This window comes from Astatotilapia calliptera, chromosome 6 (assembly GCF_900246225.1).
Source record: "Astatotilapia calliptera chromosome 6, fAstCal1.2, whole genome shotgun sequence".
Taxonomy (NCBI): domain Eukaryota; kingdom Metazoa; phylum Chordata; class Actinopteri; order Cichliformes; family Cichlidae; genus Astatotilapia; species Astatotilapia calliptera.
In genome coordinates, this window is record NC_039307.1 from 34,903,582 (window position 1) to 35,191,939 (window position 288,358).

General features: G+C 40.5%; 7 protein-coding genes across 29 annotated transcripts; 3 read left to right on the top strand and 4 right to left on the bottom strand.

Moving 5' to 3' along the window:
* Positions 1-4,139: 4,139 nt before the first annotated feature.
* On the bottom strand, positions 4,140-204,842 carry cacna1ab (calcium channel, voltage-dependent, P/Q type, alpha 1A subunit, b). 22 transcript variants are annotated; one of them, XM_026171890.1, is made up of 53 exons: positions 204,487-204,838; positions 189,862-190,254; positions 155,774-156,076; positions 112,432-112,537; positions 110,696-110,835; positions 82,752-82,843; positions 82,257-82,409; positions 81,659-81,846; positions 79,453-79,556; positions 79,215-79,330; positions 79,034-79,078; positions 78,666-78,758; positions 78,270-78,467; positions 75,801-75,913; positions 74,961-75,073; positions 74,365-74,496; positions 74,197-74,269; positions 72,856-72,976; positions 72,556-72,623; positions 71,710-71,816; positions 70,502-70,655; positions 68,058-68,671; positions 60,740-61,047; positions 59,697-59,829; positions 59,361-59,490; positions 58,117-58,176; positions 57,812-57,918; positions 57,170-57,172; positions 51,261-51,272; positions 47,793-47,892; positions 47,081-47,241; positions 46,633-46,770; positions 46,069-46,270; positions 45,806-45,970; positions 45,607-45,717; positions 45,238-45,321; positions 43,007-43,012; positions 40,442-40,558; positions 40,284-40,349; positions 37,424-37,515; positions 37,098-37,248; positions 35,746-35,873; positions 30,632-30,728; positions 25,717-25,822; positions 25,293-25,400; positions 21,745-21,845; positions 18,036-18,157; positions 16,654-16,789; positions 15,250-15,363; positions 12,976-13,011; positions 8,930-9,122; positions 6,222-6,460; positions 4,140-5,046 (listed from the first exon to the last, which is right to left on the bottom strand). In XM_026171890.1, the coding sequence occupies exons 2-53, from the start codon at positions 190,248-190,250 to the stop codon at positions 4,318-4,320; spliced, it is 7,677 nt and encodes a 2,558-aa protein (XP_026027675.1). In that variant the 5' UTR covers positions 190,251-190,254; positions 204,487-204,838; the 3' UTR covers positions 4,140-4,317. The 22 variants fall into 22 exon arrangements, with proteins under 22 accessions (XP_026027675.1, XP_026027671.1, XP_026027674.1 ...); XM_026171886.1 differs by having other exon boundaries at positions 21,745-21,848; XM_026171889.1 differs by lacking the exon at positions 30,632-30,728 and adding an exon at positions 34,598-34,694.
* Positions 204,843-210,893: 6,051 nt separating this feature from the next.
* On the bottom strand, positions 210,894-214,825 carry wdr83os (WD repeat domain 83 opposite strand). The gene is made up of 4 exons (XM_026171910.1): positions 214,665-214,825; positions 214,072-214,177; positions 212,912-213,009; positions 210,894-211,288 (listed from the first exon to the last, which is right to left on the bottom strand). The coding sequence occupies exons 1-4, from the start codon at positions 214,712-214,714 to the stop codon at positions 211,222-211,224; spliced, it is 321 nt and encodes a 106-aa protein (XP_026027695.1). The 5' UTR covers positions 214,715-214,825; the 3' UTR covers positions 210,894-211,221.
* Positions 214,826-214,912: 87 nt separating this feature from the next.
* On the top strand, positions 214,913-219,818 carry wdr83 (WD repeat domain containing 83). Of its 2 annotated transcripts, XM_026171909.1 has the most exons (10): positions 214,913-215,065; positions 215,730-215,842; positions 216,082-216,202; positions 216,306-216,411; positions 216,573-216,621; positions 216,829-216,955; positions 217,105-217,172; positions 217,295-217,403; positions 217,857-217,971; positions 218,962-219,818. In XM_026171909.1, the coding sequence occupies exons 2-10, from the start codon at positions 215,740-215,742 to the stop codon at positions 219,115-219,117; spliced, it is 954 nt and encodes a 317-aa protein (XP_026027694.1). In that variant the 5' UTR covers positions 214,913-215,065; positions 215,730-215,739; the 3' UTR covers positions 219,118-219,818. The 2 variants fall into 2 exon arrangements, with proteins under 2 accessions (XP_026027694.1, XP_026027693.1); XM_026171908.1 differs by lacking the exon at positions 214,913-215,065 and having other exon boundaries at positions 215,127-215,842.
* A 10,559-nt stretch (positions 219,819-230,377) lies between these two features.
* On the bottom strand, positions 230,378-232,048 carry LOC113024662 (transcription factor IIIA-like). The gene has a single exon (XM_026171911.1). It carries the CDS (start codon positions 231,993-231,995, stop codon positions 230,778-230,780), a length of 1,218 nt encoding a protein of 405 aa, XP_026027696.1. The 5' UTR covers positions 231,996-232,048; the 3' UTR covers positions 230,378-230,777.
* On the top strand, positions 231,987-237,209 carry yju2b (YJU2 splicing factor homolog B). Its single transcript, XM_026171913.1, has 10 exons — positions 231,987-232,054; positions 232,751-232,800; positions 232,912-232,965; positions 233,056-233,138; positions 233,654-233,709; positions 233,810-233,870; positions 234,035-234,177; positions 234,435-234,607; positions 235,815-235,953; positions 236,082-237,209. Exons 2-10 carry the CDS (start codon positions 232,798-232,800, stop codon positions 236,573-236,575), a joined length of 1,206 nt encoding a protein of 401 aa, XP_026027698.1. The 5' UTR covers positions 231,987-232,054; positions 232,751-232,797; the 3' UTR covers positions 236,576-237,209.
* Positions 237,210-240,232: 3,023 nt separating this feature from the next.
* LOC113024664 (complement C3-like) lies at positions 240,233-270,834 on the top strand. The gene is made up of 44 exons (XM_026171914.1): positions 240,233-240,359; positions 240,449-240,466; positions 240,585-240,620; positions 241,899-241,937; positions 242,247-242,436; positions 243,148-243,313; positions 243,566-243,636; positions 243,869-243,960; positions 244,356-244,438; positions 244,527-244,614; positions 245,523-245,625; positions 246,722-246,836; positions 247,714-247,829; positions 247,931-248,074; positions 248,237-248,449; positions 249,789-249,992; positions 250,299-250,454; positions 250,569-250,698; positions 251,409-251,477; positions 251,806-252,081; positions 252,698-253,046; positions 255,257-255,342; positions 256,269-256,408; positions 256,490-256,699; positions 256,805-256,865; positions 258,315-258,398; positions 258,483-258,686; positions 258,912-258,987; positions 259,249-259,411; positions 262,634-262,747; positions 262,833-262,983; positions 263,583-263,746; positions 263,856-264,008; positions 264,163-264,222; positions 264,354-264,444; positions 267,247-267,298; positions 267,625-267,712; positions 268,127-268,216; positions 268,372-268,477; positions 268,728-268,817; positions 268,912-268,995; positions 269,629-269,709; positions 269,890-270,037; positions 270,191-270,834. Exons 1-44 carry the CDS (start codon positions 240,280-240,282, stop codon positions 270,333-270,335), a joined length of 5,379 nt encoding a protein of 1,792 aa, XP_026027699.1. The 5' UTR covers positions 240,233-240,279; the 3' UTR covers positions 270,336-270,834.
* A 4,407-nt stretch (positions 270,835-275,241) lies between these two features.
* Positions 275,242-287,345, bottom strand: LOC113024665 (B-cell receptor CD22-like). Its single transcript, XM_026171915.1, has 15 exons — positions 287,282-287,345; positions 284,403-284,759; positions 284,056-284,283; positions 283,429-283,779; positions 283,111-283,332; positions 282,667-282,927; positions 279,207-279,467; positions 278,649-278,909; positions 278,294-278,554; positions 277,934-278,194; positions 277,478-277,568; positions 277,327-277,387; positions 276,880-276,921; positions 276,450-276,628; positions 275,242-276,207 (listed from the first exon to the last, which is right to left on the bottom strand). The coding sequence occupies exons 1-15, from the start codon at positions 287,343-287,345 to the stop codon at positions 276,144-276,146; spliced, it is 2,964 nt and encodes a 987-aa protein (XP_026027700.1). The 3' UTR covers positions 275,242-276,143.
* Positions 287,346-288,358: the final 1,013 nt, after the last annotated feature.

The window sequence follows — 288,358 nt, forward strand, 5'->3', positions numbered from 1 at the left end:
CCAGAAATGATTAGTCACACATTTAGAAAGGTGACAGAAGCCAGAGGTGAAGATGCGAAGGAGATGTGGAGAGAAGTGATGACTGAGCAAAAAACCTTGCAGACCCTCCCCTCCCTCCCCAATCCTGTGCAAAACAAAGAGAAACACCCACAAAAACTAATAAAGATCAAATGCTCACTGATCTTTTATCGTCAAAGAGAACGGTGTTTGTTTTTGGAAATGCTCACACACAACATGCTTTCACAAAAGGGCAGTGTTGTGTGTCGGCCATTTTGGATCTGCTGTTACAATTCTGGACAAGCGAGTGGTGTCATGGAGCCAAAATGGAGGTGGCTTTTTAATGCCTGCCTGTCAACAGTGTGGCGTGTCGGCAGGCTGTTGACGGAGAGGAGTCGGTGTATAATGTGCTAGTGAAAGCAGAAAGGTGGGGTTACCGTTCCAACCTCTGACACCACACCAGGTAAAACCATACAATAACTCAATCTGACGCCTGCGTGTTGTCGTGTAGCTGACTCTTTGTTATGTTTTCTATCTAGCTACCTAACTCTAGAGGGACCTGAGAAGTAAGCAAACTGCCGTGCACCTCTGTGAAACTCTCACTACACCGCCTGAAACTGGACCCAGGACATCTCCGGGATGGCCCAGTTTTAAAGTCACCACTCTCCCCATTTCTATGCTAGTATGGGCGCCAGTGGGACTCAACTTTTAAGGCGTAGTGTGGATGATCTCATCTACTACAGTGGGTTAAGGGTTGAGGGGGGTGAGCGATGGACAAGATGGGGCATGACAAATTTGACTCGGATACAGAAGGCACTGTGGCTCTGTAGGGGGCTTTGGGGAACATTCCCCACCTGCCGTAACCTCTTGATTGTAGGTGAGGACAGAAAGGGGGTTTCGTGTTATGCGCCCCTTCATGCCCACCAAGCAAATGAACAGTTAACAAAAAACAACCACCCCCCCAATCCACATCTTTCCTACGCAATGATCAACTACTAGGCCTGGAGGCAACACATCTTTTGGAGAGAATAGAAATTTGTGGAGGAAAAAAGGGAATCGTCATCAGGAGGAGGGAGGGAAAAAGACAGCTACAGAGGTACATGAACTGTGGGGGTGTGATGTCATGTGAAGTCTGGGGAAAAAAACATCGGTGCCAGTGTTCACATTTTCTCAGATCTGTATGTTCCCGTTTCCTCGGCCTGTTTTACAGAACCACTGCATCGTAGGTTCACCTTTTTGAAGTAATATGATGAGGATGCCTATGAGGTCTGCATAGAGTCAACACGTGGACTGGGGTTTGTTTTCTGGCTTTTGCAAACAGCGCGAGGTTTTAAGAGTAGCTCGATTCTTTGACTTCTTTGTGAGCATGATCGGTATGCAAAATAAATATTTATCTGAAACTCTAATTATACTCTGTTGTCTATAACTACATCTACGATATCATATCTAGGTTTATCTGTAGGTAATCAACTATATTTATCTATACTTTATCATTTTGTCCTAGAGTTATTGAATATTCAATAAGTGTTATCCCTCATAACAATAAGGATGAAATATTATTAGTCCTAAGTGTTTCTGTCCTGAACCTTCAGCATCACTCTCTACCAAGCTGAAAGAACAGACGTCAAATGGACAGCAAAAGAAGGATAAATTAGGGAAAAGAAGGTCGGTGGATACTGAGGTTGGTTTTGGCAGGGAATGGTTTGCTACAACCGTATGTGACTGAACTGGGATGACTAGTTGACTCTGGTTAGCCAGACCTGAGAGAAGGGGTTGTAGGGTGGGGTGGATGGTCAGCATTGGCGCAGACAAGCAAGCGGAAGGGCGGACTGACAAACAGATATTGTCTCTCGGGCTGCATCCATGTTTCCTGCGAAACACAAGGACTTAACATATATATCTTGCAAAGATATAAGGTAAAGATCAGCTTTGACTCCTGATCTTGAAACTAGGATGTGGCTCAGAGACTGTCCTGTAGACAGGAAAGGTAGGGCCAATAACATAATATGTTTATCACTGCCCCCTGGTGGCAAAAATACTGACCGACACCAACACTGTACCACTAATACTGTGCTGTTCTCACTACAAAACTGCAGAGCCCAACAGATTGAAAAGCTTTTTTTGGCAGCAAGTGGGAGAATTCAATCTCAGTAGAACTTTTAACTCGGTAAAATGACCTTTTCTGAGCACCTCTTAAGCGTGAAGAGAAGACAAAGTTTTCACGGCTCTCAATAAATTGTCCTACCTCTGACTCTGAACCTAAATTACTGATCTTTGGGTTGGCTTGACAGAGTTCTGACCCCTTTTGAACCACTTCAGGTCAGATAACTGAGAGTCCATCTGACCTCCAAATCCACCATTCCAGAGAGAAAAAAGTGTGTCTTTAAAGATTTGCATTATAGCACACAATGCTGCTCAGGAAGAGTTCCCAAGCCGCAGTTGACTTGAAACATTGCAGCAAGGCATCAGGAACCCGATAAACATCATTGAACGGGGGAATAATAACATAATGGATGTAAACAGGATGAACATAGCATACACAGCATAACTCCAAATAACATGACAACAAATCTACAGCAACAATTCAACCAATCATCACCATTATCATCATCATTGTCACCATCATTTTGCATTGACATTGATATCATTATTCATAAAAGTGTCATCATTAACAATAATAAATAAAGTGTGTTAGAGGTTCGCTTCTCCATGCCCTTTCTCCCTCTTGTTTCTCAAGTGCAGACAGAAACTTTAAGGTGCTCCTTGTCTTCTAACAGGTTGCAGTAACAGAGCTTTGGGCAGAAACGGAGACAAATAAAATACCCAACTGTCAAAACCTGCTTCAGGTACAAAGAAACCACAAAACAACATTTCTGCTGAGATCTGAGAGAGAAAGAAAGAGCTGGAAAGAAGGGAGCTTCTTTTGTAAACCTAAATGCAAAGTTTCCTACAAAGCCCCCCAGGTCCCACCCACACCAGTTAGATTTCCACTCTAATATGTATTTAATCAGTCATGCAGGTTTCCATCAAATTTTGAGCTCTGAAAAAGATCAAAGGAGGCTGAGCGAATGCAACAGAAGAACCAAGCTCCAATGTCCTAAGAAGAACAAGAAGTAAACGACAGAAGAAATACTGAAGAAATTAGTCTTTTTTCCCATCCCTCCTTTCCTCTCCTCCGCCCTATTCAACTGTGTGATGTCATTTCCTGTCGGGTCATCCTCTGTTGAGTAACAGAGAGGGAAGGGGCTTGACAAAGTGTCCGACTCCCTTTCTCTAGTTACCTGAGCCCAGCCCACAAGTGCAAGTGAACAGGAAGTGAGCCCACACTGTGGCTCTCCCCCCTGCCACCACTATTACTACTACTACTACTACTATCACCACCATCTGCTGGACAGGAAGTGATGTCACATCAGTTCCATCAGCACTATGCGAGTCCTTAACAGTAAACAGAGATGATAAAACTCATCAAATATCAGCCAGCGCTGTGATTGGCTGGTTTTTGCAGTATAGGCGGAGCTTCCTGGTTCTGTCAGTTGGACAGGAAAAAGGTTCTAGATAAAGTGGTTGTTCTCCCTTTTTTTTCTTTTCAGTGTTTGTCATGTAAAGTTTCACTGTGTTCTTCATTGTTCAAGTTTGATTTTCTGGAGGCATAGCTTGGCATGTAAGGGTTGGGGGGGTCCTGGCTTTTTATTAATTGATGTATCTTTAAACATATCAGTCTAGGAGCAGAGTCTAAGCGGCGGACTCTGTGTTCCAGCTCATTTTCAGGCTTTTACAGTAGCAGTCTGGCCAGAGACAAATAGCACACGTCTAGCAAATCTAAGCAATCAGGCATCAGTCTGAGAGAAGTGCTTTTAGGCCTCATAACATCGCACTTGAATAACCTCGTGCTCCTCCCTTGCTTGCACTCCCACACCTCTCTTTTCCTCCTGCAGCCAGGTCTTGATGATCAAGGCTGATTCTGGGAAGTGTAGTTCTGAGATTGAAAGAAGCAGAGGTAAACTGTGTCCAGGCCTTGGCGGTCCCTTTTTCTTTTTTACCCATATGCTGCTCTGCCACTCATTTGAGTATTACACAAAATGTGTAAAAGGCTTTTCTGCTGCCCCCCCCCCCCCCCCCCTCCCCTCCACCCCTTCCACTCGTTCATAGTCTGAGAGCTGAAGGTAGAGGGTTTCGAGGGTATCCAACCCCTCCCACCACTCTGTTTTGTTTTTTTGTTTTTGTTTGTTTTTTCTTTTAGTCTACATATCCAAGGCCAGAGCACTGGAGACTGCTGTTCTTCTTCTCCTCTCCTGCCATATCCCAAGCTCTTTATGGTTGCTAGCACCAGTCATCCTCATCCGTCTCACTATAAGGTTCATGCAGGCCCTTGCGGGGCCCTCTGGCATGGGCAGGCCGGTGGTGTGGGTGGGGTGGCACCCCTGGTGTTCCCCGTCGGTGTGGGGAAGGTGAAGATGAGCGGTAACCATTGGGTACCCTGCGTGGATGCGGTTGAGGGGGTGGAGGAGGCCCGTGGCGGGCAGTCCTAGGTGAACGTGGGTGTGGGTGAGGATTTCCTCCATGTGGGTGAGGGTTGCCGTGGGAGAGGCTCTGCTCGTAGGCGGGAGGCTCGTGGTGACGCTCATACTCATAATCTCTCTCGTAGAAGGGCCCGTCACACTCCAGGCTGTCCCCGGGTGGAGGCCCGCTCCAGCGGCTTCGGTGAGGCGACCTGGGTGAGCCGTGGAGGGGCGAGCGTGGGGACTGGTGCCTAGGGGAGCGTGGCGAACCATGCCGGGATGAAGATCCCCCGTGGTGGGGAGAGGCGTGGCGTGACGGGGGTCGGTGGTGGTAGCCTCTGTCATGGTCTGGAGGGGAGAAGTGTCGTGGAGAGGGTGAACGCAGGCGACCTGGCCCTGGGGGGCCATAGCCAGGCTTGCGGACCGCGGGGGAGTAGGTGACATGTGGGCGTGGGACTGCAGGGGTCTGAGGCAACTGGCGGCGGCCTCTCCTTGGAGTGCTGGTCCCCGAGGTAGAGGGAACCGGGCTGCCGCTCACCGAACTACTGCCCTACAGCAAAATGTAAACAAGGAAAATCAAAACGCACCACAACAATAACAACAGAGACCAGAATAGAGCAGAACGGAGGTGAGATAGATAGACAGAAAGAAAGAGAGATAGATGGATAGAAAGATGGATACATAGACACCATTAAAAATCATCCAAAAACATAGTGATGAAGCAAAAAATTGACATCAAGAAGCCACATGTCACATTGAAGAAAAATGGACAGAGAAATGGTGACAAAGAAAAAAAAGCATAACAGAAAAAAGAGAGATTGATATCCATAAATAGAAGTGTGGAAATAACCTTTTGTGAACTCTTACTGGAGATTAAGGGTCACAATATATGTGAAATGATTAACTACTGTCCTCAAATCATAATAAGAAGATCCAAGTACATCAAAATATAGATCTAAGACAAAAACAGGTCATACCATACTATAATTGCATGTTTACACTGGTGCTTGAGACTTTGTGTACTCTTTTCTATATTTCTGCAAAAATGAAATTAAAACTTTTTGTTTTTAATATCAGCCCTAAAAGCAGATCCTGCAAATGTGAAGTATTCTACTTTGACTCTTCCCAATGTTACTTGGCTGTCAATAAATAGTACCTGAACCTGTTAGCCAGTAATTATTTTTTTTAAACTGATCATCTCAAAGTATTTGCAGAAGTACATCGTTCAGGGCAAAAGAGGGTGAGTTGTTGATGTTCATTAGGCTGGAAATGTTACAGAACTATTTCTGAAGATATTGGATTTCATCAACCCACAGTTAGACACACTGTCTTTAAAGAATGAATTTCAGGACCACTATTATCCTCCCCAGGAGTGGTCGGCCAAAGGGATCGGCTGGGAGCTCACAAAAGAAGACTGGGTAACTTTTAAGCAGTAAAAAGCCATCCCGACATTACTGCATTCCAGCATAAGGACCTTATCCTATCTGTGAAACCGGGTGCTGACAGGATCATGTAGTAGGCCTTTTCTGATGTCCTATTAATGCCACCAAAATAAAAATCAACAGATCAAGTCATCTGTCTGTGAACTGAAGCTCAAGAGAAAGTGTCTCGTGCTTATGCAGAAATAGAGAAAATCTCAAACAATCCAAAATGCTCCCGATGAGACATTCTATAAAGAAATTAAACAGCTGAACCTTGACAATAATCTTTGCTTTTGGAGCCCACCTGTCTGTGACCTCGTCCGTCAGGCCCCTCGCTGGGTGACCGGGACCAGTGACGGTCGTGGGGATGCCTGTGGGAGTAGTCGTGGCGGTCGTGGCCGTACCGCTCCTTGTCCATGGAGCCGTGATGATGGTGATGGTGATGGTGGTGACGACGGTCCTTGGTCCGGCCACGGTCCCGCTCGCGCTCCTTGGGCGGCAGATCACCTGACTGTGTGGTGGTGCTGAGGTCTGTGCCCAGGCCTGGCAAAGAGACGTCTCAGTTTACATTTAAACCAATAATTTTATTATCCTTGAGAACATATTAACAAAAATTCTACTCAAAGATATTCTTAATTCTCAAGAAGTCTTTATCCACTTGATTAACACAATAAACTTTCCATGTTTACTGTAAAGCTAAAGTTCTTAAAACTGCAAAAACATGCAAGAAGAAAATCTACTCCAGTTGTGCAGTCAAATGCAGAACATCTCCACTCCAGAATCGATGTGGCAGAGCAGAGGATTCTCCATTAGATTAGAGAGCTCTTCAATTATAAAAGGGTTTTAGAGGTTAACTCTGTCAGCGTTGTTGCATTAGTTTTACAGCTGAAGCATGCAATTTGGACTCGCAATTAATGATGAAGTGGGCTGTCTGCTTTGTGCAATGTTCTTTTCAAGGACTTCTCTGTGCCAAGATTTGAATTGCACTAATATTTGTGAATATGATGATCTGTAAATGTATGTTGACTTAGGTAAATGGAGTAACTGCTGCTGAATTACTCTTGACCTGGCTGCAAACAACACTGCACGCAGTACTATATGTAGAAGTTTCTAAATGTCCATATGTTGCAATCTTAAAAGGTACTATCAAGGTACTATTTTGTCAGAAAGCAATTGCAAGTAGTTGCAGTCACCATCTGGTCACCCAGAGGTTCATTGGGCTTTACTCTGAATCGCTCAGTGACCACTTTCGATCACGAGGTGATTATACAGGTTGCATGGTGGGAGACAACCTGTCTCCAAACAATTATGGTCCTTCTAGGACTAACTAGAACCACTGATTGGTGAAGGTTTGTAAACCATTACCATCTAATGCATAAATGCAGTGTTAACGGATCGCAATTATGTGCAAAACACATCTGTCACATGATCTTTGCAATAGGAGACTCAGCTGATTGTATTTCGGTTCTATTCCTTTATAAAAGCAAGGTTGCTGAGTCAATTTGCAATTAAACCATTGCCCAATAATGGACCTAGCAACTAGGTCACTATTTGTGGAAGAATTTCTGAATTTCTGCTTCAAATCTATGAGGTTTGGCTCTGAATGTAAGCAGTTAATGTGAATTTCTGTGCATGTAGAAGGCAACAGCTTTCTGATGCAAAAATGTTAATTTGAAGATGGCAGGTAGTTGCAGACATGGTCACCCTTGTTGAAGTCAAAGGCAGCAAGATTACAAATCCATTGCACACAGTTGCAATAAATTTTTGGACATGTTTTGGTCCTTAAAAACGTAATAAGTTAGATGAAGACAACATCGAACTTGAGGCTAATGTTTAATTTTAAAATATCCATTTGAATCTAAATCAATTCCTATGACCTTCCAGTCCTTAACTTTAGAGAAGGAAGAAGCATGTTTATAGCCTGGTACAAAAAAAACCCACTTTTGATTTCTATAGCTACTTCCCCTTGACCACAACTATGTTAAGGTTGCCGTGAGTCCTAAAGTATTCTTCTAAGTGATAGGCAGCTAGCTTAGCTGAACTGAGCTTTGACTGCTTATGTGTCTTTTGTAGCATTTTTAACTCACTTATTTTGCAGTTGTGGTTATGTGTACTAGCATATATATTACAAGAAGTCTATGTTACAATTTTTTTGAGTAGATATTCTAATACATTATTTGTATTTCAACATTAATAAGCACCTAGTCTCTGAATACATCTTGCTAACCAAGCTAATGTTACTAACAAATATTGTTACATCAATGACAGCCTTAAATAATAATTGATTTCTCATAGTGTCACAAATCAGAAACCAATGGGTATTTTTTTTTATTCAGTCTACTGGTCAAACAAACGTTTCTTATGCTAACATGGCTAACATGCTAAAGTTTAGCATGCGAGGTAGAATTTTCTATTTTTCAGCTAAACCATCTATGATGTAGTATAGCTTAGCATAAAATGCCACATACTAATACAAATGGTAGCCTGTTAGCAAGACTTAAGTTTCTCCTTGTGTAAAGAGACTTGGTGACATGAGAAAACTCCTTTCTTCCAAAGCACAACCTGTGCTTGAATGAAATGACAATAACATATTTTCCAAATTAACTGTGAAGTCTTATGATTTTGTCTACTTATTTCCAAGCCACAGTTTATTTTTCATATAAAAGCAAAGTTAAATCAACAAATAAGTCAAATGCTCATGAACAGCCACAACAAACTTGCCCTATATTTGTGATTGTCCGTGATGCCAATTGTACAACCAATTTACATTATTTAATTTTAACACTAGCCCTCAAATATGGAAAGTTACAGTTTTAGGGATCTTCTCATGGTGTTAAACATGACAGTCTGACCACAGCAATCAAAACACCAGTCAGCTTAGCCACACCATCTGTACGCAGACGATGCACTGCTCTCACACTGAGATTTATGGCTCATCTTTCTTTGGTGAACTGAACACTGGTGCAGATGTTGGTCTGATTTCAAAGGAAATAACCATTCTGAGTTACTCACCCGTGTCCGCGTCGGTGTATCTGGTCAGGGAGCGCTGCGAGGTGCGGTGGCTTCTGTCCCTGCGTCCTCCATGTCTCCCCTCCTCAGACACCACCCTCTCCAGCGAGTAGTCGTCCAGCCTCACGCCCCTGCCTGTACGCCCATGAACTAGGCTGGACGTGGAGCGACGCATCGGACTTGTGTCAGTAATGGTCTGCGAGGACAAAGGAGGCAGAGTAGAAGAAAATACAGAAGAGGGAGATAGAGGCAGATAGAGAAATCATAAGGTAGGGGAGAGAAAGATAAAAAGAAGTGAGATTTAAGGCCTTGGACTGCTGGAGTGGAGTCCGTCCTCATGTCTGAGAAGGACACCAGTCACTTCAGTGACTTTTGCTGAGTATATAACATTATGGTATTGGGCGTATAAGTGCTTTATGATCCAATGCCAACTCTTGATTTAGATGCGTGGTGGTTCAGAACAAGACGGCAATTCAGGATTTCAGAAGGTGCAGTTTGATTTGATAATATGAATATTTGGCTTGTGTGCTGTAGTGTGTGGTGACCTATACAGATCTAAATATGATTTCTGAATAGCCTAATCTGACCCCAGCTAACGGCATTAGCATTCATGTAACTTGAAGGAAAGGACCTGAAATCCCTTAGTATTAAGTCTAAGTATGAAACAACATGTGACACCATGCCTCTTCACCAAAATATGGTGATATGAAACGCACAGATATAAACAGGGAACTCACAGGGAGAGGAGAAAAGGGTAGCGCGACAGAGAACAAGCATGAGGTTGAGCTTTAGAAACCATGCCTCACATGCACAGAGGAGCTATATTGCTTTTCCCCACAGCAGCCATATTTCATTTACATGAAACTCGGGTTGAGATACCAGACAGTCTTTTTATGGTTTGATTTATAATTAAAAACACAAAATGCAAAACTGAAAATTCCACATTACTTGGCATTTCTTAAAAAATGTGTATATATTTATAGCCATGAAAAAGAACAGATTTTATGTAACTTTTGCTTTTCAAACTGGCATATTATAATTAGCTGGATGACATAAATGTCATGCCAGAGGTATGAAACACATGGTAAGGAGAGCCTTAGTCCTCATCATTAATGAGAATGATGCAAAGATGGTGTGGGAAGAAAACATTACGCCAATCTGACAATAGAGCAGCAAGGGTTACATCTTATTCAAAGACTGATCTTGTTTATCGCTACATGCATACTTTCTTTCTAAGTATGATCGAATATAAATCAAATATGGACACTCTGCGGATAAGACAATCCATCATTCTAGGCGCTCTGAGCCAGAGCAAAAGCTCTTCAAGAACTCAACAGGAAAATCCTACACTAAAAAAACTACGAGACAAAATGTTTCACTGTCCACTGTCTGTTTGAATAAACAAAATAATAAACAAATATCAAAAGTGAGCTGGTGATGTGATTTACTTCCTGCTCACCATGAAGGCTCATCTACTCATCTCATCTACTCACAGCTGAAATGTGACCTACAACATATATACTGGGACCAGTTCTACATGATTTTCCTGCTGGGTTCATTGTCAGGCTTCTCTGATCAGGAAAAAGACCCTGCCCACACTGTGAACCCCCACAAAGCCTCACATTAACTCGATGATAAAGCAGGTCAGTCTGCAAGCAGCAGGCCAGACAAAGACAAACACAGGAGGATTCTCCGCCCTGAGACGAATGTCACCACTTACAGCAGTCTGTACACAAGCCATGCATGTTCTCTGAGTAGCTGGCAGTACAGAAATGTGTACACCCTTAATCCACCCACACACACACACACACACACACACACACACACACACACACACACACACACACACACACACACACACAGAGAAAAACTTGTGTCGGACTTCGAATAGTTTATTTTGACAAAAAGCCTCATTTCTCCATTTTAAATTGATGAGTTTGACAAAACAGCATTTTGTAAAGTAATGTTTTATTGAAGAATAAATAAATATCATTAAAAACCATTAGATATTTACAAAGTTATATTCTTTTCCCCCATTATTTGGACACTACAAAGGCCAAAGCTAATATCAAAAAGTTGCATTGCTACACCCATAAATCGCAGAAACTTTACCTGCTGCCACTTTCATTGTTTTCAACATGGATCTTTAAGTTTCACAGAGAGGATCAAACTCTGTGTCAAACTAACCCACCCTCGACGTAGAGGAGCTCCACCCTTTGTGAGAGCAAGATTTCTGGCTATAATCCAGAGACCAAACAGAACTTTTGAGTGGAAGAGTCCAGCTGTGTCCAAATCTGAAGACGGCACATTAGGTGAGGAGCATGATCAGGAGTATATCTGTCTTTTTTCTTTTAATTTAAAAGGTTGTTCCCCAAGAATATGTCCCAAGAGTCAGACTGTCAAAGCAGAGTTTTAGGGAATGTTCTGAAAATTCTGACTGAGAACAATCAGCACTGGAGTGTGTTTTTGTGAGATGGTACTTTTTTGGCTAGAATAACAATATTTAGTCACTACCGATCCGACTTGCCAGATTTGACTAGTCTTCCCTGGTTTTTAGTTAGTTTATCAGTCTCTTTTGTGGTCTTATTGTATACCTTTTGAGAGCAGTTGACTCACATTCTTGTAGACATCCAAGCTCTCAGTAAACTAGTCCATTAACGCCTCATCAGGCAGGTTTCTTTCAGTTTTTCATTTTTGTTTCATCCCTAGTTATACTGTTAATTTTGAATTGAAAGCAACTTAATGTAAGGTGCTGAACACAACGCAGCTACATCATGAGCATCACACTCTGCCTTTCATGCCACCTTTTATGCTACTGAACATCAGGCTTTGACTAAAGCAACGCCTTGCCTCATTGGCACACCACTTTCTCTCGCATCCACAGTGAGACTTTGCCACGTCATGCATGAGTAATGACATGCCGGCACCCTGCCTATCCCCGGTACTGGCCAACAGTCACATATCAGGGCAGTCCATGCTTTTCATCATACACTGTTGACCCGGTCTGCAGTGATGCAAAGGATTCAAATGCACAGGTAATAGACACACACAGACGAGCACACACAGACGCTGCGTACGAGCTGAACTCCTGTGAAACTCTCACAGGGAGTGAAAACAATGGAGCGCAGAGCGAGCTCAACATGAGCAAACTCGAGAGAGAAAAAGGAAGAAGAAAAAGAGAGACTCAGATAGCTCAAAGAAAAGCCGACAGAAGAGGAAGACAGAGGAGAAGGCCTGATCAAAGTAGATCTGAACAGTGACAATTAGGTCAAAGCTGAATCAAAGAGGCTCGAGTGCCAGATGGGTGGGGTTCACTGCATTAATGTAATAGAGGTTGACTTTTTCTAAAGGTGCATCAATGAAGGAGAACACAACCCATTACCACAAAAGACTATATGCAGACAACACAGAGATTTCTTTTAAAAAGGCATAAAATTCCTGCTTGAAGCTGACTTTCATATTGTGTCTACAGACATGAACACAAAAGTGTGGCACAGCACTTAAAATGGTGGCTTTTGAAAACTAGATAGATGTTTGATTTATCTGAAATTTGGGAAAATCGCTGAGTTTCTGTCCAAGAGATGAATACCCTTTGCTCAGAACACTTGAGTGTGCAGCCACTCTGGAAACACTGGAATATTTGGTGAATGAGCAGAAGAGGTTTTGAATTTCCATTCAACCGACTGACCCACTTGGTTCCATCTCAGTGTTTGATTGAAAACTCAATCATGGCCCGTGAACACTCTGAATGGCTGTTGAAGAACAAATGTCGGCCACACAGAGTGCTGAAAATTTTGCTAAAATGAAAAGGATTTGGAAATGCAAACTGCCCTGAATACCAGGGCAGGGGCAGTTTCTTTGACACCGAATGGCGAGTCGAACTGTTTCACTGCTGTTCAGCTCCACCCATATGGCACCTGATGTGGGGCGAAATGACCAGCAAAACTACAATCTGCTGCAGATCCAGTTTGGAAAGACAGACCGTCAGAGAGAGACAGAGGAAACGAGCGGGGGAGAGGGCAGATGGAGATAGAGCAAGAGGTACATACACTGAGGTTATTTCCGCGAGGCCTGTGTCTCCTCCGCTGCAGAGCAGGCGAACACAGAGATGATAACGTATAGCAGAGCAGTGTAGCACGCACACGCACGTACACACACACGCACACAGAGCACAGGCCCGACGTAGCATAGCCACCAGGACCCGAGGAGAAAAAAGGATGGAGAGAGAGAGAAATCGATAACAGGATAAGACAGTGATTTGTGGAGGAGAGAAAGAGAGGATTTGTTTTTTGAAGAGGACAGATGAGGATGTCGGACAAAAACACAGGAGGATGAAAAATGAAATACAATAAAATGATATAAAGGAAGAAATGAAGGAGGAGTTGGGGTGCAGAGACAGGAGAAAGAGAGAAAGAGAGAGTTCAGTTAATTTCAGGATGTCTAGCGCGCAGCACACATCAGAGCCAAGAGATCTGCGGGCGAGCAAGAGGAGACAGAGGACATCCCGCCCCCCCACACACACACACACACAAACACACACACACACACAAACACACACTTACCGAAATAGCACGAGCACTCTGGAAGGCAGAGCAGTGTTAGAATACAGTAAGTAACAGTGTACAGACGCACATGTATACTGTTTACACAACACACACGCTTAAACACAGATACACACTCACAGATACACGCACAGGATATTTTCTACAGAACGAGCTAGCTTTCCGTAGTTTCTGGATACTTTACGATTATAGAGACATTTTTCGTTTCAAAGCAGCGTCATATTAAACTACACTAAACCTCAACTCTATTTTTCAGAGTTGAAGACTTAGCAATGTTCAAATGTATAGGTAACAGACCTGGGTCAGGCAGTGTTTGCTTTAATGAGTGCATACTGGTGCGCAGATACTAAATATGAAAAGCATCTAAGACAATACAGTACAATAAATCACAGCCATTGGATAACTGTACAACAATGTGAGGGTAAGGTGATAACCGTTAGCTTTATTGTAACGTTACATTTAATAAGTGCTTCCACAAAAACGTAAGTAAAAAGGTATAAGCTGATTTTTTATTATGTACACAATCCTGCTGTTTACTCCAACTGCTCGGACAGAAAAGCCTTATGAAGGAACCAACATACCAAAGTGAGAGCAACATGACGTGATGCAGTGAAATGCTGTGGACATGAATGTGTTGGTGTGTGTGTAACTGCAGCCAGAGGCTTCAAAGTAAGTACGTAGGTCCACAAGTGCTGTATGTGACATGTGCTGAAATGTTTGATTAACTGAGTTTCAATAATCCTTCTTTAAAGTAAAAAGCAGATTTATTGCGTTATTTAATTAGATCCTTACTGAACTATTGCAACACCTGCCTTGGCGTGACAGGTTTAGCTAACACACCTCCGACTGTGGAGTGCTGGAAAAGCTCTCTGTTGGAATGGATTTGTGTGCCACAGTTAAGTGAGGATACACAAACCTGATCTGCAGATGTATCGAATCTTTTTTCTTTTTGTCAAAGTTTTGTCAGTTAAAAAAAGGCATGCCTTACATGCGTGCACCCATCATCATACACGCCACAGCTTCACTTCAGTGACAGCGTGGGTAGCTGAGATCATGCTCTTCATCCTGTCAGTCATGGCCCAGTATAATGAACGGATGACCCACTTTATGTGTAACTTTCACGTCAACAACCGTGTGCTTTGTTTCCCTTTAAGTGTTGCAGACGCTGAGTTTTATTTATTTCGCAGCTGAAGAGTGACTCTGGCCACAGTTCACACGGGACAGACACACCAAGGATTCAATGGAAATGGAGCGGGGAGCAGTGACAGGGGAGGGGTTAAATATTCTCTACACACAGGTCTTCTAGATGTATATTAATATACATATCTAGGACACTGATCCAGCCTTCAGACCCAGTTTTACATTCTGCAGTGCTGCTCAGAGATGGAGCTTGGAGATGAGCAGTGATGGGTCAGCTGCTGGAGGAGTGAAGGGTGAAAGGGAGGCAGTGCTGGTTAGAGGATGGGTGGAAAAAGAGGAGGGAAGGGAAACGAGACAGAGGGAAGTGAATTTACAGCAGTCTCCTGTCCTGACATTGCATCCTAAGTGGCACGTCTCATTCAGAGACCCAGAGTTACCTGAAATGCTTTAAGAAATATGAAAAATTATTATTCGAACGAGAAGGTTTTAGATGATGTCAGACTCGTTCCTTTTTATTTGTTTTAGGATGCAGAGAGAAGCTTTTCCAATTCACTTCAGCTGTCAGGCATAATGTGAGAGAGTGAGGATGACAGTGAGTGATGGTGAGATGAAGGTGCTCACTTGGTTGTCTGCCGAGAGGCGGGGCATGGAGAGGGTCCGCCCATGCCCATCCATTGGGTGATAGGGCTCAGTGTCGGAGTACCCGTCCCGCCCCATCTCCCTCATCTCTACCGTCTGTAAAACACAATGAGAGGGGGCGTGACCACTGTCTGCTGAGGGGGAGACTCACTGACCAATCGAGTGAGGGGCATGACATGATGTTAATGAGTTACAAGGATAGGATTATTCATATGATATTAGTTTTCTTTTTTTTCAATTGCAGGACGAATAATAGGACAATTTATGCAACAAGCTGCATAAATTTAGTGTGGGGATGGATTAGGTCAGCTTATAAACTATAAAACCACATAACCATAATATATTTAGATCCAAAATCCAACAAGGAAATACTTCTTTGGAACCACTGGAAAACTATTTTAATATCAAGCTGCCAACCCTCTGAAAACTGGAGCCTCTCAAGAGCTCAACAGCCAACTTACACAACTTGTAATTCACATTTCGTCTTTGTGCAGCCGTCATGGGATTCAGAAGGGAGACGAGGCACTGGGGAGTAGGAGCACCCCAACAGACAAGCGGAAGTAAAGGACTAGTGGGGAGGAAAAGGTGTAGGTCACAAAACACATCTGTAAACTTTAAGCCACTGACTCGAGAGGAGGTTGGAGAGGAAACAGGAAAACTCAAGGGAGAGGAAGATGGTCAGACTGAGAGAATAAGGCCGGGGGAACATGGACTAGGGGGAGGAAGATGGAGAAAGAGAATGAAAGGACAAAAGTGGGCACATCTGGAAAAAGAAAAAGACTGCTGTTGTGCCTGCGGAGTAATAGCAGCAACATCGAAACGGCAGGAATGAAGGAGCTGATTAAGTGCAAAAGTCCAGGTCTGTAAAGGTGTCTTCCATGGCTTAGATGCCTATCCATCCACTTGTGTGCTTAGATAATTACAAAAAGACATTTCTAAATAAAATGCTCGCCAAGGAGCAAAGGAAACCAGGAGGTTAATGACACACCTTACCTGTCTTTAACTGCTCTCTTTAGAAAGCTGCGCTTTTCACTTTACAATGTAGAGCTCTGAACATTTTTACAGGTTAATATAAGATCGTTTCAGCTTTGAATTAGCAGCGGACACTGAAGTGGAGAAAAACCCTCTGAAATGTTTTGAACTGTATTTATTTAGCAGGAAGTTTTACATGTTAGATGCTTTAGAAAAACGTAATAGCAAGTAGGGTCACTGAGTAGCTACACAAACTGAAAAACCCTGCAGAAGTAGGTTGTTGAGTTGGGATTGCAGTTTCTTCCCTTCTCTATTATGTCCACAGATATTACTAGACCAGTGTGGAAGCAGGGACTGGTTGGGTTTAGACTGATGTTACCACGGTGACAACATGCATGTTCGGTGTCATTATACCTGGGGGTTGTGACGGTTGTCGTGGAGGTCGTCGGGGTAGGGTCTGTCCGGGCTCCAGTTACCCGTCTTTTGGAACATTTCCTGGGCTTTGGCCGTCACCCATGACTGGCTCTCAGTCATGCCACCCTCAGGAGGTCTGGCACCCACACACACACACACACACACACACACAAACATAAATATGAATATTATTGGAATGCTAGGGATACTGTAATTTTTCAGTAATCCTTAATGCAACAACACCGAATTTGTAGAAGACCAAGGAATTAATTTAGAGTGGGATCAATATGTCGGCTACTATTGACCTGTTTACTGATTTATAGAGTCCGTCTAAACAGGAGCTGTACTTCAAGCTTAATTTTAATCTTAGCATGGTAACATGATTACAGATACTATAATTATCATATTGTTGCTTATTTATTAATCCTTTATTTATCCAGGTAAAAAATCTCATTGAGATTAAAAATCTCATTTCCAAGAGAGACCTGGCATCAAGACCTTATACTCATGTCTTGATAAACAGCGCTTGTACTTTTTCTGTATCTGATCTGATTTATGTTTACACTACATTTAAAATCCAAGGTTTGGAAATGAAAATGAAAACAAAATTACATTTTAATCTACACTTGAGGAAAAACGAATATCATAATTAACTGAAAAATAACTATGTTACAGAGATCACAGTGTATATTTGTCAGAGGTTTGTTTTAAGGATTAGGGTTTCTTTACCTCAAACTTCTCAATCACAGTAAAACATCAGTATATTATTTTGTTTGATGTGATGATATGATTTAAAAAAAGAGAAGCATGAGATTCAGCTGAGGTGCTGTGGATGAGCTGGTGCGAGCTAGTGGCACCATCTTTCTCTGCAAAGACTTTAATAAGTCTTTAATAAGAGAATAATGATAAAGTTATCAGAATTCCAGCAAACTTTGAAGCATCCTAACTGTGGCATGTTTTATAATCAATATCTTTCAAAGTTTAAATAAGGAGACCAAACTAAATAAGAGTTTTGATAACCTTCAAGAAGTCACATGATGCCTTATATTCTAAATATGGCTCCTAAAATATTATAGTGAAAAATGTACAAAAACTGTAATAAGGCATAAAAGGTCTGGTCAAAAAAAAAAAGAAGAAGCACATTTTGCTTGTTTTTACTTTCAAACCTTTCCTTTCAGCTCACTATAGCTCACAATCAGTGTTAAAGGCATTAGCTGGAATGGAACTGGCACAAAAGGGGGGAAAATAAAAAACAAACAAACAGATTTTTTGAATTGATCTACAGTGTGGATGCGACTGTATGCTTAATGTATTTGTACTGGACGTTTCTGTCTGAAGCGCCTCATTGCAGTGTGTATGGGCTTCCCCCGTTTTCTACTCACATGCTGTTGATGTTGTCTAGCTGCGTGCTGGAGAGGCCGTTCTGGCCCTGGCCTCCCTGGCCGTCCGTGCCGCCTCCCTCAGAGGGCGGCTCCATGCGCTGAAACATTAATGGCGTTCGGTTCTGTGTGAGATACACGACATGGCCTGCAGGCTTGCATCAGGCACACTCAGGGGGGCAGACACAGGACACAAACACAGGATGCACTCGCAGCATGCACCCACACGGGGGCGCCATCAGCAAGCACATGGCTGTGGGTATCCAAGGTAAAGTTTCCCCAAAGACTACTTGATCTGGAGTCTGCTTGCTACCCAGAAAGTGTTAAAGGGACACTGTTAACTCTGATATGTTGGGTAGAGATTCAGGGTAGCAAAACTGATCTCAGATCTGTGTCAGAGGGGAGCTTTTACCTTGAGGTAAGATTGCTCTTAAATCTCAGGTCTTGGACCAGGTTCTCATACTCACAAAGTATATCTATATAGAGACATTTTACTCAAAAATCATATACTGATCTGCCAAGTTGTTTTGAGTAACATGCCATTTCAAGAGAAGTAGTAATCTGATCCTAAACCAGCAGTATTAAAAAGCAACTTCTGCTTCCATCAGACAGGTCAAAGGTCAAGCCGTTTTACTCTCAGGAGATCCTGTTTCAACAGAGTCCTCTCTGGAGTGGCTTAGCGTTGATGGTTCATGACTGCGAGAGCCCATGTCATGTCCCTCCATGGTCTGGAAGCTAAAGGCCGGAGGATAAATGACTGAAGAGCTGCTCAGAAACAAATTCAAACCTCTTCAGACACATCAGGCTGATCTGTTGGACAGGAAGTCCGGCTACAATGTGCACCATTAATAATGGCCAGCTTTGGTTAGCTGCTTAAAAATGCTGACATTATCTAAGCTCGCCACAGGACACACGTCATACTGATTGTGTCAGACACAGAGACAACCGATATGACTTCTGTTTGTTCTCACGAATGAAGTCACAAAGATATCACTTTAAAAAAAAGCCATAAGTTTTTTGATCCTGTCCAACTGTCTTTTCCAGTGTCAAGGAGAAAAACTGTTTAAGTTTGTCTCTGAACAGTTTTGTTCTAGTACCAGAGCCACTGATGGATCCTGACAAAACTCATGGTAGAAATGTTTAGATGGATAGGATAATGACAAACAGAGAAACACTGAACACCTCTGGCTCCAACTGAGTATGTTTCTGCAGTTGTGTGTGTATGAATGAATGCTTCCATGACAGAATGATTACACAGGGAGACACTGGTCTCAGGAATCTTCCCTCAACGTCCCCGCAGACAGAGAAGGGAGCAGGCAGATTCAAAGAAACACAGGCTGAAGAGAATGGGTCTCGGTTAGAGAAACGTGGTGGCAATCAACCTGGATTGACCAAATAGGGAGAGCTTGACAGGTCAAAGTCTCTAGCTTCCTGGAAGGATAAATAGAAGACAGAAGGACACAGATGGCATGGAGGATGGGCACAAGGGACATCAGACAACATCCATGCCAAGGAAACAAAGTAGCCAACAAAGACAAAACAACAAAATACTGACAGACAACGATAACAAACAATGACTAAGACATTTCACACTTGACATGTGCACAGCAGGAATGAATGGAGGCAAAGAGGTAAACAGATGAGTTGTTAAAGAAAGGAGCCACCCTTAGCTTCTTTTATTAGTCATTTTAGGTCTAAAATAAATATTTGTCAATTTTACTTATTTTCTCTTTCTGATTTGGGGTCTGAGCAACAACAGGAAGCCGTCACGACCCGAACGCCTCACTGAGGACCCATCAGGAAGCATTCTGCCTCAACTGCCTCCTTTCAATGTGGAGGAGCAGCACCTGTACTCTGCCTGTGTGTGCAACCTCATTCTTCAGGGTCACTAGCTTGTGGCCATAAGTGAGGGTGGGAACATAGATCGACAGGTACAGCATCTAGATGAGGTCAAAGATATCACTGACGTTAAGTAACCTTAACCATTAACCATATGTTTTGAAGAAAAAACCCCTCAAGACTTTGGAGAACATTTTGCAAAAGCCCAAAGATCACACATTTTCATTGTACAGTGCTGCTAGACCTTAGAGCAGAGGTAGGGAACTCCAGGCCTCGAGAGCGGGTGTCCTGCAGGTTTTACATCTCAGTCTGGGTCGAAACACCTGAATCAAATGATTAGTTCATTACCAGCCTCTGGAGAACTTCAAGACATGTTGAGGAGATAATTTAGCCATTTAAATCAGCTGTGTTGGATCAAGGACACGTCTAAAACCTGCAGAACACCAGCTCTAGAGGCCTGGAGTTCTATACCTCTGCCTTAGAGGGTTAACCAAAAGTGGGCTTGTTGGCTCAGAAACTAAGGAAAGCAGCTTTCACTAGGGAGCACTTAAATCTGAAAAGCCACATCCAGGCAGTTCTGTTCACTAATTACTGTTTGCTGAAGAAATCAGCGTTCTATGTAAATGTGAAAATGTTCCATCATGCTGGATGTGAAAAATTAACTTCTAGCACGTGTGTTTCTTTTTCACTTGTGTGCCTTTATTGTGTGTGCATTGGCCACACATTGCACATTACAGAGGGTGGATAGTGTTACTTTAACGGCAGGATCCCAGTGGCAATGCTATGGGTAATGCCGCAGGGGGATGATAGGATGACTGAAAAGTGAAACCAAATGCCCAACCCTACTGGCTATCCAAACCTGATGCTACAGAAAAAAAAAAGACTTCTCTAAATATACACGTGAAGATTGTGGGTGGATTCTTCCTTCAAAGCAGCACGGTAATATGAAAACAAAGACTGCAGCAGAAAAGAGGAAAGCAGTGGCGAGATAAAGTAGAGATGACGAGATGGTTAAAGTCATCGTGCACTGCTGATGTTGAGAGAGCTGGTGTCGAACTGTCCGTTCAGTCCGATGGGATAGCCTGCATTCAGGACACACGCTGTTTTTGACATGATGTAGTGTTGGTAAGAGAAAGGAACAACATACTCTCCATTCACCAATGCACTCCTTCATTCGACAAAATGGAAATCTGGAGACAAGACATGCATCTGAGTCAGTAAGAATGCGCCTGACACCATTTCATGGGCAAATCTAGGAGCGATTGCACAAGTGGAGAGATGTTTCCACACAAGCGAGTGCATCTTAAAGGCATTCATTGACACAAGGGGACGAGCACTGACAAGGAACAAAGGTAAGGCCATGTGGTATCATCATCATCATCATCATCATCATCATCACTGTTCAGAAGATTACAAGCAACAAAATCCTTAGTTTAACCTTTGGTTATGCTTTATCCTCCTTACCATGCTCAAATTATCCATGATACAAAACAAACAAAACAAGTGAAAGTGTGGGGGAGGGTCAAGTTGCTAACTGTCTGGAAAAGATTATATAAAATAACCCTTTTAGCAAGCTTTGTAAAATAATAGGCTTCTTGATCTCTTGGTTAGCCAAGAAAGCAAGAAGGTACTAGAAAATGTATGCAGATTTTTAGAAGCATGCTAAAGAGACGGTACAGTGCAAGAGGGAGGTAACCTGTGCTCAGAAGTGTAGCTGGGAGTCAGCACAGGATTTAAATGTATAAGACATGTTTCTTATTCTTTTAAATCCATATCTGGCAGAAGAACGGCAAACAAGAGACGACCAGGAGGAGGAACACAAAAAGAAAAAAGTCTTTCGGTATTTGGAATATTTCTCTGGCTTGGAGTCTACCTGTTCCTCTCGCAGGGCCTGCAGCTTTTTCGTCTTGCTCTGCCGGTAGTACTCCATGATCATCATGGCAGCGTAGATTTTGCCCACCGTCAAGTCTGTGGCTGCTGAGAAAATGACAAGTTACCCTGCAAGATTAGACCCGAGTGTGATGGGACCCTGAGCCATGGGGGAGGGATGGGAGTGGGGGACAAGACACAAACACTGACAGAGAAATACACAACATGCATAATCCACCAGCAGCTGGACATCCTAGCTTAGCATTAAAAAATAAATAAAACTGTAACGTCAACAAAATACTCAGCATTTGCTTTTTCTGAGCTGAGGAGCTCCTAGCTTTAGCTGACAGAGGTACACGCCGAGAATATTTGATCAGAGGTTACTGATACTTCTGAGCAAAGAAAAACTTTAGTTTCAGCAGTTTTGGTATGTGGATAAATAAATCAAATATATAAATTAAATACATTAAAAGTTTACCAACCATTTAAGCAACTGGAAAGCTTTGGGTTTTGCTAGGAAGCATAAACACTTGACTCTGGACCAATAAAAGAAGGTAATGTGGTCTGATGAGCCCAGATTTACCCTGTTCTAGACTGATGGGCACGTCCCCGTATCATCGAGCGATGACGTTTTTCTCAAGAAGGCAGCAGCAGGGACAATTTCATGGTTTGAGCCAAGAGTTGTATCATGACCGCTTTCATACATTTAAGAATGTCAGTGGGACAGTTTGAGCTCTTGTTGGGAGAATAGGGACCAAATCTATTTAAACTGCTTCAGTCTGCACACAGTTACTGCTGCCACTGCAAGCCGATTTGCAACCCACCTCCACCCCAGCTTCTACATTTCATTCCATTATGACTTAATCAATGTCATGTTGACCCTATCTAATGTTTGTTATCAATGATGTCTGCTCTCGATTTTACTGGCGTTCTTCCCACCTTAGGATTTCCACATATGCGTTTTACAGGGTGGGAGGATCCCAGAACAAAGCCATCCCGGCAAATATGAAAACAAATGAATTCTTGGGAGAAATTTATGAGCAAGCACACAGTCTGAAAGTTCACATAGCAAATACCTTTAAATGTTAAAGGAGCATTTCTGGCAGTTCTTAAATTATATCTTGCTCATGAACACTGTAGCTTGTCATGTTTTAAAAAAAATTATATTGCACTTTCTAAGGGCAAATAAGAACCTGTATTACTTCATCAAAATACTTAACATTCAACAAACGAATAAATTTTTTTGTTTTTTTGAAGAATATCAGTAACCACTGTGCAAACATTCCCGAATGAAGCCTTAACTGAAACAAGGTTAAGCTCACTTGCTGGTGTACTACAGGCATATACGATATCACAACACAGTACAGTAACAAAGCTGGTAGTCTTTTCACAGGCAGATGCTGTTCTTATATCTTTTCAAAGGACATGCTCTTATTATTTCGCTATCATCTTATCATACAAGGAAAAGAAATTCCTTATAGATTAATATGAAGGCTTAGGACTAGGCAGCCACCTCATTAAGAAACGTGGACACCACAGCCAAGTGATCCCTGAGAAAAAAAGGAGCTCAATTTTTTTCCAAAAACTCCGGATACATATCCCCAGAGTTTGGGTGAAACACATAAATATTTAAAATCAGAAAAATATTGAGCTTTGTTTCGACTGTCTGTGAACAATGTGAATTACTAGATTACACCGCATACTTGTGGCGCCCTTTTCAAAGTGGCGTGGCTAAAAGTCTTCGAGCATTAAAACTGATATTAATGTGTGATAAGATATGACCACACATATCTTATATCTCAATCAATTCCATGCAAGTACTAAGAAGTAAACATGCACTATATGCATTTTCATAAACTTATTTTTAACCAATCAGGCTTTACATTCATTACATTTGTATAAAGGTTTAATCCTAAAGTCTTCCTGTAGTGAAAAGACTTCTATAGAGGATCTTCTATAGTAGGCACCTCCTGATAACAGGAATGACTGAATGGGTGGATAGTTTCATGGTGTGGGTTTGTGTCCTGCTGTTTCTACTCTTATGTGATGTGTCTGTGTGCCCATGTGAATCTAAGTATGGTATGCTGTATCTGTACATGTTATCTGAAGGGTAATCCCATTTAAAATCAATGAAAGCTGAATAAAGTTCCCACCTTTTTTATGTACAATCACTTAAGTATAGTTAGTGAAGGCATATCAAATTTTACTTTACTATAAACACTTTTTCAACTACATGAGGGTGAGTCAAAACGTTGGTCCCTTAGTTTGCTGAATTTGAGCCCTTGTGTCTTTATGAGATAACCTCTGCGTATTCAACTTACAACAAAAGCCATCTTCAGGACTAAATTTATCTGATCAATGTGATATGCCCAGACTATATTATGGAACATGTGAGCACTAATGATGCTCTTCCATTTCAGAGCCATAAGCTATATTAGCAGATTACAGTGACACAGGAGTTACAGCTAGAAGCTGAGCCTGATACCAAAACACAAGGACGAAGTACAAGTAATCAGTTTTTCACATTGTTGTGGAGGAATTTTGGCCCACTGTTGCTTTTGTTCACTGAAGTCTGCAGGCATTCATTTAACTCTCCACAGCATTTTAATCAGGTTGCAGTCTGGACTTCATTGCAGCACCTTGATCTTTTTCTTTTTCTATTGTAGATTTGTTTCTGTGCTTGGAATCACTGACCTGCTGTATGTTGGGCCAAGCTTTAGCTGTGGGAGACACAGCCTCACATTTGAATGAGTTCATGGTGGACTGAATGAGTGCAAGGTGCCCAGGTCCCATTGCTGTAAAAAAAATCCCAAATCATCACTCCACCACCGTGCTTGACAGCTAGTATGAGGTGTTGTTGATGACGACATACTAATTTTTTGGAGCTAGTCATTATAGTCCAACACTTTTACTTTGGTTGTCCTGTAGAAAATGTACACAGAATCCTACAAGGAGGTAAAAAGGAGACCTTTTGTATTAACATTTTAACCAAGTTTATCCAAAATGCCCAATTTTGAAGTTTTCCCCAGTGAATGATCAGAAAACAAGTAAAACTTCCCAGTTACCAAATGATTTAGTGCCACAAATTATTCTCTCCTGGACCTGGAGTTAAAATTATTCAAATTGATTAAGTGCTAAATTTTGACCCAACCTCATGTACAGTGAAGGCTTTGAAGTAACTTTGAAAACTTCTAAAGTGTAAAGTTAACTGGATTTGGATTCATTAAATAACTGACCTTGAACACAAATGACACGGTGTGACAAAGAGGCATCATCCATCTAAATTTACCGCCCAATTGATGATATTAGTCTGGCTTTATGCATGTACTATTTTGCTCTGGCCCAAAGTATTGGAGCAACATTTGCAAAGAATTTACATTTGTAAATCTATGCATGTGTGTAAGTACTGTTAATGTGTGTGTTTTTTGTTGTTGTTCCCCGATCAGGAGATGCAAAGCAGTGAATGACACTGGCTGGTAGAAGCTTTCCTCTTGGTGAGTTGGTGATCGGACACACACACACACCACTTTGTGCTGTTTTCCTACAACTTACCCTTGTGAGGGGTAACCAGCAAGTCCAGTGTCTTCTGCGATAGGTTGGGCCAGATAGCCATCATCTCCTTTCTAAGCTCTGCATCCATCTGGTGCTTATCTGCACCACCTGGGTAGCATGTACCAAAAGCGTCCATGCACACACATTGAACATTTGTAGACACATGGAGACGTCCGACCACATGTGAAGAGCCCCCAGACACAAAAAGAGCAAGGTACCGACCAAAAGAGAGGCACAATGGCATGAAATCCAAAAAGAAATATATTTATCCATTCAGGCATCCAAACATTCACCCAAAAACAAAAAAGTAATTTGTTAGCAATTTGTCATATTTGCTACAATAATCTAAAACATACTTCTCAAGAGAAAGAGACAGAAACTGTGAAGAAAGAGACTCAAAGTGTCACAGTACTTCATACCATACCCTTAGCAATCTTTATGTCCAGTGCTGTCCTTATCAGAGCCATGAGCGTGGAGTTAAAATGCACCGTGCTGTCATCAGCAACCGGTAGATCCATGCGCAGCAGCCTCTGTGGAAAGCCAGTCAGGGATGAGAGGATGAGAAAGGGATGTGTCCCTGCTGAACTGTGGTGTGCCTGAACCTCCAGGAAGGGGAGGGGATGAGGGGTTGGGGGCAGGGTTGAGAGAGCTCCATAGACTACAGCCAATTCCAGCTGGACCGGATTTGCCCAGGTTTTAGTCAATATTCCCTGAGAGAGATTAGAATTAAGGCACAGATGCCTGGGTGTAGAGTCAGTGAATCCTCTGATAAAGGTGTGCCATATAGAGTGACTCTTGAGAATTCGTGGGTTAAGTCTGTTGCACAGCTTTGCAAATTTTTTGCATTGGCAAGTGCAAGAGCATTTACGTGATGACAGAATGTTGAATAGTCGAGTTCCAGTGTCTCCTGTTTCTTTTTTTTCCAGTGATACTCTACGAAACAGCACAGCTATATCCAATGAGGGCCATCTGCTGCTAAGCAACTGTGAGAGCTGAGAACCACAAGGAAGAACAATCGGAGCCGAAATGGCCTCCGACCCAACCTGTGCCCATGTTCCCTAAATGTGTGAATGCATGGGTGCATTTACACATCTCTGTTGTTACACACATATAGATAGATATAACAGTACACATACACAGACCCGACCCCCCCACCCCCCACCCTACCCCAACAATCATCCCTTCCCTCTACACTTACACACAATTATTTGCACAGACTCCAATTAAGAGTGCTTAATTGGAGTCCTTTAGAGACAAAATAAGTTGACTGAAGAACAATAACAGTATCACTGGTGTAATTCTGCTATTTTTCAGGAGACTGCTGTGGTTTTGTTTAACTGAGGCAACTGCTATAGAGCTCCCCCTACCTCTAAAGAGGTTCCCTGTCTTTACATGTCTATACCAGGTAAAACCAATGGAGAAACCTGCAGATAGAAGTGAACAAGCTAGGCCAGCTGGGGTCGCTTGCCGTTCCTATCTTGACCAGTTAACATCCATCAGATTTACCTACGAACATGAGCGTTGGGCACTCACGATGGCAAGCACGGTAGTACGATGGCGGTGGAGTTGTGTACGTGCTCTTGTGTTCCTGAGTGTGTGCAAGTGTTGGGCATGCCCAAAGCCAAGTGTGCAGCAGGCAGAGGGCATCGGCCAACATCCACAGCGCTCGACAGGCAACAGGCAGGCAGGCTCGATGTCGCCCATAGCCATGCGACAAAGAGGATTTCATGCAACACCCCATCAAAAAATCCAACAAACCCGGACACAGCATGCAACATGCATTTACTTCACTCCCACTATCTAAGCCCAAACTCTTCCCACCCAGCCCACTACTCCCCATTACTTCCCTTAAAACCCACTTTTACAATACAAGCAGCCGTGCATCCGCGCAAAGAGAGTATCCTCAATCCAATCGGATTGATCCTACTGATTGACAGGTAATTTCACACTTTTTGGATTCTTCTTTTGTTTTCTCCTTCTACTTTTTACATTCATGGCTGCCCTAAAGTCAAATTGGACAGCGAGGTGTTACTTCGTATCAAGTCAAGATCTCTCTCAATGCCAGACGGGTGCAGTGTTTTAAGGGGGTGTAAGAGTTAGAGAGGATTAGAGTTGTGGCATTCCCTGAAAGAAGAAAAAAATCATATAGAAGTTTAAAAAACAGATGATTGAAGTTCTGTTTTTTCTGTTTATTTTATTTATTTTTTTGGTTTTGGACCAACCAGACTTTGTGGTAATAGAGCTGTAGGGTAAGGGGACCGGGGCGTATCAAAGGGGACACATGGCAGGGATAACAGTTAGTCGGGCTAAACTAGTCAACTCTAAGCTTGGTCATGAGATGTAGTTACAGATAAAAAGGTAAAGGTGAGAATGAGCAGGGAGAGGAGGGTTGTGAAAACACTGAAAGAGTAAAAGAGGAATCAAGAGAACGTGAGTCAGTGTGATTTAAACTGAGAGGAGAACTGAGAGTGTGTGTGTAGATAGAAAAGAGAAAAGAGAGGCTGAAAATTACAGAACACGACAAAAGATAAAGACGAAGACTAAAAACAACACTGACAGAGGTCAGTTCAAAAGAGACAATCTGTCGTAGCAATACACATTTAACAGCTTTTTCTTTTTTTACTTTGAGTAAAGGGCTTTGTGTCCACTAAAGTGAAGATCAAGAACTTTGCCTAAATATTAAGGGCAATGTAAACCTTCCCCTCTTTATTCATTAACTGTTTCTCATATCACAAGGTTCTTTAATTGACTTCTTTTTGTCGGATTTGTGTAAATGAATACTGGAAGGTTCTGATGGCTGAAGTATGTGATGGGTGCTAGTGCCAAGACAGTTTGACATACTGGAGAGGAAACCAAGAGAAAGAACAGGAAGGAGAGGTAAAGTGGAGACAGAGTGGGCTTGACAGAGGGATGTAATGAAGGAGTGAAGATGGCTCCTAATTGGTGACAGACAAGTGGATGTAGAAGTAGAAAGACAGAAGAATGTGAGGGAAAGGATGGCTGGCAGGCAGAAGGTCAGTGGAGAGAAGAGGAAAACAGAGGAAAAGGAAGAATGAGAGAGGCAAATGGATAGTACAAAGATTACTGACATCCAGATTCAACAGAAATGAGTAACGCTGGAGATTTTCTAATAATTGTTAAAATTACTGCTTTTCACTCACCACATATAATAAATGGGAGGCTACTGTACACACAGATATTTGGAGATAAGTGGATCGACTGCACGTACAGATAATTGACTTTAGGAGTCATATCAGGTGTAGCTCATTACAGGAGCAGGCAGATCTAATTTGGTGCTGGCTAAACAGAGTTGGCCAATTCATTAAGTATTTGCGTGAATTAGTGACTGTTGTTTCTTGGGAAATAATTTTAAGGGACTTTTTTTTTGCTGTGAATTCTTCAAATAATTAACATATTTGTAATAACTTTGCAAAAATTTAAAGTAAAGTAAAATTTTGAGGTAATAAAAGACATTTAAACCATTTTGGAATAAAGTTGTAACATTACAAAAGCTGGAAATAGTGAAGTACGGTCAGTACTTTCTGGATACACTGTAGCTATCGATTCCCAACTTTCTGAGCTACTATTTCTGAGCTCCTGCTTCAGGTAAGCAGCATGTTTCTAATTTCTTTTTTCAACCAACACCATCGCATGTGAGAGATTAGATCCTTTCACGCCAACCCTACAAAGAAGACCGTGACCATAAATATTACTATTTTTTAAAGAGTATAACATTTCAATAACTATAGTGTGGTTCACCAAAAAGGGAACACAGTCATTATTAATAATTTTCCAGTAGTGTATTTTACAACCTACTCACTTGTGAGTAGCTTTGTTTCGTCTCCCTTCTTCTCAGTCCTCGCGACAAATAATTTGAATAAAACTGAATAAAAAATTGACATGAATTTTCTGTGAAAAGTGAACCACAAAACCCTTTAAGCTGCTGCTGAATTTCTAGGTGTAAGTAACATATTTCCTGATTTTAATTTTAAAAAAAGCTTAATTAGATGTCATTTAAAAAAAATAAATAATCAGAGAAATCACTTCCCTCCTGGTTGAAGCACCAAACCATCTTGTCAACAGTGTTTTAGTGAATCTGGATGGCAATAAGAAGAAGGACAGGTTGAGAAGGACTCAGCTGAGGTGTAAAGAGAGAGTAGACAATAAGACGAAGAGACAGTGAATGCTGAAATGCTCAATCCAAATCTCTACACTGGTGGTCTGAGGAACAAAGAAGCCAGAGATGCTTGAATGTCAAAAAATCATCTTGAAAAATGAGGAAAAAAACTACAAGGGCCAGAACATGGTTGTATAAGCATTGTATATGTGTATGGTAATGTGTGTGTGCGTGTATATAATACACAGAATAATAGAGCCATCCACAGGAATAAGAGGCACAGAGGTTTGAAGACAGAAACCACTGCCGGTCCTTCTGTACCCGCATCGTAAGCAAATATTGCACTGCGTGAACAAAACCCTTAATAAAATTATCTCAATTTAAGTGTTGCTTGTATATGTTTCCTGAAATAAATCAATGGCGTGTGGAAATTATGTATTTTTCACAAATTTTCAAGCATGATTTCACTGCACTAAAAATTTCTATAAGCATTTTATAGGACATAATTTTAAAATGCAAACCTGCAATAAATAATGAATAAATGTAGATTAAGTAGTTGTATATATTTTAAAACAATTTTTTTTCTTAAGTTTGAATATTTCAGAACAAAATAGGCTATAAATAAATGAAAACTGAAAGTAGTCATTAATATTTAGTGGACTTACTTACACCAATCTAAAAACACATGGACGTCTGAAAGTTTTCTTACTTTCTAAGTTACACCTGTGCTTTAACTGTGTTTTGCTTGCGTCCGTGCAGGTTGCAGAAGGACTGGCAAAGCCTCCTCCGTTCCCTTACTCCTGTGGCTTGACGGGAGGAAATCAAAGAAAGAGGACTGACTACCAATCCACTATCACTGCACTTCACGACAAAAGCCCATCCCTCCATCCCCGCGGTCGGAGAGAAAGAAGAGAGGACAGCGCTCACCACCACCACAACCACCACTAACAGACAATGAGGAGAACACCGCTGGGAGGAGGGAGGGAAGAAGGGAGGGAGGTGGAGGAGAGTGGGTAAGAAGGAGGAGGAGGAAAAGGGACAGGGAGGCTTGAGCAAATGAAAGAGAAGAGGTTCTCTTCCCCAGCGATGGGGAGGCTGAAGAACGGAGACTTTATGGATGGGGAAAAGGAGGAAGAAATGAATGATGGGAGAGGGGAGGGAGAGGAGGAGGTGAGGGTGGTGGCTGAGGGGGGTGGAGGGGTAAGGTGGGGGGCGAGTCTACCTTATAGGCGACCCGGGCGGGACACCTCTTCCCGAGGCCTAGCGGCGGACACATGTGTCTTAGCATCTGATACATGTCTGTGTAACTGATCCGGCCGCTGGAGTGGCCACGAACACACATACACACACGCACACACAAACACACACACGTGCACCATATATGCACATGCATCCAACACCCCATACGCCAACACACCCACACCAGACAAAACAAAGACGGACGACGTAAAAACGTAAGAAAGAAAAACAATGGGGGGAGGGAGGAAGAGGAGGATTAAGAGGGAAGGACGGAGACAGACAGACAGAGGTGTGTTCGGGGGAGACATGAGGAGAAATAAAAAGAAACCGACAAAGGAAAGGAAGAGGGGGGGAAACAAATACACAGAGGTTATTGTTTTGATCACTGTGGATATGTGGTTGCTGTGGTGAGAGAAAAAGAGAAGGAAAGAGAACGAGAGAGAAAGAGGGGGTGTGTTACGTGGCTTCTAGTTTGATATATTGTAACGTTAGTGGAGAGAAGAGGAGGGAAGGGAGGAAGGCAGGGAGAAAGGTTAGGGAAGGGGAGGGTTGGAGGAGGTGTTATTTAGTTTAGTTACTTGCTATTAAGATACCGTTCTATGCGAGTCGAAAAGGGGATTTGAGTGGGTATTTTTTTTCGTTAAAAGTCGGTGCCCTCTTTCGCCGCTCGGATAGAACTGGCAGCGGGGCTTCTAGCAGGCAAAGAAAGCACCGCTGCAGAGATCGGAGTGAGTCACAGTGACAAGTCAATGCAGTCCATTATTGAGGCTTAGTCTCCACCAGGAACCTCCACTCACAGCTGTGCCTTTAGATGTTCAGGGGAGCCCTCCCTCAAGATGGGAAAGGTCACGACACATTTACAACAAGGGTAGCAGCTGAGTAGAAGGTATTCAAAAAGTTTTGGTTGTTTGAGAACCATTAGTTGTTTATAATACAATAAAATGCAACTGAATTAGCCTGTCCAGATAGCTTGTACCTATTAGTTTAGGTTGAATGAAGTGGAATATCTACTGAAGGGTACAAAGCACCTCAAAAAGAACCATTCAGTTTCAAAGTACTTCAATTTCGCAGCTGTTCAGCAGTAATAATCAAAAGACGTACTGTTAGAAAGAGTGGATTTGAGAGTTTTGCGTAATTGCTAGAGGCTGCCATGCCTCCAGACATGCTCGCAAAAGTATAGGATGAGTTTGATTATCATATGGATGTATGTTATGCATCCGGAGGGAGACACATCGAGCACTTGTGAACATCGTAAGTAAAGCTTTTTATTCAGCCATGTATTTAAAACTTTACTACAAAGTTCTATGTCTATTACTTAAACAAATATAGCCTTTTGAAATTGGGTGGTTCTTCCGATACACCCTGTATACAACAGGTCTCATACTACAGACATATTAGACGTCTCACAACTCAAATATAACTAAGTCAATAGAGGACAAGAACAACTTAACAAATGGAAAGGTGTAACATTGTGAACACACATATCTGCAGCCCGATGCAGATTGTTTGGGTTTTTTAACTGTTAAATACTACAATGTGAATTAAAAATAAATTGTAAGTTCACTTCAACTGGCTACTTAGCAGTAGCTTCAAAAAGCAAATGTAAACGGTATGACTAACAAATCTTCCCACGAACCTCTGCCGACACAAGCAGTTACTAAGAGGTACCTGGTGGACACAAGACTATTTTTAATGTCAAGAGTCCTCGCCCCAAACCACACACACACCCTGCCCCTTTCTTTTTTGTCCCCCACACACCAGAGCCACAAACAGAGCAAGTTTGGCCATCTCATCACAGTACTTCGGATAACAGTTACCCAACTCCTGCAGATTGATTTTACATGAAAATTATACTTAAAGAACTATAGGAGGTCGTTTGATAGCTGATTTGTTGTCTTATGAAACTAGTTAATAGTAGCTAGTCCTTTTAGCTTTAGGAAAAGTATTGCAAAAGTATGTTTAACTTTGATATTACTGTGCTAAAAGTACAGGGTGCATTTTATATAAAGGTAATGTAACAGGCTAAATACTGGTTTTGGTGTGTCTAATTTTTAAAGCCACTACGTGTACTGGTTTGAAAGTCCATACAAGTTAAGAAGGGTTTAGAAAAGAAGCTACTCAAAAAAAAACCCTTTCAATCATTATATTTATCATTTACCATTATATCTGAAACAACCTTTTGTGCTACAAGGACAACCCAATAAGGAAGTGAAGAAAAACTGCAATTCCTCAACTGGACACTTGAGGCTGACTCCGGTCCATTATTGAGAAAATCCATCTTAGTTTATACTTCGACTTTGAATAAATGTAGAGCCTACCATACACACTATACAAGTAGACAATGCTGTTAGCATTTATCCCCGTGCTCTGCAATTTTACCACCAACACCAGGTGGCAGTGAAGTTTCCTCTCTTCCATTCTCAATCACCAAATTAATTTCCAGTTACTAAAAAATTAGTAACTGGAAATCCATATAAACAAATGCTGATCAGAATGGGCCATTCACAGCCTTGTGACCTGAGCTGATGTGACATGCTGCTACATTTCTAGAGATACCGACCAAGTTATGATAAACTAGGTGGAGTTGCTGAAGGGAAATGTTTGTAGATTTGTTGGCACACTTTTAACCTTCATCATTGGTGATGACCATAACGCTAAGGCTAGACAATCAAAAATATATCAAAAAGACTCTGTTTTGCCTTTCTTCAAAGTACACGATGACTTTGACCTCAGAGGGTTAATGCAACTACCTGATAAATAATATGCCTCTCTATATGACTAATTGTACATAAAACTTTCTAAGCGGTCCTGGCTCCAGTTTTGCTTTGTGGAATTACTATTAATGGGCAGGTATTTGTGTATGTAATATAGCCATATAATGTTTGGTCACACCTTGTTAACACTAGGTTATAATGTAGCAATGATTTCAAAAAGCCAAGATGGCCATATTTCTATAATTGAGGCGTAATAACAAGACTTGGTGGTTTTGTCCATCTTTTATATACAGATTTTGGCTGAATTATGGCGTTTTTTCCTAGTGACATAAAACACAATGTTTTAGTGTTTCTGTGATCTATTTTAAAGAAATATATTCGATTTTTGTGTGAGTAATCTATCAGTATAAATGCACAAAAGACTACACATAGTGGCTTTAAAATGTAATATTACAAACAGGTTAAGACAGCTGTTCCCAAACATGTGCCATGGAAGTTAAAGATGTAGCAGCTTTTCATTTCAGCTAGCAACAAGAGCTCGTACTTGCTAGTTTAACTAGTGTCTGTCACCTGAATGAGCTGCTTCAGTGAGTACAATCAAAGTCTGCACACGTTTGACTTCCTGTGGCACATGGCTGGAAAACACTGGCTGTTAAGCTCAGACCAAACTCTCTTTGTATGGCTCTGTAATAACCCCTGCCTCCCGCACCCGAACCCCAACTCAAACAAGAACAATGCACATCGCTCAACCATTTTCTGCCCAGGCAAAATTAGACAGCAAGCAGAAATAAAACACAATGGCTGACTGGAGTCTAAAGTCTAATGTTTACACAATCCTGAATTCAAAGTAAACATGTCAGTGTAATTTTCCCCAGCTTTCAGTCAGAAGACAATAGCAAGTGCAGTGCACCACCTCATGCTTCACACACTGGTATCAGTGTGTGTGTGTGAGTGTGTACAAGAGAGTGAGTGTGTGTGTGCATTTCTGCATTGTCCCAAACATTCTCATTGTCATGTCAGAATGCATATACAACAGAACCCCCCCCACCAAAAAAATGGTTAAATGGTGAAATGAGCTTAAAGCAAACCCAAAAAAAAAACTCAAACCAATGGAAATCAAAAAGTTGAAGTAAGAACAAATTGGTTTTAAGAGTGATAGAGAGCAACATTCATTCCAGTCTCTTAAAGGCGAGCAGGTTGCGTTTAAGTTTGTGCTTTAGGGGTTTGGTCCAAACCTTGCAGGCCACCCTATGTGGGCACTTCTTGCCAAGGCCCAGAGGAGGGGAGATAACTCGCAATAAACTGTACATATCCTTATAATGTATGCGCCCGCTGCAAGAAAAATACAAGGAGGGGAGGTTAGGTGAGGGAACACACAAAATACAGAGAGAGAGAGAAAAGAAATACAAAGGGAGCAGAAAGAAGAAAAAGAAAAAAAAAGCAGAAAGATTCAGAAAATCATCTTTAGCATGCACGCTCAAAATTCACAGGGGAGAAGGGAGGGTCACATTCATCTCAACTTTGGAAGAGAAGGCATTTAAAGTTATGAGAGAGAGAGAGGAAAAAGAGAAATAGATGCTTGGAAACTGCTCAAGCAGGCCAGCCTTAACTGTCCCACTCTGAACTATCATCACACGTTGTAGATCCCATTTGATCTGCACGCTTCTCGGATAAGACATCGGCACGACAGCAGTCTTTACCCATTTCAGGGCAGGAGAGAAAGTCAGGGGTTAAGATGTTATTTTGCATTCAGCAAAAGACTATTTATACATTTGTGTAGATCAGGGGTGTCAAACATAAGGCCCGGGGGCCAGAATTGGCCTGGCAAACACACCAATCTGACCCACTGGACAACTTTGGAAAATGTGAAGGAGGCATAAATTTTGGACTTTAAATTTTGGAGTCATGCTGAAAGATTGCTTTCATTTACAACAGCACCATGTTTTTTTTATCATGTGGAAAAACTGAGAAATATTGTTGTGTTTGCATACTAAACAAATGTCTGTCCTCCTCCAGAAAATCTTATGTATGCAAACACGCGCTGCAACTTCTTATCTGGTGCGCGTCTTTTATTTTGACAGAGAATGCTCAGCTGCGGACCACTTATGTGCACCCCTGTTTATGTGGACGTTACCCTGGAAGCATTATAATGGTAACAGTACAATGGTATTCAAAAAGTTGACAGTATTATTTTGTAAGACTTTAATATAATACAGTACTATAAGGGGTTTTTTTACACTAAGAAGCCATTTTTGGAGGTTAGTGTAGGTACACGGTAAAATAATAGTATATCGCTGTAAAATCAGAGAACTTTCCAACAGTGTGCAGTGTGTGTTTTAGTTGTATTTTTGTGTGGATTTGAGTCCACCTGTGTGTCACTCACCAGGCGGCAGGGTCGTACTCGGCCCATATCCTTACATACTCATCCAGGTGATGAGGCCCCAGGATGGAAGAGTCTCTAGTCAGGTACTCAAAATTGTCCATGATGACAGCCACAAACAGATTCAGCATCTGGAACAAGTATGTCGCAAACACAGTGATGTAAAAAATTTCTTCAAACAATAACATACCCTCACTGGCCACTTTATTAGGTACATGTTAGCCCTGGGCTGGACCCATGTTTTGCCTTCAGATCTGGCACAGATTCAACAAGGTGCTGGAAATATTCTTCAGAGATTTTGGTCCATATTGACACGACAGCATCACACGGGTGCTGCAGATCTATCAGCTGCACATTCATTAAACAAATCTCTATTTCTAGTGTATGCTTGAGGAATGCAGAGGCCATTTATGTACTGATTTCATTTCAAGAAACCAGTTTGAGATGATCTGAGCATGTTATACTGCTGGAAGCAGCAAAGTGGCTGGTGATACGAGGCTGGATGGATCCATGCTTTTATGTTCCATTTTATTGTTACAGCAGAAATCAACAGTCCAGGCAACATTTTATTCACTTCTGTTGAGCCTGTTATAGCCTCAGTTTCCTGTTTCCTGTTGACAGGAGTGCTACTTGTTGTGGCCTTCTGCTTCAAAGATTTGAAGTATTGTACACTCACAGATATTCATACACACCATGGTTGTAATGACTGGTTATTTGAGTTACTCTTGCCTTCCAATCAGATCGAAGCTGACTGGTGATTCTCCTCTGATGTCTGACATCAGCAAGGCATTTGTACCCAGGGAACTGCAACGCACTGAATATTTATTATATATATTAGAGATATTAAAGATGGCTGTATGGGGAAATCACGGTAGATCAGAGGTTTCTGAAATACCCCGTCCAGCCAATCTGGCAAAAACAAAGTGTCTGACACATTAAGCAGATTTTCTTGACCACGTCTGAATGCCTAAATGCATTCAATCTCTGTGATTTGATTAGTTGATTAGATATTTGCTTTATCAAACAGTTGAATAGGTGTACCTAACAAAGTGGCGGGTGAGTGGAATGGACTGAAATGCTTACATAGTGGCCTTCTTGCCCTACTTAAAGCACTTTCTAGTACAAATTTCACCTAATCAAACACATTCATACAATGCTTTTATATCTATACCTAAGCACTTTGAACTAACATTCACACTCTGGTGGATGCATAGGAGTTTTTCGGGTTTCAGTATTTAGCCCAAGAATGCTTTGACGCATCGACTGAAGCAGCCACCGACCTTGTGATTGGCGACCTGCTCTATCACCCATATTTTGATCAACTGCGTAAAAGTGTATCCAGTGGGTTTTCTCACCAGAAAAGAGCACAAGAAGATAAAGGAGACAAAGTATGTGTAAGCGAAGGTGCTGCCACATTCTTTTTTATCATTCCCTGATTCAGGATCACACTCCTTCCTATCCAGGCAAGCCAACATGATCTCTTGCCACGCTTCACCCGTAGCACTCCTATGAGAGACATTAAAAAAAGAGGGCATTGTACACGACTTGATATGAACACAGAAGATTATTAATATAGAAGATATGATAACATATACAATAGCACATCAGTGCTACTGTCCTGCTTCTAAGGAGAAAAAGACTGAGCGTCAACAGGAGAAGAAGAGAGGAAGTAAAGTCTTACCTGAACAGCAGCATTAGGGCCATGAAGAAGGTTCTGAAGTTATTGTGCTCATTGATTCCATCATCCTCAGTTAGTTTTAAGTTCCCAAACAACTACACACAAACAGCAGTCAAACAAGGAAAAATCAAGAAGTTTAGGCAACGTCGTTACAACAGGAACTGCCTTGTTGCAGCGTTTTCAGCACATTAACACATCAACAATAGATATTCTGCAGCACTCGACTTTTAATTGTCAATTTGCACATCATTTTCGTCGTTTAAGTTTTATTCCTACTAAATATTTCCATTTTTAAAAACATTTTCTTTATTCATATGTATTGCATTATGACTAAACCGTTAAAAGGAAACAAATAAGCAAACAAATAATACACAAGGTTTAATTTGGATGATCCCCCCTTCGTTATCATCTGTTGCATCTGTGGACAGACTCCAGGGATAAGATAAGATAACCTTTATTAGTCCCAAATTTGTTTTGTCACAGCAGGAAGTGGACAGTGCAAAAGTTATATAGCAAAAATTAGAATACAATAAGAATAAAATACTGTACACAACTGTACAGAATAGAATACAAAAAAATAAAATACTATATACAGTAGAATGAATAAATAGAATAAAATATACAATAGGATAAAAATAGAATACAAATGCTTAATACAACTGAGTAAAAATACAACTTTGTCAGAAAAAGAGTATTGCACTTAGTGTTATTGCACATGTGTGGATGTGTGTGTTTGGTCAGTTGGAGTCTTTGTTGTGGAGTCTGACAGCAATGGGGAGGAAAGACCTGCGAAATCTCTCCGTCCCACACCGTGGGTGCTGCAGCCTGACACTGAAGGAGCTGCTCAGTGCTGTCAGAGTCTCCTCCATGGGGTGGGAGATGTTGTCCAACAGGGATGACAGCTTAGCTACCATTGTCCTGTCACTCACCACCTCCACTGGGTCCAGAGGGCATCCTAGAACAGAGCTGGCTCTCCAGATCAGCCTGTTCAGTCTCTTCCTGTCCCCGGCAGAGATGTTGCCAGCCCAGCAGACCACACCGTAAAAGATGGCTGACGCCACCACAGAGTCATAGAAGGTCTTCAGCAGTGGGCCCTCCACGCCAAACGACCTGAGTCTCCGCAGCAGGTACAGCCTGCTCTTCCCTTTCCTGTAGAGGGCGTCTGAGTTATGAGTCCAGTCCAGTTTGTTGTTCAGATGAACACCAAGGTACCTGTAGCTGTCCACAGTCTCAATGTCCATACCCTGGATGTTCAGTGGTTGCAGTGGAGGATGCTTGTGTCTGCGGAAGTCTACCACCAGTTCCTTGGTTTTACTGGTGTTGACCTGGAGGTAGTTCAGCTGGCACCAGTCCACAAAGTCTTGGGTCAGTCCTCTGTACTCCTTGTCGTCTGCATCAGTGATGAGGCCGACTATTGCAGAGTCAACAGAGAACTTCTGCAGGAAGCACTGGGTGGAGTTGTGGGAGAAGTCTGCAGTGTAGATGGTGAAGAGGAACGGAGCCAGAACCGTTCCCCGTGGGGCCCCCGTACTGCAGAGGTTCTCACATACTGTGGTCGGTCAGTGAGGTAGTCCAAAATCCAGGTAGTGAGGTGATGGTCCCCTCCTGAGTTCTCCAGCTTGTCCTTCAAGACCGAGGGAAAAATAGTGTTGAAGGCACTGGAGAAATCAAAGAGCATGACTCTCACAGTGCTTCCAGCGGTCTCCAGGTGAGCGAGGGAACGATGTAGGAAGTGAATGACGGCATCATCCGCTCCAATGCCAGGCTGGTAGGCAAACTGAAGTGGGTCCAGTGATGAGCTCACCAGGTGCCGAAGCTGAGCCAGGACCAGCCGCTCCTGCTTCATTTGGATTGGATCTCTTCAAGTTAGAGGTACAACAATATGGATGCTTGTTCAACATGCATGGGGCTGTGCACTGTTAATTCATCCTACAGGGTCAGAATGTCAGTGCAGATTTCTACTGTCCAGAGACATGTGAGGGAGAAGATTAGCCATAAAAGAACTGAACCGCACTGGTATACAGCACTTTAAACAGGCAGGAGATTTTTGATTTCCCCCCTTGCAACTTTATCCTCTTTCTCAAAAGCAAATTTAAGTTGAGATGTGACGATTTCGACCCAAAAAAGTAGATGCAAAAGTGACACTCCCACAGTGGCATCCAGAAACAGCAGCACCGCTGGAAGCAGACAACCTTACAGCAAACATTTTGATCACACCTTGCATTTTTAATATTGTACTGCAGTATTTATTTGCCAGCTTATTTTGCAGATTTTACGTCTATATACAAAACCTATAATGAAACCCTTGTGATGACTTTTTGAAGCTTAAAGCAGCTCATTACCTCACCCTGCCTTTGATTTGAGATTAGTATGTATACTTTGCAGTGCAATTTATACTATGATGTTTAAAAAACTTAAAGGAACACGTGGTCATCACAGTTAAACACAAAGTCAAACATCAGCTATATGAATCTGTCTAGTTAGTTATGATGCAACAATATTTTTGGCAGTTCCATCCATTCATTTTATTCCACTCCGCTGAGTTGCGGACAGCCTGATATCCCCCAAGTTTAACTGACTTGTGTCACACTGTGATGATGGAGTGTTCCCTTAGCGGTTCTGAGTATATGTATATGACATGTTTTATGAGACGCACTGTGACTGCACAAGAAGATCTTTAATTTAACCTCTTTTTATCTTACTTGCACTTCTATGATGTGTAATGTAAGTAAACCTTTGGATACAGGATAGACACTTCTATCCTTTGTGAACAAATTCTGTGTTGTTCACACTGTTGCTGAAGCATTTAACTGTCCCAACCCATCAAATGTAAAAATCTCAGGACTCTGTAAGCAGTACTCACCTGCATGCCAATGATGGCATAGATGAAGAACAGCATGGCAATAAGGAGGCACACGTATGGCAAAGCCTAGCATGGCAGATAGGAAACACTTTTTAGTCCCATTAAGTGTATTGTGACATGTGCATACCTTTTGATTGTGTCATTTATTGACTGAATACCTTGAAGGACTGGACGAAGGTCCACAGCAAGATGCGAATGGTCTCTCCCTGTCTCAGCAACTTTATAAGGCGAGCTGCTCTGAAGAGCCTCAGGAAGCTCAAACTGAAGGCATTATTCTAGAGCACAAAGGGAGAACACAGTGAGTTTCACCGAGTATGCCGCACCTGCACAGCATTCCTCTAACAAACAGAAAAAACAAAATCAACACTTGAAGAAAGAGAGGACAAAGAAAAAGAGAGAAGGGAAGTCAAAACCAACTAAATGAATGCAACTGCAAACATAACGGCTCTCAGTAAAAAGGCTGAAGGGGAAAAAAGACAGAAAGGAAAAAGGAGGAAGGAAAAAAAAGAAGAAGAAGAGTTGTACGAGTTTAAAGGTCATCATCCAATCTGATACAACAAAACAGTTTTTTTAAGAGAAAAAAAATGCACTGATCTCTGGGGAGGGTGGGGGCAAGCAGGCCACATCAGATGGAGCATAGTGCAATGTGCCTGTCAACCACACACACACACACACACACACACACACACACACACACACACACACACACACACACACACACACACACACACACACACATAATGACAAACCCTAACAGAGCATGGCTTGAGTTTGCTCCCATCTAGAGGAAGCTAGGTTGCTCTCTGTTGTCTCTAGAGGAGAACAACCAATCAGTATTTGACAAACCTTAATTTAGAGTGACATTACGATATAGATGCCTGTATGTCCTAAAGATTTTGGTATTTTTTGTTCCCTTTTGAAAAGAACTGATAAGTTAAATGTAAAATATGTGATTCTTACTGCCGGGATCTTTGCCAATGCCCTTGGGAATTTGTACTGAGCCTATTTCTGCTTTTTTGGCATGTCACACAGAGAAAATATTTCACACACAACAGCCAAACTCTGGTGAGGCTCTGGCATTTTGTCGTTCAAAGGCAAGGCAAAAAGAGGAGGATGAGGAAGAAGTGGTATAGAGGAAGGCGTGGGAGAAGGACCAGAGAGCAGCCTCAGTTCAGGCAGCATACTTTAGGAGAAAGGAGCTGGCCGACATGCAGTCCAGAGAGGGCCACTGGTGCAGATTGTACTTTTAACTGTATTTGAAGATTTAATACTCTGATACATTTGTGTGTGATACATTCTTGTGAGGAACACAGACATCTCAAACTACAGAATTCAAATATAAAAAAGTTTGGCTTTGCCTTGTAAGCAATATTTTTTTTAAACTGTCCACCTCGTGTTCTTAATCAGTAACCCTGGCAAGAAATTTACCAAACTACTGGAACTTTTATGGATGAATCTATAGACTATATAAAAGATAACACCTGGTAATCTTGGCCCAGGTGTAATGACACGGTGGCCATGTGCTATGAGCTTGTTGCCTGTAAAATGGTTACTAGACTGATGGTCAGCTGCTGTTTTTGGAGCAACTTTGGTGCATCAAGATGTTAACAGAACGGCAATAGGATGGAGTCACTGTGCAATCATTTTTCACTATTTATTGGGGTCAAGTTAGCAAATACATGTAATCTATTTGTAATAATACAGAAATAATGTGTCTAGTGTGGTTTAGTGGGGTAATTCGTTTTTTTACAGGGCAGGATAGGTCTGAATAATGTTTTTTAGTGAATGAAATAATCATTTAAAAGCTGCATTTTATATTTTTGTATAATATTAAAATTAGTTTGATGATCTGAAACATTTAAGTGGGACCAATATGCAAAAAATAAGAAATCAAGAAGGAGGCAAATATGTTTTTACAGCACTGTATGTAGATATTAACAGATTTGTGATTTTCATGGTGTATTATTAAAAATAGTCTGCATGAATTTGCTAACGTGACCTCATTTAATCGTAAAATGATAGTTGACTGAGTCCATCTTGACTCACCTAACTTGCTTCGAAGACGGCAACTGACTGTGATTAGTGGTCGCAGACCTGGTCCAGATCTGGGGGAAGATCCCCCAGGACATTTTGTTATCAGGAGCAAGCCCCACCATTGTCAGGCATGGATACAAGCATGTGGGGGCCAAACAAACTACTGAGTACTATTTCGAGCTGCTGCAATAAAATTTTGGCAAAATTGACTAAAATAGACTAGTGTGCCTCATTATTTATTTTTATAGTGTCTTTTAATTCAACCCTCTTTAGCCTGATAATTTTCATTTCCATATATTAATGTGGTATCCTTCCCCCCCAAACACATTAGTCCTTATAAGTGTAGATATCCAGCATGCCCCCCCACCCCCCCACCCCACCTAGATCTGATGTGTTTTTAAAGTGTTCCTTTAATTTTTTGGAGGACAAATGTCCATCGACCTCACAGATCAATTTCGTCCCAGGAGCCACCTGAACTATTTTACATTCAGTCCACGGATGAGTGAAGTACTGTGACCAGGAAGTTCAGAGAGTTTAAAAGTCCAACATCCAGAAAGCGCATGCACTGGGTTCAGGGTTAAGACTGGCCATGAGAGAGCAGGTGACTGGGGAGCAACAAATGAATCGAGGGTGTGCACAGTCAATGAAGATGCAGGAGAAAGTTTTTGAGAGATAAATTACAAACCAACCGGATTCTACATATGCCAATATGTAGAAAGAGGAATGGGAGGATTTTTGTTTTCATTTGTAGTAAAATGTGAGTGGGTGAAAGATATTTTTTGGGGGAGGAGGGGAGAAGGTAAGTGGGTGGGTTGGCGGGTGTTGGTTGTGTGTTTTATTTGGACATGGAACACACACCATCACCATCATCATCATCATCATCATCACAGGACCACCACCACATGTCATGGTGCAGCATGGATGGAGAACACGATGAAGGATTTCATAGTGCATTTTGATTGGATGGATTTTATCAGAGGAGGAGGGAGTGGGAGGGGCGTAGGGCGCCAACAAAGTAGAGAGGTTTAAAGAAAGCATGTGAAGAGATAGAAGAGGAAGACAGAATCAATATGGGCGTCATCACAAAAGCACTGAAACACTTCAAGACAACAGCAGTTCATTTGGGAAAGAGTAAGTTCAGCCTCTCTTCTTTTCCAGCTTTCATTAACCAAAGTTCATTTATTTGAAGTCAAAGGCAATTTGCTGCTCCATATTTTTTATTCTTTGACACTAGTGGAGTAGGTGTGCATGATTCACAACTTATACAAGCCCTCACTGACAGAGATAAGCTACAAGAACTCCTCTCCCTTTTGAAGCCAACTATCTTCAGGTGAGCAAAGCCAGGGCTGTGACTACAACATGGGTGCAAGATGAAACTATGACAAAGCAGACAAAGCAGCTAGAATATGGGTTTGTGAGATTTGCGAAACATTGCACCCTGTTTTTATTTACATGTTACACAGGGACCCAACTTTTTTGGTATTGGTGTTGTACAAAAGAAAGAAAAAAAGAAACAACAGCTTCCTTTTAAAACACTAAACGGAAGAATCCGGATATTTGCTTGAAGTGTTATTATTTGTCCAGATCCTAAAACTAGACAAAAATGAATCGACCTCTACATACATTAGTGTTTAGTCATTAACTTGAAAATGTCTGGGATGCTCTTGAGTTGACTGGTGTTTCGTGCCATTCTGTTTAGCAGATATGTCAAATCTTTAACAATGAACCAGACACAAAGCAAGCCAAGATGTTAAAGAGAAAAATAATAATCTTATTGGGTTTTTTTCTTTCTGTAAATATACAGCCAGCTCAGTTAACTTTAACCAAAAGCTGTTTTTGGCTATGTATGAAAATTCACAACAAAAGTAAGTGTTAGCTATTATGAACACTCAAATTTACTTGCGAAGCCAGTAACCAGCAGTTCAACTGCTACCACCTGGCAGCATCCTGACAAGAAATCAATCAGCTGTCTGAAACAATCAGTTCACTGTTTGAAGCAGCATAGGTGTCAATTAAGGCCTGTTCACATACAAATGTGGCCCCTCCAACATGGCCAGAGGGTGTTTTTAATCATCTGCAAACACTGCTAGACGGCAGTACTTAGCACAGTTACTGCTAATCTAGTCAGTGTGAATGAGAGGAAGACTTAGTAGAAGAAAGCCTGATGCCAAATTCAAAACACACCAAGCAAAAATGATACAACAGCTGGACAGTGAAGAGAGGCTGAAACTTCTACTGAAGTACTGGTCTCATATCCACACTTATATTAACTCATATGTACATACTATTACACATACAAGTACCAACAAACTCACAGGTAACATTGAGAGACTGCTCACTGAAGACAGGTTCAAAATGAGCTAGAAACAACAGCTGCACCGTGATACAATGTTCACCATCTACCGTAGCTTCCATAATAGGAGGAGCAGCCAGTGACTGCCTTCTTTTCTTTAAGTCCCACTTTTGCAAATGTGCATCTATATAATGTGAGGACACTTTTTTGGGTTGCAACCTACTGATCCAGATTACTTTTAATAAATGATCTCTGACAAGTCCAAAAATCAGTCCGAAGCTATTATTTATCTATGATGGACTGATGACTTCAGAAGGCTAAGCAAGATTTATGGAAGGATTCCTCATAGTCTTGCTGAAGCCTTAATATTGAATATCTCTTGCATCTAAAATAGTTTAATATCTCATGAATAAATTGCTTTAATACAGGCCATGACTTAATAATTCTGTCTGTTAGTGGTTTCAGTGAGGCCTTGGGTAGTGATTGCCTCATTTTAAGGACTTCACAGACGTCTCCAAAGGCCAGTCACCACATGTGCAAAAAAGCTGGCTTTTCCTCTGAGCCTCTTTTATATTCGACAAATCATTCTTTATTGTTCATTTGGGCCAAACACCGTACAGCACTTACCCCAAATTCTGTCACTAATATGTCAGTGATGCTTCCAAGGACAGACACAAAATCAAAAATGTTCCAGGCATCTCTGAAGAAATTCTGTCAGGTAAGAAAGACAACAAAACGAGAGATGTTTAAAGATCTGCATCTTTCACAACCTAAAGCCAGAAGGAGGTAAGGAGCCCCCATCCAATAGTGCTGATGTTACAGTAGAGACAGGGCGAAAGGAGGGTTTCTCCAGAAAAACATGATCTAGATCTGCCTCCCAAAATAACCTGCTTTATTAATGAATAATAGGATGAAATATTGGTGCATATAGACTGGGTCAGCCTACATAAGGAAAGTGTGTTTTTGTGTGCAGGTCGTTTTCATTTAAAGTCTCACCAGAGGGCCGAATGCTATGATCTTGAGCACTGATTCCAAGAAAAAGAAGGTGGTAAACACAATGTTGAGGTTCTTCAGGACATTATTGTAGACCATCGATGCACCTTCGAACTGCAGACACACACATAGACAGGAAAGCAATGAGAACGGCATTAGTGACATATGATGCATTATACTTCACTCAGAGGGCGACTTCTACCTTCATCATGAGGACGATGGTGTTGAGCGCGATTAGAGCCATGATGCTGTACTCAAAGGGCGGAGATACCACAAACTGCCACATACGATACTGGAAGCTCAGTTTGTTCTTTGGCATGTGGCGAGTCAGAGGCCTGGCATTGATGGCAAAATCTATACAGGCTCGCTGGATGAGGAGAACAGAGGGGAGGCGTGTTACGGTTAATTTACTTTTGGGACAAGACATCTGAAAAAGCACAAAGCAACTTTAATCTCTCTCCACACCTCATTTTTTTCTAAGCTGTAGTCCTCCATCATCTTATCCCCCTGTTCCTGGAAGGTGATGATGATGAGAGCCACAAAGATGTTTACAAAGAAGAAGGGGAAGACAACGAAGTACACCACGTAAAAGATGGACATTTCCATCCTGTAACCTGGGCTCGGGCCCTGATTCTCAAAGGTGGAGTCCACTGAGTGCTTCAACACCCTAAAAAAAGGGAGAGATGGAGGAAAAAGGCTAAATAAAAATGTACTGATACATATATTATCATCCCCAGTGGCTCAGTTTCACTCATTCAGTTCAGTTTTACATTTTATTTACATACAGCAGCACCAAATTCAAAAATTCAAATTCAAATTTTATTTGTCACGTACACAGTCATACAGAGTACGATATGCAGTGAAATGCATATATTAACGATCGTTACTTAAGAGAAAAGAAACTTTTTGTTTGCTGAAGTAAAACTCTCGCTGTCACAAAGTAAAATTTGTATATCAGTAACAAATTTGATCAAAAAATGAGTTTATTATTTGTGTGTGGGTTTCTGTGTGTGTTTATAATCCACTCACTGTGGCCAACCCTCTCCAGTTGAGACGGTGAAGAGGGTGAGCAAGGCCCAAGCCACGTTGTCGTAGTGGAAATCGTACTTCTTCCACTCCCGCTTTTCAGCTTTAACTTCATCTTTCTCATATACCAAGTACTCGCCCCTGGTGAGATGGCACAACATGTTTTTTTAAATAATACAAACACATGAAAAACATTAGCCAATATGTAAAAATGTACGTTCACAAAAGCACCATAGCTATATGTATACTCATACTTAAAGGTATATTTCTGCTTTGTTTATATTTGACATAATAATAAGTTGGTTGGTTGGTTGGCCCAGTGTTCAGTAATGGCATTTTCCTATTGAAAAAAGCAGAATGTATTATGATGCCGAGCAAGCTCCTCTAGGTGGCAGTATAGCCATAAAGACTGTAACCAAAGACCGCCTCCCCAGAGAACATCTGAACCCACCTGCAGTCGCGCTCAAACTCCTTGGATTCATCTGTGCAATGGAAGAAGTGACCTTTGAAGAGCTGAACGGCCACCACAGCAAAGATGAACATAAAGAGCATGTAGACAATCAGGATGTTCAACACATTCTTCAGAGAGTTGACCACGCAGTCGAAGACAGCCTGCAGGGCAGAGATGGAGACATTTACAAATGTAATGAAGCCGTCTGAAAATTCTTAGGAGATGGCAGAGACAACTTTTAGAAAAGATTTTTAAAATGTAATTAAATTTGTTTGTATTTATATAGCGCCAAATCAAAACAACAGTTTTGAAGTGGTTTTATATTGTAAGGATAAAGATGATACAGTAATAGACAGAAATTTCCAACAATCAAATGACCCCGTCTGAGCAACTGTACATGGCAACTGTGGGAAGGAGAAAGTCCCTTTTAACAAGAACCGGGCTCAGGGGAGCCATGTGCCCCACGGTTAAGGGTGATTAACTATAGTTAATTAAAACCAGGAAGTCTGTAAATCATCACAGTGTTTTTGCACTTTGGGGTAACACATTTCAGCTAGTTTACAACCTGTAGGATTATGATCCCCAGACAGATGTTGTTTTTCCCTCTTTTGGACACATTTTCAGCAATTTTGTCACAGTCGAGGAATTCAGTGAGTATTCAGTGAGTATAATGTTACCTGGGAAAATAAAAGTGATGGGCAAATGGCTCTACCTTTAACTTGGGGAGACGTTTGATGGTCTTAAGAGGTCGCAGCACCCTCAGCACACGAAGGGATTTGATTGTACTGATGTCTTTACTTTTGTTATTCCCCCTAGAGTTGATCCAAGGAATGACAAAAAAAACACAACGTTAGAAAAACATCTCAGCACCAAGTGGAGAACTGATGGGATGAAACAAAGAGCTCTTACCAAACCCTTTGAAATTATTCAACAATTATATTTGATAAAGGGATGAGGTGGGGTGAGGGACATTTTCATTAACTTTAATTTATCTTTTAAACATAACTTCTGTGTGGAAAACTAAAACAAAAACATATGATACGGCCTTGTATAAAAATCATACACATAACATTTGTGCGGACAGTCGCTTCTTCTGCAGGAAAAGAGAAACTTTGAACTGCACGTCAAACATGAAACCGGTGGGAGAGAACGTGTTCGGTTGTCTGACCGTTTGGTTTCATGGACATCGAGAAGCATCGCGACCTTTTCTTAAAATCTTCACTATCACACAACAAGACATTCACTCATTCCATACTGACAGGCATCTCCCGGCAGAGTGCCCAGCCAAACCTCTTTCTTTCTTTTTCAGTCATGCGCTGTTAGGTTCTCCAGGAGAAATGGATGTTTCGATTTGGCAGCATGAAACGTGAACTTTAAGTATTACATGGCTAGGATTATTTTTGATATAATCCTGAATTTGTTAAAGTTTAATGGACGTGTCTCTGATACGTTTCACATAGCTTCGTTTTTGTTAAAATCAGCTGTCACGTTTTGGATTTCTTGAAAGAGACGAGGGCAGTAGACAGAGGCTATGTGAGACACTTTGGACATGTGACGTTGCTAGCAGAACACAATATCACATGTTGTAACACAAGCAAACACCAGGAGTGTTAAATGAGCCATGAAAGTGACCAGAGGAAATTATCTTGGGCTGAAAGTCAAGCGTTCTCAGTCCTGTGTTTTTAAATGCTTGTTTATGCCTGAAATCTATAGCTAAACATTTATTTGTGATTTGTGTACCCATATACCAATATCAGTGAAGAAAAAATTGAGGTGCCAAGGAACTAAATAGCTCAGTTGATCTTAACAGTAAGTGGATGGGCCACTTTGGGTGACAAAAACCAGAGGCCGGAGGCACTGGAGGCTTGCCAAAGCCAGTGCAGAAAAGAGGTTGTCCATCAAGAAGGAGCTCTTTAACTATGAACTCAGTTCCTGTGACAGAAAACATAAGACAATTCAATTCTTTGCTGATTGACTGAGTCGGAGCCTTGGCAGTTCTTCGTGTCTGCACAACAGGGTTTGTGTTGGTGCGTGTGTGTGTGAGAGAGTGGGACTAAATCGATAATCAATAGGAATTCCCCTTTGAAGTTGACTCCAGGCAGCTTAGAGTATTAGAGTAAAGCCAAGTAAGGCCAAAGGTGTTGGGAATTAACAATATCCCTGCACATACAGACACGCACAAGATCTCACACATGCACACTAGCATAATAGCAAAGGCAGCAGTCCTTTTAGTTTAATGACTGACATATGATTAAATGTTTTTGGTATTCTGCCAAGTAAAATGATGTATGACAGAAAGGGGAGCTCGTTAAAAAGCGGAATAAAGTTAAATATAGTTAAACACCTGTGATCTGTGAAGGACTATAAAGTCTCTTCTTGAGGCCGACGACTCTCATGTAAAAATATCACAAAATACTTTGTCTTGCATTTCAATGTGGGATTATCTATGACATTATCTATTGATAGAAAGTTGCCTAATTTAGCCCAAAGGCACATCTATAGTAATAGCCTGTATTTCACCTTCATCTGTGTAGCAACACAACCACACCAGTAGAGTCTTGCAAATATTCTACATTTTCTGGGTGACAAAACAAAAGATACCAGACTCAACACAATGGGTTTTCCTGACCACCAGATGTGTAACAGCCACAGAATGCACTTGCTCAGAAGCTTTGCAGCGGTGTTTGTAAGGTGTAGAACAATAAGTTTTCCCGTGGGAGTTGCAAATTTTGCAAAACCACATGACTTTGCCTCGATCAGGTGCAAAAAAAAAAAGCCAATGTGACATTTAATCTGAAGGCCACCAGGACGCAAAAGACTTCTAGTCGTCAAAGGAGCTTGCAAAGAAAAGCGTCAAATGGTCAATGGTCAATGGTCAAATGGTCAAATGGTGGAGAGTCCCAGATATATCTGGGACTCTCTAGTCCTACAGAAGGACTACTGATCGCTCTACAGGCTTTCCTGCTGATGGCAAAAACGCTCATCTTGAGGCTTCAAAACAATGGCCGGTGTAATTGTAGCTACATGCATCTTTTATAGATTTAATTTACTGGTTAGGCTCTGCATTTCCTTAACCCACCACTTGGGGCTGGCTCCTAAAGTGAGTTGCGTGCTAAAATGTCTAACTGTTGAGCTGAGTATTTATGATTGCACCAAAAATTTGTTTTGGATGAAATTCCAGCAGGTATCAGTGTTTCTAGGATACACATCCATTTTTTTCACTAGTATAGAAAGTTAAGTTTTATATATTATTTTTATATGTTTCCACAGTTAAAAAAAGGCTATTTTCTGTGAATTAACAAAAAGCTTTCTGATTTATAATTACAGAACAGTCTGGCCAATGAGCCACCAGAGGTTTTTATGTGATTTTGCACATTTATTTCTTACAATTTAAGCCCAAAGAGCCATGCACTTAGTTTTTTATATTAAGATATCTTAGGGATTCAACTTATTTACACTAACAGGAAGAGTTTCATCAGTCCGGTCTACTTGAGATGAAAGCGGGCTCCATGTGGCCCATGATGTAAAATGAGTTTGACATTCCTGTCACATGGTTTGTAGATGTACCTTGTAATGAAAATTTCATAGCCTTATTTAATAGAATTACACTCCATGCTTTTGTCTAAATTTGGTCACTTCTGGGACTGAAAAACAAGATTTTGGAGAAAGACATAGCAAGGCTTCAAAGTGCAAATTCAAAACGCTACGGATGACAGCATGATGGCTATGTCTAAGGTAAAAAAAACAAAGAACATTTGCTGTTGCAATTTAGCCAAAACAAAAACATAAATTCTAGGAAATTAGGTTAGAATACAGGCCAATAACAGGGAGGGACACACGCGCAGAAAAGGTTTATAGCCTCCTTTAGAAAGAGCTTACAAAACGACAGTGGGGGTGGGGTGTCACTTTGATACTATTGTTCTGGTAATTTTAAGTTGTGCGTTCATTAAACAAGGTATTATTACAAATCAAAGCCTTTAAGTCAAATCTACTGAGGTGTTTAGATGGTTTCCTGTGGTTTGTGGACACAGCGGTGGAAACGAGAACAAGTGGAAATGATACGGCGAGAATGAGTATGGATGACAAGAACAGTAAAGAAAGAAAGAGAGAGAAGCCAATTTGACCCGGTGATGGAGAAAAGAAGACAGCAGGATAGAGCAGGGCAGAGGAAGGACTTTACCCGCTGACGCTCCTGTTGAGTTTCCCCGAAGATGGAGACAGCAAGAGTCAGGGACAGCGACAGAAAGAAAGACCGAGAAAGAAGACGAGAAAGAAAGGAAGAGGGGGAGGGAAGGGAAAAAAGACATAGAAAGACACAAGCACACGCGCACACACAGATACACACACATACACAAAGAGGCCAACAAAGACAGACACAAGAGAGAGGGGGTTTGGTAGAAACAGGAAAAAATACATTCACATGAGAGACAGACAAAAAAGGACAGCAAGATGGGCATACCTGCATACCCGATTACAAATACACACCCTCCACCCATCAACACACACACGCATGCACACAGATTATTCCTTTCCATGCCCACCTCGTCTCCATAAAAAACACTGAGTGGGATACCGAAATACCTGTCAGCTAGAATATCACTCAAAAGTTTAGTGTAACTTATCAGAAATACACTATACTTAATGACTAAAGGAATCACTAATCATATATTACTTATGATTCTTAATGGAATATGTACATAGGTACACAGAAGCCCATTTTCAGTAACCACCACTCTGTTTTTCCAGCAACACATCGCATTACCTAATGCAAATTCCATCCATCTATTTTCTTATCCATGTGTCCAACCCTAATGTAAGCTTATTATATTAAAATGATTATTGATCTGAATATTTATTGAGCCAAAAACCACTTTACATTTGGCTCGTTGGGGCTCTGTAGCATTAGGCAATGTTGGCTTAATTACAGTCTTAAATTTTCACCTTGAAAAAAAAACAATTTCTAGTTAAAAAAAAGATTTAAAAAGAAAGTTTGCAACAGGGTGTACGACTCCTTTGAGAAAAACTGGTGGTGTTCTGTGAAGGACGCACTACAGGCTGTCACATGATACCGTTCATTCCTTTGAAAAAATAATACTTTCATATTTTTCATTTTTTGTCATTTTGAGACAATAATTAAACACATATTCTCCAAACCAACTAGCAAGTGTTCTTTTTCTTTTTCTTTTTAGATCAGCACAACAGTTTTCAGTGCTGACCAAACTGGAAAATGATTTCTAATCATCGGTTCCTTTGAAAGGATTGTACTGATATTTATCCTTAAGCTGCTTTACTTGATTTAGCTTAATATTTTCTGTTTAACTGAGCTCCTTTTCTGAGCTTCCTGAGCTATGTTTTTGTCCAGGGAACACACTGGAACAGTGCTGGAATGAGTCTTTTAAAATGGGCTGTATCGCTTTATGTAGATATTCCCTTAAAAATGATAAATGATTCATGGTAACACACATGAACAACCTCACATTTTATACTTAACTGTTTATCAAGTGGTCTTAAGAAATACCTTTCCAGGCTTTCTGCAGATTTCATAAAGTTTTTATTTAACATCGGCTCCTTTTTTAATACTCAATTTTAAGTCCAGTCCTTGTACCTGAGCTTTCTCAGAGGAACGTTTTGGGGTTTGTGTTGTTTCTTTGTAAAACCACTTAACACTGACTGTGAGTTATTCACAGATAAAAACAGCACCTAACTCAAGGAATAAACCAGTGTTGTGGCTACACAATTTTAAAATCATTTGTTCACATTTCTGTAGCTGAAGCTACTAAAAAAGCCAAAGATAACACAGTTTGACATGGAAACAGGGAGAAAATGCTGAGGTGTGCTAAATTACACAAGAACTGGACTGAAAATCAGCGGCGACACATCTTATGGAGTCATAAATCTGAATTCAGACATCGACTTCATCGAAGCAGTCTGGGATCATAGTAATATATTATGCTAATATAATATAAGCACATAATGTAATGCTTTTATATTTTTTAGAACATTTTGGCTCAAATCAATCGAATGCAATAAAAACGGGGGCTGTGTAATTTATTAAATAACACTACAACTCTTTAGAGTAGATTCTGTAACATGACATATAATGTAAAAGATTTACACTTTAAAATAAAATATAATAATATAGTTTTGTTGAGCCTCTTCGTGCCTCCTTACGTTGCAGCAATGTACCTTTTATTCCATCAGCGCTGCTTTACTCTCAGGTACCTTATTGAGCTCTGCAGTTATAATAAGAGCACTTCTGTGAATCAGGCCCCCTGCTGAGACTCTAGACGTGCAAATCTTCCCTCCCTCCTGGCTGTCTTTTGCTGCGGCCTGCTGTGCTACCATCTCTATGAAGAATTACCTTCACGGCTGGAGGAGGAAACTCAATTGCTGCATCCATTTACACCAATTCTTATCTTATCACACCATAATGATCAATTAGACCAGGCCTACAGCACAAATTGCCCTCATTAGATCTGCAATCAAATCTAGCGGGATTTTATCAAAGCTTGCTTTGCATGCACATCTACACAGGAGAAGAGAAAGGCGTTAAATCTTTCCAAGTGGCCGGTTCCAGGTTTTCTTGACACGTTAGAGCGCATAGATATATACACAGGACATCCATCACGAGCGGACACTCAAGAAACCAGGATTTGTGTGCACTTTCCCATACACACATACCGTCAACGGGAGAGGAAAGACACTTTCACAGTGTACTGTGAGTGCATGCAAATTTCACTAATGACACTGTATCATTCAGCATTTATTTTGGAGAATGAAAGGTGCCAAAAGCGTGGTTGTTGTGTTCAAAACCCATAAAAATACGAAGCCATTGTACTGCGACCATGCTAAAAAACCCTCTGTACAATGGTTCTGTGATGTACCTGCTTTTAAAGAATGTCATGCGTCAAAGTGGAATTACACAGGTGGGAGTGAAGCCTTCGCCCCCTTAAGTAAAAATGTCTGGTAGCTCAGCCCTGAAGCGGATGGTAGGATTGGGGAGGCAAAGGAGAAAACTACAAACAGGGCGGAAAGAGGAGGCGAAGGTGTGAGGGGAAATGGTGCGAGAGCATCCTAAAGAGAAACGGGAAGGGTGATTCAAGAAGTAAATAAGGGGAGAGGAGAGGGGAGGAACACCAGTGCAGGGGGGCAGGAGGCATCTTCTTTTCAGTGGCGAGTCATGCTGGGGAGGGTGCAGCAGTGGACTGATTTTTAACTTGCCATTACAAATTTATCATCCATCTGAAACAATTGTTTGTGTTTCTTTCTAAAGTGGTGGAAAATTGTCACCTTTTACTATTTATATATTTTGCTATTTATACTTGTGTGTGTTTGACATTTTCCTTGCCTAACCAAAATAATCTAAAACCCGGGTACTATAAGTGTGTGAATGGGTGTGTGAATGGGTGGATGACTGCATGTGTAAAGTGCTTTGGGGTCCTTGGGGACTAGTAAAGCGCTATACAAATACAGGCCATTTACCATAGGTGGTGCTGGATTGGTGCTTTTAAAGGTAAAACCAATTAAGACCTTATAATCAATTAGGTATAAAAAAGTTACTATTTTTATTACTATTAATATTATCTGCAGTGCTTCACCAACAGTGTGACAAGTTCAATTTGTAGAGTATCGCCTTATAATTTGATACCCTATTTTCTCTATGCTGTATTTGCCTGCATCTGCAGCTTCCCTGGTCAGCTAACATCTACTCAAATACTGACCAGCGCATATGTGTTCATTCACCCTTCAGCTACACCATAACTAATACTATGTTGCCCTTTCTTTGTCCTCCTAAAATAAGGGAAGGATACGGGACTTCGGGGAGCCTGGGATGTTTGTTAGCTATGGATCTTTTGTTGGTTTGTTGGGAATTTGGAAGCCAGATCAGTGCTTCTGGCTTCTTACAGACACACTTCTGGGCAGTTCTTTCCTACCTTATTCACTTCACCTATTAGTTCGTTACATTTTGTGGCTGATTGATATGTATGAATGATTGTACATAGTTGAGCTGAGCTGATTTTGTGATGATTTAGAAAAGAAGCAAGTAATTGTTCACATTGGGTGAGAATTCCACTTTCTGGCCTTATATCACGAATATAATTTGGTATACTCTGTGTCTTTGGACTCAGTACAAAGTGTCACAAGTTGTGGCATTAAGATCAAATGTGATTAAGTGTCAAGAATTAATCAAAGAATCGAAGGATATGGTAACAGCTAGCATTTGATTTAATCTAACAATGCGCTCGATCTGTCTAATCTGTGTAATCTGTATCGATGACCTAAATCCACAAAATAATAATTTGATAAAACAAAAAAGCTTTAGTACTCTCATCAAGTATCATTTTATGGTTGTCAGGATGCTGATTTAATACCAATCCCAGTTTAATACTTGATACTATTTTCGGTACCTCTGCAGTAAAGAAATGAGTAAATGTTCTTTTCTCCTTACGTTATTGTTTTTCTTCATATAACCTGTTTTAAAAAATGTTCTTCATAACAAAAATAAATGGTTGGATTGCTGTTGTGATTTTCTAAAAAAAAAATAAAATAAGAAAAACAAGAAGCTTCACTTCACGTCACATTCCGATTTCTTACCCCTTAAGTTTTCATGCAGTGGTGCTGTCTCTAAAACACGCTTCATATTTAATCTGAACACTCCCTTACAGTAGCTATTTGCTCAGATACAGATGCCATATTTAGGAGATAATCCTTTGCTTAAAATATCATGAACATAGCTCTTAGTGATGCTGTCTACTGTCCATCACAGCAAGTGTTCATGTAGACACTAAGTAAGACATGCAATAGGCATCCAGAGAGCTGAGGAGAATGCATGTTTTTATTTTCTACCAAACACAAACACACAAATGATCCCTTCAGCTGTATCCATCGCAATAACGTCTACTAAATCATTCCATCCACTACACCCTGCCCCAGCATGCCTTGCTTATTACCCTCCCATGTACTTTCCTGGGTCGTGCAGAAAAAGGAGAGTTAAATACCTGTGCCTCCAGTTTCATTAACATGGTCAGAATGGTGGAGGAGTATGTGTGTACATTTGAGTGTGTGCTGGCAAAAGAGAAGTAAGGAGGGACGCTGAGGAGATGAGTCCTTCCTGGGACAAGTGTTCTTCCAAGTGGCGGATGTAGAGCCTGGGCAATTAAAGGGTTAAAGGTGTCTGGGGCGCCCTCACCCCCACGGAATGACTAATTTTGACCTCCGGACAGGGGCATGGGGAAGAATGACGAGGTGGAGGATGTTGGATACAATGGGTTTTGGAGAGTGGAAGCTTGAATGGTGCATTTGGTGGAATCTGAATAATCAGGAGCGGATAATAGGAGTTGTACTCAACAAAGATTGGAGGTTGTGGTTTGTGGGATTAATGGTAATTAGGGAGCAATGGGCAACACCTCTTCTTAACATACAGCATGAAAATTCAAAGCAGGAGTACTCTACAGCCAGATGTGAACCATACGGCGAGCAACTTTGCACTGTTTCAACAACGTTGAATAAATCTGCATTTAATCTGATGGTGTTCATTTCTAAATTGAGTACCATCAGATTTTCTTACATTTCTTCCACTGTATCTTTGTGCCAAATGTATTTTAAATATATAGCACATTCTAGTATTATTACTTAGTTCCTAATAATGTTCCTCTGTAGTCCACCCTTAGATATCTCAAAAACTGACACTCATGGCCGACAGAGGATGAATCTTACTAATTTTGATGATCTCCCAACTTTTCCTGTGGGAGTTCTCATGGCATACACCCAGGGGCTGTGGTTCAGTACGGAGAGGCCAACTAAGATCATAGAGAGCAGTACAGCACTCCCTTGCTAGGTTACTCTCTCTGCCATATGTTAGGAACAACAGAGGTGTAGGCGATGACACTGAGAAAACGGGTAGGTGAATATAGAGAGGGGGAGGTGCTGATATGAGAGAGGGAGTTGAAAGGTGTTTGACGAGAAGGCATCAGCAGGGACATGGGCTGAAGAGGACCTGGGGGGAGTGTTGGTAAGCAGGGCTTGGGGGATCTAAGTCAGGGACTGAGATGCAAGAAAAGGGAAGGAAGGACGAAAGAGATGACTCACGGCCTGGTTAGAAGGAAATCAGAGTGGCATGGATTGGCAAACAGGGAAAAAAGGGATCGGGAGCAAGGAAGATTTGGGAGGAGAAAATGTTGATAAGGAGCAGGTTGCACTTTATAGCTTATAGACAGTTGTGTGGGAAATGATTTGGGAAACTCTTACAGTGGTTGAAATGAAGATGACAGTATAACAAAAAGCCTCTTTAAATAAAAGATGGTGATGATCTTTTAAGTGTGAAATATCAGGGATACATTTTAGTTATGGATCGCCGTCAGTTGTCGAGATGAAGGTGGCGACTGAACATCGAGAAAGACCTGCTGATATGATGACACATGTGATGGCGGCCAATACAGAAATAGAGATGAAAATGGAAAGGAGTCAGCCTACAGAAAACAGAAAAGACTGGGAAAAAAGATGGACAGAAGCAGAAACGGGAACAGAGCGAAGGGGATACTAGACAAGAGGGGATGATGAGCTCTGACGCAGAGCAGACTGAGACAACAGGAGGGTGGAAGCCGGGCCTCGCCTAGTGTATTGGACGTACACGGCTGACTGACAAAGGTCTTTCTGTCAATGGTTAAATGTGTGTGTGGGTGTGGAAGGATAGTGGAGTAGATGAAGAGGAGGATGGGGAGGGGAACTTACGTGAAGGCGAAGGCCACCAGAGCACCACTAACCACTATAAAGTCCAGAATGTTCCACAAGTCACGGAAGTAGGATCCCTCGTGGAGAAACAAGCCCAGCACCACCATCTGGAAGACAAGGAGTGTGCTCAGCATGATATATACTCATATACACACATACACAGGGACACTGACTTTACCCTCTAAAGCACGCTGGCCTTAACAAATACAGAAACACACACACAAACAGAGGACGCCTCATACAACTGCACAAAAAAGGGCTCAAAGTAGAGAGTCACACACAGTCGCACTGTGATACTTTGTTACCTTGATCAACATTTCAAATGTGAAGACTGCTGTGAAAACGTAGTCAAAATTACGCAGCACCTGCGGAGGGACACAACACCATGAGATAAATTAACATATTAGAGAGAGCAGATGAATCAGAGTGAGAAAAGATGCGACAAACGGAGGAGAGATTAGCAAAGAAAAAAAAGTACACACTAGAAAGACAATGATCCTAGTTCTAAACCTATTTTAGGTTTCCATTTTCAAACAGCTCAATCACAAAATCCACTTGCCGTGAGTGAGATTATTCATAATTTCTTCTCTTTTGTCATAATATTTCTTTGCGGTGTTAACCTATCCTCCACATTCTCTAAATCTTGATTTAATGTAATAACAGAGAAAAAAAAGCTACTAAATATCCAATCTCCATAAAGACATGTGTTGATGCATGATCAGTCATCCAGGTAAGGAAATACGTCTTTATGGAAATCCCAAAAAGTTGATTCTGTTCATCGTGATGTAGCATTTTCAGTGGGAGGTGACTTCTTCAGTCTCAGCTGATGGCAGGTTTTCCCAACCCTCCATTTACATAATGACTAAGACGAGCACCAGTGACGATGATCAAGAATCATCATGGTTAATGATCAAGAAATTGACCCCACAGCTTATTTTTTGTTGGTGGTGTTAGTTTCAGTCATTATGCAAACGTACTGTTTATAAGGTTGGGGAAACCTGGGTTGATGAACAGAATCCGCAAAGAGATATTTGCATGTGATCTATAGCCAAGGGCCTACATTGGTAATAGAAGCTTTCTGGTTTGCATTGCTACCGACCAATCCTGTTTGAGTAAGCTTTGGTTGGATGCAAGGAAATCCATCGATGGAACAGGAAATCTTGTGTGCCGGATATGAACTGTCGGTTGCAAAACTGCAAAATATCTGCCTTGCAATCACTCCTTGTTATCACATGTGGGTGTTATCAATAGGTATGTAAAAAGGAAATATTAATTAGGATGATGTGATACCTATGATTAATATGTATTATGAACAATTTAGCTGTAGCCAAATCCTTCTAGCCCTAGCACAAGCTATTTATATCACCACTGCTGACCTCTTCACTGACAGGATTTATTAACAACTAATAACTTTACTTTAAAACCATATACTATTCCCAGATCTTGCTAAAAGTTCTCAAAATATTCATTTTTATATCTGTTGTACACATCCCATCAAAAAAGAAGAACGATGCAGACAGAAAAACACAAACACATAGTCGTGTCTCACATCGTTTTGCGGTGACTTAGGGTTGACAGGGTCCTCTGCAGCAAGAGCGATGCTGCTCATAGCGATGACAGAAAGGATGGTGAACTCAAAATACTTCAGAGTCAGGATATAGTGACAGCACTTCCGAAACCTGGCGCAGACACACAGACGCGTGTGCATGTTAAGAAATAATAAACAAAAAACCCCACAACACATTAAATATGAAATATGTCTTAGGCTGTAAAGAAAAACTTTCCTTTACAATAACTTTTCCATATTCTAGAAAACAGCATGGTACAAAGCTTGGAGCTTGTGTTTGTGTATAAACACAGACACACACACAGAGTATATACTCACGGGTTAGTGGTGGACAATATGAAGCAAGAGCTATAAGGAGGCATGGGTTTGGGGCCATCTTCATCTCCGCCCTCGCTCTCCTCCTCTTTCTTCTCCTCACTTTTCTTCTGGTCGGTGTTGGCGTTCTTGTTCACTAAGAAAATCCAGCAAAGAAAACAGGGAGAACTCAGAATCGACAAACACAAAGAGACAACGTTTGACACATAAAGACTGATATTGCACTGTTGTTAAGTTCAAGAGGAAAGCCAACAATTTTAATTTAGGTGTCACTGCAGTGATATTATGCACAGTATTATAGTACAGTCAAAAACATGTTTTAAAAATAAATTAAACTGATAAAAAAAGTTAGACTGGGGTGCAGTATTGTAGTGAACTGCTCATGAGGGACCACTGGAGGGCGCTCTTTATTGGTTGAACAGGCAGCAGTCTGGAAGCAATGGTGACTGTGAACGTTTGGTTTAAGGTAAAAATAAAACTGCAGCCATGCAGTTTAGTATTAATAAAAAAAGGTGGAGGCCAGACATTCGTCTATTGCCATATCTAAGTGTATACAAATGCAGTTTATTGACCACATTGTCCACAATCCTATGTCCTTTCAGTAAGTGCAGGTAGCTGCTGCAGCAGAAATTATCAGGCATTATTGGAGCGTAAGGAGTGCATATTATTATAGTTGGGTACCTGCCAGAAAGGTTTTTCGTTACTGCGTTAGCTCTCGTTGCATTAGCACTACATTTTATTGTTGAAAAATACTCTGAAATACCATGAAGGTATAATGGCATCAGAAATAAATAATATTTTAGAGTATAATGTTTTTGCAATCTGACCCATAAAAAAAAAACCACACTCTTTTATACATTTTTGAAAGTATCTTTGACGTGTTTCTCGAAGAGTCTTCTAACGTTAAAGTCAGTACAACCAGTCAGAAGTACAGTTTGTACTGCATTAATGTCTCTCTGTCTAAACTAGAAGATGCCTATCAAACAAATTATAGACCCCAAAAAGCCATCTTTAGTTTTATAGTCATACGAGCCTCCAAGATTCACCTTGTAAGATGGCGTTGGTCGAGGGGTAAGGGTAGACAGGGGGCATTTCTATGGCTGTGTAGTCAGGTTTAACCATGCTAGTGAGAATCAAGCTGTCCATGCTGTGAAGCAGCGTGTGGGTATCAGCATCGCGGCAGTTGAGCAGGTTATTGACATGGTCAGGATGGTCAGGGTGATCTGGTGGTAGGGCGTAAGGGTGCTCGTGGGCATTGGCCAGCTTGCTGTTGTTGCGGAAGTTGTCCAGGTCCTCATTATACTGCTGTATAGGACGGGTGGTAGAGAGGCTTGGTCCAGTACTGTGGTGTTCCCTGATGAAGGAAAAAGAGATGGGGGAGATGTCACAAGAGCAACGCAGAGCACACAGAAGGGCAGATTCTCTACCAAGGCCAATATCCTATGATGCACTTGATATGTGTCTTTATATGGTTGTAATACATAGCCTGGTAGTTTTAATTTAAAAGCCTTAAACTCTCAATAAACAGTCTTTACAAAATTCTAAATTCAGAACTAACATTTAAAATGGCCTTTTCATTTCTTTTCCATTCTATTATTTCATTGCATTTCCTTTTCCTGCTTTCTTTGGGATTACCTACAAAATTAGCAATGGGAGTAACTATGGAATTAGCTGTGAAATTAGCTAATAGATTAACTATTGTATTAGCTATTTCACTTAAAATTTCCCTAACTCCTTTGATCCTTGTAGACAATGCAATACAAATTAGCCATGTGGAGCAATGTAAGGAGCTATCTGATTGGTTACAAAGACACTGCAATTTGCATTTATAGCTTTGCACTGTTCAAGGACATTTAGCCTAGATGTTCACTGTCTTAAAATGTGCAACGCAGATATATGAAGAATGTTAAGGAACACTGCGATGAAATGGAGCCCTGATCAACTAAGTGTGCAGTAGATTTAATCAGTGAACAATTTGATTGAATTTCAGATTTTAAATGGATCTGTTTGTTAGTGAATGACAACTAGCTCTGGGAGATGAGGTCACACCCTCATCTGTCCTAAACCATGTTCATGGAGGATGTTACAACATTGACAGACGATGACCTCTCAGCACTTTGAGTCAGCTTTTTGGCACCAGGGACCCTCATAGCAAAACAGCAACTTGGACTTCATGCAGTAAATTCTACCTTTCTGGTGTTTGATTCTACTAATTGCTCTCTCATTTAACCCACAACTAAAATCAGTCCCAAAGAGCTGGGTAAAAATATTAAGAAGGACATCTAGCGTGAACACATTTGTACTTTTACTTGTTCCGGGAATTACATTACTGAACAGTAAATCTATTAAAACAAATGAATGTCTTCTTTCATTTTGCATTACGTTTTGTATATAATATGAACAGGACTGCAGGCTGTTGAATAGATCAAATCACTAAAGTCATACTGAACAAAATGACCAGGTGAGTTAAACTAATTGACCACTTTTACAAGTTTTAGTTACATAACTGATTAAAGATCATCAAACTGAAGTGTGCTACCATATTCATATTCATATTAATGTACAGAATTCACCTGCTTGCTGCTACTACTGCACATTCACCCAGTGTATATACTATATGTGTATATATATATATATATATATATATATATACACACACATATATATATATAATGTTCTTCCTCTACCCCCCCCCCCCAATTTTTGCACATGTCGAGGAGCGTGTCAGGCTACATTTCACTGTGTGTTATACTTGTATAACTATGCATGTGACAAATAATAAAGAACCTTGAACCTACCAAAGGAGATAGAACGTTGGACCAGGTGTACACCAACATGGCGAATGCATACAGAGCCCAGGCTTATCCCCGCCTGGGTAAATCAGACCATCTCTCCCTTCTGCTACACCCAATATACACACAAAAGATCAAGAGCACTGGGATTACAACCAAAACCGTGAGAACATGGCCGCAGGATGCTATTCCGATGCTTCAGGACTGTTTCCACTGCACAGACTGGGATGTATTCAAGGTGCAGGACACTGACAATCGTGTCGCATTGGACAGTTATACCTCCACTGTCTTGGACTACATCTGTTTCTGTGTGGACAATGTAACAACTTGGAAACGACTCCGTGTGTTCCCTAATAATCCACCCTGGATGACACACGGAGTTCAACAACTTATTCGAACGAGGAACAACGCTTTCAAATCCGGGGACCAGGAGGCATACAGTGCTGCCAGGGCCAACCTGAGAAGAGGCATCAAGACTGCCAAGCAGCAGCACAGGAGGCGTATCGAGGCCAGGTTTGAGAACAACACAAACCCAAGGCAGGTCTGGGAGGGCATCAGGGCTATCACGGACTACAAAAGGAGAACACCATCACCCTCAGCCGACAGTTCTACTCTGGCTGAGGATCTAAATCTCTTTTATGCCCGTTTTGATAGGGAGAACACCGACCCTGTCCTGTCCCCTCTCCCCTCAACCGACCCTGCTCCAGTCCTGAGCACTCATGAGCTGAGGCGTGTGTTCCGGAGCATTAACACCAGGAAGGTGGCCGGGCCAGATGGAGTGCTGGGCCGGGTGCTAAAAGACTGTCTTCTCTGCATCTTTCCCCTTTTCCTCTGGTAGAGTCGGACTCATCCAGAGGAAATATTCCTGTTTACCCTCAACTTTCTCAAGATGTTTGTCCTGGCGGACGTCTTCACCTCTATATATAACACCTCGTTGTCCTGTTCACTGGTACCATCCTGTTTCAAAGCAGCAACCATCGTTCCCATCCCAAAACAGTCAAATGTCACATGTCTGAACGATTTCAGACCTGTGGCACTCACCCCCATTCCCGCCAAATGCCTGGAGAGACTGGTCATTAAACACATCAGAGCTGCTTTTCCACCATCCCTGGACTCGCACCAGTTTGCATACAGGAAGAACCGGTCAACCGAGGATGCCATCGCCACAGTGCTGCACACATTACTGAAGCACTTGGAACACAGGAACACCTATGCACCGCTCCTCTTTGTAGACTACAGCTCGGCTTTTAATACCATCCGGCCATACAAACTCCGTCCCAAACTCCACCAACTGGGACTTAACTCCTCTCTGTGCAACTGGATTGTGGACTTCCTCACTAACCGTAGACAGAGTGTCAGAGTGGGTAAGAACACCTCTTCCACCCTTGTGGTCAACACCGGTGCTCCTCAGGGGTGTGTTCTGAGCCCTCTGCTATACACTCTCTTCACCCATGACTGTATTTCCTCCTGCGCGTCCAATCTCATTGTTAAGTTTGCCGATGACACTACAGTGCTCGGACTTATATCCAATAACGATGAGACAAACTACAGGACAGAGGTGCAACAACTAGAGTCATGGTGCCACGACAATAACTTGGTCTTAAACACCAAAAAGACCAAGGAGATCATTGTAGATTTCCGGAGGAAGGGTCATAACAACCATCTGCCTCTCTTCATTGGCAGTGAGGCGGTGGAGAGGGTGAGCAGTTTTAAATTCTTGGGGGTAACTGTGACCGAGGACCTGTCCTGGGGCAACCATATCACCTCAGTTGCACGGAAGGCCCAACAGCGCCTCTACTACCTGAGGAGACTGCGGAGCGCACACATTCCCAGATCTCTGATGTTGAACTTCTACAACTGTGCCATCAGCAGCGTTCTGACGTATGGATTTCTAGTGTGGTTCCCCAGCTGCACCAAGGCCGATCAGCAAGCACTCCAGCGGGTGGTGAAGGAAGCTGGCAGAATTATTGGAACAAGTCTGCCAGAGATTAGTAATATCTTCCCCTCTCGCTCAGTATCCACAGTATCCTGCGGGACCAACATCACCCTGCGCGCCACCTTTTCCACCTGCTGCCCTCAGGGAGAAGGTACAGGTCTATACAGGCCAGAACATCCAGACTGGCCAACAGCCTGTATCCACAGGCTGTGAGGCTCCTGAACTCTCTGCCCCCCTCTCACGGACAATAACCATATCCAACTTCTTAATAGCACTGAACTGGTCTGCATTGGTGCATCATATCTTTATTCTCTTTCCCCCCCTGCCCCCCCCCTCTTTCTTAAATAGATAACTATCATATCTGACATCATATCTCACAGTACAAAAATATTGAATGGGTTGCATTGTTGTACTTTGTCATGTTTCTCAGGTCTTTGTCTGAATTTCTTATGAACATTACTTGTCATGTTCTCATGTTGTTGCTAAGGATTGTCTTATTGCACTGGAGTCACACTGGGTTAAATATTTACACTTGGGTTTTAAGGGGTATTTATTATTTTCTTCATTATTTTATTTACGGGTTGTACGGAAGCCCCAAACACAATTTCATTGTTCTCTGACAATGACAATAAATACTTAAATAAAAATAAATACTAAGTAACTTTAACCTTTTATTTCATTTTTTTCAGTGTACAATAAATAAATTAACTACATACAGTGGTCACTCGCTATAACGCGGTTCACCTCTCAAGGCCTCGCTGTTTCGTGGATTATTTTTTGTGCAATTTTGCATGCTTTTTTTTTTTTTTTTACAGCTCATTGTGTTCTGCATCCTGATTGGCTGTAGACCACTGTCAACCAATCCCGTGCCGTGTCTCCTGTACAGCACATATTGCGTTCAGCTTGTCAAATTTACATAAATCTTTGATCGCTAGCAGCGTGACTCTGAAGTGCTGCACTGCATGTTTGTACGTTTTCTCCCCAACAAACACAACAATGTCAATGAAATGTTTTGCACCGTCAAAGGCAACCGCGGGTGACTTTGGTTTTATTCTATAATACTGGACTTGTTTTTCTACAAGGGTTTGAACGTTAAGAGTGTTTAAACAAGAGAGAAAAGTGTGAACATGTTCATGCCTGTCTGAAAAAAGTGTATAAAGTGTGTAGTGAGGGGTTTTACAGCCTTAAAACATCTATAATAATTGTAAAAAATAAAGCTACTTCGGGGATTTCACTTATTGCAGGTTATTTTTAGAACGTAACTACTGTGATAAACGAGGGACCACTGTATACAGGGAGTGCAGAATTATTAGGCAAATGAGTATTTTGTCCACATCATCCTCTTCATGCATGTTGTCTTACTCCAAGCTGTATAGGCTCGAAAGCCTACTACCAATTAAGCATATTAGGTGATGTGCATCTCTGTAATGAGAAGGGGTGTGGTCTAATGACATCAACACCCTATATCAGGTGTGCATAATTATTAGGCAACGTCCTTTCCTTTGGCAAGATGGGTCAAAAGAAGGACTTGACAAGTTCAGAGAAGTCAAAAATAGTGAGATATCTTGCAGAGGGATGCAGCAGTCTGAAAATTGCAAAGCTTCTGAAGCGTGATCATCGAACAATCAAGCGTTTCATTCAAACATCAACAGGGTCGCAAGAAGCATGTGGAAAAACCCAAGGCGCAAAATAACTGCCCATGAACTGAGAAAAGTCAAGCGTGCAGCTGCCAAGATGCCACTTGCCACCAGTTTGGCCATATTTCAGAGCTGCAACATCACTGGAGTGCCCAAAAGCACAAGGTGTGCAATACTCAGAGACATGGCCAAGGTAAGAAAGGCTGAAAGACGACCACCACTGAACAAGACACACAAGCTGAAACGTCAAGACTGGGCCAAGAAATATCTCAAGACTGGTTTTTCTAAGGTTTTATGGACTGATGAAATGAGAGTGAGTCTTGATGGGCCAGATGGATGGGTCCGTGGCTGGATTGGTAAAGGGCAGAGAGCTCCAGTCCGACTCAGACGCCAGCAAGGTGGAGGTGGAGTACTGGTTTGGGCTGGTATCATCAAAGATGAGCTTGTGGGGCCTTTTCGGGTTGAGGATGGAGTCAAGCTCAACTCCCAGTCCTACTGCCAGTTTCTGGAAGACACCTTCTTCAAGCAGTGGTGCAGGAAGAAGTCTGCATCCTTCAAGAAAAACATGATTTTCATGCAGGACAATGCTCCATCACACGCGTCCAAGTACTCCACAGCGTGGCTGGCAAGAAAGGGTATAAAAGAAGAAAAACTAATGACATGACCTCCTTGTTCACCTGATCTGAACCCCATTGAGAACCTGTGGTCCATCATCAAATGTGAGATTTACAAGGAGGGAAAACAGTACACCTCTCTGAACAGTGTCTGGGAGGCTGTGGTTGCTGCTGCACGCAATGTTGATGGTGAACAGATCAAAACACTGACAGAATCCATGGATGGCAGGCTTTTGAGTGTCCTTGCAAAGAAAGGTGGCTATATTGGTGGCTGATTTGTTTTTGTTTTGTTTTTGAATGTCAGAAATGTATATTTGTGAATGTGGAGATGTTATATTGGTTTCACTGGTAAAAATAAATAATTGAAATGGGTATATATTTGTTTTTTGTTAAGTTGCCTAATAATTATGCACAGTAATAGTCACCTGCACACACAGATATCCCCCTAAAATAGCTAAAACTAAAAACAAACTAAAAACTACTTCCACAAACATTCAGCTTTGATATTAATGAGTTTTTTGGGTTCATTGAGAACATGGTTGTTGTTCAATAATAAAATTATTCCTCAAAAATACAACTTGCCTAATAATTCTGCACTCCCTGTATACGCTGTGTGATAATTGTGTGATTTTAACTAGAACCTACTAAATTGTACAGTACTCATGTTACTTTACCAAAGTTTTGGTGGCTAATTGTGCTGCTTAATACTTTTTATTGTTTAGATTCGACAATCAGATTTTAAATGGATTTGAAATGTTGTGAATAACACAAATGAACTTCAATCAATGGTGTCCTCACTAGTCTTTAATCATTCTATCTCAGGTCTTTTAACTCTTAACTATCATAAAGTTATGACAGCTGGACTGAGGAGACATTTATGATCGTGGCTCAAGAGTTGGCAGTTTGTCTTGTAATCGTAAGGTTGCCGGTTCGAGCCCCGGCTCCGACAGGCTCGGTCGTTGTGTCCTTGGGCAAGACACTTCACCCACTGCCTACTGGTGGCGCCAGTGTCCGGCAGCCTCGCCTCTGTCAGTGTGCGCCAGGGTGGCTGTGGCTACAATGTAGCTTGCCATCACCAGTGTGTGAATGGGTGGATGACTGGTTGTGTAAAGCGCTTTGGGGTCCTTAGGGACTAGTAAAGCGCTATACAAATACAGGCCATTTACAGACAGCGTTTTAAATATTATCTTTAATGGCTGTAGGTTGTAGCCATTAGCCATCTAAGACTGTATGTAGGATGGAAGTGACTACTTCAAAGGCACAGTGATAGCAAGTTCATTGAAAACGTTTGCAATAATTTTGGTTGTTAGGTCATTTCTAACCACTGTATTCACCAGTACAACAACCTATACTGACTGACAGGATTAATTCGAGACTTTCCTTACCTTCTGCAATGCCCTTTGCTCTTATCATGGTTGCCATGTCGATGTCGTCTTGCTCTCCGCCCTTCTCCTTCCACGATTTTCCCCCCCTCTCCTTCTTTCCCCCTGGATCGGTGTCGCCTGCCTTCCTCTCCTTCTCTTGCTGCCCTGCGGTGCTGCCTGGCCCTCCTGTTCTCATTATGTCCTTCTCCTGCCTCACTCTGGTGGGGGGAAACACTGCGAGCTTCACAGCCTTCCCTGTTCCGGTGCCGATGGCCTCGATGGCTCCGGTGGCTCCGGTGGCTGTGCCTCTCCTCCCCTGGACGGCCCTCTATGCTCGCCTCCACATTACCCAGAGATGTGCAGCTGAAGCCGTGCTCCATACGGGTCTCTGATAGCTGGCTTGTCTCTCTGCTGTCTGGCCCAAAGGGTTTCTGATGGTGATCGCGGTCGTAGTGATAGCAGTGGGCGGCACGGCGGCAGTGATCTATGTCCTGGCGCCGGTACTCCTGGTCAAGTGGCAGTTCTCCAGGTTGGGTTTTGTTGGTGTTATTATTGCGGTTGTCCTGTGGGTTCACCACCAACGGCCTGTCCAAGTGGGTTTTCATGTCACCACGTCCTTTCCGTGGGTAAGACGCCTGAGTTAGGGTGACAGGGTAGCAGATGACATTACGAGGTTATATGCAAACATCAGCCAAATGTTAGCCCTGGAGTAGCTAGCCATGTATGATCATGTTTTTCTAAGCAGGTCTCAGTACACCACTTATAATACATTTCAATCAAATACATTTACTTGAATTTAATTGAATCCTAGAGACTGACTTAAAATCTTTCTTTATCATTTGCAAACATGAATCTCTTGTCTAGGTGATCATTTATGTTAAGATGTATATTTTTTAAATCTAAATTGTCATTTGGAATTTTTTTTCACGTAGCAAGTAGCAAATTTAAACATTAGTGGTTGTTTTCCATGGTATATTAATAAAAGACAGTAAATCATGTAATAATGAGTAAAAAAAACAATACTGCAAACGGAAAGAAAACAGCTGCTCTAGAATAAAACCACAGCAATGACACTGCCATCCATGCATGCTTGAAACCTTTTAAATTGCTGTTTTAAAGAAGCAAATGCTCATCAAGCCAAGCAAAATACATCAGCTTTTCATGTATTTTGGGTTGCAGTAGCAATTGCTTCTAAGCTGGCAAATCAGATATAGTCCGGAGTATTTTAACCTTCTTTGGTATCATATTTTATATATACATATGTTAACCCAGAAATAAACAAGTAGGATTTACAGCACTCGTGCCGGTCCCATTCCCTCCCCTGGGTCACAGATACACAGTTCAGCAAACAGACCACCATTTTTGGCTCCATGTGAACAAGTTTTTAAACTTTTTTTTTAATTTGTAAAGCCACAAAATGCTAAAACAGAACCAGCTGTGAACATACAGTTTGCTGAGTCATATCCAGCCAACTCCTGATTTGCACTTTGCCCCATTCCAGTTTTGAGTCCACTGCTTTCTCTGCATGCCCCACTTTAATATTGCATTGCTCCCAAGCACGCAGCTTCAAGCCGTCCCATATAGCATTGCAAAAATAACACTCCTTCACAGGCTTAAAGGGATATTACACTCTGGCATCAAAACATGTAGATTACGTTATGACCCAGAATACACAGCAGTTATTAGTTTTATATATGAAATCTAATTATGGAAAAGAAGACAAACACTGAGCCATGACTCCCAAAAAGTTGATCCTGTTCATCTTGACATTTTCAGCTGGACGAAAATGCAACGTCCAGATGAACAGAATCAACTTTTTGGGATTTCCTTACCTGGATGATTGAGCATGCATCAAGACACCAAGCAATGACTGTCACATTGACTGGACATTGGATATTACTGTGAGATAAAGTTTACCGATCTTAAATAGACTTTACATTCAATACCCATCTATGGTCTAAGTCATCATCAGTGGAAACCATAACTCTAACTCTATGCAATCAGAATATGTAATTCTTTTTAAGCTGTTTTCCAAAATCTTGGTAATCAGGGGACAAAAAAGGCACACATGCATAAGGTTTGGAGCAGCTGTTGGGGTTATAACCAATGATGACTTGGACCTAAGAGGGTTAAGATAAACTCAATCTCAGAATTATAGATTAGCTTTAAAATTACTTGCAATTGAGCAGGATCTCCAACTCTTGGAGAACAATGGACACAAACGTTCTGATACAATGTTTTTGACCTTACAATAGATGATTTTCAATGTCATGTTACATATTAATACATGTGTCACAAGTGTCCTCCAAGAGTCATCCATTCAAAAAGAAGTGGTGTTAATATCCCTTTAAGGTGTTTACAGATTGCTTTACACACATTACAACAAATATTTACCATATATATCAGGAGTAGACTGTATACATATGTGTATATGTGTTTTTTTCTTAGGGGGGGAAACACCTCACCTCTTCTCCCTCCACTCCCGCCTTCCAGTCTTCCTGCTCCAGCTCATTGTAGAGCGCCTCGCGGCTCGTCATTAGGTTCTGTCGGCGAATCTCACTTGTTCTCTGCTCCCACACCGACTTATTTCCCTTGGTGTGGTTCTTTTGCTGCTCCTTACTGTTGGGGGAAATTAGGGGATGTTAGGCAGGAGAAAAGGAGTTTTAGTTACGGCGAAGATGGAGGGGAAACACAAGAGGGTGTAGTAAAATAAAAGAAAGGCAGACGTGAGTGATTTCAGGTAAGGCAGGAGGACGAGGTGGAGATAAAGTGAAGATGTTGAAGAATGAATAAGCAAGGAAATTGGTGTCATTGTATTGTTGTCAGAGGTGTTATGGGGAAAGAGATGGTAATGAGTAAGTGAGAAAGAAAAAGGAAAAGAAGGATTAGACACTTGAGGACAAACCCACTGAAATTTAGCCACACATCAGTAGCAGTAATGTAAAAACGGTTCATCCTTAAAGGGAAAATCCAATTATATGTATGACTTTAGGTATGTTCTTATTTATCCATGTAGACTGTTTAGGTAAGAGCTTTGCAGTTTGGCTGATACTGGTTTGAATAAAAGAAATGCATCTTACTTGCCTTATTATTACTGAAAACAACAAATAAAATTAGATTGGAGTTTTTTCAGAAATTAATCAGACCATGTTGTGAGCAGTTTTATGAAAAAATTATCTTCACCTGTGACTGAGGACCATCTCTTCAACACAAATTTACCAGCACCAAATCTTCTCAGCACAGGCTCAGTTAGCCACAGCGACTAAAAAGTCTAGTGGCTTCCAAAGGAGCAGTGAGTTTATTTGAGCAACATTCTCATGTATACCATTGTCAGTGTTTCTGCTGCCAGGAGAAGATTCTACAGGCTGTCCGCCTCTCGCTCTTCTTCCCTTCACAAAGCCCTGAATCTGTTCCTTTCACTCTCAGAACAATCGCTTTATCGTGTTTTAGAGAACAGTGAGAGTGTGATGGTGACTGTGTGTGTGTGTGTTGTGTGCAAATGAATGCCTGCCAATCATAAATGTTACGAAAGACAGTCCTGGAAGAAAAAAAAACAAACATTGCACGTGGGATTGTGCCTCTTTGTCACTGCAGCCACATGATGGATTTTATGTGCAGTGTTTTGAATGTACTCACATCTTTGAGGGTTATCTGTGTAAATGTGTCAACTCACGCAGCAATAGACAGGTTGGCAGCTGACAGAGGGCTGACCTCTGCCACCTCCTTTGCCTTCTGTAGTGCTGTCTTCTGATTGGCTGCCTCTTCCTGTTCTTCTTCATCCTGTTAAAGAAGAACAGTAATCTGGTCTAAATTTTGGGTGAGCACAGAGTCCACTAGAGGATGCCAGACCCTGTTTTTGATTGTTTGGTCAGAGACATTCACACCAGTAACCTGCTAGAGGTCATGCTGGCCCTCCTTGCACAAATGAGCAGATACCGGTCCTGCTCATGTGTTAAGGACCTTCTACAGCCCTGTCCAGCTCTCCTGGAATCTCCTTCATGCTTTTGAGACTATGCCGGGAGAAATGTTCTGGCAGTGGCACAAATTGATGTGCCATCCTGGAAGACTATCTGTGCAACCTCTGCAGGGTCCAGGTATCGCCTCATGCTACCAGTAGTAACACTGACTGTAGCCAAATGCAAAACTAGTGAAAAAGAAAAAAAAACGTCAAAAGATGAGGAGGAAAAAATCTCAGTGTCTGTGAAACCGTTCCTGTTTTGGGGGTTGTCTCACTGCTACCCCTCTAGTGCACCTGTTGTTTTTATTAACACCAAAGCAGCTGAAACTGGTGAAAAATTCCCTCTGCTACTTAACTGACCAAATCAGTTTAACAGAGTATAACTTGATGTTATACTCTGATTAAAAAGTGTTTGTTTAATTTTTATCAGCCGTGTATATTTCTATAAACTGGCCCAAAGCATTCTCACAGTGAAAGCTGTCAGGAAGATCATTATGCTTGCAAGTGCTTTAGCTAACGACAACAGCTGGGTAACACATAGCATAACACGTAGACCTGTACCTTTGTAAGCTCCTGGGCATTGGCCAGATTGTCAACAGCGATGGCCAAGAAGACGTTAAGCAGAGTGTCTGTGGTGGCAGAGGTTAGGGAGAAATGCTGACAGGAAGCTGAGTGTTTTTCATGAAAAGCAAGTGGAGACAAAAAAGATACGACATGTTGTAGATAAGCAAATGACAGAAGAAGCAAAACAAGTTGAATTTTATGTATATGACAAAATATATGCATCTGTATAACTTTTCTTAGAACATATAGATACAGCACATTTGAGTACATGCACAGGTAAGCGTGAAGGCAGGATACAGTTGCCAAAGAGTGTCAGGACAATAAAGAAGATGGAGAAGATCATCCCCTTGTCTTTCACTCCACCCTGGGACTCAATGCCATAGTACATCACCTCATTCCAGTCTTCTCCTGTCAGGATCTGTCGAGAGAGTTTTAGTTTCATTGGTCTGATATAAAAGGAGTGAGTTTGCTGTGAAAGCCTTTAGTCGCTTCACTGCTTGACCACTTATCTGTTAACAATAAGTAATCAAGCAGTAATAATAACCTAACCAATAACATTTGGATCCGAGCTTGTGGTGTAATGTATATGCGCACTGAAAGTGTTGCATTTTTGTGGAATATTCATCCTCAAAAATCACATAATAAAGAGAACACAGCAGCTGGGAGAACTTCATGGTTTGCACATATTTCGCTCGATATTTCCAGAGAAATAATTTCGGAGATCTGATTGACCCAGAGCAGCATCTAGTTGTGTGTCTGAGCTAAAAACTGTATTATTTTACTATATTAGTACTGCGCGTTTTGAGCTACAAGTGCACGTATTGCGAAATGCAATAATCTGATTGGTCAGATCTGTTTATTCAGATCTGAAAAACTGGAAAACTGGAGCTTGGTTAGAAAAAAGAAATGTCGCAAATTCTTTCAGCAAAATTACACAGTTGGTGTGCACGGCTGCCTTTAGAGCACTGGAGTTCAACGAAATACACGACACGCAAAATATTCACAGAGATTTTACGTATTCTGGTGGTTTTTTTGCGTCAACTCACTTGAACACCATTTCTAGTTAAAAGGTTTTGGGAGTTGCTGGACTGCAACGTCTCCAAGCTGCAGCGGCTTTGCTGTGAAATTCCTCCATGCTACGATAACCGTCATGCTTAATCTGCTGTTGATGTGCTTTGTAGTAAACAACAAGTAAGCTGAATTTATCAGCCATACATACATTGTCCAATCAAGCTTTACGAGTAAGGATCGGACCACTGTCCAATCCAAATATCAGATATCCCTAATTAGACATGAAGTTGTGTTACTTTAAATGCCCTCAGCCCTTTAGATACCTCTACACACTCTGATACACACATACCGCTGGTACATTTGAGTGACACAGCTCTGACAAAGTCACTCAAAGAAAATAAAGCAAAAACTGCTCCTAACAAAAGACAGCTTTCTAAATCACTGCAAGACAACACAGAAACATTGGACCTGCAGTCAGAACTGAACAAGACTGATGACAGCACAACAATAGGCTTTGTTAATATTCAGTCATGTGAAGTGTAGAAATGAGTCTGGAAAACCGAGTTACTCTCATTTTAATATTTGCTTCGTTCTCTAAGAAACCAGGCACAAAGCTTTCTTCCCCACCTGAAACACTGTCATGATTGCTGCAGCAAAAGTGTCAAAGTTAGTAGGAGGCGTTCCGTCGTCAAAGTTAAATCTAAGGAGAAGAAAGGAAAATGTACAGTAAGAAAATAGATGCTCAAATTTAATACTGGCAGTTGAGCTTCTTCTTAAGTTAGTGGTGATACTGACTGTCCTCCAAACAGCTGCATCCCCAACAAGGCAAACACCACGATGAAGAGGAAGAGGAGGAACAGCAAGCTGACGATGGACTTCATGGAGTTCAGCAGAGAAACCACCAGGTTTCGAAGTGGTGCCCAGTACCTGAGGAAAAGGAGGACGTGTGCAAGGAGAAGGACACATGATGAGGATAAATGAGACAACAAAAAAAGTAAGCAATAGAAGAAAAGAGAGAGGAGGAAGGAAAGAGGGCAGCGATAAAGAAGAGAAGAACCATTTACGTAAACTCTGAACAGGTACATGTTTTTAAGCCAAATTCAGCCTTTATTTTGTTAATTTGAAATTTTAACATGAAATTGTGTCTGAGCTGTTTTGCTCCTTTTCATGTATACCCTCCTGTTTTTACCACCTCTGAGCTTCTCCAGTAACCAACAGGTGTCCCAAATAGAATGACGTGCACTAGTAAAAACATCCAACTCTCTTTCATTACATGTACCATAAGCTCAGCCTCTTATCATGTGCTTCATTATCATCATCGTCTCATTTGTGTACTGATGGAAGAGCATGCAAGTCTAAGAGAAGTCAGAGGAAGAGCGAGAGACACTTACTTTGTGACTTTAAAGATGCGGAGCAATCGCAGAGCTCGTAACACGCTGATCCCGAAGGACGTGCCTGGTTTTATGGTGGCCCACACAACCTCGAAGATACTGCCGACTATTACCTGCACGCACACACAATTCAATACAGTCAGAATGCTGAGTTCAATCAGCAGCTATTAGAAGTTTAAGCTTGTATTTATTTATCAAAAAAAAAATCTCTGAAGCCCCGAAAACAGAATTTTTCCTCTGCCAAGGCACAAGAACCCTTGTTTATACCATAGACATTATTAGGATGCTGCTTAGTTATCCAAGAAGCCGAGGTAAATGCATATTTTTCTTTATTATTATTTTACTTTGAATTGTCGGGTCCTTTCCAGGGGACCACCGGCTTTGTCAGTAAACATTACTTATATAAAGAAGAAGTCATAAGAAGAAGATTAGTCTAGTATTAGACTGAAGCTAAAAAGGAGTCATAGGTTATAACTTTAAAAGAAATTTGACCAGGCACATTTTGCACTTTTAGTTTTTGAATGATCACAAAACAGAGAAAACACCCATGTTTACTAATACCTATCACTAAACATTTAATCCTGAGATGGCTTAATTTAAAACAAAAAAATGGAATTTAAATGGAAATGTCTCTGTGTTGGAGTTAGAGTCTTTGCTTCTGATCACATTTGCTGAGGAATTAATAAACTGATAAGAAAAAACCCCAATAAAAACAAAACTTACTACAGAAGCAGACCACCACACTAATAAATTCAGTGAGAGATTAAATGCAGTGTTGGATTTTATAATCAGTACTTTTTTTTTTGCACTTAGTTTCAGTGTGTGAGTTTGTGCACTCACCACACAGTCGAAGCAGTTGAATGAGGAATGGAAGTAGGGCTGGATGCCCAGACCGTACATCTTGATCAGCATCTCAGACATGAACAAACCGAGGAAGACAAACTCTGCATAGACTGGAGAGAGAACAAAGGAGAAAAGAATGATTTGGGGCACGAATGAAGCAAAGAGAAGGGATTTTGTTAGAAACAGAAGGCGAGGAATGTGAGTTAGAACAAGAGGGCGACGTAAGGATGTGGAGAAAGGAAGGCGAAAACGAAAGAAAGTGAGGCCACGGAGAGAAAAACCAAATGAGATAAAAAGACAAAAATCAAAATCAGGTAAAAAGAAGGTAGTAGTGAAAACCAGATGGGAGCATGACAGAGTGAGAGAAAGACTCAGTTGAGTGAATGATAATAGAGGTGCGAGCCACTAGCAAGTGTTGTATGAGATTGTGGTGATGAAGGGACTTCATCAGCAACGACAACTTTGTATGCTAATGCAGCTGAACACCAGCCAGGGACAACAAGCTGACTCCATCACGGCCTGTGTGTACACATGTATAAGTAAGTATTTATGTGTGTGGTCACATCAGCAGCAGCAAGCCAGCAACTAAAACTAAAGAGTTACACAACGTGTGTCAAGTGGAACTCAGCAAACAAAACTCTTCCGAGCATGATAGTGCAGATCAAGGATACGTGTAACTACAGAATGGGGATAACGCTTGAGAAATAGAGAACACACTCTGTTTCTGCTGTTTGGTGTAGTTAAATTTGTAAAGGCTTGTTTGCATGTGTAGGAGGAAACGGCAGATCTGAAGTGTAAAAAAGATGACTCAGGTTGGGACGAGGTGAGAGTGGGCAGCAGTGGAGATTAAACTGGAAACAGTGAAGCACATCACACGTAGTGTCAGATGTTTGCCTTAGTGTTGCATTTTGCATCCTGTACTCTTATTTGCATGTAGTCCACCAACGGTCCCTGCACATGGTGTACTGTTAATGCACATCAGTGCCAAACAGACATTCCTGTGACCCAAATAAAACATGCAGCATTAGTATATAAAGTAGTGTATAAATACTGAAGTAATCACTAGTTTTAATTTCTCCTGTTTTTAATCGTAATAATTCTTAATCATTAGCATTTAACATGCTGCTCACACAATAACACGTGATAAAGAGCTGGGGTAGTATTTTCTTTTTAAGTTACATGACTCACAGCATAAAGGCAAGAGTACATTCTATATTGAGTAAATGTTTTGAGCCACCTTTTGTTTGTATTTTACTAGGGAAATGGGAAATATGTGCAGTAATTTATTGAAGCATATGCAAACATAAACCTGGGTATATAAACCAAAAACAGACGAGCTTGAAAGTCAACACCCAACCTCCTCTGAACATACTGATCGTGATTTCAGCTAAAGAGTTTGATTCATCACTCTGTGAGAACTGTTGGCCCTGATATTCAATCCAGTTCTTGTGTAATTAGGTTTACCTAATTATTATTATTCAGTTCCAATGTACAGCGTTTTGCGGCAGCTGTGGTTGTTTTAAAGTGCTTTATAAATAAAGACGACAACGATGATGATACCTGAGCCTTCTCTTCCCGTTTCTCTTCCTTAAGAATGGCGTCTTGATGGACAGCCTTCCACTGAGACCATTTCTGATTACGCTTCCTCAAACAATGGATGGATCAACTTAAGGGCATTTCTTAGGTCCTGTGTCAAGTCTTTGCTGGACTTTTGCCACAACTTTCAGATACTATTCATTTACCATAGATGAGGTTTTTTTTTTACTTCAAGCACTTCTACTTTCACCCGATTTCCTCAAATTTTTCAAGGACACTGCACACCATGCCGAGATACCCCAAGTTGTAAAATAATAGCTCATTGGGAATCACCTTGTTGGTACAAAAATACTATTTTATGTACAAAAATACTACTTTATGCCAGTTAAACTTTGTTATCTTTGACATTTTTTCATATATTAAAGAAATGGGAACAAATTATGTATTTTTGTGACAGGCTGCTAGTAAAAACGTGCTTTCAGATACAATTTAAAATTAGCTCTTTGCTAAGGCATGTGTTATTTGAAACACATACCTTATGTTTATTTGACTTAGGTGCTCAACAAACAGAAAAACATGAAAATGGTCACTTAAAAAACACTAGACTGAAAACAAAGAGAAAAAGCAGCCAATGTCCAAAGAAAAACATTGAATTATTTCTCAAGAGCACTTTAAAAATAATCAGAAAATCTGGCTCTAGCAAAATATAAAGGCAAACTGAACTAGTGGGGGAAATTCCTGTGTTAATTTATTAAAATGCTAGCAGTAATTAGCAGCGACCTGTGTGTGTGTGATGTGTCTATAGAATCCATGAATGTACCTTTGTACAGAGGGCATCTAGTATCAAAACTTAAAAATTGGGGTCCACAAACAAGTGTTTGTCATCACAGTGCATCCATCTTTTCTGTACAGTCTCTGGCTTTTACTCACAGAGAAAGTCAGTGAGCATCTCAGGCTGGTCGTAGTGCACCACGGCCACACAGATGGTGTTGAGGCCCACCAGAAAGAGCACTATCCAGTAGAAAGCCTGTGTCTTCACTATCTTACGGATGAAGAATCGCAGCCGTCGCTCTTTCTTGCTGTAATTGGAGCCCTCCTTACTGCTCTTTATGCTGGAGCGTGCAAAACCTAAGAAGAAGAAGGAGAAAACGGGGACGAAGGGGATATAAGGGAGACATAAGAGTCTATATTTAAGATTTAACAGATTTATATCTCCAGTTCAGTTTCCTCTATCTTTACAATGATGACGATAGTGTAGAATTCAAAACACGACTCTGTTCTTGGTCCTTATTCGTCCTTTGCGTGTCATCCCTGTGTTTGTCTTACCTACTGCATCTCCAATGTTGTCCTCTCCTTCCTCAGGGTTCAGCAGCTCTGTCTTGTTGTTTTTGGTTTTGATGGTTGGCCTACGCCTCGAACCTAGAGAGAGAGAAACGAATTGTCTCGTCTTCAGTCTGTCTCTCAGATGTCACTCTCTCACCCTTCCCACAGAATCTGTCACTTGCTGCTGTACTGCGCTAAATCCCACATTTATTTGCACATTTAAATGAGCAGCTCTAAAAACCGCTAAAGCATTTAAGATAAAAAAAAATTGTACTAGACTTTTATTTGCTGTACCTTTATTTATACTCTATGGGCAGTGCCTTTCTCACTGTCATACAAAAACATTAACACAGCAAATGAAGTTTAGTTACCATCAAAGTTCCCTGTAGTATCTTCCTCAGCCAGAATCACCTCCTCTGTAGAATTCAATGAAATGAGATTTTGGAGCATTATATCAGGATTTGGTTGTGTGTGTGTGTGTTTTTTTTAATTCTCTAGTAGGAGCTTGAGCAGCATGTGTCAGCACTGGTGTGAATGCGAGTGCGCACTGACCTGCTTTACAGATCCACTCAAGGTATCCGTTGAGCTCCCTCTCAATCTGCTGCTGTCTCCTCAGCTTGAGGAACTCGCTCCTGTTCTCCACTCGCTCCCTCTCTTTGGCAAATTCACTGTGGGAACATTTGTCATTTATTTTTTTTACTATTCATGGAACGAAAGTGCAAAACATAAATTATTGTGGGAAAAAAAACAAAGCTCAATTGTTTTTGTAAGACAAATGGCAGGCTTTTACCCTGAGAGTACACCCAGCACCAGGTTGAGCATGAAGAAGGAGCCGATGATGATGAGGGGGACGTAGTACATCCAATTAAAGTAACTGCCACTTACATCGTTACTCTGCAAGAAACACACGGCCACACATCGGTCATGCACTGTTGGTTTAACTTTCCTTTGCTTTTCTTCTGCAGAGAATGTCAACTACGTTTGTTCTAATAAGCCTTTCAACACTTTAGTCACTCTAGCACACAACTGTCAGATTTGATTCCTTTGTTCATTTTTGTGGAATGCTTCGGAGAGATGAGATCAAGGTTAACATGTACCAGAATGATGAGAGAAAGTGCACCACATCATCTGTCAAACATGGTGGCGTGGGCATTTATGTAATGCCAATGCCAGTGTGACTGTTCATACAAGTAGCACATTGAATTTTGAAATATTTGAGGCTAAACTCTTTGCTTAAACTCAGTCAGATGCTGCAAAACACAGAGATGGATAATGACCACTTCTAAACCAACCCTAAAGCTTCTCAAGGCAAAGAAAGGGGTATTCTTCAGTAGTTAAATCACTGATCTGACCCCAATCTGATCTAATAGATTAGATGTATCTCATAGATAGAACCTAACACAGCAGTCATTCCAAAAGTCAAGAGTGCTGTGGCCCATTTAAAACATCCCAATCTTAAATCTTCACTCTAATCAAACTACAAGATGAAGTGATGCACTTCCTTAAAATTTTTATTCAAGAAACCTAAACAACACAGGTTGTTGTCTATAAATTGCTAATGCAACCCAGTCTTATGCAAAGTGTTATTACCAAAACTTTGATGCAAGAACAGTAAATGCAGGTCAAAGTAATATCTCAAACTAACCCCCTCCTATTACCAGCTATAATTCACTTTTCATATAAATGAATAAATTCATACAGAAAAATTGTACCTGAACTACCTTCAATGCTCAACACCGCAGTTTGGGCATCACTGCAACAATGTATGCTTTTCAGTTACTAAAATCAAAACTGAAGGCAGCGAGAGCCACAAACAAGCAGCAATTGAAAGTAAAGTGGAAACGATTGTCCTCTGAGTATTATAAACTATACTAATATTTTAAAAATGTTTGCTTGTCCCATTACCTTTGAACCTCTGAAAACAGAGGACTGTATAGAAAATGTCTTTATACCTAAAGAGTACATTTTATTTTCATTCTTTTTTCTAAAATGAAAGCCAACACTTTACTCACATGCTGATTGTTTAATTTAAAATCCACTGTGGGTGGTGTACGGAGGCAAAACTAAGAAACATTTAGAAAGTATGTCCAAAGGTTTTTGGGTCTCCCTGTAATCCTCAGACACTGTGTGACTTACTTCTTTCACTCAACTCACAATAACATGAACCCGGCTGCTGGAGGATATTGTATTTCTTTTTGATAAACTATGAGCTAATAAGCTATGATTATAATCCACTGTTGGAGGGCTGCATCTATGCACTGGATTTTGTACTGCTGCTACAATGCTCAGTCCATCCTCTATTAAATTTTCATTGGTTTCCTCCCAACTGCTCGTGTGAGAGTGGAAGTCAGCCTTCATCCATCAGAAAAGATGTTAAATATAGAGCAAGACGAACCAGAATAGTGAGCGGAGGAGAAGAAAAAGAGAGCAGCTCCAAAAGCAGGAAAAGGACAGATGATGGATAAAGGAAGTCAAAGAGATAATGACAGAGTATACGGGATATGTCTTTTGGGCAAATAAATGGCATTTTGAATCAGATCTTTAAATACTTTATGCTTCGTTTGGATAATTGAAATTCAGCTCAACTCTAACCTCCAACCAATGTGGCAAGTCCAGTGTGCCTAAATACAAAAAAAGAGTAAAAATCACTTTACTGCTTTCACCAAATTTAAACCTCAAACTGCAGTTCCTTGAATGACCAGAGGCTTAAAAGTGAGTCAGTCTCTACCGGCTTCTATGTTAATACATTGGAGCCGTTTTAATGCATTTATCTGACAAATAACATGGTTTAGTCAATGGTCACGTTTCAGCAAATTTTCATTATGCCTAGAGGATTTTATTTATGGTATCACGAATTAGTAAATATTGGTGTTGGTGCAATGCACAAACCAGTGGGTACAGGTAACTGCTTTCCACAGTGAAAGCATGATGGTTCTCCCCAATCGCCTGATGTTCAGTTAAAAGAAAAAGGGTCTCGGGTGGCTAGTCAGACATACGTGGTACAGCATGTTTGTCCATCCCTCCATGGTGATGCACTGGAAGACGGTGAGCACGGCGAACAGAATGTTGTCGAATTGGGTGATCCCGTAGTTGGGTCCAATCCACCCTTCCCCACAGTGCGTGCCATTGGAGCACAGCCGGGATGGCGATGCAGTACCACACGGCCTGTCATCTGCAGTCTCATCTGATCACAGAGAGAAAGATACAGCTTCACTATAAAATAACTAAATAACCCCCATTTTGGGTGTCAGAAAGAAAAAAAATGCAGTGACTGGCTGTGTTCATCTGTTCAAGAGGCTAACAAATTCTGACAAAGTAACACGCTTTTTTCAGTGAGTTACACACATCATGTATTTTGAGTCTATGAACCCGGTCCTGTCCTATTCAAGTATTAAAACAAGCCACAAGGATAGCATAAAAATACCAGGACCCAAAAAACCAAAGCCTCCATCATTCATTTTATTATTTATTTGTTATTTTCCTAATGAACAGAAAACCTATGTACACCTGAAATGGGATGGGGCCACCACCCTTTCTGTTGGAACAAGTCACAAAGGCTCACCACACATTGGTTTTTTACCACTTTCTACTTACTTGTAACATCATCATAGCAAGTCTTGTGGAACTGTCCCATGTAAAACTCCAGGCCGATGATTGCAAACATGAGGATGGCCACAAATAAGAGGAGACCAATCTGCAGCAGGGGGATCATAGCCTTCATAATGGACTTGAGCACCACCTGCAGGCCTGGAGGATTCAGTGCAAGACACGCAAATAAATAATAGACATGGAATAGCTTGGGTGCTTTTTAGAACAAATCAAAAATAAAGTAGACAGTATGATACTAAGTGATAAATGTAAGGTCGATGTTGTTAAATGTCAGTCAGTAAATTAAGAGCAGTGAGGTTAGCTTGTCTAGTAGCTCCTCGATTGGCAACCACGTTGTAATGACAAAGAATATATAGAATATCAAAAAACATTGCAACTTGCAGTAAAATTTAGATTTGTTCAGATTTTATTCATTGGACTTGAATGTGACATGGTTGGTATGGAAGGATCTGAAATTAGCATAGAAGCAAAAACACTTACTTGGAATTCCAGACACCAGTTTTAAGGGTCGCAGCACCCTGACGGCTCGCAGTGTCCTCAGGTCAAACGTAGACCCCACTGACGACAAAATACTACAGAGAAAGAAACAAAATACATGAGATCGTCTCTGAAAGCAGTCAACACTATCATTTACACTCTCACCACTTTTTTAGGTACACCTAGCTTAAACCAGTTCTGCTCAAGGCAGCTTCAATGAATCCTCTCTTTGTGCAGGTCTCAAAACCGATTTTGCATTCTGAATATTCACAGAGGTTTGTAGTGAAATTTAAAGATGCAGTTACGATGTGTTGTTGTGCTCTGTTGTGCTATACTGACAAGGTACTTCAACTATTTTACCCATCAATGCTAGGCTAAGGGCTAAATAACAGAAAACGTCTCAGTTGAAAGCAAAAATAACAATCAGAAAACATAAAGACAACTATATGTTCACCTTAAACCAATATCTATGTGTGTGATGTGTTACTTCAGTAACAATATGTTTGCTGTTGGAAACTGCTGACACATTCTGTATCTGTTCTGACTGCTCTGTGTGTCTTTAATGTGTAGGTGTGTGTGTGTGTGAGAGAGAGAGAGCTCTGGCACAAAGTCAGCTGGAGAAGGAGCATGGAATTTTCCAACCTGTCTTGAACGTAGGCGGAAGGCAGGGTAGGTCCTATAGGAGGGGGAGGGAGGAAGTGTGGGGGCGTAGACAGGGGATGTACTGAGGAAGAGGAGTGAGATAGAGGGAAGAAGCGCACTGCATTGGCAGACATCTGATGCTTAAAAGTTTCACTTTCTTCTTTAAAGCTCAGTTAGTTCAAACAAGGATACTTTGAAATGATTTGCTTACTGTAACTGTCCACACATTAGCTACCAATGACAAGAAAGAGAAGCCCAGCTGTCGCACAGCCTCAGCATCATTCTCATTCACTAGCTGGCATTTTTGTGCATTTGTATGACTATCCTTTGACCACTGAAAAAACCTCATAATTCATATCTGGACTCATTTATTAGCTGCTTTCTCATAAATCAGCTTTTACATTGCCTGTAGTTGTAAGCAAGCTTTCCTATAGCACCATAATACATGACACCGTGGACCGGATTTGCTAACACAAACTGTGGTTGGTGGGTTTGGTGGTTCTGACCCTCTTGTATTTGTCACAAACTGATTCACTAATGTTTGCGTTATTTCATATATGGGCCATGATTTCACAGCCTATGCAAAGACATTCAGAATGAAATCACAGAAGAAAAGAGAGAACAGGGGGATCATGATGATGAAATCGGACCTTATCCTGAAAATAATCAGGCCATACATGAACATCAGCACGTCTGATCCATGCATATACGTTAATAACTTTACATTTTTAAAGATTGCATTTAAAGGAAACCGTTATAATTTCAGGACCATGGACAGCTCATACGGTTTTCACTGTGATCTCACGAGCTGTGCATACATGGCTGTTTGTAGTGGTTGACCTACACAAATTCAAAACGTGAGATATAGATCACAGATACAAAAAAAACCTGCATATTTTTTTTAATTTAATTTACTTAATTTTTTTCCTAAACAAATCCACCATAGTAAAGTTGTGGTGGCACTGTTAACACAACCAGTCTGAGAGTATAGAAATGAACCTTTGTCAGTCAGACATTTACGGTTTGTTCTGAAGATGGACGAGATGTAAGTTGTCTTAATACAAGAACAGAGCGTGATGTCAAAATACTGTAGCACAGTTCACAGTCCTACTTTGGGCACCTGTCAGTTACTGAACCCCGTTTCTATTTTTATGACTCTGTCTGCCACACTGCCTACGTTTAGCATACACATTTATATGGTTTTCTGATTACAATTAACGAGCAGCGCCTGTCCTGTTAGTAAATGACTTGCAGCTGAATATCATCTCTCAGTTTGCCTAATTGTGCTTAACTGCACGACTCTTGGAAGACTATGCATGCCATGTTGAAATGAACAGATTGTGCCTATCATTAGAACAGCACAACTTTTGCAAATCACACGCAAACCTAACCCCACCTATCAGCACTATGTGGAAATGGAGGTGCTCACACGCTATTTTGTCCCATCTTTATGTGCCGTATAAATGTATGCCCTAAATTAGAAAAAAAGCAATATTGTATTTTTTTAACCATGTGTGAGAAAGGCATGAGATTTAACAATAGGAGTAGCATTTAGCAGTCAGTCGTACCACCCTTTCTAAGAAACAGGAAGTGGACTGAAACAATGACAAAAGGGCTGCACAAATCAAATCTAAAACTTGCTAAATGTTGGCATCTGCCACCCTGCCATCCATCCATCCATTGCTTTTCCTGTTCCAGCCACTACCTTCTTAATCTCACTCCCTCCTCCACTTCTCCACAGGTTGGTTGCTAATTCCAGTAAGAGGTCATTTATTAACAGACACAGGGACAGCAGCCAATCCCCTCATTCTCTCAATGGCTTTTTAACTGCCACAGCTAAAGGCAATGCTGCAGATTTGAAAATACCTGACCTCAGCAAAATAAGCAAACGGCTTCAGTCTTCAATCACCGCGTTCATGAGAGCACTCAGAACATGAAGCAAGTGAAACAGCATGACGTTTACCGGTGGCTTGAGCTGATGTTTAACTACAGGTGATCAGAACAATTGTTTTAGGAATGTGCACACGCTGCATGGCTGCTGCTAGTGGCAGTTTAATAAGTTAACATCTACTTTTAAAGCATACTTAAACATTATCAAGTTTCATGGACAAAACAGATTTTGTCAATAATAAATGAACAAATGTTCTCGATGAGAACATCACGACGAGGTTCTAGTGAAAACAAACAGCTCAGAGCAGCTTGTTTAAGGGAGTCTACACTGAGATAGTTAGGTAGTTTAATAGTAACCTAAATGAATTTAAACCAGATCATTATAATCAGTGTAAACTGAACTTCCGTTTGCCCTTTTTTCTGCCTTGCTTAATTCATTTTTCTCATACACTTTCCCACAGCATGATATTATATAACACTGTAAACCTGACATACACCACATCCACTGAATAGGTTTGTTGTTCATGATTTAATCTATTGTGGATGACTTTCTGTTGGTTTTATGATCATATCGTTTTCTTTTTTGGCCTGCACAAATTACTGCTTACTCACTTGGAGCATTAAAGCTTAGGGGACATTTTTCTGGGCAGTTGGGTTTATGCCTGGATAAACAAATGGATGAGGTAAGAGAACAAAGGGTCTGTTTTGATATCATTAATCTGACTTTTCTGCTGTTCCGTCTCACTGTGTCTGTCATTTATTGCCTTGCCTTTCGCCCTCTGTTTATTTTTGTCCCACTTTTTTTCTCCTGTGACAATCAATTTAAGGTGAATCTAGAGCTCCAAAATTCATTCATGTGAGACGGCATCTACCGCTTTTGAAGACAATTCTAACACTGAGGATGCAGTCGCCACTGTCAAAGGATGAACCTGCCCACAGTGTATTGATGTGGCCAGTAGAGGGAGCAGAGAGTATGCTGCTGGTGGTGATAGATGGATGAAGTGGAAAGCGAAGTGCATGGAAGATTGCGAGAAGACACAGAGGAACAGCTATGGGTGACAAATCCCTAAGAGTTAAGTTGAAGGAGAGGAGGCAAACGTGAGGAGCAGAAGGCTGTGTAATCATGTTATACATGACCATTATGATCTTTTTAATTAGTATCACAACTTTTGCTTAAATCTTTCATGAAAAAAGGCACCAGTTAAACAAAGCTTTGATGCCACAATATTAATTTACGATTGAAAATCTGAATATTTTAATAGTCAAGACAGTTATTAAAATCTTTAGTAGGTGAATGCAAAGATAGGACTAAAACCAAAACTATTTTGAAGAAAAAGTTAAAACCAATACTCAAAATAATAAAAGAATAGCACCTGAATGGACCACCAACAGTAGGGTCCATTGTATATACCTAAACTAGGCTGGCGTCTTTGACGTTAGATTTATTCTTTAGTCAAGATTGGGATTAGAAAGTGATTTAACTAGCTCCTCAGTGAAGCCTGTGGCACGTTGGCATTTTGGTATTGTTTGCTAATGCTAACTGACATATTTCTGTCTCTGAATTTGTTTAAATGCTAATAACCATACACAATTAGTATGTTTTCTCAGACATGGATTACACTTAGTAGCATACAAAAAGAAAAAAAAAGCTCTCCACTAAAAAAAAGAAAAAGAAAAAAAGGTCATGGCCCTTAATTAGGCTTAAAGAAACAAGCTCTATATCTCTATTGCCCTAAAATCCAAATTAATTCAAATAAACTGGGAATATAGGCTACAAACACAGGGTATTACAAGGGAGATTTATCTTAAACTAGACGCTCCCTAATGAAATACAGACTGGGAAGAGGGAGACGAGGTATCCCTTAAGAGAGAGTAAGTGTGAGATAGAGTGAGCGGATTGAAAAAGAGTGATAGTCCTGTGCGTCAAAAGTGTGAGATTCAGCAGTAGAGACAAGCAGAGAGTCAATGAACCCCCAAAGAGAGAGCTGAAGAGACTCCAGAGAGAAAGACAGAGTGTTTCAGCTGCAGAGGGAGGAGGTGTTTGGACAGTGATGACAGAGGATCTCACTGCTGGGAAACACCTAGCTATCAACCTGCAAAGATGCACACACGCACACACACATGCATACACATACACGCACACACATATACAATTACATATGCTAACAGTGTGTTAGCTTTGCCTAAGTTCACCTGAACTCTATTGTCTTGTACAATATATGATAGAAATGATAGGACGCAAAAAAACACAAGACATCTGTGTAACAGATGCAAATGAATGAAGTGTTAAACAATGGCCTAGGTCCAAACATTAGTCAGATCTTTGGACAGGTTTAACTGTAATCAGCCTAATCACTATCTCCTAGCCTTCACCTTATTTAACTCAAATCGCTGAATTAGACCTCTCATTCATGTTTTTGTTGTTAATGTTGGCTGTGTATTGTTATTTCTATCAAGTCTGTGCTTTAGTTTAATAATTAAAAATCATTTAAAAGTATTTTAGTAATCATTTACGTAGCACTGAATCTATGCATTGCACCTACAGAATCTAAAGATGCGCCTAACCAAGCTCTACGGTCACGTGATAACTTACCACTCCACCCTTTTATCTAAATATACCTTTAGCTTAAAAAACACCCTGTAGGGTGCTCAAACTGAGGTTTCAAAATAGGCCTTTTCAAATGAACAGTAGCTACATGCGCCTTTCATAAAAGGTGGACGTAAATAAGATAAACACTAAACGTCACGAGTATCCCTTCCAGCGTTTAGTCATTATTTTGATGGCAGCAGGTTTAGAGGTTAACTGGAATGTCCTGTATAAGTATTGTAAGCCTGGTGTGCTGTTGTTTCAACATTATTTTAATCATGTAATTATAACTTGCATGTTAAAGATTGAATTCATTTCCCCAAATTTCTTTACAATTCACAGGTACTGTTCAGAGAATAACATGCGAACTATCCTAAGTATCAAAGTATCAAATCAAGGTCCAAGACCTGCTGCAACATGAGGCTTCTGTTTGCTGCTGTCCCGCCGAGGAACAGCGCTTTGATGATGATGATTGATGGCACTGATTAAGATCTCAGAGGTCACTCGCCACCTTCACTCTGCTCGGTCTATCCCTGTTCATGGCATTGCCATGGCAACTGGCAATTCCTCTCTTCACTTAGTCTCCACAGTTACCGACCTGCTCTCATTCATAAGCGTTGCCAGGGAAACGCAGCCCATGCTCATTGATGGAATCTTGGCATTGCCGCAGAAACAGGGATGGGAAGTGGGTCTCCCAGCGATTGATTTTCCAACCCCTCCAAACACCCGCATCTCCCACCCACATACACTTACACACATAACCCTCACCTACCCTGCTGCCCCTGCAGCTCCCCTGTTCTAACCACAGATCCTGAGCCTGCTGACAGGAACACAGCACACAATGCAAGAGCAGCTTCTTTGCATGCAGACTGATGCTTACCAGCGCATTGTTTTACTGCATGGAAACACAGACACACATATTAGACACGTGTGTGTGCATACACAATGCATGATCAGATGACAGTGATGAATGAAGCCCAGGTAGAATGGATGATCCACTTTCTCTGCTTCTGGTTTATTCTGAAATGGCTGTATTGTACAAACATCAGACATCCCACACACGCACACATAACATAGATGTTATTATTTATGCAAATGAAAACCGGCCAAACCTCTTTGTAGACTTGGATCTTGATTTCACTAATTGGTCTTCCTGTGAACAATTCTTAACCTTTTTGTTAGACACAGCTAAGAAGCAACTATTATTTCCATGAGATAAAACAGGAAAAATTATCCATACATCCATTACTTCTGATATTTTGTGCACGTATTTTAGAATTTTCAATGGTTACTTATAGGTCTTGCAGTTGAATTCAAGCCTTTACTAATTACCTTGGATGTGTACCAGTCTTGGCCAGAACTGGCAAAACCCCAAGCTGCAGTTTGAGCACAGGACTTTCTCTGATCATGTCTTTGTCTTAAGTGTTTGAGGTTTTTACAAAATACATCTAATTACCAAAATTTAAAAAATAAGACCCTACTTGTACTTATACAGAGGTTCTCTGTGTGGTTTCTACTGTTTCAATTGGATCCACCTTCTTAAGAATTTAGCTAGGCAAGCAGTTAACTAGCAAATGGGGCGTGATAACCTAAAGTGGTAGTTGCCATATCAACAGACTAGTATGTGTATGATGTTTCTTCTCGATTGGGCTGCGATATAACTGTAAGTTGCACACATAAAATAATGTGATTCACATTAAAATTAAGCCACTGTAACATGGACATGACAAAAACTTCAGTTCCTTTAATGGCTACTTGAGGCTGGTTTCAAAGGTGACCTGCCACAGCCTGCCATGCCAAACTTTGCATCAGTACAAAGCAGTACCTGATTAGCTGAGTTCTACAGAATGAAATCATACAGTAATTAATAAAGATAAATATGATATTACTTTAACAACCAAGCTTATTTTAACTGAATAATTAAAAAAATGATCCTAACTTGTCTGCCATTTTGGACCAGTGGAAGTTTAGGGTCAAAAGTCATAGAGGCAGAGACGAGTTGGCGACCAGTTTGTAACCAACGGTCACAGGTTAAAAAAACAAAAAACATTAAAAAACATTCTTGCAATTGATTAGGCCATTAGCCAGTTGCCCCAGTCACTTATTCTATTGAGTGTTCACTGGTGGTGACTTGCATTGACTTGGTGAAGTCAAGTATCCCAGAATGCATTTCATCTGAAACCCCACAGAAGAAATAATGGAAGAGAGCAGCTAAGGCTGTAAGCAAAGTTTTAAATATTACTGTTTCTGTGACACAGAAATATATTTTTTAAATATTTTCAGGGAAGAATGTAGATGTGTAAACTTCAAATATCTGCTCGATTTATTGCCTATTAGTGAAAGTGCTCCGAGGTTTCCAGAGATCAGGGAGGTTGAGACTCATCGTTTTCAAAAACCCTGTGTGCTTTTGCTACTCAGTAGAGGTTAAACACAAAACACGATTTATAAAGATAATTTCTAACGGTTTGTTTGGCTTATTTTAGTGTTTTATTTGTTCCCGATCAAATCAGTTAGGCTGAGATTAAAGTTAAGTTTCATAACTGCATTGTTTTATTTAACTTTAATGTCTCACTGGAGAGGTGTCAGTATATTTGGAATTGAATGTCTCACTTTATTCCCTGATGTACAAATGTGCTGTTCTTATTTTAACAGCTTATTCTGCATCAAATCTAACATTAAAGATATTTTAATCCAGGAGGAAAAAGCAGAAACATCTGGAGCAGCATGTTGATACGTGGACATCTTGAAGACTGCTCCCGAAATGATTAACTTGTGTTTTTAACATTTATTCTTTTCTTTTTTTCCCCCAAACACCAGCTGTCTACTGTTTTGGGTGTCGACTAAAATGAAAATAAAAGCATTCTCACATCAGACTTGATTTTTTTTATCCAATAATCATCTTGAGTCCAGACTGCCATGTGAAATACAAACTACCAAGAATGCAAGTACAGACTTGAGTATTGCGAAATGTCAATAGTGAAGCTGAAAAGTGCAACACAAACTGGAAATGGAGACTGCCTTCAAAATAAAGGTTGTGCCTTCTGAAATGTGTTGACCACAGTGCACAGTTTTACTGAAAACTTACAGTGTCAATACATGTGTGTATGTGATGCAGGCTCATACAGTTATCTGTATGTAGAAGCATACAATGTTAAATGTTATCAGCGTATACACAACACGGTCTGTGTGCAAAAGCCACGTGTGCTGCGTGTTTAAACACACACAGACAACATGAAAGAGCCTTGGACAGGTTCCAGCCAGTCACACGTGCATTAGCTGTGCTGTGTTTGTGTGCATGTGTATTTCTATGTAAATGAATTCCACATAGCCCATGTGTGCCTTGTGTGGAAATAGTGTAGGAGTGCCATGTGTCATCACAGTGTGAACTCCTGTCCCCTTAGTGTCTCCCACTGAGCCCTCAACCATTAAACCCTCCACACATATTCACACATGTACTGGACAATATACACATATACATATTTAAGGGATGTGTTTGAACCTAATGTAACAGATATTCAAATTGCATCATGTGTCTCATAAATCCAATAAATGCTGCTTTCATTGATACTAATCTAAACTTAGAGCGCTAATTCTTTGTTTTTCTTTTAAAAGCTTTTCTAATGTATTTAGTAGTAAAGAAAGATTCTTTAAAAAGACATGTCAGAGAGTTTTCCTCAGTTCTTCTGTGAATTAAAGCCATCTTAATTGTTTCAATGGCTTCATTTAAACCCAGAATGATTCAATGTTTTCGGCTGAAGTGATTGGTGGTGCTGTCATGATCATCATGATTCCTACCTAACTGGGTTATGATAGCATGAAGCCAAACATCTTAATTATCCTAAAGCTTTTGCACAGTACTGTATGTGGGCCAAATGCATTATTACAAATAATACATTTCCTCAGTGTACTTTTAGGGACAAACAATAACTTGTGCTCTGGTTGTTTATAATTAATTAGTTTTCTGCAATTACTTTATGTTTAGAAGCTAGAAATGTGGCCTCATATTTAGGAAAATACAATCCAGATTGGCTGAATGGACACAAGCTTTTTGTAAGTAGAAGCAATATCACAATATACAATAATAATGCCGCATTACAACCTAAGGGTTAGCCAGTGCTTCCATTGAATTCCAACAGATAATGAAGAATAAACAATGAGATGACTGAGCATGTTTTGTAGCGTGCTGTTCATTTCAAATTTGTTTGTGGAACAGTCATGATGCAGTACAGCATTTATATTTTCAATCAAACAACTGGTTTGTTTTTTACTCATTTCATTCTTCTCTGTGTTTGTCCACTCCTCTCCGTCTCCTCATAGCTGAAGCTTTCATTGGCAGCAGCAGGACAGAAGCACTCATTCTCACCACATTCTCCACCCTCATCACCCCCTTCCTCTTGCTTTCCCTCGGTTAATTTTCTCACTCTAGCGTTATTGCTGATCTCAGCAGACTACTAACACTCAGCTGATGGACTCTCTGTCCATCCTTCTATCCCCACCCAAACTCACTCCTTCCCACCACCTTTCCTCCGTTCTCTTCAGTTTTTTTCTCCTCTCTCCTCCTTTTTTCTACTTTAACTTCACGTATATAGGAAGGAAAAGGACAAATTGAGGAGGTCATAAAGAGGAATGAATCATTCTTTCCCCTGGTCACCTGTGTTTTATTAAAATGTATGCTGTGCTTTTCTGACCCGTCTGGCCAACTTAATGGCTGGTTTTCAAGTAATTAGGAGAGGCAATTTTCTTATATCGGTGGGCAGTATTCTTTTAATGAATACTTTGAACATTTGCAGAATATTTTCTTTAGTAGGTACAAAAGGTGCTTCCATTTCCAGGAGTAGTTGTGTCACTAGAAGTTTAACTTTCCGATATGTTGTATTTTTAAATTTTCTAATTTTCTGTGTAATCTAATTGTCAAGTAGAGTCACTGGTTGTCAGTTCTTCTGCAACCTTCATTTCATTCCTCTGTCCTTTAATTATATTGGGACATGCCTGTTGCCTTTCTCCTCCTCACACAATCTTTCCCATGGCTCTAATCTTCGGTTTTTCCATTCACCTCTCTCCCTTGTTCCCTCGATCTCTGCCGGACCGGCTGATTTGCCCACCTGTTCCTCCGTCTCTTGCCAGCATGACTGCTGGACTTCACAAGGACACGACGTCTGGACTTCTCTGTCCTTGTTAGCGTGTGTCTTTCCTTTCAGTGTGTTGTTGGACACTTGTGTGCATGTAATGTTCTTGAACGTTTGTGTTTACAGCATGTTTGATTTCTGGAGTTTTTGCAGCCAAAATTCCCAACATGTATAATCATGCTGCCCACTGTGAATTGCCTGACTCTAATTCACTCCATCCATCAAGGTTCATCAATATCATTGCATTTGCATGACTATATACAGTGTGAAAGGATGGGTTGTAACCAAGTTGCAAAGAAAGAAAAAAAGTATCACAGTTTTGCAGCAAGTCTGTCAGACAAAACCAGCAAATTATCCACTCAAAATGACATCAATATTAGAACTTATAATATGACACTGCCAATGCATAAACAACGTACAGAGATGCAAAACTGCGTCGCTGGCTAGGAGTCCGAACTAGATCCAATGACAGTTGCCCAGATAGCACCCAGAAGTCCTGCAGGGAGCATGTCCCTTGAATTTTGAACATTCACCAGGTTGTGCACGTGGAGTCATCCCAGAAGGTTAGACAACTAACAGGAAGTTCTACTGTAGGACATCTGAGGAAGAGCGTTTAGTTTTTGAAACTTACATCAAATTCTGTCAAATACAAAAAACTTTCTGTTTCTTTGAGAATACAATGTCTAAGCTAACTGTGCAGCTGACAGCTTTTAGTGAGGATAACATTATCTGTTCAAAAAGCCATTAGCCTGATATTGGTACATCAACACAATCGTTATTCACCATTCACCCTAATCCATCTCTGGTTATTGCCCTACAATTGGCCAGTCTAGTCCAAAATAAAGTTCAAGTTGAAGGGTTATCATCTTGAAGCAGCAGTGGAGATCAGAGGCAACTGCAAGTTGGTACACAGCTGACAGCCGTGTTTAACAACTGTTAGAATTCATATCATGGTAAGAACCAGCTAAGCAAAGAGAAACAACAGTCCATCATTATTTTAAGAACTGAAGGTCAGTCAGTCCAGAAAATTGCTAAAACTTTGATTGTGTCCACAAGTGCAGTTGCAAAAAATGTTGTGCTACAACAAAACTGGCGAGCATGAGGACCGCCCCAGGAAAGGAAGACCAAGAGTCACCTCTGCTGCTCAGGATAAATTCATCTGAATCACCAGCCTCAGAAATTGCAAGTTAACAGCCACTCAGATTAGAGCCAAAATAAATGCCACACAGTTCCAGTAACAGACACATCTCTACATCAGCTGTTCAGAGGAGACTGTGTGAATCAGGACTTTATGGTCAAAAAGCTGCTAAGAAATCTAAGGAAACACAACAAGCAGAAGAGATTTGTTTGGGCCAAGAAACACAAGGAGTGGACATTAGACCAGTGGAATCTGTGCTTTGGTCTGATGAGTCCAAATTTGAGATCTTTGGTTCCACCTGTGTCTTTGTGCGATGCAGAAAAGGGTGAATGGATGGTCTCTACATGCATGGTTCTCACCGTAAAGCATGGGGAAGGAGGTGTGATGGTGTGGGGGTGCTTTGCTGGTGACATGTTGGGGATTTATTCAAAGCTCAAGGCACACTGAACCAGCATGGCTACCACAGCATCCTGCAGCCACATGCCATCCCATCTGGTTTGCGTTTAGTTGGACCATGATTTATTTTTCAACAGGACAATGACCCCAAACACACCTCCAGGCTGTGTAAGGGCTACTTGACAAAGAAGGAGAGTGATGGTGTGCTGCGTCAGATGGCCTGGCCTCCACAGTCACCTGACCTAAACCCAATCCAGACGATTTTGGAAGAAATGGATGCAGAGTGAAGACAAAAGGGCCAACAAGTGCTCAGCGTCTCTGCGAACTACTTCAAGACTGTTGGAAAACCATTTCAGGTGACTACCTCATGAAGCTCATCAAGAGTGTGCAAAGCAGTGATCAAAGCAAAGAAGAATCTAAAATATAAAAGATGTTTTGAGTTATTTCACACTTTGTTTACTACATAATTCCATATGAGTTCAGTCATAGTTTTGATGCCTTCACTGAGAATCTACAATGTAAATAGTCATGAAAATAAAGAAGAACCTTTCAGTTTTAATATGATTAAATCACATCAGAGTAAGGAAATGATAAAAAACACGCTGTTAAGAATTACTGTACACAAATTGCTGCAAAGGTGTGAGAACGATTGCCATAAGAGGTCACCTAAAATATTTGATACTGTGATGGAGAAAATCTCAGTGTGATCAGAGGTCAGAGATCAGAGAGAGTGATTGCATATCTTGGAAAAGGACACTTTAAGGCTAAAGAATTCGGGACAGACATGCTTGTTAACTCTGTGTGTATGATAAACGACAATTACTGGCTTACCTTTAACACTCTGCTGCCCTCACATTGTGTGTCTGTGGGTGTGTGTTTCTGTCTGTAACTCTATTTTTGTTCACGAGGGTGTGTGGGTGAACACAAAGCACTGCACACTGAAGCAGCAGCTTTGTTTGAAAGACTACTTCATTGTGCAGTTGTATGGTAAATGGCAGGCTGATCAGTAGTGTTTTCCTCAAACCACAAAAACAGATTTTAATACAGCTCTATTGTGCATTTACCAAGAAGGCAGACCCAAAACTGCTCTCCAGAGTGGCACTTAAAATAAGATTGTTTCTCCACCCCAATAGCACGTCCCTTAAGAACCACCTGTCCACCCTATTTTCTTCCACCTACTTCAATATTGGTTTATTTATTGCTTTAAACCAGAAGCCAATGCTGCTGTTTTTCCAGTGAATACAGTCAAGCTCATAATGTAACTCAATGCCATTACTTTTGAACAAGAACAGCTGAGTGAGTATCATCAGATATGTGGCCACTACAATCACTGTACAACCTTACATCTATTTTTTGTCCTTCTTGTTCTGTGGGTTGCGGCAGATAAGCTGCAGGGGACAGAGCTTGAGGGTATGGGAGAACGTATAGGGGAGAGATGAGCCTGTAAATGACTGCAGACCAATAATGATAATGGAAGTGGTGGCAACAAGACAACTTTCAAAAAGTACGCGCTCCGTCTCTGACCTCGTTTTTCTCTCCTTGTTGGACTTAAATTCCTCTCTCAGTTGTTAATGCAGTTGTTCTGTACCCACTGTGACACCCCTGTGTACCGCTTCTTAATATTTGATTACATTTTGATTTGCTGCTGTAATGTTACTGTAATGTGGCATGCTTCACATCAAAGTTAGCCAGCATTACATGCACACAGAAGGAGCTATTCATAACTCGTAGGGCCTGAGTCGATACGGCCGAGAACCATTTTTATGAAGACTGGTTTCATCTCATCTGTCCTGTTTCTGACACAAAAGTGAGCTCAGCTTTCCCTGCAGTGAGTCAGAGTTTTCTGTTACTCTCCGTCTTGGGTTCTGAGGTAATTTGGTGTCACTGCCAAATACACCAGTGACTCAATAGAGCATCTTTACCTACTGAGATGGGGAGAAATGCTCCAAACCTCTCAGATTCTATTTCTCAAATGTACAGTGTGTTCTTGCACATTTTTAAGAGAAAGAGCAAGACGGTTTTAATCTTAAGCATGGTATGCTAAATTGGGAGCTTTAATAGCAGGGACAATCGTTTATAGTTTACTTAATGATGTTTAATTTTGCTGTATTCAAGAGCAGCACATAGCCTTTTCAGTGATTTGTAGATCCAACATACACTGCTCAAAAAAGAATAAATAAATAAATAAAAGAACATCCAGCATAGCATCAAGTCAGTTAAACTTGTGGGCTAAACTTGATCTGGTCAGTTAAGTAGCAGAGGGGATTGTTAATCAGTTTCAGCTGTTTTGAGGTTCATGAAGTTAACAACAGCTGCACTAAAGGGGCAACAATGAGACAACCCCCAAAACAGGAATGGTTTCACAGGTGGAGGACACTGAGATTTTCTCTCTTCTCATCTTCTGACTTCCTTTCACTAATTTTGCATTTGGTTAGGGTCAATGTCACTGCTGGTAACATGAGGTGATACTTGGATCCTACATAGGTTGCACAGGTAGTTCAGCTCCTTCAAAATGGCACATCAATGGGTCCCTGTGTTGAGGTGTGGTCGGCGGTGCCGTGCGGACGCACCTGCATGTGCGGCTGGTAGCTTGTGAGCTGCAGCCGCAGTAAATAAAATAGCTCAAAACAACACACCCGCATATCTCAATCACACCACAGTGCCATTGCCAGAAGGTCTGTTGTCTCCCAGCACAGTCTCAAGAGCATGGAGGAGATTCCATAGAGGAGAGCAGGACAGAGACCAGAACCAAGGAGGAACAGGATGAGCACTGCCAAAGCTACAAAATGACCACCAGCAGGCCATTATTGTTAATGTCTCTGATAAAACAATCAGAAACAGACTTCATGAGGGTGGCTTGAGCATCTTACATCCTCTAGTGGGCTCTGTGCTCACTGCCTGGCACAGCGGAGCTTGATTGGCAGCTCCACCACTGGCACCGTGCTTTTCACAGATAAGAACAGGTTCACCCTGAGCACATGTGACAGACGTGAAAGAGTCTGGAGAAGCCGTGGAGAATGTCATGCTGCCTGTAACATCGTTCAGCATGTATGGTTTGGTGGTAGGTCAGTGATGGTCTGGGGACACACAGACATCTACAGGCTAGGCAACAGCAGGCATCAGGATGAAGTCCTTGGACTCATTGTCAAACTCTACACTGGCGCACTGGGTCCTGGGTTCCTCCTGGTAACAATGCAGGCAATTGCCGGATGATAAATTAATTGATACCATTGACTAGCCCGCACACTTGCCTGACCTAAATCCAATAGGCAATGCGTTTCAGTCCATCTGATACCACCAGATTGCATCTCATACTCTCCAGGAGCTCAGTGATTCCCTGGTCCATATCTGGAAGGAGATCCCCCAGGACACCATCCGTCATCTCATTAGGAGAATGCCCCGATGTTGTCAGACATCAAACACGTGGAGGTCATACAAAGTACTGAGTACCATTTTCAGTTCCTGCAATAAAATTTTGGCAAAATGGACTAGCTTGCTGCTCATTTCATCACTTCTGTCTTTGAATTCAGCCTTTTGTAGGTCAATCAAATGATGTGGCATCCTTTCATTGCATTACCTGACCCATATCAATATAGATATGGGTCAGGTAATGCACGATTTGTTTTACACCATTGAGATGTGATGTTTTTCCAAAATGTTCATGTCTATTTTGTGCAGTCTATCTTTTTATGGTTTTAATCATATGTTTACGCTGTAGATAGGTAAACTCATTTAACTCTCTGTATGTCATGATAACAGTATAGCATCATTAGCATGATTGTACATTTCTGCACTGGTGTCTATTTGTCTATTTCTCTGACAGAGAAAAGGATTATGGGAATTTAACAAATGCCTAGTTGACTGGGTACTGCTTAAGCAGGAAAGGGAATGGTCATAGCTCACTTCACAAAGAAGAGAACGAAGTTCACATCATTCAAAAAAAGATCAAAGAAGCACAGTTGAGCAGCTGAGAATCACAAACAGGGGATAGTTTTGTCTTTGTCATCACCCAATCGCTTCATTTTGGTGTAAATAAGTTCTTTGCATATTACGGTTTCTGTCTTCTTTGTGGTAAAGTTAAAGAACCAGCAAGACCACAAACATGAACAAGACATTACCAGTTATTCCACAAATGCTTAACAATGCCTCAGGTGGCACTAGACAGCAACAGAATGTAAAAGCTCTGTACAGTAACTCGCTGATCTCTACAACTGTCAGTAGTACACTGTAAACCAGGTATTAGTACCTGTGCTGCTGCAACATCAGGTTCTAGTTCTAGTTCTTAGTGTTTTTCTAAATCCAGCCAAAATTGCAACAAATTACAGAAAGAGGTTCTGTAGGAAAAAGAAACAAAAGAAAATGTTGTTTTCTTATGCTAGCCCCTTCCATGGCTACAGATGTTAGTGGTGTCAAGTTTTGTCCCTTTTGTGACGTACCAGTGCCAGTTGTTTTATCAGTGGGAATGCCAGCTAGTTCTAGAGTCGGTGCCCTGTCCTTGTAAAAAGAGGTATAAGCTATGACGTATGCAATTTAATAAAAGATAAATCCGTAACAATAACTTTGCCTTATAATGAAAGCCAATGAGACTGCACATGCAAAAAAATATACCTGGCTGAAGAATGAGCGAGGTTTATATTTAACACTGTCTCTGTGACCATCCATTAGGAGAATCACAGGGGCATATATGGTGTCCTCTCATTGACTGACTGGCCCAGACTCTACTATAAATGATTAAATTACTTTGTGACGTCACAGTACTAAAAATCAATGGACTGTCATCCTTGAATACTAAATACACTAGTCACTGTGTGTGTGTGTGTGTGTGTGTGTGTGTGTGTGTGTGTGTGTGTGTGTGTGTGTGTGCGCGCTCCTGCTCCTCTTTTCTTCCTCTCATTAATTCTTGTCCTCATCAAGTATCTGTCTCACCAGTGTGTTCGCCAAGAATGAAGTCAGCACACGTGCATGAACACAGGCAGACACACACACTTCACGACACAGTGGCAGAAGCCTTCTCAGTCACGACTCACACAGCACAAGCACACACTCTCCCAGAAACCAATAGAGGAGATAAAAAGTGAGAAAGAAAGAGAGTGACAGTAGTAACACTAAAAATTGAAACTAAACTACAGGGAGTGCAGAGTTATTAGGCAAATGAGTGTTTTGTCCACATCATCCTCTTCATGCATGTTGTCTTACTCCAAGCTGTATAGGCTCGAAAGCCTACTACCAATTAAGCATATTAAGTGATGTGCATCTCTGTAATGAGAAGGTGTGCATAATTATTAGGCAACATCCTTTCCTTTGGCAAAATGGGTCAAAAGAAGGACTTGACAGGCTCAGAAAAGTCAAAAATAGTGAGATATCTTGCAGAGGGATGCAGCAGTCTCAAAATTGCAAAGCTTCTGAAGCGTGATCATCGAACAATCAAGCGTTTCATTCAAACATCAACAGAAGCGTGTGGAAAAACCAAGGTGCAAAATAACTGCCCATGAACTGAGAAAAGTCAAGCGTGCAGCTGCCAAGATGCCACTTGCCACCAGTTTGGCCATATTTCAGAGCTGCAACATCACTGGAGTGCCCAAAAGCACAAGGTGTGCAATACTCAGAGACATGGCCAAGGTAAGAAAGGCTGAAAGACGACCACCACTGAACAAGACACACAAGCTGAAACGTCAAGACTGGGCCAAGAAATATCTCAAGACTGGTTTTTCTAAGGTTTTATGGACTGATGAAATGAGAGTGAGTCTTGATGGGCCAGATGGATGGGCCCGTGGCTGGATTGGTAAAGGGCAGAGAGCTCCAGTCCGACTCAGACGCCAGCAAGGTGGAGGTGGAGTACTGGTTTGGGCTGGTATCATCAAAGATGAGCTTGTGGGGCCTTTTCGGGTTGAGGATGGAGTCAAGCTCAACTCCCAGTCCTACTGCCAGTTTCTGGAAGACACCTTCTTCAAGCAGTGGTACAGGAAGAAGTCTGCATCTTTCAAGAAAAACATGATTTTCATGCAGGACAATGCTCCATCACACGCGTCCAAGTACTCCACAGCGTGGCTGGCAAGAAAGGGTATAAAAGAAGAAAAACTAATGACATGGCCTCCTTGTTCACCTGATCTGAACCCCATTGAGAACCTGTGGTCCATCATCAAATGTGAGATTTACAAGGAAGGAAAACAGTACACCTCTCTGAACAGTGTCTGGGAGGCTGTGGTTGCTGCTGCACGCAATGTTGATGGTGAACAGATCAAAACACTGACAGAATCCATGGATGGCAGGCTTTTGAGTGTCCTTGCAAAGAAAGGTGGCTATATTGGTCGCTGATTTGTTTTTGTTTTGTTTTTGAATGTCAGAAATGTATATTTGTGAATGTGGAGATGTTATATTGGTTTCACTGGTAAAAATAAATAATTGAAATGGGTATATATTTGTTTTTTGTTAAGTTGCCTAATAATTATGCACAGTAATAGTCACCTGCACACACAGATATCCCCCTAAAATAGCTAAAACTAAAAACAAACTAAAAACTACTTCCAAAAACATTCAGCTTTGATATTAATGAGTTTTTTGGGTTCATTGAGAACATGGTTGTTGTTCAATAATAAAATTATTCCTCAGAAATACAACTTGCCAAATAATTCTGCACTCCCTGTAAAAGTCTGAAGCCTTATTTGTGTACCCCAGATGCTGCACTGTGTGTTACATGAGTTAATATTGCATTGTTGGATGAGCTGGATTTATTAAAGCCAAAAATACTGGCCACTGCACAGTGAAGGTAACCGCCATAATGTTAGAACAACTTACTAGTTATCTTTCCTGCAAAATTTCAATATTGGCCTGGCATTGATGAGCACTGAAGAAAAAGTGAAGAAAATGATGTAAAATGGACAGGGTTCATCTTCTGGGCACGATGAGAGACACTTTTAGACATTTAGTAGTTTATATGGTTTACTGTATTTACATTTTGTGTATTTATAGTGATATACATGCTTTATTTTAGACAATAATATGAATATTCTTCATGTACAGTGTTCCCTCATTTATCGTGGGAGTTATGTTCCAAAAATAACCTGCGACAGGTGAAATCTGCGAAGTAGCCAACTTTATTTTTTAAAATTATTATAGATGCTTTAACCTCCTAAGACCCGAACTCTTCCACAGTATGCATTTTTAATTTCTCTTTGATATTTGGGCATACTGGGGCCCAATGAATGTAAAAACAAAGAATTACCAGATTTTTTTTTAACCTTATTTTTGTTTTTAAGAAAAATATTCGTTTAAAATTTTGATAGAACAGTAGCAGTATAATGTCCTCGTAAGTGGATATCAGGCCCTTGTAGAGCAAAATTGAGTATTTTGGTCTAAATAACCCAAAATGTGATGTCCACATATGTGGACGCCAGGTCCTAGGAGGTTAAGGCTGTAAAATCCCTCACTACACACTTTATACACTTTTCTCAGACATGCATCGACATTTTCACTTTCACACACTGCAAAACGTTTTGTCGACATTGTTGTGTTTGTTGGGAAGAAAACTTACAAACACACAGTGCAGCACTTCAGAGTCACACTGCTAGTGATCGAAGATTTATGTAAATTTGACAAGCTGGATGCATTCTGTACTGTACAGGAGACACAGCACGGCATTGATTGAAAGTGGTCTACAGCCAATCAGGATGCAGAACACAATGCGCTGTGTTCTGCATCCCAAAAAAAAAAGCATGCAAAATTGCATATTAAAAAAATTGCATATAAAAGAAATCAGCAAAACAGTGAGGCTGCGAAATGTGAACCGCGTTATAGCGAGGGACAACTAGACCTTCATGTATAAAGGGGAACTGCTACCTGTGAGAGACTTACATGTACTGCTGTGAGGTTTCTTATGTAAGGCTAAGTGACCTCACCTGAATGATTGAAAACAACTGTCCAATACAGCGTATAGACACTTTGATTTTTCTTTTAATAATTACTTTTGTCAAATATAATATTCAATATTCAGCACCTCCAAATCTGAGGCCATGGTCCTCAGCCGGAAAAGGGTGGAGTGCCCACTCCGGGTCAGAGACGAGACCCTGCCCCAAGTGGAGGAGTTTAAGTATCTCGGGGTCTTGATGATGGGAGAAGTCTGCAGTGATGCTGTACCGGTCCGTTGTGGTGAAGAGAGAGCTGAGCGTAAAAGCGAAGCTCTCAATTTACCGGTCGATCTACGTCCCTACCCTCACCTATGGTCACGAGCTGTGGGTAGTGACCGAAAGAATGAGATCACGAATACAAGTGGCGGAAATGAGCTTCCTCTGACGGATGGCAAGCCTCTCCCTTAGAGATAGGGTGAGAAGTTCGGCCATTCGGGAGGGGCTCAGTATAGAGCCACTGTTCCTCCACATCGAAAGGAGCTAGTTGAGGTGGTTCGGACATCTGACAAGGGCGCCTCCTGGGCGAGGTTTTCCGGGCATGTCCCACCGGGAGGAGGCCCCGGGGCAGACCCAGGACACGCTGGAGAGATTATATCTCTCGGCTGGCCTGGGAACGCCTTGGTATTCCCCCGGATAAGCTGGAGGAGGTGGCTGGGGAGAGGGAGGTCTGGGCTTCTCTGCTTGGGCTGCTGCCCCCGCAACCCGGCCTCGGATAAGCGGAAGAAGATGGATGGATGGATAATATTCAATATGCATCTATATTCTTAAATATCAATATTCACAGAATAGGACATTTAATCTTAGTTCATCTAAGACCAGTCAGATCAGCCTGGAGGCTGCTTAATGACTACCTGGCAACTATTAGTTGCTAGGGAAAAATTAGTATTCCCCAACTGGCTGGTCAGTGGTTGTAGGTGGCTTTTAGCGGTTGGGGAAATCAGTCACAAAGAGGTGCATGGTGCAGTGTTAAACATTGTAAAACCTTGTAGATCCTCTTGTAGATCTGATGTTATTTTTGATCACAGACATGTGACTTCTTAGATATCTCACTGGCATCTTTGTTGGTCCAGATATCAGCAATGGTAGTACCAGGCCTCAGTCACACAGGCCTAGAAACCAGGTGGTGACCAGTAGCTAGAGAAAATAGAAATTCAAGACTTTGCTGCGGTGTATTACTCGTGATTCAATGACAAATTTACGTGTTTTGCAATAAATTGAAAATAAGACAGTGGTCAGAACTCCCGAGGTAGCACTGATACACTGTACAAAAGGGAAGACCACATCTTAACCCTAAAATCGCACAGATATAGCGTTCACACATAGGAAGACTACAGAAGGTTGATTTCAGAGTAAAATATACATAGTGGTTTGAAGTATGATTGCACTTGGCAATATAGGCCAAGCATAGTAATTGTGCGTAATTGTGTGTGTCTACATACAGTGTCTATGTGTGTGTATGCACCATAAGCTACAAGCAGAGTGTGTTATATAGGCTGTGGCGAGTGATTGATCGTAGGGAGCAGGGAAAAGCAGGTTACTGCAGCGCTTACACACACACATTCATTCCCTCTCTCAGCGCGCTCCTCTTGGCATTTCTCCTTTCCCTCTCTCTTTCTCCCCCCTCCCCCCTTGTTCCATCTCCATCTTTGACTTCCCTCCTCCTCCCATTTGTCTTCCAAACCTCTCTCTCATTCTCCATACATCACTTTCACTGCCGCTGTCCCCCCAGCCATCACTTTTCCTTGCTTCCTGTGGTCTCCCTCCTCTTGCTCTAAACTCTTCTCTGCTCTCCATCCTTCTCACGCGTTCTTTAACAGCCAAGCCCATCTTGTATTCTTTTTCTGTCCTGTTATCCAGAGCCCAGGGGAATAGAGAAACAATGTCACGTGTCTTCTACTTCCACCTCCTCCTCCTTTTTCCCTCCCTCTGCTCTCTAGCTGCAGTAGTACTCTACTGCTACTCTGGCAAGGGGCTTCATTGCTCTCAGAGGACTCACTCTGCTTCTCTCGCTCTACCCATATCTACATCTATCCATTTACTGCATCTATCCATCCATCCACACAGAATGCTGCAGGACGTGTTGAATTTCAGTGACTGCAGTTTAAAGCTGTATTTAAAGTTGAATGTAAACATGGCAGCTATGAAGCACTAGCCGTTGGTTCCGTTATGATGTGAGATGGCACTTGGATGTAAAAAGCGATTATGTGCATACTCAGCTAATGATTTTAAAGTAAAACCCTTCTTTGATTAATCTGAGACATCTGAATGTGTCAGCTTCATGTCTGAATGGGCACCCTGGTAACCTTTTCATAAATGGAACAGCAGGTTCATTTATGTATCACTTTCAACACAACACAATTCTGAATGTATGCAATCACATTAAAAGATAGGCAGGCACACGGTTGCTCTATGTTTTCCCTGGATCTCAAATTGCTCATTTCACTAACGTGACAACAATTCAAAGTAATCCAAAACAAGCCAAAAAATCACTTTCTTTTACATTGTGTTGTTCCCCACCCACTTAGTGCTACAACTTTACAATTATTAAAATATTTATCCTCTTAGCATATTAAAAGGTGTTATAAAAAGGGCAAAATGTTTTCACAAATTACTGAAGCTACTGATGTCACCTGCGATCAGGTTGTGATTTGTGAAAACAAAATAAAAAAACCCTCTAAAAAACAGTTTGACCAGGCTTGAAACTTAACCTAAATATTTATCGGCTTTGGCTGCAAGGTGATTGATGCCTGTTGCAGTGGTAATTTCTGAACCAAATGGTAGACATCGGAGGTGAAGGGAGCCATCAAGCTGAAGGAGTCCTATCAGCTTGGTTATTTTGTGGGACTTACAGGTACTGACAGGTCAAGCAGAGTGTGGGTATGGTAGCTGAAGTAAAAACATGTGTGGGAGGGCACTGAGACCACAGAACAAGAGAATCTAGCAAACTGTCAGGTGACTCTGGTGGAAGGAGCAAGGATCTCCACAATTCTCCACAAAATTCTGCTTTAGTAGAGGAAGCAGACTCTGGGGACGACTGGCACGACCCATCCATCACTTGGGTTGAGGTCACTGAGGTATTTCAACAATCCTTTGGTGGTAGGGGTGGATGAGGTTTCCCCTGAATTCTTTAAAGTTATGGATGTTGTAGAGCTGTCTTGGTTGACACACCTCAGCAACATAACAATGACATGGTGCCTTTGGACTGGCAGACTGGGGTGGTGTTTCCGATCTATATTGCTGGCCATAGTAAGACTCAGTTCTGGTGGGTGTTGGACTTTGCCAGGGCTGCCCAAAAATTGTGTTCATTTCTAGGCGCAGCCAGGTGGCAGAAGGCTTCCACTTTAGTGGCCTAAGGATTTTGTCTCAGATTTTTGCAGATAACATAATTCTGTTGGCTTCATCAGATGGTGGCTTTCAGCTTACACTGGAGTGTTTTGCAGCCAAGTGTGAAGCAGCAGGAATGAGAATCTGTCCGAGGCCATCATCCTCAGCTGGAAAATGTGGTGTACCCCACTCCGGGTCAGGGATGAGTTGCTGTTGCTTACCAAAGTGGAGGACTCCATGTATCTCGGAGTCTTGTTCAAAAATGACGGGCAAGTGGATTGGGGGATTGACAGTTGGATTAGTGCAGCATCTGGAATGATGCTGACACTGTACCAGGCTGTCATGGTGAAGAGAGAGCTGATCATATAAGGAAAGCTGGTGATTTACTGGTCGATCTATGTCCCTACCCTTACCTACGGTCACATGGTTTGGGTAATGACCAAAAGAATACTGTTGTGGATAAATCAAGAGAAATTTGTTTTCTCTGAAGGTTGGCTGGACTCAGCCTTAGCGATACGATGAGACGTTCAGTTATTAGGAAGGAACTCAGAGTAGAGCTGCTACTCCCTGCACATCAAAAGGAGACAGTTGAGGTGGTTCGAACATCTGATTAGGATGCCACCAAGGTGCCTCCTGGGTTAGGGGTTCTGGGTATGGCCTATTAGGAGGATACCCTGGGGCAGACTCAGGACATGCTGGAGAGATTATGTCTCTCCACTGGCCTAGGAAGGCTTCAGTGTTTCGCTGAATCAACTGGAAGAGGTGGCTGGGGAGAGGCAGGTCTGGGCTTCTCTGCTTAGCCTGCTGCCTGGATGAGCAGTATCAAATGGATGGATGGATGGATCCTTGTCACACTAACAAAATTATCTATTTTAGTGACAGACCTCTGTGAAGGGTTCATCTGTGCAAATCTTGCACAAAAGACTGAACAGGGAAGGAAGCAACCCCTAGTCCATATACTGAGAAAAACAGCAAGCTTTTGGAATTTGAAAAAAACAAAACAACTACACAAAGTAAATCATTAGACTGTATCGTAAAATGACTCCTGCCTTTTACTGTTTTTTAGATCATCCCAGACAAAAAGTTCTAACTTGTGACTCATGCTTTAAATGAAAGTTACCAGGGTGGTTGCTCTTCTGTAAAGCTTCGCCATCAGTGGCAAGGCCAATAAGCCATCAATACAGTACAGTACTACTGAAATGCTCTTCATATAAGGCTTAGCAGAATGTCATAAGTAGCAGCCCTACATGATGTCCATCTTTTACGTATCACCTTCATGGGGAAATAATTGACTGATGATGACTATCAGGTGTCTGGTTAAGACTAAGACTCAGTAATTATATTTCTAGGATTTTGATGGTGCTGTAAAATATGAACATTTGTTGTTTTCTTTCAATCATCTAGCTGCAATTTCTATGGTGGGACAATCTATTTGTGCTCAGTGGCATAATGAAAAGTTAGGTATGGCTCAAGCTAGCTCCCATTTGCCATTTGAGCTTAACTGTCAAAGGAAAGTCAGTGAAAGTCCATTTGTGATGTTATTGTTGTTCACACTCTAGAAAAAATCACTTGGGGAGAAATTTATCTCCACCAGGGGTAAAAATAATTCAGCAGAGGCAAGAACATGTAGACTGCCCCCCAGCAAATCACACTGAGTGTATTCCCAGTCCGAAACCATTTAAATTTTTTTTTTCAGGGAATACAGTTGAAGAACAACCTGATGTGCTGCTCATCAGTAGGTGAATCCACTACGCTGTAAATCCCCTGTGTTATTCCAGCATATCTATAATACCCCTTAAACCCAATAAATGTTATAATTTTCCTTACTGCTTTTTTAGAATTCTCTTTTTTTCCTCTAAGAAAAGAAAATTTAGGGAACCCATTAGATGGGACCTGTATTTCCATTCCCTTACAAACCCAGAGACCTCTAATATGGTGCTCTACAGCAGGACAGTTTGGTTGTGATCTGCCAAAGATAAACAAAAGAAACTACAGTATGCTACTTTCTGAAAAAGTATTGCATTGTGCGTGGCTTGTCATCAGTTCTCTGGAGACACTATGTGGTAGCAGAGGTGATAAAAACATCACTACATGTGAACACACCTTACTTGAGGACTGGCTGCGATTTATGCTTGCCTGTTTAGCTCCCATGGCATCAGTTAACATCTTGTAAAGCTGAGTGACATGATGATGGGGGTAAAGCGGAAGGGCTAACAACACTACCTCAAGCAGTAAAAGGACACCAGTTTAAAGCTCTAGTTAAATCCAGCTGGGATTTTCTCTACTTCTTGTTTTAGCTTCAGCAACTAGCGCTTTCAGCTAACTAAATACAGATAGAATAGCAGAAGAAAAGAGAAAGAAGGATGCAGAAAACTATGCTACCACTCTGTTGGCTATTGCCATAACAACAAACCAGCTCCCCCATCTCTTGCAGAAGTGACATTTCACTTTGCCCTGGTTGCTGCTCCCTGCAGGGACGCTCTGATCCAGCCTGTGTACGTGTATGTGTGTATGTGTCCTCATTAAAGGAAGAGTGACTGAGGAGGAGTGGCCCTGATCACAAACACACACACACACACCTTGTCAAACCAGACCTCTGCTGAGTCTGTGTGAGTGTGTTTGAGATTAGAAAAGACACAAAGTCAAGCTACTTGATGCAAACACACAAACAGACTGAGTAAGGATTCATCTAAAAATTACTGATGATGTGTTGTCTGTAATATTGTTACACTATCACCGAAATAAGTGTGTGTATGTATATGCGTATCTGTTATTTGCCTATTTCTCCTCTCGACATCTTCTTATCATCTGTACCCCCCACCCACCCACTATGGTTTAGGCAGCCATATTTAGATCACCTGGCAACCACATGACTACTCATGCCACCTGCTGGCATATATGTAAAGACAATGCAGCTGGGTTGGAGACATGACAATATGAGCAGGGCTGTTCACTGGCATTTCAATGATATACTGCTGCAGGAGCAGAGATTCTGACATGTTACAGTCAGTAAAGATGAAATGTTACGTAAAACAATACTGTGATTGGTGTTTCCTGTTTCAACATCTATTCCCATATCAGCACCGATACAGTGGTTTTTGTTTTGTTGTTTTATTTAGAAGATTGCAGTGAGTCCAGCACACCTCAAGTGCCAGTATAAATGGTTAATGGGAGTGTGTTGATGTCACAGATTGAGGGAGTACTAACCACCACATTAGTTGTAACTGTGGCTTTAGACACATCCTGTTTCATTGTGGTAAACTTCTGTTGTTTAATTTCCCACCTTTGTCTGCTCAACAATCTATGATTTCACTTTGTTAACTCCTTCTGTACTTATACCCCTCATTACTTAGTCTGATAGTCTCTGTACCAGCTCCTGCTCTACCTTGTTCAAAGTTTGTCTCCTTGTGCCTCGCCTTGTATTTTTGTCATCCGTGCTTAAGAGCCAGTATTCAGGCTTCTTTACTCTTGGATATTTATGATGTCATAGAATATCACAAATATGGTCATCTCAGGCACTGAGCTCTGGCTATGAGCAAACAAGGTCCACCCATTCACATGTCTGAATATTTTTTGTGGGGAGGGGGATCAAATCAGAAGAAAGTTTCTTTAAGGGAATTGAGAAAAAAGCTAAAACATCTTGTTGTGGAGAGAAGATGAACTGAAGGGCTGCTCGAAGATCCATTATAAAATCAAATAGTATTCTTTTGAACCATAAACTATAAACCATACAGAATGACTCCATTCATAGAGTCCAAGAATAACAATATGGAGCTAGAGGTAAGTGTGATGGACCCTCTTTGATATATTTTGTTTGCCTCCATTCGTGTCCCCTATTAAACATGCATACCATTGCAGGACACTAAAATACGCAGTCATATGAACAGCTTACAATTAAGTCCAAGTCGGGTAGTAAGCTGGCATGTCATTGGTTCTAGTTCTCCTTGAGTTTGATTATCCATAAAAAAAATGCATTTTCTATGTGGACTCCAATGGAGTTAAATGAGCTGCTCACAGCTTCCTTTTGCAGAAACCTGTCTAGGTCCAGACCTTTGACATATTCCATCTGACTGGGCGGACTGATTCATCTCGCACTGTGACATGAAACTCCAGTTTCTCAGCTGAGGAACAACCTGTCCATTGACCGCTGCAGAAGGATCAATGACTAGTCAGTCAGCGCCATGGGTATGACTAAAGCAATTATCTAATGATGCACGACTGTTTATTCTGGCACTCCTGAGGAATGGCTACAATACATAAATGGAAAAACGTGGTGAACCTTAAGAGATTTAAGAGCATATATTGGTCTCTAGTGATTGATTTGGGAAAATCGAATTCCTGCCTGAATGAAATCAGTTAGAGCAGAGGAGTGTCAGACTCAAGATGGAAGCTGAATGTAACAACCTGGAAATTCAGTTATAACGCTTGGCAGAGACAATATTTCAACATTTTCTGTCCTAACTGTAAATCTAGCCTCAGCCATCAGGTTAGAAAATGAAGAGAAATTGGCTGACACTAGTGTCGTTATGTGGACCCACTGCTGTTTTTTTAAAGCTGAAATGTTTATGTTTGTGATAAATGCCCAAGCAGAAATTAAACTGAAGGAAAATTACAGCAGGACAAATGTCCACTTTAGGCTAATTACAGATGTATGAATCCCCACACAAATATCCCAAATTATTCACTCCAGAGGAACAAATTTTAACAAAGCCTCACCATGCGATTACCCCACCAAACTTGGAACTCGAGTGAAATGGGTAGCCATGGAAACACAGCCTACACATTTCAGTGTCCAAAAGCATGTACACATTAGGAACCACTAACCACTATAAACACAAACAGGCACAAACACAGACAAGAAAATAAAACCTCATCTTAACCCCACTTAGAAGAACATCGCTAAAATAAATCCAAAACTAAAACGAGAGCTGTGGACTCACCCGGTGAGGACAACTACAAAGTCCATGACGTTCCAGCCGTTCCTCAGGTAGGAGCCCTTATGTAACGCAAAACCGAGAGCCAGGATCTTTATTCCAGACTCGAAACAGAAGATGGCTATGAAGTAGGGCTCTGTCTCCTCCTGCAGGGGAGAGGAAAAGGATGGAAAGGGAAAAATGGGAGAAGGAATATAAAAAGTGAAGTTATGGGTAGTTATGTGAGTAGAAACACAAAGAGAAGGGAAGAGCAGATAGAAAAGTGAAATGTAAGAGAGAAAAAGAAAAAGGGTCAAGGAGATTTTTTCTTTAGGGTTTTTGTTTTTAATGGCAGCCTAAAACTTCTTTACACAAATCGGGCATAACATTATCCCTACTGTTAGGTAAAGTGAATAACAGAGATTATCTCGTCATCATGCCATCTGTTAGTGGTGGGATATATCAGGGAGTAAGTGAACATGTGGTCCTCAAAATTGAGGAGAGCTTAGAAACAGGAAAATGGGCAAGCATAAGAATTTGAGCCAGTTTGAAAAGGGCCAAACTAGACTGGGTTAGAGCGTCTCCAAAACTGTAGCTCTTGCGGGGTGCTCCTGGTCTGCAGTGGTCAGTAAGTCCAAGGAAGGAACAGTGGTGAACCAGCAACAGGCTCATGGGTGGCCAAGACTCATCGATGCATGTGGGAAGTGAAGGCCAGTGTTGTCAGATACAACAGATTAGCTACTGTAGCTTAAATTGCCCCAAAAAGTGAATGCTGGTCCTGACAGAACGGTGTCAGAATACACAGAGCATCACAGTTTGTTGTGTATGGGGCTGCATATGCAGACACCTATCCACTGACGAAAGCACCACCAAAGATTAGAACTGGGCCACAGAGCAATGGAAGAAGGTGGCCTGGTCTGATTAATCATTTTGTCTTTCAAATCACATGGATGGCCGGGTGTGTGTTGCTTACCTGGTAAGATGTCAGCAGAGGCTGCTGTGCATGCTGGGCCCTGTCATCCATATGGACGTTACTTTGACACATACCACCTACCTAAGCATTGTTGCAAACCATGTACACCTTTTCATGGAAAAGATATTCCCTGATAGCTGTGGCCTCGTTCAACAGGACAATGCACCTTGCCAAAAATGCTTCAGGAATGGTTTGAGGAGCGTAACAACGAGTTTGAGGTATTGACTTGGCCTCCAAATTCGCTAGATCTAAATTCGTGGGATGTGCTGGACAAAGAAGTCTGATCCATGGAGGCCCCTTCTCGCATCTTAAAGGACTTAAAATATCTGTTGCTGAGATCTTGGTGCAGATACCACAGCACACCTTCAAGGGTCATGTGGAGTCCAGGTCAGGGCTGCTTTGGCAGCAAAAGGGACCAAAACAATATTAGGCAGGAAGTCATAATGTTATACTTAATCGGTGTAAACCTATGAAGTGCTGAGAACAATATCAGTCAACATGGTTAGAAATGTACCAATTTGCTCCAAAGTTCAATTCACAGGCCTGATCACATCAGAAATAATGATGTGATAAAAATGATGAGAACGTATTGTTTTTCTTTTCTTATTTTAGCCTGTGTGAGTGAGCTCTGCATATTTGGTATCAGTGTGTCCAGTGTACCTCAACGGTCTCCATGTGTATGTACTTCCATCTGTGCGCACACTGAATATGTATGAATATGTTGCACATGTACATGAACCACATTTAAATGTGTGTGTATGTGTGTGTGTGTGTGTAAAATGTGTGTTACCAGTCGTTCGGACAGAGGCGTCTTGTCTCCATCGGGAAGGTGCTGTTCCAGAGCCAGGACGATGCAGTTTGCAATGATGGTGGTGAGAATCATCCATTCAAATGGAGTACAGCTGGGGTTAAAGCCAATAGCACCAGGAAGAAGCACCTCATATACAGTACACAACACTGCAGCCATTCACACCACAAAGATCCAGCCACCGACACATGCAAACATTTTTACAATGGATTTGAAAAGAAGTCCAGCCTACCAGGTGACATTTTTCTTTCTGTTGCTCTGAATGTCTGTTTACATATTCACTATTCTTTGTAATGTCACACAGCCAAGGAAATGTAAATCTGCAAATCTCAGTGCTTTATTGGAACAAGTAAAACAAGTAGAATTCTTTGGTCCTGCAATGTTCTTAAATACTACAACAGAAGATGTAGTATTTAAGAACATTTAGAAATAAATATAAAGATTGGAGCAATAGTTCAAATAATAAATAAAGACTAATAACAAGAACAGCAATGACAATAAAAGGGGAGATGGTGCTCAAAACAGTTTAAAACATTATGATAAATAAAGTACAAATACATAGGAATTTTGCTACATATCGTATAGAAGGCAGGGCTTTTCTTCACTGTAGCTTTTCCCCCTTTGTTTGTGTCCATTTTTATGTCTGTTACCATTTCTGTAAAGCACCGTGTGACTCATCTGCTTGTTTACCGTCTTTGTAAATACACTTAACTGGACATGAACTTCAGTTAATGTTGATTTTACCATGTCTTTATAGGTGCCACTGCAGCACATTACGCTGTTATTATATTATTTATTGTACTTAAACTTTATTTAAACAAGACAACCCTAGTGCCACCACCATGAACTTTACCTTCAACAACCTTTAATTTTACCGAACAGCAATGAACGCGAGACAACAACAACAAAAAAGCCAAATAATATTGCGTATGCCTCAAGAATACTGCAGTACTTCCGTGTACGATTCTCGATATTCCATTTTCAAACTCAGACCCATCAGTTTGACGAAAGAGAAAACCAATAAAGCCCGAGGGAAGATTGATTTGCTTTGTCAGCACACCACGTTGCACAGTTTTGTTTCTGCAGAAGAAAACGCCAGAGAAACAGTGACTGACATTATGAAATTCAAACCGAAAACGGTCACTTTATTACAGCAGTACATGAGAGTTAAATTCCAACTCCCACCACAACACACAGACACACAGCCTGACTCACAAAGGTTGCCTGGTGGGGCAGCCAGCTTTTCACAGTGCTCCATCCAGTCAAGTGTGTTTGAATGTGTTGCGCTTTGTGTGTGTGTCCATGCCTGAGTAATGGCTGCTGGAGGGGCTAAGATGACCGGATACATCTAGACAGATCAAGCCTGTGCCTAATTGTCCAGTCATTATCCTGTTAGCTTGCATGTGTGTGTCTGTCTCTCTGTGCGCGCGCTAGTATGCGCCCATTGTCGTGTTTACCAGATGCAACATTGACACTGACACTATGGCCTGCAGGACAGCCTCTGTGCATCAGTGTGCGAGTGTGTGTGTGTGTGAAGGATAAGAGGCGAACGGCTGACGTGAGAGGATGAGACAGGTCGGTCTACGGAGTACACACTAACAAGACGGCACTGAACTCCATGGCACATGCTGGCTGGCTGACACAACACACACACCTATACTTGTGAAAGGTGCAGTGGTAAGAGGCAGACTACAATTTCCAAAGTTGAATCTTATTACTGGTGAAAAAGTGCTTTGTCCAGATGTTCCGTTATTTAGCCACTGGGTAGCTGTGGTAGTAGTGCTAGGTAGTATACCTGATGAACTGGTATCCTGGCTGTAATTTAAATAAAGCTATATTGGTCAAAGACAAAACACCCACTATGGCTCTTTAAGGGGTTCACACCTATTATATTATTAGCCTCCGGGAGCACTATTGAGCAGTAGAGGAGCTGCATTCTTCTTGGTCATAGTTCTAATTATATGATGCAAAAATCAAAATAATATCACCAGCAATAGTCCACAAATCTCTCTCTTCTACATGAAAACCATCCTATGAGTAGTCAATTTAATAATAGTCCACTGGCCAAATTACAGCGGAGAATGGCAGCGCTACTGGAAAGACAGATGGAGAATGTAGAGATGACTTCAGATTCTTCCACCAAAGATTTTTTTTGTGTGTGTGGCAGTATAAACCATCTCAGTACCAATCATCCTTTCAACTGTCACAAACCTAGACACTTGTTAAATAGGTTTAGCCACTTTTCATTTAACTTTACCTTATCCAAAATGTATGGATGGTATCCTGCTGCTTTGCAACATTTCGCTCCCCTGTCACAGGAACACTGCGCTTACACTCTGCGTTTCTGTGCTGTGCTTGGTGCGCCATGTGAGAGACCACTTTTGCCACTATATCACAAAGGAGAGGCCAGTATCTAATGCAGAACAGTTCTGCTCACAGGTGTTGAAGCAAAAAAGCAAAAAAGAGTCGCAGAGTTGGAGCGTGATGTTAAAACCAGACGATGTCCAGATGTACCCACAGATTCTGTCTGCCATGATGTCCTAACCACTCAAATGACTACTCTGGTTATTAAAGGTGCTGAAGACAGAACTGGTTCCATATCTGTAGAAAGAGCTTTTTGTTGATCTAAGTGCAGGATTTACAGCACTTCACAGTGTGTAAGTGTTTTTACATGGTTACTTCATATTTAAGTTATTCCTTCACTTTTAGGATAACCTTAAAATGTATTTCATTTGAATAATCTAATTCAGGCCGCAGTGCAGAGAGTGCATGTGTATGTGCTTGATGACTACATGCTAGCCTGCCACACCATCTATTATTCAGCAGACAGACACTCTACTGGCCTAACAACCTGCTGAAAGCAGGAGGTAACACTCTGCCTGTGTGTGTGTGTCTTTCTCTTTCATTTCCTCCCATTCCTTCAGATCTTTATTTCTTTCTGTGTGTTTTTCATTTTATCCTCAATGTTTCTCTTTCCATTTCCTTCTTTCCTTAGTCTCCTCCAAATGTGACCATTCCTTGTTTTTGTCTTACTTTACCTCTTTCGTCTGACACATCACTCTATTCATCTTTTGAGAAAAAAAAAAAGAGGTGAATCGGAAGCAATTAAGGAGCTGAAATTTCTGGCAAGGGTATTATTGGTGAGCACTGCAAAAATGAGTGTGTGTGCTCCTCTCTTGTTAATTAAAATGGCTTTCTGATGGCCACAAACAAGCTCTACCCTGCCAAATACACTGACCGCGCGTGCACATCCACACACTCACACGCACACACACACAGTTATTGCAAAAAAGGTTTCTTTAGCATTTCTAAACCTACACAATCTGAATATATCATGTTGTCCTGCTGCTGTACTATAGTATGCATTATTCCCTAATACTGCTACTACAGTAGGAGCTTTTACTATACTCACAATGCAATTGCAGTGTGGGTATAACAAAAGCTGCTACTACTGTAGCACTCTTAGGCAGTGAAGCTTGGACTTTTGTACAGTAAAAGCTCTCAGCAAACTGTTAGACAACAGACACAAAGAGGACTGGCAGGTACTGCAGTCAATTTGCAGAAAGAAGGCAACAATTTGGATAGTTCATTAATAATTTAAGTCATTTTAAAAAAAGAGCCATAGATTGAGCAGTTGTATTATCGTCAGTGAGTCGCTTCAATTATCAAACAAACAAATTACATAATAAATAAAAAACTATATGAAATAAGTTTGCAGAAAACAATCACATAGAAGTAATCAATGAAGTTTACAATAGCCATCTCTTTGCTACATTAGAACAAAAATCATATAATAACAATGTCATAAATAAATTCAGTGAAAAGTTAAAAAGAAATTGTAAGTGTAAGGTTAATGATGCTAAGGGCCATGAAATCAACAGCCCAGCCATGGTAAGTGTGCTGGTAGGAAAACATCAGACAGGAAGTGGTCTGGACTATCTCACCTGCAGGTCTTTCAAAATAAGAATGAGCAGATTGTTAACCTCTAAAGAATCGTTGAACTTCTTAAAGGAAACTATCCCCCAAACACACATTTCTAAATACACTTGTACAGCCAGTAATATACCCTGATGACCTACGACTATGTTTAAGTTTATGTGCACAAAACACTGTAGACAATTTGATGAGACATTTACATTATGGAAACTAAATTAAACTAAATTATGGAAAAGTATCTCCCAGTTTTATTGACATTATAATTTAATGCAAAGTTTTAAGTCATTTTAAATTCCTTCACTCAACCTGACAACTGGGCCCTAATGAGATAAATATCACATTAGTCATTTTATGGCATATGTTTTACACCCAAAGACCACTAACCAGTTCATTCAGTCTGGTTAATTTAAAGGCTGACAATAACAGGATTTTTAACTCTGTAATACCAAATGTATTGTATTTGAAACAGATTTTGTGAGTTTTTTAGACCGCTGCATTATCAATGTCACTTTTTGCTGCATGTGGCAAAAATAACACAAATTAAAACATCTTTTGTATTTTCTTTTAATTTATAAGAAGGTTAAAAGTGTGATACTCTGATAAATCAGCTGATATTTTTCTTTTTCACACTCAAAAAACAAAAAACGTATTTCCCTGACATTTGTTACACCCTGTCACTGTAGGTCATGGTGGCTGACTCCACAAAAAGTTGGCGATACATGCATTCTGGTCACAGTTACTTTTTTACATACACAAACTTGCATTATGCTTTTGAAAAGGAACCTTCACAGCTACGTGATGGATGCATGTACCCACTGTAGTAAAGAAATTTGTCCATGTAGACAATAAACTATTAACCTGCTCAAAATTCTTCATCTGTCCACACACCATGACCCCAAACCTCCATAAAACTGCCCACACCTATTTAAATTCCTCCGTCTCAGTCATCCAGTGAAAAATGTCCCAGAGTACCAGCTTGCATTGTACACACACACAGACACACATCCATGCCCACACCCGCGCGGGAGGCTGTGTGTGTTTTCAGCTGATGAGGCATTTTGGCGTGGCGCTGAGGCTGTGCTTTAGGGGAGCCGAGCCTGATGAGGGGGAGATTTTAAATCACACCAAATGAAGCTTTATCAAATAAATGAAACAGTGTAGCACCCAACTCAGCAAGAGTCAGTCCCTTTATGGGAGTGACGCAAGCACTCTCTCTCTCTCTCTCTCTCACTTTGTCTCTCTCCATCCTCCTTGAAAAATGCTTTAGAGTTTATAAAGAGCATTTAACAATTTCATGCAAAGACACACATCTTCTAATTTTTTAACTCCACTTAAGGTTAGAAGAGTCTCTTCTGCACTTTTGTCACATTTTTCAAGTGGAGTGAACCTGAATGCAACTTGCAGGCGAAATTGCAGGGAGGCAAAGTGAAAATTAGAGAAGACATAAATCCAAGAGCCTAAACGGAAAATGTAAAAACACTTAGGTAGGTATCACCAGAGCACATAAATAAGTGCTTGTTAAATGAGACTGAGATGGGGGCAACGTCTACAACCACTCGCAGTCAGTAGCCATCTCTGAAGAGACTTTTGCTGTATACATACACAGAAATTCACATTAAACAAGAATTCACATTAGCTACTTACATTCAGAGTCCAGTCAGTCCTGGAGTTGAAACAGAGAGTCAGTGAAACATGACAAAATCCTCAGCAACCTTTTATATTTTACAGCGTAACCAAAGTACAGCAAGTTGGAATATTTGAGTCGAGTCTCCTATTGAAGACATGGCACAATCATGTGCCATGTATCTACATGGCACATGATTGTGCCCACTGGTGCAGAGCAACTCAGATTAATTTCAACATGTGTACGTTTAGAAAATAGACGGAAACTATTTACAAACATGTCCCGATCTTTGTGACAGAGGTCAATGTGCGTTGACTGTGATTGATTGGAGACAGGTTGACTTCTACCACAAAAGTGGCCTCCCAGAAGTTGAGGGTGTTAAACACTCAACCACTGGGAGAAGAGCTAGTCATTGCTGCGGCAATTAGTTGCAAAATTCCAAAAACTTCAATGCAACCAATTTATATTTGTTGCAAGGAAATTGCTGTCCTCTTTTTGCTCTAATTTCACAAAACCACAAGCCAATCCAAAAATCTTAAATGGGGAAAGCTAGTGGTCCAAGGGATCTCTGTTGATCCATGATCCGAACCGATCCCACTTCTTGGCACGCACGTGATCCGAAGATTTGAAAAAGAAAAGAAAAGTATGTGTATGGTGTGCGTGGTCAGTCTGTCAAGCGATAGTCATGGCCAGCACTAGCAGACCAAGTGGAGGAGCAGAGGAGTTTGTGGCATTTAACCCTTGTATGGTGTTCGGGTCTGTGAGACCCGTGTTCAGTTTATGTCAAAAGAAAAATTAAACAATTAATTATTTTTTCACGTGTAAATGTGTTGTGTCTTTCCACTCACTCCACTTGATTATAACTGATTTATTTATAACATTTTATATAAAAGAAAAACGAGAAGCACATTAATTCATAAATGTGATCTAACAAAGGTAAAGGGAAAAAATTAACCATGTTTGCTGTTCATATGTCTTGTAATTGGGATGAAGTAAACATCTGTTGAGTAATTTAACATAAAATTGTTTGATAGTGTTAATTTGGAAAGCCAAAACTCTAGCGGGTCCACCAGACCCATGAACACTGGCTGAGTAACAAAAATACGAACACCACACAAGGGTTAAGCAGCCCTTTGCTGCCCAATCGGGCTAAAGCTATTACAAAAGCTACAGACATGCGTGAAACAAGGAGTTTAAACATATAATGAACGTGCTTGAGCCATGCTATGTTATCCCGTTGCACATCCACTTCAGAGACGAGATCGTTCCAAGCATGTATGAGCAGGAAAAGTCTAAAGTTATGGCTGAACTGTCACAGGCATCTTTTGTTGCTCTACCTACAGATGGGTGGACCTCCAGGGCAACGTAAAGCTACGTGACCATGACCACTCATTATATTACAGTGGAGTGGTAGATACACAGCTGTGTACTGCCCTATATTGCACCTTAATTTGTTTTTACATAATTGTGTGAAATGAGTCTTGAGTTGAATGTTTTATAATGGGCAAAAAATACTTACATAAATAAATAAATGGCAAGTTAAATTTTTCTTGTCTTTTTTTTTTTGCTGATCCGAAAATTGATCCGATGATTTGAAAACCGTGATCCGATCGGAACCGTGAGTTTTTTCATCCGTTGCACCACTAGCAAAAGCTAAATCAAAAATATTAAAATACCACAGAGAGTGTCATGATGGTGATGGGGGGAGCTGTGGTATGTTTGTGGCGATCATCCAGTCTGCCATTACTATGATTTATTTATTTGGTTCGCTCTAACCTGCAGATTTTCCACTGAAGTCCAGTTTTACCGGCAGGCCTCTCACTTTCCTCGTGTGTCTGTCCCCCCACCTGACTTTTCCTTGTCTCTGTTCCCTGAAGATGGTACCAGCAGGTTGAAAGCATTCTCCTCCTTTTCCTTTTTTAAATCACACACACAGATACACACACGAAAAAAAATCACTCTATTTCTTTCCTTATGCTCCACTCTAATTCAGCCATCTTGCCTTCTCTCCATCCTCTCCTCCTCTACCTCAACATCCCCTCCCTCCCATGCTGCTCCACTCTTCTCCACCATGAATCGCTATATATAGACATGTGAAAGATAAAAGGGTGCGTCTCTCTCTCTCTCTTGCCTGACCCTAGCTCTTTTTGATTTGTGGAAAAAGCTTGTGTGTGTATCTATGTGTGTGTTTGTTTGTGTGTGTGTGCCGTTCTGGATTTTTTTTTTTTTTTTGCAGAATATACGCTGTGCCACTTTGCAGGCTGGTAATGAGAACTGCATAGATTCTCGCTCTCTGCAGCCTCTCGCACACGCTCACAGACGACGTCTGCTGCCCGTCACTCTCTCGTTTCTTTCTGGCCCAAGCGGAGCCATTGTACCCACCGCTTCCACACAGAATGTGAACCACACACACAAATAAAATGTCACACGCACACAAGCATGCATAAACACACAAATTATTCACACAGACCACATTCACAAACAAACACACAGTTACACTTGCAGCATCTCCCATGATGCAACTGAAGGAAAGAGTCTCCTCTCCAGGGAGCGAGAACTGTGACACACACACACACACACACACGCATAGAGATCTTATAGCACACACAACTGCTGAACCAGCTCTGATTGTTGCTTTAGCTGGGCTTCTGGTTGAAAACACCCACTTTAAAATGACAAAATGTCACAACAGCGCACACTCAAATATGATCTTAACCCAGTGAAATCATCTTCAATCAGATTTCTCCCCTGTTTAGTTTACTCACACAAACAGAAACGGAAACTACATTAGATTATGCTAGATTAGATTAGAGTAGATTTGATTTTAATTATTGCCATGGGAATTAAATGAAAGCGGCCAATAATTTAATAAAAGAAAACAAATGTATCGACCGATGAAAATCAAGAAAAAAAGTAGATGACACTTTTCAAAGCTAATTTTAAAAGCTAAATCAGTTGATCTTTTCTTAAAAAAACAAAAACAAAACAAAACTATTTGCAATACGAGACTCGGAAGAAGCAGTCCGACTTTCTTTGACGATTGCAACGTTGGCAGGTGTGTTTGCTTGAGCGGCTTCTTTTGTAGGTCAACCATCATCTGGAGTCCTGTTCTATTTTAACAATCTAGTCATCTTCTGAATTATTAAATGTAGTGGCTCGTAAATTTACCGGCTGCAGAGGACAAAAACACTTTCATGTTCTTTTTAGCCATTTGTTCTACTAAGCAAGAACATTTTTTAGGCCATTTAAGCATTTCCACCAAAATTATGATGCAGCTTTAACAATCCAACAATGTGCAATAAAAAGCTAAGAAGCACACAAAACCCACTGGTTGGCATTGGTTACAGCAGTTTTAACAATGCTCTAGTGAGGATTTAACCGGAACAAGAACACTGAAATGAGTGACTGGAGGGTTTCGTTGTTCTAGTGTATTGGTTCAATTTATAGGCGTAAGAAGCTACAAATCAACAACCAAGCATTCCGTCGTTTTTCTAGTTTTAATTTTCTTCTGAAATTTTAGCTACAATCTAACTTCCTTTCATCAGTGTTAAATAGTAGTTTAGACTCAGCATCAACATATAATGACCAACAACCTAGAGTCCATCATTTACGTTTAATTTAAAAAAATAACTCCCTACCCCTTTTCTTTTTTTTTTCCTAGCCAAAAGGATCACATCTCTCCACCATCATCCTCTCTTAATCCTCCCTCCCAGTCTCACACCATCCTGTCTGATTTAAGGTCTCTATCTTTTCCCTTTTAATCTTGATTACTAGTGCCAGAAGACGCGTTTATACCTACATTGCCTCCTTTCTTTCCATCTTTTGCTTCCTTTCCTTAGAGTTAAGGAGAAAGGGAAGTGAAAAATATGAGGGTGAAATGTGCAAAGAGACTGAAAGACCTAGACTAAGACGGAGATAAAAATGTGATACAGGAAAAAGAAGAGGGATTAGAAAATAGGAGACTTGGAAGGAGTGATGGGACGAAGGATGGAGAGAGGAGGAAAGAGGAGATGGAGTTAAAGATAGATTGAAAGGAGGAAGAAAACAGAGAAGGAGGAAGAATTGCAGTATTTTTATCATTCTGAGTGAGTGGGCTCCATTAAAGTAGGTTACTGTCAGCAGACAGACACACACACACACACACTGCTACATGTAGCCTCTCCATTTTACTTCTGCTGAAGCAGCTGCAGTATGTGTGCATAAACGTGTGTGTATGTGTGAGAGCGAGAGCCCTGAGCATGCTCACTGAGCCACCAGCTAAACTGTTGGTTCCAGCAAAAAAATACCAATGGACTGTCTAAATGGCAGCAGCAGATATTTCAGCAGCAAGAAAAACCCCAAAGGACCAGAACATATCCACCTTAAAGGCATTCACGTGATGAAGTCACACTGAAATTAGCATCAGCACTGCGTTAGCTATGAATACAGCCATTGCCATCTCTGGCTGTGGTTACCATGGCCACTGCTGGTGTTCCTGTCTATTGCTAGGCTATTGGAGAAGGTTCATTGTCCCTTTCCATTAGCTCTGCAGTCAGACAAATGCACATTCTCACTTTAGTGTTTCCAATAGAGTACATTTGTGGCATTAGTTAAGCAGAGAGTGCTTGTGCATGTGCCCTTGCATGAGCATTTGTGCACTAAAGGAAGAGCAGTCATGCTGTTTTACATACACAAATAAATAATATCATTTAATACTTTGTAATGGAGCAATAATCAGCTATCCTGTTCAGTAAATTCCTGAGCTCATGTATGTAACTTGAGTCCCTGTTCTGCTCTGCTCCCTTGGTGAGCTCAGCCTCACAGCAACCTGCTGGAGGTTGAGGTTCTGCTTGCACTGGCCTTACAGCTAGCAGAAGCTCCCAAACCAGAACAAGGATTACACTCGCCAGATGCAGACCAAGACAGTGGAGACGGAGTTCATCCAACCGCTGGACAAGAGATTCACTATAGCTCAGTGATATCAGCAATCTAATCTAATCTAAGGGAAACCTTAGATGGAGGGACAGGAACCATTCGCATGTCAGCAACTGAACTTTCAAAACAGAAGTGAGGGGATTATCCACTGCTAAATCAATTGCATTGTTGTTTTCAATGGATGTCAACATTGAAAAAATATCCCTCAAATATGCACCATGAAAAATGTCTGGTCCTTTATGTGTTAACTGTTTTATTTATAGACTATAGTACATTTACACAACAGACGCTGACCCAAAGTGATTCTGAGACAAAACCCAAAGTTTCAAAATACACAAAAAACTAAAAGGCATGATTTAGTGGTCATTAAAATGTGGTCACAATTTTCAGATTGATGATGATTCACCTCATAGGTCATGACACACTGCTCTCCCCAGCATACGTTGCCTTTAAAAGAAAAGCAGGTGCCAGTTAAGTACTGACACTGCAATACTGGTCCTGTATTTACTTGGTATCAGATTGATACCAAAAGTTGCGATATCTCAGAGCACTAAATATCTATGTGTAGGAAACAATACATTCTCAACTGGTATACTTGGCCAGGAGGCCTCTGCATCACACAATAAAGCACTTGGTACCAATTTTACATACAAAGTGAACACTGCAGAAATACTGATCTTTTGATCACATGACCACTCCATATTCCTGACATAACAATCCTGGCAATGCTGCTTCATAAACCTTTCAAGTGATGAATGTGCACACTAACAAAGCTCCATTGCCAGCCAGTTGAAGCGCAGTCAGTACCAACAATAGAGTGCATGCTCAAACATGAAATATATGTGGTTGTTTAAAAGGGAAGGCACTGCATACATTGTTACAGGATTACATTTTTCACGGGGAGTGGTGTCCAGACCCATGCCAAAGATGCAAAAGATCTTTATTTGCTGGTTCTCTGTAAGGTTAGCAAGAATTTGAGCATAATATAACGGCACATTATGGATAAGTTTGTTCAGCCTTTGTTGCTTTAAGGGCTATGAGTGTGTTTCAGGCATTGAAAAGAATGTAACAGGAAGACCTACAATGGTACAGAAAGTGAAAGAACACATGATGCTAGTATAGCTTATGATAGATTATTAATATATAGGCTATACCAGCTTGTCATAAAATGAATCTCCAAGTGTTTATAAGAGCAAGTGGAGAAAATCTATTGTGCATCCACCTCCTTCCTGAGATTGTAAAACAGTTAGCTAACTGCCTCCTTTCATGAACCATGTAAAATATAGATTAAAATTGAGCTTTTTTCCTCCATCAGAACTACAGGTAGACTGGGCAGGGTCAAAGCCAGTGAAAAACACACACACACACACACACACACACACACACACACACACACACACACACACACACACACACACACACACAGGCACATAAAGTACTCATGCGCACACACATACAGATCTGATGTGTAAAGAGCATCCTGCAAGCTCAGCAGTCATAAACCTGTCAAGAGAAGCGATGAGCGACTAGTCTGTCTTCTCTTTCTCACACACACTTACAGCCTCACACAAATACACACCATTCACCTTCACCACAAATCATTCAACAGCCCTTCCTTCACTGTCACTTGCTCCGCACCTGTGGACACTCACATAAATATGCACTCATACCTGCTGTAAGATTTTATATAAATACTACAGAAGATGATGTTCTCTACGAGGGCAGAAATACATGGAAAAACCACCACGGTGGCATTTGTAGCCTAGCTGGCGGTCTCTAAAAAAATGATCATGTCTGCTGTCATCAGTTTAAAAAAATCCAACTACTCTCTGGTCTTCACGGCTAATTTAACAGCCCATAATTTGTGCCGAACTGGCAATTAAAAGATGTATAATTGAAAAGATACAAAGGCTTAAAATGTGATCCACATATGACATGCTTGCTTGATGAACATGCCACTTTTCTTTTCATACACCATGGTGTGGTGGATGCCACTTTCTCTTACAACATCAGCCCCAGCAAGGCTTACTTTCAAGATACAGTCAATCTGACAAAAGAAAGGAATCCATTCTATCCAATGCCAGATTTGAAATTTCTGCTGTTGGATGGCCACATAAGGACATTTTTGTGCTTGCCGCATTACTTGTGTTGTGGGTGTCTCACGACCTTTTTCACATTACATCATTGTGTGCCGAGACACAATCTTTGTGGTGCTCCGTCCGGTCGTGCACCTCTTAATTTAACTTGGAGTGTTGTGCCGTGGCTGTCGCAGCTGGGTAGAGGACGCAAGTGTACGATCGTGTCGGTTTTTACCGAAGTTTTAATAATTCTGCACAGAAGCTCAGAGATATACCAACACACAGACGGAGATGTTACAACTGTTTGAAAACTTCAGTTTGTGGAAAGAACTTTCTTCTCTTCTCTTTATCAGCGCGCATATTAGTGGCAACATCTATCATTTAGAAGAAAACTGCAGCGGCTTCTTGCACCTTAACGACAGCTATAAATGGCTGGATCTGTGTTATGACGGTGTGGCGGGTATAATGGCAGCTTAAGTCTCCTTTAACAGCTGAGATTGGCTGGTGTCCCATCATGTACAAGTGTCTAACATGCTTCCTTGTATACTTCCAACAGTCTTTCCCTGATGTTTTCCTAATTCCCTTTCCCTAATGTGTATATATTTTAGCTGTAGTGTGATAACCTTCACAAAGATTATACAGTAGGAATAATTCATTTATAAATAAATAAATAAAAATGCCTTTTCAGAGTCATTCAATATCAAGTGCTTTTTGGTGAGATATTTGTTAAAAAGTCTCAAGAAACCTTTGTAGCAACTAAAATGTTTCCTTTATAATCTTAGAAAATGGTTAGCGGTAATATAAACCGCTATATATATATATATATATATATATATATATATATATATATATATATCTCATGTGTGATGTTGAGTGCGAGAGGAACTGAGTTGAGTGCGAGAGGAACTGACCTGAAAAATAGGATCATGGCCAAGCTTGAAACCTGGATCCCCCGTAGCCGGTTACCAAGATTACGTGAAGTACCCTCAGAAGGTCTGCTAGATGATGTTAATGCAGCACTACAGGCAATACCTACAACCACGATTACCGACACTAACAAGCTGATCTACAATACGGCAACAGTGATCAGTGAGATGCTTGGCTACAAGTTGAACAGCCACAAGGGGCAGTACCCTCCATGGAGAAGGAGGCTAGAAGGCAAGATCAAAGTAGCACGGAGAGAGGTTAGCCAACTAACGGAGTTGCAGAAAGGTGCGACGAATAAGGTGCCTAAGAAATACAGCAAGCTGTCCATACCTGAGGCCTTGGAAACTGCCAAGCAAAGACTCACAGCCTTGGCCAGCCGCTTGAGGAGGTACACCAGAGAGATAGAAGGCAGGAGAATAAACCAGCTGTTCTCCACAGAACCAGCAAAGGTGTACTCTCAGTGGCAAGGGAACAATAAGAGAACAGCACCACCAAGGCTGGAGACGGAGCAATACTGGAAGAGCATATGGGAGAAGGATGCAACCCATAACGGCAATGCTCAGTGGCTAGAGGATCTGAGGGCAGACCACAGCGACCTCCCTGAACAGGGTCCAGTAACCATCACAGTGGCAGATATCCAAGAAAGGGTCTCCAGTATGAAGAGTTGGACAGCACCAGGGCCCGACATGGTTCACGCCTACTGGCTGAAGAAGCTAACTGCACTCCACGAGCGTCTGGCAGCACAAATGAACCAGCTGCTAGTTAACGAGATAGACCCGGAATGGCTAACTGAAGGCCGGACGGTCCTGATCCCCAAGGACCCCAAGAAGGGACCGGTCCCCTCCAACTACCGACCAATAACCTGCCTCAGTACTACATGGAAGCTCCTGTCAGGCATCATATCGGCTAAGATGAACAGGCACATGGGTCAATACATGAGCGGGACACAGAAAGGAATTGGCAAGAATACCAGAGGCGCAAAACACCAGCTACTGGTAGACAGAACAATCAGCCGAGACTGCAAGACCAGACTGACCAACCTGTGCACTGCCTGGATTGATTACAAGAAGGCCTATGACTCAATGCCCCACAGCTGGATACTGGAATGCCTAGAATTGTACAAGATCAATGGGACCCTAAGAGCCTTCATCAGGAACTCAATGGGGATGTGGCGTACAACACTAGAGGCCAACTCCAAGCCCATAGCACAAGTCACCATCAAGTGCGGGATCTACCAAGGAGATGCTCTGTCCCCACTGCTGTTCTGCATAGGCCTGAACCCCCTCAGTGAGATCATTAACAAGACTGGCTACGGATACCGACTACGGAACGGAGCAGTTGTCAGCCACCTCCTGTACATGGATGACATCAAGCTGTATGCCAAGAGTGAACGAGACATCGATTCACTGATCCACACTACCAGGCTATACAGCAATGACATTGGAATGTCGTTCGGACTGGAGAAGTGTAGTCGGATGGTAACAAAGAGAGGGAAGGTAGTCAGAACTGAGGGGATTGAACTACCAGAAGGCAAGATTGCAGACATAGAGGACAGTTACAAGTACTTGGGGATCCCGCAGGCGAATGGGAACCATGAAGAGGCCGCTAGAAAAGCTGCAACCACCAAGTACCTGCAGAGGGTCAGGCAAGTCCTGAGGAGTCAGCTGAATGGTAAGAACAAGATCCGGGCCATCAACACGTACGCCCTGCCCGTGATCAGGTACCCTGCTGGGGTAATAGGCTGGCCAAAGGAGGAGATAGAAGCCACTGACATAAAGACAAGAAAGCTCCTTACCATGCATGGAGGGTTTCACCCCAAGTCCAGCACCCTGAGGCTGTACGCTAAGCGGAAGGAAGGGGGCCGGGGACTGGTGAGTGTCAGCAGCACAGTCCAGGATGAGACAACGAACATCCAAGAATACATTGGGAAGATGGCCCCAACTGACCGAGTGCTCAGTGAATACCTCAGGCAGCAGAAACCCAAGAAAGAGGAGGGAGACGAGGAACCATCATGGAAGGACAGGCCCCTGCACGGTATGTACCACCGGCAGATAGAGGAGGTGGCTGATATCCAGAAATCCTACCAGTGGCTGGACAAAGCTGGACTGAAAGACAGCACAGAGGCACTAATCATGGCAGCACAAGAACAAGCTCTGAGCACAAGATCCATAGAGGCTGGGGTCTATCACACCAGGCAAGACCCCAGGTGCAGGCTGTGTAAAGATGCCCCAGAGACAATCCAGCACATAACAGCAGGGTGCAAGATGCTAGCAGGCAAGGCATACATGGAACGCCATAACCAAGTGGCCGGCATAGTGTACAGGAACATCTGTGCCGAGTATAACCTGGAAGTCCCGAGGTCAAAATGGGAGATGCCCCCAAGGGTGGTGGAGAATGACCAAGCTAAGATCCTGTGGGACTTCCAGATACAGACGGACAAAATGGTGGTGGCTAACCAACCGGACATAGTGGTGGTAGACAAACAGAAGAAGACAGCCGTAGTGATCGATGTAGCGGTTCCGAATGACAGCAATATCAGGAAGAAGGAACACGAGAAGCTGGAGAAATACCAAGGGCTCAGAGAAGAGCTCGAGAGGATGTGGAGGGTGAAGGTAACGGTGGTCCCCGTGGTAATCGGAGCACTAGGTGCGGTGACTCCCAAGCTAGGCGAGTGGCTCCAGCAGATCCCGGGAACAACATCAGAGATCTCTGTCCAGAAGAGCGCAGTCCTGGGAACAGCTAAGATACTGCGTAGGACCCTCAAGCTCCCAGGCCTCTGGTAGAGGACCCGAGCTTGAAGGATAAACCGCCCGCAGGGGCGTGCTGGGTGTTTTTTTTTATATATATATATATAAAGTTGAACTTTAGAAACCATTTTAAATTCTATATATCTGTTCTAGTGTGTCTTACAGAAAGTGTCTACACAGGCAGTGTAATGGCTATTACTCCTCAGACTAACTTCCCATAAGAGCTACACACCATTACAAGCTTTGCACATCTATTTTTCTCCATATTATGTGCACTACAGAGATCATGGTCTTGAATGACTACACTGCAGAATAAAAATGAAACAGTGCAACAAATCGAGCATAGCGTCAGCTCAAGCAGGCTATGAAGTTAAACCGAGCCATAATCCCAGAAGATGAGCTGATCTTGAATCCAGCCTATATCAGTTGAAGGTTCAACTGATATCTTCTAATCATCTAACTGGAACGGTGCTGTTCCCCTGCAACCCTCTTTGCAACCCAGCTTCTGCTTTCTTGCTGCAAAATCATATCATCTGCCTCTGATGCCTGCCTGGTTCTATGCTAGGGCCTCCCCACCTCTACAGGGAGGTGGGGATAGCTCAGTAGGTAGAGTGGTGGCCCCATGATTGGAAGGTCGGGGGTTCGACTCCACTGAACGGTTACCCTGAGGTACCCCTGAGCAAGGTACCGTCCCTACACACTGCTCCCCGGGCGCTGCATTGGTGGGTGCCCACTGCTTCACTGGGTGAATGGGTTAAATGCAGAGGAACTATTTCCCTATGGGGACTAACACGCACACTTTACTTTACACTACAGAACGATGCTGCCAAACTCTAATTGCAGTGGAAGGAAATGACAATCTTCTTTTCACTGTGGTGGTTGCTCTGAATTCCTTTTTGTTTCTTTTTTACATTTTTTGAATTTTATTAAAACTTTATTTATCCAAGTAGTCATGAGTAGGGAAAATAACGAAGTGTACATCCCTGAAAATTCTTCCATTACACGCTTACTTTTGATGCACATTCAAGAAAGCTCCATGTGTAAACTGCTTACTGGAGGTTCCATGTATATATTATACTCTGATTGATTCATTTAGCTCGGCTGTCTGCTGATACAGAGGCTGCATGCTACTGCTCGGCTCCAGTAGTACAACTACTACTGTTACTAGTTTAATTTCACACCTTCTCAGTCGCTCTTGTACACTGCATCCTCGAACCACACACTATCCCACTTCTCCACACACCACTCCACTTTCTGCCCTTCCTTATTACTCATGGTTCGTTGAATAAAAGCAACTTGCAGCATCACATCATCAGCTTATGTCCGGTACATTTTACCACCAGCACCATTTCACTGGTGTATGGATAATGAGTGCACACATGCATATGTCTTTGCGTCTGTCTTTGTGTGCCGAAGGTGATTGGCTGATAAATCATGAATGTCCAGGAAATGAGGAGAAGCAAACACATGACATCAGCAGCTTCTACATTAGTCACCAAATTGTATCCGCAGAATAGAGCACTATCTCATTATTTAGCACAGTTAAACACACATACAGGTGTACACTCAACCAGACACACAAGCGAGTACATATGAAGAAATGTACAGCTGGGAACAAACATAGAACAGGATACACAGAACTGTGTGTGCGGTTGGGGGGATGTACTGGAAGACAAGGCTGGTTGAGCTCGTGCTGCTGTGGTGACTCATCAACCCAGTGAATCACATAGAGATTTGATTTAGAAACAGACTGCATCCACCTGACTGCCGCTTCCACTGGCAAACACACACACATGCATGGAGACACACTAATGCACACGCACACACATATGCATACACACACCTACACAGACACATTTATGCACACTCACAGTCAGACGTGTAGCAAATCCTCCCACAGACACTTATCCACATACACTGATGGACACAGATATTTGATGCTTACTAGACTGGAATCACATTTGTTCTTGAACTAACATCACGCAATCATCACACAAACGTGATGAATTCTTATTCTAGTCAGATTACTTAAACAATTTCTAACAGTGCTTTTAAGGTCAGCTGACCACCACCAGTCAACAGTCCAAAGAGGCGTTCGTGTAACTGAGATGAGATGTGGTGTGAGCAGTATCAGCCATGAAATATTTCTATTTAAACCTGTGAACAAGGTAAATATTACTTCCAGCTAGTCAGCCCCTGCCATCTCACAAAACATCAAATCCACAGCATAGTAATGAGTTAATGTGACACATTTATACTTTTTTATCTAAAGGAAGTACGGGATGTCATTTTTAATTTATTATATTTATTGCGCAACTGAATGTCTTCAAGGCCCTTGCCTAGCAACATGTAAGGCCCAAGTCACACAATCCTAGAGATCGGTCTGCATCCGGTTCCCTGGCAACCACTTGTCGCTAGGGGAAAATGTATATTCCCAGACTGATTGGTAAGCAGTTGCAGGCAATTGCTTGCTGTCTCTAGTTTAAATAGTTTATTAACAGTTACACAGTGCTGAACCAAACACCTCCTTGCGATTTGCGAGGAGGTGTGATGGGTTCTTTTTTCCGCATCTTTTTTTTTTGCGTATATTTTGGTTTGGGAACAAAAAGTTTTGTCTTTCAAGCTTTTCCACTCCTGTGAACATTTCCTCACATACTTATACCTCAAATACACTCAGCAATCTACCTCCAGGAATTTGCTGACATTTGTGAATCCTTATATTGACGCTATTATTATCATTCCTTTTACTGAGATGATGATGATTATTCTGTCGCTGGAATCGCTGGCACTCAACAGGTCAATCACAATAGCTGCGTCAAGTTGTCGTGTAGTCATATTTCCTCGGAGGTGCATGTCAGGTTACGGCGTCGGGTTTCGGGGGTGTTTGTGGGTTTGATGTAGCTATGGTGTAAATTTCCAGCTAAAGCATAAATCAAGTGCTGGTATAAATGCTACAGAGATATAGTGAAGTCACAGTCAGCGTGCAAAGCAAATCAATGTGAATGTTACACTGGAACCCTATCACAGCAATATTTAAGAAGCCAGTGTGTTTATACATTCAATGGTTACATTACTTGGTACACAAAGAGTTCAGTCACAGGTTTTTACCTTTTCAAACACAGTACTGCTCTGTATGGATGCGCAGTGTCAGAAGATAAGTTAATTATTTGTTTATTTGGTGTATTGCAGTAGTGTTTAACTGAGCAAATGCACATTTATAGATGTGTCTGAGAGCAAAAAAACATTCCAAACAATATAATTAACCCTGACAATTAACGCTTAGAAAGGATACAATGTGTAAACAGAAAGGCATGCGACAGAGGTGTTTCTGAGAGTTTGTTTCAAAAATCATTTAACACATCTTTAGTCTTTTACTAACAAAGGTTTAAACGGCCATCTGTATATGGCTTAATTGTCTGTATATAATATTAATGCATAAAACTGTTAGCAAGTGGCGTGCATTTGATTCAGTAGACATTCTATTAAATCACATTGGTTAGTGAACTAAAAAGAAAAAGGAAAAAAAAACAAGTAGGGCTCAATTAGAGCTGGGCGATAGAACGATAACGATATGTATCGCGATATAACTTTTACTCGATAGAGAAATTAAGCTATCGCGATAGACTTCGCCACTCTTGTCCTCTTTAAAAAAAAAAAAAAAAGTCAGCCAATCCAAATTAAGTAGCGCAGAGCCGAACCAATCACAGCCGCAGCGTCACGTCGCGTGACTTGTTACGTACAGCACAAGTGCCAAGCCACACGTGTGTTTGTTTGGGAAGCAGCCAGCGGGTAATGGAGCCAGCGCGTAATGGAGGAAATGAGTGTGCCGACTAGAAAAATCAACCGAGCGTGACCGAAGAGAAAACAGATGATGGTTCCAATGCCGGAGAGATTGTCGAACGGAAGAGCCATAGAAGTTCCGTAGTGTGAAGGTATTTCAGCTATTTCAAGTCTGACAAAAAACAGAGTAGGGTGCACTGTAAATTGTGCCGAAAGCAAGTCTGGAAATACAATAAACTGGTGCATGCGTCACACTGTGCGCCACATTATTGTTTCAGTGAAATGAATTTCTACAATACTGTAACTGTTAATTCTACTCTCTGCAGTGTTTAAATGCTTACATATACACACAGTTAGTCCCTCCACACATACGACTCGGTTCTGCTTCTATGCCCCAGCTTTGTTTACTTTTTCCCACCGAGGCTTCTAGACTTCTGATTGGCCAACATTTCTGCACGGTTAGGAATCTAGCGCCACCTGCTGCTTTGGCATGTTCATAGCAGCGTTTTCCTTCATTTCTGCCTTTATGTGTGGACGGGATTATTTTTTAAAACAGAAAATCTCCGTTTTCAAAAACACCCGTGTACGTGTGGACGTAGCCTCAGTCTCTGACTGGAAGCGCTAATTCGTCATTCGGCTTTTGTCAGACTAAAGTAACTGTTAAAACTGTTTGAAAAGCTAAGCTATACAACAAGGAGAGATTGAGAATTTCCTTTTAGTTCTCAGTTTATTTGATATTGACAAAAGTTAGTCAGTTTTGTCTGTTCTTCTGTAAAACAAACTAAGATTTATTTTTAGAATTAATATTTTGTTTCTAAGTGGAATTGACAATTTAGTCTGTTTCGTTTGTTCTATTTTGAAACTTAAACACTTTAGCGGCTGCCTTTTGTGTAGTTTGCAATATTTGCCTTTATTTATCTGAAAAAGTCTCATGTTCCTTAAGTACATCTACCCTGTTGAACTTATTATGGGAAATAAATATTTAAATCAAAACAAGCTGCTGATTATTTCACATTTTACTTGTGAGCAACGGCACATTTAAATCTTACAAATATAGTTATTTGGCTTATATCGTGATAGATATCGTTATTGCCTGAAATGAAAAAAACATATCGTGATATGAAAAAATCTCATATCGCCCAGCTCTAGGCTCAATAAAGAAAGCACAAATCTAGGCTATTAAAAGAAGGTCTGGAAACACTGATACACAGGACTAACAAAATACAGCACAAGCTTGGTATATTAATCCAGCTATTAAAAACACATTTGCAGACTAATACTATTTATTATTCAGGAAGTTGCATATTTTCATGTTTCCACTCAATTTTGTCAAAATATTTAATGAAAAATATAGTAACAGATAATAGATGAGTAAAGGCAGTAACACTGAACATTTTGCCTGGGATTGTCTGTTTATCTAGTGTTCTACCATGTTTCACATTGTGTTTCTGCTGTAAACTCCAGCAGCAAACACAATCCCTCTTAGAGTATGACTGTATTAAAACTGAGCTGAATTGTGTCCACAGATAAAGTTGGGGAGCCTTTAAAACCTTTAATAAGGAGACGAGAGACGGTTATTCTGCCTCCTTGTCCTCCTTTTACACTAAATCCTTATTACACTGTGGATAAGTCTGCAGCAGAAAAGAAGCCTAACTTTAGCTCGCTCGTTGTCCCCGATGATTTTGACTTCAGCTTCAAGGGATTTCAGGGCATACTGATCTACACACAAAACCTTTCAATTACCAGGTGAGCTCAGAGTAAAAAAAATCAAAAAAATATACCTGTCTGCCTCTCTGGAAGCATTTTAGAGGAGAAGACAAGTGCAGGGATGTGTGGTTCAAATAATTAGCCCAATACCAGAGTCCCCTGTCGCCAAATAGTTAATTAAAAGCTTGCCCAGTGTGGGTATAGGAGTGTGTGTATGTGTGTATCCAGAGGATTAAAGGCTGTAATTATAATTATGTCCTCTCCTCTCTGTCTCTTTTCCACCTTTTCCTAACACATAATCTCTTCACTGTAATAGAATGAAAAAAGTAGTTTTTCCCCCACCAATCTGCAGAAACATTTTAGTTTATATAACTTAAAGAATGACATCTAATAATAATAATAATAATAATAATAATAATAATAATGCCATACAAGGACACTCTGGGATGTTTCTGGAGAGACACTGGTCTCTATAAAAATCTGCATCTGATTGCTTATAATTTTCACAAATATCACTTGGTAAAAGAGAAGAGGGTTTAAGCGTCATAACCAAAAATAGGATAGCTCTGGTCTGGAAAAATCAATTTAGGGCCAGGGTGCATGATGAAATGTTACATCCCAGTTATGTGTAACCTGATTCAAGTGTTGCAAAATGTTATGTACTTTCTCCCGAAACAGCTTCAGTAAATTTATTAGAAATGCATCACTGCTCTTTTAATTCAAAGGCAAATGAATATAAATACCTTCAGTCACTTTCACTATCGGTCTTCTTCCCTCTCCGTCCCTTCCACCGTACCAGTGCTCCACAGCTTTGTGACTGGAGAGTACCCTGGAAGACTTAATGACATCGATGTCTCATCCTCCCCATTTCAAACAGATGACCTTTGACCTGCGGATCTGAGGCTGGTATTGACGTTGTGACCTCAGCTAATGTAGCAGGCCTGCTGATAGACTGAGATAAGTGACTTTGTGTGCAGACACTGATGAGACAATCCAGCCCACCAGTTCAATTAAAGTAACTACAATCCTTTACAAAGAACATTGTGACAGAGTTTCAGTCACACATTATGAAGAATTGAACTCAGTTCTCTAAAAACAAAAATTAAGTTTGTCATATTATTTTAGCCCACAATAATCAGATGTTAGATTTAATTTTTCTGTTATTTCATTTTTTTTAAATAATCTTCAAGTCCTGTAATGGTAACAGTTTGAGCAGAAAATCCACAGAAAAGAGAAGAGGCAGAGTGAGTTGTTACATTGAAGTGCTGTAGCTAATAAAGACAAGGTCAGTTTGTTTGACCTCTTTTGCCCCAGAGCGACCTCAGAGGTTATTAGCCTCTGTCAGTGGGGTGCGGCTATCATGCTGCTGCTTCTTCAGTTCCTTTCCTTCCAAGTTCCCTCCATCCTGGGCCACACAAACAATAAAAACAAGCTAACCTAACTCAGAAAGACTACAATTTACAGGTTCATTCTTTAAAACCCATAAAAAATATATTTGAATTTCAGGTTTTACAGTTGAGGTTCGTTGTGGAAAGTAAACACAAACTAATCACAAATCACTCACTATATTGGCAAACTGTTATACCCTTCCAAAACACTCAGAGGCCATTAAATCCTCCCTCACTACTTAAAGAAAGCATCATGTCACTTATTCATTTGTCCCCTTCTGACACAGTGTGACTCTCCTCTCTGTTATCCACTCATCCTCCTCAGCATCTTTGCCTCGGGGCCTGCTGATTGACAGCCATGCTGAACCCAGGGACCACCCTCTCAGAATGACAGGGCCAATCCCCCTGGCTTGGCCAAATGACACACTAATGTGGCAGATTGGTTGTCAGTCTGATGGGCAGGCCTGCTGATGTTGCAGTGTGCCAGCCTGCTTCACTGCCTGGCACTATGTTTGGATTTCACAAATGCTAACACCTACTGTAAAGACATAACCTTTACGTTTGTTTTCTCCACATTTTCCAAAGTTTAAAGATCAATGTGAAAAAGTTAATGGAGGGATTTTTCCTCACTTTTATTGTTTTTGCAGTAAAACAACAGGAGTTACTGTTTTCTTCAAAACTTTTATGGAGCCTTTTTGAGAGACTGATAAGAGATCACATCACTTCTTCACTTCCTGCCACCATTGACCCACTTTAGTGCATATCGGACTAATCGTTCCACAGACGATGCCACAGCTCACCTGCTCCACAAGTCCCTGAGTCACCTGGACACTGGCACAGGGAATTATGTTAGAGTGCTGTTCGTGGACTACAGTTCAGGATTCCACACAATAATTCCCTTCAAGCTTTTCACCAAGTTGAAGGATCTAGGACTCAGCTCATCACTGTGTCAGTGGATCTTCAACTTCCTCACAGAAAGACTTCAATCAGTGTGGGAGGAATTAGGAGCCCTGATCATCAGTGGCATGCCAGTGGAGAGAGTGGACATTTTCCGGTACTTGGGTGTCCCCATCACTCAGAACCTGTCATGGTCCTGTCACATTAACACCCTGGTTAAGAAAGACCGCCAGCGTCTCTTCTTCCTCAGAAGACTTAGAGACCTAAGAACTTCTACTCCTGCACCATCGAGAGCGTCCTGGAGGGAAACGCCTGCACCTGGTTTGGGAACAGCACCAAGCAGGACAGACGAGATCTGCAAAGAGTGGTGCGCTCAGCCGAATACATCATTTAATCAGAGCTCCCTGACCTGCTGCCCATCTACACCAAGCAATGCAAGACCAAAGCCAGGAAGATTATGATGGACCTCTCCCATCGCAACAATGGACTCTTCTCACTGTTGAGGTCTGGGAAGCGCTTCTGCTCCCTTAAGGCCAAAACAGAGAGAATGAGGAGGAGCTTCTTCCCCCAGGCTATTCGGGCCCTGAACCAGGTGTAGAACTGGACTCTCTCACACACATCACACACATTCTGTTTATTTTCACACTATTTGCACACTTCTTATAATTTCTTTCATAATTCGTTATTCGTTCTTTTTACTGTAAATTTATGAGTTAAAATCTGTAAATTCTGTAGTAATCTGTAAATCTTACTGTCAATTCTTACTGTGATTTAATGGTCAGGCATTGCACAGCAATAAGCATTTCACCACATGTCGTACTGTGCATGGTTGTGACAAATAAAAAAAATGTAATGTGAATTTGATTTAAACCCTTAAACCAAGATTCTTCCTATTTTAGTGATCTAATCTAAGGGTCACTTGGTGATGAAAGAACAAAACAAAAAAACAATTTCAGTGAAAGATTCTGATGACCATTAAAGGAATATTTCAAATTGCATTCATGTGATGAAAGAACTGTCTGTTTTCTGCTTCTGGAGGCAGCACTTTAGCATAGATGCCCTTGCCTCCCTCTTCCTAGCTCTTCCAAAGAGCTCCAAAGCAGGCTCCAGTGCAGACCCGTGTGTCCTGGGTCTGCACTGGAGTCTCCTTCTAGTTGGATTCGTTTCAATGACCTTACCTACTTGTCCTAGGCCTGAACCATGTCATCTGGCTCCTTACAAAGGAGCAGTGACTCTACTATGAGCTAATCCCAAGTGACCGCACTTCCCACCCTATCTCTAAGGGAGAGCTCAGACTCCCTTCAGAGAAAGCTCATTTACGCCACTTGAAAATGCGATCTTATTCTCAGCTCTCAGCACTCTCAATGCTCAGTTTTCTCTTCACCACAGCAGACCAGCACAATGTCTCCATCAGTGCAGATGCTCAAAAAATGTATCAGCTGAAATCCCTTACTTTTCCTCCATCCTTCAGTTGAATCAGAAACTCATTCTGCTTGAAAACCACGGCCTCAGCTTTGGACGTACTAATTCCGACGACTGCACACTTATGCAAAGCACAAAGCAACCTGAGTTGGAAAGCCAAGTTCAATTTCACTAACCACACCCAGACCTCATTACTGCAAGACGTGTTGAATCGAGAAATCTAAAAAACCTCAAGAACAGCTGAAAAACAAAGTTACTGACATCCATCAGTGTGGAGATGCTACAAAGACATTTCTAAGGCTTTGGAACTCCAGTGAACCACTTTGAGACACATTATTGATTTGGAACAGTGGTGAATATTCCCAGGAGCGAACTGGTCAGTGTTCATAATGCAACAGTAAGAAAGACACTGGACAAAAATGGCATCCATGGTAGAATTCCAAGGCGAAAAACCGCTGCTGGCCAAAAACAAACAATGACTTGCTTCTCATTTGCCACAAATAGGATGGATGGATGGATGGATGGATGGATGGATGGATGGATGGATGGATGGATGGATGGATGGATAGATGGATGGATAGATAGATAGATAGATAGATAGATAGATAGATAGATAGATAGATAGATAGATAGATAGATAGATCAAACACTTGCCCACGTGAACTGTAGGCTACACACACATGCACACATTTGCCCACATTTGGCCCTGTTTCTGGGGAGAGGTGCCCTGGGCTGCAGGAGGGTGGAAACCAGCTCAGATCAAACACGATGAGCCCGTCACTACTCCTTCATTCCCTTTTTACTTTTTATTTATTTTTTCTTAAAGCACACACAGACACACACACACACCCTTTACTGCACATTCCTCACTTTCTCTCTGCATATCTTCTTCCGCGGCTCTCTCTCTATCCCTCACTGTCTCTCACTGCTCCAATCTGCTCTCCACACTGCAGTTGACAGCAGCCAAAGAGAAAATGGAAGAGGGTCGGAGGGGTGTGGTGGAGGAGGGACATGAGGAGAGCAAAACTGAGGAGAGCCGTGAGGGGTGTAAGTGGAGGAAGAGATAGAGGAGGAAGAGGGAGGAGGGGAGACTGGCCAGGAAGGACTGGAGAGGAAAAGGAGATGGAGTAAGAGGAAGAGAAGCAGCTGAGAGCTTTGGCAGTGCTTTTTCTTTTTATGTAATATCCTCACTCTGTAGTTCTGTCCCCACACAGCCCTCACATATCAAACTCACAGCACACCATTCGTCCCATTATCTATCTGAAACCTCGAATAATGTTCAATTGCAGCGCAATTACAATAATTAGAATCATTAAGGTGATCATTTCCTGACACCACTATTCATTAATTTGGCAAAATAACTATTAGTAGCAGACTGGCAGGAATGGAGGGAGGGATGGTCTTCTTTTACAACATGAGCCCATATTGCATTTGTGGAATGCTTTTGAGTTTTTTTCATTATTGGTCTTACACACAAAAAATATTCTAGAAAATTCCAGAAATGACAGCTGAAAGATGCCATTACAATCTCCTGAAGCCAAAAGTAAATAAACTGCTTACTTCTTAATTCAGTGTGCCGCCTCAATAGACAGGAAGAAACAATAAGTAAGCACAACTCTGAAGGCAAACAAGAGAACTGCTCAAAAATGTTCTTATTTATTATTTTCTATTGGTCACATTACCATCTTAGACTTACTATCATGTTTCAGACATAAAAATGACTCATTAGAAAACAATATGGTTCATTTAGCTGGTTTATAATGGCATGAAATAAAACAATTGTAAAGTTGTGCACAAGCATCCATAATAATGAATGTTTGTCCAAAAAAAGAAGGGTGAAAAGCTTCTTTTAAAAATGATGTCTAGAACAGGTGATCCCTTCAAATCTGGATGAGGCAACATTAATCGCCATACTAGTAACCAGCAACAACCAGACTCTTACAAACAAGCTCATAACACACAATGAGACATAACTCCATCCATCCATCCTCTTCTGCTTATGAGAGACTTAATTTATATATGCACTGTATTGATAGAAATACCTGGAAAATTTTACATTACACTTACAGGAGCTGCTTTGCAATGGAAACCCATGTTACCAAGCTCCTGGTGTTCTTGGAATCCATTCTACCTCACAAACCATCCACCCGTTGTTTCGCATACGTTGCACATGCACACAACACAAAACCCAAATTTGCTTCGTTTTTTTTTTTTTAACCCATTGTAAATATTTGTTATGATTAGGTTTAGGGTTAGTCAGAAGTCACCATCAAATTGTAATACGGGTAGGATGATTTGCCAAAGTACGACGGTTTCTCAGAACGCCGGCACACAGTTTTTATTCAGATGTTAATGGTTTGACTCTGCAGATAAAGAGTCAGCAGCGCGCACTTAACTTGACGACCTCGCTCTGTATCTTTATGTTATCCTGTACTTTGTAGCAGAGTTGCCGTGGTTCCTAAATCCTTCCACTCTGCAACATTATTGCTCACAGTTGAAGTGAAGAAATTTCTTCTTCAATACTTCATATTTTTTAAAAAGTAATATGGCAGGACTCAAAATTCATAATACTGTCCAGTAATACCAGTCTGTCCGACTGCTTGAACAAACTAAATAGAAAAAAATACAAATATGAAGCAACAATATTATCAAACATTCTTTTCCCTAGGCTCCAACAAACTTTGCCTTAACACTGAAGTATTCAACTACTCCCTATTTAGATTTACATGCCCTCCACGTGACCCTTTTCTGCCGTGGAAATTGATTTCTCTCAGGTTTTGTGCATGGAGCAGATGAAAAACCTTTCAGGGACATCATGTTCTATTTCACTTTACAGTTCCTCCACACCATCTTCTTTACATCCTTCATCTCTCTCTCCCTCTCTCTCTCTGTGCTATACGTATCACAGTCCACCAAGCTGCTTCTCACTAACGCAGGGTAATCACTTTACCCAAATCAACAACAAACCGCCAATTTTAACCGCCTCCCATAAACAAATAAATAATGGATTTTTCAGAAGATGACTAAGACATCATTTGGACACCTGAGATGCAGACTACAGAACGGGAGATGAAACAGCCTACAAATATAGAAACGCCACCCACACTGAGAAACTGCCTAGTAATAACATCTATTTCCTGATGTGCAAGTTCAGACATTGTGCAGGTGTACTAAAGAAATGCTGAATCCAAACATTCAGAAAATGTAAAAACTGAAACCCCTCTTGTTAGGTAGACCGAGGATATGTCGGGTTCATCTGGCCTGAGAAGACAGCATGTAGAGGGTTGGCTTAAAGAGTCCCAGTCTCCCTCAACGCGAGCGCCTCGCTTCGTATTTATATATCAGTGCGGCCTCCTTGGTTTGTTCTACGCATCTGCCGGTGTGCGTATGTGTGTATATGTTTTCTGTGTTGGATGAATGAGATGGGGTGTGAACAAGCACGGGTGTGTCCATCAGTCTGCTCCATTGTCCCTCTTCTACCTGTCCCCCGTTCTGCATCAATAGAATAAAAACGCAAAAAAAGAAAACACCACTGTGCTTTTCAGCAAGCACATCCCTCTCTCTCTCACGCACACAAACACACACACACGCAGGCTGGCTAAAGGCCAATCAATAATTCACATAGTGCAGATTGAATGTAGATCAGTGACTCAACATGGGGGGAAACACTATAGCTCCCCAATTGTCCTTCTTTCTCCAGATTTCTGTGTTTCTCTCACCCTTTCTTCGTCTTTTTACCACCCGCCACCTACTTTCCACCTTCACTTATCTTTTTTGTCTACCTCTGTTTTGTCTTCTCCTTTTCTGCCTCTCTCAGCCTCTCTTCATGCAGTTTTTTTCTCAACCATCATTTTCACTGGTGGTAAATGACAAGCAGTAGATCATATCAGTTGTAGCCAAGTTGCTTGATGAAAAGCTGAAATGGTTTTGATTAATGATCTTAATACAAGCTGCGGTTTATTTCTTTTGTCAGATATTTGTAGAGACCAGGCTGAAACAGCAAGTGGACTTTTTAATTCCAACAGGATCATGAAAGGACTGAGCCGTCACTGCAGCAACAATCTGATTGATTCCAATGAATCGTGTCGATTTCTGTGTTTTTCAGCTAATAATGCATCATATCAGTTGTTCAGCACATTCTCACACCTACATGATAGTTTGATTGCCTGTCGCTTCCAGAACAACAGACAAGTGTTTTCACATTTACAATGTTGTTTGCTTAAGTTTAGGCATCAAAGTACTTTCTAAAAAGATATTTTACATCAGCTATTGAGATATTTAAAGCCTAACCAATAGTTTTGGAGGTTAAAGGTTTAGGTCTTGATTATATTAACAGCTGTGACGTCACTGCAGATACCTGGGTTCGATTTTGACCCAGACTATTTACTGCATCTGATCCACTACTCACTCTACATACTTTCCTCTCATTCTACTGTTCATTAATGGCAAAAAGCCAAAATACAAGGAGTGACATTACACAGCTTTTGTGCATTTTATTTTGATTTACAATTGTAATAATGTTTATTTATCTTATACTGGACCTTGGTGCATCCACTGTGTTTATCCAGTTTGTGTAACAACCATTTTTACCTCTCTTCTTCCTTCCTTTACACCAATCTTTCTCTGATTGGATGCCCCCCATAGAACGGTGGTCTGAACAGCAGCTGGGTTGGGTTTCTGTTCTCAAAGACAGATGCACAGCTGAGATGTCTGCTTTCAATGACATTGTAATCATCTAAGATTTTTTGGGTGGGATTTTCAATCCGCCCATAAAAGAGTTGATGATTACGGTTTCCAACAGACCAATGTTACATGATTTTGTTCTCAGAAAATTACGCAATGATGTCAGTAAAGATTTTCAACTTGAACATTTCATTCATCAAGATCTGATGTGCAATTTAAGTGTTCTCTTCATTTTTAAGCAGTGCATATAAAACACCTCTGAAAAACACACAGCTGTTGTTTTTCCAGTGAGGTCAGTGTGTTACTCAGTAATATTTGTCTTCACTAAACTCTTTCTTCTCCTTGTGTTCACATTTCTGTCACTGCTTTTCTGCACTTGCTGTTGTTTCCTCTTCTCTCACCCATCACTGTATGCACTTCTTTCCCCTCATTCAATTGGTTTCTTTCCTCTCTTCACCATTTTCCTCCTACTTCACACAACCCCCTCTCTTTATCTCTAGCCCACTGTCCCACTGTCCCTCTCTACAGGCTACTCAGTGATTGAGTGTCTCTCTTTCGCTTTTTGCATTTTGTTTAGTTTCTATATCTTGACTTCTTAAAGCGCACATCTGTCCATGTCATGCAACAGATATCAAACACATGCATGTACACACACACACGCACAAATAGATGAGAGAGAGCCCACACGCAGAGTTGAGGAGAGGACAGCAGGGGCATCACATTTCACCACAGTGAGATCCAGACAGACACACACTCACACTCTGAGAGAATTGACTGTGAGGATCACATATCTTGAGTAGAGTTCTGTCAAAACATCTATTACTATGGTGCTTGTCTGTCAGGATGCTGTATCTAGTAAAGATGAACTTGCATGGAGGGCTGCACTATATATGGTATCAAGAGTAAAAGTTTCTCTTTTTTTAGCTTCATTTTTGCATTTTTCTTAAAAGACGCACCCTTTTTTTTTTACCTTTGTTGTTCAAGCATATTTCCTTTTTGGTACCTTATTTTTTTATTGTAATGTAATAGTGTCAGCATTATCAAATGTGCCATTATGTCACCAGGCAGTGTTATGGCAAACAAGGGAGAGAAAGGCAGACAGTGAAAGAGAGATTGTACACTGGAGCGTGAATGTCCCAAATGGTGCTTTTTTTCTGCCAACCACTGGGCTGCACTGACTGTGTGTGTGTGTGTGTGTGTGTGTGTGTGTGTGTGTGTGTGTGTGTGTGTGTGTGTAGTGGGATGCAGCAAACCCCCCTGAGGTAAGTGATCCTGCTGAACAGGTGCTACAGTATCACCTGCCCCCACCCATACACGCGCATACACACACACACACACACACACACAGCCATGCGAGCCTCCATCACCCGTGACTGATCTGAACAGATCTGCTTGGTCCATGCCAGAAAGATGAAGCCAAACCACAAGCTGATGCATCAGTGTGTGTGTGTGTGTGTGTGTGTGTGTGTGTGTGTGTGTGTGTGTAGATCATGTTTATTTCTGCACGTGTAAGTGTTTAACCAAAATGATTTCAGCCAAATAGTGTACATGTTACAGACTTCCTGTTTATTTCTGTATAATAACACAGTAGCAATGTAAACATGTCAACCTCTCAGGCAGAGAAGATCTTTGGGAAGCCCGTGTGTTTACTTAGCCTCTAGGCCAATTCTGCCTCCAACTGCCTGACAAGGTTTATGAATGGGGATAAATAAGGAAAAAAATAAATAGCTAAACAGTCATAAAATGCTATCCTTCTTTACTGGTTATCTGAATGCAATCAAACAGAACTACAAACAGAACTAAGAAAGCTTCAGGGACCCAGAATCCCTTTCTTACAGATTGTGCATACTCATATGGCAATCTGGTATCATGTCAAAGAGTACATAGAGATGCTAAGGTCTCAACAACACAAGTTAAATGTGCATGTATTTGTGTCATGGGTAGCCGGGGCAAGCCGTGTGAGACTACATTAGGACCCAAAATGCGGCAGCTCTGGTGCAAGTGAGTTTATTTAACAATGTAAATACAAACAGAGATGGCGAGGGTGAGCTTGAAACTAAGAAAACCTAAACTGGGAATAACTAAGGAAAACAAACCTGAAATCTTGAGATAAGAAACCGAGATGCAGGGAGACGAAGAAAACATAGGGGGAAAACCACACAGGCCGACGGAGGGAGAAACGCAGACAAACCAGCAGCTACTATGACAGAAGACACGACTTAAATACACTCAGAGAAACACAGGGAGATTACACACAGGTGGGGGACACAGCTGGGAGTGATTAACGTGATGAGACAAGGGAGGCAAACTGAAAACACTCACATAAGACGCAGACCTTCACAATAAAACAGGAACTTACACATGCAAGGACACAGACTAAGAAACGCGGACTTGACACAGGAATACACGGGCAGAAAAGAATAAACACTAAACTGAGGAAGAACAGAACCAAAATCACAATAATAAAAAACACAAAACGCTGGGTTGAAAGGACCCAGGATCATGACAATTTGCATCCTTTCTACATATAGCACTTCTTATTAACATTCTAATTTACCCAGACACACACACACACACACACACACACACACACACACACACACACACACACACACACACACACACACACTCACACTGATGGTTCAGTAACTTCCCCATGGACACTTTGACATGCGGGCTGGAGGACCTGCCTATCAATCCATAGACCTAATTAGCAGTCTACCACCTGGGCCACAGCCACCCTAGCTTTCTTTAAGCCGAGATATAATAATTTCCTAAATGACAGTATTTTCACTCATTTTCACACTTTTACAGTAATCCATCTACATTATTATATCTTATTTGTCTTGATTGGCAAAAGTGACAGTGCTTGAAAAAGCTTGAGCTTTTCCCTTCCACCTGGGACAATATTATTGACTGAGACAAGCATTTTATATGCTTTTGATCCTATGGATGAAAACGTTTGCACACGAAGATGCTCATTTACACACAGATTCTGCAATCTCAGATGAATGTTTAATCACTAGATCACTAGTTGTTGATCAACTAGAGTGGAACAACAAAAAGACAGACAGTCCTTGGGAACATTGTGTTATTTATCTACATGAGATTTCTTCAGGGCAATTTTAACCATGTTCTGATATTTCATTAAAAAATATGGTGAACAGGTGAACTGACTGATCGCTGTTTTATATTTTTTTGGCGGGGGGTGGGGGTGGAGGTAGGGGAGCTGAGGGGGGGGGGGGGGGGGGCTGTCTTTAATATTTTCTTTAATCTTCTTTAATCTCTCTCAAGGCCTCACACTTGCTACCTCTCCCCACATGTCTTTGCCTCACATGATACCGGGCAGTGTGGCCAGGACCCAGCTGGGAAAGTGTGAAACCCACACAGACAACAAATGCCCTGGACAGATGGTAAGATAGAGAGAGAGAGAGGCAGACAGAGAGAGAGAGATTCCAACACTGTCACCTTGTCTGATGGTATGCTGCTTTGACAACATATAGAGACACATTTTCTTACTTGCCAAGTTTAGGAAAAACTAAATGGGTCACTCCAATATAAATGTTACTGGCTGTCGTAATATCAGGAATAACATGTGTGACTGAAGCATTAAATGTGATATAAAGAAAAGGAAAATGTAACAAACCAAACAGTAGCTAAAAAAAAGCTTCAGTTGCTTTCTTGAATATTAAAAAAGGAGACCATTCAATCCAGATCTAGGAGTGAAAAAGACACGACTGATCTGGTTTTAATTTCGATTATGATTTGAGCTTTAAACCACTATGAAAACAAGATAATAATGATAATTACTTTTTGTAGTCACTTTTCAGTAGAAAGCTCTAGATTTGTTTTGCAAGGTAAATCTAGTGCGCCTTTACCTTTGTTTACAGACAGCCCTGTTCACAACTCACTAAAGAGCAAGACTGAGGCCCAATTTAGGCCAGCTTAAGCCAAGATCATAAAAATGACCAAAAAGATCTTTCTATAAGAAATAAAAGTCGTAACAAGGTTTCCTACTGACCCTGTAGAAGGATCTGCTTTTGTCGTCGGTTGTCCTTTTCTTAATGTGGCTAATGCGCAGTTCTCCTGATGTGCACATGTAAATTGTGGCCTGAGCCTCTTTATGCCTATGTCTACTTCTGCAGACATCCTGTGGTGAAGACAGGTGGTGGGTGCCTGCAGTTGCCCTTATGAGGCAAGCTTTAGAATAAAAAGTAAATAAAATAAGATTTTAAAAAATGCAGTCTGGTACAGAAGCGTAGAGCTGCCACCCAGCCAAAAATAGAAGTATATCCCGTTATAATGGGAAAACTTTATTGTTCTAACAATATACTTTTCATGCTGACCGCCATAATATCACGTTATTACAATAAACATAACTATCACGTTATAACAAAATCTCCCCATGCCTCAATCCAAGCACAAAATAGAACTTAACTAATTCCGATAAACAAGCCATTTTCTCGAACTCTGATCTGCACTGTCTTCCACTATGTTTTAAGGCAAACATATAGATCATGTTTGAAAAATAAAACATATAACTTGAAAACGTTATTGTTCAAATAATATATAATTATCACGTTCGTACAAAATAGTATTGATATTGTAAGAACGTGAATTTTTTTGTTATAATGTGATAGTAATGTATATTGTAATGATGTTATATTATATTGTACAAACATGAAAAGTATACTGTTAGAACAATAACGTTTTCACGTTATAACGTGATATAGCTCTATTTTTTTTTTTTACCTGGGTGGCAGCTCTACGCTTCCATAGTCTGGGGCTTACAAGAAAATAAGTTTCCTCCAACCCAACTTCACTTCTGCTTTTTCTTTTTTAATATTAGATTTAAACTGTCCCATCACCCATTTGTTAGTGAAATCCTGACGTGAAGCCTCGAGCTATGCGTTTTTGCCATCATGTCTTGCCGATGAAATTTGTGAGTGCACACTTGAAGTAGTGACTTGTCAGTCACAAAGTAGGACCAGACTAAAGCATTTCTTGTTATTTTGTCTTTCTGACTCCAATAGAAGCCATAAATTACAAAGTGATAAATATGTTATCATAAATAAGAAATTTAAATAGCAATTGAGATGGTTAACTCAGAAACTCATGGCATGGATACTGATGGCATGGTTAAAGGGAACCCAGGCTGTTCTCTTATACTTAGTTGCTCCTTGCTGACTATTAGAAAGAATGTAACTTTAAAGGTACAGTCAGTCCCTTTTTGAGTTCATTTAATAGAAAAAAGCATATTGTAACAAATATACATTGATTAGTGTCTAATTATGTTTTCCAACAAATGGATGTTCTCTTGGAAAGCCATTAAAAATAGGTATGAGTGGATGCCGGGTTCTGGAAGTCGGCATACTGCCCTTACATCTCAGATACAGTGCCCATGAAGGATATCACTGACTAATCACATAGCCTGTATGTCAAAGGCAGAGGACAAGACACACTCATAGGTGTTTGCGTGCAGAGGCAAATTTTATCATCCACCAAAGCAGTGACAAAATGACTGGTATCTTAATAAAATGTTATCCTCTGTATTTTCACGTCAAGCCTCATGTCCTCAATTGAAGTCATTGCTCTAACACATGCAAATGTGCACAAACATGTATTTATTCCTGACTGTCAGCACGTTAAACAGCTGACAATGAGCTGGCTAAATAACAACAGCTGGTTATAAGATAACATTATAGCAGCTAACATTAGGCTTTAGTGTTCTACAAATCACACTTTGAATCTAATGAACAGCTTGATTATATTCAAACATTATATGAGAATTCATTCACTAAATGTCCGAGTCCCACAATGTTACAGCCACTTCAAAGAAAGTTTCACTAGCACTGGCTAACAGTAGATAATAGAGGCTAACCTCAGCTGTCATAGGTTAAGGGCGGCTAACACAGGCTATTAGCGGCTAACATAGGCTAACAGAGCAGCACTTACCGACAGAAAAGTTGAGCATGTCCTCAAAAACTCACCACAGTGTTGCTGCCATCACATAGAAGTGAGATTCACTGATTCATTGACTCTTTTTGGATTTCTTTGACAAAGTTTTATAGCCTCCTCTAGAGTAAATAGATATGGATTCTTCTCACTGGCCATTGACACCTGAAGTAAGCAGCGGACTGACAGCACAGATAGCACCTAACTAGCAGATAACTACCCAGAGTTTTTAAGTTTACTGAGCAGTAAAACATAGAATACCAAAAAATATCTGTCTTTTATTTCTTGATTTAAGTGTTGACATTATAAAAATCTGGTAAAAATATATTGTGTATATATTTGTTTTCTTTAAGAAACACATTAGATGTCTGTGGACATTATAGAATACAGTCTACAGTTAATATTTTCTCTCTCTCTAGGCTGACTAAAACATTTTTGTCCTACAGCAACTAGCCTCATTAGGACCATGAACTTGAATTGGGATGGTAAGATTCAGCTGAGTTCAATTTACTGACATCGAGAAATGAAATTTTACACGCTGTAACTTCTACACTGGCTTCACTTTTTTAGACCCAGAAACCACATCCATCTTTTCTAAACAGTTTAAGGAGTGCTTAACAATACTTTTAATCCCGCCCATGACATTGGTTAGCTAATTATTAGCTCTCCTACGGCATTTATTAGACAGATCACGTTTCAACAGAGAAACTCCTGTTTTGTGTCATGATGCCAAACAAACCAGTCACCTTAGTAAAGGTACTGATTAAAAATAATGAAATGAAACAGATGGAAAAAAACACCATGCACAGATCTGACTAGATGGATCTATGGGGATGCTGTCTGCAGTGACTCCCCCAAATGATTACATGAAAGGACAGAAATGCCATATTTGCATCATGTTTCCCACGGAGTTTTGGTTTGTTTACTGGCACTATTAGATTACATCATCTTGTAGCACCCTATTTGTCTGCGGCGGTTTAACGACAGCGCACAAGGGAATTCACAACACCGATTGTTTTTTCTGATGCCCAACTCCTGAATATGCATTCATTTGCATTTAATTTATACTGTTAAACACAAATTCTGTTAAGTCTGTGCTACATTTGGGTCAAAAACGTATGACACTTATATATGACACTTAATATGTATTTTTGTACACTCTGGTGATATTGGCCCTACATTAAACTAAATTAGACTCAGAGTGACAGCTGTGTAAAGATAAAATGGGGAAAAAAAGGCAAAAAAGAGAGAAGATGGAGGACAGAAGATTTAAAACTGGATTTCAGGCAGAGAAGTGCAGTGGAGAAGAGGAGATGAAAGGAGTGTGGAGAGGGAGAGAGGGAGGGAGGGCGAGAGGGAATGGGGAAATGCAGGCAAAGGAAAGGGAGGGAGGTATAATGAAGTCCTCTGGGTCTCTGGTGGAAGAAGCCACAGCGCCTGCCAGCCAACACAGCCTGGCTCTGTACAGATGGCAGCATGCTGGGATATGCTCACTGCACTTTTAAATCAGGAAGTGGATGTTCTTTGCATTTGAAAATGTTTTCCAGTGGAAAGAAAAGCAACTGATATAAAGTAAAAACAGACAAAGATGCTTCCACATGGTGCATGTTTGGATAGAAAACTCAAATGAGCATGTTTATTTGTCACATTTGAGCAGGTGAAAGTGCACTGAAATCGACCCCATGAGTAATTTGTGCACTGTTAACTGTGCACAGTTAAGTTACCGCTAGTGAAAATGTGAATAAGTGCATATAAAATGTACTGCTGTCATCACCCTTGAATGGGACAGGACACTGGTAACCTAGAAATGTAGGTAAGTAACTTAAGTAAACTTAATGATGGGCCCATACCAGGACTTATCAATGCCAACGGCATTTATCAATGCCATTGTGATCTCATTTGCTGATAGCTTCACAGGGGTCAAAACAAATTTTCACTTAATGGTGTATTTCTATTTTTAGAGACTTAAATATGGAAAGGCTATTGTTTCTCACTGTTTCAGGTAAACAAAAGCATCCTTGGCAGATGTGGGAACCGCAGACAAATATCTGTGATGAAGAGTCTGTATTGTTTTTAACACTTGGTTTCACTCCACTACACGAAGTTCTTTGTCTGTTATGACTTCTGTCTTGTCCACAACAGAGGCTTAGCCAGAGGACCAACAAACAAACAAAAAACATCAGCCCTTCTTGCCAGTTGTTTCACGTATTTTTGATGCTGCCCCCTGGTGACAAGATGCAGTCATCTGCAAAGCTTTGAATCGCAACTACATCTTTGCTGAGTTACCAAAAAAATTCAAAAATTACATTGAGATTACATACCCCTAACCCTGATATTTAACATTCTTTATAAAACTAAACCCACTCATGTGGGATTCATTACTGAAAACCTCAATTGCTTGAATTATAGTCCTTTTGCATGTAACACTACACCTCCATCACAGCATCCATATAACATCTTTGAGGAATAAAAATCTTACATTTAGTTGGAAAACAAGGTTACAGTTGACTGGAGAGGAACTGTGAAAGACAGAGTTACTTTACAAAGTAAAGTATATGTTTATATACCAAAACTGGAACAAAAGCTAAGAGCATACAGACACCTCCTATGTAGTTAGAAATGTATTGAATCCCTATATCTAACAAACAATCTACCAATGATTCAGGTGACTTTAGCTATTACAACTTAAAATAAATTCAATCAGTGAAATAGCCTCACAATTGTTCATGCTAAAGAAAGACATATGTTTTTTTAATGGTATGATTTTAATTATGGTTATATTTTAAAAACTAACATATCTATTGTGCTGATTCTTGTGGTGAAACCAATGTAGTCTGATTGTTCCTACAAATGTTAGAGAAATCCGGTTATGATTCGTGTGTGTGAAAGAAAGAAGAAGAGTCCTGAGTCCTGTGGTACTGCCCCCATTCATGGTGCCTGGACATTAACTGTTATTTCTAAAAGCTGTATTTTTAATCCTTTGCTTATCATTTGTTCCCCCTTTTTTAAAATTTACATTTTAAAAGGTTTTAATAATTTTGGATATACAATGAAACTTTATTGCCATTATCCTGGACATGATTCCCGTGTTCGTCTCACAGTAACACCATTAAAAATGCCTTATTTAATGGTAAAAACATTTTCCACTTGAAACCAGGACACATTAGGTGAAACAAAGGCTGTAAAGTGAGAGCAAACTCAGCTATTTTTGTAGGATGATGGATTTCCTAAAAATAAATAAATAAAATGTTTTCATTCCAGCAGAACAGCCAAAACATTTTGGCAGAAATATGAAGAACTTTTATGAAGGCACTCTGCCAAAACACAGCATTTCCTCTCTCGTCTAATAAATCCCCCCTCACCCTCTGAACACGCACCGCTCTCCACTCGGTATCTTATATGTCATTTTATTTTCGCTAATTGCTTAGTGTGAGACCAGATTATAGGAAATGTACACAACATTTAAACTGCTAACAGGTGAAGGGAGTGTTACTGCTCATCATCTCATCAGATTCTTTTTTTAACAGATTCTAACTTGGCTAATTTTAGACTCTAATAAAAAAAACCAAACAGCTCTTTCACCATTTCTGTTGCAGAATATTAGTGATCAGACTTTTTTGAAAACATAAAAGCACGATAATAAAACTTGCGCACAGACAGACACACACAGATACCACACACACCACAGGCATCACTACCACAAATGAATTGTTTCTCTCATACAGGCACATTCTCATGTGACCTGGCTCTCACATCATTTACCTACTAAAAATAGACTAGCTGAGCGAGTAAAGCCCTGTGAGAGTAGTTACTCTGTATCCTCTCAGTTAGTATGAAAATTACTATTTCCTTTCTTTATTTCTTTTAAATGAGCTGAAACACTCATTCCCCTCTAACAGTTACAATCATGCTGTAAAAAGTACTGCAAAACCTATTAAAAACAACACTAAAAACTATTTGCAAGAATTCCCATGAGTGATGTCATACTCTAAGCTCACCATAAAAGACCTGTGGTGTTAGGGGCAAGGTAGGTGATGTGTTTGGGGTAAGTCACCCTTTCCCACCATCAGCCAGCCTCTTTGACTAAATTTGACACTTGATGTCATTTCTCCACGCAAACCGTCTTTCCATCAAAGCATTTAATACAAACTAGGAGGGAACTTTATGCTGTTATGGTAAGGCTTATTCATTACAGGGGCTGAAACTAATGTTTTTTTTTTTCATGGATTAATTTGCGAAGTGGTTCCCGAACTTGTGGGCTGAATACAAATGAATCATGGTTCTGCATCACTACTAAGGCATGGACAAGTTTGGAAAAGAAATGCCAGGTAAAGGTAGTGACCACAAAAAACAATTACAAAAAAAAAAAGAAACCACAAACAGGACAGATCAAAATTCAGCGTGTTCCTTAAAATCAGAGCCTGACTGACGTATTGATAGGCTTATGTTACTTTTAGCTATGTGCCGGGTGTTGATGTTGCATATATAGTTTCTCTGCAACATCCCTGGTGGCAACATGATTTTGGAACATCATAAACAGCAACAGAGTGTAAACGGGAACATAAATAAGTACGTATAACGAATGTTAGGGAAATCTGGTTATGATTCATGTGTCTGAAAGAAAAAAATAGCAGACAATATTTCAGAATATTGGCTTTTAAAACCACCAAATATTGGTATAAGTCTTAAAATTCCTATATAGGTTGAATTCTACTCAAAATTTTAACAACTGACTGTGAGAAAGCAAATAAGTTAAAAAAACAAACATCTTGGAGACTTCCCATCTTTCACAACAAGTTTTAGTAAGGAAAGGATGTGCCTAAAAGTGAGTCTATGGAAGCTGGGATCAGAGGATTGAAAATAATCTCATTTCTGAATGAGAACTCTGCAGGAGAGGTTTCAGAACCACTGAATCAACCAACCAACCATTTTATCTGGTCTCCAAAATGTTAACATAGTGAAAAAAAATTAATTCTGCATAAAAGCATAACAAATGTTATTAAAATGTTACATTAAAGCTTCTAAAACATTCCTGTGCCTTCTGTCTAAACTGCATTTTACACTTGGAGTGAAGCAACTACGCCAAAACTCCAACTATACCACTTCAAAAACTGGTGAATGGCAGATTTGCAGATCTTGCCTCCAACTAAAAGTGACTAACAGCAAAGTGAGAAACAACAGAGGAGTTGAAAAAAAGATTTGTTCAAATGAACCCTGTGTCTAGGCTGTTTCAGTGCAGGACTACTGGACAGGTTTGAGCCATAACTTATGCATCTGTATGGATTAGTGGTCTTCATCCCATATAATTACTAAATCACTGATTCTAATACAATTTGGGATCTTTGTTGAATGTCCTATTCACTCCCGCAGTGCTTTATCAAATAAAGGCAAAAGCCTTGGCAGTTTAATTAAACAGCTGATCTCCAAGACGTTTTTATATGTACTGTTAAATGTATTCTACGATTTTATGATTTGAATATGGAATTTAGGCAGGTGGTCTAAGTAACAACATACTCAAAACTAGGAAATCGTACTATGAGCAATTCAAGCATGCAAAGAGCCCCCCCCCCCCCCAACCCCCCAATATTAGCTAACATTGTTTTTAAATAATTTATTGTTTTATTAAGAAAACAAGTGGTGGACTAATGAATAAGAAAAATAAGCCTCTCCAGGTCAGAAAGAAAATAGTACAGTGAGTCAGCCTGGATGCGTGTTTCTATTTTCTGTCTTTAAAATCTTTGCACCTGCTGAAAATGCTGTATCGTGACGTCACTAATGCTATATCAGTTTCGATTTAAAGGAGCTCCATTTTGCTAATTGTTATTCTTTGACATGAGTAGCTCTGCATGAGTCACAGTTTAAAAATAGTCGTTATTTATGTTATACTAGGCCTTCCTGCAGCCCCTCAGTTCAGCTCTGTCTGAAACAAGCGCTTTTAGCTCAGTTTCCCACTCCCCTCACAGCTGATTTATTTATTTATTTTGCTCTGGTCATTTGGCTCTTGCAACACTAAGATGTGAACAGCAGGTGGGCGGGGCTTATTTAACAGCCAGAGGTGCTAGATTAGAGATGCTCTGCTCTCTCTGACATCAAAAAGGGCCAAGAGTGCAAAGACCGTCCGAAACTTGAGGTTTCGGCTCATCGAGAATACTTGCACATGTGCCGATCACATTGCCTGAAACTATCCACCGTTATTACAGCATCCATCCATCCACTTTCTGAACCGCTTTTCCAACTAACATGCGCTACGCACTCTGGACATGCTGCTAGTGCTGATATCTTTACTCCTATAGGAAAAATATATGTAAAAAAATAAGAAAAAGCATAGCTGGTCCACTTCAAAAAGACTCAGTCCACTCATTTCCTGTCAGTTACCTAAAGTCTCAAACTTGTACTGTATGTTTCATCTTCTTTCTTTTTTTTATACACAAGATATAATAGTGGGCTACATGAGAGTGTTCCATCAGTAGCAGACCGACCTGTCCTGACAATTACAGCTTTTTCCTTTGCTGTCCTGTTGGATGAGCCATAGGCCACCCATATATGGTCAATAGTAATTAGAGAGGGAGAGTATGGGAGAGTCATTTCCTCTCCCTTCTGGTTGCATGGTGCTTAAGCCTTCAAAATGCTGACATCAGCACTCAGCTCTGACTACAACGACCGAAAACACACACACACACACACACACACACACACACACACACACACACACACACACACACACACACACACACACACACACACACACACACACGAGTTCAGTAACAGGTTTGAGCTAAATGCTCTATTCAAGATGCACCTTAATCAGCAGCAGCATCAACATGATTGCGACTGCGGGTGTCATGACAACCGCCATCATCATCAAGATCATCTTTCATTCCATCAGTGGACTCAGATAAGCCTGCGGCCAGCAGGTTAGGAAACAGCAGCGAAAACGAAAAGAGAGAACGAGATGGAATCATGTGTTCCGTGAAGTACCGCAAAACACACACCGCACACACTGGAGATCAACACAGCATGTAACACTTCACAGTACTGCAAAGAGAAAACAGAAACCATCACATATTACACTCACACTCACACACACACTGTACATCGTACTGCAAATCACCACACCGGCTCTGGCATCCATCCTCCATTGGCTAGCTCAGCACCAATCCACTCCACACCACACTAGGCCACACCTAGCCAATCATTCCAACACACCACACAACATAGCAGCGGCGATACCTTGGCAGTCTGCTTGGCATTGCTATGAAAGGATATGGCCATTCGGTGATCTTTTTGGCGTACTTCCTCACCACGTTGTCTTCGCTGAAGAGGAAGAGGGAGCGGTTGACCGTTAGGCAGCTCTGCCGGACGGGTATGGGGTTGTACAGGGCCATGGTCCGGGCTCTCTGGGCCATCGACTGCTTGTACATCCGCTGCGCTCCGGGGGGCCCCCCTTGCCTGCTGCCGCCACGGCCGGGGCCCCCTTGTCCGCCGGCACCCCCGCCACCACCGCCACCACCACCTCCTCCTCCTCCTCCTCCATACCTGTTGGGTAGCTCGTCTCCAAAACGCGCCATTCTGCAGACACCAAACGCCAGAGGTTAGGAAGGTGCTGGGGGGGAACCTCAGAGTGACACCTCCACATGCCACCACCCCATCAGCCTCGGCTCCAAACACACATGCAGAATGGAGATGGGCTTTCTCTGGCTTATCTCGAGTCTCTTTTCTCCTTCTATCTCTGTCTCCTTCCCAGATCTTCAGCGCCGAGAAGATACCTCCATTTGTGATTGGAGAGGGAGGGAGGAGGGGGAGGAGGAGGAGGAGAGGGGAGGGTGAAGAGGAGAGGGAGAGCGCACGGTGTCTGTGATCGTGTGTTTGGAATATGAATGGAAACGGAGGGATGTATTTCTGGAATTTCTGGAAAATCAGTTCTCTTGTAGAAAAAGAAAAAAAACCTGATTGGTTTTAAGTGGTGGCCAGAAATTTGTGAGAAAAAAGGGAAAATCTTGTCACACAATCGGCGTTTTCCCGTTTTTTGTTGATGTTGTTTTTTGTTTGTTTGTTTGTGTGTGTTTATTTTTATTTATTTTTTTGGTTAAAACCCTCACCAAGAGCGAATGGCTTCTTGCTTTTTTTCATCGGGCAAACAAAACACCGATCATCCTAGAATAATGCCATAAAGATGCATAGCTGTGCGTTTGAGTAAATATTGCGATCATCTCCACTAAGTAGGCTATCCTAGTTTGAGACTGCGTCTTTCCCCCCCCCTCTCTCACCAGCCTAGTGCATCTTGACAGGATCTGCAGTTGTCTTCCCCCCTTCCCAAGTCCTCCTCCACCTCCTTTTTTCCCGGCGGTGATAAAAATAGAAATAGATACGAATGAAATTTTTAATAATTCATTTAATTTTGTTCCATAGATCTGCAACGTTTGATATGTCGCGGCAGAAAGTCCCGCTGCAGCCTCTCACTGCCACCACACTGCTGCTCGGGTTACACGCAAACGCCAGCCGAGGGGGGCTTCCCCAAAATCCGAGCCTGGTGACATTTGTTGATATTTGGTGATGGACGGTGCGGCATCCCTCCTCCCCCTCCTCCTCCGTCTTCTTCTTCTCCCCCCCTCCTCCTCACCGCCAAGGCGTCGGTCGCTGATTTTGGGCGTGATTGCACGCACTTGGAGAGGCAAAAAATAAAAAACAAAAAACAATTATATATAAAAAACCGCTTTTAAAATACACCGGTCCTCAGCCCGCCAATTTATGTCTTTTCCCTGCGCCTCGCTTCGGAAAATAAAAAGAGTTGATGTAAATTAAAAGAAAAAAATAGTGTCCACAGCAATCATCTATAATCCAGTGTCGGGAGAACAAGAATCCCGGGCGAAAGGGATCCGGAGGAGCAGAAAAAGAGCGCTGGGGGAGGCAGCATCATCACCATCATCAATTCTTGGTCTGAAAACACGACGGTGGCGTTGCGGGTGTTCTGTAGCTGCAGTTCGCATCTTCTCCTCCGCCACCGGGCAGAAACTGTGTAAGATCCCCGCCCAGCAGCATCGCCCTCGAGCCTCCCCGAACCACAGAGAAGCGGCCAGCCCCGCAGAGCCAGAGCCCAGCGTCTGTTCTCTCTCTCTCTCTCTCTCTCTCTCTCTCTCTCTCTCTCTCTCTCTAGGAGTCTCTCCCTATCGTTCTTTTTTTTTTTTTTTTTTTTTACTTCTTTCCTCCCTCGACCCCCAAGGGGGACGTGAGGCAACGCGCAGTGGGTCCGGAGGCTGTATTTCCGTGGAGAACAGTCGTGGAAACGAAGAAACACGACCAGCCGAGCGCTTCAGTGGCTCTCCTGAGTTTAGTCAGCCGTCGGTGTTTAGCCGCGCGCTGAGCATCTGATCAGTCAAACGGGAACCGAGCGCCGCGCACATATCGGAGGCCAAGCCTTGCAGCGCACGACGCACGGCGCCTCCCCGGAGCCTCCCCCTCTCCAGCCCACTCCCCATAGCGCACGACGGAGATGTACGGGCGACACTTTTAGGTACGGCATCTCTCGCCTTAACTTTCAGCACAGTGAGTGAAAAACTTTTAAGTGTGTGAAGATAAAATCAGGAAGGCCAAAAGACAGACTTCTGGAAGACTGATTTCCCACGAGCACATGATAATCATGAAACCACCGGTGTTAGGATCACTGGAATTTACACATGCGGAAGGCTTCCATTGTCAGTAGCCAAGTGTCAAAAGCACCAACGGCGCAGTCCAATTCGCCTCGTTCACTGTTTACTCAAACCCACCCGGCTGAGCACAAGGTTTTGCCATGGGCACAGACGAGCTTGGGGCACATACAAGGAATTTATCTCCAGACAATTTCAGTCTAGCCTTCCAGCAAATAAAAGCAGGAGTCTTTCAGTATGTACAAGGATGATTATTATTTATTTCATTATCAAAAAAATTCTTATGCAACTACTTTTTACCCCCCTCCCCACCCCACCCATCCAACTGTACAAACAATTATGTAATCCTGTACTAAGCCAAGTCTAACAATAAATTTAAACTCAAATGGACTTCCGCGGACAACAACAGCAAAAAAATCTACCGTGATTATGCTTTTTGTGGGCATAATACCTCTCATGTTGATTGCCAGGGGGAGAGCTGGGAATTTAGTGTTTGCTTTTTGTGAACGTACAGTTATTTTGAGGACAATTTGAAAGAGTTTTTATCTCCCTTCAATCCTCCCTTCCTCCAGGCCGTCTGTCAGTCTGGCTCTGGCATCTGAGTTGTCTTTGAAACGATTCAGCAATCTGTTTGCTTGGGCTAAACCAACCAAGCTGTCACCTCTCCAGAGCAGGAAAAAGAAGGAATTCCATTCAAAGTAATTTTTAAAGGTATTTTTTATTTATAGGTCTGTAAAGAAAATAAGGTGTTTGGTCACTTAAGCAATTTGATGCTATCCTTGGTCCTGAAATAGGCACTGACAAGCTTCCAAAGGCCTATTGGCGCTGTCCAAAGTGCTGAAACAACACTACAAAGCACCAGACTCCAGCCCAACTCCTTTGGAAGGAGATTACTGCTCAGGGTGGGTTAGTTACTGTACCTGCTGCCATCTGTTAAATACTGAGAACTATTTGCAAGTTCTGCTTGTTGTTTGTCTCCTCTAACAGCTTCTTTGGCTGGTAACCACCCATCATTAGGAGGTCTGAATCTCTTCTAAAAACAAACAAAACAACAAACAAAACAACAACAACAACAACAACAACAACAACAATAACAACAACAACAAAACAGTCCGCGCAGAACTGAAAGTGGGCCATATGGTGTATTTTGGGGAAGATTATGAAGGCAAACGGTGAAAGCCAAAAAAGTCTCACCAAACTTCAGGGAAGGGAATGCAACACAGTGGAGTTTAATTTTCTCCCGTGTGTGCAAATGCAGGACTGGTCATCATATGAAAAGTGCACGAAAAGAACTGAGTGTCAGCACTCTCGCTTGAGTTGGAGATTTTCACAGACTGGTGATATTAGGTAAGACAAACTAGCCAATTATGTTATCGAGAAAGGCAGAAATGATTGGTGCTACAGTTTAATGCAGCCATGTTCTAATCAAATGGAAACACTGCGAAACATAAAGCAAAAAGAGGAGCAGCGAGTCGGTGGACTTGTTCGGCCGTTCACATGAAAGTATGGATCAGACAAAAATAAATCTCGTGAATAAATAAAATGCTACACATAAAACTAATTTATGTGTTTTTATCATAGTCCCTAAAGATTATTAAGTTATTTATTTTACTTCTAGCTTGATTGCAGTCTTAACCTGAGGTCATATAATGTATGTACACGCCACCAGCTGTAGGCTCCGAGTTATGCTAGTATTTCCAAGATGCCTTCTCAACGTCATAATGTCTGCATGACTGGATTTGCTCGTCATCTGCTTCCCGCAGACTGGCGGCTACTAACAGCGCGCGAGAGAGTGTGTGTCGGGAAGAGGTGGGTGGCGGTGGAGAAATGCTCGGGTGGGGTTGGGGCTGGTGGACAAGCTTGACTGTGATTTTGCGAAATCACGGAAACAACGCCGTGGGTCAGAAGACACATGACACGCTGGCCTATCACTTATTCATGATGAGGACAGACGGAGCGGAAGGTTACGGCTGGACACTTTTTTTTTAATCTTTCTGCACTCTGGCATGTCTCAGTTACTGCTGCTGCTGCATGGCCATACAGCCTTTCCAGGCTGTACTCCTGCAAGTGTGTGTGTGAGTGTGTACGCGCTGCTGAGGGAGTGAGGCCCTGATGCGCAGCATTGTCATTCAGGGAGCGTTCACACAGGCAACCCCCGCAGGAAGCCCTGGCACCTCCCCCTTGAAATGACGAGCCCCCCCCCGCGCGCCCGTTCTTTGATCTCACTCAGCAGGCCAAGGCAACAGAGCTGTGTGAGAAGAAGTAGAGAGAAAACAACAGCGAGGGATCAGGGCCCGTTCACGTTCTGATCAGAAAAAATGAAAACAGGGTATAATTAACTGAGAGCGCGGGCAGTGAGAGTTTTACACTAAAATTAGATTTACTTTGGAGCAGACATCGTGACAACTTGTCCGAGCGAGGTACTTGAGAAAAAAACAAAAAATTCTGCTTTATAAATGATTCATTCAACTGAATCTGAATATGAAGTGGTTCTCTTGAATGCAGACTGGAATTTTCATTCTAAATGATGGCAATCCAGACAGGCTGGACTGAAAAGATGTCCTCCATCATTGACTAAATGATCCTCTTCCCCTCTCCTATGGACTGTTTGTTACTTTGGATGGTCAGTTCCTGGTATATAAATTAATATCTTTACTATTTCTTCTTTTTGCACGATCACCTTTCCGTCTGTCTCCCTCTCAGTCACACACATGCTGTTTGTCATTCCTCTTCTCTTCAGAGCATACCTCCACCTCTACAGACTCTGTTCCACCTTCTGCAGATCACAATGCTTTCTGCAAAAATCATAGTCCACAGAGAATGCTGCCTGACCTCATCTGTAAGCCCATCCTATTCTCTAGATCCACAAAAACACAGTTTTTTTTTATCTTCTCCTCTGTACTACTCCATCAACACTCCCAAAGCAAAAATCATATCTACAGTTCTCTTTCACAGCATGAACGCATACTGCTGCTCACTGATCGTCACCTCTCTTCTTGGTGAACCTCTGCTTATCTTTACTTCTGAGAAACTCTGCCTCTCTGAGAGACTCTTTTTCAGTCCCAGCTTATAGTTTTATTATTATTATATTTAAATAAAATGTGTCTGTTTAAGCATCTGGTAGGTTTTCTGTGTTCTATTGTGAATAAAACATGGATTTATGAGCGCTGTAATAGAGATTTCCAACTTTTTTTGGAATAGGAGTTTGATATCACTTCCAAAGAGCACCTCAAATGAAAACTATTTTGAATGCAGGAAGCACTCCTACTCACATGCTTTTTTCCCCCAGCATTGCTGCGTGTTAAAAGAGTCGAGTTGCTAAACTGGCCAGCCTGCAGTCCAAACTTGCCAGGCAATGAAAAAAAAAAGGTTCCAAACTGAACAGGAAAATTTTTTATCACCCACCAAAATGTGAGAACGTTTACTTTTAAAAATTAAAGCAGAGCCTGTAAATGAATTCAGCTGCTTTGAGCTGCTTGGTGTCATATGCAGTAACATGCCTCATATATATCCATGGTGGTCCATTTAAATGATTGTTTTTTTTAAAGTATAGTAAATAATTAGATTATTTAGAATTTTTTTTCCATAGTATCATAACTTTGGTTTCCAAACATAGATTTAGTGACAAAAACCTCAAAGCAGCTCTTATCCTAGTACATCATTAATGATTGTGACTCGAAACTTCCAGGTGTGAGTGCACTGTTATGGGACCATCAGGCAGGTTGGTGATAAAAACAACCTGCACAATCAGCAAACCTCTGCCCTGGATACTGAAAGCTTTGAAAAATGAAGCAACATTTACAGAGAAAAGAGAAACCTGACAACGGGGTCTCTAACCAGCAAGAATGTAGGTTTAGTTTAATCATTTATTGTGTGTATTTGTGAACTCAGAGTACCATCCCAGCACACGATAAAGGGCTAAGAAACCTGCTCTGTCACACACAGACACCCATCTACATGTGAAAGCAGTTATTGGCATCATTTCCAATAATCCTTCTTTGACCTTTAACTGATAATCTGCACACGTTCACCCACTGGAGGAGATTCTGAAATGCAATAGTCCTGAAGTATACTTTGCCTTTTTACTCTGGCAGGAAACCTGAAACACAGTTAAAACTGGTGTGCTGTGAAAAGCTTCTGAAATGCTATCAAATATGGCTGGTATGTCTGGAAATAAAGATCTACTCAATTATTGGTATCATGTAGATGGGAAACAACAGGGTTGGGTTGTTGTGTTGTTTTTAAATCATCCCGTTTTAGATGATAAGCACACTTTTAAAAAGAAATAACTACAGCACAGAAAGCCTGTTTATTTTGCTTCCTACTGTATAGCAGTACTCAAATTATGAACAAAGATTGAGACCAGCAGAAGAACTTTGATATATATAATATAATAATATGTCTTATAGGATGTGGTGGAGACCAAACACAGAGATAAAACAGGATGATAGCTCAGAGCAGTTGTTTTGTTGCAAACTTGTATGTCTGCATGTCAGGAAGCAACAAAAGGGATTCTTCTGCACTGATTTTGTTCTGCAGACTTAACCATGGACACACACACACACACACACACACACACACACACACACACACACACACACACACACACACACAAAGCCAAACAGAACAAAAATGAAAGGGCTTCACACAACGTGTCAGGTGATAAAGAGAAGCGTTTTGTAACATTTGGTCACATGGTGCTACATAATTTAAGAGCCTGTCTAAGGACATGTCAGCTCTCAGTGCTCTGGATTACTGTGAATGTGAAAGTGTGTGTGCATGAAAGAAAGAATAGTGATTGCGCATGTGTGTGTGCATGTCTGTGTGTGCATGTGGCGTTGGTAGGGGCTTCTGCAGAGAGATAGGCAGAGAGAGATCTAGAGAGCTGATGTAGCGTCCAAGCTAATTAGATGATTGCTCTTGTTTTTTGGCTCGTTCTCATGGCGACTCAACCTGTATTAACTGATTGGCTGGTTAATGGAAGTGAGGAGGAAGATGAGTGTGCTAGTCTCAGCTAATGGACCCGACTCTGGCGTGTGGAGTAAGCATTCCAGTCTAGGAATCAGCACTATGAGACAAGTACAAAGAAATAAAGGGAGGGAGTGAAAGCAGCAGAAAAGAGATGCCTGAGATCAGAAGGACCTGACTGTGAGCAGCGTTTTTTTTACATTTTATAATTAAATGCAGTGTAAAACAGACCATCAGGACTCAACATGAGCATAATTCTACATTTTCTGCATCATTACCTGAATGCACATCAATTCCCATGTCGTTGTAAGGCATACAGTTTACACTAATGAGATTTTACATCATCGGTTCATTCAGTGCTATTATGCACAGCTCAGTATGTTTGCAAATATTCTCTGACTTAAGAGAGAATAGTTCAGAATAAAGAAAGAATTAGTGAGTGAACATGAACCAGGCTTAGTGGTAATCATGGTGATCTAGCCACCTTTGTGATGTTAGGCTCAACATACCCAGCTAAGATGTTTCTCACTTTGCATTGCTTCCAAATGCAGGACAGGAGGCAATATACCAAACAAATAATGATAATAAGACTCAGGTACAGCAAACACGTCTGAAGAGTAAAAAACCAAACAAAAAAAAAAAAGCCAAAATACTGGGAACACAGAAGTCTTAAAAGAAATCAGCAAGGAAAATATAAAATTATATTAATTTAACAAAACAAAGGGCATATTCTCCAAAACAACTACAGAAAGACTTTTACAAAACTCTTTATATGATCTAGTATAAACTTTGTTTTTAACCGTTATCTGGTTAAACAAAGAAAAAAACCTGCAATTTTTTCTTGTTTTACCTTGAATCAAAGGCAGGTTTTAAAAATCTAAAAGTCTTTGTTTTTGTTTGTAAAATCTAGTTATAAAAACTCTTCTTCATAACTAGATCAAAACAAAATGATGTTTTTGATGCTTAAACTTACATTTTTTCCCTGTAAATAAATATTCTGTGTATTGCATTCTTCCTATTTACTTCATTTTCTTGCTGGCATATATTTATTCTTATTACTTTGGTTGTTGTCAGTTAAAAATAATGTCTGGCATAAAAAAATCAATACCATAATCATTAATCTCTGTCTCTCTGTCTTTTTAAATGTAACATTTAAAGCCTATTTTTGTTTAAGTCTTTGTATCTTTTGTTGGCAGGTGTTTGAATACTGCAGGTTTATGATGTAAAAGCCTTTTCAAATATAATAACATATTCCACGAGAACAATCAATCCTTACTCACGCAGTCATGTGAAAATGAAAGCAAACCCTCCTTGAGTTCAAAGGTTTTATCAGGATATAATTCAGTTCAGTTTATCTATATAGCACCGAATCACAACAACATTCGCCTCAAGGTGCTAATAAAATGAAATTAATTTTGTCCTTGTCTTAAAATTAGGTTAATTCAACCACAGATGAACAAAAACATGTAATGTACACCACTGTCATTGTTTATCCAAAAAAACAAAAGAAGCAAAAATGCATTTCCAGAAATACACCCTTACTGCTTACATAAGTACCAGGTGCTGCTAATCAAACACACCTGTATAAAAGCAGAAATGTTGGCAGTTTGCTGGTTTGGTGCATTCAGGCAACACAAAGCCAAGGAGCAAAAACATCTGCAATGATCGTAGAGAAGCAACTGTTGCTGTCCACCAATCAAGGAAGGGTTATAAGGGCATTTCTAAACAATCCAAAGTCCATCATTCTACAGCTAGACAGACTATTCACAAGATAGGAAGCATTCAACATGCTTGCTAATTCCTTTAGATATATTACATCACAGCACATATCCCCCAAAGTAAGACCGTGCAGTGCTCTGAGAAAGTGCAAAAGCTGCATCGAAGACTCAACAAGCCTCGGTTAGGATCGTAAATGTTGAAGTTCATGACTTGGATTGTTTGGAAATCCCACCAGGACAAAGCATCTTCTCTCTAAAAGAACATAGCATGCCTTAGGTTTGCAAAGTTGCATCTAAACAAACCACAAGATTTCTGGAAAAATGTCCGTTGGACAGCTGAGACCAAAGTGGAGATGCTTGTTTATAATGCACAACACAGCAGATAAACACAAAGACCCCATACCATCCACCAGCAAATCTACAACAGAATTGCTTTAAAAAGACTCAAGATGTTACAATGGACCTCAACGTGACTGCAACCCTGAGGTGAGACCAGAAGAGCCTGCAAACCTCAGTGACTCAGTGGACCAGAACTCCTCCACAGTGACCTGAGAGTCTGATAAAGTCACACAGAAAACAGTTGCTTTAAATCACTGCTGCTAAAAGTGGTTCTATAAGCTACAATCATAGGCTTACACTCACACACTACTTCTGCATTTTCACAAAGCTTTCGGGTAAAAACAAACAAACAGTCCTAATTTTAGTGCAGCACAATATGTTGAAACTGAGTGATGGCCAAAGGAAAAGCAAGTCAAGGATGTCAGGTCCATATGGCCACAATATCCAATATCCACCAAGGGGCTATAATATCAAGTTGGATAAATGTCAAATCACTCCAATAAATATGCTTCATTAGAGAAATGGCCACACATAGCTCACACAGATGAAGACAAGAAATAGTTTGGAGAAAGAGTAAATACAGAATTTACCCTGAACTCATGCCATTTGAAATGGAATTGCAGTCCATCGTCATGCGTAACATCCCGTCAGTGTTCTTTGAGTTTATTCTGTTACTTTAGATGATGTATAAGTGGAGGAAATGCGATTAATCATTTCAAAGAGGCTGTCATGTGAGATCCGCTGCTCCTCGCTGTGAGTGAGTGAGTAAATTATGACTCCCTATACACTGACTGATAAGAAGAAGAAGAACACATCCAGGACAGTGATAATATCCAGTGCTGCTCTCCCCTCATGCATCTTGCTCATGTCCAAAGGCAACTGTGCAATTTGGGTGACAGGGAGGGTTTTTGAGTTTGTTTCATTAGAAAGGAGAGTGGGGCAGTGAAGAGGAGAAGGGATGGGCGCATAGAAAGAAAAAAAATGCACAAAACGCATGTTGATAATCTGCCATGACATACAGTGGCTTGCAAAAGTATTCGGCCCCCTTGAACTTTCCCACATTTTGTCACATTACAGCCACAAACATGAATCAATTTTATTGGAATTCGACGTGAAAGACCAACAAAGTGGTGCACACGTGAGAAGCGGAACGAAAATCATACATGATTCCAAACATTTTTTACAAATAAATAACTGCAAAGTGGGGTGTGTGTAATTATTCAGCCCCCTGAGTCAATACTTTGTAGAACCACCTTTTGCTGCAATTACAGCTGCCAGTCTTTTAGGGTTTGTCTCTACCAGCTTTGCACATCTACAGACTGAAATCTTTGCCCATTCTTCTTTGCAAAACAGCTCCAGCTCAGTCAGATTAGATGGACAGCGTTTGTGAACAGCAGTTTTCGCCACAGATTCTCGATTGGATTTAGATCTGGACTTTGACTGGGCCATTCTAACACATGGATATGTTTTGTTTTAACCCACTCCATTGTTGCCCTGGCTTTATGTTTAGGGTCCTTGTCATGCTGGAAGGTGAACCTCCGCCTCAGTCTCAAGTCTTTTGCAGACTCCAAGAGGTTTTCTTCCAAGGTTGCCCTGTATTTGACTCCATCCATCTTCCCATCAACTCTGACCACCTTCCCTGTCCCTGCTGAAGAGAAGCACCCCCAGAGCATGATGCTGCCACCACCATATTTGACAGTGGGGATGGTGTGTTCAGAGTGATGTGCAGTGTTAGTTTTCTGCCACACATAGCGTTTTGCATTTTGGCCAAAAAGTTCCATTTTGGTCTCATCTGACCAGAGCACCTTCTTCCACATGTTTGCTGTGTCCCCCACATGGCTTGTGGCAAAGTACAAACGGGACTTCTTATGGTTATCTGTTAACAATGGCTTTCTTCTTGCCACTCTTCCATAAAGGCCAACTTTGTGCAGTGCACGACTAATAGTTGTCCTATGGACAGATTCCCCCACCTGAGCTGTAGATCTCTGCAGCTCGTCCAGAGTCACCATGGGCCTCTTGGCTGCATTTCTGATCAGCGTTCTCCTTGTTCGGCCTGTGAGTTTAGGTGGACGGCCTTGTCTTGGCAGGTTTACAGTTGTGCCATACTCCTTCCATTTCTGAATGATTGCTTGAACAGTGCTCCGTGGGATGTTCAAGGCTTGGGAAATCTTTTTGTAGCCTAAGCCTGATTTAAATTTTTCAATAACTTTATCCCTTCATGGTGTTGTTGCTCCCAATATTCTCTTAGACAACCTCTGAGGCCGTCACAGAGCAGCTGTACTTGTACTGACATTAGATTACACACAGGTGCACTCTATTTAGTCATTAGCGCTCATCAGGCAATGTCTATGGGCAACTGACTGCACTCAGACCAAAGTGGGCTGAATAATTACGCACACCCCACTTTGCAGTTATTTCTTTGTAAAGAATGTTTGGAATCATGTATGATTTTCATTCCACTTCTCACGTGTGCACCACTTTGTATTAAGATAAGATAAGATAACTCTTTATTGTCATTGCACAGTCATACATAGTACAATAGTACAATGAGATTGTAAAACTGTCCTACGTCGGCACTACATATAACACAACACGACACGATATGACACAACGCAACACAAACAACACAACACAACACAGTATATTAACTTAGTAATATAAAAAAAAAGAAGAAGAAGTGTATGTGTATTGCACACTGTTATTATTGCAAAGTATTGGTCTTTAATGTGGAATTCCAATAAAATTGATTCATGTTTGTGGCTGTAATGTGACAAAATGTGGGAAAGTTTAAGGGGGCTGAATACTTTTGCAAGCCACTGTATGTATTTTGTAACACAGAAGGTGATGAAGCAGGGGAAGACAGAGCAAGATGAAAAGGTAGATGGATGGAGTTAGATAACCAAAGTGGGTCAGCTCAGAGTTCAGTGTGAATTTAATATCTTACCACACGCTAATGGGACATGTTTATACAGTCCAGAATGAAAGACTGACGCTGAGAGACGGCAAGAATCCACTTAACTACAAAGTCTGCTGCAGACAGCTACTCCTAATTTCATGCATACATGTAATTGGCTATTTCCCGGCACCTCTGATATAAAGTCACTGAGAAACTCTGTGTAATAATCCTAACCCTCTGTGGCAGAAAACTGCAGTTTTGTATATGTTTAAATTGAAGTAACCATATTAAAATATATGTGCTCATGCATTACTATGCAAAGAAATATATTTGTCTGTTTAAAGACGGGTTTTGATTTCATTTATTTACTAAAACAACATCATTTTGGTTTGTTGCCTCAGGACAAAACTGCAGTGAAGCCACTTTTCCTGGGGGCAATAGCTAAAGCTGTGGTTCTCTGCTCTTGTTCTGGGGACTGTTTGGGGTTCTTCCTTGCTCCAAGACATTTGTTATCAGGCACTTGGAGGATTTTATACCTAGCTGATCATCCGACTCAGATGTGCGGGATCGGGATCCTCAGAAGAACCTCTTTATTAACATTTTTGACCATGCTTAGTGATATATAAGCCATATATAAGTAGTCAAACCATGCACTAAGATGAACTTGTACAAACCTACAGGAAATCGACACATTTTTATGGCAGGACACCCTCACAGTGAACTTGATGAGAGTGACAGTGAGTAAGAGTAGATCTCAGAATCAGGTCTGAGGAGCAGTCAGGAGGTCAAGGGTCAGTTTGGGCTCAGATATATTTGATATGTTTGGACAAGGAATAGTGATAATGGTGATAACGTGAGTACAGGTCTGTGTGGGTGTGTGTTGGGAGCATGGAGAAGACCTTATGAAGGGAGATTTAAGGCACCGGGATGCTTTAGTACTCCAAAAGTCAGGAAACTGTGATATTTTGGTGCCTTTATATGGAGCATGTTTGTTGCCATGAGAAGGTTGAGGACTGACATATCAACAGCAATCCCAAATCTCCCAACAAGTAGGACATATTTTATCCTCAAAAGTAAATAAATAGATAAATACAATTAATTCCACAGAGGGAGAATTTCTTTATCAAGCTACTTATTTTTTAAAAACTCATCAATTTCATCTGTGTTAAGGTTTTAAGTTATACTTGACAAAGTGTGCTGTTTTATCTTGCTCATTGTATGCATGGTCCATCCATCCGCTTATCCTTTTCAGGGTCGCGGGGGGAGCTTGAGCCTATCCCAGCTGTCATAGGGCGAGAGGCGGGGTACACCCTGGACAGGTCGCCAGTCTGTCGCAGGGCCAACACACAGAGACAGACAACCATTCACACCTAGTGGCAATTTGAATTATCCAATTAACCTATCCCCACAAGTTGCATGTCTCTGGGAGGAAGCCGGAGTACCCAGAGGGAACTCACGCAAACAAGGGGAGAACATGCAAACTCCACACAGAAAGACCCCGGCCTGATGGTGGAATTGAACTCAGGACCTTCTTGCTGTGCGGCAACAGTGCTAACCACCATGCCACCATGCTGCCTGTATGCATGGTGATGTGCTCAAATAAGTTTATTCTGCTTTAAGTTTGCTTTTTACTTAAACATTAAATTCCCCTTAATTATCATTGTGGTAAAAGTATGAATTTTTCTTGCTAACCAAGCCAGCTAACGCTACATTTGCTGACAACTTACAAGGTATCGTTGAAATATCGCCCATGCTAACTTCAAGGAAGCCAAGCTAGCAACAGGAGTGGCACTAAATTTGAGGCTTCAAAACTGTAGTCCACAAACCAGTGTTAGACGTCATGGTGGCTGCATTCATCCTTTTCACACAGTCTGCGGCTGTGATGTGATTTTTTTTTTGCAGTACAGTTTGTACTGGGCAGCTGCCAGAGACCCAGTGGTGGATGGATGAAACCCCATACCAGGGCCCAATTAGTTGTTCTTCAAACTTTATTCACAATCTGAATCATCCATGTCTCAGTGGGTAGTAGGTTCAAGAGCAGTACTGCAGCACTCTGCTGAGTTTTAGTCTATTTATGGCACCGTGTGGTGGAATAAACCTTCCACTTTCCGGATGGTTTCCAGTTGTTATAGGTGTCATCACCAAAGCCTGGCAGATAGGAAGACAAGTATAATTATAAAACACTAAAAAAAAGCATATCCATGTGAACAATTTTTCTTCACTCATCGAATGCCTCCAGAGTCAGAGCGAAAACAAAACGAGGAGAGAAACTGACAGAAAGTCAAGATTGGGGAATTAAAACCAGAGAAAACAGAAGAGAAGATGGTAAAAGAGAGAGAGGGTATGAGAAAAGACTATAGAAGAGGGGAAAAGTATATGATAGAAGAAAAAACAAAAGCAACATAAAGAAAGCAGGAAAGATGTGGAGGGCAAAACCAAAAGTAAGGCGCTAAAAATGAGATGAAAAGAAGGTGAGTGGAAGGTAAGGAGAGGCACGGAGGAAGCAGGAAATAGGACCAGATAGGACCTGAGAGAGGAGAGATAGTGAAATGACAAAATGGAGACGAGGGGAGGAGAGGAGAAAGCGAGCGATTGAGTGGGTACGATAAGGAGGTGGACGAAGGTGAAAAAGAGGAAAACAGGGACAAAGTGAGATAGTGCGAAGGTGGGAAGGAGGAGGAGAGGAGATATGAGGGCAGGGAGGGAGGGGGAAAGAACAGCCTGTTTTCACTGTACCATCACTATATGGTGTGTATTTGTGTGTGTGTGTATGATTATTATGTTGTGTGATGGTATGCTCTTTGCATCCTGCTGTTATATTCTCAATTGCAGACCATAATAACTATTGTTTACTAAAGGCAAGTTAATTGTTTTAACTGTTTACTAATTATCGTTACATCATTATATTTATTAATCCGAGAGTCAGGGTGGAACTGAGTGTTGGGCTGATTTGTTACAGAAGGGCAGCAGCAAGAGTGAAAAGGAAGGTTTACAAAATGTGGATATATTGGACCATGGATGTGGTATAGATGGAGCTACCGGGCAGGAAGAAAAGAGAAAGAGCACAGAGAAGATTCATGGAGGCGATCGTGGCTCAAGAGTTGGCAGTTTGTCTTGTAATCAGGTTGCCGGTTCGAGCCCCGGCTCAGACAATCTCGTTGTGTCCTTCGGCAAGACGCGTCACCCGTTGCCTACTGGTGGTGGTCAGAGGGCCCGGTGGCGCCAGTGTCCGGCAGCCTCACCTCTGTCAGTGCGTCCCAGGGTGGCTGTGGCTACAATGTAGCTTGCCATCATGTGTGTGTGAATGGGTGGATGACTGGATGTGTAAAGCGCTTTGGGGTCCTTAGGGACTAGTAAAGCGCTATACAAATACAGGCCATTTACCATGGACAGTTTGCATCCTCCGTGTCTTTGTTAATGATAACTGGATACGCTTGTTGTTTTGAAATAAAGGTTTCATAACTGACCAGTGATTCTATTTCATTCACGTGAATTACTGCCTTTTGATAAATGAGTAGCTCTGAGTAAGGTGCACTTGATGTGATGCATATGACGTGGCAATAGTGAGACCAGAAATCAGCCTGAGAGCTTTGCACGAGAGCTTTTATTAAAAAAAATAAAATGCTGTTCCTGTGTCCTGCTTCAGGTGCTCTGTGAATCTGGAGGTGGCCTGAGTAGGAAAAAAAGGCCTGATACTTTTTCAGTATATTGCCATGAGTGTGTGTAGAGCTGGAATGCAACAGCTTGACTAAATGATGGAGAAAATGAAGCTTCGATGTGCGTCAAACAAGACAAAAACCACAGTTATACCTGCATGTCTGTTCCTGTGTTGATTTGATATTTTGCCTTCAAAACACAAACTGGTGGTGGGGAATCTCTCCGTTCTCTTCCAGCTGATTAAAAAATAAATAAAACAGGAGCAGAAGAAGAAGTATCCAGAAACGCATAACAGGACTGACCAATCACAGCGAGCGTGGCCTGTGCTGACATGATGTGTGGTGACATTTCTACATTTCCATGTCTCCAAAGCAGCATGCTGTTATCTGTGTGCGAAAGGGACATTTGACTCTGAAATCAAATTTAAGTGTTATTCATCCATCTAGATTATTTTCTAACAGTTTGCCTCCAGCGTCTTCAAGAGAAGGCAGACATCAACAGCTGATACATGTGTGTTTGCAGATGGCGCTCGGTTTGTGGCGCTCAAAGTATTGAAACGCACACTCTAATCTCTCCTTTCAGAAATTATGACAAATCTACAAACCTCATAGTGATCACTGTTATTTAGGAAACTGCCAATCAAGAGAACTGTACATCCAGACCAGCAAAGGGTGATGCCATTGATGCTTACATCCTCTCATTTGGTCATACGCACCAGCCTTAAGGGAGAATAGCGAGCGATACACTTTGTGATGCCATGCCATTTTTGCCTTATCAAAAGCACTGTGTAAAGGTTTCAGGGACTGATATTTTTCCGTTGTTATCCATCATACAGTACCATTGGTCCCACATTTTAAGACAGTTTCCCCAGAGTCATGAAACGACAAGAAGAACACAGAGTCCTGTAACAGATGGTGTGGCCCCAAAAGAGCCAACATCACTGAACCAGTCTGGTTTTCTCCAAGAACAAGCTAGCTCGCTTATTTTTAGCTCCTGAAACTCTTGCACAGTATGTGTGTCTTGTACTTCTGTCTCTCTGAGACCTTCACAGTGAAGGCTTCAAGGAACAAGAGGACATTTTATTTGGTTCTTAGTTATGCAGAGGTCTGTTAGAGGGTTAGGACTGTTAGTTTGGCTATTAGAAACTATTAGAGTTTCAGAGTTGCATCTGCTGCAAGAAAACAAATGTTGCAGTCACATTTATAACTTATCTGAATGTCTGATTGCTCAGGTTTCCAGTTACACCCTTCACAATCTTTGATTTTAAATGGGTGATTCCTAGGTTATGCTGAAGGGCAGAGTAGTTCCTATAGTTTGTGATAAAATGTGGTCCTCATAAGTAGAAAAGTACAAATGTGTGTGTTTGCAGTAAGTAGAGCAGGACACAGAGGTAAACCAGATCTTTCCGTTATCCTTTATTCCTTCTGTTGCACTGCCCTCCCTCCCCTTCTTGTATCCTCACATTTCTCCTTGTGTTTCTGTTTCCCTTCTCTCCATTCCTCCCCCCTCATCTTTCTATTTTCTTATCTTTTTAGCCTCCATTCTTTTGCTTCCTGCTTTCTAACACTTTTCTCCTTTTTTTCATTTCCTCCTTCATTCCTAACTACTGAATTAAGCTCTATGTCCCCTCTCCTCCCGTTTACTATCATACCTCGTTTCCATTCCTTCTTTTTGGAAGTCTTCCTCCTCTTCACTCTAACATACCTCCATAAACTGTCATCCATTTTTTTTCTCATTGGGCCTCATTGCTGTCTGCTTTTTGTCTTCTTTAATTGTCTTTAACTGGCTCTCCTCAGCTCTTGGTTTCTGTACATGCTGGTGTTCATTGGGATAGTGGGTAAGCACTATCATGTTCAGAAGCAGATAAAAGTCAAAAATGCACTTTTGACACAAGGGAAAAAAGACGAAAAGAAGTAGAAGTAAATAAAGTGTGCAAAAGTGCAAAGTATAATTACCAAATAAAACAGGAAATAATTCGATTGAGTTCAAACATGAAACACAGAAAGAAAAGGAGGTTTGCTTCAGAAACCAGAAGGAATCATGAACTATAGCAGTGAAAAAATGCTTATTGATCAATGAAAGCAGTGAATGCTGGAAACCTGCTGGCTTTGTTTGTTGTTTGGGAGTCAGTTTTGCCCATGACTCTTGGCTCGTCACTATAACGCGACCTGAGTAATGATGTTTATATAAGAACACAGGCAGACCTTTTTTATAATTTTAAAAAAATAATGAAAATCTTGCTTAAGTGCAGCTGCTTCAAGCTTGGCAGGCCACTGGAAGTATAAGTTATTTACCACATCAATCTATCAAGCCTAAAGTGAATGCAGCCATATGTATGTGTGTTATGAATGTCCTTAGTATAAAGGTTTCATTGAGAAAAAGCTGAGGCATGAAGGGTAGGGAGGTGGCCTCACTAAATGAGGGTAGCTGGCAGTCGTTCAACTGTAAAAAGCAGATCTGGCGGCCGAGGCGTTGGGTTTCTTTGAGGAGGCCGTACAAAGTCATTTTTCTGTTAACCTTTTCAATGCAACAACAGGTTCATATCTGAGGGCTTCATTGGTAATATGACAAAAGACGGCTGTGAAACTGACAGCGACGTTCATTCAGCATTCACCGTCAGCAACATTCAGTTTTGCAGGCGATGAAAGAGGCCATAAACTATAAACTTTAACGCAACACTCAAATTAATTAATTAAAAATAAGGCACAGGGCGGTTTGTCTCTTTTTGGTTCATCATTCTTGTGTAATAATGTTTGTTTAACCTCGGGCCTTTCATGTGCAATCAACATTCATTTTTCCAGGACAACCAGGCCGCCGAAGCATCTGTCAGTCCACAAAAGTAATATGATCAATCACAACAGCATAATGGGATGGTCAAGGTTCAGAGTACAATCAAACCAAACACCAAGATGTCTAACAGATGGATTTATACAGACCAGTACTCACAGAAACTTGTTTTGGGTCAATGATTGCAGTTTTAACTGGATTCAACTGTCACAGAATTCAGTAACATCTGATCGTTAAAATCAGTAAGGAGACACAGTAATGAAAGCTACAACTGCTACTATTTCTACTACAGACCAGTTTTCAAAATCCTTGTTACAGCATGCTTTTCAAGCGGAACAAAATCAAGTCAAAAAAGTGTGTTTCATGGTCAATTCTGAATAGTTTAAAGAAAACTGGACAAACTGGAATCACAAGGCAATCCATGCAATGTCACCAAAAAGATTAAATGTCTCTTACAAACTTGCATTCAAGGTTTTACATATTGAATATCCATTCTGTCGGAGGTTTCTTCCTGTTAAGTTTTTCCCAGCTGTGATTGGTGTGACTCTATCCATTGAGTCACATATGAACCTAATATGTATAGGGTGTATATTATATTGTATATTGTAACTGTGGGATGAAGGCAAAGAGCATAAAATCTCCACACAGCAAGGCCCCAGCTGGCTGATAGATTTGAGCCCAGAACCTTATTGAGTGAGGTGCTAACCATGCTAACCACTGCACCACTGTGCTGCCCAGTTAATTCAAATTATCTTGTGGTCAAAACACAACTTTTAAAAAATTCTGACATCTCAGATTTCACACTCAGCATCTAAGCCATTTTTTTTTTACATATGAGATGACTAAATGCAGGTCAGCAACAGAGCCATAATTAAGCCCTATATAGATTAGCACTTTGCTCTTTTAGATTGCAGATAAAAGCAAATTCATCAATTTCGCTAAGGAAACAAATGCCAAATGTCGGCATGCAGAGTAGCCCAAAACTAAACACACCCCCTCCAATTCCTTCTCTGCAGGCAGAGAAATGGCTGTGTCATTACAGGAAGATAGCTGTGACTAAGACTATTAGCTAATTGATAGGCTGACTGTGTTGGCTGTAGCTGTCCATCCAGGCTGACACAACAAAACCCACACATCCGGCATCTGCAATAATCATTTCAGACGTGGAGACTTCCAGCAACAACAACAAAAAAAAAAGTGGGCCTTTTTTTTCCTCTGCAGAAAAAAAAGAAAAAAAAATCACCTCAAAGAGGATATCATTTTATAATATTTATGTGTAGCACAATGATTCTGAGAGTACATCTAAACTTAAAGCTCAGTGGACAAAAAATATTGCTGAAAAGGCAAACCTGTTTTCACAAGCTAAAATGTGAGTGTGCTCTAATGGAAACAGTGCAGATGAAATAGCCAAATAAACCATCCTCCCACTGACCTCTGCTGGGATAGAGCCAAAATCCTCCACCTTTGAGTCCCCAGTTTGATTTACAGCACCACCACTGTAATAGTATAAAAAGTGGAAGTGGAAAGTTGTTTATACAGGTAACAACGTAGGAGGCAGGCCACTGTCTTAAAGGACCAGCCTGTAGGATTTAGCAGAAATAGAAACTACTACAGTGGGTCACTATAGGCAGATCTACATGGGCCACAGTGAGTTGTACAGTACTGGTAGGAAATGTAGCACTGTGAGCTGCCCACACAGAGAGAGGCCCACAGTGGGGTCTATTGCTGCAGTGTATTCACAGCATGCCCAACAGTGTGGTGCCCAGGTGTGCCCCAAGGTCCTTTACCGCCACAGCTTGTATGATGTTTGGGTCAGAATGTTGAACAAAAAACCAAAAACACCACCTGTGTGAGGGGGCAAATCCACACTTGTGTGATGTGGGCCCCAAATGGATGCGCTCACACAGAACCCACAGGAGTTTTGTCCTTTTGGGCCCCTATATGGGATTGCTATTGAGGAGCCAACTATGGGTTGCCCACAGAAAGGAGCTCTGAAGCCCACTGTGGGTTTTCCCTGGCCACACATCCCCACAGTTCACTTGAAGTGATCCACAGTGTGGCCACACAGACATGTTTCCTGGGGAGCAAACTCACTTAAATCACCTTCAGTTTGAATTTCATCAAGTCATCTTGACCATGACTATTTGCCTAAAGGCATTAAATTGCTGCCCCGTGATTGGCTGATCAGAGAAGTTGAACAAGCGTACCTAATAAAGTGACAGTTTCAGCTTTTTATGTTTTTTTTACAGCAGGCAGAGCTGAGACCTTCAAAAACAACGTGAGAAGTGAGCCAAAGCAACTGTGGAAAAACTATCAATTTTGGATCAAAAATGCGAGACAGATGGCGTCACATGACACGGTTTGTTGTTTCCATATTGTAGGACGGCGGGTATTAATGCGTGAAGTACATGTATTTTCCTCTGTGTGTTTTGAAAGAGGATATTTGTTTAAACTGCTGTCTTGTGCACTGTTTAATCCTCAGAGAGCGTGTACGCCCTCCCAGTGGACTTCTCCTCATTAAAATAAAGGACGAATCAATGATTTCCAAACCTTCTATTTATTCGGGGAAGGAAATTGCTGAGATTTCATGCTTTCTCTGCAGAAAAACTATAAAGCCTCTGCTGCAGATTACAAACCTTAGATCTTACACCTGAACTCTTCTTATTGTAGCAGCCAAATGTGATTGATGGAACTGATTTATCTTGGACTGATGGTGAAAATACGGAGCTTTTATTTTATTTTATGTTTTATTTTTGCAGCTGTACCATTTACAGCATGAATGATAAGCTGCTAATAATTAAGATTTTTAAAAGTGTTATCAGCTTTAGCATGTGCAGTACATGAAGTCTGAAGTTGCTGTGTTTGCATCTAATGACAGAGTGAATGACAGTGAGAGTTTGTGTTGATTCAGCACGGATGATACTGTGATGGTCCTCTGCTGACACTTTGTGGTTGCATAAGGTTTTGCAAATAGGTGCAAAAACCTAAAAACATGGTCCAGCTAGTGTAGAGAGCAATCAGCTCTGTTTCACATGTAATGAATTTCCTTTTCTCTGGTTTCTCTGCTGCTGTTGTTTGCATTTCTCCTTTTCCTTTTACTACATCACCATCTTTCTTCTTCTTTCTTTTCATCTTTTCATGTGTAACAGTGCTGCAACATGTTTTCTGTGCTGTGACAGCTTTCACACTTTTGACTGAGAATTTCATCTTCATGAAAACATTTGGATTTTTTTATGGCATAAAATATGTAAACATATAACTTTGCGCTACGGTGTGTTGTGAGAGATAAGAAGCTTTAAACTCACTAGAACATTATTTTGTGTTTAACTGGGTACTGTTTGCTTCTGTATTAAATGTGATATTAAAAAAACATTAATCACACACATTCAAGTCAGAATTATAATCTCACACGACTGTAACATGAGCCTGTGGAGGCATGGGGCACACGACACAGGAGCTCTAGAACCCCTCCTCCAAGATTGGGTGTGAGTAGAGCCCTCTAGTGGGTCGCCACAAGCCCTGACTTTGCTGCCTCCCTCAGCACATCCAGACACAGCCCACTGCAACAGCTCTGAACCCTGAGAAGGTTTTCTCTTCCCTAAATCGTGTCCATTGTGTGGGCATGGAGCCCATCTACGTCAGAATATGTGTCAGCGCGCGCGCGTGCGCGCGCACACACACACACACACACACACACACACACACACACACACACACACACACACACACACACATACACACACACACACGAGAGCTGTGATTTATTCTTCTGGATACATAAAATCAAACACACATCACTGATAACGACTTCACACTTCACCACCATGGGCACAAGAGGGCAGCAGCTTCCCACTTGAGTGCTCCATTACCTACTCCTCATGCCAGAGTACACTCCCTCTTGTGTTTCTGAGTGGCTGTCAGTCAAAGGAACATCAGCCCTTTGATCAAACTGACTTGCTAGTGCGGTTCAGGCTGCGTGTGTCTGTGAACATTGGCAGGTCGAGGTAGAGTGAAGGATAGACAGTGGGGTGAGTCACTGAGGGTTTGGATGTTGGTTATGTAAACAGAAACAGAAGGAGAGGGGCAGACTGAGACAGAGAGGTGAAGGCATGTATGAGTCCCATTCCACTATTGGACCTTTCCCTGGGGAAGGGGAAGCTTTTTGGGGAAACCTGATTCAATGCACACACACACACACACACACAAAAAAAAATACAATTACCTAAAATTTTTTTTTACCTACACTGCAGACATGCTGTTTTGCTTGTAGACTGCGAGAGCTCTAGAGATTATATGCCCAGCGTGAGCTGGAGGTCTTGTGAGGCCGAAGCTGTGAAATCTGGGAGTGCAATCATTTTTTCATTGTTTGCAACAACCAGACTGTCTTTTCAGATTTCTAAAGCAGTCTTTTATGTATGGTGTTTATGGTTAGTCCTTTATTTCTTCATGTTTTTTTTTTAAATTTTAATATTTTTTAAGATTCAAAAGAAAACCTTTTCAGTAAACAAGCGGATGGTTAAAGAAGGATACAAGCTATTTAAGTAATTGGTGAAATAGCTCGGTTTGCTGTTCCGGGACATGCTGACCCCTGAATATGCATTTGTTAGGAGGCATGAAGTGGAGAAAGAAGTAGCAAGAATCAGCACAGAATAGAACAGGCAGGGACAAAAGATATAACGCTGCTTCCAGTCACAGAGGTCCAGATACCTGTCAGTGACTGATAACCACCTGGGTGTGTTCTTTGCATCCATCTAGTCAATGTGTGAAACTAGTTAGCAACAGGTATATGGTGCTGCACCAAAATGTCCTTGGGATTTCTTTGGTCACAGATTGCAGTAGTTGCCAGTAATTTTTCCTGAAGATCCTGGCTTGTCTGCAAACACTTGCTAACTACTCAGTAAAGACATAATGACACTGTGATGCAAACTGGAAATGGAGAGAGTTTTTATTCTGAAGACAAATGTTTTTGGGTTTTGGGTTGTGTCACAGTCTGAGAGCACTTCACTCTCTGGTTTCTAGAGTATTTAAAAGTAGAATGGGAGGCAGAGCCTTCAGTTTTCAGGCTCCTCTTCTGTGGAACCAGCTGCTAATTTGGATTTGGGAGACAGACACTATCTCTACTTTCAACATTAGCCTTAAAACTTTCCTTTTTGCTAAAGCATATAGTTCTGGCTGGACCAGGTGACCCTGAATCCTCCCTTAGTTATGCTGCAATAGGTATATGTTGCTGGGGGATTCCCATGATGCATCTTCAGTCACTTTTCTCACTCAGTATTTCTTAATACACTCTCTCTGCACTGAATCACACTTGTTATTAATCTCTGGCTCTGTTCCCCAGCATGTCTTTTGTCTTGTCTTCCTTCTCTCACCCCAACCGCTTACGGCAGATGGCCGCCCCTTCCTGAGCCTGGTTCTGCTGGAGGTTTCTTCCTGTTAAAAAGGAGTTTTTCCTTTCCAACGTTGCCAAAGTGCCTGTCTCATAGGGGGTCATATAATTGTAGCAATCTGCTAATGGTCAAAGCAATCACCATTAGGTTTTTGGTGCAGCAAGCTCGTGACCGATTTTGTTCAGGGACAGCCTTTAACCTTCAGTAATCACTCACCACCCAAGCAACTCGGGTTGCCAGGGGCTTACCAGCTGATCTCTAGGCCTGTGTGACTGAAGCTTAAGTCTGTCACGGTCCTGGGTCGGTGACCCAGTGTTTTGAGTTTCTTGTGTCTCTGAGTTTTTGTATTATGCTCTTAGTTCTTTGTTGCCCCAGTTTATTCTATAGTCTAGTGTCTTAGTTTGGCCTTCTTGTATTCTGTTTAGTTCTCTGAGTATTTAGTAGCTGCCCTCTGTGTCTCTTTGTTGTTGTTCTCTGTGTTTCTTAGTTGCTCTGTCTCCCCTAGTCTAGTTTGCGCCTGTGCTACTTCCTGTTTTACTTTGAAGGTCTCATGTGAGTGTATCCTACTTTGCTTCCTTGTCTCGTCAGTCCTGATTTCTCCCAGCTGCGCCTTCCTTCTGTGTCTCATTCCCCTCGTTACTTCCCAGTGTATTTAAACCCTGTGTTTCTCTGAGTTAGTGTCGTGTTGTCCCTCATGCTGTGTGTTTCTCCCTGTTTGTGTGTTTTGTTAGATTCTTCTCAGATTAGGTTTTGTAGACGTTCTTTGTTCAGCAATTAAAGCTGCCATTTTAAGTTCAATCCTGTTTGTAGTCCGTTTGCGTTTGGGTCCGATTCCTGCCTGCACACAGCCGAAACATGACAAAGTCAGAAGCAGCTGCTTTACAGTTGCAAAAGTGAAGTTTTGCAACTGTGAGTGGACTAAGCCCTCTTTTGTTAAAATCTAACACAATTAAAATTCACACAATTTTTACATGTGTGAAAAATTGATGTTGGTCAGATAAGAGATTTTATGTAGTCTGTAGTCTTAAACGCTTCCTAAGAGACACAGAAAAACACTAAAGTAATTTACAAATAAACAGAATTTCCAACTTGGGAATTGTCCGGCCTTTTTACAGCTGAAAGGGATGCAGGCAGTCAGTGTACTGAATTGTGAAAACGCTTTAAAGTAATGATTAAAATACAGCTCACACAGCTTGTTTCATTAGAAGTAGCTGCGGAACTGTGGAAAGTACTAATAATAACCTTGGTTGAAGACAAATGTCATTAATGTATTTTATAGATTCAGTGACATCCATGAGCACCAAAAACCATCAGATCAAATCAGAACACAAATCCACAAACTGATAGTAAGGGGAGAGGAAAGAAATAGAGAAAAACTGTTAGAAAAATGAGCACTGAGAAGTGATAAATCAGATGAAATGTCAAAGGGGAGGGAAGGAAGGAAAAAGGAGCAAAAGACTGGATAGAGAAGGACGGATGGATGAATGGAAAAAGGTGACGTAGAAGAAAAAAATAGGGGTAAAAATTAAAATGAATGATGTGCACTCTCCAGTCAGAAGTGCAGCTGGCAGCAGAGTGGTGTCGTCAAGCCAGCGTAACAAACTGACTGATGTTGGCACTAATACAACTCAACAGAAAGCCAGCCGCTGAAGGAGAGACAGGGATGGGCAAGTACATTTGACTTTTTCCCTTCTTTATAAAATCCATCCACAATCTGCCCCTCAAATAACCCCGTCTCCAAAACATCCAACCGCTGCTCTTTGCTGTTTTATCAAATATGTTTTGGAGGAATCATCGTCCTGATCATACTCACTGGTGGCATTGGAAGGATTCAGGTTATAATGTGTTTGATTTTTATGGCATTAAAGAAGTCGCACGGAGGTCTTAGTTGCAACAAACAACTCAGTTTTGCTAATCCAAAAATCTGCGCTGGTGTAAATTAATATCTTATGTCCTTCTTTTATCTGCAACATGAATGCAGCGAGGATCAAGAAGAGCTTTGGCTGTGGTATGTCTGTAGCTTTCATACATGACGATCAACTATCATAGCATACTCCAACGAGCGATAAAACTCAAGATGTTGTGTAATCGATAAAAACTTGTTACATATTGCTCTTTTTCACTTAGCCCTAGTTTGAATTTTAAACAAACTGGATTTTTTTTACATGTGAATGTTGCACACATATTCTATCTTGAATTTTAAGCTTGTTTTCTCAGTGCTGAATTGCTTCTCTAAATTACATTTAAAAGTGAATGAACAACATTACTTTTAAGAATAGCCAGTAATGTGATATTTAATACATTTCTTATGTAACAACTGCAAAACTGGCCAAGAGGTGCTCCAAAAAAGTTGTGTCATTGCCTTGGTTACTAGCAGGTTTCCACAGTCCTTCCTCATTTGTGTGCACATGGCAAATTATCTACAAACTAATCATTAAGCAGGTGGCGTATCTGTGAAAGGTGAGGATGCCAAACCGTTGATTTTCAAAGTACAAGTTACGCCTTAGCGCTGCAGCTATCACATTTCAAAAGGCTTTTACATTGAAAGTGAATGTTGTCCATTTCCAGGAGAAGCAACTTCCAAGTGATTGGACCAATGGCAAGAAGGTTTTTAGTGCAGCATCCTCTTTGTGACCAATTTTCATCCAGTTACAACCAGCAACCTCCAGCAACCATTTGCCAATGGTGAATACACGTTTTCCCTAGCGACTGCAGAGTGCCAGGAGTCTCTAGGCCTGTGTGACCGAGGCCTCAGCTACATCGAAATGCAGGGGGATTATTAGTATGCTCCTGAAAGAAGAGTGTTCCGCCTGAGCACACCATCTCACACACACACACACACATACACGAAATGATTTATGAGTATGTGTTTGTGGTGTTGGGGTGACAGATTTTGGCATGGTGTTGCAGCTTTGGCGTGAGGGCACTGCAAATAGCTGCCACTAAGGAAAAGGCAGAGAAGAGAAATAAGAAGAAATCTAGGAGGAGAGAGACGGGGCTGGAAACATCTCTGTGCTTAATTATACTTTAATTTTGGTGCTTTGAGCTTCACTGTTAAATCACTTGGATTAGCTCTCCCATTTGTTGTCATTTCCTTTTAAACACAAACTCACTAGAAAAATCACAGAATCTGGCAAAGCTAAGTATTGGCAAATGACAAATGGATACAAACACCGTAGCCATGGTTACATGGCTACAGAGAGACTTATCTGTTCTAAACTGATGCTTCACATAATCAAGATAATCTAAGTTAAAGTTGTCTATGGAGATAAAACTCATTGCATTATTAACGTACCCTATGTTGATTTATAGGTGATAGACGTTTCACTGTATCCGATTTTGGGACAAGTCTCTCGTGTTATCCTCGAACGGTCTGCTGTCTTTACACAGCAGCAGGCAGATGATTTTAATTAGCCATAATTAATGTCACCTACAGAAAATGCAGCACCACAGGTATCTGGTTACAGAATTGCTAAAAATATTATTTTCATGTTGAGATGTGCTGCTGCAATGAACTTTCCTGGGCTGAATGCCTGTTTGATTAATCGATTAAACGACTGCTTCTTAAGAGATAAACAAACATGATATTCCTACATGGAATTAAAACAAACAGAGTTGTGTGTGTAAAGGATGTTTTTCAAAGATATAATAATCTGTGTGAGTAAGTTTCTAGACTTTGTTTTCAAAGTTAACAAAACAGCAGAAATGGACTGAAAAGGTTATACAATGCTATAAGTCTAATGTTGAGGTCTTTTCTAATAATTAGTTTACATATTCATCTAAATGTTTTCTTTCCTATTTATTGATTAATGCATGTGAACCAAACAACAGTGCGGATACTTTTGCTTAGATGTCTGCTTTTTATGATGGTCAAAGCAAAAACTCACTCCTTATCAAACACTGATCATGATCATGATAGCCAGAAATCCTGTCTCCTATACTAATGAGGAACACTACAGACTACTCTTCGTCACGTCCCTCTCATCCTGTTGGAAGGACCAACAAGGAGTGCTTGAAGATGTAGAAATTCTGAATAACAACAGTTTTCTGATTAATAGACAGAGAGCTAATCAGAGCAAATTATGATTGTTCTGAGTAATGATTATTGGTGTAGTGGTTAAAACTCTGGATTCCTGTGACCTGAATTCCAATTCACTGTCGCATATCCATCAGCTATGAAAAGGAAACACTCGTGATATGTGGTCTGATCTTCACCTAGGTCACAGTTGTAGACTAAAAACTCACAAACTGCCTGCTGAGTAATCATTCATTGTGTACCGTTTCTCATGAAACAGTAATAAACTGTAATTCAAATTTCTTTCTACACATAATCTTAACTCTAAATGTCCCACATCTTTATAATCTCCATCTTGGTCGGTTCTGATTTTGGAAGTCCATGTCTCAGTGCCTTTGTGCCGAAAGCAGTCATTTTGGGGGTCATCATAGTGGATGTATCCTCCTCCATCTCACCCTATATCTAGCACCCTTTTCTGTCACACTGATCTTCTGCATGTCCTTGTCCGTGGTTCCTCTTTTTCTCCTGCTTGAAAGCTGTATATTCATCCAGGATATACACTATCAATATGGTGGCCCTGAGAGGCCAAATGGACTGCAACTTAAGAAAACACCAGCAATAAGAAAAACCCTGCAAAAGCACACAAAACACAACGGAAATAAGAAAAAATACATTTTTTTAAATTCCAAAAATAAAAGCTTATCTGATGTTTTAGTTTTTCTTGATAGGTCAGAATATACAACTGTCAACTCTTCCTTTGGGCCCTGCCCTTGTGTCTTTTTGCCTTGTGTTTTCAAACCACAGACATTCTCAACAAGCCGTGACCTTAAACAATGTCAGAGCCTAAAAAACATGTACAGTAACTGAGTGCTAGTGACAGCAAACAGTAAGAGGGGTCTGGCCAGGGCAGTGTCTCAGCTGACGTTCAAAGCTGGCTTTGGAGAAAAAACAATCCTTTATTATGCTGGAAAAATTTAATTAAACTAGCATATCATGAAATATAATGGATAATTAGCTAAACTTAGCCATATGAATAACTTTAAGGCCTCATGATTTGTCTTTACCCTCTGTTTTGTTGACCCACTAAGTTTTTCCTTAGTCACCATAATATAGGTCAGGATTTAGCTCATTTAGCTCATCAATGTCCACTAAACATTTGATAAAATTGCAAATTAAGACCAAAAAATACAAATATGTGGCATATATATAAACCTTACATGGGTAAAATAGCTTGGTTGGTAAAATTGGTTAGATGTATTACTTATCAATAATTATAATAACTATCCATAGAGATCAAAAGTGTATCAGGCTCTAAATGTGGTTTTTAACATTGTAAAGCTGGACATTTTAACATGGGAGTCTATTGGGACTGACCCCTACAGTTTTTGCCTGAATGTTGAATTCATCTTTCAGCCCCTTGGGATCAATAGGCTTTTGGGGCCAGGCCCAAGTGACTATTCCAGGAATTGCAGTTTCTGCTCTGTGTGTGTGACACAGCTGTAGACTGACACAGCTGTGTTAAAATTCAACCATGTCTGTTTCTATTCAGAGCTCACATCTATTTTTCTGTCTATTTCTCTGGTTCTCTTGCTGTTGTTGGTTTTTATTCAGTTGAGGAGTGTCATTTGAATGACTTTATCTTTTTTTGGCAACACATGGAACTCGGTATTGTGCCAATAATGAACTCACTTAACTGAACTGATGCCAAAGACAGCGAGCCAGCAGACAGGTGATGCACCAGAAGCAGTAAACATGCTCTCAGTCACAATTAGAGGGGAGTAATGGCAGAGGATAGACGAGATGATACAGCTGTTGCATTACTTGCCATTTGGGTGTGATCAGCTAGTAGACGTGCGCTACCTCTGAGACTGGCATTAAAAGAGATGGAGTGACAGACACACAGCACCAGAGGGTAACAAAATCTATCCTGCCCATCGGCAATCTTTCCATCCACAGATCTACTGCGTGACAGGGTAAGTGGGGCTTTAACCTGTCATGTCTAATAAAAATCAGCTTCGCCCCCTCAGGCTTCGCTGACACACCTGGTCTGATCTGCAACTGGGTCAGCAGCTGTCTGCCTGCCCATCGTTCTGCCTGTTTGTCTGTCAAAAAAACAAAAAAAAACAAAAAGGCAGAATAAGACCCTGTCTGTCACCGCTCTCTGCCTCTATTACAGATCTCAGTACTTGGTTGGCTCAAGGACATGTGATGGAAAAAGGAAACTTTTGCCTTATGGGTGGTAAGAAGGTCAGGTCAGGTAATGATTAGAGTAACTGCTTTGAATTATTATCTGCCATGTGGTACTGCGAGTAAAGATCTTTGTAATTTTGCTACTTGTATGATCTTTGGTTTGTGTTATATTTTTAGCTCTTCCTTTGTCCTGGCGATCATGGGTATTTGGTGTTTTCACTTCACTCCCTTGTTCCTTTTCCCATCCGTGTAATTATCTTGATTGAGCTCACTTGTGCCTTGTTACTCCTGTCGTTCCTCAGACGTTTTTAGGTGTCTTTCCCCATGTTTCCCTCGTATTGAGATTAATTTCATGTTACAGCTGGGCAGTACTTTTTGTTACCTCTAAATTCTCATTAAAGATCTTTTTTTCTGATTTGAGTGTCATCCTTTCACCAATCCATAAACACGTTCTAACCATTGTGACGAAAGAGTCTGCACTCGCTTTCATTTCACTGATTGCTTCTTCTCTGAAGGTGTTACTCAGTCAAATCAGCTGCTGCAGGATTTGATTGCAAGTAAAACCTGCAGACTCTTTTTTTTTTTTTGCCAGTGACTGCAAAGTGAGAGATACGGCACAAGTAGCAAAATTGTAGTGCCAAAGTGCCAGATTTAGCGTAACCCCGAAAATCATATAACTGGTTTCTATTTCTATTTTAAAAGGATGAATAAAATAAACATAAACCTCTTAATTTATTTCTAGAAAGAAATGCAAAAATTAATATGCACAACTTTGTAAAGAATATGAAATAAACATTTAGATGTTTTGGTACATGGTCAGGCTATACTGGGACAGACAAGATATTCTTCATATCTTGCTTAAGACTTTCCTTTCAAACTGTAGACATTTTTATATAAACAGTAAAAACAATCCCCTCAGCTTGTATGTTGGACTAAGAGCTATGTGTCCATCTGGTAACAGATGTTTACATTCTTTCTTGTTGGCCGAATGACCATTTAATGCATTCCCAGGTTTACTAGTCTTCTCTATCCTTAGTGTAAAATATCTCAATTCTAAGGTTTTACACGTCTTTTTTATTATAGTATTGTCAGTGCTAATCGCATTAATAGAATCATGTGTTTTAAAATGAAAAGTGTAAATACAACCTCATGATTACTTCAAGTTATTGCTGCTAAAGGTGGTTTCTACAATCTGCTGAGACGTGAGGTGTACTCAGTATTTCCACATCCTGCTTTTGCATTTGATTAAGTTCCCAATAAATAAACAATGATAATATCCAGTCCTTATACCTGACCAGAAATCTTTGGTTGTTTCTTTGTTTGTTTAGTCATTTAACACTGACACATGAATCATTCAAGCATTAAATAGCCTCCTAGCCCAAATGATGATTTGGTGTTGTGGCAGACATGACAGACAATTTAGGAAAGAACACATTTTAAACTGTATCGTTAGGAAGTTTGTTTTTAGCAGTCTGTTGCAAAAACAGATAGTTTGTTCACATTTCTTTAGTTGAGTCTACAACAACTACCAAAGATCAGACAGTCTGACAGGCATGAATAGTATTTTTTCACCAACAAGATGATTTCCAAAGTGCTGGCGTAGCTCACCATGGTGGCAGCATACATCATTAGAAATTTGAGGAATCTGGACAAGTGGACAACAAAAGAAGTGGGAGGTCTGAAAGAAACTACCTACATGTCCTTAATAAATGGGAAGACAGATCCACTAAAGACCTGACACAGGACTTTTATTGATGTCTCTGACCATTCAGTTGATCACTGTTCATTGAAGCCTGATTTTTAATGGTATCAGTGGAAGGAAAAAGTCAAGAAGCCTTTTTTTAAGGAAGAGAAAAAGGAAGAAAAGGCTAATGTATTCCAAATTACACAAGAGCTGGACTAAAAATCGGTGGCAACAAGTCTTATGGAGTGATGAATCCTAATGTGGAATTTCTGGTTCAAATCTTAGTCGACGTGTACAGTGGAGGTCAGGAGAGAGGTACAACAGTGAGTGTTTACAGATCAGCTTCATTTTCACTATGACAGTGATCTCAACTAAACCATATCTGGACTGAAAAACACACAGTGGAAAACTATCAGTCATGGACTGAACTCCCCATAGCCAAGACACGAATATCATTGAACTACTGTGGGATCATTTTGACAGAGAACAGCACAGAAGGTAGCCAACATCAAAAGAAGCACGAAGAACTGAAGATTACTTAAAGAAATTACAAGAAAACTTGTCTAATTGAGCTCAGACTGTGTTAAAGAATAAAGGTGGTCCTATTAAGGTCAAGGTCAAAGGTCAAATTTATTTATATAGCACATATCAAACAGCCGATGCTGCACGAAGTGCTTAACAATATAGAAATGGCATTAAAAGCAACAATGTAATACAATAATAACAATATAGAACAATAATAGGCCAATAAAAGAATTAAAACAATAACTAAAACTATTTAAAATAAGACCAAACCAGATGAATATTGACGTTCAAACTCATTAGAATTGTGCAAACTGTTGTTGCCTTGCATGTTGTTTCCATCTATGATTGCACATATTTCAATAAATCGCTGGAACTATTTCCAATTTTCCCAGCAAAATATAAAGAAATGAGGAAAGAATCAGGACTGATACACAATATCGTGTGTTGTTGTTCATCTGAGCTCATATTTACCCAATTTTATGACCTATTAATGACCTGATGATTTTTTATTATGTCCAGATATATGAAACCTTAGAACTGAAAGAGATTGAAGGATTGTATGAATGCTAATCTCATGGTGAAAAACTAATTAAAGTGCCTCACCACCCAGAAGTTATTAACCACACACATAATTATAAATAATTATAGAACTGGGACCTTCATAAGACAGATCCTCAATATGATTAATGCAGTCAGCACTGAGAATAGTAAATATGTATTCTGGATTTTCCATCTCTCTAGATAACATGTGCAGAGTTCTGTGTTAGGCAGGTAATAGATAAGCTGTGTTTTTCACGTGCAGGTGTGCAGAATATTAAAAAAATGTCTCTATGGAAAGCAGGATGAGGGTGGCAGGAATGCATGGAAAGACATGAACAGAGGGAAACCGTACTAATGTTGACTGAAGCTGATTAACTGATTCCACACCTCAGTTACCATCAGTGTTATTAGCTACATTATGTTTTAAGCTTTACATTTGTTCCCGGAAACAGGACATAAAACACTGGGCTCTTAAATTAATGCTTTAGTCAGTCAACATAATAAATTATGGCATATTAACTTACGGTTTGACAGCGTGAACAGCAGGATACTCGGATAGAATACTCTAATTATGGCTGAAACATTAGTGCCAAATGCAAAAAACAAGGTGTATTTTCAATCAAAAGTCAAAGGTCTTAACCTTTGGACACTAAAAAAGTAAATAATATAAGTCCCAAAAAGCAATTTTAGTTACTATTCTTAAAATGTTCTTTTTAACAGAACCCGCAGCTCTGAGTTCAGTGTTGTCATATTTGAGTTTGTAATTCAGTGAAACACAGGCCAGCCAAGACTGATGGGTAAAGTGGTTTTTAAAGCTTGTCACACCAATGACAGAAAAAATGATTATTTTTAGACACATAAGAAAATTACTTATATATGGAAAAATATAGTGTAATTGTTTTCCCAGGAGGAACCCTGAGAAAAGTTCAAGATTAACTTAAACGAAGAAAAATGTCCTCCCAGTTCACAACCTATTTTGATCTCAGAACACAAGCTTTACTCACTCCCATTGTTTCCTCCTGGCCTGTGGTGTGTTGTGCAGCTTGTGCGCCTGGTGTGCCAAGATAACATCCCGGTGATCCACCAGTCCTCCCCTCCGCCGAATCAGTGGAACTGTGGGATCATTGTTGCTGGTAACGAGGGACATGGAGTCCCGGCTGGAGAGACGCCCGTAGCTGTCACCTCCACCACTGAAGGGCACTTCGCTGTAATGCTCCACCTGAACGTCATACACAGTATGATAGTATGTGGGGTTGGGGCCCACGCTGCTCCCGCTGATTGGTGGCGGGTGGCAGCGTAGTGGCCGGTGAAGGCCCTGAGAGGAAGAGGAACAGGATGAAGTCTGAGGCCACAACCCCGAACCGCCATGGTCCTGATAGAGGGGGGACAGCATGGAGCTGGAGGAAAAGGGTCGAAAGAAAAGGAAAAGAGAGACAGAAGAGAGACATTCAATAATCAAAAGAACCTCCACTATAAAGCTGCAACAGTCAACCCAGAAAATTGAATGCAATATATTTATTCCATCATTTTTCATTGTTCAAAGAAAAATTCAAATCTTTCCAAAAATGCCAAATTAGAGGAGAAACTCCATTGATCAGAAAATCTTGTATGGGCAAGCCTGACCCTGGTGCTGTCACAAACTACAGACAACAAATGCAGTGGAGGGGAGTGGAGGAGAAATGCACAGTGCATCTGAGGAGATCTCGTCCCACAGCAGCTGGAGTCCACAGCAGCATAACTAAGGCATGGCTCAGGGCCACTTGATCCAGCCTTACCTGTAACCTGCATCAAAAAGGGAAGCCAAATTTAAAACCAGAAATGTGTCTGTGTCCCAAACCCAACTGCTGGTTCCAATTGAGGACCCCAATACCTTGAAGGCTTTATCCTCCCATTCACTCTAGTAAATACAAGTAGACCTTCAGTCTGAACTCTACTGGGACAGGATGTTGCTATGAGATTAAAGAGATGAGGGAGAAGATATGAAAGGTCCTTAGAGTTCAAGATTTTACATATAAATAGAAGAATTTATGTGTGTTGTGGAGCCAACAAAGAGAAGCTAATGTGGGAGAAATATGGTCTTTATTACTCTGTTTTTAGGGTAACCTGATAATAAGGCAGTCCATCTTAAAAGTAACAAGCAATGAACTTTGTGGAGGTTAAAAAAATCTATTATATATATTATATATCTATAAGGTACATAAGCAATAGCAGAACAATAAACAATAAATGAAACAATATCAAAACAAATGATTTTTTGATTATTTAAGGAAACAAACATAATTACCACTAATTATCACGCACTACATTCCTGACCTGCACTGAGTTCAGTAAGAGTACGATATTAAGAGATTGCTCAAAACAAAGAGTCTCAAGAGAATTATGATGTCTGTGAATGTAGGCATCTGGCACTATGAGAATATACTGTGAACACTTAAAAAGGAGTAGTAAAAGCTGATTAACAGCATTGCTAAGTAACTGTTTCACTTTCAACAAATACGTGTGATTTGCAGCTATTACGTGATTTGAATATCACAGGAAACTGTTTGGGGTTTTTGTTTTGCTACTTTTCAAAACCAATAATTAGACAAGCAAAAGCACTTCATGCAGAGACTGGCCAGCTGTGTGGAGGCGTGAAAGTAGGCAGTATACTACTTGTCATTATCACTGTCACTTACCATGAACAAAACTGATTGCAAAATCATGAACCCTTCAAGGACAAAAAAACGTCCAAAATTGAGAGCTGTTTGTACCTGCTATGCAATTCACTGTGCAGAGAGAACAAAGACGCACACACAATCGACTACTGGGATATGATCACTTTCTTTTTTTAAATCTTGCTTTTCATGTAGCCATTCAAAATGGGTAGAAACTTGTATTTCTTGGTCAGACAACATGTCACATGCCCAGGCATTTTTCAAACAAAGGCTAAATTTGATAGAATTAATAGAAAACAGAAGAACTAGCAGTTGTGGCCTTTTTAAATATTGCTTGTGGTACAGCCTTCTTATCTTCAGAGCCATAAAAAGAATTAATTAAGAAAGCAACATCAAAATCAAACATTGAATATTTCTTGATATCTTTTTCTAAGTCAAGTTAGTTCTTCTTTAGCTGACTCTACGAGCTGTAACAAAGCTCTACAATCATTCTTTAAATCATGATAAACAATCTGCTGCTCTGCTGCAGGCTCCACCGAATACATTTGCAGCTGCTTTTTTTGTAACTGTGCTCATCAGCTTACATTAGTCCTGAACCCAGAGGTGTAAGGGAACAGTTAAGAGGGTACAGCTCTAACAGCAAAAATGAGCAAAACAATTTCAGAGGTTTGAGAAAAGAACACTTGGGTTGGAGAGTACTTTGCACAACAACTATGAAGCATGAGGGCAACAACAGAGTAGAACGCAGTCAGTAATTTAGAAACAGAACGTTTTTATTTAATGACAAATACAAAAGTTGTATTGTTTAGTCTGCGGACAGCAGTTACGACACCTACATTAAGGCCCAATAGCAATTAGCAGGTTGTAAAGATGAGCTGGGCACCTAATGATGATGTCTGTATCCCAAAGTATTCTAGAGTCAAATGTGAGGACATCTGCCTATCAGCTACGGCTTGACCCAAACTTGGTCATACGTTAAGACAATGATCCCGAACACATTAGCAAATCTACAACAGAATGGCTGAAAAAACATGCAGGTGTTGTTCAACTTGACTGAAAAACTGTGCAAGGACCTTGCACAGTTTTATAAATGAGTATAAATGAGCCAAAGCTCCTTTGCAATGAACTGAGAGTCTGACAAAGTGACACAGAAAAGGATTGTGTGAAGTTATTGCTGCTAGGTGGTTTTGGAAGATGCTGAATCATTACATGTACTTAATTTTTGACAGTACTGCAAAAAGTCCTGGGACTCCACATTTTCAGATGACTGTTTGTGATTGGACTTCATTTCTGTGTTCCAGTGTGCTTGGCAAAACTGCAACTGGCTTTGGTTTTGCAGCTCTGTTCTTCACACTCTAGTGCTTGTTTCTAATATTAAGGTTCAGCCAGGGGGAAGTAAAATAATGTTTGTTACCCTCAGCAAAGAAGAAAGGAAAAAGGAAAAAAAGTGAGGAAAAAATGAAGAATACAAATCTACAGAGTTAGAGGAGAGCATTAATAAAGCAGGTGATCAATAAAAGTGCAGAGGCCAAACCAAAAGTGAGAGGGATGAAGGGATGGGGAGCAATAAGGGTGGGTGAGCGGTTTAAGCAGAAACTCTCTTAATGCAACGCCTGCAATGGCGCTAATTTGGCATTTTCATTTTTTACTACACAGTTGCAAAAAAGAGAAAAAAATCCCCCTGTTTTTGTGTTTATGTGAGTCTATAACTGTGTGGATAATGGAAACAGCGTTTTCCCTTACCCATTACCTGCTGACAGTGCATTACGCATTATTTCTCCCTGACATGGTGTAAAGCGAAAACTAATTCACAGAGACAGCAACACACACACACAGATTTACGTTCACACGCTGCAGGTACAAAGATGAGACATACTGCAATGGTAAGGAGTTTGTTTGGTGATTGAGGACGGGTGTGTTTCTCTCTCTCTCTGTGTGTGTGTGTGTGTGTGTGTGTGTGTATGCTGCAGGGCTTGAATAACACAGGTCTAGTAATATTAGGGGCAGCAGCAGAGAACACACAAAACTGAGGACCATGCACATACCACAGAGCAAGGGCAACCTAGAACTAACAAGGACACTGAGGATTCACAAAGACATGAGGTACAAGAAGCCATTATAGAGGGAGACAGAGAGGGTGATGGACAGGTAAAGAAGGGGGAAGATGAGAAACAAAGTGTGTGTGTGTGTGTTGGGGGGAGGGGGGCAAAAAAGGACAGAAAACAGTGTGACAGAAGCGAAAACAGGAAACCAGAAGTCACCCAAAGGCACTGTGGTGACTGTGGTGGAGAGTGCGCTTTAATGAAAGGTACAGAGGCAGCAAAACAGAGTGGGGAGTGGGAGAGATTAGTGGACATGACAGACGAGTGGAGGAATGACTAATTGCTGAGAGGGAAAGACAGAGCCATGCAGATGAAGCAAAACTCTTTCTCACTTTCACTCGCCGTGTCCCTCTCTTCCTCCCTCAGGGATTGACAAACAAAGAGTCGGAAGGTTTTGCATTTCTGGTCTTAGCGGGGAACTACTCCAACTCTCCATACTGTACATATCTAGTACAGAGGGCCAGTCTACACTGCCTAACAGTTACAAGCCGTTTACCCACATGGGAAAAATAACATTGCTAAAGGACTTCTAGAAGGAGCTGGAAGCTACAACCGCACTTAACTGATGTGATCTTTTACAGATAGCCTTTAATGTGGTAAAGATGTGGTAAAAATCAAAGAAGTGCAGGTCTTATACTCTAAAGCTACAATCCTGGCACTTAACTCCGAATCAGACTGGGGACCAGTTATCTAAGATTAGCCATTTTTCTGCAAAACGGACCTCCTTTTTCTTTAGGCAAAAGGCATCTTTGGTTGATTGTGGTAATTTGGGCAACCTTTTCTACTATTTGAGTGAATTTCAGTGAAAGCTTAGGCTGGATTGCAAGAAATCAGCTCCCACTCTCACCTGAGTATAATAACCAGGTCTAACAATAGCCTCGAATCTCACAATCAGCACAATGACAAGGGAGGACCTCCAGATCAAATGTCATTTGAGAGTATTATAACTACCTTCTTTCACTGTGCAGATTAATTATCACTTATGCATAAAAAACAAAACAAAACATGGAGATTTGAAATATGTCTGATAAATGTGACTTCTATAAAGTAAACACCATCTTTTCTATTACATGGTTTGTTGCAGTCTGAGCAAAGCCTCCTCATGTGACAGTCCACTGTCGTGTGAACACGCACAGTGACTTTTCTGAATGCCTAATAAATTAAATAATGAAGCTGTTCAGTTTCTCAGAAATGAAACGGTTCGTTTGGATGAAGGTATTCAGCTAGCTGTTATCACACAGCTAACTGAATACGTTCATCCATCCTGCTCACTGCTGATATGCTGACGTTAGAACTTTAGTTTCCAACAAAAAGCAACAGTCAAATGAGCAGCAAGACTTATCTCACTCAATTAAACGTGACTCACCCTGCAAACAACTTGTTTACGTGGTTTAATTCAAAGTCAGCTGTCATGTTTTTCAGTATTTTGTCTCCTCCTTTAGGGAGCGAAAGTATTACTGATTAGAACACAGTTTGCTTTGCCTTGCCACGTAAGCAGGCACAAAGCTCCTGCAGAAACTGAGTAAAACTTAAAGAGGCATAGATTTGGTGGATTTGAGAAGAATAGAGGAGAAAACAATGCCTCAGAGTCTTGGGAAAGCTGTTTACCTGAATCTCAGGACTGTCTCTGGCTCTGGAAAGGCAAAGTACAGCATTTGTGTGAATACTTTACATCTGGTTTAAATCTATAAACATGGTGCAGATTTTCAACCAGATTTATATCCACATTTTTAGAGACTTAGATGAAGAACAGTTTATCTAGTGTGTAAAGTGATATTTACAACATGGGGGTGTTTATTTCACAACAGGACCAATGTCTATTCATTCTACTCTTATTCACTTCAGGGTTGCAGGAGCCTATCCAGTCTTTTATAATGTAGGGGGGGAGGTGAGGTGCATCCAACCAATTCACACCTACAGCCAAACAGAAAGGCCACAGCCTGGATTTGAACCCTTCTTGCTTTGAGCTAAAAGTGCAAACTATAGAACCACCATGCTTTTATATTATCATTGTACATAAAACAGATAATCTCTGCATGGGATGCATTCAGTCTACTGACATTAGTGAGTGTCAGTAACAGTGCATGTATATATTTATATTACACACCCTCCATAGAAACTTAAAAAAAAACATGACGTCAGAGCAGCTAAATAAACCCCAAGTGATTAATTATTGCAAAATTAAATTGTCCCACCACAGGAAATTAAATAACAGCAAGAAGGTAGAGTCACATTGAATTGAAAGGCCATTCAGTTTAACAAAGGCTAGGGCAGGGCAATAATTTAATATCATCATTTATCATATGCCCATAAAAATGTATGACAAAATTCTTATTTGGTTAACAACATTTGTCAGTCATAAATAGACCAGAAAGCCCCATTGTTCAGTCCATCACTCATTCAGTGGGGATAAAAGTGATGCAACTTGCCATTTAGCAGCCTAACACAGCTTACAGAGCCTGACTGCTGCTGACCTGCTTCTGCTCCCCCATCAAAAAAACAAAAAACAAAACAAAAAACTGACCTCTGAGGTCACAGCTTCCTGACTGTTGCATCCATTAAGGCGCAGGTGAATGCTAACACGCCCGACTCTTCCTCCTCTCGCATCAGCTATATGAGGCTATTACAAATCGGAAACTGAGCATACACATTCAGTTCCTTTAACTAAGATTAATTACCCGAATGGTGACTCTGACTGTAGCCTTGCTGAGTCTGCGTTAAAACAAAACACCACAAAACAAAAAATTAGAATCATTAATACTGACATGTTGGTTATTTGGGAAAGAAACTTAAAAAACAAAAGGAACTGTGTTCTCAACTTAGCTGACTATGTGTTTCAGAGGAAGAACGGACACGTTACCCAACAACAAACACACACCGTCATCTCAGAGCATTACAAATATCATTTATCTCTCCCCAGTGTTTGCATTTCAAACCCATTAAGTTGTTTTGTTTATTCTATCAAAATTTCTCTTGCTAGAAAAGTCTGACAAAGATATCTCGAAGACAGTGAAGACGTACATCAAACCAGCATTGTAGTAACATTTGTGATGTTGGTTCAACTTTTATTTTGAAATTCTTTTTAACCATGATTCAATGTCAAGAAAAGGTACTACTACTGATATATGAATTGTGGCAATTGCATCTGTATGTGAGCCTCTGCAGAGGTAACGGTCGCCATGCATGCAATATGGTTATAATAGTGTACCAAGACAAAACAAAACAATTCACTGTGAAATAGCATTTTAGTCAACTGAAATAAAAAGAAAAAAAGTCATGAAAATGCAAACAAACAACTCTGGTGTGCAATAAAATTCTGTCTTCTCAGCTGCAGAAATCTCCCAGGTGGAAACGCAGAGAAGTAAAAGCGCCGAGCTGAATGAAGTTTGGCTATTTCTTTTTGGTCGCTGGACTGTTAAAGAGTCAGTGTACATTCACAGAGCATGCGTCTCTTATCCAGACACCTGGATAACAGAAGGGGGTGGGGGTTTGCCTAAGTGCCAAACACACCGGGCATACAAAAATGACATTAGCAATATTCTATGGTAGTTATACAAGGAAACAAATATCTTTCATCAACTGTGTTTTATTTAGAAACCAAATCCTATGATGCCCCCATTTTTTTGGATTGAATACATCACACTGACTTGCATGCCAATCAGCCCACCAGCATGGCGCTACAGAAAACAAAAGCTTAGATGGAATCATTTGGCTAGAGAAAGCTCAATTAAGTTGTAAACTGTCCCAGTGAGTCACCACACTAGTTCTGGACATGAATAAAACCCCCTGGCAACGTGCTGAGAGTCATTATTCTGGTGGTGGAGGTTTTAGTTCAGCTTATAAATTTGAATAGTTGAATTCATATAAAGACAAACAGAAAATACATTAAAGTAAATATTTTTTTTAATCAAAATACAGATATGGAATTTGGTTGCTTTTCACAACTGCTCCTCTGAAACCTGCCCATATTTACTTTGGGTTTAATTTCAGCTGTCATACGAACTACTACATAAGATCCAGAGCATAGTATCTTGTTTGCTTTCCTGAAACCCAGCACACCCATGACAACAGCATTTTATTTACGTCATACTATTATTAAGAGGACCTACCTGGAAGGGAGAACATGCAGACAAATTAAATCCCAAACAATCACTGGGCATTTTGCATTGAATTGTGAGCATTATGGAGATAATTGTGAACCTGTACTTGTATGGTAATACAGCTTACACATAAGCGTGACATTGACAAACAAATAACACATGCAATCAACCCTTTCTAGCTGTTAGTCAAATCTTATTCAGCCACTAACAGACCTCTAGGATCAGGTGTTTTCTTTGATAATTAAGTGTAGTGTCACAGTGAGATCTAAAGACCTCTTCAAGGCTTTCAAGAAAAAAAGGTTGTGGATGCATAAACATGCATTATTTGAAATTAATAATTTAAACCAGTGTCCACCAATTTCAGCAAAAGATGTCTCTAAGAATCCTTGAACACTTTAGTGCATAAGTGAGCAAAGTTGCCCTGCAACAGGGATACACTACCAGTCAAACACTTGGACACACCTTCTTATATTATGGTTTTCTTTATCATGACTATTTACATTGTAGATTCTTACAGAAGCATGAAAACTACGAATGGGAAACACCACCTGGGTCTGGGTGCAGTTCCCCCCTCCAGGGGCGGGGGCACCTAGACCCGGTTTGTAGAGTACGCTTGGGGAGTGTGATCGTGTGTACAACGTCTCTTTATGTCTGTCTCCACGTTGGTTGAGTGTGGAGTAAGTGCATATGAGAGCATGAGGGTGGGAATGGATGTTTGTATCTGTGTGTGCCTGTAGGTCTGTGTCTATATGTCAGGTTGGGTGTCAGGCGCCACCTCTCTGGGGACATCTCAGGCCCTCCAAGGTTTGGAGGCCTATCTCCCCCTACCACCACTTCCCCTGCCAGTGGCGGACCCCCTCAGACATCGGTGCGTTGGTGGTTCTTTGTGTCCGGGGATGGGCGTCCAGGTACACACCGGCTCACTCCTTGGTGGCCGCTTATCGGGGCCTGGAGCCTGGGGCTCGCTCGGGCCACTTCGGAGGTGGGGTGCCCCCAGCCTCTCGGCCTGGGGCTCGGTCACTCAGGCGCAGCTGGCTGCCGGCGGAGCTCACGGGCGCGTCACTGCAACCCCCCCTGGCTTCTGCTCCGCGGCTGCTGAGTGAGCCCTCATCTGGGACTCTCCTCAGCTCTTTCCGGGACAGTGGCGCAGCTGCCCCTCTGTTGGTCTTCCTTGGTCTCTTGTGTTCTGGGGGCCTCTGGATGTCTAGAGTTTTGATCTCCTCCACACCTGCTTCACGCCCTGGAGGACGGGGCTGTGGCCCCCCCACACCCTCTAGCAGATTATTACATGAAGGAACCTTTTAAAAAACAAGCGCGTCCATGCTCACAGGTGTACACACGGGTGATCACACCCACAAACTACACCCTTTTTGGCTCCTACCTCAAATCACACTGTGTTCTGTTGATCTTATGTGCTGCACAATAATGTTTAACATTTAGTATTTACTGTCATATTCCCATATATCATTGTGATGTTGTTTATTCTATTACTCTTGTTCTCTTCTGCTTGCTTTCTTTTTTCTTTCTCAGCAGGTGATCCAGGTGATTGATAGATGCATTTTTTTTTCTCTGCCCGTTCTGTTGGTTTTTGTCTTTTGCCCTTCTCCCCCGTCCCTCTTCTCAGCTGTTTCTCTTTCCCTCTTTCTTTCTCCCCTTCTTTCCCCCAGTCAAGTCTGTCCCGTATTCAGTAAGTGAAAATACAATAAACAATAAAAGGTGAATCAAATGGACCATTACGGCAAGGCTGGGATGGTCAGTTTGGTAAAGTAAATCCGTTGGGCATCTTTCTTTGCCTTTAGACAACAATTCTGATGGCAAAAGAGCCAAACGGGACAGGCAAGAAAAAAAACAAACAAAAAAAAACAAAAAAAAAAAAACTACGAATGAGCACATATGTTCCCATATGGAAAAGATATATATAAATCTTATAAAGTTTGTATCTGTCTTGTGTGAAACTTGTATGAAAAGCATACAAGAGTGAAAACAGATATAAGAAAAATTATATAATGAAACTTGTATGTTTTGGATACTTACTAAAACAATATATGAAAGTAATGAGAAAGTGGCCACTTTCATGAGTAAATCATATAAGTTTTTACTATTTCTTTTCCATATGGGTAATTATGTAGTAAACAAAAAAGTGGGAAATAAAACACGTTTTATATTTTAGATTCTTTTAAATAGCTTTGATTACTGCTTTGCACACTTTTGGCATTCTCTCAATATGTGCTGGTCGGCACCTGAAATGGTTTTCCAACGGTCCATCTCATCCCAAACCATCTCCACTGGGTTTAGGTCAGGTGACGGTGGAGGCCAGGCCATCTGGTGCAGCACTCCATCACTCTCCTTGTTATTCAAGTAGCCCTTACACAGCCTGGATGTGGCTGCAGGATGCTGTGGTAGCCATGCTGGTTCAGTGTGCCTTCAATTTTGAATAAATCCCCAACAGTGTCACCAGCAAAGCACCCCCACAGCATCACACCTCCTCTGCCATGCTTCACAGTGAGAACCATGCATGTAGAGACCATCCATTCACCTTTTCTGCATCGCACAAAGACACGGCAGGTGGACCAGAGATCTCAAATTTGGGCTCATCAGACCAAAGCACAGATTTCCACTGGTCTAATGTCCACTCTTTGTGTTTCATGGCCCAAACAAATCTCTTCTGTTTGTTGCGTTTCCTTAGTCATGGTTTCTTAGCAGCTGTTTGACCATAAAGGCCTGATTCACACAGTCTACTCTGAACAGTTGATGTAGAGATGAGTCTGCTACTGGAACTCTGTGTGGCATTTATCTGACCTTTAACCTCATTAAGAAGGCGAGAAATTCCACAAGTGAACAAGCGCACTTGTGACGTGAAAACAATTTCAGGTGACGACATCATGAAGCTCAGTGAGAGAAGGCCAAGGGTTTGCAGCGCTGTCAACAACGCAGAGGGTGGCTACTTTCAGGAATCTAAACTATAAGAGATATTTAGAGTTATTTATCAATATTTTGTTTGCTGCATAATTCCAAATATCTTTCTTCATATATTTGATGTCTTCAGAATGTATCTACAATGTAGAAAATTATAAAAATAAAGAAAAAACATGAATGAGAAGGTGTGTCCAAACTTTTGACTGGTGTGTATGTCAGAAAAAGTCTGCTGTCCACCCCAAAAAACCTGTTTGACAATTAACATACAAGCAAAGATCAAACCTTTTGGAACAATGTTCTCTGGACAAACAAGGACAGTGGACATGTTTGAGCACAAAAAGAAAAAAAATGCATCCATCCATTTCTCATCCATTGAGAACATTTACTTGAAAGAGGGGTTGAAACCATTGTCAAACTAATATCAGGGTTGTTTCTACTCAAGTTGTTTCTCCTAAATACTTGTCCAATACTTCCCGCTAAAGCAAATATGAGGTCAATATGTGTGCACTTACACCATATAAATAAAAGTACTGGGCTACCTACATCACATCTACAGTAGCTGCTCAGACATAGAAACTGAAGCTCCAGTTCAACAACACTGTAACTTCACATGGTCTGCAACCTCATGGCAGAGTTGCAGTGGTCCTTAAACACATCCACTTTGCAATAATACCACTTTCTAAGAAATTTAATGAGCTGACTTGCCTCAACAGTGGCATCCTGCAGACTGCAAAGGTTTTACACACCTTTGGCAATGGGATGAAAACAACTGAATTCAAAGATTAAGCATTTCCCCAATTCTTGTATCCATATAATGTACTTTTACCACTGTAGACGACTACAGCCATGGAATCTTTTGTTCATCATCCATACGAACTGTTTTGAAGCGGATGAGACGTTTATTGGTTGAAATACGTATGACCTTTCTATCTGGTTTGGGAACAGCACCAAGCAGGACAGACAAGATCTGCAAAGGGTGGTGCACTCAGCCGAACGCATCATTCAATCAGAGCTCCCTGACCTGCTGTCCATCTACACCAAGCGGTGCAAGTCCAAAGCCAGGAAGATTATGATGGATCTCTCCCATCCCAACAATGGACTCTTCTCACTGTTGAGGTCTGGGAAGCGCTTCTGCTCCCTTAAGGCCAAAACAGAGAGAATGAGGAGGAGCTTTTTCCTCCAGGCTATTCGGGGCCTGAACCAGGTGTAGGACTGGACTCTCCCAAACACGTCACTATAAGGCTGGACTCTCACACACGTCACCACACGCACCACCACACATTTCCTATAATCCTATAATCCTATAATTTATAATCCTTATCTTTATAATCTCTTCTGCTATTTGCACATTCTTTACTGTAAATTCCTAAGTTAATTTGTAAATTTTTGTAGTAAACTGTAAATTGTAAATATTGTAAAACTTTTCTTCTGTCATTTAATGGTCAGGCATTGTACAGCTACAAGCATTTCACCCCCGTGTCATACTGTGTGTGTGTGACAAATAAAATTTGAATTTGAATTTGAATTTGAATTTGAATTTGAATACACCAGTTCATATTTTGTACATTCTTGTTTATCTTCGTTTACTGCATAAACTGCATATTCATTATGTGGTGTGTTACCAATGTTGCCTTTTCTGCCTGGCCAGCTTCTGTTTATTGTTACTTTAATTTGACAGCAACAGACTCTAACATCACCCCAGTTTTGTCTAATGGTAATAAAGCAATAAAGCTCCATTCAGTTAAATAAAACTGACAGACAGACAGATGGAAAACACTGAGATGGACTGATAGCTAAAGAGACAGAGGGTCAAGCAGACATGACCCAGAAGCAACAGGCAGGTGTGCAGGTGTGGCATTAGATCTGGTAAACAAGAATGCAAAAATCACACATTCACACATCTGTCAGAATCCATTTCATTACTACAAAAACAACTTCCATATCTGTGAGCGCTGAGAAGCCCTGCTCTGTGTGAATGTTCAATAACACTTAAATCTGATTATGTTACTCTGATGTAAAGTTTGAGCCAACACATGCCAAAATAGTAAGGAAAAGCAGAGAAGAGGGACTATGTTTGGCTACAGTAGTACTTTGGAGTGATCCGAAAGTAGAGATTTTACATAACTCACTCAAGCGGAAGCAGATTTGACTCAGTATGTTCAATAATAGCCTGGAAAGAAAAAGTCAATGTCTATCATGAGCTCGACTCCTTTAGATAGAGGACTGAGGAATCTGTAGGTTGTAATTTTTTTCTTCAGCATCAGTAAGTGAGCTGTTTGTTCTCCGTATATTGCTGCGAAAGGCTTCCAGCCCCTTCTGGTGCTTTGTTTGTGTGAAATCTTGAAATAATAATAATAATGGATTGCATTTATATAGCACTTTTTGGGGCCCTCAAAGCGCTGTACAATTCCACACACTGGTGGAGGCAGCTACAGTTGTAGCCACTGCTGCCCTGGGGCAGACTGACAGAAGTGAGGCTGCCATATTGCGCCATCGGCCCCTCTGGCTATCACCAGTAGGCGGTAGGTGAAGTGTCTTGCCCAAGGACACAACGACCGAGACTGTCCGAGCCGGAGTTTTTCCTTCCCACTGTCGCCAAAGTGCTTGCTCATAGGGGGTCATATGATTGTTGGGTTTTTCTCTGTATGTATTATTGTGGGGTCTACCTTACAATATAAAGCACCTTGAGGCGAATGTTGTTGTGATTCGGCGCTGTATAAATAAAACTGAATTAAATTGAATTGACTTGAATTAGTGTTTACTCTGTCATGAGCAGCTTACCCATAAAACAGGCTTTATTAAGTACGATCCATGGAACTCAGAAGCAATGAAAAATGCAAGGGTGTCAGCCACAGCGGACTGTAAATAAACTGCTTTCCCTCCTCTGTGTGTCTTTTATCAACAGTGAGTGAGCAAAAGGCAAACAGTTATTATTACAGTGAGATGAAGATGCTCCCGGGCCGGTGCAGCTCTCCTCGCTGCCCTCCTTTGAGCCTTGTCTGCCAATCACTTGTCATATCTCATGTGGGACTCTGACAGACATCTGCAGGTTGGATTTTAGCCAAAAGTGGTGGAGTGATTGTGAGGAGAGAAAAAAAAACATGGAATCTTTCACACCTATATCTTTTTATGATTTGAAAATTATCTTAGTACATTTTGATATTATTACCCTTATGCTTAAAAATTTGCTCAGTAGTCTTTAAAAGCTGGTCCTGATTTCTTTTAACTCACACTGCAGTGTCTCACACAGAATCTAAACAAAGGGAAGCATTGTTCTGTGTGAAGGATATATTCAATCTTAGTTTTTTAATACTATATGAAGCTTTATTTGGAAAATATTACTGACATAATTTGAATCTAATTTTAGATGCTGTCATTTCACCAAATTACTTATGTGTAAGGAGATATGCTTGACATATAGAAGTCAATAAATCAAAAAATACACGCAGAAACCTTCCAAAGGCTGAACTGTCACTTAATAATTTACATGAAATTTTAACACTGTAGGCTATTAATCACTCAGCCCACATTTTCAGCAATTACTATTCATTGTTCAGTTAAATGAAACATTCTCCAATTAAAACATGGAACAGAAACAAACTCGTCCAAACAGGGCAGATTTTATACTATTCTAATTAATTTATGCTAATTAATATTCTAGATTTCGGTATAATTGAAATATGTCAACTTTCATTTAAGATGTTTTTTTGTTCTGGCAAGTGATGCGTGAAGTTAATCACACGCATCATTTACTCGATGTTTAAAGTGACCTGATTTTCCCGGAATCAAAATGTTTTGTTAATGTCCACCCTGAGTTAATGCAGCTGTTCAGCGCGAGTGTAAAGCGGCTGACCTACCTGTCAGGTGCTCTGCTCTCCAGGGAATACTAAACCTGCGGACTTCTGGGACTCCAGACCCTCCCACCGGGTGTCCGGTGGTCCCGACCTGTTCACCTCTCGGGCGGAGGCGGCTGGAAACCAGTCGGCGGTGCTGGGAGCGGTGGACCGGGGGAAAAGAAGCAGTAACGTATCCACCAACGGAGGGGAGGAAAACTCCATGTTCACATCCAGAACATCCCGACTAAAGTGACGTCCGCCGGGCAGTGAAAGTCAGTGCAACGCGCACTAAAGAGCCCAGATGCGATAATGTTGTTTGAGGACGAACAGTCACCAGGGAAACTGGAGAGCTATGGAGGATATGTTTTTCCAGTCAGTTGTGGTCTGCTCTTCTTAAAAGGACGTTTCGGTCAGTGGGCTGATGCTCCTCATCCACTACTCCCCCCCCCCCCCCCCCCTTCTCTCTCTCTGTCCTCTCTCCTACTATTCAGATCGACTTCATTTATAGGTTGTAGTGTTTTGACGCACTGAGCATGGCTATAATAGCCTGTGATCTGTAAGTACAGACACTTTATTTGTCTTGCATGATCTTCAAATCTGATTGACTTTTACTTATTTTTTTATTTTAATTTGTCTATTTAAATTAAATTACTTTTTTATTGTATTTTTTTTCTAACCAGGACTGTCGTTGTGTAATTTGATGTTATAAATTCTTTCATTTTCTTCATCCACACTCTTCAGACTATCCCCTTGATGCTCTGATCGAGGTGTTTATGTAATTCCCCCATCAGCTTTTTCTCATATTTGCTTTGCTGAGAGTCGAAGCAGATAGAGTATCTGTGCACAGGGCTGTACATGGTTAAAACCTATGAGGAACTGGCTTTATTTCATTTTATGATTGTTTATGATTATAGGCTATAAAGATACAAATTTCAGATATATGAAAACTATTATTTGCCATGTTAGATTATTTCACCTCTGTCTCTATTTTTATGTTTTATGGTCCATTCCCCAGTGTGTCTCCTTAAAATAGAGACAACGGAGATCACAAAGGAGATCATTTTCAGGCAGATTTATAGGTTAAAGCTACAGGACCTATGTTGACTTAGTTTCTCTTTTTTTAGAATTCGGTGTCAAACTGTGCTGCACATGGAAAACCCGTGCCATTGCACCGGTAACACTGTGCAGCCTACCATTTGAGTTTTCTGTGCATGCTTGCCCCCCGAGTCTTGGCATTATTCCATGCACAAAGAGTGAGTGCGTGACAGGCTGGTGACGCAGAATACCAACTCAGCATCTTCTCACCCACTGTGCTGGTGTTCCCATCTAACAGCCATAAATGCAGTTTAACCTCATTTGAGGACGCAGAAAGCTGCCAGAGTAACAGAGACTCGGTGGGGTTTCAATGAGCTTTACACGCGTTAACACACATGCACTTTAATGCCTGATCACAGCTCACATGGGCTGTGGTACAGAGACTGCTGCACTATAGAATCTGCAAAGGATGCGATCTAATACAGTAAATAAATATATACCGGGCAAATAGGGACACAGTCTGACAGCCAGGGGTAAAACTCCAGGTTGGAATGTTAGAATTACCCTCACAATAAAAATTTTAGTCTTTGATGGCTTCATAGTACTTAACTTTATCACCCCATGTTATCACTGTAATCATATCATTCAACATATGAAAATAATGACCAATTTTAAATGTAGCCCCTCATTACGTGTCATTAAGAGAGTGTGCACTGTTCAAACTTCATAATCTTTCTTATTTATTGGTTTATATACAGTCGTAAACTGTTGATAAATTTTAACCATTATCCCATTTGAAAATCAAGTCTTTAACCTTGTTAACATGTCAGTATTATCTTTTATGTGCTGGAAGACGTATCAGTGACGTATGGAGTCTATGTCTTGGCTCAGCATGGCACGTTGGAACTGCAGCATGCAAATGACGGGCTCAAAAACCACATTCAGTTGGGACTTGTCAACATGCAGCAGCAGCACATAATTAACTGGCTCATACTGTAGTCAAACATAAGACACTTTACCATCTCTTGCCTGCTGCATTTTGCTGTCACTCACAGCAAGTGCAGAAAAACTGCACTTGCTGTGCAGTTTCAAAAATGATCACATTTTTTGCTTAGCTGTAACAGCTGCATCCATGCGTTGTTCAGCATATTCCAGGTAGTGCTAATATTTCAACAAAATTCACAAAAATTTTCTCTTCACTCTATTTGTTTTACCAGCAACCTCTCTGTGTTCAGGACAAATTAAGCACTGGGTTTTCTTCAGCTGATTAAGGAAATACTTACTTTGGCAGAGCGGACTGGTTCCACATCTCCCTATAATCGTTAAAATTTGCCCTTCAGTAACAGAGAAAAGAAATGCAGGCAAAGTATATTCAAGTAATAACTTCTGAGCTGTTTATAATTTTGGAAGTCATCCAATCTTTTCCCTGCAATTTACTTCACATTCTTCATTCTTGAAAGCAAACAGTTATTGGAAATGACCTGCTTTATGACACAGGTTTCTAAGGTGGAATGCAGGATTAGCCCATGTCTTCCTGTGTTTGTCAGGGGAATAGCTGCTTAACTAAGCAGAAGAAAGGGTAATGTACTGACTCACTGATATAAAAGCAGTCCAGCAGGACATGCAGAAATTTTAATATCATCAACACGTCATTTTATGGACTATGTTTTATCCTTATGATAATAATAGTGAGACAATTTTTTTTGCAGTGGTAAAAAAAAAATCAGGGTAGGCCATCTTCCACTTTTTGTGCGTCATTAAAAAATATAGTGATTATTCTGTTATTTGATCTTTAAATCATTTTAGGGAAAATGCCAAATATTTAACTATTTCATGTGTAAAGTTACTGTGAATTTAATAACACTCACCTAAACTTGTGTTATTATTTCATCAGAGATTTATTCATTTGTGATGCCACTGTGCCCTCTAGTGTTAGACACACACCTGTCCAGCAGTCTTTTTACAGTCCTCGGATCAGATGAGGCAGAGCAAAACAGTGAGATTAGATTTAATTACAGTTGCCTCCAGCCAGTCATCCAATGAACTTAAGATCTCCATTCAGTTAAGTGTGGCAGTTTTCAATATCCAAATTATGCAGCCCATTGATCGGGCGCTGACGATAACTGCTAACTCAGCCAAATTCAATATCCTCCCCATGGATCACAAACAACTGGAGCAGATGGAAAGGAAAAACTACAAAACTGGCTTCTTTAAGGGCTTCAAAAACAATTCAGTTAGCAGTTTGACTCAGGACAGAATCAGGGGAAAATCCAATGGATTCTGCTGTAAATGTGGCAGCAAGCCAAGCAGCTCAAGTGCCCACTTGGCATGGCTGTGGTGGAACCAGGCCTGGGGGGACATGAGTTATAAGCCACTAAATCAGTCTCACATCCAGCTGACTCTCCAGCTTCTTGTCTGTCATCAGCACACAAAGTGTAGGTGTCTGCATGAGTTGTGCTCAGTGCCCTTGCTGAATGAGACACTGGAGAAGCAAAGACTAAAGGGTGAGTGTGTGTTTGTGTGGCGGCGATTACTGCTCCTCAACAAAGAAGGAAAAGTGTACAATCAGAAACGGAAAACTTTGAAGTATACTCTGAGGTAATGTAAAAGATCTTTATAAGCTGTGGACTGTTTTAACTAGTGCATCTAAACTGTGGAGAGTAGAGTTAATGTAGGAGATTTGTGGATCACCAGAGGAAGAAAACTGAGTTGAACAAGAAGCACACAGATGGTGCAAACCTCGACCAAGGCAGCTCACTCTCAGGGCAGCATTTAAGTATAAGTATCTTTACTCTTTTAAAACCTTATTTAACAAGTTTATAGTGCAGTAAATGATGTTTACTTCAAATATACAATCATTATGTAGCAGTGGGTAATGGATAAAAGGTATTGATTTGTAAAGAAGTGGACATGAATAACTTGAGCTTATTATTTAATGGTACTTAAGTATATTTCTAACTAACTAGGAAATACTTTTTTAAAGATGTAACACATTTTGGGGTGAACTTGAAAGAAAGGCAGATGTGAAATGTAAAAGTGAGATCAGAAGTCAAATCTGACATGATATTTAGATGCAAACTGTAATGTGATATTTAGAATCTCCATATATCATTCCGTATATGCATAAATGTTGTCAGTACAAACAATGTCAGTAAGAAACATAGTGTTAAACAGCTCTATATAGCATTATTATCAGTTTGAGATTCAGATAAATCTACGGACATAGATGGAGAGGTCAAAGGTCAGTTGTGACATGATATTTTAAATCTTTATATGGTACTTTTATATGTTGACACACCACACAAGAATCTACATTCTGAATTATAAGGCTGTTTGTCCCTTTTTTGACCAATAAATCATCAAAATCTTAATGAATTGTTAACATGGCCTGACTCCACAGCCCTACAAAGCTTGATCAGAATTCCTTCAAAAGATTTCAAGCTATGATATTTACAGATAGAATGACATGGAAGCAAATGCTGTCAAGAACATAACCAAGGTAACAAACGAACACATATATATTCTCCTGCATATATATGCAGGAGAATACCTTTGGGTTGTCTGCCTTATTAATAGTAATGTGATAGGTCTTGAGAGGCTCGGGGGAGTTTTTTTCCAGTTTATGAAGGACTGATTAGAATTTTATGGTCCAATAGTTCAAAAATCAAGATCACTTTCACCACCTTCAGAAAATGTATTTTTGGCAATAATTTAAAAAATGAATGCAGCCTTAATACCATTACCACATTTTTTGGTAATTGTTCAACACCATACCTCATAAAGAGAATTGTGAGCATACTTCTTTGGTCACACACGTCTGTACGTGTATATTACATAAGACTTGGGTGCAAATGCATTTGCTGGTGGGAGGAATATAACTGTTCCATGAATTCCAGTTTTTAATATAATTGTATGAGTGCTAAAATGTAGTAATCTACCTTACTATTTTCAGTTTCATTTTTATTTGTCCTATGTAAGTTAACATTGGGTCAACATTATAATGAAATGTGTATGACAAGACAAAACAAGTCACTCAGCATCTAAAAATGTCACCAGATAAATAGCAATGTAAGTTTAAAAACCATGAAAAAAGCATAGAAAAATAAAATTTTAAAAAGTCCTTATGTGTTGGGTGACTATGATACTTGATAATGCTGTGGGCCTCACGCTCACTCGGCTGGAGATAAATGCCCGTAATGGCTACATCACTTGCCAGTGATGTTGTCTGCCACCTGCACCACTCTGCAGTGATTTCTGACTGTTGGCAAATCAACTCCCATACCAACCTGTCACACAGGCCTTCAACAGGCTCTCGATAGTGCTCCTGTAGAAGGTTGAGGAAATATTGGGGGTTCATACCAAACTTCCTAAGCCTCCTTAGAAAGTTTAAACAACGACATGCTTTTCTGACCACAGTGTCTGTAAAGGTTCCAGGAGAGACCCCTGGTAGTGTTCATGTCAAGGAACTTGAAGTTGCTGACCCTTTCAACCTTAACACCTCTGATGTTTGGAAGCAATTTCAGAGCAATGATGGTGATGAATGCAGAGCTGTAATCAGTGAAGAGCATTCTTATATACGTATTCCCCTTGTTCAGATGGGTGAGCACAGTGTATATTGCCAACACGATGGCATGGTTGATGGGTCTGTTTTTTTGGTAAGGCAAATTGAAGAGGGTCCAACATGTCAGGGATGGAAGAGCAGACATGTTCTTCGTGTTGTCTGGTGCAGGATGGTAGTCCTTAAGACATGAATCCACCGGTTTCTTGGAGACAGGAGTGATGGTGGATTCCTTGAAGTATCTGGGGACCAACAACAGCTTAAGGATGGGTTTTAGAACTTATTGATGATGGTTAGACTTTTGGTTAAGAGGGCTGAGAGTTCAGAAAGGCATGCAAACAAACACTTGTGTACCTGACAAGTTTAAAGCAGATGCGGTTAGCAGTTGTGGAAAGGGTGAGAGACATGCAGATCCAAGAATGTTGACTCTGTTCAGACAGATTTAGTTTTGGGTGAAGCGTTTGTATCTCCCACTGGAAACTCTACATCCAAACGTACAGAATTAACTTTCTGGGATTTGCATACCTGGTTAATTAAGCACGCATCAAAACACTGACATACAGTAACATCCAAGTATTCGCAGGAGGATTCAGTAGGACTTAGTGTAATTCACTATGATGGTGAAGCTTTGTGGAATAAACCAAACTGTAAATAGGGGAGAGATTAACTTGATAGGAGGTGTCAAAGTCTGTTATTTATTTTGTGACCTGTCAAATGTACCCGAGCGTCACAAAAATGAGATGTTAAAATATTTATTTAAGGCCAAGTAAACAATTTAAATGTCATATAAGCAAATCCTTAACACTTTTCCTCCAGAGTAATAAAAGCCAGCAGATCCTTTTAAAACCGTACAACTTTATTGACAACATCAGTTCATGAACAAGCAAAAGACTTAGAAAAGGTTATAAACAGAAAAAACAGAGAAACCAAGATATTTACCAACCCAAGATATAACAGAAGTCCAAGATATTTTATCTTTCTATCTTGACGTAGAGCTGTCCTTGCTGTCTACCTCTCCTGCTCGTCTGTTTTCTCTCTATTACATTATGCTCTTCTTCGTCTCTGTTTATGCTCATAGATGGCCGGGGGATTCAGTCAGATGTGCCGTCACCCACTCCTGCATCCACAATTAACTTCTGCTCTCTCCTGAGATTGGCCCTTGGTTACCATGGCGGTGACATTGGCTGTGGGTTCTGGAGGTAGGACATCACAACTGCTGAGATGGACAGCCTGAAGACAGCACAGAAAATGGGCTCAAACCATCATGAAAACTGTGAAATTTGGGTTTTTAAAGGCATGTTAAAATTTTGCTTTGTAGCACCTTTTTCTGCAAAGGGGAGCTCTTTAAAATGACTCATTGTTACACTGCTTACAAAACAAAAACACACTCCTTGTTGCTTTTAATTGTATTATTTTGCTGAATACTTTGGGTATTATGAAATACTGCAGTTGAGCACAGCTAAGAGTAGAATTTGTGCCTGAACCTTTTGAAGCTTCTATGGCATAAATTCACCCACAAACGTGGGACCATTTTCATCTGATAACCTCAATGTCATATTTGCTCTCCACTGTCCATTTATCCTGCATAGCCACTTTCCGTTGTTTAATAACACAAGGATACCAGTGTCCTAAATTTGGCCTTGAACCAGCTTCTACACACACAAGGCTGGTGCCTTTAACTCGTCGTCCGACATTATTTGCCGAGCCAAACATTTTGCATTACTAATCTTTGAGTGCATTAGGTTCATTTTTAATACGACGTCATTCAGACAATGGACAAGGTTTTCCTCATTGCAAATCTGTCTGTGAAGCCTGGACAGGTGCCCTACTGTAGTGCTCTTTTATAGGCGAACATACCACCTAGAGGGGTCTGTGACGGCTGCACTTACAGCCACACAGTGGTAATACCCACCATGTTAGTGTAGAGGCTTATTAGTAACATTGCATTCACATTTCTTTCTTTAAATATAGGAATTAATTTACAGGACAATAAATAACTGGTTTTGGTTTAGAGTTAATTCACATATCCACATAATACTGCATTCTAAAATAAGTGCGCACATTTTAGTTTACACTGTTATGTATGATTAACTTTTTGTTTTCTGAGTTACCTTAGTTGCAGCTGTTCCAGTCCCTTGATTAAGGAGCCAAGAGGTGGAAAAGGGGCGGAGCGAGCTTTAAAGGAAGACTACAAATTGGTTCACGCCATAACTCAGGACCAGGGGGGGGATTGGAGTTCATTATGTTTGGTTTTGTTAGGTTTTGTGTGTTTTTACCCCTTCTCCTGTTTTTGTGGGCTGATCAGCCACTATTTAAGTTTCCCCTTTGTCTCGTTAAGTTAGGTCAGTTTGTTTGAGTTATCAGTTGTGTTGTCAACTTTGAGTAGAGTTTTGTTATTTTGACCTCTTTTATGGGCCCAAGATTTTGATTCTTTTTGCATGAGTTAACCAATTACGTTTTTTGGGTTAAATAAAAAAAATCATTTTTTTGGACTTTAACCTGTGCCTAAGTTTCCTTCACTGCTCAGTCCATCACAGGTCACACATTTAAAAGCTTTTGGACATTAAAGCTGGCTTGTCTGGACTTGCAGTTGCAGCAAGACAATAGGTCTAAACTCCAATTTCAAAAATGCAAAATCCTCTCCTATAATCTAAACATTTGTTCATTTTACTTGCCATTATAACTAAGAACTAACAAAAATAGTTTAAGTTTGTTCCAGTTCGAGCCAAAAAATTTTACTTTTATATCAAATGCCTTCAAAATCGATAAATATTAAACAATCTACGAAGGACTGCCACACATGCATTGCGTAGTGTGTTTATAGTGCATCCACAGATGGGATGGTACACTCACATGAAGCTGCTCATCATCTGTTTGGTGTCTTCTGAGCTTCGGGAGTTTGCAAAGCTGATGAACGAGCAGTAGACTGCAATCCATGCGCACCACTTAAGCTGAAACACAAACACATGAGTCAGCTTTAGACTGTCTTTATGTTCTGACGAGCTTATTAGCTTTTTCACCTTTTAAAAAAAAAAAAAGGTGAAAAAGTTGCAAGGCTGAAATATGCTAAAGAAATAGAGGGGCATCTAACAGCACAGCTCCTAAATTGCTCTTAACTGGTACATGAAGTACATGAGGAACAATTATGTGGTCTGGAAGTGCTCGTATCACAGAAAGCATACAGAGATGCTTAACACAGCATAACCCGTGTGGGGGTTATGCTGTGTTGAGCATCTGTTATCCCATTTGGACAGAGGTCCAAATAGGATAACAGCATTCCAGGAAAAATCTAGTCTGAAGCCAAGGGTGGTCCTGAAATCTGTTTTCAAACAAGCCTCTAAATCACTAAATCCTTAGTTACAGTATTGAGTAGAGAATGGAACAGAAAGAACATGAATCACATGGGCTCAAAATAAGACCACAGGTTTTATATACTGAGGAGCTGGAAGAGAGTAAAGTGTGTTTAAGGCCTGCTCCAACTGATTCAGAAAGCTGCATTCTCACACAGGGATCCTTTGAGTAATGTGTACAAACGTTCAGAGCTTAAGTGCAAATGTGAAAACAGCAAGAGAGTACATTTTTAGGTGTTGCCACTGTTTGTACACCATCTTTAAAAACACCAAATGCAATAATTCCCAGCATTTGCCTAAAATTTAAGATGCTCTTTCTAAAATTTTTGACTTGAATCAAAAATGAGTAAAAATGACCCGTTGGTGATTGAAAGAAAGTCAGTTATAAAAATGTTCTCCTTGGACCTTGAATGAATGACTTCAGCTCTATCGTCTTTTTTCCCCCCCACTCATCGTGTCCTTTGTGGTCACGTCAATAGCTGCTGTTCATCCTTTCATCTAAAAAGGCAGGTTTACTTTTAATCTTCTAAATGGAATGAATGGGACTAAGGTCTATCCTTCCTGGGCAACACATGTTTATGTGGACACACAAACATGCAGAGAACAAAGGAGATGGAAGTCAGAGTTTTGGTGTGAGGAGGGCTGTGTGTGTGTGTAGGTCACCTTGAGCATAAGTCCACACATGCTGAAGATCATGCCGAGCAGGTTCATGTAGTCAGGCGTGGGGTCCTCCAGTGTCGGGTTGGTCTCTGTGCTGGGAGGTTTGTACCTGTCACAACACAAACGTATTTTAACCAAAGACAACTAAAAGGGAAACTTACTGTTTCTTGGTCACTGTTAAAATCTCTGGTCTTAAGTTTATATAAATAAACACACATTTTACAAGTTATTGCCTAATTTATTGGTACTGGTTGTTTTTGATTTGCAGCTGTTAACATTTTCCCTACAACAACCTCTTAGTTAACCATTGTACATCTTTATGAAAACTGCTACTGACTGACAGCTAACTCAAAAGAGACCCATTGACAATCACAATGGTAAATAACGGTTAAACCAAAATGGGAACAGGTTGGGTTAGTCACGACGATTTTGTGTCATGGAAAAAATTAAACAACCAAGAGCAGTATATATTAAGTCCCACAGCTAATTCGCCCAGTTAATCCTTTCAGGCTTCACTCATTATAAATGATATAGGTTAGCTAGCTGTTAGCTCTATTCTATAACGTAGAAACTTGTTTACTGATTTAAACGCCCACCTTAAGATTTTATTTTGCCTCCTCGGGTCTGCCATATTGTTGGATGACATAGTATGTTTCAAGGTGTTCCTACTGTAAGCAAATGAAAATAAGTTTAAACACCGAAAACCGACAGACAGCTGACCAGCCACTTCAGGAAAAGCGTCGACAGAGAGAGTCGTTTCCGGTGTATTTAACAATAAAAGCTTAACCCAATCCATAGGCCAATATCAAAGCGGTAAATGCTATTTGAGCTTTTATTTTGACGGGAGTAAGTGTTCCCATGATGCATTGCGTGTCTGTGCTACAAACATGGAAGAAATGATTTAAAGGAGCCGGTTGTAGCTACAAACTGAGCAGAAACGTTGCTTTTAATCAAGAATGCAAACATGACACGTCCCTGAAACTGTGTCTTAGTAAAAGTAAGTGAGCGAAATAAGTTACATAGAAGTAAATAAAATTGACTGCTTTTAGTCAAGAGGTCTTTTAAGTCATTCATGGAATAAGGAGAAATTGACAAAATGTATCCGTGATGTAACTTAAATAGTTTAAATACTTCTGTTGGTATGTAGTGCTTTTGTGAAAGCTAATAAAAAAACCTGTCCTTTCTGTATGAATATCATATACTCCGTAATATCATACTCGTAACCAGCTTAAATTTTTGTAGCCGTGTAAACCTCTTGTCTTAAATCTACAGCACACTACTACTTTCAGAAGAATTTAACAGTTTGGGATCGCCACAGCATGTCCTTCATATCATCAGTTTGTCTTCTCTGTGGTCTTCGTCTTTTCCCTCACACGTGGCACCTCCACATCCTTTGTTCAATACTATGGTCTAAACCACCTCAGCTTTGGCTCTTTGACTTTGTCTCCAAACTGCTCGACCTGAGCTGTCTCTCTGATCTAATCTAATTCTAATCTCCCCCAGTGTTGCAGTGCCACTACTACTCTTTGCATCATCACCATAACACCCGCCTCTCTCCCATTCATACACATGTATTCTGTCTTGCTTCTGACTTTCATTTTAGGAGGAGATGTTAATGTGGGTAGCTAAAATGTTTGTGTGTATGTGTGTGTTTTAAACAGAGGTTAAGTGATGGCATTTCCTCAGCCCAGACCTCAGGCTCCTCAAATTCCTCAACATCTTCTCAGGACCATAGACTGTCAGCAAGGAGCTGTCAGGGCTGTTCGCTTCAACAGTAAGAAAAAGCCCCACCAAAATTATCTGTTCAGTCTGTTCAGCTGCTGGCTGAACAGACTGAACAGACTCAATTGCTAAATCTGGTTGTAATGTATATATGCATAATAAAATATTACAAGTTCAGGTCAACTCAATAAAATATGTTCTTTATTTCATTAGTTCAAAGTATGTAAGCTCTATTCCTCAGTTCTGAGTTATCCACTTATATCAGCTTGTCTCTGTGCCATGTCTTTTAAGTTGATGGGAACTACCTGCTGTCTTGTGGCAGTGACAAGTCTTTAAAACTGTGGAGTACGAGCCGAGGCACCTTGTTGAAGACGTACAGTGGTCATGGATATGAGGTTTTGGATGCAGATGGGTGAGAGAATTACCATTGGGTTGTCCACAGGGTTTTAGTCTCAGGAATATAGGATCAGAAGTAATATAAATGAATGACCTTTTCTCGTTGGCTCTTTGCACAGGTCCTATGACAACAGCCAGATTTGCTCATGTAGCTCAGATAAGACGGTGATTCTGTGGGACGTTGCCACTGGCCAGGTCACACGCAAACTCAGGGGTCATGCCGGGGTGGGTCCTTCTCTTTTTAGCTCTGTTTCACTTTGGGCATCGTGGTATTTCATTTGAAAAACATCTGCATGTTTTCATGGCGGCTGCACTGTTGTTTGTGCCTGTGTACTTGTTTTATGTAATATTTACTGTCTGTCTCCTTTTCAAATTTTCCTTTGCAGAAAGTTAACTGCGTGCAGTTTAATGAGGAGGCAACAGTCATATTGTCTGGTGAGTCATAATGACATTAAATTATTTATGGAATGTGGATGTTTTAACCGGTGTCTGCTTTATGTCAAAGTCAGTTATCTGTAAATTCTCAAAGTTTCCATGCTTTAATGGAACTCTTTTTAGTATTTCTCGTATTTGCCTAGCAAATGTGTAAACTATTACATTTGTATTTACTGCATTTCATTTTTATGTATTCTCGTCATTCAGGGTCCATAGACGGGACGGTTCGGTGCTGGGACACCAGATCCAGAAGATATGAGCCAATCCAGGTTCTAGACGAAGCTCGGGACGGCATCAGCAGCCTCAAGGTGGCACAACACGAGCTGCTCACCGGGTCAGCACTTCAGACATAGTTGAAAAAAAAAAAAACAACCTGCATGTTAAAAGTTTCACAATTTAAAAACAGAGATTTGATTCGTTTATTCAACTGTTTTGTTCATTTTTGCTATGGCAGCTTATAATAATAATGATCTTGTGTTTTAGGTCGGTGGACGGCAGAGTGAGGCGCTACGACCTGAGAATGGGACAGCTACATGTTGACTTCATCAGCAGTTAGTAATCTAACTCTAAAGTTTAATCTCAGCAGATATTACTGTTTTAAACTGATTTTTGTAGCAAAACAGTTTCACTGAAAATATAAAACCACTGAAGTGTTTTTATCCTTGCGTTCCAGGTCCTATTACCTGTGTGTGTTTCAGTCAAGATGGTCAGTGCACCCTGAGCTCCAGCTTGGATTCAACACTCAGACTTCTAGACAAGAGCACCGGTGAAATGCTGGGAGAGTGAGTGCTGATTGTTTTCACTTACAGTGTGATGTGCTGCCACTATGGCTTCATAAAGTAAAAGCAATACAAGAAGTATTGTTTTTTTGTTACCTTTTTGTTACTAACTGAAATCTGAAAACTTGTTCCCTGACAAGCTGACTGGTTGCAATATTTTCTTTGCAACAAGTTTCGCTCAGCAGCAGCCAGGAACCACCCATCAGCTTGTCAGAGAACATACATTTGTCCCTCGCGACCGTTGGTTGTGCTCTTGAATAATGTCCGAATGACATCACTCGAGATACCTCAACATTTAACATAACCTCAGGTCCAAATGACATAAAATGAAATTTAGAAATTTACCACAGAGCGCAGTTAAATTATAGTGAATCATTACAAGATTCTAAATGGTATGGTTTACTGATGTAAATACGTTTTTTAACTCGTGTTTTTATCATATACTTGTTTTTATAGGTATACCGGACACAAGATGAAGGGCTACAAATTGGATTGCTGCCTGTCCAGTAAAGACACGCATGTCCTGAGCTGCTCAGAGGACGGACACGTTTACTGTTGGGACCTGGTGGAGGTAACTATGAATTTGATTTTCAAAGGGTACTTAAAGGGCCTCTGCAGAAAACAACTGTTATTAAATGAAGTGAACAACATCTGCATTCTGTCAGTCACTTTTGCATCAATGTGGTTTTTCATCTGTAATCATTTGTTAGTATCACAGTTAGGTGTAGTAACCAGGGAAGATAATCAAGTAGCATTTCCAGACACATGTATCATTTTATAAATGATATCTTAAGCAGGCAAGATCCAGAGTGTAAACTAGCTTTGCTACACAAATCTAGTGATGGTTAGCTTATAGCATTAGCTGATGAATTGAATTTCAAAATAGCCCGCTAAGTTACCAGATCAGCTCTGTGAGTTTAAAGGCTCAAAAACAATATTTTTTTAGCTGGTATACTAACTTTTTACTGGAAAAAGACTGCGTAGAGGTGGATTTAATATGCACAACTAGCCTTGCTAATCCTGACTGTGCATTTCCACTGATGGTTAAGTTCCCACTTGGTCATTCAAGTGTCTTATTTTAGCCTTACTGCTAATGCAGATATATTTTGGGATTATAAATTTAGCAGCAGGCTGGCTAATCTCAGCTAATTTGCTAATCTGATTGCCACCAAAATGTTGCCCACTTTTGGAAATGAGAGCACAGGGATGGATTGAAGCACTGAAGTACTGAATAAGAAACACATCTTTTGGATTTTCACAGAAAATGATGGCAACCAATGGTCTGAAAATGTCGTCTTCAGAAACGTCTAATACATGAAAAACATTGCATGTCTTGTTCAAATAATAGGTGAAATGCAAGAGTTAGTCAGAACCACAGTGGGTGGAAATAGAGCGTTCTCAGTGCAAACCCCCAGCAGATCATTATCATGTAGAACCTGTGTGATTTTTTGTGACAAAATAATGAATAGTGGAGGTTATTTGTCAAACCCACACAAAAATTCTTTACTAAAAGCATACAGTCTAGCATCCAAACTAACATTTTTTCTTGTTTTACTTTCAGGGGTCTTTGTCGTTGAAGCTGCCGGTGGGGAAAGCAGTTGTCCAGTCCCTGTCCTTCCACCCTACAGAGACCCGTCTCCTCACAGCTATGGAGGGGCGTGTCCAAGTGTGGGGCGCAGAGCAAGAGGAGATGGAGGAGGATGTGATAGCCACGTAGAGGGTGAAAACAAGAACCTGCTGTCTGTACATACAGTCTATCTTACGGACCTTAGAGAAGCGCACAAACCTGTTCCTCCCACAGCCAGATGTTGTGCCTGGAAACACTGGGTTTGGTGATGGAGTTATCACTATAGTGTTTGTTATGTGAGTCTTACCAGTGTTTGTTATGTGAGTCTTACCAGGAGAACCTGTTCTCTGGCATACTAATCAAATGGGATTAGGTGTGCACCCAGTGATAATGGACATGCCTGAGAAACCAAGCTTTTTATCAGAGCTAAATAGAAATGTTCCTCCATTTAATTTTATTCTGTGTTCCACTCAAAAATAAATAAAGTGAAAAAGGTTCAGCTTGAATAAAATCTTAAAAAGAAACTGTTTAATTCTTAAAAAGTTCCAAGTATTAGAGTTGTTTTTGTTTGAAGCTGAGTTACATCAGTAAACTAAATTCTTAATTTGTAATCAGTCTGACGAGAAGACAAGTGAATCCTTAACAAACCAGCCAACTCATATAGAGGCAAAAAGTAAAGAAAGAAAAATACTTGGCTTTGGTTCACAGACATAAACATTGTGATTGTGAATCCACTTCAAATCCACAAGTTAAACAGACAAGCTTGCAAAATGAGTGATTTTTGTATTTGTGCCATTCTTTTTTTTATATATAAAATCCTTCAATAATAAACATTGTGTAAATTACACAAACGCATTTACTGCATGTGTCTTTTTCAACTAAGAAAACTCCCATAAATACAGATGTGGTCAGCAAGAGTTTATTTTTATCAGAGATTGTGGACATCGTAGATTTGCAATGTAATTTGTAATTGTAAAATAAATATAATGAGAATGACAAAAAAGTATCAAATAAATAAATAACTTATCTTACATACATACATTTTATCTTACATACAAAAAACTGTCCACTGCAATCCGCAGTGATTGTCGAACCACTGGGCGTGTCTACGCAGCTTTGTACATGTCAGTTCTGTTATTCAACCCCAACATCGCACCAAAGAGTTTAAATAAATACATATGAGTGTATTTACAAAATGGTCACGTTGTTGTTGAAGAATTGCGTTGACACGTAAGCTTAGTTTACCCTTTTAGATCAGAAAATATTTACAACAAAAATCAGTTAGCAATAATAAAATAGTAAAGCTTTCATTAAAAGACAAAAAACGATCAATGCACTTTTGAACAGATAACTTCTAATGCCCCATAAACACATATTATTAGCGGACATGCCATTAAAACTGAGTCAATGAGAACAGCAACTGCAATCAAACATTTAAGTAGTTTTGATATTTTCACCCAGAAGTCATAAAGAAAACAGCTTATTTTCAGCTTATTGAGTTTCTCATTTCATAAGAACTGATTTCCGCTTCATTAACTGCACACCACGAAAGAACAAAAGTTCATTCATTTACAGAGATTACAAGAGAAGGTTCGCCAAGTTCATGTCCCCCTTTTACAGTACCCGTTTACTCTCAGCCATCTAGCCCACGCAGCTGCAGCCGGCAGCTGACAGCTTTTCCACCTTGTGCCATCGGTGCGAGTTATCAAGAAAGGCCACGTCCTCGTGGTGGGTGGGCCTGCAGCACGGTGCATTGTGCCACAGCTCCCCGAGCACTGGGCTGGGGAGAAGTCCAGTGAGCAGCAGGTTGGTGAGGGTGAGGTCGTGGTTGGAGCGCACACGGGGACACGTGCCGCTGCAATACTTGAATAAAATAGTCTCATCTGAGTCGTAGCCCAGCCCCAGGTCCCGAACCTGCAGCAGGATGGAGTGGAGGCCGCACTGGGAGTCCAGAGCTGAGCGGCGTGATCGAACTGGGATCGGTACGATGGGATTCAAAGATGGTCCGACTCCAGAAGCTTCCATGTGGCTGTTTTCCACAGCTGAATAACTGCTCCTTTTGTCCTCATCTGGAGAAATGTGTGCAGATGCTGTCTGTCGTTTCAGATCTGGAAAAGACAAAGTCATTTATACAACTGATAAACCCACTTACAACTATATTTACTTTCATTTTCATATTCTCAAAGCGAAAAGTCATCGGTTCCAACCGTCACTTGAGTCTTCACTTACCAATCAGCGATCTCAGCAAGTGGCCTTGTCCCCTCTCGACGCAGAAAAGAATCACCACAAACTTCAACAGGGACCTCATCTCTATGTTCTGGTCTTCGTTTTTCGCTGTCGATCAAAGTGGGGTGGGTTTGTATGTCTGCGAGTGATGCCTAAGATGCAGACGAGTCGCGACCTCCAATATATAGCCCCAGGAGATAAGGGGGGGTGAAGGGATGAGGCAAGGAGGTGTAGCGGGGAGACAGACACTAACCCGTTACTTGCCAACAGACTATCCTACTCACCTGAGCCTGACAGGGAGCGTAGGAGGGCAGGCGGGCGCTTGACCCAGAATTTGTCCTGTTGGGATTATCTAATTGATGTAAATCACTGGTTTATTGTTGAGATTCTCCCAGATGTTTTTCCAGAGGATGCTGGCCCCTAGCAATATGGATTCCCAAAGGCTCAGGGCTTCTTAAAAGCTCCTCAGTGGTGGACAGTGATGTCACTTTGGTAATGCTGAGAGGTATGTGCGACTGTGTGAATCAGTAGATATGCAGACAAGCAAATAGTCAAACATTCATAGATAGTAATTTATCCAAACATAAATACAGGGAATAACCAATGGAGGAAATGCATGAGAAGTGTTACGGGCTGAGAAATAAAAAAGACCTACTGAGTCATTGTGGAATGTCTCATATTTGGGCCCTCTTATGTTCTGCTTCTTGATTAAATGCAAGAGACGTGAAAATGTGAAACACATTAAGAATAACAAGAGGAGGCTATAATTAGAACATAACAGGGCTGCTTCAACAGACATTCCACATTGGGTGACTTCTCTTGAGCTGGTCTGTAAATTGAGGGATTTCACCAGCAATGTGTGGCTGACAAGTGGAATATGTAGAATGTGGATTATGTAACAGTTATAGGGCCTAAACAGGCAGTGCTATTGGAATTTCACGTTTTCATCAAAGTTCGTATTTGGGGGCAGTTTCTGCCAGCCGCATGCAGGGCGAACGCCCGATTGGTCCTTATTTAGCAAATGATCTTTATCATTCTGAAGATATGCAATCAGCTCAAATTCATTTGTAAGTTACCAAACTTTGTGCATTTATTTTGGCCTTTCTCTGTGCTTCCCACTAAAGATATTCTGCTTGGGACATCCATTATTAGAGATGGACTGAGGTGATGTGGAAAGCCTGTGCTCTAACGCTTCAAAATTCCTTTCGGAAAGTATATATATCATATTCTCTGGGCTAAAGCAAATTTAGCGAATTTAATGAACCCTAAAAAAATGTATCTAAATACAATGATTATTTACATACAGTACAGTATATAGGAGTATGTTTAGATGTGCCACTTTGAAGTTGCCTTGTTCAGTCCTGCATTTTTGAGTCCTCATTATCTCAAAAATCCAGCACTGAAAAACAAATAGTAAATAAACTGGTTCTTATACAGCACTTTTTACTCTACCTGAGGACTCAAAGCACTTTATACATCTTGCCTCATTTACACCCACTCATACAAGCACCTTCTGCTATGCTTTTAAGTGCTTTCTATCTATTATTCATAGACTTTGATACTCGAATGGATGCATTGGAGATAACTTGGGGATTGGATATGTTGTAGTTTCACTGCAAACCTAGTATCCGTGACATAGAGTAACAGAGACAGGCGTTGTTAATTTGGATGTTTTCTCCTAATTCTGCAAATTTTTTGACTAAACTTTGAAGGGTCATATCACCTTTTGGGATAAGTGGCTGGTCTAAACAGCAACATCTTATAAAAAGGTCTCCTTTTTATGACACAAGGCTCATATTGTATCCAAATTGTTTTCTAATATGAACATGGTCATATTTTATACACTTGGTAAATGTTTAATATGAGATTAAGAGAGTTAATGCCATGAAAATCCCAAATGAATGACAACATTATATTCAAAATATTCCGTCAACATGCACTACGGAAGTTGTGAGCATTCAGAAATGCTCTGAAAAATATAAGGCGAAGAAAAAGGCCTGTAAGTTTTCATTGCACGGCAGTAAAAATGTGCACAGACCCAATGCACTAAAGTTATTGTGAGCAGGTCAGGAGGAAACATTTTAAGTGCTTTTACACAGAATTAGCAGACGAGGAGTTTACATAATGTCCTTGTGTTTCGATTTTATTACTTCCCGCAGGACAGTCTGTACTCTCTGTTTTTATGTGAGCGTTTAAATGTTTAAAAACGGAATTAAACCAAATCTAGTTTAAATGTGGCGACTTCTACCTATAGAGAAATTAAACGAGAAGAAGACAAAATGATTAGTGGTAAACTTGTAACAGTCAGTTCAGGAGGAGCAAAAAATATGATATTATTTTATATTATATATTATTACATTTGCCTGAGTCTTCGATGAATAGACAAGGCTTTTACCATTAAAGAGCTTATTTAAAAATATACTCATTTTTCATTCAATCGAGAAATTTACTCAGGCTTCAAAGCCTGATCCTTGAAAGAATTATTGAAATTCCTGGCAATAATTTTTGTGGGCCATTATTAGTTCAAGACTTACGGATGAGTCCTCAGTAATTCATATCAACAGTGGTATAATAGATGAGAACTGGTGCTGTTTAATGCAGTAATAAATACACTTAAAATCTCTTTGGACACACTCATTTTGTCCAAAGGATTGAAGCCAGACCTCTAATATTAAGAAGACTCAGTAAAACTAATGTTCTTTCTGGTGATTGCTGTGTTGTAATTCTTGCTATCAGCACAGCACGATTTGCACGTCTTATCTTTTGTAATTCTTTAGCTCTTATTCTTTATGTGTTTTGGTATGTGGAATTTAAATTTAAACATGAAAATGTCTGCAAAGTTCAGAAACTGGATTTGGGCATTAAAATGAATTCCTGATCTGGAGAAGAGAGTGTATGACCAACAATCACTGAACTGATGTGGATAAATCAACAGGCTCGCTCACATCTGACACCAGGAGTCTTATTTGTACGCAGACCCTCTCCCCCTCATTATGACCATATTTGTCACACGTGGTAAGTGATGTTCCACTTTTTAGTTACATAATAACACTTGCTGCTTCCATCTTCTGATGAAAACCATTGAATGCGATTGAAAAACAAACAATTTCTTTTAAAACCAAAGGTGAAAGGTTAAATCTTTCTCATATGACTAAATTGCCATATGGATTCAGGACTTGGAACAGGACCAGTCAAGTAGAGAAAAACACCACAATACCACAGCTAGACACCACTTAAATGTGTCCAGCCATTCTTGCTTATCTTTTTTGGTCTTATTGTAAATGTATATGTAGCCTGGACAAAACTTTCAGTTGGCTGTCCTCAGAATATTAAGACCTTTATTACAGAAAGCTTCCATTTCCCAGCTATTTGCATAGAAAACCAGAAAACAAAAGGGCAAAGGACCCAACACATTCCTTCCACTTCTTAAAGAGACAGGAAGAGACAGGGAAAGGGGAGAAGGTGGTGGGAGAAATACAGTGGAGCAAGAGCAATCCTTTTGGATTACAGGGTGACGAGCCCGTCTGGAATTCCACTGTTGTCAAAAGACAGGAATGGAAAGAACGTGGCATCAGTTTCTGTAAATGAACAAAAACAGAAAAGATAGAACTCTGATGCTATTTATCAGACATCATCAAGCACACTGACTGATATTGTTCTAAAGTTAGAAACCCAGCATTTAAAGCAGTATCAGGCTCTATGGAGTCCTGGAAAACTGAGTACACTTACTGCTTACATAGGAAATAAGATGGTAAGTCATGTGCTGATAATCACATTTACTCGATTAAATGATCTTCAGCAGAGTCAGCAGTTTTTGTCCGTTTGCTGTCCTGGAGCATTCAGGTGCGTTCTAACACAATGCCACAATATTCTCAGGAGTGGACGCCCCAGCAAATTCACCCCAAGATGTGCAATATCCGAAGAAACTGCAAAATAAACCCCAAGAGCTTCATCTCAGTTCATGAAGGTTCATGAGAGTACAATTAGAACAAGACTGAACAAGTATGCCTTATTCAGACAAATCCTTTTTAAAATGAATATGTCAGCATAGCTTTGTTTTGGAGAGTTTCATCTGAACTAACTAAAAGACTTCTTGAACAATGTCCTTTGGACAGACGAGGCCAAAATGAAGATGTCTGGAGATAATGCACATTCCCACGTTTGGTGAAAACCAAACACAACAGATCAGCACAAACACCTCATACAAACTGTCAGCACAGTGGCATGGTCAGTTGGGTTTATTTTGCAGACACAGGACCTGGGAACCTTGCACTCATCGAGTCAATCATGAACTCCTCTGTATGCCAGAGTATTGTAGAATCAAATGTAAGGCCATCTGTATGACAGGTAAAACTTGGTCAAGTTGTCATTGTCCTGCATGCAGCATGACAACAATCCTAAACACAGGAAATCTACAATCTACATCTTTCCAATAAGCCATGGCCACTGGTCATGTACTGGTGGCCTCTTCAAATCCAAAAACAATGCTTGCCTGTATTTTTCTATTTTCTTTAGACTGGCCTAATTTTGCAGAGGCCACATTACAGCTTCTTTGACTTCTAGGTTTTTAATAAACTGTCTGGTTCCTGGCCTACTTTTACATTTGCAAAGCATTGTAAATCCTTAAAGTGAAAATCACTGCCCTCCATAACACTTTGCCTCTGCATTCCTACATGCTGAGCACCTTGTTTTTTGTATCTTGTGAAGCACATGCATACAATCAAAGATATATTTCCTTTAGAGTGTACTGCTTCCTTAGTGTCTGTCCATTCAACAATGAGGAAAATTATCCTACCTGGGTAAGGAGAGGCATTAAACATTTGATTGTGATACTCCTACCTCCTTCACTAAGCAAGTGCAGTGGACCTAAAGTCTTCTTCCTGTCATATATTCTACATTTTCTCCTAATGACACTTGAAATTGCTGTTACCTGTTAATTTTATATGCAAGTCGGCTTTTAGAAAAACTAGAACAAGTCAAATTGTGAGAAATTGTCTCAGTATGTGGGAAAATGTTGTACAGTCCAACACGAAGAAAGACACCTCATTGCCCTACAATACACTCCATGCTGTAGCAAGTTAAAGGATGGACTCAGAGATGCTTTTATGTGGTTATTAGTTTTTTAGCCTAAACCAATTGTTAGTACCAAAGCGAGTTTAGTCACCAAGGTTTTTTAAAATTGTAACACTTCTTAAATTATACAAATTATACTTTTTTTGTGCTTTTTGTATCAACTGACTGAATATACTCACATAGTGTGCTTCTAACATATAATTATCCACAATCTAACTACATTTTCAAGTATCAGTGAAGTGTTGAGTTACAAATACAAGTTTGTATAGCAGTTACCTTTAAACCAGTGCCATCAGCCTATAATCATGTTCAGACAGAAACTGGGATAACTGTGGCCTTGCAAAAACTGATTTGATGAAGTGAAAAGTTCACCATCATACATGTAATGGGGAAAGTTTTTTAATACACAGTGTGCAGTGTAGGTTTCAAAACCTACAAACACAACAACCCCTGCCCCCAAAACAGAGAAACTAATGTTCATCAAAGAAAAAGAGTGTGATTCCATTTCAAAGTAAGAGCGTGTGTATTATATTGCATCTGTGTGTTGATGACTGCAGAGCTATCACAGGGTTTTGCAGTTGTGTCATCCAAGAAGAATTAGTTCTACATGATGAATTTGGCTTTTATCACTCTAATAGTCATGTAGGAAGCTCTTAAAATAGGAACTGATAACAGGACATGTTACACTCATATTCTATGAATACTAATTGGCTGCAGTCTCTGGTGCATTCCTGGAGGAGCTGGTCAGACAGTCAGTCCATATAGGGCTCGTCTGAGCTGAGCGGGTCAGGAATGAAGGGAGCAGCCTTCCTGTAACTGGAAATATTCAGAGAGGATTTAGCCTTGGAATGTCAAACTTGCACGGAGCTTCTCCTATTCATGCCGTAAATCTGTTGGTCCAAGCGGAGACGCTCTATCGTTTGTCATCAAGGCACAAGAATGCACAGGGCTTCATTCCAGCTAATCTGAGCAGCAGGTGATTTCACACACACACACACACACACACACACACACACACACACACACACACACACACACACACACACACACACACACCTCTCCTGTGATTGAGGCTGTGCAAGGTTGTTGGCATCAGCTGAAAACTCCTAGACCATGATGACACAGTGACATTTCACCTGTACGTGATAAGACAGGCAGGCAGTTCCATTATCATTGGCATTAATCTGCTCTTAGATTTTGGAACCTGGCTGCAGATATCTGCTCCTGTCCAAACACTCATCCAGTTTTCCCAAACGTGATGAATGGGGTGAGATAAAGTTCATACTGAACACAGGGTGTAGGATACTGCTGTTTTTCAACATTTTCAGGGTGTCTATTAGTAGCCAAAAGTTCAACTGAAGACCCCTTTGAATACCAACATACCAAAGTTGTCCATATTATTATGCTGTTGTCTGAGTCTGACTCTAAAACACCTTAAAAATACAGAGACCGACTTCAGAGATTTTCTCAATTTATTGTTAATGTCGCTTCTTCTGTTTCTGCAGACTGACATTCAGGTCGGTGAGCAAGATCTTCATCATCCTCAAGGCCTTTTCTGTGGCACTTTACCATCTTTAAGCTGGTTTTTAGACTTTGAAGTTAGAGAATGTAATCGGTTTTCACATAGTTTTTTCTATGTGAAAACCGATTACATTACAAGCTGGAACTGTAGAGCACCAAAGTTGCATCACGATGCAAAGCCTTTTAAACAAATTAGTACTCAAGGCTTTTTATTATTAGATGTAATTAATATATTTTTAAGACTTCTGGGATACCTGCACACAACTGAAACTTAGAAACACTTCTAAAGCAAAACGGAATATAATTCATTTATTGTATTTTATAGACAGGCGTGTCCAGATGTTTTTATTGTTATGTTTAGCCATGTAGTGTCAGGGTGAAAGTTTCGTTTTCATTCCTAAACTCTTTAAAGACTGGGATGTGAACAAAAATGCTAAACAGCAAGACATTATTTCCAAATAAATACCACTGTTATCATCGCTGTGAAAAATTTAGTGTTTTAGATTATGCTGCAGTTCACAGGGTGAAATTCAAGTACATATTTAAGCACTTTCAAGGTCCCTTTTCAAGCTTTTTTCCAGCACCCCCCCCCCCCTTCAAAAAAGTGCATGTTTCAATTCGCATCACTTCTGTAAGACCATGTGAAAATTAAAACAAATCATCCCAGGTGAACTTAAATACCTTTGATCCCCTTTTGTTAAGACAGAAAAACACACCACACAAAAATACTGCAAAAGGACGGGCGCCTTATATACATAGTGTATAAACTCAAAATGCACATTTCACTTAAAAATTAAGATGTGAACAAATCAACTTGTTAGATATTCTTCTCCTGTTGAAACCCCCCCCAAAGAGAAATAAATAAGTCTTCTCATCAGATATTGATGAGAAATTCTTTCCTGTGTGACAGAAAATAGGAGACAGATGTTTGTTTGTTTTTTAAGTTAATTCCCAATAAAACTGTTTTATTGCTAACTACATTGCTGTCTGTATTATTGCTGAAGTCCTAAATGATCACCTTTAAAATGTTTGTGCTAATAACATCCTGTAAAGTCAGACAGGCATGGAGAACAGCACTGACTGGGAGGCTTTGAACACATCACATAGTTCAATTCAACATATAAGACTTTAAGAATGCACAAGCATCTACTTAAAATCTATTGAATTTATCATCTGTCATATTATTATGTAGAATTCTAATGTATTTTGTTCATCTCCCTTAAATAAACAGGCAGCCTTAAAGTATGAAATATTCATATACAAACACACATAAATGTGTGAACTGTCTGAGCGGCTGATAGTGCCCCACAGGCCTCAGTGTGAGCTTGAAGACATTTATAATGTTTAAGTAGTTTAATGTGTCGGTGCTGACGATAAACAGTTTGAATGAAACTTTGGTAGCACAGAAACAAGTGGCTATTCTTTGTGACCATATGGATCGGTCCCTCATATTACCATTATTTCACCCAAAGGCACCAAGTTAATACTCAAAAAAGCTGCAATACACACAAATATAAAAAGTACTTGGTGACAACTTTGCTTTTAGCGTCTAACCCTCTGGGGTCCAGGGAATAATTGGCCGTTTCTGACTACTTTTGGCCTCTATGTTTCACCTTTAAAAACTGTTTATCTTGCCAATCTGTTATTTACTCATTTTGACATACTGTAAATATGTAAATATTGTGCATAAAACATGAGTAGAAAGTGATATTTTTGACTGTAAAAACCACAAGCATGTTTAACGAATCATTTTCATAACTTGAAATGCAAATAGAAACTGTACATTTTTTAAAAATGTGCACAAGTTTTGCAAACAACAAAGTTATATGGTACTATTTACCTAAAAATGCAGCCAAGGCTCAGACGTTTTTTATATAACCATTTAAAACTATTTACAGAACAATCAGGTGTTCTACATCAAAGAAGAAGGCACACAAATTATTTATGCAACTCCAAAAAATAGTCTGTGTCCACTATAACACAGATGAGAACAGCACAGGGATAAACCTGCAGGTCTGACAGCAGGTGTGTCACTCAGCGTTTACACTGCAATCTGCCTTTGGTGGCTTTAAGGCAGCAACTGTGACGTTCACTAGTAGAACTGACACACAAAACAAAACGACGACTACACTACACACTAACCACACAAGACAACACACTAAAAGAGACTCCAAACACGGTAAACGTCACAAATCTCTCAGGTTTCAAAACTCTTGCTCTCTCTCTCTCTCTCTCGCCGGTCACTCCTAAAACTTCCCCCTCTTCCCAAACAACCAGATGCCACATGTTGCCATATCATTTTTGATTGGTCAACACGGCACATTTTTCCACCACATCTGAAATTCAAGCACTTTTCAAACCTTGAAAAGACAACATTGAAATTCATTCATTTTCAAGGATTTCAAGCACCCGTACGAACCCTGAGTTCAAAGGATTTGAAGACTGTTTTATTATTAGTCTTAAGACTTGAATTACCAACAGATAAATGTCAACACCGAGCTCTGCATTTTAGTTGTACTGAACTCCTGGACAGGTTATATTATGACCCACTTATTTAAATGAACATATAAGAGCACTCAAGAAAAACAAATACATTCCACAGGTTTTATTGAAATACTGTCATTATGTAGTAACAAAACACCCATCACATTTTTTCAAGTTTTATACAGTAAAAAAAAAATATTTTCTTAAATACAAACACCAAACATAAATAACTGAATGGCTCTGGGGAAAAACAAAACAGTGTAATGTTTTTCTACAATGAAACACTGCAGCGGACATAACCCAGAGGACAGACAACCAGGATCACGTTCCACTTCTTCATTCTGAATTCCCTTTCAGAAAGACTGTAAATTATAATGAATCAACCAATGACCAGTGTTCAACACCAAGACTCCCAACAACCATGTCACAAATAATATATATTATAAATGCTCTGTTAAAAGTGCCTGCTGTCCACACAAAACTGGGGTGCTCCTCTTCATTTGACGCTACACTGATAATGGTGTAGCCAGGGTGTTTGTAAGTCCCTGCCTGTCCACAGCAGGGCTGCACAGCAAGGATGCGTCCTGTAGGAGAGACACCAGCTCAAAAGGGCCAGGCTGGTCAGCTTTCTCTTGTGAAGACTGTCTATGCGCTGCATGTTCGGGTTGCATTTTGTAGACCACTCTCTTTGTTTCACAGTAACCGCTTAACCTCGAAGCAAGAGATCTTTTGGCTCTTGGCTTCTTCAGCTTCTTCCTCTGTGGGTCGTGGACGACGCTGTGACGCTGGAGGCTCTGGTTCATGGCGAACGTCTTCCCACAGCCGGCATGGGTGCAGACGAAGGGTCGGTGCTCCTCGTGGAAGGAGCTGATGTGGCTCTGCAGGTTGAAGGCAGTGGTGAACGACCTGTCACAGGTATCCCTGGGACATTTGAGGACCACTCTCATTTCAGAGTGGATGTGCTGATGCTGCTGCAGAAACCAGGTGTCCCTGAACACTCGGCTACACTGCTCACACTTCAGGGTGACTCTATGCTGCTCCTTCCTGTGCTTCAGGTACTCGGTCCAGGTCTTCCCCGTGAAGACACAGCTCTCCTCTTTGCAGGGGTACCCTCTGTGGACCTTCTCGTGACGCTTCAGTTTGCTGGGGAAGCTGAATCGCATCTGGCAGCCTTCATAAGTGCACTGATAAGGGGGCAGCTGAGTGTGCTGCTCACACATGTGAGATTTGAGCTGTTTGTTCTTCTTGAACTCGAGGCCGCAGCCCTCAAACCTGCAGACGTATTTCCTCGGCTCCAGGCAGTGGATGCGGCCGATGTGTCGGGCCCGGTTTGCGTTGGTGGTGAAGGCCTCCGCGCAGCCGTCCACGGTGCACCGGAAAGGCTTCTCTCCGCTGTGACTGAGCTCGTGCCTCGCTAGGTGGTACTTACTACAGAACGCCTTACTGCAGCCGTCGCGCTCGCACGAGTACGGCTTCACCCCCGTGTGCTTACACAAGTGAGCGTCCAGTTTCCACTGTTTGTTGTAGGCAGCCGAGCAGCCGCTAAACGAACAGATATAACGTTTGTATGAGTCCACTTTCGCTTCCATTTCTGCGGCATTGACAGGCGAATTGTTTTTAGCTCGCTCAAAAACACGTTTTTTCTCCCGATACCGGCGCTTCCCAGAGGGCTTTTCGACGTGACGCCACTTCCGATGCCAGGAAATTACGTCTTCATTACCCATCAACCCTCTGATGTTGTTGTGCAGCAGCAGCAGTACAAACGGCAGTTCCAAGGTTGTTTGTGAGTATACCTTAGATTTTCGTCCACGAGTAATCACAGCTGTTGGATCTTTCAAATGTCACTGCAGTGATTTTTATTTATGGATGTTTTTGTGTTCACGTTCTTCTCATTCACGCTAGTAGCAGGCGCTAACATTAAGTAGCAAGCTAGCTTTGCTAAGGCTACGTAGCCTTCGGCCAGCTTGCGATAGCTCATCCTCTCCAGCAATTTGTCAAAATACCTTTTGATATAGTGTTTAATGTACACGACACTAGTGTAACAGAAATGCTTTCAGTGTTCACGTGCTCTTTAACAAACTAATTTCGACGTTTTGCGCTTCGAAGACAGTTGGTTTCTTTTGTTATACATCCGAATCAGAGCTTCATTTTGTCTTTAGCTGTTTGTTAAAAGATTACTGGGCTATTTGTTTCAACGTGCTTTCAGATGAAATCAGTTTCACCAGCTTTTGAAATATTAGGTAGCGAGGTGCGGTGTTTTATGCTGTCTGTGGTTTAGAAGATACTCGGGGAGTGAAACTATGATAACATATGCAAAGCTATGTGTTCCTTGCGAAATCAGTATGTTTCCTAACTTACAGGATACTTTTCAAATATTCTTAAAAATAATTAAGGAGGGCGCTTAAATTGCTACAATGAAAGGTACATTAACCTTACTGTTACAGTGTGGTGTCAATGACTGACCTTCTTTTTTTGTCAGGTGAAAAGGAGTGAGTTCACTCCTGGGGCAGCGTTCCAGTTGTCACAATGGTAAGCTTTAATTCAGCTGTTTCCAGGGATGCACACAATTGGAAATACTAGCTAAAGAATAATAGTTTGTATTCTTTATTAATAAAGTCTTCTGCATTGTTTTCTTGACAGGGTGAAAGAAAGGGAACAAACAAGTATTATCCTCCAGATTTTGATCCGGCCAAGGTATGTTAGATCACACAAACTTTATGGGTGTCAGTTGTTTTAATTTTACTTTTTTGCACGGCTTACATTTTTATCATTCGTTATCTTTAGCATGGATCCCTCAACGGCTACCATAAGACCCACGCCCTGCGTGAGAGAGCCCGGAAACTGTCCCAGGGCATCCTCATTATCAGGTTAGTGCACACTTGTAGAGTAGTAATGAACTGAGGCCGGAGATGGGAAATTATTACATTTTCAGTCTTGTATGAGTTACCGTCCACAAAAATATTTGTACATTCAAATGACAGACGCCACAGTATAGCTGTGGCTTCATGAATGATATTCTACCACCACCATCACCATATGATTAAAAATAAGAAAAATGATACATGTACGTGTATATGTGTATTATATAGTTATTAGAGTTTTGTGTGTTTTTGATTAGTATTCATTTTTGTTTGGCTTTTTCTCCAGCTTTAGCTTTTTTCTGTCTAGAATTGTATGGATTTAATTTTATTGTTTTATAATAACTTATTATCATTTTTGTGTTAAATTACAGAAAATAGCCAAATGGTGAATCTATTAAAATAAAGCGTTTCCTTTTAATGGCAGAAACATTGAACAGAACCTGGAGCTTTTGTATATAAGGGTTTTTCTTTAAAACTCACCCAAATTACATGTTTTAATGATCTATTTTGGTTCCATCAAGGTTTGAGATGCCTTACAACATCTGGTGTGATGGCTGCAAAAATCACATTGGCATGGGTAAGTTTGGAATGAATGAATGATAAGATTGTATCATTTTTTTTGAGGTACAATCAGTCCTGCTTTTCATTTCCACAACACTGATGTGTTGTTTGCACAGGGGTTCGGTACAACGCGGAGAAGAAGAAAGTGGGGAACTATTACACCACGCCAATTTACAGGTAAACGGGGGATCAGGTCAGCTGTTAAAAGAAAAAGCTTTTGCTGTTGTGCAAACTTTAAATCAGAACTATAAACGTGTGTGTTTGTATGCTGCACTTTACAGTATCACAGTAAAATTCATCTTGAAGCTGTCCTCGAATTAAAATCTTGTTTCCTTAACCAGATTTCGGATGAAGTGCCATCTCTGTGTGAACTACATTGAGATGCAGACAGACCCAGCCACTTGTGACTATGTCATAGTAAGCGGGGCTCGCAGGAAGGAGGAGCGCTGGGACATGGCTGAGAATGAACAGATTCTCACTACAGGTAACACAGTTGTGGCTTTTACAAACAAATAAATGGTTTGGTCAGTGCTCTTACCTGCACTGTGTGTAAATATTATGCACAAAATAATCATTTTTCTGTGTTGGACAGAATCATATAGACAGCACATATCACATCAAAAGACATCTCCACAAATGGTTGTTTGAATACTTGATGTAATCTGATGTCATTTTTACAAAAAAAGTGCTTGTTTGTTGCTACTCGATACAATGTAACTTTCCTTGTTCCTCTTTGGACAGAGCGGGCAGAGAAGGAGAAGCTGGAGACGGATGCCATGTACAAACTGGACCACGGTGGGAAAGACAAGGAGAAGCTAAAAAAGGCTCTGCCGTCTCTGTCAGAGATCCAGGACTATCAGGCCGGGAAGAAGGATGACTTCCAGCTCAACAGCACCCTCCGTAGGAAATTCAGAGTAAGATATTGACATCCTTTTGGCCATTGCAGTAATACTACTTTTCTCATTTGCTTAGACATTCAGAAGTAACATTTTCTAAATGTTTCACTCAGGCCTAAAATTAAGGTCGGTGGCTGGAATGACACCCTTTGCTTGCAGAAAACATTAAGACATTATAAAATAAAGTACACCATTGTAAATTATTATTATATTTTCACTCAGTCATTACACATTTCAAAAGAAAAATACAACACATGCCAGTAAAACTTTAATGTCTGCTGTGTTAATTTATAATGCATAGAATATAGCATGTTTCAAATGAAAAGCTAAATCTTGTTGCCCCCTACAGCGGCACTTTTCATATTTTCTTTTGTGTGTTTTCAAAAAAATCAAGCATTTTCTTCATTTATTTTAGTCACGTGTCTGTGAACTGATATTCACATTAAAGACCTAAACTACTGCTAGTGAAAATAAAATATGCATGTAACTGCATTTTCCTCAACACTCTCTGTAATAGTCTTTTACTCATCCTTTTACATACCTTTGTGTTATCACGGGCCTAGACGTCTGTCAGCGACCCCACCAGGCAGCCTCTGGACATCAGGACCAAAATGTTCGTTCTCTGGCTGGTTGCTGTGGGTTTCTGGCTGTCACTGTAAAGTTGTCCAGAAAGCGGGTGCTGTACAAACTTTAGTGCTCATAGTTTGTAGGATTGCCCACTGTCCCACAGAACTTTAAAATTGACAGTTTTCATTGTTAAAACAAAATTTGTGCCCCACTGCTGAAGCCAGCATGTTTCAAAGGACACAACTTTTACTGTAAAGGTAAACAAGCTTCATTTCCAGTTTGCATGACACTTTGGGGTGTTTTACTACTGCTAGTTGGCGAATGCTTATACATAAGTCTGCGCCTTTCCTATAAACCATGGCTGACTGTGGCAATCTGCTACTGACTGAAGTAATCACAGACAGGTTTTCAGTGCAACAGCTTACACTTGTTTGAAGTGTACGGTGTTGCACAGACCAACAGGAGTCAACCTATAGTACTCTCAGCTGGTCAGGGAATACACATTCCTGTATTTGGTGGTTGCCAGGCAGCTACTACCTAGTCTCTAGGCCTGTGTGACTGGATTTTGTTTTCAAATTTTCCTTCAAGCTCTGGATTTTAATGACAAAATTAAAAGTTTCATACAATGTCTTCCTTGTCGTGTTGCTTGGCTGTATAGGAAGAGAAGAAAGTTCTGGCTGATCAGGAGGAGAAGGATAATGCGGTGAGGATGAGAACCAACTTATCCATCCCACTGTTACCAGAGAAGGAGGAGGATAAGAAACTGGCAGCACTACTTACCTACCAGGCACCTGACTGTAAGCAACATATTTTGTCACAAGTATATAAATTTAAAGAGCGTATAGTGAATTATTTACCGTCTCATTTTGAAAATGTCTGAAATCCTTTACAATTTCTGCATCATTTTCTCCTCATTTCCGATTAGCATATGAGGACAAACAGCAGAGCAAAAGGAAGGAGATCGCCTCTCGTTCATGGTTTAACTCTGCGTCAACACCACCAGGTGGTGCTGCAGGCAACCTGCTCCATAAGCTTGGACTCCAAGGGAAAGAAATAGCTGTGGCCAAAGCCCTGGGTTCCTCACACAGTCCTTTAATCCGCAAACGGACATCACAGTCTGGAAACAAGACTGAACAGTGTGCCACCATCACCCGCAGAAAGTCACACCATGATGTCAGCACAAGCGATGGGGACATTTCATTGGCCACACCCACAGTGGAAACCCCATGTATAGTATCGGAACAAATGGTTCAGAATGAGACAAATGGTGATGGTTTCAAGGAAGTATATATCAGACCTACAGAGGAAGCAGACAAAAAACTGACAAATGGAAAGGTGGAGGACCGGAGTAAATGCTCAGGAGGAGTCACATCTCTGGTGGCAGACTACAGTGACTCGGATTCAGAGTCTGGACAGTGAGACTGAATGATAAATGGGACACTTTGTGTTTTCAGTGAAGAGTCACAAGAAAAATGGAGATAAAAACAAACTGTAGATATTTGTCACAGCTGCAGACGTCTAACATATGCTTCTTTTATCTGCTGAAGTAATAGTGCTGCATTCATCTTTAAGATCTGTGTGGCCTGCAGATTACAATGTCATGTGTGAATGTGTTGGAAAAAATGTTTAGAACTTGACCCAGCATATGGTATTTGGTTATCTAATCTACATCCCTCAGATTCCCAAACATGTGTCCCAGTAATAAAACAGCCAAAAAGCTTGTAAAATTAAATGTCAACTGCTTCATCTAGTATTGCTGCATTTTTGTTTAAATTTTAGTTCAGTATGTTGGCTCAAAGTGTTGAAATTATCCATCCACAGTAGAATAACTTGTACCAGATGCAAAGTTCATTTTTATCACAGGCCTGAGGGGTTTACTGCAAAGGAGCTTCAACACAGCCGGTCCTTTGACTTTGGCTGGCTTTACAAATCCCAGCTGAAGATAATCACAGTCACAAGTGTGGTTACCAGCCAGGTTTTCTGATTCAGACTTTGTGTGCACTCACACAAAAAGGGGCACAAAATGATCTCTATGAGCGCTGCCTACTCCAATCGTTGATGTTATCAGATGATGATGAAACAGGGATTACAAATGAATAAAGAATATAAGAAACAGAACACTGTTGCAATAACATAGGAAATGAATACTGCAGAAAATCATTGCTCTTAGGATTTAACCTGCAAAGTGGAAAGTAATTATTTGTAGATCATTATTTTATCGCTAATTCTCAGTATTGGAGTTTATTTTTAAAGTGACAGCTGCACATTGGCGCTCTGAAGCTTTAAAGTGGATACATTTCAACATTAAAGGTTAATGTAGGCGCTGTGGTGAAATCCCTGTAGTTTATTGCCAGATTGAAAAGCAATTAATTTTATTGATTTATCTTTGGTGATAAACACCCAGATCAGTTTGCTGCTCTAGTAGCTGCAATTACAGCAGTGTAAAAAAAAAAAAAAAACCTTAGCAGCAGATTCAAAGTATATGTCAATGAGGTGTGAGACCATATGTAGACTTGGGAGGTTGTTAAATACTTTCATGAAATAAAGAAACTAAAAAAAAGCTTGAGTAATTGTCAGCATATGCATGCCATGTCTGAAAGCGTTGGTGTATGAGTGAGCATGTGCCAACACCAAAAACCAAAATGCTTTGTTAACCAAGCAGCACCCATTAGGAAAAGAAAGGAGGCCCTGGCAGGCCTTCTTTATAGAGCGTCTTAGCCTGACCTGCTCATTTCCATAAAACAGTTCCTACAAACCTGGACAACTACAGGGAGTGCAGAATTATTAGGCAAGTTGTATTTTTGAGGAATAATTCTATTATTGAACAACAACCATGTTCTCAATGAACCCAAAAAACTCATTAATATCAAAGCTGAATGTTTTTGGAAGTAGTTTTTAGTTTTAGCTATTTTAGGGGGATATCTGTGTGTGCAGGTGACTATTACTGTGCATAATTATTAGGCAACTTAACAAAAAACAAATATATACCCATTTCAATTATTTATTTTTTACCAGTGAAACCAATATAACATCTCCACATTCACAAATATACATTTCTGACATTCAAAAACAAATCAGCGACCAATATAGCCACCTTTCTTTGCAAGGACACTCAAAAGCCTGCCATCCATGGATTCTGTCAGTGTTTTGATCTGTTCACCATCAACATTGCGTGCAGCAGCAACCACAGCCTCCCAGACACTGTTCAGAGAGGTGTACTGTTTTCCCTCCTTGTAAATCTCACATTTGATGATGGACCACAGGTTCTCAATGGGGTTCAGATCAGGTGAACAAGCAGGCCATGTCATTAGTTTTTCTTCTTTTATACCCTTTCTTGCCAGCCACGCTGTGGAGTACTTGGACGCGTGTGATGGAGCATTGTCCTGCATGAAAATCATGTTTTTCTTGAAGGATGCAGACTTCTTCCTGTACCACTGCTTGAAGAAGGTGTCTTCCAGAAACTGGCAGTAGGACTGGGAGTTGAGCTTGACTCCATCCTCAACCCGAAAAGGCCCCACAAGCTCATCTTTGATGATACCAGCCCAAACCAGTACTCCACCTCCACCTTGCTGGCGTCTGAGTCGGACTGGAGCTCTCTGCCCTTTACCAATCCAGCCACGGGCCCATCCATCTGACCCATCAAGACTCACTCTCATTTCATCAGTCCATAAAACCTTAGAAAAACCAGTCTTGAGATATTTCTTGGCCCAGTCTTGACGTTTCAGCTTGTGTGTCTTGTTCAGTGGTGGTCGTCTTTCAGCCTTTCTTACCTTGGCCATGTCTCTGAGTATTGCACACCTTGTGCTTTTGGGCACTCCAGTGATGTTGCAGCTCTGAAATATGGCCAAACTGGTGGCAAGTGGCATCTTGGCAGCTGCACGCTTGACTTTTCTCAGTTCATGGGCAGTTATTTTGCTCCTTTTTTTTTTCCACACGCTTCTTGCGACCCTGTTGACTATTTTGAATGAAACGCTTGATTGTTCGATGATCATGCTTCAGAAGCTTTGCAATTTTGAGACTGCTGCATCCCTCTGCAAGATATCTCACTATTTTTGACTTTTCTGAGCCTGTCAAGTCCTTCTTTTGACCCATTTTGCCAAAGGAAAGGATGTTGCCTAATAATTATGCACACCTGATATAGGGTGTTGATGTCATTAGACCACACCCCTTCTCATTACAGAGATGCACATCACCTAATATGCTTAATTGGTAGTAGGCTTTCGAGCCTATACAGCTTGGAGTAAGACAACATGCATGGAGAGGATGATGTGGACAAAATACTCATTTGCCTAATAATTCTGCACTCCCTGTATTGACATTATAAATAAACCTAACACATGTAACATATGCATTTTACAGATTTTTTATTCATAATCAATCTCACTGCCAAGCATGTTGATATATGCTCAAACCGCTTCCATCTCCAGACTCAGCTGTCTTGGATCCTAGCAGAGGAAGGAATACTGAAGAGGAACTAGTACAAAGCATATTAATGATACAGCTGTGACAAATGCCTGAGGGACACGGGACAAAGCATCTGCCATGACATTATCTTTGATATGCTGAATGTCCAAATTGTCAGACTGAAAGAAAGCCCACCAGATGAGCCTGTGATTTGGGTTCTTCATTGAGTTTAAACCTGATAGGAGTTGATATGTGACATCTGCATGCAGCTTAAATGGGTGATCCCAATGGGGCCAACATCTGAAACTGGGTCAGGTCCACCCACCAGTTGCTTGAAAAAAACAGACACAGATAACAAGAAAGCCAAGCCAGTGCTGTGTCAGTCACAAATAATACAACAACTTTACACATCTTCTTCATTACCACATGACTGCTGCGTGCACATTCAGTTGACAATGAAATGCACGGTTTGTGCTACTGCAACTTCCAGCTGAGCTTCATTCGTCATGTTAGTAAGTAAAATAAGTGAACTAAAAACAAAATGACCCTTTGCCCTGGTTAAGACCTCCCCATCATTCTTTGCCAAACAAGTCTATAGTTTGTTTTATTGATCAGCAGCTACATCCCTCCCCTTTCTATTGACTACAGTAGTTTTTGGGTCTCTCAAATTAGGTGACTGACTGGTAGCCATAGTCCACAGAAACTCCAAGACAATCGTTATGGTTCGACTGAAGCTACACAACATTTTATTCCTTGTACTTTTCTGCAACTCAAATGGACAATTTGACCATTCTAGGAGGTAAGAGGCTTTACTTACTCAGTACCTGCTGTGTGTTGGACATTACATCTTTGAGGTTTTGTATAATAATCGTGCTGTGATCTTTACAGGCATCCATGGAGGGACAGGTATGTATGTGTGTGCACAAACATGCTTACACAGGAGGTCTGTGAGCAAGAATCATATAGTACAGACAAGGTTAAGCCTCTGGTAGCTTCAGTTATTGTTTTTGAATCTCATCCCCAGATTTGTACCAATTGACCGATACTGGCATCTTCATGAGTAAGTAACCTTTGATGGATTCGGCCTAACAGAAAGCAAAATATGCATAAACTAAAAAAAGGAATAAGTTAAGAAATTAAGATTTGTTGATTCACTGTTTTTCTTTAACATGTATTTTAAAATATCAATTCATATTTATTACCCTCAATCTTTGGATATTTGCTCTCATTTCCTTATCAAACATATTCTCATCATGGTTTTGTGTGGCCTTTTCTGCTATAATGATTGAGAATTTCTTATGTCCCTTTTAAAAATATCATTAAGGCATGCTGTTTCTTATTCATTTGTTTTTTACATTTGTTATTGCAACTTGCATGTCATTATCCCCTCTCCGTTTTAATTGTAACCCTGTTAAGCCAGTCTGAAATAATTGCCAAAAATTTGCATTGTTTGAAAAGAGTTTATTGAACCTGGTGACATTTAAAGAAGAAGAAGAAATGAAATACTGTATATCAGTTTAAATTTGTATCATATTTGCTGCATGTGGCATATGTTTTGTGCAGTTTATTTATAACATGGTTTCTGCAGATGAGCACATGTGCTGACACACACACACACACACACACACACACACACACACACACACACACACACACACACACACACACACACACACACACACACACATCCCATACACAATTGTAACTGATTTGCAATATTACCAAGTACAGTTTTTCCTACTACAATGAATAGAATTTTATTCTATTTTGTAGAGCACTTTATTCTATTGTATAAAGTATTTTATTCTTGTTGTATAGTGTGTTATTCTATTTTTTCTTATCCTATTCTATTGTGCTTTTCTTAACTTTTACTGATCTTAAACTTGTACTTTCTGCCGTGACCAAACAATTTCCCACCTGTGGGACTAATAAAGGTTTATCTTATCTTATCTTATCTTATCTTATCTTATCTTATCTTATCTTATCTTATCTTATCTTATCTTATCTTATCTTATCTTATCTTATCTTATCTTATCTTATCTTATCTTATCTTATCTTATTTCTTAAAATGAATTTTGTACAATTCATTTTTAATTAGGTTTTTTATTTAAGAAAAAAATCCCGCTGCTGATGCAGACGTCTCAAAATCTCACAAAATCTCATGCAACAAATATGGTACTTGGTATTACATAAGTAAATGTTCCCACACTGAAGATGAATAGAAAAATGCAGTGTCATGAGCCGTACATTGTTATATGTGCAAAATATGTTTTATCCGAGTCTCAGTTAGCAGCACTATGTGATGACTGAAATTAATACGTTTCCTCTTCATTTGTAGGAAAGAAAAACCACAGAAAACAATTAATCCTTCACCAAGGTACAGATGCTCACCAAATGCCTTCTCTTAATACATCAGTCAAACCAAATTGTATATTATGTTTACCAAAGTGTGTTCTATCTTTATTTGTTTTTGTTTTTTTTTAATTTTATTACTCTGTTAGATATTCATATTTCATGCTTTGGCTTGTCGGTTCAAAATGAAATTGGTTTTTTGCTAGAATTGTTCACCAGAGTAACATAGGAGTGCTGAAATTGTATAACAGTGGTGCTGCAGTAGCCACAATAAAGACTGAACCACTGGTGACAGTAGTATTACTGAAATCCATGTTTTGTTGCTCTCCTCCAGGTTCGTTCTGCTGGCTCCAGATGTGCTGAGGACAGACAGCGATGAGAACATCTACTTACAGGCTGATAGTGTGTCTGACCCCATTGCTGTCTCCATCGTGATCCAGAACTTCAACGAGGCTGTCACGTTATTACAGGACTCAGTCACACTAAATCAGGCAAATGGATTCAGCACCCTCAAGCCTATACAGGTGACTCAGCAAGCTCATATTTAAGGTTACCCATTCAACTCAAACAGAGGATACGTGCACAAGTGTCATTTATCGGAAGCTACTAACCTACATCTGAAAAATGTGTGAACTATTTGTGATATGATGTTCACTAAATAGCCTCAAACAGTTACAAAAGGAGAAGTGCAAAATCTTAGATGTTGATTGTTTTTTCTTAAAATAAAAAGAAGTCATTCTCATTGTTGCATGCAGCCGCCTTCGCTCATATTTATTTATTGTTAGCTCATCCAGTCATAGCACCAGTGAGCTAATGCGATGGTAAGACGTTGCCCCTCCTAAAATTCCCAAGAATTTGTCCCCCTGAGAGTCAGTTTGTTGTGGAACGAGATTAATTTGTACAGCTTGTCTTGGATATGAATGTTTGTGAACTTCCTTGACTTCTCAGTTAATTTAGGTTCTCACTACCTTGTGCCGTACAGGCAACCAGTGCCAACATAACTGTCTTTCTGTACTTCACACATTGTAGTAACCTGTCAACTGTAATGGATCCTGAGCAAAATCATCTTTGACATTCTGGTTGACAGAATGTAATCCAAACTGTTTCAAATTGAAATAAATGCTAAAGTCAAAGTGAATGAAAGAAATTAGAAATAAAATACTGATAAAATTCACTGACTGAGAGCAGCTTTTGAGAGTAACTGTCTTCTATATCACAATCACATCTCATCGCAGCTTTCCTCTGATTTACTGAATCGCGAAGAAAAGAAGAAGAAATTGGTGAATTTGAAAGTGACCTTTGGAGGTTTCCACGTTGAGAAGAGGCTATTGATGGTAACCTTTCACTCTGGGTACATCTTTATCCAGACAGACAAACCCATCTACAACCCAGGAGATACCGGTGAGAACAGAGGATATTCATTAAAACTTCAAAGAAAACTTCAAAATAAAGATGCGAACAATTAAAACAACTATAACATGACTAGACGAGATAGTTTTCAGGTTGAATCTTAAATAGCGTATTTGTTAAGGACTATTTTGAGATGATAGTGATAGTGGTTGCTAAAACGTTTCCAGTAGCAAAGATCATAAATAATAATTTTGTTTGACTGATTTAAAAGAAATGTCCACTTTCTTTTCCTTTCGTCTCCAGTTCGACTTCGAGCCTTTGTGTCTTCTCCAACCTTTAGGGCCTTCAACAACTCCATCGAAATAGATATTGAGGTGAACAAACCATTGATTGCAAATATAAAAAATTTTTTTGTGAATGCTGAAATATAAAATGGTTGTGCCAAAAGATGTTAAAACCATCCATGTGACAGTACAAGAGGGATTGTCCTGTAGCTACATAACTTGGTAGCTTTTGTAGAAACTGGATTCTGGCAGTATTTTGGTGATAACCCTGTCATGTACTGAATGTATCAGCTCAAATGCTGACGTAGTTTCTGTGTTATAGAATCCAGATGGTGTGGTGGTTAAACAGGTCTCCAGGACCAGGGCTGTTGATGGGATCTTTTCAGAAACATTTCCACTCTCTGAATACGTCAAGTAAGTATCGACTCATTTGGTAACTATTTCGTTATATTACAAGCTGTGTGAAAGTTTAACACAGATGTTTGATAGATTCTTGGCTTCTAAGTCGTCTTATCAAATTTTTAGGAAGTCATCATTCCAGTATGATTTTATCTCATGCACATGGTTACTTTAGGCCACCACCTGCACCAGTTTAGATTTTAGAGTATCTTACAAATGCTGACTGGGTGGCACACAGAGTACCTGTTTGCTGCTTAATATGTGCAGCGAGTCAGCAAGACGAACAACATGGCAGAATGTTAGAATCTCAGTTAGGAAAGAGAAGAACAAAAGCAAAGACATTTTATTTGACCTTTACATTGTTGGGATGAACAGTGCGTTGGGTGTTGAGCAACATTTATGTCTTATAGTGAAGGAACATGGATTATTAAAGCAAGGTTTGACCACTGGGAGGAGAACACTTTCACCTCTCAGTTTCAGGTGAAGAAATATGGTAGGTGGAGTTATTATGCTAATCAAATGAATAATATCTTTCCCTGTGTTTTCTGAATGTCACATTCATTGTAATGTTTCTTTTTTAGTGCTTCCTGCCTTCAATGTTACCTTAACACCCAAGAAGACCTTCCTTAGCTTGGATGACAGTGAACTGGTAGTAGAAATCTCAGCCAGGTTTGTTTATTACACTTAAAAACACCAACAAACTCTCTTACTTGTGACATCCTTTGGTCATATTTAGTCTCTAACTAAATCCTAGCCTTTCAATGCTATTGAAACCTGTTTATTTGTCTGACTTGTTGAAGCCCCGTGTCCCCACTCGTTCCCTTCGGACAGCTGAGCAGTTGTTGCTTTCGGTCCCAAAGTCACGGCTGAAACTTAGAGGAGACCAAGCGTTGTCTGTCGCAGCGCCGATGCTTTGGAATAACCTTCCTCTCCATATTAGACAGGCTTCATCAGTTCCAGTTTTTAAGTCCTTATTAAAAACCTATTTTTATTCCCTGGCTTTTAACTCTGTGGATAACTGACATTTTTATTAATTTTATTGCTAAGTCTGGTTTCTGCTTTCTATTATTATATTTATATTTGTATTGTACAGCATTTTGGTCTTCCAGGTGTGTTTTAAAGTGCTATATAAATAAATGATGATGATAATGATGAAATGTTATTTCCATCACAATGAATTTTAGGTTATTTTATTTAATCTTGGGCTGAGTTGAGTATAAACTCTTCTAAACTCTTCCTTAGAAATGATGTCCTACCCTGCAAACAGACTCTAGAATTTAAAAATACAAATGTAATGACATTCTTAGCCATAAGAACATTCATGGTCATCATTTTCTGGACTTTGTATTTTCTCTGAAGCAGCACGTTGGGGCTTCAAAATACATATTTAAGGCTCATCTGCAATGCCTTAGTTTTTCTGACCCAGACGTTACGTCCATGTTTTTTACTGTCTGTCCAAGAGGTCATTAGAGCAACTGCATTTTCTGTGTTGGCTTCATTTGGCTTGGGAACTGTTAGATAGGTATTATAAACACACCATTGACTGGTGGATAACTGTTTTGAGGACTGTGTTTCAGGTACCTGTATGGAGAGCCAGTCCAGGGGACAGCTTATGTTGTGTTTGGAGTCAAGCTCAATAAAGAAATGATAAGATTACCTTCAGTGAAGCAGGTGTCAGATGTAAGTTTACTCTAAACGTTTACATTACTATGGCTGTAGATTTTGGCCTCTGTATTTCAGATCTATGTCAAAATTAATGTGCTTATTTGCTTCCTTTTACTTATCTATTATTTTTGTTTAGCTCTGGTGTTAAACAACCATACTGGGACAGTAAAAAAAAAAAAGGTGACAAAAAGAGACACTGTTAGCAGCTACTTCTGTTAATAACACTTAGGCCTTAGTCACACAGGCCTGCAGCATCATATCTGGCAACCACCTGTTGCAAGGATAACATATCTATGCTTTAATCAGGTGTGAGTGGTTGGTGGCATTCACTGTGAAATCAGTTGTTAAAGCCCCAGTAACATGGGCCTGGAGACCAGCCAGTGACCCCTGGGCCTGCTATTTGAAAAATCTCTGTGTGACTGCTTTGGTTGCTTGCAGGTCATGTGAAAGACAATAGCTCACCTGCAAAAACCTACTCACCTAGCAGTAGTGAAACTCTGAACAGAGTAATGCTAACTGGAAGACACAACTTCTGCTCTCAAGATAGCATTCTCTGTCTTTGGTTTGTGTTGCACTTTTACAAGTTTTACTACGACTCAGAAAGCAAATGGGAAGTATTTGCAGACAACTCAGTGGGGTCACATACTGGTCACTAGGGCTGGGTGACTCAGACCATACCGGCTTATTCCATAAACCGCAATGCTTAAGTCATTTTTATCTATATGCAAAATAGTTGCAAGTAGTTTTAAAAAGGAAGTTGATGAGAGCCATGGGACTCAAACATACGGTGTGAGTGCAGCTGGAGAACAAAAATAGTAATTTATAAGAACTTAAAAAAGTTCTTATAACCCCCCCCAAACAAACAAAGAAACCACCAAAGTCTTTGCTTCAACTAAATTTCAAATATTTCTTTGATGTATGAAGTTTGCGTACTCTGTGTACAGACAATAGCTTGCTGATGAAGCATCCTTGCCAAATGTCTTCATAAAGCATAGTGGCTGTAAAGAGGTGCTTGAGCCAAGAGTTTATATTAATAATTTTACATACTGGGTAGGCTAAATGGCCTTTATAGCTGCTAAATGTGTTGTCATGACTGTTTCTCTTCATGCAGCTTGATGGTGGAACTGTTACACTGAGCATGGAGGAGATCAAAAGTGCTTACCCCAACATTCGATCTTTGATCGGGAACTCTGTGTATGTCAAGGCCTCTGTGCTCACCAAGACAGGTAAACATGAAGTGTGAGCCAGAATTTCAGACAAACTAAAGAAAGTCAACATTTTGAACCACAAATAAATAAAACAATAAATAAAAAAAAAAAAAAAAAAATAAGCACATTTAAAATCATGCAAATCTAACACAACGATAAAATGTGCTGTAAATGAGCAGATTAAGTTCGTGTGCTTTCTAATGCAACTAACTCAGAATTTTGGACATGGTGTTAAGTTGGCTTTGTAACTGCTTTATCTACTCACATTAGTTGATGATCAGCTTGTCAACTTTGCCTTGCTCCTTTTCTGATAGCCTAGTAAGATCAAACTCTCCGGTGTGTTGTAATTAACCACTGCTCGCCAGGATCAATAATGTCTGCTGTGAAACTCCAAACTGACGCAACTTACGCTCTGAATTGTATCAACATGCCCTTTAGCATTCTGGATAAACCAAAGTAATCAAAACCTTTGACTCTCTTTAGTATCATATTATTTGGAAATGTAGGTCATGTTGCTGCTGCTGGGGGGAAACAGTTAAAATGCTGAAAAGCAAAATCCTGTTTATCTGCTGCAGTACTAACTAACAGCTCAAGCAACAATAACTGAAAATGGACATGAAATGGTTCACCTTTAGTGCACCTCCACACTGCACAGAACTCTTTTCTCCAAGAACCTTTTGATTCTGTGTTCCACCATGCATCTATCCTTTCTCTTTTACTAATTCTTATCAGGGGCGTAGGGGGGCTAGAACCAGCTATCATAGAGTGAGAGGTGGGGTACACCCTGGACATGTCACTAGTCTGATGCAGGCTAGATTCTCTGTTCACAACATTAATTACGTCAGTGGTTATTTATATATATATATTTTTTTGGATTGTTTGATGATCATTACAGGAAGTGATCTGGTTGAGGCCGAGAAGTCTGGCATTAAAATTGTGGAATCTCCCTACGTCTTATTGTTCCAAAACATACCAAAGTACTTCAAGCCAGGCCTGCCTTTTGACTTCACAGTAAGGGTCATTCTCTGCATTTTCATTCTATTTGAATTAATTATTAAAGTTCAAATAAATATTGTAGTGAGCATCTAAAAAGATAGAGCAATCTTTTCCAGATTCAGGTGAGCCACCATGATGGTTCCATGGCTCGTAACGTCCTGGTTAAGCTGAACTTGCTGGACACCCCATTATTCGTGCCCTCCGGAACCACCAGAGCTGCCATCAACATGCCCAAGAATGATCAACCACAAACCATCATTGTTAGTATGACTGTTCTACCTCACTGATTCTACCTGTGTGTGTGATCTATTTTTTTTTTTTTTAAGTCATGAAGGCTAATAAGTTAGTTACATTTCTAGCTACAGGTATTGGTCTTAGTTTAATACTTTTTTCTTTTCTACTTGTTTGTTCCTCTTTTGCAGGCTGAAACAGCACAGGATGGCTTGAGACCAGAGCAGCAGGCAAAGCAGCAGTTCACTGTTTATTCCTACAGCACCCATGACCATGAAAAGAACTACCTGCATGTCTCCACAGGAACTACCACAGTGTCTTTAGGAGAAAGACTGTCCGTGAAGCTCACAGTCAGTCCTGCAGATGAGTCGTTCAGAGGATTCATCAAATTTATCACCTACCTGGTGAGCTGACATGTTCTAATACACGTGAACATAAAAAAGAATGTGGGACAATCAGCTGTCCACAAAAATAAAAAATAAAACACACAGTCAAAGATAAAGCAAATACAAATATCTATCTATCTATCTATCTATCTATCTATCTATCTATCTATCTATCTATCTATCTATCTATCTATCTATCTATCTATCTATCTATCTATCTATCTATCTATCTATCTATCTATCTATCTATCTATCTATCTATCTATCTATCTATCTATCTATCTATCAAGAAAAAATATATCACTACAGCCGTCTTCTTCCGCTTTCAAGCATGAATGGCAAGGTCGTACTTTGATGAAGCCATTCCAAAACCTCTTTTTTTTGAGTCTTTGGGGGTGGACTTCATCTGTTTCATATTATAGTCCTTTTGCAAAACCCAAGTGCTCGTGAGCTTCAGGAAATAAACTGATGGTCAGACATTTTCCTTCAGGAAAGTCTTGTATAATTCATGGCTCCATCAAGTCATCCAGGTCCTGAAGCAGCAAAGCAGGCCCAGACCATCACACTACCACCATGACTGTTTGATGCTGTGCTAGCTTTATACCAGATGCAACAGCACTCACATTTTGTCTTGTGAATCCAAATGTGAGAAGAACCTTTGTGTTCTTTTTGGTCAGCAGTAGTTTTCTCATTTGAACTGTCCCATGGATGCCATTATCGTTCAGTGTGTTTCTTATTGATGAATCAACACTGAATATGACTGAAGTAAGTGAGACCTGCAGTTCTTTATATGTTGTTCTAGCTTTGTTTGTAACCTCACAGATGAGCCGTTGATGCTGAGTTGTTGAGGCCAACCACTCCTGGGAAGGTTCTTTACTGTTTCAAGTTTTATCCATTTACGGATAATGGCTCTCATTGTGGTTCACTGGAGTCGTAATGCCTTAGAAATGGTTTTGTAACCCTATTCAAACTGATAGAGGCAATAAAAAAGTGTGATAAATATGCAAAAATCTAAGAAATTTACAACAGGACAATCTGTCGGATGATGAGTGTAATCAGGATGCACTTGAGCTCAATTCTAAATGGCATGGCGAAGGCTGGAATTACCTTTGTATACGTTTTATATATATATATTTTCATCTTTTAATAATAGAGTGTTGTGTTTAGAAGTTTAAGGTGAAAAATAAATGTAATCCATTTTAAAATAACACGACAAAATAAAAGTGAAAAGTGAAGCACTTTGAATACTTCCTCGATACACTAAATATATGTGTGTGTGTGTGTGTGTGTGTGTGTGTGTGTGTGTGTGTGTGTGTGTGTGTGTGTGTGTGTGTGTGTGTGTGTGTGTGATTCTCAGATTCTCAGTAAAGGAAAAATCATACAAGCCGGGCGCATGGATATAACTGGTCAGCTGGTCACCAGCATCGGGCTGATGGTAACACCAGACATGATGCCATCGTTTCGTATTGTGGCGTATTACACTATTCCCTGGATGGACACAGAGGAGGTGGTGTCCGACTCCCTCTGGATAGATGTGGTGGATTCCTGTCTTGGAGGAGGGGTGAGTCCTCAGCTCTCTCACTCACTCAGAAGGTACAGTGTTTACCAGCTGGAGGGTTGGTGGTTAAACCCTGCCACCTTCAGTCTGCGTGTCAGAGTATCCTTGGGCGTGACACTGAACCCCCAGTTACTCCGGGTGTGTTCATTAACCATTATTAAACTAGTCTTAAATTATGATTTTATTGCATTCTTAAATGTTTCTGATAACAAGAAAACCAACAAACAAAAGTTTTTTTTTCTTTTCTTTAGTCTTTTATGGTTCTGTTTGTGTGTTTTTGGGTTTTTTTGCTTTCATTCTCTGCTATAGCTCACAGTGGGGCCAGTGGACGGCGCACCCAGAGACTACCTTCCTGGGAAGATGTTTCGCTTTAAGATAAGAGGTGACCCGGGGGCAAAGGTCAGCCTGGTGGCCGTGGACAACGCTGTGTATCTTCTCAGCAGGGACAGACTTACGCAAAAGAAGGTGTGCTTTTTTGGATTTGGAAAATTTCTGTTTTATAATATTGATAATAGACTGAAAAAGACAATTGCAATGCAGAAGTCCTTTCACCTTTTGTTAATGGAACCCTCTGCTCAGATTTGGGATGTGGTCGAGCACGGTGATATTGGTTGCACACGAGGGGGAGGCCGAGATGCCAATGGGGTATTTCAAGATGCAGGACTGCTTTTCTCCTCCAGCCGTGGCTTTCAAACCCCAAATAGGAAAGGTATCTATCAGCATGGAGCATCTGTGGAAAGTTTAAACTTTTTAGTCCCTCTTTACCTTTATAGCAGCTGAAGACCATGTTTCTGCCGCAAATCAGACCTTTCTACATCTACTAAGGCCATTTCTTCTACAATCTGCTCATCACTTGGGCCATCATGGTGTATATTACAGTGCTGTCTATTACAGTGCTGTCTATTACAGTGCTGTATATTACAGTGCTTTCTATTAGGCATGGGTTTAGCTAAAAGTTAGTATACTAAAACTGACTTAAAACTAAGATTTATACAAATCCGGTCCCATAAAAACTTGGACATTTAGCTAAATGTACATAAAAATTCAGTGCAATGATTTGGAAATCACATAAACCCATATTTTATTCACAATGAAAAATGCAAATCATTGCATTTTTATGTTTATTTTAAACAATGTCACAGTTGTTTTGAAATTAGGGTATAACTGGCAAGTAGTTTCAGTTTTTTACATTAAGTGTAGCAGGCATCCGTTTATATTTAAGCCAATCTGTCCCCTTATATGTCTTGATGAATTGAATTAAACCCATACAAAGCAGTAAACCTCAGTGCAGTTGCGCATCTTATTCTTCTCCCTGTGTTACACCACCATGCCAGATGTCTCAACACTTCACAAATCCCACCTTAAACCCTGATTATGTATACAAAGATTAATAGTGTTATTCTACTCTTCTTCCCCCAGCCATGCAGTGTCCAGGCAATGCCAGAAGGCGGCGCTCTGCTGAACTGCTGCGACGTAAAGCACAGCTGGGTGAGTGCTGTCTGTTTTTTTAGTCAGCTGAGATTAGCTCGTATAAATTGTGCCTGCAGTTTAACTCTGCTTTCTATGCTTTTCCACCTTGTAACATTAGTGTGAAATTTATGGCATCAAATAAATAATTAAGTTAAGAGAAGGTGAATTTCATTAAATGTTATGGTTAAACAGCAGATGCAGGGCAACATTATCAATAATTTTATTATACGCACTTTTAGACATTTAGAATTTGGCATTTCATTAACATAGAAATGGCAAAATACAGAGTATCATACAACTGGTGCTGACCCTGCTGCTTACCTCTCTTCCACCCCTCTGCCTCCAGAGAGTCACTACAAGGAGAAGCTGCAGTATCGTTGCTGTAAAGATGGCCTTCGGGAGATCCCGATGCCGTACTCTTGCACACGACGCTCCCTCTACATCACTGAGGGATGGGAGTGCATCCGGGCGTTCCGCTATTGCTGCGCCACATTGAGGGACCAGCCGTTTAATACAGAGATTCCTACGACACCATCACCCACTACAACACCTGTTCCCACCACCACTGCTGCTCACATTTTTATGCCACATCCGAGAATACATCTCTCGCAAGAGAACTTCAGTAATTTCTATACTTCTTTCTCATCAATTTGGCATTCATATCTTTGATTTTAGCTTGATATGTCAAAGCTTTTTACATTTAATTTAAAATTTAGCAGTATAACAATAAAATAGTTAATCAAAAATTGTTCATATTATTATTTAAAGACATTTCTAGATTTGGCACAAATCTAAAACTTTGGGTCCTCTCAAATCAGTTTAAGGACATTGACCTCTGCTAGCTTACTGGGAGCTGCTTCTTAGGAAAACAGTCTGCTTGACATTTACTGTTTTCCTGTGGAGCGCCAGTTGCAGCATTTTGTCCTCTTTTACTCACAGCACTGAAACTCTCTGATCAGGGCAGAAGGCATCTCCTGCTCCATCTACTGAGATCGCCAATAGATTTTTGGAGTTTAAGAGCACCTCATGTTCTACAGAAACATTTTATTTATTATGTAAAAAAAAGAAACAAAAAAACATTTCACTAATTTCTCCAATAATAACTATGGATGTAGTCAACACCAGTAAAAGCTAAACGCTTATACTTTAATCACATCTTGATTGTTTGATTAACAATCTGCTGGGTGTTGTCTAAAACACTATGTGCATAACTGTGTGAATATATTCAAATATTACAGACTGGAGATATCCTTCACCTGGACAACCTGGACTACAAGGACGACCTGGACTACAAGGACGACCTGGACTACCTGGACTACCTGGACCACCTGAAACTGAAGTATTGCGTTCATTTCCCGGCCAGCCTGGACCAATTGGGCGTGAAGTGTACCTTGAGAATTATGCGAGGAAAGCAGAGGACGAATATGATGTGCTTAGTTCAATTGCAAAAGAGATCATCGAGGAAGGCGAAGAGGAAGAAGAGTATACAGATGAGGCTGACGTATATCTGCGTTCCAAGTTCTATGAGTCTTGGATGTGGATGGATGTTAACCTGCCCAATCAGGCAGATAGAGACAGCAGAGACGGGTGAGTAAATGATTAGACCAGAGGTTACATCTAATGAAGACAAGTCTGATTGGTTAGTTAGTAACTTGGTTGTTTCAGCTGCAAAGCGGGACATGCAATTAAACCACTGTTGAGTACTTGAGTCATAAACAATGTTGGTCAAATTACTTGAAAATAGTGTGCAGCAGACGTTAATGTTTTTGCCACTTTTTACGGAATCAAACTAAAAGTACTGTCAGTACCTCCAAGCTTTAAACGCTGCATGTTGATCTACACACGTCTGTTGCTGCCACAGTTGTTGCACGTACTCATGTCAATGTCATGAGACATACTCACAAACACAATGACGTTTTAGTAACCATAACGCAGCGTGCTTACCGGAAAGTAATAGGAATCTAATTACTTTTTTGCAATAGTAATCCCTTACTTTACTCGTTCTTTGAAAAAAGCAACGTGTTAGTTGTAATGTGTTACTGCCCATCTCTGTTCATTAATACTTTTAACTTTCCACTAGTCCGATATTTAAAGCATCGTCATATACTGCCTTTCTCTCCTACACTTACTTCTCACCCCTTCATCATGGACACTGGTAACAGCTTTTTCTTTAGTGATAAACCACCTGAATGAAATCTTAAAAATCAAGCACAGAGACTAACACAGATCAGTATCAGCTCTAGGCAAATCCACAGTTACCGCATCACAATAATGCAAATATCCGCCCTTAGTGTAGCCTTTGTGATTGTTCCCACTTGCATGTAATTCATATTAAACCAAATTTATCACAGTGTGAAAGCATGGTGGAGGAAACAGGTAAACTGAAAGTATTAGTTACAGATGCTTTAATATCATGTGGGCTCCAGTGGGAAAAAACTGAACTCAAGTTCAGTGGGTTGATTTGACTGCGGTGTACACTCTACTAGCAGTGTGTAACTCGATTTGTAAAATATCATGATTCATCGTCACTGATAAAAATATACAGTAAACCAGCGTTTCTGTGGGTTAGCAGGAACACAGTATTTCATATCCATTGACCTTTAAAGACTTTTATTGCACCTCACAATATAAAGGTCCTTGAGGCGAATACTGTTGTGTTTTGGTGTGATACAGTAAATCAAATCGAACTGAACTAATAGACTTTTAAACACATGTTGCTGCAACACTTAAATGTCCGCAGTATTTGAAAAGTTTACAAGACTTGGCTTGAAATGCTGTCCTTCTGTCAACATCCACAGATTAATGGACTAATTAGGATCATCGCTCACTGATTTCTCTCAATCTGTCTGTCTGATAAAAGAAAAAAACATTTTTTTAAGCGAGCGGGATCGTGCTGTTCGGTCAGTGATAACAGCAGAACAAACAGTTCTAAGTGCAGAAAACATGAACACAACATCATTCTGTGTTTCACCATCGTGACCATCGGTGTGTGTGCGTACACTCACAATGTAGCAACACAAATTCCTGCACTGTATCTGTGTCGTGCTTGCTCTGTGAAAACCATCTGCTAGTGTCTAGAACCAAGTTAATGTTTTATAGATTGTTTGCTGAAACTTCAGAAACCCTCACTGCAGTTTAATAGAGATAAAAGAGAGTGAGAAGTGTCATTTTTTAAACTGCACATTATTATGCCATAATCATAACTCGTACTACAGTAAACTGGTAGTTAATGAATTGTTATTGGCTAGTTATGTTTCAGCTAACAATGATAACTAATATACACAGGTGATTAGTAATATCTAATTCATATTAATTTATTAGTCAGTGCTTTATTTTTTATATACAGCATGTTTGGTGTCATAGGTGGTAAGTTCATAAATAAATTTAAGTCTAATGACATTAGTGGAAAGTAAAATTCAGTGTACTCCATTATTCATTAGTTAATCATTACCAAATGTTATTCTTCTGAAATAAAGACTTCATGATAGATCAGACTCAAACTAATGGGATGGAGTTAGTGATTAAACACTGATTTGTTGTTTGTTAACAGCAAAAAACAAACAAACAAAAAAGAAAAACTTTACTTAAAATTAAATGTTCTGTGTATTAACTGTAAAAGGTTTATTTTTTTAAAATCTTACTTTAAATATATATTTAGACATCTATACTGTACACATTTTCTGTTGAGTATGCAAAATTTCTACATAGTATAATATAGTATAGCAATTGTCTACTTGTAGTTTTGAGCTTGGATCTATTGTAAGATAAAAAAAAAATAACATGGATCTTATCAACAGGCTGGCCTCGCTGACAATGGGGGACCCCTTACCTGATAGCATCACAGAATGGGGGCTTCTGGCTGTCAGTGCATCACCCCACACAGGTGAGATGACAGCGAACTGGGAATCAAAGTGCTTAACTGGTTAGGGACTCAGTTTTTGGAAATTGATGCAGTCTGGCTTTAATGGGAAACACGTTTAAACTTCCAGATAAAAAACGGTTATTTTGTGTAATCCCAAAAAAGGATGTTATCTAAAAATTATCATTATGTTTGATTATGGATATACTGTTACAACACTTTTTTTGTAATAGTGGTAATAATACACAATATTTATATAGTGTATTTCAAAACACATTGACATAATACTTTACAAAGTGAGATAGACATAGTGAGAGAGACAGGAGAGATCTGGAGAGGAGAGATGATAAAATATTATAAAAAAAAACAACATAAAACAAGAGTCAGTGAGAAATGTATACAAATGTTAACTTAAGAGTGTTTTGGAAGATACTGTGATCAGATTTCCTCTATGAGGTTGTTCCAGACAGTGTGTATTTTATTGGCTCAATCAAGTGTATAAGGAGTTACAGTAGTTTAATCAGGAGGAAATGACAGCAAGTTTTACACTACCATGTAAGATTAAAGCATGATTTGTAGGGATGTCTTATATTAATAAGAAATATCGTGTCCTGGCAACAATCAAAAATTAACCCAATTCTTAAATTAACCATTTAAAAAAAATAAGTTTTGCTTTTCTATGTTTAACTAAAAGTTAAGGACAACGTTTTTCACATTCTGTCAACCACCAATTTCTCAGAGCAAAAGAAAATAATATACTTTCACACTTGGCAACAGAGTGAATGTGCTCTACCTCCATCACCTCCAGGTGAAAACAAACAGTGGCAAACAATGCTCCACGATTAAAAGTTTCCAAACTATCCTGTTTTCTATCATCAACCCGAATGATAGAGAAATTGTCAGAATCCTAATCCCTCACAGACGTTTTTCACCATCTTGTGAATCTGCAGGTTTCTGTGTTGCGGAGCCCTACAACTTCAGAGCGTGGAAACGTTTCTTTGTGGAGCTGAAGCTGCCATATTCAGTGGCGAGACACGAACAGGTTGAAATAAAAGCTGTGGTCCATAACTACGGCTCTGAGGAACTACATGTAAGATTATTGACTTACTTTTACTCTTTCTCATAAATTACCAGCTTCTTCTTCTGTAACGGCTGATCACTTTCTGCTCAGGTCAGGGTGGTGCTCATGAAGACTGAAGGCATATGCAGCATTGCTTTCAAGGACAGACACACACAGGAAGTGACAGTGCCAGCTGGCTCTTCGATAGCTGTGCCCTACACCATTGTACCGCTGGTGGTGGGAAAACATCCCTTGGAGGTGATGGTGCTCGGGAGAGACATGACGGGAGGAGACCGTATCCAGAAGCTTTTACGGGTAGTGGTAAGTGACTGCGTGATGAAACTGGCATTTTCTGTGTGCTTAGAAGATAATTAATAAGTAACACATATCTTCTTGAATCAAAACCTTTTTTCCTGATACAAACAGCTCGATGGAGTGCAGAAGACTGAAGTTTGGAGTGTGGTGTTGAACCCATCCGCTGAGGGGGGTAAGTAGATGAGTAAGCAGTGAGGTATGATAATGTGTCATTCCCTATTTTATGACCACAGTTCCCAAAAGGTTGTGACAAATATGTAAAATGTAAATAATAACAGAATGTAATGACTTGAAAATCTCATAGATGCATATTCACAATAGAGTTATAATAAGAACATCGAATGTTTAAAATGACACACTTCAGTACTTCATGGAAAATTAGCTCATTTTGAATTTAATGGCAGAAGCACAGTTCAAAAAAAGTGGGAAAAGTATGTGGTACTAAACAAAACAGCTGGAGGAACAGCTGGAGACTAACTGGGTTTATTGGTAGCAGCTCAGTAACATGAATAGTTCTAAAACGAACAGATTAGGAGGGCGGAGGCTCACCGAGTTCACAAACTGAGTCTAAAAATTGCAGAAAAATTTTGCTCTAGTATCCCTCATTTATTTATCATCAGTTATCATACATAACATCATCTAAAAAAAGAATCTCTCTGCATGCAAGGGGGCAGGGTTGAAAAATTGGGTGCCCTTGATCTTTAGACTCTCAGACAGCACTGCAATAATAACTGGCATGTGATCAGTCCCCGAACTCACTGTCTGTGAATACATTTAGCTATCCACACATACTAGTTCCTGCCTCATCTTCTCTGTGCCAAACCTCATTCAAAAGAGACTCGATTTCTATAACTGCTTTGATTCTGATTCACAAGGTCCCAATTTGATTTGACTCAGACAGTCAGAAATGTTATAATTCTGATCATTTATCAGGACATATCCATGTTTTTATAATTAGCCTATGTATAAAAACAAAGCTGACACTAGCTGTTTGGTGGTTGTTGAAATAGTTTTGGGAGCGATTTCTAAAACTAAAATCGATTTGAATCAGGAAAATCGATTCTTTAAACCCACAACTACTTTTAACCACACGTGAAACAAAAAATCCAACACCCAGGACACCCGTTGAACAGCTAGGGTCTGGGATAGACTGAAAAACTCTCCAAAGAGAGGTGCCATCGTTTGGCATTGGGGTTGTTGGTCAGGCCATGTGGATCCCAGCATTGCAGACTGTTATTTCGGATGTAGAACGGGAAAACATTCCTCTCCCAAAAGTTCAGCAACTGGTCTCCTCAGTTACCAGACTTTTACAGACTGTAGTTAAAAGAAGAGGGGATGCTACATAGCGATAAATACAGCCCTGTCCTGTATTGTGTTGCAGCCATCAAATTCAAAATGAAATAACAATTTTCTTAAAATGGTGCATTTTCACATTTGATATTTTCTATTATGAATAAAATGTGGTTTTGTGACATTTGCAAATCTTTGCATTCTGTTTTTATTTAGATTTTATGGAACTGGGTCTAAAGTTTACCAAAGTTATGAGGTTTCACATTTATATCTGCTCCCTTTGAGTTTCTTCATTTTAAATTCGGTGTCAATATGTTTGCATCCAAAACAGGAACGCAGACAGTCCGTGTTGGAAAGATTGAACTGGAGTCAGTAGTGCCAAACTCTCAACCTGAGTCATTGATCAATGTCAGAGGTCAGTAACTGTCAGAGTGGTGAGAAGGATCAAAAATGAAACCAAGAAGGAGGCTTGTTCATGAAACTTCTTTTTCCCTACTAGGCAGCGTGTTAGCAGACAGTATTGAGAACTCCATCAACGAGGACTCTCTGGGATCTCTGATCAGGATGCCTGGTGGCTGTGTGGAGCAGAACCTAGCCTCCATTACTCTGCCCCTCATTGCCACCCTCTACTTAGACCGAACTGACAACTGGGAGAGCGTAGGCGTGCAGCGCAGAGCAGAGGCTCTCCAGTACATCAAGAGAGGTGAGACGAAAGCAAAAAGCGAAGAACAAAAAAGAAGGAAAGGGGGATTTACTGTTTTTATTATTTTCTATGGCTTAATTCTACAATAAAAGCTGAGGTTTGCAAAAGAAATCTAAAACCAGTTTGCAAAAAACTTTCTGACTAAGCACAAAAGGCTGGAATATGAACACCTAGTTATTGTCTATGTCTTTGTGGTTAAAACAGGAAATTCTTTTGTGTTTTCAGGCTATGACAATCAGCTGGCATACAGAAGGCGTGACGGCTCTTACCCGCCCTACAGGAGGGAAGGAGCGAGTACCTGGTACTGACGAATCCTTACATTCTTAGAGCTTTCAAGTATTTCAGTTTTGACAACACTAAAATATTATTTTTATTAGTCTTTGCGGTAGTGATTTTCCAACTTACATGTGTCACATAACAAAAACAATACATGTTTATTTCAGTTTTACTGTGCTAAACTGTACAGAAGTGAGTCAGTGAGGAAAATCAGTTTGAGATTCATAAATAGATAAATTTATTCTGTTAGATAAATCATATATATGACATAGATTGTGATTGACAGGATCACAGCATATGTGGTAAAGGTGTTCTCCATGGCTCACTCCATCATGGGCATTGAGAAGCAACAAGTGTGCGACCCTCTGGTCTACCTGGTGATGAACAAACTCAGAGAAAATAAAGGAATGTATGTAGAGGACAACCCAGTTTACAGCACTACCATGACGGTGAGAAACACATGCACGTATACAGCCACACACTCACACTGTGAGGTTGGTAATCTATGTGGTTTCCACTCAAAGAGAGAAAAGTTTTCATTTCCTGGTCCTTGTATTGTTTCTCTTGTAAACTACACGTCTTCACGAGCATAACCTCTCAGCCTGAACACACGACTGAAAATCAGATGTGAAAAAGGACAAATTTATTCAGTGCAGCCACAGAAATGTAGAATTTATGGAGTGCGACAGAATAAATAAAAACTTTAATTGCAATAAATGTGTGTGGTGGGGCGTGGTTTGCGGTGCCGTGCGGACGCACCTGCACGGCATCCGCAATCACGCCGGCCGTGTTAAAACACGGGGACTCAGGGGTTGGTGTGTGTGTGATGTGGCGTGAATAAGGCACGGCGGGACCACGGAGCAACGTTCAGAGCCAACTTTATTTAATTCACGTCACACCACACACACACCAACCCCTGAGTCCCCGTGTTTTAACACGGCCGGCGTGATTGCGGATGCCGTGCAGGTGCGTCCGCACGGCACCGCAAACCACGCCCCACCACAATGTATAATAACAAAATAAGCTGTTTCATTATGATAGCTATTACAGCTAAGTTTATCAAATTTAAACCATTCAGACAAACTGTAACTTGGAAAATAAACATCAGTCTATTGATCCGTCCATCCCTCCGTCTGTCTTGTGGGCAGTCGTCTAAGCAGAGAAGCCCAGACGTTCTTTCTTTCAGTCATGACCCAGAGCTCATGACCAGATGGCACAACAGGTTAGATATCCATCCTCCCACAGTGCTCCCTACATGATCCCCTAAGAGACACGGTTGATGCCTTCTCCAGGCATCTCCAAGAAGATGTAGACTGGTTGGGCAGAATCCCTTATCCTTTACAGATTAAAGAGCTGTTCTTGTGATCCATAACCCAGGCAAAAACTATATTGTTCCCTCTGAATCTGAGATTCAACCACAGCGTGGACTCTCCTATGGAGAACTGGGAGTCAATCCACCAACCTTCTGATTGGTAGATGGCCTGTTGTACCATCGCTTACACCTGTAAATGTGAGTGTTAATTGTTGTCTGAATCTGTACTGTCGGTAGGATATATGGGCTCAGATTGTGGTCATAAATATTTTGTACTTGTAAATCAGGATTTGTATGTGTAAAAAGAATTTGTGTGTGCGTAAAAAAGATTTGTGTGTGGACTTAGCCAAAAAATACATGTGAAACTCTGCACTCAAGTTTCAAGTTACAAGTACAAATTTTGACCCTATTTTTCTTCCTTTCATCTGATTGGCCAATGTCATGTCAATCACAAATTTAACAATCCAATCGGAGAACAGATGGGTTTGGCTATTGAAGGGGTGCTTTATAGAGCTGCTTTATGGTCCTTTCACATTGTACAAAATATTTATGACCACAATTTGAGCCCATAAGGATAGATCGATAAAATACATGCAGGCACATATATGAAGTAAAAACTACACCTTTCAAAATGATTGCTTTATTATTCAATCACAACTTCCAAGACTAACAAAATCAAATCAATAAACTGAAAAGAAAGAGATTATTATGAAAGTAGAATATAAATACAACAAAAAGGCCCAGTCTTTATAATCCTTTTGTCTGCTGATGAACAACAGAAAAAGCACGCTGTCATGTAGCATGCCACTATTTTCTGATGACATATTTTCTTTCTTTAACTTTAAGCATTTGTACATTTTTAAAATCTAACAAACAACTTTATTTAACTCATTTAAAATAGTTTCCATTATTTTAGACACTTTATTCAGTGATTAAAATTCTAAATAATCAAATACTTGAATTATTCCGATGGTTTTACAGTTTTTTACAGACGCTAGGACACATTTCTCAATACTTAGGTCACTTTTGCAAAACACTTCACACAATCCTCCTAACTGACCGTCAGCTTGGCAAAGCAGTTCATTTCACATTCAAAATGCACTACAACTACCAAAACACTTCATTCAGGTCTCAAATAAACTCATTCTTCCAGAACACTAGCAAAGGTTGACAGCCGACAAACACACTTTGTCACCCACAAAACAATGACCTAAAAAACACTAACAACATGTAGCATTACACAGTGTTTACTTGTGTAAAACAAGGACACATCTCTGTTTATAATTTCAATATATGTTACTGGAATGAATCAGACATCATGCAGAATTCATTAATATTTGTTTATGTATTTTTTATTTTTTTGCACTAAGTAATCCCAAAATACAAGAATTTGTATACACACCATCCACTGATACACATACAATAGTAATGCTAATCTACTCGGTCTTCTCCATTTGGCCACAGGTTCTCATCCACATCACATCTTATGTCATCTAGGGCAACACACCTAGGAAAGAATCTTCTGGCATGCCAGAATTGAAGGAGTTGAAAAATTGAAGGAGTAACACCTGTGTAGATGTTCATCTACAATGAGAACAAGCTGTGGCTGGTTAAACTGCATTTTTAGATTTAAAATATGTTTCAATAAAATATTGTTGTTGAATTTTGCTGTCTTTTCAAGTTTTGCATTGTGTTATTGTTTTGGCCATAAGTTTAACAGTTTTGAAAACAGTATGTAAGCACATGCAAAATGTCCTGTCCGTACAAAGCTTTTTGGCAGTTGTTGTGTCTGAGTGAGAAGATGATTCATTAAATTTGAGAGATGTAGTCATTGAATGCATTTTGTGCCAAAACAATGATAACTGGTCCTCAGTTTAGCCCACATAGACTTCTGTTGTGCTCACTGTGTGAGGAGTTTTGCAAACGTGACCTAAGTATTGAGAAATGTGTCCTAGCGTCTGTAAAAAACTGTAATACAAAATTACAAGGCATGGGAGAAAGAGATGATGAAGGTCTCAAATACTGAATAACCCCTTAAAAAGTTTCTAGTTCAGAAGGTAGAGCAGGTCCCGTACTAACTGAATGGTTGTTGGTGGACTGTTCCAGTCTGCATGCAATTTGCACAGTATCCTTCGGAAAGATACTGAGTTCCTCTGATGCGTTCATCGGATCATCACTGTTAGATTATATCATCGACAAATATTAGATAGAAGTTCTTTGGGTAATGTTGTCTAAGCTCCTTGAGTGCTCAGTAGGAAAGAAAAGTGCTATAAAGGAACCAGGAAATTTACTTTAGGTGCTTTCTGCCCAAAATCTTTGATAACGGCGATAAAGCCCTTCTCCCTCTCATCGCCTCTAGGGCGGTCTCCGTGGTGATGACCCAGAGATAACACTTACCGCCTTTGTCCACATCGCACTAGCTGAGGCCAAGCAGGCAGGGATCACCTGCGTCATTCCTGGTTTGGAGATGGAGGTAAGTTACAAGCAGCAATGTCTCTTTAACACTTGTTGTAATTGTAATTATACTAACCCATCATCTACCCACTCATGTGGTATAGAATGCCATGGGTAAGACGACACAGTACTTGACCAATGCACTGACTAGAAATGGGAGGAGACCGTACACCGTGGCCATCACCTCTTATGCTCTGGCTCTTGTGGGGGCACCTCACAATGTTCATCAACCGTTACTCGAAGCTGCAGCCCGAGGTATCCTCAATCAGAATGATTATAGTTCTGTTTTTTAATTTGATTTGTTTTGTTTTCTTGTTTTCATTTGAGTTACCAGAGTAAATGTACCTTAAGCAACTAAAACTTGCTTAAAGTCCTGGTTTATCATCATGCAAAGCATCAGTAAAACAAAAAGCCTGGTTCTGCTGGAGGTTTCTGCCTGTTAAAAGGGAGTTTTCCTTCCCACTGTCGCCAAATCACTCCTAGGGAGTCATCTGGCTGTTTTCTGTGTATTATTATAAGGTATTCACCTGAAAATAAAACACACCTTAAAGGAACTGTTGTGGTTTAGTGCTACATAAATAAAATACAATATAATTGAATTTAACTAATTTCTGTCTACTAGCAGGATTCTGTTTACTTGCTATATCGTTGATATTGTCATATAACACTATTTTTCAATCACGTTAAAGTTTGTACTGATGTTATGGCAGACAGTATGGTATGACATAGCCCTAATCACTGCACTTTTGCTGTACGGACTAAAGCTGTGTGCTCTTAAAGCCGGCATTCAAATAGTATCAAAAAGCCACTGAGGATAAGTGTAAAACATCCCTCTAATTCTGTCGCTGCTGCAGGTGGCAGCCACTGGCCTGACAGGGAAAACCACTTCTTCACCTTGGAGGCGACCGGCTATGCCCTGCTGGCTCTTATTAAGTTGGGTCACATGGAGGAAGCAGCAGCAGCCTTTAAATGGCTGAACAGCCAGCGAAGAAGAGGAGGCGGCTTTGGCTCTACTCAGGTCAGTTAAAGGATATTTAGATTTATTTCACTTGTTGATATTATATTTCATGCCAGATTTAATTGTCAGAAGGCTGCCAGTTAGGTTTTTTCGTTCTCTACTCTTCCAGTCCACCATGGTGGTGCTTCAGGCATTGTCAGAGTATATGATCAAGAGACCTCCTGATGACCTCAGTCTGAATGTAGACATCAGGATCACTGGACGCAGAGACATCCGCTACCATTTTGACCCAAGGACAGCCTATGGCGCTCGCTCATCCAAGGTGAGAGACATTAAAAGAAATATAAACAGAATCCAGGCTTGTAGCGGAGTTTCGTAACTTTGAACTGTGATGATTTGGGATTTAAGAACATCACTGAGTGTAATAACATCATTATCCAATATTTTTCTTCTTCTGCGGTGCTTTTGTTGCACAGTTGCCTGCTAACCTTGATTTGGAAGTCAGAGCTCAAGGAAACGGACAGGGAATACTTGAGGTATAAATGCACTGAATGATTATTAATAAAACTCATTAGAGATAATTAAATTAAATAGTAGGACAGTACCTATATTTGGCTGTACAATCGTTTTTGACTGATCGATTTCTCTTCCTGAAATTTGACCCAAGGTTGTGACCCATTATAACCAGCTGCATGAGGTGGATGAGAAAATGCCCTGCCAGCACTTTGAGCTCAGTGTTGCTGTTGAAGAGTCCCAGGGTAACTCCATTTATATGTCTCAAATACAGCAGATAAAATAAGTGTTGAATGTGTCACCAATTTAACTAAATGTATCTCTAAAGGTGCAATTGACATCTACACATGCAAAGAAATCAAATGATGTTACGCGTTATAATGAGAAATGACACAGGGGAAAAATACTGAACAAAAAGTGGAGGTACTAAAAGGCACCAGCTGAAATCTGTTAGTAATTAGGAACTAATCATGCCACTTATTGCAAATTAATATCAGCTGGTTCAGTCCTGGCTGATGGTCTATAAAAAGGTGTCTCGTTACCAAGGTGTCACACAAGAAACATCTCATGATGGGTTAAAACAATATGAGGCTGTCACAACCTTATTGTTGGAAAACATACTGATGGCATTGGTCACAGAAGAGTTTCTAAACTACTGAAGAATGCAGTCACCACTTCACAACAAACCGGCCAGGACCAGATCTTCCCTGCAAGATTTCAGACAGAGGAGTGAAAAGTATTCAGAAGAGTTGTCTAAAAGCCAAGGAGGACTTACAGAGACCTACAGAAAAAAGAAAATCGGTCAACCACCATGGCCTGCATGAACACTCACCATGCAACACTCAATTTCTGAAGAAAAAGCATGTTGAATTCAAAGTTGCTGAACAGCATTTAGACAAGCCTGTGATATACTGGGAGACTATAGTGTGGTCAAAACTGACCTTTGACACCATAATACACACAATGTTACGAGGTCAAAGGGCACTGCATATTTTCAGAGGAAAAAGAAAGCACCAAAAGCACCATACCAACAATGAAGCTTGGAATTGGGAACATCATGGTGTGGGCTGTTTTTCTGCATACGGCACTGGCACACTTCATGTAATTTCAGGAAGGATGAATGGAAATCGAACACAGACATATTCTAGGTCTGACCAGCTGTCTCAGCTGTGGGCAAAAGATGACAACTAATACAATTCTGACATAATTTATTAGTACAATGATCAAAAAAATGAAGAGATACACAGTCCAGCGCCCCGCTTGCTAAAGGTATAAAACACACCAGTTGAAGGCGCGAGCCTGCGATGGCACAAGTCAGTTGCACTTTACATGCCAACTACTTAACTGGGATTAGTAGTTGTCCTTCAAGACCCACCCTGTAAGTAGAAGGCTGGTAATTACTCCAACCTCAGCAACCCAACTCTGCCTTTAGGCTGTGGCATATAGTAGGTCCTGGCCTGCACAGAGACACACAATATCACCCCATCTTCATTATACAATTCACAGAGCAGCACACTATCCACCATCAACATATTTAAATCAAGTCATCTTAGTTCTGGCCATATAACATACCTCAGAGACAAAATATCACAGCAGTGTTTGTAGTGTGGGCCTTCAATTAATCCAACCCCATCACAGCCATTGGCTCACAGCAAATGTGACACATAAAATCACACGAAACCAGTGCCAACTTCACACAACAAACAATGAGATGAATTATACAGCTAACATTAGACCAATATGTTACAGAAACATGTACTATAACACTGTTGATAAAAATCTGCAGCCCTCCACCAGGATTATGATGATGAAACGAGGGTGGATGTTTCAGCAAGGCAATCGTCCCAAACACAGCCAAGGAAACTCTCAGCTGGTTTCTCAGCCAATCACCTGACCTGAATCCAGCTGAGAAATCTACTGAACGAGTTCAGAGAAGGAGCCCACAGAGACCTCAGGATTTGAAGACTGTTTGTGTGGAAAAATGAAACAAATCACACCTGACCACTGCATGTGACTAGCGTGTCCATTCGGGAGGCGTCTTGAAGCTCTCATCACCAACAAAGAATTTTGTTTGAGGCATTAAATACATGTCAGTTGGTGTGTTGGGATGTTACTGACATGTGGCGATAATTTCATGTCAATGAAAGGGTCAAACAATGATGAAACACATTTCAGCACGTTTCATTTCCTTGATATTTTGAAATAAGATAAAACAGGACTTAGTTCAAAAGATACAAATTTAACTTTTCTTAAATAACTGTAAACTACAAGCCTGCCGTAACACAAACATGTTATTTGTTTAATGTTTTAATGGAATCTGGAGTGTATGTTATATATGTCATTACTGGTACAGAAAGAATTCAAATTGTACAGTAGCTTTTAGGTGGGAAAAGAGAGCTGTTACTGGAGAATCAGCTTTAAACAGTCAGTCATCAACAGATCGAGGTTTCACATAAAAACAAAGAAGGAAACTCCTCTCAGGCTGGTGTGTGGTCAGAGTTTGATTTTAAGGTGTACGTGGGCTGGAGAAGATTTTTGAAAATCTCTCTATTCTTAATTTTGGGAATGGCTGAAATACCATTTAAAATACTGATGTATGTACATTAATACAAACATCATAGGCCCCAAGGAGGACCATTTATGTGGCTTTTTAAAAAATAATTTTAAAACTTTCTACTTTCTTCGGTCGTTGCTGTGCTTTTTTTGGAAGTCGAATTTCCCAGAGGAACCCACCCGAGGGATTAATAAAGTTCTATCTTATCTTATCTTATATGAAAGATCCCCAGTTCAAGACCTGGAGGGGACACAAACCCTACCTTGGGAGGTAAAAGCCAGTGTGCTAGTAAATGGGAGGTTTCAATCATGAACAGCATGTAGTGTGAAATCAAACATCTGATTTTTTTTTTTTAAAAACAGTAGAAAAGACAGCAACTGCAATATGACAAACATATACATAAAAAAACTATCAATACATATACACACCAAGTATCTTCAGCAAGCTTTATGGATTACATATTTAATAACACTTTTCCTCCATCTCATAACAGAAAAGCCTCCAGCAGATGTAGAAAAGTCCTATCAGATCACCATCAAAGTGAGGTAAGATACAATTACTTGCTAAATTTTAGAGAATAAGAAAAAAAAGTGTATTTTTATATCTTTTACTTCATACAAAGTGTAGCAAACAGCAAAAACAGTCAACTTTTTAATATGGGACGACCACATTTTTAAACAAAAACTGCCAAATGTGAGTCTGTCTGACCGTAATAAATTTTCTTTGAACATTTGGTCCACTGAATGTGAGTTATTGATCCAGCGATTCAGAACAGCTGCTCACATTTCTCATGAGCTTAATCAGATCATTTGGGTCCTTTCAGATTTAGATTTCATATCCTTTGCCAGTGCTTTCTGCTTTTCTTTCGCAGGGCTTTAGGACCCAGAGACGTCAGGATGGTGGTTCTTGACATCAGTTTGCCCACTGGCTTCACCCCAGAAAACTCAGACCTGGAGATGGTAATCAGCCTCTAGGCCAGTGCTTCAAAAATCTGAAACAAAGCTTTCATGGCTAAGAAATGATCCAAGTTTAGTTTTAGCTTTCTTACACAGAGTAAACCTGAATTTATTTTACATCTATTTTATTTTGTTTTATTCAAACTTTTTTCTGTGCGTGTTGTGAAAAAGTTAAGCTGCAAGCTCAGTTTTCTTTACTGTAATTTATCAGTATCACACCAAAAAGCACACCTCAGCTCACTTGTTTGACCCCTGCATCACCTAAGGCTGTAATGGGTTTAACATATTTCGGTAATAAATACAGCATTGCATTGTGAATTTACACTTTAAATACAATTCTATAGAATGTTTTCTACACGGCAGCATTTTATTTCTGTTTAAATTGAACTAATAAATTCTGAACATGTTTGTCTCTAGTTGTCCAACTCAGTGGATCATTACATCAACAACTTCCAGATAGTAGATAACCTGAGTGACAGGGGATCCCTGATCATCCACCTGTTTAAGGTAACTGTGCTGTAGACCACTGTCTCATTTATTGGATTACAGGAAGAAAGAGTATGAGGAGTTAAAATCTGTCCAGTTTAAGTCAGTTTTATGTACCATTTTTAAGAAGTATGTCTTATAACATTCCCCCTGCTCTGCATTGTTTCTTTTTGTAGGTTTCTCACAAAGAGCCTGAGATCCTAATATTCAGACTCCAGCAGACCTTCAAAGTTGGCCTCCTGCAGCCATCCTCAGTGACTGTTTACGAGTATTACAACCCAGGTTGGGAAATACAGCTGTAGACATAAAAATCAGAGATTCTGCGATACAGTATTATAAGAAATACTTATAAAAGGAACGGCAGTTTAGCTCACTGGGATGAGCAGGTGACCATATGTTGCATGGCTGAGAGCAGCCAACCAAGTGGCCAAGTTGTACTGCATCCTTATATTTCGCATAAAACCAAGATAAATAAATAATAATAATAATAACATTAAAGCTTTTAGATTTCTCCCCTCTCACTTTGTCACAGACCGCCGCTGCAGTCGTACTTACACCCCCCGTGAGAACAAGGAGCAGCTCAGCCAGATCTGCAGAAACAACGTCTGCCGCTGCACACAGGGTAAAGTATGGGATTTGCAACAATGCATTAAAGGATGCGTGTATTTTTTTTCCACCTCTGCACATTTGACCTCCCGTGGTTTCAAAACCTCCAGGTGACTGCTGCATCTCCAAAGCGGACAGTGAAAACTTCCCCAGCAAAGAAAGAGAGACGTTTGCCTGCAAGAGCTTACACCATGGTACATGTGCTTTTACACTCCGGCGCCTTTAACATGCATGCCTGCACACTGGAGGCTTACACTTTTGCATGTTCATTGGCTGAATGCCATTCAAATGATTTAAAAATATTCAGATGTACGTTGTCAAAACTGCCGCTAGATGAAGAAATTAAGATTTTAATATTTATAGAAATAAAAGAAGCCACATTAAATGCCCTTATTCAAGCAGTAACAATGACATAAGCCCTGCAGCGAATCAGCTGTTAGAGTAGGAACAAATAATATGTTGTTTGAGTAATAAATGGAAGCATAATGTGAGCATTCACAGAAACTGTAATATTTAAAACATTGTAAAGAAAGTTTAGCTGATGGCACTATTGCTCTCCTGCTTTATTTTTCTCTCATTTACCATGTGGACCATGAATCGCTCATATAGCAACTCCCCAGGGCATCATACAGAATTTCAGTTTAGTATCTTACTGGAAAAGGGTGGGAAACTGTCACCTCCCCCTTTTGTTAGTAATGCTATTATTATTTTGTCGTGGAAACAGTTACTATTAATTTATGGAAACAGTGCCTCACCCATTTAAGAGTCCGATTAATTTTACAGTAATTTGCTCATGATGCTCAGGTTTGGTTGCTACTGTGTTTTAGTTTTCCAGGTGAAGGTGCTGAATGTCATCCAGAGTTACTACGACAAATATGAGATGGAGATCACACAAGTTATCAAACTGGGTGAGTCCTAGTAGTGACTGGCTTTCACCTCTCAGTCTTTTCAGTGTGAGCAATGGAGGAATGATGTGGTCCAGTTAACTTTTTCATTATTTGGTGACCCCATTTATGAAGTGCTGCTTGTGCATTCTTGTAACTCAAAGACAAATGAAGGCTTATTATATTTGTTCTTCTCCCACTCAGGTCTGGAGGGTGGAGTTGGAGCGGGTCAGACGAGGATCTTCATGTCTCACGGAGGTTGCAGAGATGGACTAGACTTGAAGCAGGGCTCCCAATACCTCATCATTGGCCCCAAGGACGACCAGTGGAATGTTGATACTGAAACCAACAAGTGAGCAGAACAGGAAAAATAAATGCTTACAAATAATTTTGTGTTGATTCAAATACGGAACTATGACAGGACAAGTTTACTATGAGACACTTGGGTGCTCTTACTTGTTAACTTGCCATCTGTCTTTCTTTCTTTTTTCATTTTGTGTGTCAGGTTCATCTACGTGTTGGGGAAGGACACCTGGGTGGAGCGCTGGCCTTCACCCGCAGAGTGCTCCAGCCATCCCAGCCTGCAAGCTAAATGCAGGAGTCTAAGCGACACTGCCAACGAACTGTCGGTCAACGCCTGCAGGCTGTAGAGGTGTCAGGGCAGCTGTCGCACACAATTTTGTGGCAAAAAAAAAAAGGAAATCATTTTGTATGCTCAACTTACTGTGTACTCCTGATAAATTCTTTCAATCTATATTTAGTTTTCTCTGTGAAAAGGGAAGTGAGAGTCTTGCCAGTTACCATAACTTTGAACAAGAATGAAGAAGTATAAACCGCAGAGAGAGATGTGTAATTATTCTTTGTTTTGAATATTTGTCACACTTACATGTTTGAGATCAACTTAATTTTTATGCTGGACAAAGAAAATACACGTAATTATAAAATGCATTTTTTTAAATTATCTTTTTATTAAGGGGTAAAAGGCTATTCAAACCTACCTGACCCTATTTGAAAACCCCATAAACTGTTTTTCACATTACTGTGGAGGAATTCTTTTGCTTACCCTTCTTTGCAGAATTGTTTAATTTAGCCACACTGGAAGTTTTTACGATCATGAATGGCCAATAAATCCAATCCAAAGCATATTAATTGGCTTTAGGTCTGGACTTTCATTATGCCATCACTTTCTGGTCTGCTGTGGGTCATTGCTACATGACCAAACTTAGCTTGTGTTTTCAGGCACAAAATGATGGCTGGATTTTCTGGTAGAAAGCTGAAGCAGCAGAGCAGCCCAGACCGTCACACTAACACCACCATGTTTGACTGTTTTTATGATGTTGATTTATAACATGCTTTTAATTTGACACCAGATGTAACAGGATTCAAACCTTCCAAAAAGTTTAACTTTTGTCTCGTCAGTCCACACAATATTTTCCCTGGAGTCAGATGTTTTGTGGCAAATGTGAGACAAGTTATTGTGGCAGTGGTTTTCTTATTGGATCTCTGCCATGGATGCCATTTTTGTTCAGTCTCGTTCTTATTGTTGAACCACGAAATCTGACCATAACAGAGGAAAATTCAATTCAATTCAATTTTATTTATATAGTGCCAAATCACAACAAAAGTCGCCTCAAGGTGCTTCATAGATACAGAGAAAAACCCAACAATCATATGACCCCCTATGAGCAAGCACTTTGGCGACAGTGGGAAGGAAAAACTCCCTTTTAACAGGAAGAAATCTCCGGCAGAACCAGGCTCAGGGAGGGGCGGGGCCATCTGCTGCGAAGAAAGACAGGATAAAGACATGTTGTGGAAGAGAGACAGAGGTTAATAACAGATTTGATTGAATGCAGAGAGGTCTGTTAATACATAGTGAGTGAGAAAGGTGACTGGAAAGGAAAAACTCAATGCATCATGGGAATCCCCGGCAGCCTATGTCTATTGCAGCATAACTAAGGGAGGATTCAGGGTCACCTGGTCCAGCCCTAACTATATGCTTTAGCAAAAAGGAAAGTTTTAAGCCTAATCTTGAAAGTAGAGATAGTGTCTCTCTCCCGAATCCAAACTGGAAGCTGGTTCCACAGAAGAGGGGCCTGAAAACTGAAGGCTCTGCCTCCCATTCTACTTTTAAATACTCTAGGAACAACAAGTAGGCCTGCAGAGCGAGAGTGAAGTGCTCTAATAGGGTGATATCGTACTACAAGGTCATTAAGATAAGATGGGGCCTGATTATTTAAGACCTTGTATGTGAGGAGCACGATTTTGAATTCAATTCTGGATTTAACAGGAAGCCAATGAAGGGAAGCCAAAACAGGAGAAATCTGCTCTCTCTTTCTAGTCCCTGTCAGGACTCTTGCTGCAGCATTTTGGATTAGCTGAAGGCTTTTCAGTGAGTTTTTAGGACATCCTGATAATAATGATTTGCAGTCGTCCAGCCTGGAAGTAATAAATGCATGAACTAGTTTTTCAGTGTCACTCTGAGACAGGATATTTCTAACTTTAGAGATGTTGCGCAAATGGAAGACCGCAGTCTTACATATTTGTTTAATATGTGCGTTGAAGGACATGTCCTGGTCAAAAATGATGTCTGGAGTTCTTCAGATGTTTCTCTGGGTTCTTTCATGATCTCCTGGATGAGTAGTCAGTGCACTCATGAAGTCATTTTAGCCTGCAACTCCTGGGAAGTTTCACCACTCTTCCCAGTTTCCTCTGTGTGTAGATAATGGTTTTCTCTGTGGTTCACTTGAGTCCCAAAGCCCTAGGCTTTGTAAAGCTTAACAAACCGATAGATATGAATGATTGTATTTTAAATCTGTCCTTGAATTTCTTTAGATGGTTTCTGACCTTCTTTGATCTTGTAGCCTACTTCACTTTGTCTGACAGATTCTATTTATATGATTTCTTGATTCAGTGCTCTTCTTGTTGGCTCTGACTTGGTAGATAACCGCATGAATGATGTTATTTTCACCTCTAAAGTTGTCTCGCTGTTTAACACAGATTAAGATCAATTTATCTTAAAGGACAAGCAAGTGCAGTGTAATGAAGATGTGTGTGTGTGTGTGTGTGTGTGAATAAGACTTAAAATGTAAAAAGTCCTTTGAGAGATCAAAGTTGAGTACTGGTCCAACTTTTCTTTTTCAACGGTGGAATGTTTGTACGGCAAACATCTTTAATGACATAGTAAATAAACACATGAGAAACGAGTGGACCAGCTTGAATTATTACTTTCTCTGCATTTGACCCAGTCACTCAGTGGAGCCGTGGGCAGCCAATAAGCAGTGTGTAGGGATGGTACCTTGCTCAGGTGTACCTCAGGGTAGCCGCTCAGTGGATTCGAACCCCCAACTTTCCGATCACAGGGACGACCATTCTACCTACTGAGCTATCCCTGCCCTAATACTGGTGGTTTGAGAAAAGGAATCAAAGTCAGTGGAGACAAGACAAAATACATGTATAAATGAGAGGGAGACGGGTGGAAAGGTGAACGTGCAAGAATCACAAAAGCAATAGTGAAGGTGGATGAATATGAACACCTGGGGTCAGCCATGAAATGAACACTGCCCAATAGAGATGAAGAAGTGAGTGCAGGCCGGGTGGAGTAATTTGTGACAGATGAATAACAACAAGAGTGAAAGGGAAGATTAACAAGCTAGTAATGAGACATGCTTGATGTGTGACTTAGAAACATGTCATGTTCGTTGTGGTGAAAGAAGAAAAGTGATGCATGCAGAGCAACAGGAAGTGATTTGTAACTTGTTTGTGCAATTTTCAATAAGACCACAGACATGATAACATGCACAGGCCTGCAGTAAAACCAGCGACTGTAGAAAACTCTCCACCGACGCTTATTTTAATACTTTTATCTTCATAATACAAGAACTAAATCCACTGTGGGATGTACCTGATTGCATTTTTATTTGTATTTGTGATTGCTGTCAGGAGCCATCACATCATGTGAACACACACACACACACACACACACACACACACACACACACACACACACACACACAGATATATATAAACAGTTTGAATGAAATATTTGATTAAACATAATCTGTAATGATACATGAACGAGGCAGTAATGCACAGACACACACCTGCTCAGCAGTCATCATAGAACGGGGCTGGTTCATTTTTGTAATCTACATTAAACCAGCTGTGAATAACAAGGCTAAGTGCTCTTCAGTATAAATATGGATGGACTGACGGGACACTAAGAGGACAAGAACAATACATCCACTCTCTGCTGCTGTCAGACTTACAGCTGCTTTCTCGGTGATTTTAGTGACAATACAAGAAGTTAAAAGTAAACAGTGAGTGTTTGAAGTGATTAATCATTTGTTCAAAGAGATTAAGATGTTGCTAAATCCTTCCTCTTTAACTCTCTGCAGAATAAACAACGTGCCAGTAAAAGGCAACTTGGTAAGAGATGCAAGCTTCATAACATTTCTTTTCCTGCCCTTTTTGTACAGGAAACGTCTTGTTAGATTTGTATTTACATAGTTTCACAACTAGAAAAAATGAATCTGTGACTCTATACTTGGCCCTATGCCCTTTAACAATGTGCTGCATTACTAATAGGTGTACTGAAATCTATCTGTTATTCATTTGCATAACACATGGGTTTGACATTAGACTTCCCCCGACTTCTTATTTATCTACTGTTCCATCTACTTGAACAGGTGTGGTTCCAAACCTTTAGTCAAATCCAGGAAGTGGTCACGTACTGGTGATCATGCAGCAGTCTGTCTGGCAGCAGAACAATGAACAAAAGAAAAAGAAAGAAAAAAAACCTAAGTCACAGACACAAAAACAACCTCTAGACATGGAAGATAAGAAATGAAAAATGACGACAAATTAAGAAACAGGGTGGCAAGGAAGTACTGGGGTAAGTGATGATCTGATGGAGCTGAGTATTCAGCAACAAACTATTCAGGACGGTCAACAACAATGACAGAAAACTAACATCCATCCATCCTCTTACCCTTATCAGGGTCACAAGGGGACTAAAACCTATACCAGCTACCATAGGCCGAGAGGCAGGTTACACCCTGAACAGGTCACCAGCAGGGCTAATACAGAGAGATAAACAACCATTCACACCTAGGAGCAATTTCAAATCACCATAACCCCGCTTACTGCATGTGTTTAGTAAGTAAAAAGTAAGTAAAACTTTATTTATATAGCACCTTTCAAGATAAAAATCACAAAGTGCTTCACAGAAGCTAAAACCTAAAAATAAAAATCAACTAAAAGCAAGTTTAAAAAGATGGGTTTTTTTTAGCTGTGTGGTTGTTTATCTCTCTGTATTAGCCCTGCTGGTGACCTGTTCAGGGTGTACCCTGCCTCTCGGCCTATGGTTTAGACTGTAGGAGGAAGCCAGAGTACACAGTGCTAACCACTGCACCACCATATACAAAATACAAAAGCTAACAGATGAAGTAAAAACTAACATGAGCACACAAAGGCACATGGTTACAATATAATACAAGAAATAACACAAGAAATGCTTTGAAACAGAAATATCTGACACAAAAACATGAACTCGGGAACTCAGATGTAAAGATTATTCTATTTGTAAAGCATGTTATAAACAATCAGTGTGAAAAGAATGCATTTAAAACAACATTCAAAACCACCATCAGAGTTAACAACAGGAAACAGAAGAGTTCTTTTAAATAATGATGGTTTTACTTTAAGCAAATTACAATTAAACAACTGAGAGCAGGAATGATGCAGACAAAATATAAAACAGACAGAACTAAAGTGAATCGTGGAAAATGTGTAAAATATTATTCTGTACTACTATGGAGTGGAAACAAGACGCATGTTCTTTTCCAATAACTCGGTGCTCTTTAACTCAGCATACTGATGTATTACAACAACAATAATATTAATAATATTAATAAATACAAGCTTACCATGTATTAGCTATTACATACAGTGCTGTAGTGCAAAAACATTTCCTATGTCTCATGAAACTAAAAGAAATATACATTTTAGTCAAGTATACATGACTTCCAACAAACGTATAAGATGAATTTTTTGCCTGATGGTGGATCAGAAGGTGGACATGAAGGTTTGCACTAAATCTTGGCAATAGACAGCAACAGATAACCTGCATATTTGTACCAAACTTTAAGAACCTGAAAAATCTTGAATGGACTTGTTGTTTTTTCCAGTGTTGAACAAGTAGTTTCAAAGAAAATGACAAAATAACCTCTACTCCCCAAACATCTGGACACTCTTTTGAAGAAATATCAGTTGAAGTTAAAACTAGAGGTGTAGTACAAAACTTCAGATGAAATCAGACAATCAAGTCCACAGCAGTTACCCTCAGGGGACAATGAACGCCTGACCAAAATTATATTGTAGAATCATATCTACTGTCCAGTAGCTCTATTAGGAACTGACAATTAAAGAATGGTCCACAGTTCGGCTTCCTTTTGCTTTTATCAGATTTTCTTGACTGTGCTGTACAATTCAGACGGATCCTCCTCACTGTCCTGGTGTACAGTTCTGGAGAAAAAAAAATAGGATGGATGAAGGAGGCGTGCTGTAATATGTGTGCCCAAGTTCATGTTTCTAGTGTATAAAGCAGCAGGCCAGGTCGGTCAGAGAATCACTAAAGTCCACAGCGGTTACCCTCAGGCTATGAAGTCAGTTGGATGAAATGTTTTTCCCACTGTAAATGTTACGTTCTTGGATTTCCTTACATGGATGCATGCATCTATACAACTGAAATTCTTAGTGCTGGTTACCTCAGGGCAGGACTGAAGTTGACTGCAGCGTACTCTACATGCTCATCCTCCTCTTTCACCTTTTGTCTGCGGGATCCAGCTGATCGGATGTTGTAATAAATGGGATCAGTCTGGTTCGTTGAGAATCGGACACTAGCATAGTTAAGCTCTTCATCTTCCTCTGAGTGACTGGGTGGAGACTGAAAAAACACAGAGTTCAGAAACCTGTTGAACTTTGGCTGATTTCCTTCATTTGCTCTACTTACAGTCATTTTACTTATTTATGTTTATAAATATTCATGTTATAGAGATTGACCAACTTAGGGATAAATAAGCATACTCATACTCATATTTAAAGTAAGATAAGTAACGTTGCCCAGAGCTCCCCCTCAACAACCCTGACTCTCAGTATAAAGTTCTTTTGCAGTTCAGATCTGGTTTTCAGTCTTACCTCTGTCTTCCCTGTGTGCTGACTTGGAGATGTGCAGGAAACCTGTTCAAGAAAATGTTCAAGGAAATGTTATGGAGCCAGCTAGATTAGACATCCAGAGATTCCAAGCTAGTTTTAAATCAGTGTGCGTCTATGGCCACAGACAGCAGGGGGTCTGATACCACTGGGTGGTTTATCAGTCGTGATGTCACCTGAATGGACATTATTAATGTCTCAGTTGCTCATGACATTTTTAGCAGAAAACTCTGATTTACAGAGAATATTGTGAGAACTACAGCCACATTTGAGTTTATCAAAAACATTGTTAAGGATGAGTCTAATTGGGGTGGCTCAACTCTTTTCTTCTGCAGGTGTTTTGGAATTTTAAACTTCACTTTGACTGTTCAAATTGAATTTTAACCAGAATGCAGTTTCACAGGATTTCACACTCAGTTATTAAATGCTCACCTTGTTGTTGTTGTCCCGTCTGTTTCCAGGCACAGGAAATAACGCTGAGGGCTTCTTTTTTCTAGGTCAGGGGGAGGAATGAAAAACTTAATTAAAAGTAAGCAATCTGAGCACCAACAAAGGTGATTTTTAATGTGCAGCAGATACTCACGCAAGCAGGAAAAAGACCAAGAGGCATATAATAACTAGGAAAACCACAAGAGTTATTCCAGTGACAGCTAGTTTTGCCGCCTTCGGGAAATCTGTGATTTAAAAACAAATATAAAAAATAAAAACATGTATTTATATGCAGCCAGATTACGGATTACAGACAATAATCCTTGCTTTGTTTTCTCTTCTATATAAATGTTGCTGGTTTTTAAGTTGTAATTGATGGACTGCTTGATTTGTTTGTTTGTTTTGTGAGCATTATTGTTATCTCACCATATTAATAGATTTGTATAAGTTAAACTCCGAGTGATTGTGAATAGTTTGCTATTATTGTTTAGTGTGTCCATGCACTGATTATAAACAATGCCATGAGCTGCTCATTACTACCACACACATTATTATATATAGTGGGTTATGACATCTATGAGCAAATGAGTAAGTGAAATAAAAAATGTACCTTCCCTGACAGTCAGCTGTAAGGTGACATTATGACGTCCTCTGCTGTTGTGGGCCACACAGTAATAACTCCCACTGTGCTCAGGTCTGATGTTGCTGATGGTGAAGTTGTGTCCTGATGCTTTAGGTGAGTCTTCATCCTCCTTGTACCAGGTGTATTTAGCTGCTGGGTTAGCATCACTGCTACAGGTCAGAGTGACTGAACTGCCCTCCACTATCTCAGCAGAGGGACTCACTGACACAGAGGGAAGCTTTGGAGCATCTAGCAAACATTAAATAAAAAACATGTATATAATTACATTCTATTAACATTATCAAGTATTATTTTTAGAGATCTCCACTGAAAAAAAAAACAACTAACATTGAACATCTATGGATAGAGACGTAGAGTTCTTCTGTCCATACTGATTCTCAGACTTGCAGGAATAATTCCCACTGTTCTCCAATTTGATGGAGATAAAGTGATAAACATCCTTTTGTCCCGTTGAAAGTACTTTGTTGTCTTTGTACCAGGTGTATTTAGCTGCTGGGTTAGCATCACTGCTACAGGTCAGAGTGACTGAACTGCCCTCCACTATCTCAGCAGAGGGACTCACTGACACAGAGGGAAGCTTTAGAGCATCTAGCAAACATTAAATAAAAAACATGTATATAATCACATTCTATTAATGTTATCAAGTATTATTTTTAGAGATCTCCACTGAAAAAAGACTAACATTGAACATCTATTGATAGAGACGTAGAGTTCTTCTGTCCATACTGATTCTCAGACTTGCAGGAATAATTCCCACTGTTCTCCAATTTAATGGAGATAAAGTGATAAACATTCTTTTGTCTTGTTGCCAGTACTTTGTTGTCCTTGTACCAGGTGTAACTAGGTGCTGGGTTAGCATCACTGCTACAGGTCAGAGTCACTGAACTGCCCTCCACTATCTCAGCAGAGGGACTCACTGACACAGAGGGAAGCTTTGGAGCATCTGTTAATATATAAGAGTTTAATGTAAATTATCAGTGTCTTACACACACACTGTTAATGAAAAAACTAAGTTACATACGTAAAAGAGTACATTGATGTGTTATATTTATTAAAAGACATTCACAGAACAAAAAAAAAATCCTAAATAACCTTTAGTCCAAAAAAGTGTGACAAAATTGTGTAAAATATAAATAAAATACAAATACAATATATTGTTTTGCAAATCATCAGAACACAGAAAACATACCACATGTTAAACTAAGACAATGTACTTAAAAAATATATTTATTTTACTCACATTTCACATCAATAGTTCTGCTTTCAGATTTATTTTGTCCCAGGCCATTATCAGCTGTACAGTAATACTTTCCAGAGTCAGAGGGCAGGATGGAGCTGAAAACATGTTGTTTTTGGTAGCTGAGAGGGTTGATGACATCCTCCTTGTACCAGGTGTAGTTAGCTGCTGGGTTAGCATCACTGCTACAGGTCAGATTCACTGAACTGCCCTCCACTATCTCAGCAGAGGGACTCACTGACACAGAGGGAAGCTTTGGAGCATCTGGAGGAGGAAACATACAATATGTAATTACAATATATACAATATATAGTTAGAACCAAATTTTCAAATATTAATAGCTTATATTCTAAAAGGAAAACATTGTAAACTTCCCAAAACGAAACAAATCAGCTTTATTGAGGAGTAAAGGAGTAAGAGAAGTGAACTCACACACTGTTAGAATGGAAAAGCTCTTATCCTTTCACAGCACAGTTAAAACTGTCTGCAGGTTTTTCTTCAGCTAAAAACTTGTTTGATTTCAATATTAGAGGAATCTCAATGAAACCGCTTTGCTTTGAAGAATTGCTTTGTGTGTAATGAGAAGCTGCAGTTGATGTTCTCAGTTGGATAAAGCAGTCTGTTATTTAAAGAAATGTCTCAAATATTTGTATGAACACACTTTTGAAAGTGGAAATGATCGGATCAAACTATATATCACTATTTACTGAGATTTCGATGTAGACATTTGTAACGGTTCTTACATGTGTTCATATACAGTGGCTTGCAAAAGTATTCGGCCCCCTTGAACTTTCCCACATTTTGTCACATTACAGCCACAAACATGGATCAATTTTATTGGAATTCCACATGAAAGACCAACACAAAGTGGTGTACACGTGAGAAGTGGAACGAAAATCATACATGATTCCAAACGTTTTTTACAAAGAAATAACTGCAAAGTGGGGTGTGCGTAATTATTCAGCCCCCTTTGGTCTGAGTGCAGCAACAGAGGTTGTCTAAGAGAATACTGGGAGCAACAACACCATGAAGGGATAAAGTTACTGAGAAATTTAAAGCAGGCTTAGGCTACAAAAAGATTTCCCAAGCCTTGAACATCCCACGGAGCACTGTTCAAGCGATCATTCAGAAATGGAAGGAGTATGGCAAAACTGTAAACCAAGACAAGGCCGTCCACCTAAACTCACAGGCCGAACAAGGAGAGCGCTGATCAGAAATGCAGCCAAGAGGCCCATGGTGACTCTGGACGAGCTGCAGAGATCTACAGCTCAGGTGGGGGAATCTGTCCATAGGACAACTATTAGTCGTGCATTGCACAAAGTTGGCCTTTATGGAAGAGTGGCAAGAAGAAAGCCATTGTTAACAGAAAACCATAAGAAGTCCCGTTTGCAGTTTGCCACAAGCCATGTGGGGGACACAGCAAACATGTGGAAGAAGGTGCTCTGGTCAGATGAGACCAAAATGGAACTTTTTGGCCAAAATGCAAAACGCTATGTGTGGCGGAAAACTAACACTGCACATCACTCTGAACACACCATCCCCACTGTCAAATATGGTGGTGGCAGCATCATGCTCTGGGGGTGCTTCTCTTCAGCAGGGACAGGGAAGCTGGTCAGAGATGATGGGAAGATGGATGGAGCCAAACACAGGGCAACCTTGGAAGAAAACCTCTTGGAATCTGCAAAAGACTTGAGACTGAGGCGGAGGTTCACCTTCCAGCAGGACAACGACCCTAAACATAAAGCCAGGGCAACAATGGAGTGGGTTAAAACAAAACATATCCATGTGTTAGAATGGCCCAGTCAAAGTCCAGATCTAAATCCAATCGAGAATCTGTGGCAAGATCTGAAAACTGCTGTTCACAAACGCTGTCCATCTAATCTGACTGAGCTGGAGCTGTTTTGCAAAGAAGAATGGGCAAAGATTTCAGTCTCTAGATGTGCAAAGCTGGTAGAGACAAACCCTAAAAGACTGGCAGCTGTAATTGCAGCAAAAGGTGGTTCTACAAAGTATTGACTCAGGGGGCTGAATAATTACGCACACCCCACTTTGCAATTATTTATTTGTAAAGAATGTTTGGAATCATGTATGATTTTCGTTCCACTTCTCACGTGTACACCACTTTGTTGGTCTTTCACGTGGAATTCCAATAAAATTGATTCATGTTTGTGGCTGTAATGTGACAAAATGTGGGAAAGTTCAAGGGGGCCGAATACTTTTGCAAGCCACTGTATCTTAGATTATAAAACATATCCTGCCATTTGTCCTCCAATTTTCAAAAGCATAAAGCTGACTAATTTCTGCATTAGGCTGGATGGAATACCCAGCATTCATACCCTACACACTTTTTTTTTATTAGTGATATGACCAACTAGAAATATTGCTGCCCTTGCTAGTCACCTTAAACTCTAGTCTGTGGTCTTCTTATTGTATTAATATATAATGGCAGTTACTTGTTCAAAGATGAAGAGCCCACTGGCCAGTAACCTGGGCTGCACTCTTGACCGATGACTGAGCATCCAAAAAGAAGGAAGGATGTAAAGGAGAACCAGGAAAGGAAGCAAATGACAGCCCACTGGCAAAGGCAGTCTCATTCGGCATAAAGGAGTGGATGCTAGCTTGGAAGAAACCAACTTCTGTCTGTGCTGCTAAGGTTAGCCAAACTCTGCAAACTAATAAGCATATTTTGAATTCAGTGACAGCAGCACATTTTCAAAAGATCTGGAGCAGAGACACTTTTACCTTTTTGAGGGTCTGAATATCACAGGCATCCAATATTCATCTCAGTCAATGCAACTTATGCACACAGATTTCTCTAGATTCGCTCAATATTTGATGGTATCATGTAATGTAGTTTGTCAGATATCCAGAGTCTTAAAACATAAAATCGTGGACGATAATTTTGTAAAATTCCCACAATTTGTAGTCACAGGTTTTTACAGATTGAAGAACCTTTGCCCGTCTTTATTTCTGAGAAACTGCGTCTCTCGGATTTTATTTTTATACCCAAACGTGTTGCGAGACTGTTGCCAGTTAACTTGATGCAACATGTTCCTCCAGATGTTTTTAGTAACTCTTAGTTTTCCAGCCTTTTGTTGGCCCCATCCAAATTTTTGGACTTATGTTACTGTCATGAAACTCAGAATGAACAAATACTTTACTTGTACTCTTTAAATCGTACATTTTCTCAGCTGATATTTTTTTATGTTCTATTATGAATAGAAAACATGTAAAATTTGTTTATGACATTTTCTAATCATGGAATTCTGTTTTTTTTTTCTATTTGAATGCATAAAAATAGTTCAGCTCACACACTCAACCATTGAAAATAAAAAGAATAACAGTATTTCTAAAAACTGCAAACATGGTCTTCGTGATATGTAATTCAAGTTTTTCCATATTCCTGCAGCAGTCTCACAGCTCTTCAAAAAGTCTTTACAGCTTATAAATGTATTTTACTCACATTTCACATCAATAGTTCTGCTTTCAGATCTCTTTTGTCCCAGGTCATTATCAGCTGTACAGTAATACTTTCCAGAGTCAGAGGGCAGGATGGAGAAGAAAAAATGTTGGTTTTGGTAAATGAGAGGGTTGATGACATCCTCCTTGTACCAGGTGTAACTAGCTGCTGGGTTAGCATCACTGCTACAGGTCAGAGTGACTGAACTGCCCTCCACTATCTCAGCAGAGGGACTCACTGACACAGAGGGAAGCTTTGGAGCATCTGGAGGAGGAAACATAAGAATCACAACAAAACCAAATTTTAGAAATTTATATTCTAAAAAGAAAACATTGTAAACCTCCCAAAAGAAAGGCCTCTGACTAAAACTAACATACAGACACATTCACGTAAATAAAGAAAAATTAAATATAATTCTCTTAATGAAACAAAAAGTAGTGAACTCACACACTGTTGGAGAAGGGAATTGCTCATATCCTTTCACAGCACAGTGAAAACTGTCTGCAGAATCAAATGTGTTCAGCTGTAAATATTGTTCGTCTGATGAAAGTTTGTGTCCATTCCTGTACCAGATGTAGGAAGATTGACAGTTGTTGTGACATGTCAGCTCTTTCCAGTTAGAATAAGAGTTTACTGTTGATCTCCTCACATGTACCTGGAGCTGTGGACCTGGGAGCAAACAACAGATATTATATTAAAACAAACTCTCAACATACTGCAAAGCTTATAAATGTTTAAAGTTACTTCCACTGAAAATTATTTTACCTGTGACTGTCAAAGTGACTCCAGGTACACCAGAATATTTCCCTCTTGGATCGTTTGTTATGAATCTGAACTTGTACTCGGCTGAGTCGCTCTCTCTCAGGTCTGTGATTTTCAGAGTGCAGTCATTGTTTTCACACTGATAATGAACTCGACCTGAATACTCTGGATCTGTTTTCAGGTCCACAGGCTCATTATTTTTGTGTGTGATGAACCAGAATTTTTGGACAACTTCTGTATTTATTCCATTTATAGTCGATGGGTATCTGAAGGTGCAGCGTATTTCTGCTGTTGCTCCTTTGAAGGCACAGACCTGAGTAGAAGTGTAAGTCACATCCCAGACATCTTTCACCACTGTGAGACAGAGAGAGTTGGATATTAGTCAGAGTCACAACATCCGAGGACAGAAATGAAAACGATGTGATAAGGCCTCAGTATAAGCCCATGAGAAAGTCTCCTCCCTTCAGTGACCTCAGTGTAGGATAACTATTTATGAGCTCCGACTACACAGGTTGTGTGATCAACAGAAAATACAAACTAGTAGTGTTACCCTTATGAAAACCTATAAAATCTACAGCTCATTTGCCACACGGCTCCACAACATGGCATTATGTTAAAGCATAAACTCACCCACTGAAGGAGAGTGGAAGTTCTCATATCCTCTGACAGCACAGGAAATCCTGTTTGTAGGATCCAGGTAGTTTAGAAGAAGATTAGATGTTTGTCCTGTGATGATCCGTTCATTCTTGTACCAGATGTAGGAGAGATTATCAGGCAGAGGACAACTGCTCTCACACTTCAGATCTGCTGACTTAAAATCACCTCTGACAGCTGATCTGCTCACCTGCACCTGCAGATCTGCCCATTAGTAAATAAAGAACATTAAGCTCAGCTGACAACATTCAGATAAACCACACAAACACACTCACAGCAAACACTTGGATTTAAAATAGTAAACGAGTGGATGAACATGTTACCTGTGACTGTCAAAATGACTCCAGGTGATCCAGTATATTTCCCTCTTGGATCGTTTGTTATGAATCTGAACTTGTACTCAGCTGAGTCGCTCTCTCTGAGGTCTGAGATTCTCAGAGTGCAGTCGTTGTTTTTACGCTGATACTGAACACGATCTCTGTACTCTGACTCTGTTTTCAGGTCCACAGGTTCATTATTTTCGTCTCTGATGAACCAGAATTTTTTGACAACTCTTGTATTTATTCCATTTATAGTCGATGGGTATCTGAAGGTGCAGCGTAGCTCCACTGTGGATCCTTTTACAGCACAGATCTGAGTAGAAGTGTAAGTCACTCCCCAGACATCCTGACCCAGAACGACTGTAACACAGAGCACATCATAACAAAAAATAAAGTTAGATTAACAAAAATTAAACAGACTCATTTGGATTAGTATTTTTCTGTAGGCTACATTTTTAGCTTCATGTCATGGAAAACAAAGTTTGCAGATTTTTATTTTCAGCTAAAGATTCATCTGATCTTCACATTAGACGGCAGGAACTCAGTGAGAGCAGCTGCTTTGTAGACCGAGTGTAATGAGAACCTGCAGTTACTGTTGTCAGATAATTAGACTCTCACTTAATGTTAGAATAAAACAAACTATAATGAAAAATGATTTGCTGATGATAAAGGTAAATGTGTAGAAGTTACAGGCTGCTAGAGTTGACTGCATTGACCCACTGTTGCTCTGTGCACAAGGTAAGATGAGTTTGAAATTAATTTAAACATGTTTCAGCCATCGTATGAGAGTGAAGGCAGCATGGAGATGGTTAGCAGTGATGATGGAGACAGGAGAGGACGTGGGAGAGGAGAAGCACGTGTAACAGCAACAAACACATAAGAGTAGAAACCTTTGTTGGAATTATTGCTCATGTAGTTTAATGTATTTCAGTCTAAAATCTTCAAAATCAGAAAAAGAAACAAAAAAATAAACCACAACTAAATTTTGAATAATTGTATAAACTTGTATAAAAGTAAGTTATCGTTGGGTTGAAAGCCTCGTTACTTTTTGTTTTGTTATATATTCTGTTGTGTTTAATTATCATTATTTTCTGACCTTGATGGACGATTTCATTTTTAACCAATCGGATTTGTTGTCCCGCCTTTAGCTGTTTCCTGTCTGTTTACACTGGTAAAGCTGCTTAGCACTACACCAGCTAAAGGTGTACCTACAATGCTAAAGGAATGTTGTTGCTATTCAGGCTGGATAGCGGCTGAAGCCTGAGGTCTGGGAAGAACCACAACAAGACAGAAATAAAAATCGAGGAAACCATGGTCCCAAAGTACTCTTTTTTTATTACATTTATGGCTCTTTTAATGGGACATTAACTGGAGGGACAACTGTGCCACTGTCCATGAAATAGCCGAGGAGAGCCCCAGGGTCACCCCGCAGCCGTGGAGCAAAAGCCAGAGGGGGTTGCAGTGACATGCCCGTCACTGCAATGATATAGATTCTTACACAGTCAGTATCAGAGTTTTTGTTATTAAAGGGTACATTTTAGATAATCAATAATTCATTTAGAAACCCCCCAAAACAGGAAGGCACCAATCACTACTGTAGTACTCTAAGCACTACTGAAGAGCAGTGGTTAGACCCAAAATAGGCCTAATGGAGTATTTTGGTAGTTTAGTCAAATTGAGTTCTAGCACACACTTAAAACATCCACTGCTGACCAAAATGAAGCACAATAAACAGAAATAAAATGGAAAACATAGGAGAACAGGACAGGATTTTAAAAAGAAAGTAAAATAATAAATATATTCATCCATCCATTCGCTTCCGCTTATCCTTTTCAGGGTCGCGGGGGGTGCTGGAGCCTATCCCAGCTGTCATAGGGCGAGAGGCGGGGTACACCCTGGACAGGTCATAATAAATAAATAAAACAGATAAAAGTAGTTGGACCTCATTCTGATTTAAAGGGTAAAGAATAAAAAATAAAAATGTAGTCTATGGAATTAACAATTTCTTACACAAGTAACTTCTAGGATAAAATACACCCAAACACACTTATATAACAAGAGACACACTGACACATAGAGACACTTCAGCAGAACCACAAAGAAGGACACAAACACAGACACAGAGACATGTTCTCATATGGGGACGTTACATGTTGGCTTTTCTGTGTAACGAGCTAAAAAATTCCATTTCACAGATAAAGTTTTGTTTCTAAACTTTTCAGGTTCGAGTGATTAAAAGTAGCTGAAAATGCATCCCAAACACAAGCTCAGGCCTCAGCAGCTTCAAAGTCAAATGTTAAATGACTCATTCATTTTACAGTGCAGCTTGAAGTGGCTGTAGTGTCACTATCACTTAGTGGCAGCCATGACTTTACAATTTGTTCTTTATGTAGACAAAGAAAAAAGGAAAGAGGTGAAGTGAGACTGATAGTCTGGGTTTTGTCAGCATGAAAACAAAAAGAGGAACAAACAGTTCACACTGATAAACGTCGGCCATGTTCATCCTGAGGAAATCCACTTAAACAACAACAAATAGATTCTGTGAATCTAAGACGACAGATGATTTATAATAATTAGACTAAATTATTGGGTCTTTCACCCAAACATCATTAGTGTCCAGATTTATGGCACTGGAATAAAACGCAGATAAAATGATTAGACTGCAAAACTCTGAACTGCTGAGTGTTAACAGTGCAAAGAAAAACATTCAAGAATGGAGACAGAAGGCTGGAGCTGCAGAGCTGTAAGGACAGACGATGTTTCACACAGCATCATTTTACAGATGGAAGAAAAATACATTCACCTGAAAACAAATCAGTGTCTGAATTATATTTTCTGTCACATTTGGTTACTCAAAGTAGAATTACTCACAGCAGACCAACCTGTCACAGTGAGGAGAACAAATCCACTGACTGCTGTTATTACACTCATAGCTGCTCCTCTCATTGCTCTGTGAGCCATTAAAATGCAAGTAGATAACTGACAGTCCTTTCTGTAAAGCAGAAGTCAACTCATCCCAGTCTTTAAGATACAGAAGTGAAGTGTTAAAAAATGACACCCTCTCATCTTCCTCCTTATTTGCATACATGGTTAACCAGATGCAAGTGGATAAAACTTCAAGACAGCAAAGCTGCAGTTTTACCAGCAGTGACAGCGTGTCTGATATTCTTTACAACGTCTTAGTCATCCAGGAGATGCTCTCTGTGGCAGGAAGCCTTTTTCAATCTGTGAACAAATGTTTTTGATGTGATACAAGTGTGTGAGATGGACTCACAACACTTTACAGAATTAGAGCTGAGCTCAAAATGAGGTCAGAGTTAAAGATGAGCGTGGTCTGAACCACGAGTGCTGAGAAAAGCACACATGAACTGTGAAAGCTAATTCCTGGTTATCTTCTTTGCATATTCATTATAGTTTAAATGTGTGTGTAGGTGCCCGTATGATCTGCTGACTAAACACAGTGTACATAATAACCTTGATAGCATAGAGTAGAGAATAGAGCTCTGCCCATCTCTTGATATTGGCAGAAGAAGCGTGACGAGACAGGTTCAACTTTTTATTGCAGACAAATTCAACAAATGCACGTTTGCAGATTATCAAGTTACACATGAATATTGAAAATACAAACTGGTTAATACACACGGCAGCTTCAGAAAAGACATCAGAGGGTTGCTCTGTGTGTGTTACATACTACACATATTACACTTGTGGTTGGCAGAGTTGGTTTATTGTGGTGCTTTTCAGTGTTTCTGCAGCATCTTGCACAACAACAGTTGTTACAGAAACTCTGTTTTCACTTTAAATAAAGATCAAGTTTGAATCAAAACATCAGCAAAATGAACAGCTGTGGTACAAGTGTTACACCTGTTACAAGTGGTAACAGGTGTAACACTGACAATCTGATCATTGCATTTATGGACTGAAAACATTCAATAATGATGTGAGTACTGTCACATCAG

What these genes read in the sequence shown, in the direction of transcription:
- cacna1ab (XM_026171886.1), bottom strand. Translation starts at nt 190,250, where the DNA reads ATGCTGTCCCCCCTCTATCAGGACCATGGCGGTTCGGGGTTGTGGCCT. An exon ending in GGACAAACATGCTGTACCAC is followed by an intron (nt 79,557 to 81,658) that starts GTATGTCTGACT and finishes TGTTTCTTGCAG; the next exon opens with AGTAACGATGTAAGTGGCAG. An exon ending in GCCTCTCGGCAGACAACCAA is followed by an intron (nt 13,012 to 15,249) that starts GTGAGCACCTTC and finishes CCTGCTCTGCAG; the next exon opens with CGGAGGAGACACAGGCCTCG.
- yju2b (XM_026171913.1), top strand. An exon ending in CAGGGCATCCTCATTATCAG is followed by an intron (nt 233,139 to 233,653) that starts GTTAGTGCACAC and finishes GGTTCCATCAAG; the next exon opens with GTTTGAGATGCCTTACAACA. An exon ending in TACACCACGCCAATTTACAG is followed by an intron (nt 233,871 to 234,034) that starts GTAAACGGGGGA and finishes TTCCTTAACCAG; the next exon opens with ATTTCGGATGAAGTGCCATC.
- wdr83 (XM_026171909.1), top strand. Translation starts at nt 215,740, where the DNA reads ATGGCATTTCCTCAGCCCAGACCTCAGGCTCCTCAAATTCCTCAACAT. An exon ending in GAGGTTTTGGATGCAGATGG is followed by an intron (nt 216,203 to 216,305) that starts GTGAGAGAATTA and finishes CTCTTTGCACAG; the next exon opens with GTCCTATGACAACAGCCAGA. An exon ending in ACTGTTGGGACCTGGTGGAG is followed by an intron (nt 217,972 to 218,961) that starts GTAACTATGAAT and finishes TTTTACTTTCAG; the next exon opens with GGGTCTTTGTCGTTGAAGCT.
- LOC113024662 (XM_026171911.1), bottom strand. Translation starts at nt 231,995, where the DNA reads ATGGGTAATGAAGACGTAATTTCCTGGCATCGGAAGTGGCGTCACGTC.
- wdr83os (XM_026171910.1), bottom strand. Translation starts at nt 214,714, where the DNA reads ATGTCATCCAACAATATGGCAGACCCGAGGAGGCAAAATAAAATCTTA. An exon ending in AGGCAAAATAAAATCTTAAG is followed by an intron (nt 214,178 to 214,664) that starts GTGGGCGTTTAA and finishes GTGTTGTGACAG; the next exon opens with GTACAAACCTCCCAGCACAG. An exon ending in TGTGTGGACTTATGCTCAAG is followed by an intron (nt 213,010 to 214,071) that starts GTGACCTACACA and finishes TTTGTGTTTCAG; the next exon opens with CTTAAGTGGTGCGCATGGAT.
- LOC113024664 (XM_026171914.1), top strand. Translation starts at nt 240,280, where the DNA reads ATGGTTCGACTGAAGCTACACAACATTTTATTCCTTGTACTTTTCTGC. An exon ending in CAGTGCATCACCCCACACAG is followed by an intron (nt 255,343 to 256,268) that starts GTGAGATGACAG and finishes GTGAATCTGCAG; the next exon opens with GTTTCTGTGTTGCGGAGCCC. An exon ending in TTCCTGGTTTGGAGATGGAG is followed by an intron (nt 262,748 to 262,832) that starts GTAAGTTACAAG and finishes CATGTGGTATAG; the next exon opens with AATGCCATGGGTAAGACGAC.
- LOC113024665 (XM_026171915.1), bottom strand. Translation starts at nt 287,345, where the DNA reads ATGAGAGGAGCAGCTATGAGTGTAATAACAGCAGTCAGTGGATTTGTT. An exon ending in CAGAACTATTGATGTGAAAT is followed by an intron (nt 278,910 to 279,206) that starts GTGAGTAAAATA and finishes ATATATTAACAG; the next exon opens with ATGCTCCAAAGCTTCCCTCT. An exon ending in TCTATCAATAGATGTTCAAT is followed by an intron (nt 278,555 to 278,648) that starts GTTAGTCTTTTT and finishes AATGTTTGCTAG; the next exon opens with ATGCTCTAAAGCTTCCCTCT.